This window comes from Salvelinus fontinalis, chromosome 16, assembly GCF_029448725.1.
Source record: "Salvelinus fontinalis isolate EN_2023a chromosome 16, ASM2944872v1, whole genome shotgun sequence".
In the NCBI taxonomy this organism is placed as follows: domain Eukaryota; kingdom Metazoa; phylum Chordata; class Actinopteri; order Salmoniformes; family Salmonidae; genus Salvelinus; species Salvelinus fontinalis.
In genome coordinates, this window is record NC_074680.1 from 9,728,886 (window position 1) to 10,017,243 (window position 288,358).

At 42.3% G+C, this 288,358-nt stretch overlaps 6 protein-coding genes and 1 pseudogene across 23 annotated transcripts; 2 read left to right on the forward strand and 5 right to left on the reverse strand.

The window, feature by feature from the left end:
* Positions 1 to 5,339: 5,339 nt before the first annotated feature.
* LOC129812611 (collectin-11-like) lies at positions 5,340 to 14,021 on the reverse strand. Of its 5 annotated transcripts, none has more exons than XM_055864316.1 (7): positions 13,878 to 14,021; positions 12,557 to 12,737; positions 12,325 to 12,396; positions 10,729 to 10,800; positions 10,583 to 10,636; positions 10,406 to 10,501; positions 5,340 to 7,156 (listed from the first exon to the last, which is right to left on the reverse strand). In XM_055864316.1, the coding sequence occupies exons 2-7, from the start codon at positions 12,684 to 12,686 to the stop codon at positions 6,876 to 6,878; spliced, it is 705 nt and encodes a 234-aa protein (XP_055720291.1). In that variant the 5' UTR covers positions 12,687 to 12,737; positions 13,878 to 14,021; the 3' UTR covers positions 5,340 to 6,875. The 5 variants fall into 5 exon arrangements, with proteins under 5 accessions (XP_055720291.1, XP_055720289.1, XP_055720288.1 ...); XM_055864314.1 differs by lacking the exon at positions 5,340 to 7,156 and adding an exon at positions 9,784 to 10,202 and having other exon boundaries at positions 12,557 to 12,687; XM_055864313.1 differs by lacking the exon at positions 5,340 to 7,156 and adding an exon at positions 9,784 to 10,202 and having other exon boundaries at positions 12,557 to 12,711.
* A 2,706-nt stretch (positions 14,022 to 16,727) lies between these two features.
* Positions 16,728 to 23,196, forward strand: LOC129813419 (sentrin-specific protease 6-like). 3 transcript variants are annotated; one of them, XM_055865752.1, is made up of 19 exons: positions 16,728 to 16,883; positions 17,243 to 17,359; positions 17,473 to 17,625; positions 17,699 to 17,769; positions 17,863 to 18,053; positions 18,285 to 18,458; positions 18,588 to 18,621; positions 18,966 to 19,127; positions 19,286 to 19,473; positions 19,769 to 20,106; positions 20,199 to 20,315; positions 20,448 to 20,570; positions 20,665 to 20,757; positions 20,949 to 21,301; positions 21,414 to 21,481; positions 21,652 to 21,719; positions 21,968 to 22,036; positions 22,130 to 22,280; positions 22,500 to 23,196. In XM_055865752.1, exons 2-19 carry the CDS (start codon positions 17,268 to 17,270, stop codon positions 22,635 to 22,637), a joined length of 2,583 nt encoding a protein of 860 aa, XP_055721727.1. In that variant the 5' UTR covers positions 16,728 to 16,883; positions 17,243 to 17,267; the 3' UTR covers positions 22,638 to 23,196. The 3 variants fall into 3 exon arrangements, with proteins under 3 accessions (XP_055721727.1, XP_055721729.1, XP_055721730.1); XM_055865754.1 differs by having other exon boundaries at positions 19,772 to 20,106; XM_055865755.1 differs by having other exon boundaries at positions 22,494 to 22,578.
* A 1,117-nt stretch (positions 23,197 to 24,313) lies between these two features.
* LOC129812612 (unconventional myosin-VI-like) lies at positions 24,314 to 105,958 on the forward strand. Of its 5 annotated transcripts, XM_055864317.1 has the most exons (35): positions 24,315 to 24,506; positions 29,380 to 29,522; positions 49,936 to 50,005; positions 52,146 to 52,219; positions 52,590 to 52,719; positions 52,922 to 53,027; positions 54,233 to 54,288; positions 54,389 to 54,486; positions 54,676 to 54,840; positions 62,372 to 62,452; positions 65,429 to 65,609; positions 66,336 to 66,480; positions 67,756 to 67,913; positions 68,205 to 68,296; positions 74,024 to 74,096; positions 76,304 to 76,431; positions 78,724 to 78,819; positions 83,742 to 83,906; positions 85,176 to 85,214; positions 85,331 to 85,424; positions 85,586 to 85,716; positions 85,820 to 85,897; positions 86,188 to 86,317; positions 86,904 to 86,994; positions 87,747 to 87,897; positions 89,988 to 90,196; positions 90,616 to 90,694; positions 94,632 to 94,792; positions 95,095 to 95,139; positions 96,067 to 96,102; positions 96,773 to 96,811; positions 98,064 to 98,164; positions 102,293 to 102,424; positions 104,045 to 104,263; positions 104,473 to 105,958. In XM_055864317.1, exons 2-35 carry the CDS (start codon positions 29,406 to 29,408, stop codon positions 104,670 to 104,672), a joined length of 3,870 nt encoding a protein of 1,289 aa, XP_055720292.1. In that variant the 5' UTR covers positions 24,315 to 24,506; positions 29,380 to 29,405; the 3' UTR covers positions 104,673 to 105,958. The 5 variants fall into 5 exon arrangements, 4 of the variants coding, with proteins under 4 accessions (XP_055720292.1, XP_055720293.1, XP_055720294.1 ...); XM_055864318.1 differs by lacking the exon at positions 96,773 to 96,811; XM_055864319.1 differs by lacking the exons at positions 96,067 to 96,102; positions 96,773 to 96,811.
* A 421-nt stretch (positions 105,959 to 106,379) lies between these two features.
* LOC129812483 (interphotoreceptor matrix proteoglycan 1-like) lies at positions 106,380 to 165,655 on the reverse strand (annotated as a pseudogene).
* A 30,969-nt stretch (positions 165,656 to 196,624) lies between these two features.
* Positions 196,625 to 202,461, reverse strand: LOC129812613 (5-hydroxytryptamine receptor 1B-like). Its single transcript, XM_055864322.1, has one exon. The coding sequence runs from the start codon at positions 201,965 to 201,967 to the stop codon at positions 200,825 to 200,827; it is 1,143 nt and encodes a 380-aa protein (XP_055720297.1). The 5' UTR covers positions 201,968 to 202,461; the 3' UTR covers positions 196,625 to 200,824.
* A 40,466-nt stretch (positions 202,462 to 242,927) lies between these two features.
* LOC129812614 (sorting nexin-14-like) lies at positions 242,928 to 272,715 on the reverse strand. Of its 5 annotated transcripts, none has more exons than XM_055864325.1 (29): positions 272,393 to 272,715; positions 272,074 to 272,302; positions 271,729 to 271,849; positions 270,067 to 270,140; positions 268,415 to 268,493; positions 268,277 to 268,320; positions 268,078 to 268,165; positions 266,336 to 266,420; positions 266,089 to 266,245; positions 265,788 to 265,863; positions 263,836 to 263,961; positions 263,635 to 263,749; positions 259,631 to 259,786; positions 259,211 to 259,335; positions 257,526 to 257,584; positions 256,143 to 256,301; positions 255,417 to 255,549; positions 253,338 to 253,524; positions 247,288 to 247,371; positions 246,949 to 247,049; positions 246,343 to 246,454; positions 246,125 to 246,165; positions 245,738 to 245,857; positions 245,206 to 245,329; positions 244,761 to 244,925; positions 244,499 to 244,594; positions 244,190 to 244,281; positions 243,512 to 243,568; positions 242,928 to 243,236 (listed from the first exon to the last, which is right to left on the reverse strand). In XM_055864325.1, the coding sequence occupies exons 2-29, from the start codon at positions 272,208 to 272,210 to the stop codon at positions 243,195 to 243,197; spliced, it is 2,955 nt and encodes a 984-aa protein (XP_055720300.1). In that variant the 5' UTR covers positions 272,211 to 272,302; positions 272,393 to 272,715; the 3' UTR covers positions 242,928 to 243,194. The 5 variants fall into 5 exon arrangements, with proteins under 5 accessions (XP_055720300.1, XP_055720299.1, XP_055720298.1 ...); XM_055864324.1 differs by having other exon boundaries at positions 242,928 to 243,239; positions 270,067 to 270,137; positions 272,393 to 272,714; XM_055864323.1 differs by having other exon boundaries at positions 242,928 to 243,239; positions 272,393 to 272,714.
* Positions 272,716 to 273,103: 388 nt separating this feature from the next.
* LOC129812615 (heterogeneous nuclear ribonucleoprotein Q-like) lies at positions 273,104 to 281,797 on the reverse strand. 4 transcript variants are annotated; one of them, XM_055864330.1, is made up of 12 exons: positions 281,660 to 281,797; positions 279,991 to 280,150; positions 279,112 to 279,230; positions 278,896 to 279,003; positions 278,662 to 278,775; positions 278,243 to 278,419; positions 277,999 to 278,134; positions 277,147 to 277,352; positions 276,785 to 276,934; positions 276,564 to 276,685; positions 276,044 to 276,387; positions 273,104 to 274,065 (listed from the first exon to the last, which is right to left on the reverse strand). In XM_055864330.1, exons 2-12 carry the CDS (start codon positions 280,136 to 280,138, stop codon positions 274,040 to 274,042), a joined length of 1,650 nt encoding a protein of 549 aa, XP_055720305.1. In that variant the 5' UTR covers positions 280,139 to 280,150; positions 281,660 to 281,797; the 3' UTR covers positions 273,104 to 274,039. The 4 variants fall into 4 exon arrangements, with proteins under 4 accessions (XP_055720305.1, XP_055720304.1, XP_055720303.1 ...); XM_055864329.1 differs by having other exon boundaries at positions 273,104 to 274,068; XM_055864328.1 differs by having other exon boundaries at positions 273,104 to 274,068; positions 276,017 to 276,387.
* Positions 281,798 to 288,358: the final 6,561 nt, after the last annotated feature.

The following is a 288,358-nucleotide window of genomic DNA, read 5'->3' on the forward strand; positions in this document are numbered from 1 at the left end:
CTTGGAAAGGCACACACCTGTCTTTATAAGGTCCCACAGTTGACAGTGAATGTCAGAGCAAATAACTAGCCATGAGGTTGAGTGAATTGTCCGTAGAGCTCTGAGACAGGATTGTGTCGATGCACAGATCTGGGGAAGGGTGCCAAAAAATATCTGCAGCATTGAAGGTTCCCAAGAACACAGTGGCCTCCATCATCTTTAAATGGAAGACGTTTGGAACCACCAAGATTCAGGGGAGAAGGTCCTTGGTCAGGGAGGTGACCAAGAACCTGATGCTCAATCTGACAGAGCTCCAGAGTTCCTCTGTGGAGAACCTTCCAGAAGGACAACCATCTCTGCAGCACTCCACCAATCGGGCCTTTATGGTAGTGGCCAAACGGAAGCCACTCCTCAGTCAAAGGCACATGACAGCCCGCTTGGATTCTCAGACCATGAGAAACAATATTCTCTGGTCTGATGAAACCAAGATTGGACTATTTGGCCTGCCAAGCGTCACGTCTGGAGGAAACCAGGCACCGCTCATCACCTGGCCAATACCACCCCTACAGTGAAGCATCATGGTGCCAGCATTATGCTGTGGGGATGTTTTTCAGTGGCAGGGACTGGAAGACTAGTCAAGATCAAGGGAAAGATGAACAGAGCAAAGTACAGAGAGATCCTTGATGAAAACCTGCTCCAGAGCACTCAGGACCTCAGACTGGTGAAAAGGTTCACTTTCCAACAGGACAATGACCCTAAGCACACAGCCAAGACAATGCAGGAGTGGCTTCAAGACAAGTCTGAATGTCCTTGAGTGGCCCAGGTAGAGCCTGGACTTGAACCCGATAACATCTCTGGAGAGACCTGAAAATAGCCATGCAGCAACGCTCCCCATCCAACCTGACAGAGCTTGAGAGGATCTGCAGAGAAGAATGGAAGAAACTCCCCAAATACAGGTGTGCCAAGATTGTAGCGTGATACCCAAGAAGACTCAAGGCTGTAATCGCTGCCAAAGGGGCTTCAACAAAGTACTGAGTAAAGGATCTGAATGCTTATGTAAATTGGATATTTCATTTTTTTTTTATATGTATAAATTTGCTAAAATTGATCAAAACCTGTTTTTGCTTTGTTAGTATGGGGTATAGTGTGTAGATTGATTTAATTCATTTTAGAATAAGGTTGTAACATAACAAAATGTAGAAAGAGTGAATGTTGTCTGAATACTTTCCTTATGCAATTATGTATCTTATGTATCTGATGCTGTCTGGTCAAAAAGAGTATGACACTGTTGTCGCCCGTGGCATTGAATGCAAGGGAAGCCAGTGATCATTTGACCTCCCTTGATTAAAAAAAGTATAAAACAATAGCCAATCAGCATTGAGCGGTCCTGGAGCACAAAAAAAAAATGTCAAGGGAAGCCAGTTTGAAATTGGCTTCACACCAATCACATCAGAAGCCAAACGTCATTGACAAAAAAAAATTGAATTGTTGTATCTGGTTGTGTAGTTGTCCTCCGGTGGCTAGCTAGCTAGTTAAAATCACCAGTTTCCTAAATCAAATCATATTTTATTTGTCACATGCGCCGAAGATAACAGTGACCTTACAGTGAAATGCTTACTTACAAGGCCTTAACCAACAATGTAGTTTTAAGAAAATATTTTTTTAAAAGCAAGAGATAAGAATAACAAATGATTAAAGAGCAGCAGTAAGTAACAATAGCGAGGCTATATACAGGGGGAACCGGTACAGAGTCAATGTGCGGGGGCACCGGTGTCGAGGTAATATGTACATGTAGGTAGAGGTAAAGTGACTATGCATAGATAATAACAGAGAGAAGCGGCAGCGTTCCAGAGGGGGGAGGGGGGCAATGCAAATAGTCTGGGTAGCCATTTGACTAGGTGTTTAGGAGTCTTATGACTTGGAGTAGAAGCTACTTGGACCTAGACTTGGCGCTCCGGTACCGCTTGCCGTGCGGTAGCAGAGAGAACAGCCTATGACTAGGATGGCTGGAGTCTGACAATTTATAGGGACATCCTCTGACCCCGCATGGTATAAAGGTCCCGGATGGCAGGAAGCTTGACCCTAGTGATGTACTGGGCCGTACGCACTACCCTCTGTAGTGCCTTGCGGTCGGAGGCCGAGCAGTTGCCATACCAGGCAGTGATGCAACCAGTCAGGATGCTCTCGATGGTGCAGCTATAAAACCTTTTGAGGACCTGAGGACCCATTCCAAATCTTTTCAGTATCCTGAGGGGGAATAGGTTTTTTCGTGCCCTCTTCACGACTGTCTTGGTGTGCTTGGACCACGTTCATTTGTTGGTGATATGGACCTCAAGGAACTTGACGCTCTCAACCTGCTCCACTACAGCCCCGTCGATGGGAATGGGGGGCGTGCTTGGTCCTCCTTTTCCTGTAGTCCACAATCATCTCCTTTGTCTTGATCACATTGCGGGAGAGGTTGCTGTCCTTGCACCACACGGTCATGTCTATGACCTCCCTATAGGCTGTCTCATCATTGTCGGTGATCAGTACCACTGTTGTGTCAAATTAGCCATGGATGGAGAAAGGGATTTGGACTTGTGGTTTTACTTAATTCTCCATTCTGGCTTATGATTATAACGGTGATTCTGATCCAACCTTAAAGTCATACATTGTTCCCCTGGCCTGAGAGGATGGAAGTTCAACATGTAGCTAGAAGTAGTAGGGTAATGTTAACTAGCTGGCCTGGCGTATTGTTGCTCATGAAAGGATGTTAGGCTAGCGAGCAAGCATTTTCGCCAGGTAGCCTAGGACAACAAATACAAGAAGCACGTACTGTGTGAGAGTCATAGACCATTTAAGTAACATGGCATTGGTGTTTCTCTACAAGTAGGGATGTTTTTCCTCAGTTCCATAGATGGCACACACACACACAAAAACCAGTAACATGGACAGCCACATCATATTTAGCTACGTTGATTGGACCAAATCATTTTTGGTCTATTTTAGTTGTCACTTATAGATTTTTGCACCAAAATAACCTGGCAATAACCCCCCCTCAAAAAGTAACAGTCATTCAATAATGATCTTTCTCACCCAGCGTTACACCAGAGACACAGGACCACAAAAGGTATAAACCCAGCATTTATTTGCCACAGGTTGGAACTCAACAATTAATCAGGTGCTGATTGGCAGAACTCCGAACCCCATTACTGTAAAAAAGGAATAGAATTTACAACAAACATACTAATCTACTAAGGACCAACATCCCACCACTCCTATTCCTCAATCAGATTGAAATCCACATAAGGCCTTGAAAATAACCATAGAGGATCTTCCCCAGTGCCACAGATGGCCCTATTACCATCTATCCCTGCGACCCTACTTCCAATATCCTTTTTCCAATCACCCAGTGAAAAACCCTCTGAGACACCACCACTTTTAAGGCCTCAACAGGTGCAGTCTTAAAGGCACTATTACACATCCCATGTGCCCTCAATTAGAGCCTATCACAGTGCTACAGCAATGGCATTTACACAAAGCATCCTTAATCAATTGATGATGTTGGCAAGGAATCTCCCTTTAAATATACAGACCTATTTGATTCCGATTGAGCAATCATTTACCAAAATAATGACTATGTCCATATAAGGTCTTCCTGTTAAGCCAATGGAGTTCCTGCAAGGAAACCATTACAACATTAATTGTAGATTATGAAGCTATGCCCATATATGGAGTTCCAGTCGGGGGCACCATTCCAACATGAATTTCCCCCAATTATGACTCAGCTCATGACAAGAGTATAGTACACGGGTGTCAAACTCATTCCACGGGGGCCGAGTGTCTGCGGGTTTTCGCTCCTCCCTTATACTTGATTGATGAATTAACATCACTAATTAGTTAGGAACTCCCCACACCTGGTAGTCTAGGGCTTTATTGAAAGGAAAAACCAAAAACCTGCAGATACTAGGCCCTCCGTGGAATGAGTTTGACACCCCTGGTATAGTACCTGTGATGCGTTCAAGGTCATGGCATCTTTTCAAATGTTTTCACCCGATGTAATGGAAAAGTTGTTATATGTACAGACAGTCATCCAAAAATGTTGCTTCTGTCTCTGGTCGGATAAGTAGGCCTATATAATTTTACTTATTTTACAGACATTTGTATGGGAGGAAAAGGTCATTTTAAGGACTTCACTAAATTATTATAATTTAAGAAATATGTTCCCAAGTATTCCCACGCATAATAGAGAGACACGTAATCGTATAGAAATGTAAGCAAGGTTTGAAATCATTACGTTTTAGTCAAACATTAAATCTGTTTGGGCTTCTTTCGGTCAATTTGCAGTCTACAAATTATTTGTCATTTTGTTTCCGGCCCCCCGACCATCCGCTCAACATAAAATCGGCCTTCGGCTGAATCTAGTTGATGATCACCGTTGTAGATGATGCACAAGTATCATAAACCTATTTGTCATAGGTTCACATGCAAGGTATGCTGGTAGAAATTGAATAATGTGTTTTGGTTTCCTAGAAATAGCTACATCTGGTTTACTTCTTATCTTTACCTGATACATTGTGAACATAATTTTAATTTGGTAGCATCTTGGAAAAACATTCTAAGTAGCTTTTAACTACCCCATCATATGTGAGATTAACAGTGAACAGTGGTAGCAGGGTTTTACTATTAGCCACTAGGTGGCAGTAGCCTACACAATACACCAGCAGGACAGTTATACAATGTTTAAATCAACAAAATAATGACAATAGTAGACTACTAGTATAATTTTTTTATTTAACTATATTTTGAACAATACAGGCAAATTATCAACCCCAAACCACATATTTCACCCTGCATCTCCAGGCACTAACATAAACATCAGCTATCTGAGCAGCTAACCGATCGCTGCAGCTGTACACAGCCCATCTGTAAATAGCCCATCCAATCTACCTACCTCATCCCCATATTGTTTTTATTTACTTTATTGCTCTTTTGCACACCATTATTTCCACTTGCACATCATCATCTGCACATCTATCACTCCAGTGTTAATTTGCTGAATTGTAATTACTTCGCTACTATGGCCTATTTATTGCCTTACCTCCTCACGCCATTTGCACACACTGTATATATACTTTTTTTATATTGTGTTATTGACTGTATGTTTGTTTATTCCATGTGTAACTCTGTGTTGTTGTTTGTGTCGCGCTGCTTTGCTTTATCTTAGCCAGGTCGCAGTTGTAAGTTTGTTCTCAACTGGTCTACCTGGTTAAATAAAGGTGAAATAAAAAATTAAATACATTTTAAAAAATCTCTGAAGACAGTGCAGCATAGAGAATAAAGATATTTAGTACCAGTTCATAAAGCCTATTAGCAAAACATTATGGAATCTCCATGTTTTATTCTGAACATACCTGAAAACATTACTTTTTCTAACCAATTCGTGCCACACAACCTCTTAACCACCATTCAATCAGCCATTGTTATCTGTCAGATGACCTCTCATGCACTTTCAACCCTATTCCAACCTACACACTGCACATAGCTTAGCTTACATAGTTTATATTAGTGTTCCTGTAAGTGTGCATACCAATAAATGCATGTCATTACAAGAACAACATACAAGACATAATCTTGTTTTTTCCAACATGGATTGGGCCTAGGGAAATAGTTATACAAATTTGAATCACTTCAATAACTCACTATTTTGATGAGTTTGCATTGTAAGGCAATATAACAAAAAGTTCAATATTCAGTATAGCAAAAAACAAATATGGTGAATACGATGACTGGAAAGAATATATTTCTTAATGATACAGTAAATTTAAGCCATTTAAAAATGCAAAATATATTACTTCAGATTATTTACACAAATTATTTTAACTTCAAAGTAAGTGTTGTGCGCTACTGGTAGTGAAGTCAGGTGCAGGAGAGCAGAGAGTTGTGAACAGGCGCACACTTTATTTAGGCAGAGGCAATAAAACAGACAGACGCCACTGCGTCTAAACCTCCAGTCAAAGGTAAAAAGTGCAAGGCGCGAAACAGTAACAAAAATAAGCACATTTTTAACAGTTAACATCCTTCGTGGATATACCACAGAATACAGGGGGAAAAACCAGCCTGGCGCGTAACATGAAACACATAACAAAAACAATCCCACACAAAGACATGGGGGGGAACAGAGGAAAAAATACATGCATTGTGATTAGGGAATTTAAACCAGGTGTGCAAGTGTAACGGATGTGAAATGGCTAGCTAGTTAGCGGGTACGCGCTAGTAGCGTTTCAATCAGTTACGTCACTTGCTCTGAAACCTAGAAGTAGTGTTGCCCCTTGCTCTGCAAGGACCGCGGCTTTTGTGGAGCGATGGGTAACGACGCTTCGTGGGCGACCGTTGTTGATGTGTGCAGAGGGTCCCTGGTTCGCGCCCGTGTCGGGGCGAGGGGACAGACGTAAAGTTATACTGTTACATTGATGCTGTTGACCCGGATCACTGGTTGCTGCGGAAAAGGAGGAGGTTGAAAGGGGGGTGAGTGTAACGGATGTGAAATGGCTAGCTAGTTAGCGGGTACGCGCTAGTAGCGTTTCAATCAGTTAGTCACTTGCTCTGAAACCTAGAAGTAGTGTTGCCCCTTGCTCTGCAAGGGCCGCGGCTTTTGTGGAGCGATGGGTAACGACGCTTCGTGGGCGACCGTTGTTGATGTGTGCAGAGGGTCCCTGGTTCGCGCCCGTGTCGGGGCGAGGGGACAGACGTAAAGTTATACTGTTATACAGGGAACAAGACAAAACAAATGGAACAATGAAAAAATGGAGCGGCGATGGCTAGAAAGCCGGTGACGTCGAACAAGGAGAGGAGCCGACTTCGGCGGAAGTGGTGACAGTACCCCCCCCTTGACGCGTGGCTCCAGCGACGCGCCGTCACTGGCCTCGGGGATGACCCGAAGGGCGAGGCGCAGGGCGATCCGGCCGGCGACGGTGGAACTCCCGCAGCAGTTCAGGGTCCAACACATCCGCCACCGGAACCCAGCACCTCTGCTCCGGACCGTACCCCTCCCACTCCACGAGGTACTGAAGGCCCCTCGCCCGACGTTTCGAATCCAGGATGGAACGAACGGAGTACGCCGGGGCCCCCTCAATGCCGAGGGGGCGGAGGAACCTCCAGTACCTCAGATTCCTGGAGCGGACCAACCACCACCGGCCTGAGGAGAGACACATGGAACGAGGGGTTAATACGGTAATCGGGGGGAAGCTGTAACCTGTAACACACCTCGTTCACTCTCCTCAGGACTTTGAATGGCCCCACAAACCACGGGCCCAGCTTCCGGCAGGGCAGGCGAAGGGGCAGGTTTCGGGTCGAGAGCCAGCCCCGGTCCCCCGGTTGAGGTCCTCACTGCGGTGACGGTCCACGCTAGTTTTTTGGAGCAGCACGGCTCGCTGGAGGTGAACATGGGCGGCTTCCCATGTCTCCTCCGCGCTCCTGAACCAGTCATCCACCACAGGAGCAGATCCACCAGTTGGACAGAACCACCAGTTGGTCAAAAGTGATGGTGGCATCCCTGCAGGCCAACTCCCGTCGGACGTCTTCGCGCAGGCTGCATCGGTAGTGGTCGATAAGGGCCCTGTCATTCCATCCTGCTCCGGCGGCCAATGTCCGGAATTCCAGGGCGAACTCCTGGGCGCTCCTCGTCCCCTGCCTCAAGTGGAAGAGCCGTTCCCCCGCCGCTCTACCCTCGGGCGGATGGTCGAAGACGGCCCGGAAGCGGCGGCAGAACTCCTCGAAGTGGTCCAACGCCGCGTCTCCTTCTCCCCACACGGCGTTTGCCCACTCCAGAACTCTCCCCGAAAGGCATGAGATGAGGGCGGACACCCTCTCCCTTCCCGAGGGAAGGTATAGGTTCAGGTATAGGTCCAGCTGTAATAGGAACCCCTGGCACCGTGCTGCCGTCCCATCATACTCCCTGGGAAGGGAGAGACGCATCCCACTGGGACTGGATCCAGCCGAACGCCGCATCCCACTGGGACTGGATCCAGGAGAACGCCGCATCCCACTGGGACTGGATCCAGGAGAACGCCGCAACCCACTGGGACTGGATCCAGCCGAACGCCGCATCCCACTGGGACTGGATCCAGGAGAACGCCGCATCCCACTGGGACTGGATCCAGGAGAACTCCGCATCCCACTGGGACTGGATCCAGGAGAACGCCGCAACCCACTGGGACTGGATCCAGCCGAACGCCGCATCCCACTGGGACTGAATCCAGGAGAACGCCGCATCCCACTGGGACTGGATCCAGGAGAACGCCGCAACCCACTGGGACTGGATCCAGGAGAACGCCGCAACCCACTGGGACTGGATCCAGGAGAACGCCGCATCCCACTGGGACTGGATCCAGGAGAACGCCGCCCGAACAAGGAGAGGAGACGACTTCGGCGGAAGTCGTGACATTTAACAAAGGAAAAGTGGCTGATTAACTAAAGTAATACATTTGTTAAGGGTCCTTTTGACCCAAAAGGTGCTTTTTCATGACTTCGTCAATCGACTTGTTCTTAATAAATCTAAATAATTGTTTAGTGTTTCTGTATGAATATGGACTTTGAAAAAGTTCAAGTCCGGGTCATTTTGACCCCAGACAAAAACACCTATAGAAATTTGATAGATAGGACCTTTATTTGAATCTAGGTTTCTCTGAATACATAAGTAATCCAGACCCTCAGAGGCTAGAGGGTTACCTGTTGGAGTGATCGTGATCTGATAGAAAGATTACCTGCAGAGATGGAGCACCTTATGCACTCGCCCATGGTTTTAACTAGTTATAACTAGGTACGAACGTGTACAAAATCAAAATGATCTTAGACATATGCTTAGTTCCAGTCAAAACAGACTGTCAGTGGTATGAATACTTGATAGAACTGCAATACAGAAACCAGCTACTCTCTGAATGTACACACTGGGTAATCAAAAAAATATATTTCTTGGTGTGTAATCTAAAATGTTAGAAAATACCCTAATTTCTATAATACCCTCCAATATGCTATATGTGCAACTTGTTATGGTATTTTGGTTGTTATAACATTTGGTTTAAAGTGACTGAGGGTATGCTTTTTGAAGCATCCTGCCATTGGCCCTACCACTCCCATTGTTTCACTAGCAGTGATGCTAATACTGGCTGTGGGGTAAGTAAATAAAAAAGACTAAGCCATATTTTTGGTCATTGTTTCTCAGGATCAATGGATGAATAACTTTTTGCTCCCAAAAATGTAGTATATTTAAAATGTTGATGTACTGCCCCTTTAATTGGACGTCGATTTTACTACATAAATATGACAAAATTAATGTTTACTTCAAAATTCTAAAAACTGAATGAACTGAATGAAAAACGCCAAGGGGATGAATACTTTTGCAAGGCACTGTATGTAACTATGTTGGTAGTTTGAGAGTTACAAATCAGTTCACTTCAAGATACAATATATAACTCACATAAACATGACAAGAAAGACAAAAAAAGTTTCATCTTCAAAAAGCAGATACCAAGTAGATTAAGAGATCAAGGTAGAAATTGCTGTATCCATTAAATGCAATGGTTTATAAAAACAGCATTCATTCAAGTCAAAAAGGAAGAAAACTGGAACAACGGAGAAGAAAACCCTTGTCTTTACACAACTGTTGTTGCACGTCAGTACCCAATCTTTTATACTGTACAATGATATTTAGCACTGGTGGGTGATTACATTTAAATGTAGCTGTGTCAAAATAATTCGACATACTGAACAAGATCTGAAGAACTCTATAAAAGGCTTCTCTATAACTCACTACCACTTTCAAACAAATGCTCCTCAGACACTGTCCTTGTCAAACTCACAGACAAAGTACATGGTGGGGTGGCAGGCAACATCGGTCCAGTCCCCCACCGCCACCATTTCAGCACAGTCCTCGTCCTCGTAGGCATTGTTGGGTTCCCCTTCCCTCCACTTGCTGAAGGTGCTCATTGGGGAGCTATCCACGTAGGTGAAATGGCCCTCGCGGTCTATGTCATTGATACCAATGTACACCCGGCTCAGGCCCGCCTCTGTGATGTACCCAGCGATGGCCGTATTGGCCCCCTCATCCTTGGGCATGGCCAGGTTTCCACCCCTCCCCTGACAATAGACTTCTGCGTCGGTGTAGCGTTTCTCCTCCTTGACCAGCAGATAGACCTTGCTTTCGGTCTCTTTGATGCCGGCAACAGCTGCAGGGGAGGGCAGTGCTGAAAAATGAGCACTTGTATTTCTATAATCACACCGACATATATACCCAGCGTTTACTTTGTGAATGGAAGAAAACAAAGCAAAATGGTCTAAGATACGAGCATTTAAACTAATACTGAAATGAAACTGATAGCTCTATGTCTTTACGTTACTCATTGGAAATTCCTAATTTAACATTCAACAAAACATCCTGAAAGCGTACCATTTTTTATGAACTTCAGCTCATTGGATAACTGTGTCACTAGGATGTCCATCTCGCCAATACTTTTCCTCAGGGGTGTGCATTCACATGGAACACCTGATGAGACAAAACAAAACGTGGCTTGGGCTTATTGTTAACTAGACCTAGAATGTTTCTCCAAACAAATAAATGTTTTACCTGGATCACCATTCGGGCCCCTTGATCCAAGATCACCCATATCTCCCTTTACACCTGAGAGTAGAAACATTGTTAAAGTACATGGAAAATATAGCAATGCATCCCTAAACAGAAGTGTAAATGCAAGTTGTTCTGTTTTGTCCTACCTTTGACTCCACTGGGGCCAATCTTCCCATAATGTCCCATTATACCCTTCTGTCCTTTAACTCCCAGATGTCCTGTAGGGAAACATGTTTTACTGTTACTAGAAGTGTTTTGTTACTGATTTCAGAATCAAAGTAATACGTGGGTTAAATAACAAAGCCTCTGCATCCCACTGCTGGCTTGCTTCTGAAGCAAAGCAGGGTTGGTCCTAGTCAATCCCTGGATGGGAGGCCAGATGCTGCTGGAAGTTTTGTTAGAGGGCCAGTAGGAGGCACCCTTTCCTCTGGTCTAAAAAAAATATCCCAACGCCCCTATGGAGTGATTGGGGACATTGCCCTGTGTAGGGTGCTGTCTTTTGGATTGGACGTTTAATGGGTGTCCTGACTCTCTGTGGTCAGTAAAGATCCCATGGGCACTTATTGTAAGAGTAGGGGTGTTAACCCCGGTGTCCTGGCTAAATTTCCAATCTGGCCCTCATACCATCATAGTCACCTAATCATCCCCAGCTAACAATTGGCTCATTCATCCCACCTCCTCTCCCCTGTAACTATTCCCCAAGTTGTTGCTGTAAATGAGAATGTGTTCTCAGTCAACTTACCTGGTTAAATAAATAAAAAATAAAAACCTGTCTTTGGTGACAGCGTCCACCAAGCCCCATAGACTTAGATAGACATTGTAACTGAGCCATTATGGCGTCTGTGAGAGCCATCTCCATTTTGAAGTAGTGAATTTTATTCTTCTACTACTTCTATGACAAACAAACTGAAAGGGTGCATACTGCAATTTACTGCCAATTGCAGTTATGGAATGTTTGTTCATGAGTAAACTCATTGGCTGCTCCCTCCTGGTGACCTGGATGGAATTATGTGATCCTTCCTTAACCCATAGGAAGTCCCACCCAGTTGACTACTTCAAAATGGTGAATGTCCTCAATGGCGCTGCCCATGCTAAAACCGACTTTTGGACACTAGAGTACTCTATCTATCTCTATGACCAGTCCTCATTAATTAACAGCTGCTGTAAACACTTGTCAGTGATTCTGGGTAGTGTTTCTCACGCAACTTCTGACCTAAAGTAAACATTCTGTTGCTCTGGACTGCCTAGCAGTGATGTAACCAGCGCACAACATCCTCTAGGAGAAATGATTGTCAGTACATGCTGTGATCTTTACTCTAGTTCCTGCAATAACTGTCCAATTAAATTAATACATCATAGAATCATGTTGTTAACGGAAATATGATTATTTTAAACCATTCTGGGAAAAATCTGTATGGTTCTAGTCTATTGTAAAATAAAAAAAGTCCACAAATGTAGTGAGACACCTTAGTGATAGGCCAAAGGGTTATCCAAAGACCTTTTCTGAAGGGAAATCAGTAGGCGTGTCCAAAAAGCTTTTCATGACAACCAAATTCTCAAGCAGATAACTACTCCCAGCACCCTACAACGCTGAAAAACATACCACGCCCAAGTTTCCCAAGTCCAGCCTCCATAGAGTCAAAACTTTGTGATATTGTGAGGGATGTCATCAAAGCATAGCACCTGTACAGAGAGACAGCTGAACGTTGTTTTTGCTTCTGTTTTCAAAGATAGAGGCTTACCTATCTCCCCTGGTGGACCCATTTTTCCTGGTCTCCCAGGTGCTCCTTTCACTCCCTTTTCTCCTTCCTCTCCTGTCAAATGGAGAGAAAGCTTCATGAATCACAACACAAACTGCACAACTCTGAAATGTTATTACTGTTGATAAATAGTGCACACTGCAATCCTATGAGTCCTATATGATTTCTGAGCGTGTTTTAGACTCTAATTTTTGATGAAAGCGTGAGTGTATGCCTTTGAGTCCTGGGACGAGAATTTGGACAGAGCAGGGTTCGTCTGACATGTGCAGTCCATGAGCTGACTCCATCAGGGTCAGCCCCAGTAGAGTGATAAGTACACAAGGCATCAGCTTCTCTCCTCTCATCCTGCAACATGGATGGGTTGATGGACTGGAAGAAAGTGTATGAGATATACACTGACACAAACACAGATACAGGTAACTGCCAAAATAAAAGAAACACCAACATAAAGTATCTTAATAGGGCCTTGGGCCACTAACGAGCCGCCAGAACAGCTTCAATGCACCTTAGCATAGATTCTACAAGTGTCTGGAAATCTATTGGAGGGATGTGACACCATTCTTCAACGAGAAATTCCATAATTTGGTGTTTTGTTGATGGTGGTGGAAAAAGCCGTCTCAGGCGTTGCTCCAGAATCTCCAATAACGTTAAATTAGGTTGATATCTGGTGACTGAGACGGCCATGGCATATGGTTTACATCATTTTCATGATCATTACACCATTCAGTGACTACCCGTGCCCTGTGGATGGGGACATTTCCACTGCGCACAGATGTCAATTCAATGTCTATTCCACATTGGTTCAATGTAATTTAATTGAAATGACGTGGGAACAACATTGATTCAACCAGTTTGTGCCCAGTGGGTTGTCATCCTATGGGGGCATAGCCATGGTAGACATGGTAATAATGGCCTGCCCAACATTTTTATACATGACCCTAAGCATGATGGGATGTTACTTGCTTAAGTAAACTCAGGAACCACACCTGTGTGGAAGCACCTGCTTTAAAAATAATTTGTATCTCCCACATTTACTTTGTGTTTCCTTTATTTTGGCAGTTACCTGTACATCTGAAGAGCAGAGTTAAGATTAAGACTTTTTTGCAGTAAATTGAGAAAAGACAACATCATGGTACAATTAATCGTGGTACAATTAAGTCTGATATGAGTAATGATTACCCAAGTCCATGTGATAGTGTGCTTTTATACAGTCCATCACAACAACTGATTGGAGACCTCAAACCAACCCTTTCACATCACTCAATATAACAACAACAAAAAATTGGTGAAACTTACATTCTGGCTTAGGCTACTGCATCTGACCTAAGACCAAATTTCCTTATCTGGCTTTGATGTCAATTCCCTTGAAAAGTGCCTTGGCACATGCCAGATGAAACAATACAGAGTGCTGTGACAAATGACATACAGCCAAACAACATCCAAAGATGACGCAACCTTGGTTGGTTTATCATGACATACACAGGATACTGTTATATGGGTCTCAAGTCACATCAATGTTTCTAAATGTAACCTACCTTTTGTGGAGTTTTCCAGACCCACAAAGCAGCAAGTCACTTCAGTTTGAGGATTATTCCAAATGATCCACATGAGTTAACATGGGGTTGCACACTGGTGGTTTTTCCAGGGATTTCATGTTTCCTTCTCAGGACCCTAGAATGTGTGTGATAGGTCGTTTCACAGATAAAGCCAAAGGCAGCTGGGGCTTCAAAGATAATTGGATGGGAAAGCATGGGGGTCATTGACAACATCCACTTCTGATAGCACACAAACTAAATTAAAGGGGATTAAAAACTATAAGGTCCATTCTTGATTTTCACACGAATACTGAAATATATGTTCTGTGAATAGGTTATGATGTAGCTAGTACAAAACAACAACCTAATAGAGTGGCAATGTCAGTTCTCAGTTTACACAAAAACATTTAAGTACAAAAACTATACGGTGCTTTTCTACTAGCCTGAGTAACAGTCTCTTTAGCTAACGTTCTACTCGTCATTGCCAAACTGGTCTTTCAGCAATCTTCAAATATGAACATTCTATCATTAATGAGCTTGAGGTTATCCTGATTCCATAACCTTCACAGCCATCGTCCAATCACAATGTATACGTAAATTAGACTGATAGGAAGACGTTCTAACTTAATTCAATAATTTTATTGGATTGACTATATTCCTACTATATTGTTACTTCTGGGACACGCATTGGCCTAGGCTACTGGTTCCAGGGCTATAAGAGGAATACAGAGGATGGAAGCGAGAGAGGCCAAGGAAATAAATCAACAAATACCCTACCATCTAACCCTACACTCATTAAAAACCCACCACCCTACTCCACTATTTAAACCTATCTAGTCCTACCTCAGGCCAACAGCCTGAAAGGACAGGACACCACCACTCAACAAACCCTGTAACTCTTCTGACGTCAAATCTCGCACACCCAAATACTTCTCTGCAGCTGCCACCACAACCTCTATTTTCTGTGATTTACGTTCCATCCTTGCAGTACAGTTTATAACCATTGCTATGAATGCTAAAAAGCCAATCTTACTGAAGCATATATCACTCGTTGGCCTATCCCTCTGTACTGATACAGATCTACACTACTCACACGAATCCTCCTTGACCCATCTTCCTCAACTTTCGCTGCCTCAGCATACGGCACAATATGCTCTACTCTAAGTAACGTCAACCTGCCTCTCTTGCACCAGACATTTCTGATTCCCACCCAGCCCCATGGGCACCCATACAATTAACACATACCGCTTCTTACCCCAATCAAATCAAATCAAATTATTTATATAGCCCTTACATCAGCTGATATCTCAAAGTGCTGTACAGAAACCCAGCCTAAAACCCCAAACAGCAAGCAATGCAGGTGTAGAAGCACGGTGGCTAGGAAAAACTCCCTAGAAATGCTACACACTCCTTTGTCTCGTGCCTTTCTGCACACTTCTCACACCTAGGAACCTCCCTTCTACAGACTGCTGCCACATGCCCATAAACTTGACACCTGTAACGTCTTAAATTTATTTGGCACATAAACTTGTACGGGATAAATGGAATATCCTAACATCAATCACTTTGTCAGGCAGAGACTCAATATCAAAAGCTATGCAAGCCAGAGACAAAACATTTTTTTTGTCTGACGCAACTTTTGTGTCAATGAATTGAAGTTAAACATCGCCAAATGCGTCAATTTAATTAAATGTGCAAAAAAAGCATAGTGTCTAAGTCTTTTAATGAATCCCAACAGATCGCAAAGCAGGGAATCCCCATTCCCCACTGAGTTAATTTTTGGAAGTGTCAAATTCACGTTCTCATCCATAAATGCATATCAAGTACAAGCGTGCTGCCCAGCAGCTCACATCAGCAGGATGGATGGGCGTCTAACGTGGATCGCTAGAATAATGAGTATGATCACATTTCCTCAATTTAAATATTAGGCCTATAGGGACACCTATAAATTTGGAAGCCAAGCACGAGTGATCACTGTAATCTCAATATCGTCTAGGCATGGTGTTAAAATGTCATCACGCCGAGAATAAAAAACACCAGGCTTCTGTCATAGACTTAATTTAATAAAAAAAGTAAAGAATTACAGGGGGTAGTTTAGAGAAATGAATCCCTTGCAAAACTTCCTCTGGAATAAGGCACATGCTTGGATAATAATTACATAACCAACATCTCTAGTACAGTGGTGGAAAAAGTACCCAATTTGTCATTCTTGAGTAAAAGTAAATATACTTTAATAGAAAATGACTCAAGTAAAAGTTAAAGTCACCCAGTAAAATACTACTTGAGTAAAAGTTTTAAAGTATTTTTTTAAACACTTAAGTATCAAAAGTAAATGTAATTGCTAAAATATACTTAAGTATCAAAAGTGAAAATAAATGTATAAATAATTTAAAATTCCTTATATTAAGCAAACCAGACGGCACAATATTCTTGTTTTTTAAATTTCCAACACTTAGACATAATTTACAAACAAAGCATGTGTGTTTAATGAGTCCACCAGATCATAGGCAGTATCTGATCTGGCGGACTCACTAAACACAAAATGCTTCGTTTGTAAATAACCTCTAAGTGTTGTAGTGTCCCTGGCTATCTGTAAATAAATTTAAAAAACAAGACAATTGTGCCGTATGGTTTGCTTAATATAATGAATTTTAAATTATTTATACTTTTACTTTTGATATTTAAGTATATTTGGGCGCTCATTGTTACAATGTGATGAACAGGCATATGAGGCGCTGATAGGCTCAGCCTCCAATCAATGTTGAACGTTGACATTTTGATGACACCACGGATAGGTGGTTATAGGTGGGCGTGCGAATAATTTCGGTCATCTTCAGAATTGCAGACATGTTCTGTGAAAAACAAGGCTAGTGTTTTGCTAGATTAATGAAACGTTCCATTAACCAACCATAATAGCTGTGTATGCAATCAGTTCAAATCAAGCTAGCGAGCGAACTGATTAGCTGGCTAAATTAGCTACGACATTTGCGTTAGCTTACTATCAAGGTTTGTTTATCCAGTTCAGAAGATGTTTTGCGTTTCAATTCACATAACATTCGTCTACTCTCCACCAGTTTAGTTAATATTGCGAAGAGAGTGGTTGTTCATTTTTTTGTGTGTCTGAAAATAACTAACTAACATAGTACCGAATGAAAGAAGAAAGCTAGCTAAAGCTAACCCTTGCAAGTTGGACCTCGGTGACAGTGAAAAATATTGATGTTTTTCCAATGAATATATGTTTACCTGACTTTGGTAGCAACCCAGCAATGTAGTTCTCATGCTTCGTGTTGTGGGTCGGCTAATTAATGGATGGGTGACTAATGGATTTGGATTTCCTCAATTTGATATGTTTTATTTTCCAACAGTTTTACCTGCACTGCTGACTGACAAATGAAAAAACGTTGTGCAAATAAACATTTGAAAAGATCTCTCAAAGGAAATGCCATTGGACTCAATATGTTGGGAGTTGGCAAGATGCCTAGGTATGTGTTTCTATGAAGTTTAGTTTGCTTAGCTACAAACTCATTAATGTTTAACAATTATCTTTTGCTTTTGAAAATCCACATCTTTTAAAACTCACTTTTTGTCACCACAGCTCTCAAAATGAAGCAGTGCATTTCAGCACAGTCCTCAACCACAGTGACTACTTCATTCTGAGCCAGACACCCTCTCCAGGAGTGGTTGTCCAAGGCAGCATCTTCCAACATGCGTTTACCCCTGCTTTAGTGCTTCAGAATAATGCCCAAAGGTGAGGTATCCCTTATTTAAAAGGTAATGAAGGATTTTAAACATTTGTCACTCATGTCTGGAATGCATTATAGGATTGATGGCACACTATGTCTTCAAACAGAAGAATCGCCCAAGAAAAATCCTTCTCTCCTACAACCTGCAGGTAAATGGTTATTCACTTGACTGCCATTTCATAAGAATCCTACTGTACAGAGTAAATCCAATCCTTGACATAATGCTTATTGTTTTTATGTAGTTGTGTTGTCAAGTGATGACAAGGAAGAGACCTCAGTCTGTTCTGGTACGCCAATGTCAGGGACTAGTCACTCTTCACCAACGTCCTCTGGTGGCAGTTTGGAGACAGTCGCTGATGACGATGACTTCACAAGCAATTACTTTACCAACTCCAAAACCAGACTACCAAGGAAGAAGCGAATGAAAGACCCGGTATCAGAAACACTCAATGCTGTGTAGCTGTAGTCTGTCAGTGATCAAAGGTCAATTGGATTCTTGATAAGAATCTTGACTAGTAAAACGATGTAGGTCACTCAAATGTGACATGTCCCTTGACTATCTGTACACACCAAATACAACCCTAATGTATGTGATTTTGTTTATACCTATTAACACCATCTTTTATGTCACGGTTTTCATCTTTTTTAATGGTTCCCTTCAAAGTTTGGAAAGTTGGTCCCAGACAAACCCACCACAAAACGGCGAAGAGTCAAACAGAATCATCCCATATCACCTCCTCCTAAAAAGACATCTGCTGACATTTCTGAGAGGATTGATGTGTTCTGCAGATGTGTGAGAGTGGGAACAATGCGCAGGACACCTCCCAAGCATGTCACCGTAAGCTTATCGTTTCAGTATAATATTGAAAACAGTACAGTATTTCAAAATTGAAACTCTTTACCAGTTGAGAAGACAACACTGATATTCCAGTATTCCTCTGACTCAGTTTATTTGACTCTGTTTCAGTTTACAGCAGAGTACATCCAGATCGATGAACAAGGTAAGAAAGAAAGCCCTTCAGTCTGAATTTGTGCCTTATTGGGATAAACCACAGGAGGTTGGTGGCACCTTAATTGGGGAGGACAGGCTCGGTGGTATTGGCTGTAGCGGAATAGGTGGAATGCTATCAAACACATGGTTTCCATGTGTTTGATGCCATTCCATTTACTCCGTTCCAGCAATTATTATGAGCCGACCTCCCCTCAGCAGCCTCCACTGGAATGAACATGTGAGCAGCCAAGAGCTGAAGCTGTTAAAAGTGAGTTATAAATCTGAGGTATGTAGCACACAGACAGTATGTAAAGGTCTTAATACATTTTTCCATCCCTAATCTGTTAATATTAGTGCGGCTATGGTCGTATAGTCTGGCCAGTTGTGCGTGGAGCCATACCCGAAACTTGCCTGCCCTTTTCATCAAGACCACCTCAGGGGAGTCCCAGCGCCTCCGCCTTCTCCTCAAGATGTCCCGAGCCAACGGGGGTGCCTGGTATGACAGCAAGGGCCAACGTGAGTATTACAGAACACTTCTCAAAGAACTGTCCAAGGGAACTCTAATACTGTAGATTTGTCTGTAGATCCTGTTTCCCCAATGTAAATTCAGTTTGCTGACTTAATCAAACTTAATCCCTCGGTCTATATATCTGAAGTTTGTCGTCTTTCGGCAGATCTTGGCGAGAACTACATAATCTTAGTGTTTGAGAATATGCTGTCTGACCTGGAGAAAGTTGAACTGGAGAAGATCTTCAGAGAAATTGGCAGAGCAAATAAAGCTCCTGAGGATTTCACAGTACAGTTGCCATTTGTGGAGGCCAACAGAATACTGATGCATTCCTCCCATCCAACCCCAGAGAAGGTAAGCATGTTGAACATGTAATGTTACTGATGGGGCATGGTGGAAAGTTTAATAAATGAAAATCCATTTACTTATGCACTCTTAGTTGTAGGCATTTAATGGAGCATCATCCACAATTACATAACCTTATGAAGCATCAATGGATTTTATTTGTGTCCTCTGTTTGTTTTCCTCTGCAGCAGGTCCCATTGCATGCCCACCTAAATCTCCTCCTCGCCCAGTTTCATTATTTCTGCACAAGGTATCCCAGGCCATTTTAGGTCCATCTAAACCTCTGACCTCTGATGTGTTTCAGCAGCAGTTTTTGGATTCCATTTGTGGCTCCAGTAAACAGACACCATCTTCCAAGCCTCTTGCCCCAAGATGGATTGCACCTGCCCCACAACTGATCTCTTTTGCCCCACCACGGATCTCTCTTGCCCTACCACAAATCTATTTTGCCCTACCACGGATCTCCCCCCCCCCAGCATGCCTGTCTCCTCCCCCAGCATGCCTGTCTCCTCCCCCAGCATGCCTGTCTCCTCCCCCAGCATGCCTGTCTCCTCCCCCAGCATGCCTGTCTCCTGCCCCAATACAAGTCTTGGATGATGAAATAGTGGAGATTGAATCAACCTTCAAAGGGCCAGTCAAAAGGTGAATGACAATTCCCTTTGTGCTCTTGTTATAGTGAACAATAGACTGCTTCTGCTAACCCCATTGTGATGTTTGGGTTGTCGTCTTGCTAGGATAATACTGTACCCCCCTCATCCAGCCAGAGGGGGGATCTCTGTCACCAATGAAGACCTGCACTGTCTCAACGAGGGAGAGTTCTTGAATGATGTCATCATTGACTTTTACCTGAAGTGAGTGAAGTCTGTAAGATCTGCTTTTACATTGCTCGTAGTGGGTTAACATTGGTGTATGTTCAGTATCTGCATTCCTATGGAATTAAGTTGCTTAATTTTGCTTTACGTTATACTTCATTGTTTGTCAAGGTACTTGGTCTCTGCAATGCTGAAAGAGGAGGATGCCAACAGGAGTCACATGTTCAGCTCCTTCTTTTACAAGCGCCTCACCCAGACAGAGCAGAGAAAGACCCCATGCTCTGAGGACCTACCGTAAGTACTGTAGTATGCCGACTGTACTTAACCAGTGCCCAATAGGTTCCAGCTCTGTGGGACAATTAAACTCAACCTCAACCGTTCATTCCAGTGTGAAGAAAAGGAGACACAACCGAGTGAGAACATGGACCAGGAATGTTGACCTCTTCCAGAAGGACTTCATCTTTGTCCCCATAAATGAATCGTGAGTCCATCCTCTCGTGCATACTATTACAGTATATACTCTGTCATAAATTGTCATGATATTGCTTTGCATCTTATTTAAGGTATGCTTTCCTCCCAAATGTCAAGTTCCCTTATGTTTTAGTTTAGTTTACCTGAGTCACCTTCTCAACTCTTCTTTCCATCCATGTCAAAACACCCTCTTCTCCTCAGGGCACACTGGTTCCTGGCGGTCATCTGCTTCCCTGGCCTAGAGGACCTCCAGCAGGAGCCCCTGTCTCCAGACTCCCCATTCCCAGCCTGGCTGGAGGAAGCGGAGAGCAGCTTGGACAAGTGCTTCCTGATGGACTACACCTCCCCCAATCCCATGTCCCTTTTCTTCAGCCCCCCGGGCAGCAGCACCAGGGGTCAGCCAGGCCCAGAAGCCCCAGACTGCGACCTCACCATAGGGGTGAGGCTGTGTGTGTGCTCAAACGGTGGGGGCGGAGAGGAGCTGGAGCTCAGTGTGAGCCCCACCACCACAGGGGTCCATGGTCTAGGTCTGATGAAGAAGCAGCTCCTCTCAGGTGAGTGAGGAGAGAGAATAGTCTAGTTTATCGTTAACTGCGTTATAAATGGAATTGCATTTAGTCATGACCGCTCAACTGCTGAATTGGGAGCATGTGAACTATGTTTTAGATGATTGCAACGGATATGAAATAGAAAAGGATATCTTTGCCTTTTCTCCTGTTCAGGATTCAAATCAGGTAATGGATCAGTATATATATTTTGTGTGACACCATATTCTGTTTTTGACATTAGTTTTTTTGACAGTCTACTACTATCAAAAGGGGTGATTAGAGAATGTGTCTTTCAGGCCATTCTATCAAGTATGTTACGTCTGAATTTGACACTAAAAATCTTTCTCCCTATCAAGGACCAGTGCAATGAGAGTGACCAGCAGGACAGTGTCGATATCTCCTCCCAACCCACTACCTGTAAACAGTAAGTTCCATGGGCTGGGGTTTTAACACACTCCTTTACCTTACAGCTGCCTTGTAGACTATTGTAGTTCTCACACTAGTTGAACATTTATTATTCCTGCAAGAAAATGTTATTCACGCATGGCACCAGAATCATTCTTTGTATGTACCATAAACTGATAAGATTTGCAATGTCCTCATGGTGAGCAATACCTTGAATTATCACAGACTGTCTGATCATATCAAATCTTTTGCTTTTTCCTCAAACAGACCTTGTATCCTGATCATGGATTCCCTAGGAGGCCATGTGAGATCGGGGGTCGTGAAGATCCTGCAAGAGTAAGATTTTATCTACTATTTATCCACCTATCAGGTTAGCAACACCTTTTTGACTGTAGTACGGACTGAGTTTGGAAATGTGTGTGAATGCAGATACTTGGAGGTGGAGTGGGAGGTGAGGAAAGGGAGTCTGAGGAGTTTCTCTAAAGATTCGATGAGGGGCTCAAACCCCCAGGTCCCTCAGCAGGACAACTACAGCGACTGTGGCGTTTACCTGCTTCAATATGTGGAGAGCTTTTTCCAGGTGAGGACATAAATTGTTGACTTCAGTACATAAAAATCAATTGGTTAATATAGGATGAATCGGGTCAGTGTTTTTTTTTGTTTTTTTTCTGACCATGATATGATCAGGAAATAAATACTGGTTAGATAACTCCTGGCCCCACGAATGAGACTTGTACCATGCTAATATTTCTGAGATTTCTAAAGAAGTCTTTAAAAATATATATTTTTGGAGATTTAGAATCCCCCAAAAGATTTTGAGCCGCCCATGGACCTGAAGGAATGGTTTCCACTGATGCTGGTGAAGCGCAAGCGAGCAGATATCAGGAAACTCGTCCTCAAAATTCAACATCAACAAGAGGACACAAATGACTCATAACCTCCATTTTAAATGGATATAGTATTCAATAGGATGAAATTCACCATTTTGATTTGGTGGGGTTATTTAGTCTCCCTTGGTTCAATGGACCTGGCTCAGTGACGGTACATTTAGTTCCTTTACCTTACTCTGTATCACATTGTTACTGTGTGTGTATGTATATATATACATACATACATACACACCTCACCTTTTAATTTTAAGGCATAATCTTTTTTCATGGCTGCGCTTGTGACTAAGCATCTGTGTTTTGCAATGTTTATTGGTTGATAGGATGGTGATATGATTCTTCCCTTAGTTGTCGCATCACAGATTAAAATAGCATAAATCGAGAATTTCTGTGAAAATGTAGCTTTGTTCTATAAAGGGTTCCGGTTTATTCTTAATGTCCTGTTATGCTTGAAAATGTAATGTCAGAGACATGAGACTGTTGTAATACATTGTTTTGTACATTTTTGAATGTCTCTAGGTTCTCATAGTACTTGCATTATTTGTGAGGGGCACTTCGTTGGATTGCCCATCTGATAAGCGAGCAGCCTAGCATTGTTCAATTTCATTTGAAGTAGAAGAAAGTGAAAAATAAATAAATGTTTAAGTACCAATTCTTGTTTGGTGGTCCTTTTTATAAAGCAGTTATTTTAAGGACCGGGTAGTTGCCTATGCAAAAGCAAGACTGTAGGAAATTAACAGCCCTATCGACCAACCCACTTTAGGAGAGATATTGATTTAACTGCAGTTTCATCATGTGCTCTGCCTTGTTCCTTGTTTACGCCCATCTCCGGCTGTGGGATTCCCCTTGCATGGTGGTCTGTTGTCTCAACAGAGCTGACGGGAGCTCAGCCTCAGATGTACTGCTCTATTAATCTGATTAAATTGTCCTCTGTTCCATTGGCTCAGCCTCAGCTTTCCAGTTGTCATAGTCCCTCCCTTAAACAAAAGCTTTCCTATCCTTCTATCCTCAGTCTCGAATTGGCTCATTTGACTCATCCACTATTCCTCAGGTTGTCAATGAGATGTTCTCACTGATCCCAATCAATTATATGGTTGAATAAAGGTTAATTCCTTCAATGGTTCACCCTTGTGGTCAGTTACCCAGAAAACTACTGTTTGACTGGCATTGTGTGCAGTTGCGGTCTTTGACATAGAGGACAGGATTATAACATGAACAAAGAAAGTAAAAATGTAATGTCACGTTTAAATGCGTTCTCCCTGTGGGAAATGTGATACAATGGGTATCATATGTCCTAATTAGATCTACAAACCCATTATAGACTTCAATGGGGGATATGTTGTCTTCAGGTGATGTCTTAAAGTGTTAAATTACCAGCCTCTCAAATATTTATGAGCCTGAAGTAGCATTTTTACACACCTTTTATTGAAACCATTGTGATGTATGCTAATTTGCAACTATCATCTGCCCTCTGTACTTTTCCCCATGATCATCTGGGGGAAAGGGGAAACAATATGATTTAAAAGCAATCCTGTAGCTATAAACATTAAACAAGGACAAATACATTACTTTTATCTGTATCAAGTGAGAATCAATATCCTTCGACAATATAGTACATACGAATGCAGATTATCAAATTACGCTGCAACTACAACTTCTCGACCTTTATGCTACAGGTATCATTATGATGACGGTTACTGTTCCTGGAAAGAAGCGCATTCCCAGTGACGTCATGTCTGCCTCCCAGGTGGACTTCAGTCTGCTCAGCTGTGGGTAGGCTGCTGCTGAATTACCGGTCGACAGAGTACCAAAATAAGAGTTCGGATATTGTCAAGAATATTTTGTATGCGGGAATTTTAACCAGTTTTTCGTTGAGCCACATCAAGAATACAGACGTATCGTTTAAGGGATACATTGTTGTAAGTTCCTCTTTAGTATTCTTGCAAACCATTTAGCGAGGTAGCTAGATATAACCTGTAGGCTACACTTGTTAGCTCGTGGCTAGCTAACTGGGAGTGGCTAGCTATGTGATGATGGTGGAGCGAGCGCAGTTTGCAAATACCAATGAGATAGATACTGACTTCGTCAAAATACTGATGTAGCTAAAATTATCATATTAATTTTAATTTCGCGTTGCATTGTCTCAAATGTCTAAGTGGAATTGTCTCACAATGCTGTAGCTACAGAAGCTGCCTAAGCATGCCATTTGCTAATGTTATTATAGGGCTCTAGTTAGCTCATTAACGGTAACTTATAACTATCTAACTCTAGCCTGCCTGCTTTTGTTCGGTAAATGTAGCCATTGTCTTGATTGATACTCCATATTTAGCTAGGTAAATATGTCGACATGTGACTTAAGTTGTCAGGTTAGAATGTAAGTATGTGACATTTCTATTAGACAATAGCTAGTTAATAGTTTTATCCAATGATTGTTTGACAAAGCTATGAAGTAGCTCTTACTGTAACTGTTTATTGACATGATGTGCATGCCATGATTTTTCAATTGCCATGATATAAGCATCACAAAAATATTAGTGGCATAATTCTGGCTTGTTAACAACAGCGGAGTTTAACCATCAAAGTAGCTATGTTCTGAAGGTACACGAAGCCAGGGATCATCAACTAGATTCAGCCGCAGGGTTATTTTTTTCCTGAACGGATGCTCATGGTGCCGGAACATAATTACAAATAATTTGTAGACTGCAAATTGATCGCAAGAAGCCCAAACAGATATAATATTTGACTAATCATTTCAAACCCGCTGTCTGCTAGTTGGGTCATCCTGCATTAGGCTCATTGATAATGTGCTTAATCAATGCTGTCTGTTCTGTATTATAATAATAATAGATTTTGATAGAATACCCGCTAAGAAAAAGACAAGTTACTCTCTGACAAGCCCCGAATGGCCTCCTTTAGGTTGGAGGCTATTGTTGCATTGACCACTGACTCACCAGCACCACTGCACTCTTCCCTACATCCTGTCAGGCTACAGCAGATATCCCAAGGTATTTTCCATATCCTCTCTTCCATAGAGGGAGCAGGAAGCTTAAGGCAGGCAGGAGGTTTGGTGTGTATGTGTGTTCCAGGAAACCCTTCTTAACCTATGAACCTTGGTCTCCCCCATTACTGCACTGGTGTCTTGTTTTCTTCATGAGCTGACTGGGAACCACACCTTACATACTTCAACAGGCCTGACATATCTCAATTCCGTTCAGTCTTAGGAGCCATAAGAGGATTACATGTAGACTCAAAGCTACCCATAATGGGACCTGTATTAAGTGGATGGTTTATTCATGTGATAGTGTCTGTCATGTAGTCAACTATCAAGATGTAATATGCAATGTTATAATGCTGTAGCATAGCATTTCTGATGAACATTGTGCCCATTTTGTGTTTAAAAAAATGCATACCCTCTGCTGCTTTGGTGTTGACAAAATTCTTGCAGACTCCAATCTTTAAACATCAGGAAGGATGTTAGTTATGTGATGTCTTTGTAGTTGTTATTGGTGATATTTCCTGTTGAGGCCATCAAACATGGAAGCAGTGGACTGTGAAATATTGTGCTAAGGACAGAACAAGATGTGTGGGGAAAATCTTGGAATAGATTTCCAAAATAAGAATTACTCTGAACTTATTTGCTGGTGTTTTATGCCGTGGGAACCCTGTCATTTGCCATTTTGCAGCTGCTATAATCCAAAGAGCACACAATAATACCAAAGACAAATATCAGCGTGTAAAGTAGCTCGTTAGTGCAGTGGTGATTTTACAGCTATCAATTTAGGAGTCTACAATCTCAGCATGTTCAACCTGCTGATTGATGTGCCTCACAGAGTAGTGTCTGACATTTGCAACGGCAGATATACTTTTGAGGAGATGGGGAAGTGTTGCCTATGCAACGTCCATGAGCCGTGCGGTGCATTCTGGGCAATTCTGGGACAAGGAACTCTACTTCAAAGAGTGAATGGGAGTCTATTGAGCGCTTTAGCAAGAATTTTGTCAAGAAGTACAACGTTACAAATCTTTTCAGAGATGTGAGAAACTTGCTGTCTGTAATATTGTATAGCTTTGGAATCATGACATTACGAGGAAAATAGGCACATTCCTCGACATTGAGACAGGACAGCTGGAGCCAGCTTAGCAACCGTGTGACGCAGCATGACACCGTGAACGCGATTGGTCGACAGTCTGCTGGGTGGGGCGTTGTATGTTCCTTCATTCATTGGATTCCAATCCCCTTTTTATTTAACCAGGTAAGTTGACTGAGAACACATTCTCATTTACAGCAACGACCTGGGGAATAGTTACTGGGAGAGAAGATGAATGAGCCAATTGTGTGGATGATTAGGTGGCCATGATGTTATGAAGGCCAGATTGGGAATTTAGCCAGGACACCGGGGGTTAACACCTCAACTTTTACGATAAGTGTCATGGGATCTTTAGTGACTACAGAGAATCAGGACACCCATTTAACGTCCCATCCAAAAGACGGCACCCTAAACCGGGCAATGTCCCCAATCACTGCCCTGGGGCATTGGGATATTTTTTTAGACCAGAAAAAGGGTGCCTCCTGTTAAGATAATGGGCACAATGACAACCCAGAGATGGTGCAAGTGGGCCTCCAGCGCCACTTCCAGCAGCATCTGGTCTCCCATCCAAGGACTGACCCTGCTTAGCTTCAGAAGCAAGCCAGCAGTGGGATGCATGGTAGTATGTTGCTGGCCTAAAGAGGCAGACAAATAGGAAAAATGTGCTAGAACCTCCATTTAAAATACACATTTCTTGAGGTAGGAATATTGCAAAAATATGATCAATGGCCAATATTAAAATCTGACATGTATGATGGATGTTTTTGTGATCTAAAAGTTGTATTCATATTAACTTGGAGTGTAATGCGAGCGACTTTATCACAGTGCTGCGTCATACCAGACAAATATCTTCCTGTTTGAACGCTAATAACTCGGATAAACATGAAATGACCCAGGGAATCGATAGCACTTCACTCAGAAATGCACAAAAACAATGTAACATTCAAAATGGGTCAACCTTTTCTTTAACAAGAACTCCATTGTAAAGATAGGATCAGTGTAATATAAAGCCGGGCAATATAACAATACCAGAAGTGAGCAGGGGGCCCTTCACATTTGGTTCTCCTTGTGGTACAGTGGACTTTTTAAGTATACTGTATGTATGTATGGTTGGCATATTATAAAATATTTAAGGGATATCTATATTCGGCATACTTACCTTGTTTGCATAAGCTAGGCTCTATATTTTAGCTACGTAGTTCCAAGATCCCAGTTATGGCTGATTTTATCTCATGGCTTGCTAACCCAACCTTCCCAAGCGCTCTTTCTACAACAGATGTAGGGCAGTGGCCACACCTGTTGTCTTGTCTATTACCCTGTCTTTATTGGTTGGGACTTTGACATGAAGGCAGTATTGAAGTGTAGCCTTTGTTTCCCTTTTTAGGATAATGTTCTCCCCATTGATTGTTCTCATCAATGATAGTGTGTGTTGCAATAAAATGGGGCGTATCTAGTTTGCTGGAAATAAATCTAATCAAATTTATTTGTCACGTGTGTTGAACACAACAGGCGTAGTAGACCTTGCGTAGACCTGATTTTTTTGCCTGTGTCAAACCAACTACAGAACTGACCTAATACGGTCCACATACTCATAGGACCTACATTAGTAGATGTACTGTAGGCCTAAACTTAGTCAGCTTGGGCATGGCGATGAACTCAAAAGCAAACAGGCGTTGTTGATCTAATCACTAAGTGATTGGCCAAGCGTAAGCTGAATAATTAACAAGTGCACTGGAAGAATCTCCCAGGCGTCCATGCTGTATCTGGGTCACCGCCAAACACCCAGCAAGCCCTCTGTCCTGAGAAACCACACACACACACACACACACACACACTGTCTGGTCTGGAAGCTGCTAACTAGGCGAACAATCACTGTGTGATGCTGTACAATGGAACTCTCCAGTCACCCCTCACACAGTGACAGATCAAACCTCTAGGGGCTGGTGTGACGGAGTGTATTTCATGCTCCTGTTCTGACTGCTGTTGTTGGGAGTCCTTGTTATGCCACCATCAACAGCTTGCTTGGCTCCCTCAGTTCACCCACTAAAAGCATTTTTGAAATATAATTGGTCTCAAAATAGGCCAAATAGTAACTATTTGTAACTAACTTTAGGTGACCAGAAATGGCTAGCTAAACATTTAGCATTAGTCCTTGATTTACAGTGTAATTGCACCATTGTTAGCAGCACTCAATAACTGTTTTGCCAAGCAAAAACTGCACTTCATTATTGATTGTACACTTTCAGTTTGTGAGAGTCCAAGTTTTACTGAAGTCCCCTCTGAAGTCACCACCTTTGGCTCCCCTCTGGTGTCAAAATGACTCAAGCTCTGCTCTTAAGTGGAGAGTCTCTCTGGAGATATACCTAGGTCCTGTTCCCTCTGTATGGCAAATCCACTTTTACAGGATCTTTCAATCAAGGGAATAACAAGATAATGGAATGGAAAACAAGCACACACTAGGGTTGCACACACTTACATGGATGAATGTTGCCAAACAATTTTGTATATGCCTATACTTGTTTATCTGAATGGTGCATGGCATGTTTATTCAATCAGGGATGTACAGAAGGTAGACTTGTAGATAGATGAATAGCTTCATACTTTATTAAACTACCTCACAAGGGGAAATTCAGTAGTATTTTGTTGTTGGCATGCATATCAACAGGCTTCTACCTCCTGACTCTTCTCCTCTCTCCATGTTGTGCAGAGCCCACAGGGTAGCTGTAGTTAGCCATGGAGGATGGGAAACCAGTGTGGGCGCCCCACCCCACCGATGGGTTTCAACTGGGCATGATCGTGGACATTGGAGCTGGCGCCCTCACCATCGAACCATTCAACCGGAAGGGCAAGGTCAGTCAGACTCGGCACAGTTTAGAACACGTGTCAAACCCATTCCATGGAGGGCCGAGTGTATGCAGGTTTTAGCTTCTCCCTTGTACTAATTGATCAATTAAGGTTATTGATTATTTAGGAACTCCCCTCACCTGTTTGTCTAGGTCTTAATTGGACACAAATTGAAAGGAAATAACAAAAAACAGCATATACTCGGACTCAGCCCTCCATGGAATGAGTTTTACACCTGTGATTCAGAATGTGTCTGCTTATGTTCCGTATTACATACGCGTCACACAATCACTCCAACCTGTATTTTATTTATGAATAAAAAATACTTTTTACCCCTTTTTCTCCCCAATTTCGTGATATCCAATTGGTAGTTAGTGTTCTCCCATCGCTGCAACTCCCGTACGGACTCGGGAGAGGCGAATGTCGAGAGCCATGTGTCTTTTGAAACACGACCCCGCCAAGACGCACTGCTTCTTTGACACACTGCTCGCTTAACCCGGAAGCCAGCCGCACCAATGTGTCGGAGGAAACACCGTACAGCTGGCGACCGTAGTCAGCGTGCATGCGCCCGGCCCGCCACGAGTCGCTAGAGCACGATGGAACAAGGATATCCCGGTCGGCCAAACCCTCCCTTATCCCGGACAATGCTGGGTCAATTGTGCGCCGCCTCATGGGTCTCCCAGTTGCTGCCGGTTGCGACAAAGCCTGTGCTCGAACCAGGTTCTGTAGTGATGCCTCTAGCACTACGATGCAGTGCCTTAGACCGCTGCGCCACTCAGAATGGCCCAATCATTGTTATTGTTTCACTATGTGAATAACGTAATGTCGTAATTAGGGCTGTGACGATACCGGTTTCACAATATTTTTTACACAGCAAAATTGAAAACACGAAGCAGACCAAACTCTTTGGTCCTTTAAAAACCTGCTGTATGTAAAATATTGTGTGCTAAGCTTGGAAAATAAACAAATGTGACTGGATTTCAACATAATGTTTGTTTTCAACATTAAGGCTGTTTTCCAAAGAAGTTATCCACTTTATGTCTTCTTTCCTTGCCATGATACTAACGAGTATCATGATGCTGGTATCGTCCCGGCCCTAATCAAAAACCTAACCTCTGTTGACCCTAGGTTCATTACAAGAGCTGAATTTGCTACCACATGATGGTATCAGTATGGGTTAGATTCTTGGCTGGTACACTGCAGCATGTTCCCCTTTCAGAAAGCACTTGACCTGAATTACAGAGATGTTTGAACAGATAATATGATAAATGTAAGAGTATGTAAAACAGCCCTGCACTATATCAGTGTCACTAACAGAGGCAATCAATAAGTAATGGGAGCAGCAGAAGGTGTGGTGATTGCGTTACCTGGCGGGAAAGATCATTAGATGAAAAAGAGCCACCTCATGCACTATACCTTATGTCACTCCCCAGTGCATTACTTTCACTGAATGAGTTCACCAAGTTCACCAGCTAGTGTAACCGAGTCAGGTTTGTAGTCCTCCTTGCTCACACACGCTTTTTCAGTTCTGCCCACAAATCTTCTACAGGATCGAGTTCAGGGTTTGTGATGACCATGCCAACACCTTGACTTTGTTGTCCTTAAGCCATTTTGCCACAACTTTGGAAGTATGCTTGGAGTCATTGTCCATTTGGAAGACTCATTTGCGACCAAGCTTTAACTTCCTGACTGATGTCTTGAGATGTTGCTTCAATATATCCACATAATTTTCCTACCTCATGATGCCATCTATTTTGTGAAGTGCACCAGTCCCTCCTGCAGCAAAGCACCCCCACAACTTGATGCTGCCACCCCGATGCAAGCCTCCCCCTTTTTCCTCCAAACGTAACGATGGTCATTATGGCCTTTTTTATGTCGGTTTTGGAGCAGTAGCTTCTTTCTTGCTGAGAGGCCTTTCAGATTATTTAAACATTAAAAAAATAATTTTAAAAATTGCCTTTATTTAACTAGGCAAGTCAGTTAAGAACAAATTCTTATTTTCAATGACGGCCTAGGAACAGTGGGTTAACTGCCTTGTTCAGGGGCAGAACGACAGATTTTTACCTTGTCAGCTCGGGGATTTGATCTTGCAACGTTTCGGTTACTAGTACAATGCTCTAACCACTAGGCTACCTGCCACTCCATTATGTCGATATAGGACTCGTTTTACTGTGGATATAGATACTTTTGTACCTGTTTCCTCCAGCATCTTCACAAGGTCCTTTGCTGTTGTTCTGGGATTGATTTGCACTTTTCGCACCACAGTATGTTCATCTCTAGGAGACAGAACGCGTCTCCTTCCTTAGCGGTATGACGGCTGCGTGGTCCCATGGTGTTTATACTTGCGTACTATTGTTTGTACAGATGAATGTGGTACCTTCAGGCATTTGGAAATTGCTCCCAAGGATGAGCCAGACTTGTGTAGGTCTACAATTTTTTTTCTGACGTCTTGGCTGATTGCTTTTGATTTTCCCATGATGTCAAGCAAAGAGGCACTGAGTTTGAAGATAGGCCTTGAAATACATCCACAGGTATACCTCCAATTGACTCAAATGATGTCAAATAGCCTATCAAAATCTTCTAAAGCCATGACATAATTTTCTGGAATTTTCCAAGCTGTTTAAAAGCACAGTCAACTTAGTGTATGTAAACTTCTGACCCACTGGAATTGTGATACAGTGAAATAATCTGTCTGTAAACAGTTGTTGGAAAAATTACTTGTGTCTAGCACAAAGTAGATGTCCTAACCAACTTGCCAAAACTATAGTTTGTTAGCAAGAAATTTGTGGAGTGGTTGAGAAACGAGTTTTAATGACTCCAACCTAAGTGTATGTAAACTTCCGACTTCAACTGTAGCTAGCTAACAGCGTGGTTAGTTAGCTAACTCTTGTTCATATTGGCAGTTTGAAGTGACTCAAATATAATTGTTTTGCATATCTGATTCAAATCTAATTCTTTTTTATCCTGCAGTCTGAACAGCCAAAAAGCAAATGGAATCAGATATTTCAAGCCGACCTTCATAGGTGGTTTGAAATAAGATACAAATCTGAATCCTGGTCATGTAACTTGTCTCAAAGGTCCAATCTGATTTATTTTCCCTCAAGTGGTTTTTAGACTAATATTTGGCATATCTTGTTGCTTGCTAGCGACTCTGTTGACAGTTTTGAGAAGAACATGTAGCCAACTAGCTTGTTAATTGTTTACAAATAAATGACTGAATGTGCTAGAAAGCTAAACGTTTGACTGCTGTGGCTAGAAAAAAATGACTTGTTTATAATGTTGGATCTTCTTATGCTTTGAGGATTTAAAAGTGTTCTTACACTGTTATTTTGAACATTCAAAGCAACTTGGAAACGGCCATGGAAGGCATTGTTGTCACCTTAGCTTGCTACATAACTTCTGAACACACACACACACACATCCAATTTGATCACTTCTGTCCATACTGTTTGGACAGTCAGTATTCCAGTATTTTCAGCGGTAAAGGTTCACCCATTTTTAATATGATATTGTTTTTGTGCATCTCTGAATGATGATCTATCGATTCCCTGGGTAATTTCATGTTATGTGTATCTGATAGTCCCAAAATAATATCAAAGGAAGTTTGTTCTGAAGTGTCTCTCCTATATCTGAGAGATATAAGAAAGATCAGGAAACATTTGTTCATTTATTTTTTTTGAACAAGTATTTAACCCTGTATATTTGTCAACAGTATACAGTGCATTCTGAAAGTAGTCAGACCCCTTCACTTTTTCCCCGTTACGTTACAGCTTTATTCAAAAACAGATGAAATCGTTTTTTCCCTCATATACACAAAATACCCAATAATGACAAAGCAAAAACTGTTAATTTTTTTAAGGGTTTTTGCAAATGTCAAACTAAAATATCACATTTACATAAGTATTCAGACTCTTTACGCAGAACTTTGTTGAAGCAGCTTTTGGCAGTGATTACCGCCTTGTCTTCTTGGGTATGACGCTACAAGCTTGGTACTAGAGGTTGACCGATTATGATTTTTCAACACCGATACCAATTATTGGAGGACCAAAAAAAGCCAATACCGATTAATCTGACTATTTTTTAAATTGATTTGTAATAATCACAATTACAACAATACTGAATGTATTGTACATTATAACACTTATTTTAACGTAATATAATACATCAATAAAATCATGAAACATGTTCAATTTGGTATGAATAATCCAAAAACAAAGTGTTGGAGAAGAAAGTAAAAGTGCAATATGTGCCATGTAAGAAAGCTAACGTTTAAGTTCCTTGCTCAGAACATGAGAACATATGAAAGCTGGTGGTTCCTTTTAACATGAGCCTTCAATATTCCCAGGTAAGAGGTTTTAGGTTGTAGTTATTATAGGAATTACAGGACTATTTCTCTCTCTACCATTTGTATTTCATATACCTTTGACTATTGGATGTTCTTATAGGCGCTTTAGTATTGCCAGTGTAACAGTATAGCTTCCGTCCTCGCTCCTACCTGGGCTCGAACCAGGAACACATCGACAACAGCCACCCTCGAAGCAGCGTTACCCATGCAGAGAAAGGGGAACAACTACTCCAAGTCTCAGAGCGAGTGACGTTTGAAACGTTATTAGCCATTAGCTAGCCATTTTACATCGGTTTCACATCGGCCTAATCTCGGGAGTTGATAGGCTTGAAGTCATAAACTGCGCAATGCTTGAAGCATTGCAAAGAGCTGCTGGCAAAACGCAGGAAAGTGCTGTTTGAATGGATGCTTACGAGCCTGCTGCTGCCTACCACCGCTCAGTCAGACTGCTCTATCAAATCATAGACTTAATTATAACATAATAACACACAGAAATACGAGCCTTAGGTCATTAATATGGTCGAATCCGGAAACGATCATCTCAAACAAAACATTTATTATTTCAGTGAAATACGGAACCGTTCCGTATTTTATCTAACGGGTAGCATCCATAAGTCTAAATATTCCTGTTACATTGCACAACCTTCAATGTTATGTCATAATTACGTAAAATTCTGGCAAATTAGATCGCAACGAGCCAGGCGGCCCAAACTGTTGCATATACCCTGACTCTGTTGCAAGAGAAGTGACACAATTTCACCTGGTTAATATTGCCTGCTAACCTGGATTTCTAAATATGCGTGTTTAAAAATATATACTTCTGTGTATTGATTTTAAGAAAGGCATTGATGTTTATGGTTAGGTACATTGCTGCAACGACAGTGCTTTTTTCGCGAATGTGCTTGTTAAATCATCTGAAGTCTGTACAGATTTCAGACAAGTCTCCTGACACTTATGGAGGTCATAGAGCAAAAAGGAAAACACCATTGTTTTTGTGAGTAATAGAGGGGTTTGTAGGCCATAGTTTGTAGCCAAACCATTTGACAGTTTTGTGAGAGCAGTGATTTTCGGGATGTCTCATGGTTTGACAAACACCGCTCTACCCCTGTCACATTTCACAGCAGATCCGGAAGTGCGACATAGGCAGAGCGGGGGATTGAGACGCATCCAATGCAAAAATAACATATCTCTGTTTTAAACTAACAGATGTTTATGGGGATTTTTTAATTTGCAAATTAGAATTCCATGGGGGTGGTATTTTAAGGGCTGCATTATGAACAAGGCTTTATTACCCTCCCTGTTTACTTTTTATCCTTAACCAGAAACCATTATGAACTCTTTAACAGCAAAACAGGCCCAGAACCAGTCATTAAGGGATACAGGGCCTAATTGAACAACTTTCACTGCTCACTTCTGCTCATTAAATCACAGCTCTGCTTATGACCCTCTGTCAGACCGGGGCTAGAGCATCCTGGCTATGTCTTGTTAGCGGGGAGTAATGCTCCCATTGTTGTTGGGGTTGGCAGCTCTTTATTAGCCGCTGCACACAAAGCTTCTTCTGTTTTTGCTTACATCCTGTTTGTGCCAGTGGGGTAAGCAGTTTAGACATACATATACACACACAGATGCGCACATACCTATACCTACGTAGAGCTCGTAAAATGATCTGGGCAGGAGTGGGTTTAGGCCTGGGGTCGTAAATATGTAATTACACGGCTGGGTTCCCATAGTAACAGTACAGAATCAAGTCTGAGCTCATATCGCTATCCAGGACACACACAGCTCATATCCTGTTTCCCTCCCACTAAATTATTCATCAGCCTGCCATGTCCCTGCCCTTGTTTCTCGCACAAGCAGCTTGTTCCTTTTAATTTACAGTGATCTTCAGAAAGTGTTCATATCGCTTGACTTATTCCACATTTTGTTGTTACAGTCTGAGTTCAAAATGGATTAAATGGGATATATTTTCTTACTCGTCTACACACAATACCCAATAATGACAAAGTGAGAAACATGTTTTACATTTTTTGCACATTTATTGAAATTTAAATACAGATCTCATTTACATAAGTATTCACACCCCTGAGTCAATACTTTGTGGAAGCACCTTTGGCGACGGTTACAACTCCGAGTTTTTTTGGTTAAGTGTCTAAGAGCTTTGCACACCTGGATTTTACAATATTTACCCATTCATTCTTTTAAAAATTCTTCAAGATGTTTAAGCCGATTTTAAGTCAAAACCGTAACTGTGCTTATAGCTCTATACCGTTTCTTTTTATCCCCCCAAAATCCTAATCCTTTCCGATGACAAGCATACCCATATCATGATGCAGCCACCACCATGCTTGAAAATATGAAGTAGTACTCAGTGATTGTGTTGGATTTTCCCCAGACATAATAATTTGTACTCAAGACAAAAAGTTCATTTCTTTGCCAATTTTTTTTGCAGTGTTACTTAAGTGCTTTGTTGCAAACAGGATGCATGTTTTAATCTGTGTAGGCTTCCTTCTTTTCACTCTATCATTTCGTTTAGTATTGTGGAGTAACTACAATGTTGTTGATCCATCCTGAGTTCTCTCATATTACAACCATTAACCTCTGTAACTGTTTTAAAATCACCATTGGCCTCATGGTGAGATCACTGTGCAGTTTCCTTCCTTGCCGGCAACTGAGTTAGGAATGAATGCGTAAGAATTGGCGGGAGACAGCGGAGCCTAGTTTTTTTGCAGTGTGGACATTATCTCAAATGCAGAAATTGATGGAAATGCAGCAAATTATTTTAGGTTGAAGTTGAATTGAACAGTATAAAACAATCAGAATGGAGAAACACCAATTGAAATAATTTTGAAAATGTGTTGCCACCCTTGGGTCACGCACTACACTACTCTTAAAGCAAATGTAGAACTTTTATTAATTAAAAAAATGTAAAATACCATAATATGATATTTTGGCCATATCACCCAGCACTACTGCTGCATTGGCATATAGGCTATTCATTCCATACACTCATTTCTTTAGCATCTAATGGATTACAGCGTATCAACGTGTCTATATGGCAGAGGCTGGTGATCTCACATTAGTTGACTTTCAACTTTTGCATTTTTATCATTTTAATAGAGTTTATGATTAACCACGTGCAATGATTTTGAAAAAGGAAAATGTAATTCTTCAAATGTTCCATAAAAATAATAACTAGCACACAGAATGGTATAAAAGGTTGGATAAATTGTAAGCTTCCCCAAACTTGATACGCACAGCTTTTGAAGTCTTTATAAAATAATTGCCTCCATGTTTCTGTGGTCAGATTTTGCCTATAGGCTACTTTGAAGCAAGGTAAGGCATGCCTCAAAATATGAGATAAAATATTCAGGTTTCACGCAATTAAATACGTTTTCAAAATGCATGCTGCCTCTAGCTCACATTTGTGAAGTGCTGTAGCCTGCACTTGAATGGTGAATGGGAGGCACACTTCAATTACCAGTTGAGAAATAAAAATAGTAGCTTTTTTTAATTGTGCACCAAAACTGTTAACATGCGATTGCATTGAGAATTGTTGAGCAATGAATGGACTTACAAAAACATGTTTTACTCCAGCAGCAACCAGCTGAGGAGCTGCAGGAGAAATCCTGCTCAAAATATGATGTGCGTGTCATAGTTTTGTTAGATAAATAAGATGCATGATGACTAAAGAAAATGCACACAGGCCAATTTAATTCCACTAAATTATGCAAATGAACGCATAGACCGATAAGTATGACAGTCAAGTATTTCCATTGACTGGTATTTCCAACAATAAATAAAAATCATTATTTTGCATCATCCAAAGCCTAGTTAATAACTTCACCATGCTCAAAGGGATTATATTCAACGTCTGCTTTTTTTATTTTGACACATCTACCAATCGGTGCCCTTCTTTGCGAGGCATTGAAAAACCTCTGTGATCTTTGTGGTTAAGCCTGTGCTTGAAATTCATTACTCAATTAAGGGACCTTATTAGTGTTGAAAGCAGTTGACTCAAGACATTTCAGCTTTAAATGAATTCATTAAAAAAAATCCACAAACAAATTTACACTGACATTATGGGGTATTTTGTGTAGATTGATGGGGGGGGACAATTTAATCAATTTTAGAATAAGGCTGTAACAAAACAAAATGTGGAAAAAGTGAAGGTCTGACTACTTTCCGAATGCACTGTATATATGTTAAAAAAAAATATATAATATATATAATAAAACTTAACTCAGCAAAAAAAGAGAAGTCTCTTTTTTTCAGGACCCTGTCTTTCAAAGATATTTCCTAAAAATCCAAATAACTTCACAGATCTTCATTGTAAAGGGTTTAAACACTGTTTACCATGCTTGTTCAATGAACCATAAACAATTAATGAACATGCACCTGTGGAACGGTCGTTAAGACACTAACAGCTTACAGACGGTAGGCAATTAAGGTCACAGTTCAGAACACTTACGACACTAAAGAGGCCTTTCTACTGACTCTGAAAAACACCAAAAGAAAGATGCCCAGGGTCCCTGCTCATCTGCGTGAACGTGCCTTAGGCATGCTGCAAGGAGGCATGGGGACTGCAGATGTGACCAGGGCAATAAGTTGCAATGTCCGAACTGTTTCACCTTTATTTAACCAGGTAGGCTAGTTGAGAACAAGTTCTCATTTGCAACTGCGACCTGGCCAAGATAAAGCATAGCAGTGTGAACAGACAACAACACAGTTACACATGGAGTAAACAATAAACAAGTCAATAACATGGTAGAAAAAAGAGAATCTATATACAATGTGTGCAAAAGGCATGAGGTAGGCAATAAATCGAGTAATTACAATTTAGCAGATTAACACTGGAGTGATAAATCATCAGATGATCATGTGCAAGAAGAGATACTGGTGTGCAAAAGAGCAGAAAAGTAAATAAATAAAAGCAGTATGGGGGGTGAGGTAGGTAAATTGGGTGGGTAGTTTACAGATGGACTATGTACAGCTGCAGCGATCGGTTAGCTGCTCGGATAGCAGATTTTTAAAGTTGTTGAGGGAGATAAAAGTCTCCAACTTCAGAGATTTTTGCAATTCGTTCCAGTCGTAGGCAGCAGAGAACTGGAAGGAAAGGCGTCCAAATGAGGTTTTGGCTTTAGGGATGATCAGTGAGATACACCTGCTGGAGCGCGTGCTACGGGTGGGTGTAGCCATCGTGACCAGTGAACTGAGATAAGGCGGCACTTTACCTAGCATAGCCTTGTAGATGACCTGGAGCCAGTGGGTCTGACGACGAACATGTAGCGAGGGCCAGCCGACTAGGGCATACAGGTCGCAGTGGTGGGTCGTATAAGGTGCTTTAGTAACAAAACGGATGGCACTGTGATAAACTGCATCCAGTTTGCTGAGTAGAGTATTGGAAGCTATTTTGTAGATGACATCGCCGAAGTCGAGGATCGGTAGGATAGTCAGTTTTACTAGGGTAAGTTTGGCGGCGTGAGTGAAGGAGGCTTTGTTGCGGAATAGAAAGCCGACTAGATTTGATTTTGGATTGGAGATGTTTGATATGAGTCTGGAAGGAGAGTTTGCAGTCTAGCCAGACACCTAGGTACTTATAGATGTCCACATATTCTAGGTCGGAACCGTCCAGGGTGGTGATGCCAGTCGGGCGTGCGGGTGCAGGCAGTGAACGGTTGAAAAGCATGCATTTGGTTTTACTAGCGTTTAAGAGCAGTTGGAGGCCACGGAAGGAGTGTTGTATGGCATTGAAGCTCGTTTGGAGGTTAGATAGCACAGTGTCCAAGGAAGGGCCGGAAGTGTACAGAATGGTGTCGTCTGCATAGAGGTGGATCAGGGAATCGCCCGCAGCAAGAGCAACATCATTGATGTTTACAGAGAAAAGAGTCGGCCCGAGAATTGAACCCTGTGGTACCCCCATAGAGACTGCCAGAGGACCGGACAACATGCCCTCCGATTTGACACACTGAACTCTGTCTGCAAAGTAGTTGGTGAACCAGGCAAGGCAGTCATTAGAAAAACCGAGGCTACTGAGTCTGCCGATAAGAATATGGTGATTGACAGAGTCGAAAGCCTTGGCCAGGTCGATGAAGACGGCTGCACAGTAATGTCTTTTATCGATGGCGGTTATGACATCGTTTAGTACCTTGAGCGTGGCTGAGGTGCACCCGTGACCGGCTCGGAAACCGGATTGCACAGCGGAGAAGGTACGGTGGGATTCGAGATGGTCAGTGATCTGTTTGTTGACTTGGCTTTCGAAGACCTTAGATAGGCAGGGCAGGATGGATATAGGTCTGTAACAGTTTGGGTCCAGGGTGTCTCCCCCTTTGAAGAGGGGGATGACCGCGGCAGCTTTCCAATCCTTGGGGATCTCAGATGATACGAAGGAGAGGTTGAACAGGCTGGTAATAGGGGGTGCGACAATGGCAGCGGACAGTTTCAGAAATAGGGGGTCCAGATTGTCAAGCCCAGCTGATTTGTATGGGTCCAGGTTTTCCAGCTCTTTCAGAACATCTGCTATCTGGATATGGGTAAAGGAGAAGCTGGGGAGGCTTGGGCGAGTAGCAGCGGGGGGGGAGGGGCTGTTGGCCAAGGTTGGAGTCGCCAGGAGGAAGGCATGGCCAGCCATTGAGAAATGTTTGTTGAAGTTTTCGATTATCATAGACTTATCAGTGGTGACCGTGTTACCTAGCCTCAGTGAAGTGGGCAGCTGGGAGGAGGTGCTCTTGTTTTCCATGGACTTTACAGTATCCCAGAACTTTTTGGAGTTAGAGCTACAGGATGCAAATTTCTGCTTGAAAAAGCTGGCCTTTGCTTTCCTGACTGACTGCGTGTATTGGTTCCTGACTTCCCTGAACAGTTGCATATCGCGGGGGCTCTTCAATGCTATTGCAGTTCGCCACAGGATGTTTTTGTGCTGGTCGAGGGCAGTCAGGTCTGGAGTGAACCAAGGGCTATATCTGTTCTTGGTTCTGCATTTTTTGAACGGAGCATGCTTGTCTAATATGGTGAGGAAGTAACTTTTAAAGAATGACCAGGCATCCTCAACTGACGGGATGAGGTCAATATCCTTCCAGGGTACCCGGGCCAGGTCGATTAGAAAGGCCTGCTCGCAGAAGTGTTTTAAGGAGCGTTTGACAGTGATGAGGGGTGGTCGTTTGGCCGCGGACCCGTGGCGGATACAGGCAATGAGGCAGTGATCGCTGAGATCTTGATTGAAGACAGCAGAGGTGTATTTGGAGGGCAAGTTGGTCAGGATAATGTCAATTAGGGTGCCCATGTTTACGGATTTAGGGTTGTACCTGGTGGGTTCCTTGATGATTTGTGTGAGATTGAGGGCATCAAGCTTAGATTGTAGGACTGCCGGGGTGTTAAGCATATCCCAGTTTAGGTCACCTAACAGAACAAACTCTGAAGCTAGATGGGGAGCGATCAATTCACAGATGGTGTCCAGGGCACAGCTGGGAGCTGAGGGGGGTCGGTAGCAGGCGGCAACAGTGAGAGACTTATTTCTGGAGAGATTAATTTTTAAAATTAGAAGTTCGAACTGTTTGGGCATAGACCTGGAAAGTATGACAGAACTTTGCAGGCTATCTCTGCAGTAGATTGGAACTCCTCCCCCTTTGGCAGTTCTATCTTGACGGAAAGTGTTATAGTTGGGTATGGAAATCTCAGAATTTTTGGTGGCCTTCCTAAGCCAGGATTCGGACACGGCGAGGACATCAGGGTTGGCAGAGTGTGCTAAAGCGGTGAGTAAGGCAAACTTAGGGAGGAGGCTTCTGATGTTGACATGCATGAGGCCAAGGCTTTTTCGATCACAGAAGTCAACAAATGAGGGTGACTGGGGACATGCACGGCCTGGGTTTACCTCCACATCACCCGAGGAACAGAGGAGTAGTAGGATGAGGGTGCGGCTAAAGGCTATCAAAACTGGTCGCCTAGAGCGTTGGGGACAAGGAATAAAAGGGGCAGATTTATGGGCGTGGTAGAATAGATTCTGGGCATAATGTGCAGACCAGGGTATGGTGGGGCACGGGTACAGCGGAGGCAAGCCCAGGCACTGGGTGATGATAAGAGAGGTTGTATCTCTGGACATGCTGGTCTCAATGGGTGAGGTCACCGCATGTGTGGGGGGTGGGACAAAGGAGGTATCAGAGGTACGGAGAGTGGAACTACGGGGTCCATTGCAAACCAAAACAATGATAACTAGCCTGAACAACAGTATGCAAGGCATATTGATATTTGAGGGAGACATACAATAAGGCGTAAAGTGATTGCAGGTCTTGATTGGGAGAGCTAGCTAAAACAACAGGTGAGATAACAGCAGCTAGTCAGCTAACACAGCAACAGCAGGTAAAAATGGCGACGGCTAGGCAGAGAGGGTCGGATTAACTACACACAGATCCTGAGTTAAAGCACAGAGCCGACAGATAAAACACAAATAAACGGAATGGAGTACCGTGAATTAATGGACAGTCAAACATGCATCAGCTATGTAGCCAAGTGATCATAGTGTCCAGGGGGCAGCCGTAGATGGAGCAGTGAGGCCTCCACTAAGCTAGCCCGCGGCGTTTAAAGTTAGTAGCCCGGGGGGAGGTCTGCTCAGACGGAGGGGGTCTGCTCAGACGGAGGCCGGTTGAGGGCACAGCGGATGGGCTATTCGTCTGCAGACCAGACGTGGTCGTGTTCCGACAGAGAATCCAAGCCGGATGGCGATGGCGAAAGAGAGGTTGTCTGTTCAGATAGCAGCCGATATGCTCAAGACAGCTAACGATTAGCGGGCCGCAGTTAGCATATGGGCGTTCAGGTTACGTCGCGATGGAGGGGCCAGTTGAATAACTCCCTCGGGCAGGTAACGTCGGTATCCCAGTCGTGAAGGCCCGGTGGGGCTCCGCATCGGCAGTAAACGGGTCCGGATAGGTGATTGTAGCCCAGGAGTGGCTGATGGAACTCTTCAGCTGGCTAGCTCCGGGATAATTGGTGTTTGCTCCGGAATTGATGTTAGCCAATAGTCACTCGGATAGCAGCTGGTTAGCTGCAAGATCCAGGTGTAAATGTCCAGAGCTTGCGGTAAAAATCCGGGGATATGGAGAGAGAAAAGGTCTGGTATGCTCTGGTCTGAGTCGCGTTGTACAAAACTGGCAATAGTTTTCCGAGCTAAAGGATAGCTGATGAGCGCTAGCTGTGGTTAGCTGAACTACTAACGTTAGCTTGTGAGCTGGCTAACTTCTGGCTAGCTTCTGTTGTAGATTTCGGATACGAGGTGAATAATACCTTTGAGGAAAAAAACAGATCCACACCACATTTGGTGAGGTGGGTTGCAGGAGAGTGTTTTGAAGTTGAGTTTTTAAGAAGAAAAAAATATATATATAAAGAAATGCGAAGAATAATATATAAAATATATATACACGGGACAGGACGAGGACAAAGGACATCTGACTGCTACGCCATCTTGGATTCACTGTGAGACGCCTAAGACAGCGCTACAGGGAGACAGGACGGACAGCGGATCATCCTCGCAGTGGCAGACCATGTGTAACAACACCTGCACAGGATCGGTATATCCGAACATCACACCTGCGGGACAGGTACAGGATGGCAACAACAACTGCTCGAGTTACATCAGGAACGCACAATCCCTCCATCAGTGCTCAGACTGTCCGCAATAGGCTGAGAGAGGCTGGACTGAGGACTTGTAAGCCTGTTGTAAGGCAGGTCCTCACCAGACATAACCGGCAACAACGTTGCCTATGGGCACAAACCCACTGTCGCAGGACCAGACAGGACTGGCAAAAAGTTATCTTCACTAACGAGTCACAGTTATTTCTTACCAGGGGTGATGGTCGGATTCACGTTTATCGTCGAAGGAATGAGCGTTACACCGAGGCCTGTACCCTGGAGCGGGATTGATTTTGAGGTGGAGGGTCTGTCATGGTCTGGGGCAGTGTGTCACAGCATCATCGGACTGGGCTTCTTGTCATTGCAGGCAATCTTAACGCTGTGCTACACAGGAAAGTCATCCTCCTCCCTTATGTAGTACCCTTCCTGCAGGCTCATCCTGGCATGACAATACCACCAGCCATACTACTCGTTCTGTGCGTGACTTCGTGCAAGACAGGGATGTTTGTGTTCTGCAATGGCCAGCGACGAGCCCAGATCTCAATCCCATTGAGCACGTCTGGGACATGTTGGATTGGAGGGTGAGGGCTTGGACCATTCTCCCCTGAAATGTCTGGGAACTTGCAGGTGCCTTGGTGGAAGAGTGGGGTAACATCTCACAGCAAGAACTGGCAAATCTGGTGCAGTCCATGAGGAGGAGATGCACTGCAGTACTTAATGCAGCTGGTGGCCACACCAGATACTGACTGTTACTTTAGATTTTGACCCCCCCCTTTGTTCAGGGACACATTATTCCATTTATGTTCGTCACATGTCTGTGGAACTTGTTCAGTTTGTCTCATTTGTTGAATCTTATGCTCATACAAATATTTACACATGTTAAGTTTGCTGAAAATGAACGAAGTCGACAGTGAGAGGACATATATTTATGTTTCCTGTTCTTTCTTTTGTCTCAGATGTAGGAGAGACATGTCAGAACAAACTGTAATCGTAGCAACTGACGGTGTAGGCTGATTGGTGGTGGTGCTTGTGCTTCCTATTACTCATAAGTTATGTAACAAGCTATGGTGACATGCTTGCCATGGAGGTTTCCCAATTTCTTTGAATGTTCAAAATCATAGTGTAGGAACACTTTTAATGCCTCAACGCATAAGATGATCCAACATTCAAAATGAGTCCTTTTTAGCTAGCCACATCAGTCAACTGTTTAGCTTTCTAGCACATTCAGTTATTTATTTGTAAACAATTTACAAGCTAATTGGATAACACATTTTACAGTGCCTTGCAAAATAATTCATCCCCCTTGGCACTTTTCCTATTTTGTTGCATTACCACCTGTATTTTAAATTGATTTTTATTTGGATTTCATGTAATGTACATAAACAAAATAGTCCAAATTGGTGACGTGAAATAAAAAAAAATACTTATTCAAATAAATAAGTAACGCAAAGTGCACCATGAAGACCAAGGAGCTCTTCAAACAGGTCTAGGACAAAGTTGTGGAGAAGTACGGATCAGGGTTGGGTTCTAAAAAAATATCAGAAACTTTGAACATCCCGCGGAGCACCATTTAAATCCATTATTAAAAAATGGAAAGAATATGGCACCACAACAAACCTGCCAAGAGAGTGCCGCCCACCAAAACTCACGGACCAGGCAAGGAGGGCATTAATCAGAGAGGCAACAAAGAGACCAAAGATAATCCTGAAGGAGCTGAAAAGCTCCACAGAGGAGATTGGAGTATCTGTCCGTTGGACCACTTTTTAAATCGCACACTCCACAGAGCTGGGCTTTACGGAAGAGTAGCCAGAAGAAAAGCCATTGCTTAAAGAAAAAAATAAGCAAATACATTTGGTGTTCACCAAAAAGCATGTGGGAGACTCCCCAAACATATGGAAGAAGGTACTCTGGTCAGATGAGACTAAATTTTGCTTTTTGGCCATCAAGGAAAACGCTGTCTGGCGCAAACCCGACACCTCTGATCACCCCGAGTACACCATCCCCACAGTGAAGCATGGTGGTGGCAGCATCATGCTTTAGGGATGTTTTTCATCGGCAGGGACTGGGAAACTGGTCAGAATTGAAGGAATGAGGGATGGCGTTTAATACAGGGAAACCTTTGATGGAAAGCTGCTTGTCTTCCAGAGATTTGAGACTGGGACGGAGATTCACCTTCCAACAGGACAATGACCCTAAGCACACTGCTAAAGCAACACTTGAGTGGTTTAACGGAAAACATTTTAATGTCCTGGAATGGCCTAGTCAAAGCCCAGACCTCAATCCAATTGAGAATCTGTGGTATGACTTAAAAATTGCTCTACCCCAGCGGAACCCATCCAACTTGAAGGAGCTGGAGGAGTTTTGCCTTGAAGAACGGGCAAAAATCCCAGTGGCTAGATGTGCCAATCTTATAGAGACATACCCCAAGAGACTTGCAGCTGTAATTGCTGCTAAAGGTGGCTCTACAAAGTATTGACTTACTTTGGGGGGGGTGAGTAGTTATGCACGCTCAAGTTCTGATTTTTTGTCTTATTTCTTGTTTGTTTCACACAAAAAAAAATGTTTTGCATCTTCAAAGTGGTAGACATGTTGTGTAAATCAAATGATACAAACCCCCCAAAATACATTTTAATTCCATGTTGTAAGGCAACAAAATAGGAAAAATATCCAAGGAGGGTGAATACTTTCGCAAGCCACTGTATTTTCTAAACTGTCAGCAGAGTAGCTAGCAAGCAGCAAGTTATACCAAATAAATCAGATTTGTATTTTATTTCATTCTATTTGACCGTTCAGACTGCAAAGAAAAAAGTTTTAAATCAGATATGCATGTTTTTTTTTGTCACTTCAAACTGCCAATGTGACCAAGGCTTAAGACTTAGCTAACTAACCACGCTGTTAGCTATATATATATATATATATATATATATATATATATATATATATATATATATATATATATATATATATATATATATATATACACACACACAGTGGGGAGAACAAGTATTTGATACACTGCCGATTTTGCAGGTTTTCCTACTTACAAAGCATGTAGAGGTCTGTAATATTTATCATAGGTACACTTCAACTGTGAGAGACTGAATCTTTTTTTTAAATCCAGAAAATTGCATTGTATGATTTTTAAGTAATTAATTTGCATTTTATTGCATGACATAAGTATTTGATCACCTACCAACCAGTAAGAATTCCGGCTCTCACAGACCTGTTAGTTTTTCTTTAAGAAGCCCTCCTGTTCTCCACTCATTACCTGTATTAACTGCACCTGTTTGAACTCGTTACCTGTATAAAAGACACCTGTCCACACACTCAATCAAACAGACTCCAACCTCTCCACAATGGCCAAGACCAGAGAGCTGTGTAAGGACATCAGGGATAAAATTGTAGACCTGCACAAGGCTGGGGTGGGCTACAGGACAATAGGCAAACAGCTTGGTGAGAAGGTTGGCTGTTGGCGCAATTATTAGAAAATGGAAGAAGTTCAAGATGATGGTCAATCACCCTCGGTCTGGGGCTTCATGCAAGATCTCACCTCGTGGGGCATCAATGATCATGAGGAAGGTGAGGGATCAGCCCAGAACTACACGGCAGGACCTGGTCAATGACCTGAAGAGAGCTGGGCCAACAGTCTCAAAGAAAACCATTAGTAACACACTACGCCGTCATGGGATTAAAATCCTGCAGCGCACGCAAGGTCCCCCTGCTCAAGAAACCACATATACATGCCCGTCTGAAGTTTGCCAATGAACATCTGAATGATTCAGAGGACAACTGGGTGAAAGTGTTGTGGTCAGATGAGACCAAAATGGAGCTCTTTGCCATCAACTCAACTCGCCGTGTTTGGAGGAGGAGGAATGCTGCCTATGACCCCAAGAATACCATCCCCACCGCCAAACATGGAGGTGGAAACGTTATGCTTTGGGGGTGTTATTCAGCTAAGGGGACAGGACAACTTAACCGCATCAAAGGGACGATGGACGGGGCCATGTACCGTCAAATCTTGGGTGAGAACCTCCTTCCCTTAGCCAGGGCATTGAAAATGGGTCGTTGATGGGTATTCCAGCATGACAATGACCCAAAACACACAGCCAAAGCAACAAAGGAGTGGCTCAAGAAGAAGCACATTAAGGTCCTGGAGTGGCCTAGCCAGTCTCCAGACCTTAATCCCATAGAAAATCTGTGGAGGGAGCTGAAGGTTCGAGTTGCCAAACGTCAGCCTCGAAACCTTAATGACTTGGAGAAGCTCTGCAAAGAGGAGTGGGACAAAATACCTCCTGAGATGTGTGCAAACCTGGTGGCCAACTACAAGAAACATCTGACCTCTGTGATTGCCAACAAGGGTTTTGCCACCAAGTACTAAGTCATGTTTTGCAGAGGGGTCAATACTTATTTCCCTCATTAAAATGCAAATCAATTTATACAATTTTTGACATGTGTTTTTCTGGATTTTTTTGTTATTCTGTCTCTCACTGTTCAAATAAACCTACCATTTAAAATTATAGACTGATCATTTCTTTGTCAGTGGGCAGTGTCAGTGTCTAACACTTTTTTGGTTACTACGTGATTCCATATGTGTTATTTCATAGTTTTGATGTCTTCACTATTATTCTACAATGTAAAAAATAAAGAAAAACCCTTGAATGAGTAGGTGTTCTAAAACTTTTGACCGGTAGTGTATATCTATATACACTGCTCAAAAAAATAAAGGGAACACTTAAACAACACAATGTAACTCCAAGTCAATCACACTTCTGTGAACTCAAACTGTCCACTTAGGAAGCAACACTGATTGACAATAAATTTCACATGCTGTTGTGCAAATGAAATAGACAACAGGTGGAAATTATAGGCAATTAGCAAGACACCCCCAATAAAGGAGTGGTTCTGCAGGTGGTGACCACAGACCACTTCTCAGTTCCTATGCTTCCTGGCTGATGTTTTGGTCACTTTTGAATGCTGGCGGTGCTTTCACTCTAGTGGTAGCATGAGACGGAGTCTACAACCCACACAAGTGGCTCAGGTAGTGCAGCTCATCCAGGATGGCACATCAATGCGAGCTGTGGCAAGAAGGATTGCTGTGTCTGTCAGCGTAGTGTCCAGAGCATGGAGGCGCTACCAGGAGACAGGCCAGTACATCAGGAGACGTGGAGGAGGCGTAGGGGGGCAACAACCCAGCAGCAGGACCGCTACCTCCGCCTTTGTGCAAGGAGGAGCATTGCCAGAGCCCTGCAAAATGACCTCCATCATGCTGCCACCACCATGCTTCACCGTAGGGAGGCCACAAATGTGCATGTGTCTGCTCAAACGGTCAGAAACAGACTCCATGAGGGTGGTATGAGGGCCCGACGTCCACAAGTGGGGGTTGTGCTTACAGCCCAACACCGTGCAGGACGTTTGGCATTTGCCAGAGAACACCAAGATTGGCAAATTCGCCACTGGCGCCCTGTGCTCTTCACAGATGAAAGCAGGTTCACACGCACATGTGACAGACGTGACAGAGTCTGGAGACGCCGTGGAGAACGTTCTGCTGCCTCCAACATCCTCCAGCATGACCGGTTTGGCGGTGGGTCAGTCATGGTGTGGGGTGGCATTTCTTTGGGGGGCCTCACAGCCCTCCATGTGCTCGCCAGAGGTAGCCTGACTGCCATTAGGTACCGAGGTGAGATCCTCAGACCCCTTGTGAGACCATATGCTGGTGCGGTTGGCCCTGGGTTCCTAATGCAAGACAATGCTAGACCTCATGTGGCTGGAGTGTGTCAGCAGTTCCTGCAAGAGGAAGGCATTGATGCTATGGACTGGCCTGCCCGTTCCCCAGACCTGAATCCAATTGAGCACATATGGGACATCATGTCTTGCTCCATCCACCAACGCCACGTTGCACCACAGACTGTACAGGAGTTGGCGGATGCTTTAGTCCAGGTCTGGGAGCAGATCCCTCAGGAGACCATCCGCCACCTCATCAGGAGCATGCCCAGGCGTTGTAGGGAGGTCATACAGGCACGTGGAGGCCACACACACTACTGAGCCTCATTTTAACTTGTTTTAAGGACATTACATCAAAGTTGGATCAGCCTGTAGTGTGGTTTTCCACTTTAATTTTGAGTGTGACTCCAAATCCAGACCTCCATGGGTTGATAAATTTGATTTCCATTGATAATTTTTGTGTGATTTTGTTGTCAGCACATTCAACTATGTAAAGAAAAAAGTATTTAATAAGAATATTTCATTCATTCAGATCTAGGATGTGTTATTTTAGTGTTCCCTTTATTTTTTTGAGCAGTGTATATCTCCTAAATTGAACTAGAACATGTTCAGGAGGCCCTTATGAGACATAAATAAATGGTATGGCTCTTAGTATACCGCTACTGGTGGAGGACTTCTCATTAAAATGTTTAGATTGTGTAAATGTTTATAACAGAAGTGCTTTTGATGTTGCAGACCTTTCTGGCTTCTATGAACCAAGTGTTCCCTGCTGAGGAGGATGTCAACAAACATATGGAGGACAACTGTAAGTTCACACATTACTTTTGTCTATCCTCAAGTTGGCTTGACTGGTATGGACTTTATGTTGGTGTATGTAACTTAATGTGCAGATGTTTTTAAAGACATGCTCCCGTACTTGGGTTAGAGGTGTCAATGTGTAGTTCATACAGTGGTTGCTCCACTAAAAGTTTTGCGATTATGCTGCATGACTTAGAGGTAATTTGTGGTTTAGTACAGTACCCTGCGTCACCACTTCATTGCTCCATACCAGCACAAGGGGGAGTTAGAGCACTGATTATGCTTTCGGGTCCTACTGTGTCTCTGACAATGAGTGGGTGACATAAACCTAAATAGAAACTATAAATTGTGCATGACTTCAGTATTGCTTACTTAAACTGTTGTTACACTAAGGTTTTTATTATATTTTGTTAGGATTATTTTGCTCTTACTGTAGTCCACTCCTGGCCGGTCACGTTATCTATTTGTGACATTGTGGTAACAATAAAGAATGTAAACAAGATGCTGTGTTTTTATTTACAGTAGTGGTGGACAGCTGGTGGCATTTTGAAAACAGGTTTTCAAACCCTTGTGGCCCGATTAGCAGGACAATAGACTCTTTATAGCCTGGCTACTGTAGGTGTGAACATCCACCTGCCTGCAATGTATTCAATGATTAAGTACTCTGAAGTGTTACATTTCTAACTCAAAACAGCGGTACAGTATTTCTTCATCTATCTTTATGCTTTAGTTAATATAATTATGATAAAAAAACTCTTTCAAAATGCAGATGTTTATTTAGTTATGGATCCATAACAAATTACTATGGGAATAAATATCACTGAATTACAGAAATATTGGAACAAAATTGTCTAATGAAAGTAAACAAATGGTTGCTTACTGGAAAATACTATTTTAAACACACAGTCACGTTGTACAGCGCCATTATATCTATTAGCAGGTAGCTGGACAATAGACTTGCCTAGAAGGAGGGTAGGGGAGAATTCTATCGTCAAATGTATTTCTTAGTTAGGTTGGCTGTATCACAACCGGCCGTGATCGGTTGCAATTTCAGTTTAATCCACCAGAAAAGACAAAACAAATAATACAACAAAAACTATTATGTATCACATCCGACCGTGATTGAGAGGCACATAGGGTGGCGCACAATTGGCCCAGCGGTTCTCTCCCTCTAAAAACAGAAATAAATGTTTTGGCCTTTACAAATATTATTTTTGCCTTTATTCAGATTACAATCACTCACTTTCGTTTTTTTGAATTCGAAATAACCTCCAAAATATCGTTATATATTATCAAGTTGATGGCACAGTCATATAGTCCGGCACCTACATAAAGCTGAGTGACTCACTCATTCATGGCTTTGGATCAAAATAAAAAAGTACCAACATTCTTTCTGATAGTCTTTAATAAAGAAATGTTTTGGTTATCCTGAGATTTTTATTTTAACTGAGTCTCAGTTTTGGTACTGGTTAGACTACAATTAGGGTGTAGAAATGTTATCCTCTTAGTGTAACCTTTATTTAACTAGGCAAGTCAGTTAAGAACAAATTCTTATTTACAAGGACACCCTACTCCTTCCTCCCAGTTGGGGAATTGAACCCCTGTCAACCGCGTGCCCGCACAACATGGGGATTCTTTAGCTAAATAGCCAAGTACTGTATCCTACTCCCAACTGTCACGTTGTACAGCACCATATTTTCCTTTCCATCCTAACAGAAACCCAGACGGTTTTTAGTTTTTCTTGGATTAGAAACCCCATAACATTAAGCAAATTAATGAAGCAACATTTCTTAAAATCAGTCCAATATACTATGTTCTTACAAAGAAGGTTTTACATTTTCTAGTACAGCTGCTATTGAAGGCTATCAAATGCTTCTCAAAGATGCCCTCTGGTGATCAAACTAGCACTAACTAGCATTAATGGTACCAGTGGTTGGCACTGAATTCTGCGGCACCATGCAAGCTGTGCCGCCATGCAAGCTGCACATACAGTATCTGCACATATGTGTCGTAGTAAGCAGTTTTTGGGGACCACTTCTGGCTCGTGAGTGCTACTTTCATAACTACTGGCTAAAAAGTATTCAAAAGTACCAGAGAATCTCTTTAAAGGATGCTTTCTCACGAGTGACTGTTTTTCTCTCTTTCAGGTTCTCTTATGTACCTGAATGAAGGCACACTCTTAAACAACGTCAGAGTGCGGTATAGTAAAGACAAGATTTATGTAAGATGTCCTCATCTCATTACAAATCAATTGTAGATTAATCCTAGGCCTTTAGATAGACCATTCTCTTCCTGTAAGAGACATCTGTTGGTCATAGGCCTAGTTGTGAAATTCAAATGCTCTAGCTCTCGGGTGTCAAACTCATTCCACGGTGGGTCGAGTGTCTGTGGATGTTTGTTTTTTTCCTTTCATCAATTAAGCCCTAGACAACCAGGTGAGGGGAGTTCTTTACTAATTAGTGACCTTCATTTCTCAATCACGTACAAGGGACGAGTGAAAACCCGCAGACACTCGGCCCTCCATAAAATGAGTTTGGCCACGTGTGCTCTAGCTCATGTGATGATTAAAAATGTGACTTTTTACTACACAGACTTATGTGGCCAACATCTTGATTGCGGTGAACCCTTACTATGACATACCCAAACTGTACACTCCAGAGACCATCAAGTCTTATCAGGGCCGGTCCCTAGGCACTCTACCACCTCACGTCTACGCTATCGGTGAGGGCAGACATCTCTATTACATCAGTGGCTGCTATACTGCCTGGTTACTGGTCATAAATGCAGTGTGTTTAAATGTAAAGCAATGGCTACATTTGACATGCATTTGAATAAAGCCTAGGACTATGTCATGTAAAAGTGTTGCCAAAGCATCAGATCATTACTTGATTGATTGTGTTTTTTTTGGCTTTCTGTCTTTCAGCGGACAAGGCTTACCGGGACATGAGGGTGCTGAAGATAAGCCAGTCTATCATAGTGTCTGGAGAATCTGGGGCCGGGAAGACAGAAAACACAAAGTTTGTCCTCAGGTCTGGCCTAAAATACTACTGACTACTATGATCTTGTTAGTTACTACAGACAACCTTTAAAATATTAAAGATGGACTGAGCGAGATAACATTGCGCGGCGTAAACAATGTGTCCATTTCGCAACAATTAAGAGTGTTGTAGCGCAAGACTAAACTTCTCAGCTGTTTTGGTCCTGTAGCTATCACGTTGAAGCAGTATGAAGCGCACCCTTGCATGTGGACAGTAACTCTGTGTGACTCTGTGTCTCAGAAGGCTGTTATTAGCCATTTTGAACAGTCAGCAGGCTATTAAATTCAGTTTTCCTGGTTTTGTTTTTCCAGGATTTTTTTTTTTTTCAGGTTTTCGCAAGTCCACATCAATGCTTAAACCACATTAGGAGACAGATTTTTTTTTTTTACTGGTAGATATAAGTTAAGAAGTATTTCCTAGTACCTACCATACCGCTGTTGTTATGCCGTGAGCCGTTTCACAAGACCATCAGTTGAGAGCTGTGCACTCTTGCCCAACAGATTTTCCGCTCAAAATAGGCAATGTGTGCTGTGCACTCGTGATAAATAATCTACATACCTAATAGCTTTAGGAATTTCTTTATTTGTTTTATCAATTATTATATAGCCTAGATTGAAAATAGCATTATTACAATATTTGTATCAGTGGAACAAGTGGGCCACTGACGTGGATGATTGACAGACCCAGAGGGTTTCCTCAACCTCCCTGGGCCAGCGGGCAGCCCTGTATGTCGAGCCCTGATGTTGTGTAATGACGTTGGTCGTCAGTGCATAAGCCATGTTTTCTGTAATTTCACAGATCTCCAAAGTAGGTCTGTCAAACAGTATATCTTTTTTAATGGAGTTAATCACAGGATTTGCTTACTAATCACGATTCAACGCATATTATGAATTTGCTCAAATTGAGCTGTAATTTAAGTATTACAAGAATATTGACGTTAGCAGAATCAGGTAAATTGATAAACGCACACATTCTTTACCCTCGACGTCAACTTGTTTTGACATCACATTGTTTTTAGCTGTATAGATTATGTATTTTGGATGTTTTCAGTGTATTTTGAACGCTTTCAGACAATGCGATAAATCATGATGAAAAAATGTGTCCCCTCAATTACAAAAAGTTAACTTGAGTTAATAGCCCTAGTCCAAAGATTAACGTCATATACTGTAGCATCATTGCTATTCTTCATCCTATAGATATTTAACAACATCATACGGAACGGGGCAAGATATTGATGAGAGAATTGTTCAAGGTAGGATTTAACAAATAACTTCACCAATAACTTCAAATCGTACTTTGGCCATCCAAAGTGGAAGAGATCCCAATACTTATTTTGTGCATGTACATTTCAGCAAACCCCCTGCTTGAGGCCTTTGGAAACGCCAAGACAGTCAGAAATAACAACAGCAGTCGTTTTGGGAAGTTTGTGGAAATCCACTTCAATGAAAAGGTTAGCCATCATTTTCTGTGGCTAATGCAATTTCAGCCTAAAAAGGAATTTCTGTATTTTGGTAAATTTCATTGTTGCTTCATTGGCCCACATTGTGTGTGTGTGTGTGTGTGTGTGTGTGTGTGTGTGTGTGTGTGTGTGTGTGTGTGTGTGTGTGTGTGTGTGTGTGTGTGTGTGTGTGTGTGACAGAATAAAGTGGTGGGTGGCTTCGTGTCCCACTACCTGCTGGAGAAGTCAAGGATTTGCATGCAGAGTAAAGAGGAGAGGAACTACCACATCTTCTACAGGCTATGTGCCGGAGCCTCCGAGGACATCAAACAGAGGCTGCACCTTGACTCCCCTGACAGCTTCAGGGTCAGTGGTACACACACACACTATGCATACACAAGTGGGCATACTGCACAATCTAGAGGGTGACCTGTGTATTACTGTGGAGGGTAACTAGAGAGCATCTTTCGATACCAGGTTGAGAGAAAAGAATGCTGCAAATAGCACTCGCGTGTGAACTCCCTGTTCCCCATGCCTGACTGGGTTCTCCTGTGTTCCTCTCCCTACCTAATAAAGCAACACACATCCTCCTGGCAAATTCTTCCACCATGATGCAAATTGTGTCAATTGGAAATTTCTATTGTATCGTTGGTGAAAATGTTCCAGTGTGTTCCGTTTTAGTCTGACATTTTCCACCAACATTTTTCCCTTTTGACATAATCTTGCTGCCAAGTGGTGTGAAAGTAGTCATAGACAACAATGAGGCTTTCGATTATGTCCACAACTGAACCAGATTTGGGCATACCTCTGTTCATAAATGTAAATATATTCTCTATATGACCACTAGATGTCATGTGTGTTATATATAATATACAAAACCCTCTAATTTATATTTTAAAGTGGAGAGATTCTGCACACCTACTTAGTATTTGTTTTTCATTTCTCAGTTTCAGCTGTGCCCCCAGTGAAACTAAGCTCACCTTTGTGAACTTGGGATTTGTAATGTAATCATAATTACAATCAGTTTTCTAGAGCCTACACCCACACTAAAGGTGTTAGGGGATTACCTAAATTAGTTTGTTCATTTCACCTGCGCTCTAAACAACACTATAATAACACTAATATTATAATATGCCATTTAGCAGACGCTTTTATCCAAATCGACTTAGTCATGTGTACATACTTTTTATTTAAATATATGTAACCCTTTACACTCGTACCCGTATACCGGTTGAAAATGGCAGATTTGGACACTGATAAGTGCCTAAATTGGAACGCAGTGGCTGTACAGTAATGTGCTATACATGACGTCAGAGCTCAGGGTCTCTGCTTCACAGCTCTGTGTGGGTTTTGACTGACAGCCGTTCTGAACTTGAGCACCGCATGTGACAAGAAGTTGCCCCCATCCCTCCCACTGTAAGTTACGAGGACTCAGTGTATTTTGAAAGATGACGTGATGATTATAATAATTAGAACTTTGATGTTTTACAAGCAAGCCAAGCACCTGTGAGTCCAAATGTGCACTTCATATTTCCATATCGTAAAACTCACATAGTATACAGTGTCAACATTTATGATCAATATTTTTGATGTACAGTTACAAGATGACATGGCATAATACCCTGGGTTGTCCTAAACAGAATGAGCCTTGGTTTGTTGTATTGTGAAGAAAATTGGCAACGGACCACACATCTGAATATACTCCATTCTATGCGAACAAAAATTACAATCTGTTTCTCTGAATTACCTTTTGAAAGCCTAACACTATAAGATTGTATTTTTTTATTTAGCTAGTCGTGTTTAGTCAAATAATTTCCCCATAATCTCCAAACTGTTCCCTTTTAATTACCACGATGGTTATGCATATTCTTTCGATATTTCTTCTGTTAGAAATATTTCAATTTAGCCCTATCCATATAGGCCAAGGGGGTTAAATGGAATGTTATTGAGACCCAGGCCTATTTTTCAAGAGAGCCCTGCACACAGTCATATAAATTAGAGTTTGAGTTTAGAGAACCTTAGAGTTCTGGAGATCATTCCACAAGGAAGGTGCAAAAAAAACTAAACACATTTACCTTGGTGGACATTGGTGGCGGTTTATGGTAGAGAAATTAACATTTAAATTATCTGGCAACTGCTCTGGTATGACATTCTTGCAATCAGCATGCCAATTGAACGCTCCGTCAAGACATCTGTGGTATTGTGTTGCGACAACTCCTTTACAGTGGTACCTAGTGACTTGGATCTACAGTTGCGCTCAGCTCAACACTGGGGTAGCTTTTGAGTAAGTTTGAGGGGTCATTGTAGCACATGGCAATGTGTGAAACTTACTCCTCAGCCTGAAGTGCCCCCACTTGCACCAGCAAATAGCGAGCTTTTCATGTTGCGGTGACTAGTAAGACCTAGACACCTAATAGTCACAATGAACAGAGTAGGAAGTCACCTGTCAAAATAATTATCTGAAACAGTGTTCCATCATGGCAGCAGAGCTATAGTAGTTGAAGAAAAAATATGTGACAAAAAATGTAATATTTACCATTGACAAGTTAAATGCAGTCCTCAATGGAGGAGTCTGAACAGCAGACACAGAAGCTGGCGGAGCTGTAGGTCCACTGGTAGATACCTCGTTAAAATATAGGGAGGGGGGGGGGATACAGAGACAACACGAGTATGGAATCTAATTTCAGTAAATCAGAAGAGAGTACATGTTGTTTTAGCCTGTAAGCTTTATTAATTTGACCTCCTGGGGAGAAATCCACAGACACTTCTCTGAAGCCCCCCGAGCAAAGCTGTCTACGGACTTGCATTGGACAATTCTCTCTCTAATGATACTTAAGGAAGCTTGTTTTAGGAAGCCCCCTGCTGGTGACTTTCCATATCAAACCACTCTCAAACAGCTCAGCCGAAACCTGTAGTCAAGGGTTGATGAACCCTGGCTCTTTGGAACTTTCCTCAACCTGTTATGATTGGTAGACAAGGTCACAACTTGGGACTTTGACACTGTATACACTCTATTTGTTCCAATATGCCATGACAATTTTAATTGCCAAATATTATAATAAAGTTACTGTTCATTAGTAGTAAAGGCTTACATTTAATGACCGGCATTTCTAGTAACACAGTATGTTTTCTACATGAACACAAAGTTCAAATGTCATATGTCTTTGCATGTTTTGCCATTATCTGTTGTCATAATACATACCTTCTGAAAGAGGTCATGCCATCTCTTCTGCCTCGGAGCTGGCTTGTTGCCCGATCGGCAGGCCAAACCCCTGTGGTGGCAAATGTCCCCAAGCGGGACATCAACTCCTTTATGGGGCTTTTTAAATGTCTGAAACCAACATGCAGAGTGTGTCACACTACCGCAAGAACAATTAGCAATACATAGCGAACCTAATGTAAACAAGGCCAATAGTCAGCCCACAAGAATACATGGTGGTGTTGCGAAATTTGTCAGTATTCAAGCAAGTAGGCCAATCAAGCATCATGGCAAATTAGTCAACTTAGGCTATATCAGGGAGGCTATATCATTTTTTTTATTTTTTTTTATTTCACCTTTATTTAACCAGGTAGGCTAGTTGAGAACAAGTTCTCATTTGCAACTGCGACCTGGCCAAGATAAAGCATAGCAGTGTGAACAGACAACAACACAGAGTTACACATGGAGTAAACAATAAACAAGTCAATAACATGGTAGAAAAAAAAAAAGAGAATCTATATACAATGTGTGCAAAAGGCATGAGGTAGGCAATAAATCGAGTAATTACAATTTAGCAGATTAACACTGGAGTGATAAATCATCAGATGATCATGTGCAAGAAGAGATACTGGTGTGCAAAAGAGCAGAAAAGTAAATAAATAAAAGCAGTATGGGGGGTGAGGTAGGTAAATTGGGTGGGTAGTTTACAGATGGACTATGTACAGCTGCAGCGATCGGTTAGCTGCTCGGATAGCAGATTTTTAAAGTTGTTGAGGGAGATAAAAGTCTCCAACTTCAGAGATTTTTGCAATTCGTTCCAGTCGCAGGCAGCAGAGAACTGGAAGGAAAGGCGTCCAAATAAGGTTTTGGCTTTAGGGATGATCAGTGAGATACACCTGCTGTAGCGCGTGCTACGGGTGGGTGTAGCCATCGTGACCAGTGAACTGAGATAAGGCGGCACTTTACCTAGCATAGCCTTGTAGATGACCTGGAGCCAGTGGGTCTGACGACGAACATGTAGCGAGGGCCAGCCGACTAGGTCATACAGGTCGCAGTGGTGGGTCGTATAAGGTGCTTTAGTAACAAAACGGATGGCACTGTGATAAGCTGCATCCAGTTTGCTGAGTAGAGTATTGGAGGCTATTTTGTAGATGACATCGCCGAAGTCGAGGATCGGTAGGATAGTCAGTTTTACTAGGGTAAGTTTGGCGGCGTGAGTGAAGGAGGCTTTGTTGCGGAATAGAAAGCCGACTCTAGATTTGATTTTGGATTGGAGATGTTTGATATGAGTCTGGAAGGAGAGTTTGCAGTCTAGCCAGACACCTAGGTACTTATAGATGTCCACATATTCTAGGTCGGAACCGTCCAGGGTGGTGATGCTAGTCGGGCGTGCGGGTGCAGGCAGCGAACGGTTGAAAAGCATGCATTTGGTTTTACTAGCGTTTAAGAGCAGTTGGAGGCCACGGAAGGAGTGTTGTATGGCATTGAAGCTCGTTTGGAGGTTAGATAGCACAGTGTCCAAGGAAGGGCCGGAAGTATACAGAATGGTGTCGTCTGCATAGAGGTGGATCAGGGAATCGCCCGCAGCAAGAGCAACATCATTGATGTATACAGAGAAAAGAGTCGGCCCGAGAATTGAACCCTGTGGTACCCCCATAGAGACTTGGCTCGACTGATTTTACATAGGTAATGTTAGCTATGGCTAGAGACGTTTATAACCATAGTTTGTCCCCTGGATATCAAAGCATTGACATCAAAGCATTATCTAACTTACCTGGCATAATAATATAGCTACCTAGCTAGCTAGTCAAGAGAAAATGAGGTGACGCTAACTCTGAAAGCTCCCCCCATTTGAAAAATAATGCTACTGTAACATTACCAAATGATATACATGACCATACTATAAGCTCTTTTCTAGATGGCTAATGAACTTAGCTAGCTGAATAGTATTTACTAAAATGGACTAACTTAACCTCGGTAACATTAGCAGATTGCATTATATTTTAGATATAACCAACTTTGATAGTTCTTACTAACCTATGAAAATGAATGCTAGAGCTACTCTAACTTTACTGTACCATTACCATGCTAGCTAGCTAGCTTGCCACACAGCTAATTTAAGCAACAACTCTTGATAGCCACAAGTTAGCGGTTGATATTTAAAATCTGCTGTCTGAAAACAAGTTAGCTCTGGTTAATATTTATGGGGCGGCAGGTAGCCTAGTGGTTAGTGCGTTGGGCCAGTAACTGAAAGATTGCCGGATGGACTCTCCGACCTGACAAGGTAAAAATCGGTCGTTCTGCCCCTGAATAAGGCAGTTAACCCACTGTTCCCTGGTAGGCAATCATTGTAAATAAGAATTTGTTCTTAACTGACTTACCTATTTGAATTAAGGTAAAATAAAAAAAAATGATAATAGTAAATATCACCATTGCAGTAGCTTTAATGTTTTTAATCTTACCTTGTGGTATGAAAAGCTGATAGTCCAGGAGAAGGTTAGTTGGCTGGCTAGCTAGCTATAGTTCTGTCTCGATCGTGTAGTGTCTGGACGTCTCTATTTTATTTCCAGGTGCTTGTCTGAGTCAACCAATAGTGTCGCACCCCTCCATCTTTCGAAAGATGGAAAGATGGAGGTGTGCGACGCTAGAGGCTGTGTCCTTCTTCCAAATAATGAGAATTTATACATGACTGGCTTTTGAAACATGGAGATGATTGGACATGGTTGACAGCCTAATGTGAGTAAAATAGCACCATGTTCTACCAAGTGAGCTACAAGGGTACAACAACAATTATAGGTGTTCTTTTGGGTATTTTTCACAGTATGATTATAGCAAGTCTCCACAGTGGCAGTCACATCAACAGAAGCAATAAACTAAACTCAGCAAAAAAAAGAAACGTCCTCTCACGGTCAACTGTGTTTATTTTCAGCAAACTTAACATGTGTAAATATTTTGTATTAACATGACAAGATTGAACAACAGAAATTGAATAATGTGTCCCTGAACAAAGGGGGGGTCAAAATCAAAAGTAACAGTCAGTATCTGGTGTGGCCACCAGCTGCATTAACTACTGCAGTGCATCTCCTCCTCATGGACTGCACCAGATTTGCCAGTTATTACTGTGAGACGTTACCCCACTCTTCCACCAAGGCACCTGCAAGTTCCCGGACATTTCTGGGGGGAATGGCCCTAGCCCTCCCCCTCTGATCCAACAGGTCCCAGACGTGCTTAATGGCTCTTCGCTGGCCATGGCAGAACACTGACATTCCTGTCTTGCAGGAAATCACGCACAGAACGAGCAGTATGGCTGGTGGCATTGTCATGCTGGAGGGTCATGTCAGGATGAGCCTGCAGGAAGGGTACCACATGAGGGAGGAGGATGTCTTCCCTGTAACGCACAGCGTTGAGATTGCCTGCAATGACAAGAAGCCCAGTCCGATGATGCTGTGACACACCGCCCCAGACCATGACAGACCCTCCACCTCCAAATCAATCCCGCTCCAGGGTACAGGCCTCGGTGTAACGCTCATTCCTTTGACGATAAACGTGAATCCGACCATCACACCTGGTGAGAAAAAACTGTGACTCGTTAGTGAAGATAACTTGCCAGACTGTCCCATAGGCGACGTTGTTGCCGGTGATGTCTGGTGAGGACCTGCCTTACAACAGGCTTACAAGGCCTCAGTCCAGCCTCTCTCAGCCTATTGCGGACAGTCTGAGCACTGATGGAGGGATTGTGCGTTCCTGATGTAACTCTGGCAGTTGTTGTTGCCATCCTGTACCTGTCCCGCAGGTGTGATATTCGGATATACCGATCCTGTGCAGGTGTTGTTACACGTGGTCTGCCACTGCGAGGACGATCTGCTGTCCGTCCTGTCTCCCTGTAGCACTGTATTAGGCGTCTCACAGTTCGGACATTGCAAATTATTGCCCTGGTCACATCTCCAGTCCTCATGCCTCCTTGCAGCATGCCTAAGGCACGTTCACGCAGATGAGCATGGGACCCTGGGCATCTTTCTTTTGGTGTTTTTCAGAGTCAGTAGAAAGGCCTCTCTAGTGTCGTAAGTGTTCTTAACTGTGACCTTAATTGCCTACCGTCTGTAAGCTGTTAGTGTCTTAACGACCGTTCCACAGGTGCATGTTCATTAATTGTTTATGGTTCATTGAACAAGCATGGTAAACAGTGTTTAAACCCTTTACAATGAAGATCTATGAAGTTATTTGGATTTTACGAATTATCTTTGAAAGACAGGGTCCTACAAAAGGGACGTTTTTTTTTCTGAGTTTACAATCCAATTAAAGCCAAGTGAACTGTGAAGCCACGTTTGGATATTAGATAATTCATCTTTGAACATGACAAAAAGCAATGCCACTGTTCTTGCATGCATTGTAATCCTACAACATTTATTAATAACAAATATACTTGCTTGGGGTAAGATACTGTATTCTGAGGACCAGACGTAAGAAAAATGGGTTTTGTCCCTAAGGCATTGACTTTGCACAATCCACTTTTGGTCTCTTGTCCGATAAGCCACTTGTCCCAAATTGTGGTCCGTCTCATTCTAATCAAATGTTATGCCAATGTCTCTGTCACTCAATTATAAACATATCCAACATAGTTTAGCTTAAGGGGTGTCTACAGATGTGTCATTTCTGGAATGCTAATTGTTTGTGTATGCTCTCCTTTGTCCCTCATAGTATTTGAATCAAGGATGCACCAGATACTTTGCCAACAAGGACACAGACAAACAGATCATGCAGAATCGCAAGAGTCCTGAGGTACTGTACCTTTCAGCTTATTGTCTTCTACCTCTCTTCAATGTAGAAAATAGTAAACAAATAAATAACCCTGGAATGAGTAGGTGTGTCCAAACTTTTGACTGGTACTAATATGTATATACACTGCTCAAAAAAATAAAGGGAACACTTAAACAACACAATGTAACTCCAAGTCAATCACACTTCTGTGAAATCAAACTGTCCACTTAGGAAGCAACACTGATTGACAATAAATGTCACATGCTGTTGTGCAAATGGAATAGACAAAAGGTGGAAATTAGTAAGACACCCCCAAAAAAGGAATGGTTCTGCAGGTGGTGACCACAGACCACTTCTCAGTTCCTATGCTTCCTGGCTGATGTTTTGGTCACTTTTGAATGCTGGCGGTGCTTTCACTCTAGTGGTAGCATGAGACAGAGTCTACAACCCACACAAGTGGCTCAGGTAGTGCAGTTCATCCAGGATGGCACATCAATGCGACCTGTGGCAAAAAGGTTTGCTGTGTCTGTCAGCGTAGTGTCCAGAGCATGGGGACGCTACCAGGAGACAGGCCAGTACATCAGGAGACGTGGAGGAGGCCGTAGGAGGGCAACAACCCAGCAGCAGGACCGCTACCTCCGCCTTTGTGCAAGGAGGTGCACTGCCAGAGCCCTGCAAAATGACTGTGGCTTTCATTTGGCCACTCTACCATAAAGGCCTGATTGGTGAAGTGCTGTAGAGATGGTTGTCCTTCTGGAAGGTTCTCCCATCTCCACAGAGGAACTATGGAGCTCTTTTAGAGTTACCACCTTCTCCCCCAATTGCTCAGTTAGGCCGGGCGGCCAGCTCTAGAAAGTGTCTTGGTGGTTCTAAACTTCTTCCATTTAAGAATGATGGAGGTCGCTGCGTTCTTGGGAACCTTCAATGCTGCAGAAATGTTTTGGTACCCTTCCCCAGATCTGTGCCTCAACACAATCCTGTCTCGGAGCTCTACGGACAATTCCTTCAACCTCGTGGCTTGTTTTTTGCTCTGACATGCACTGTCAACTGTGTGACCTTATAGACAGGTGCCTTTCTAAATCATGTCCAATCAATTGAATTTACCATAGGTAGACTCCAATCAAGTTGTAGAAACATCTCAAGGATGATCAATGGAAACAGGATGCACCTGAGCTCAATTTCGAGTCTCATAGCTTAGTCGTTATGCGGAATTGTTTAGATTGATGAGGAAAAAAATGTATTTAATCCGTTTTAGAATAAGGCTGTAACGTAACAAAATGTGGAAAATGTCAAGGGGTCTGAATACTTTCTGAATGTACTGTATGTAGACACTGGTATTGTACTAGATATGATGAAAATAAGGTTAAAAAGTGGTGGAATTGCCCTTCAAGACTAGTTAAAGTTATGTACTGGATATTCGTAACAGTATATTTCCCAAATATCCTAAGAAGTTGTTGGCGCTTTCAAAAAGAACAAGAATGAAAGTATTAGTCTATAGGCATATTCTCAATCATAGCTTTATGAGAGATTGAACAAACAATATTAAGATAGGAGGATGCAAATAAAGCAGGTATTATCTAGTTCTGAAGACGGTCTAGACTTTTCTATCTAGCCCTTGATTTATAGCCTAACTTTCGCATGCGCGGTCATGTGTGTGCCACATTGACACAGACAGACACATACAAACCTCTTCTGAAGCTTCACCAGAAAGGAATATTAAAAAAGATTTGCCTGCACTTAGCCTCTGCCCAGGCTTTCAACATTATCTTTCGTCTAGTTTCGCCCTATAGGCCTACGGTGGTCTTTAGCAGAGTTTAAAAACCCTCACATTATTATACTTTTTTGGGTTGACCAATAGGGTGCAATGCCATCATATATCATGAGCTTTTATGAGTACATAATCACAATAGGACAACGGTTGACATCGCCCAACCTTAGATATAGGGTATAGGAAGTATTCATGCCACACTGTATCAAGGATTGTCTTTAGAAATAAATAACTTCCGGTGCTTTGGCTTCGGTGAAAGTCTGGCAAATGTGTGAATTGTTACATTCAGACAAATTTAAACAGGCCTATGTATTTACCATTTTAACAATGAACCAAATGTACCTTTTCACAGCTTCTATTCAGTGTGTTGAGAGAGCAATGATCTCATGACAGTTGGGGTGTAACTAATAAAGCTTGCACGTCTCTTTGCCCTGCCTCGGGTCTATGTAATGCAGGATGATGAGGTGATGATGCGTTCCTTAGAAGACACTCTTTGTTTTGCTCACTATGTAAACTCCATGCTTGAGATTGTAGTGCAAACAGGAGCTATGCAGAGCATGCTTCTTTATCATTGTGCATGGGATTTTTCTTTATCCAGCTTCTGTCAGGCTCAGAATGTCACAGTGTGGTGAATTATCCGTCTAAGGAGACACTGTTAGACACACACTTATGACTGGTCAGGGGAAATCCAACAACCAAAATCTCACGGAAGTGAAGTAGTGTTAGAACAACATCACATTGTGACATTCGCTTTAGTGTGCCTCTGCTTTGAAGTCTGCCAACCTTCATTCAAACCACAAATCCACTGTACTTATCTATGCTTCTGCTTTTATCTGTCAGTGGTGGATTTCTAATTTCTGATATTAGGGGTGAGACGTAGCATTTGACGCTAGGTCAGTCAAGGCTACTGTAGCCTTCATACTGTAGGAAGGTGTGATGTGTGTGTGTGTGTGATGGCTCTCACATGAAAAATGACAGCCTACAAGGGAGGCCAGGAGTCTTCCCTAGTTGGGTCACACGATGGCACTGGAAAGACTCTTCACTTTAGCTAGCACAGGGCCTGTATTCACAAACAGTGCTGATCTAGGATCAGGTCACCCTGTCCATAATCATATTCAGTATAATCTAAAAGGCAAAACTTATCCTAGTTCAGCACTCCTACTTTGAGACTCTCTGTGAATATGGGCCTAGGTGTAGTATCCTGACTCTCCTGTCTCTCCGTCCTCCAGCATGTGAAGCTGGGCGCCCTGAAGGACCCTCTGTTGGACGACCAGGGAGACTTCAACAGGATGTGCGGGGCCATGAAGAAGATTGGCCTGGATGACACGGAGAAGCTGGACCTGTTCAAGGTGGTGGCCGGGGTGCTGCACCTGGGCAACATTGACTTTGAGGAAACCGGGAGTACATCGGGTAAATCAAGTTACATACCTAGCGTATCTCTCTTAGTGTAGCTCTCTGGAGTATTAGAATGTACACACACTTACGCAGATACGTGTGTGTGTGTGCACAAGCACTCATCTGCATACGCTCAATGGGGCTTATTGGTCCTTTTATTGTTCTGACAGCATTGAATCACTTCTATAACGTGGCAGGAGGTCTACTCCCCACCCCTGGCTGACACATTATTCTCTGTAGGGTCTCACTGTCCCACTTTTGAAGTACACCCATTGAAAAGGACATGCTCTGATTCCACTCTCCTACCAGCTGCACAAGAGCGATGCAATACATCTGTCATAAAAGAAAAGTGATTATTCAAGCTTATCTTGAGATGGATGACGTAATCGATTGCTGCCTCGAGAGCAGATATTACCTAGGACGTCGCAAGGTGCTCACTCTCTGTTGAAATGGTTACATGTTGACAGCTAATTTCCCTCTCTCAGACCATCTGTCTGTCTCTGCCCTTCAAAAGTGCATTACTACTTCACAGCCTGCGACAAAGATGGTACTTCTTCTGCAGAATGTGTGGCGTGTATTCCCAGTGTGGCTGTATTCAAGCATTTGGCAGGAGAAAGAAAGTACTAAAATCCATCCAAAATCCAATTGAGGAGGCATAATGGATGTTGCTCCATTTTCTTTTTGTGCGCACCAATAATTTGTTTGGGTGTGCATGGTGTGTGTGTGTGTGTGTGTTTCCAGGCGGCTGCATCCTGATGAACCAGTCTAGTCAGAAGCTGGCCTACTGTGCTGACTTGCTGGGCCTAGACCAGGAGGACCTGAGAGTCAGCCTCACCACCAGGGTCATGCTCACCACAGCAGGGGGCGCCAAAGGAACAGTTATCAAGTAAGACTACCTCTAATGCTGCATTTAGATGGTATGAGGTAGACGGCAAACCCGATAGCATTGTTTCGATGAGAGCACGACGGTAAATGAAGTTGAGGCTGGCGGTGAATGCCATCATTGCCACGATAGATGGGACTTGCCGCTGGAGTTCAATTATTTTTACTTTTGCTGTCTGCCATAGCGTTGTTTTCAACCGGATGTTGATTTGCACCGTTTTTTTACTGAAATCACTATAGCAATGCATACCGTCGTGCTGGCTTACTTATGCCATCACCATCTTTCCTGCTTTCTTGTCCCGCTATGCCGACTGATATGACGGTTTTTGCTTCCCTCGTCTGAATGCAGCATTAAACTACCTCTACTGCTGCTGCACTTTTATACTTTTAAAGTCTAATGCCCCATTTACATTGTGGCTTATTTAATTATGCCGTACGTCCTCTGCACAGAGTCTTGCCCCGCTACTGAACAACCAAGTGTAGTATTTGTAATGCAAGATGGAGGAGAGCCTGTCTCTCGTCAGAGATCGCATAAATACATTGTTTCAGGTGATAATAAAACATGAGACTGAACATGACTAGATTATAGATGAGAATATGGGGTCTGGAAAGTGGGCAGTAATGGCACCTACAGTAACTTCAAAGGGTTAAAGGTTTGCTCTGAACCTGCTGCTTCAGCTCGATGCCTGTCCAGAAAAAAACGGGAGAGCAGAATACTTTTGGAATGTTTGAATTTTGACGAGTATTCCAGTCCACTCCGTCCTGCACAAAAATTGATATTTGAAACTAAAATAAACCTTAACCTTACACAACAAATGAGATTTTGGCAAAACTAACTAACAGTTAAAAATAAGTCAATAAATTAACATATCTAGTAATGGCACAGTGAAGTCACTGTGGACTGGAATGCTGAGACTGAGTGCAGGACAGAATGCTACACCATAGCTGAACTTGCTCCATTCAGAAGAACTCCACTTTGTTCATAATCATCAACCCTTTGAATAATTGAAGCCAAATGGTGTTGGAGAGTGCTAGGAGAATTAGTCAGCCAGGGTTCAGGGAGTACAGTCACTTCTAACGGCTTGTCTTTTGACCTCCTTACCTACTTGTTTTAGCAAAACAATACCATCCTGTAAAAACGTACTCTTTAAGAAACAACTCAAACTTTCTTTGCACATTAACCTGAAATGACTGTATTGATTAAAAAGGCTTTTTATTTTTCATTAAAGAGTACCCCAGTGTCCCAATTTCGGCCTCTCACTTAGTTTTTTCCCCCCAGGGTGCCTTTGAGGGTGGAACAGGCGAACAACGCCCGGGACGCCCTGGCCAAGGCAGTGTACAGCTGCCTCTTCGATCACGTGGTCAGGAGGGTCAACCAGTGCTTCCCCTTCAAAACCTCCTCCAACTTCATCGGGGTGCTAGATATCGCCGGCTTCGGTAAGTCGGCCTAGAGCAGTGAGTTTGTCTGACAGTTTGTCTGTTTCTCTGTAAGTTTGTTTCTCTGTCTGCCTGTGAGTCTATCTAACCATATTTCCGCTAATTTATCTTGTAGGTGTTCGTTTCCTTCATGTCCTCACACAAACTCCTTTTCTCGTCACGTTCTAAAAACTTTCCTGACATAAGTTGATATATTCAGTACCAGTAACTGCCTGAAGATGAGCATTCTTCATTCCCACTTCAGACGTGGTAGATCATTTTCACTTTCATACTGCTTCTCACTCCCCTCAGAGTATTTTGAACACAACAGCTTTGAGCAGTTCTGCATCAACTACTGCAACGAGAAGCTGCAGCAGTTCTTCAACGAGCGCATCCTGAAAGAGGTGAGTGAGAGTGAAGTCTGGGGGTGTAGAGGTGGCTCGCTAGTGTTGTCACGATACCAGCATTTTGACTTTTGATACCAGGTTTAGTTTTTTTTTTTTTTTTAGGAAGCCGTGTATGCATTAATGAATCAATTATATAATCATACAATCAATTTGACTTTGTTTTTACTAATCTAACTACAAAACAACAATGGTAATAATTTATTTGAAGGATAAATCTCTATTGATTAACTGGGTAAATCAAGATGTAGCCTAGGTCTATGCACCATACAGGTGAATGCATATTATTCAATAGGAGTGTGTGCATTCATTGAGTTATTGAGCTTGTTTAGCTGATTTCAGGGGCCACAGATGACAAACAATCCCTACCATTTAGGACTTATTTTATTGGCGACTGCTAGGAGAACAGATTGCATAGAATAATTAATCTCTTCTTTTATAAAAGTTTACGCTCTCTCTTTAAGAATGTAATGCCATCTTTTGCGAGGCAGATGTGGCTGTGGAATCTGACCTTGTGGCTATGGAATCTATTGGAAACCAGATATGTGAAAAAGTGAATAAGCTTTTTGGTGAGAATCAGCTTTGAAATCAACATATTTTGCATTATCGTTAACAAATTATCACAAAAAGTACTAGGGTAGTGAATTGATCTTGCTTCAGCTGTAAGCTAGCAAGGAAAATTAGCCTACAAAAATATAAAGTGTTCTAGCCTGTATGGACATTGTTTTGCAAACAATAATTAACAGTTTAAACATTTCTACATGCATTGTTGCATTATTCAAGTGTGCTAACTCAGCATGAGTGAGGAGCTAACAATGCAGCCCAGAAAGCTCTAGTGAGGGGTTAAAGTTCTCCGTCATGGATTCAGGAGAGGTCTTTTTTGAGATCAGTGTAGATCCGGTTTGGAGATGGCATAGCCTAGTACAGACAGAAGCATATCTGTTCTACGAAATATATTCCCAAATAACTGTATTCTCAAATATTTTATTTTCTCTGTTATACTGTGTGCACTGAACTGATATGCATGATTGTTGATGACAGGCCGATGTTCAGAGGAAGGGAATTAAATAGTCTGTCCTCTATAATGCTCAAAACAGCAGTGCTCAACTCAGACAGCGGTGTGTAACATCCTGTAGCTGCTGGCAAAGTAATTCAAAGCCTGTACTATAACATTTAGGATGTAACTTTTCAGTGCTACTATTTTTGCCATGTAATGTTGTTAAAGCAAAATCAGACAACCGCATAGTAGAATAGTTTACCTACAGACTTATTCTAAAATATATACAATTTTTTCCCCCTCCTCAATCTACACACAATACCCCATCATGACAAAGCGAAAACAGTTTTTAAAAATAAAAACCAGATATACCTTATTTACATAAGTATTCAGACCCTTTGCTATGAGACTCAAAATTAAGCTCAGGTGCATCCTGTTTCCATTGATCATCCTTGAGATGTTTCTACAACTTGAATGGAGTCCACCTGTGGTAAATTCAATTGTTTGAACATGATTTGGAAAGGCACACACCTGTCTATATAATGTCACACAGTTGACAGTGCATGTCAGAGCAAAAACCAAGCCATGAGGATGAAGGAATTTCCTTAGAGCTCCGAGACAGGATTGTGTCTAGGCACAGATCTGGGGAAGGGTACCAAAACATTTTTGCAGCATTGAAGGTCCCCAAGAACACAGTGGCCTCCATTCTTAAATGGAATAAGTTTGGAACCACCAAGACTCTTCCTAGAGCTGACCACCCGGCCAAACTGAGCAAATGTGACAAAGAACCTGATGGTCACTCTGACAGAGCTCCACAGTTCCTCTGTGGAGATGGGAGAACCTTCCAGAAGGACAACAATTTCTGCAGCACTCCACCAATCAGGCCTTTATGGTAGTGGCCAGACTAAAGCACATGACAGCCTGCTTGGAGTTTGCCAAAAGGCACCTAATGGACTCTCAGACCATGATAAACAATATTCTCTGGTCTGATGAAACCAAGATTTAACCCTTTGGCCTGAATGCCACGTGTCACGTCTGGAGGAAACCTGGCACTATCCCTATGGTGAGGCATGGTGGTAGCATCATACTTTGGGGTTGTTTTTCAGGACTGGGAGACTAGTCAGGATTGAGGGAAAGATGAACGGAGCTAAGTACAGAGAGGTCCTTGATGAAAACCTGCTCCAGAGCGCTCAGGACCTCAGACTGGGGCGAAGGTTCACCTTCCAACAGGACAACGACCCTAAGCACACAGCCAAGACAACTCAGTAGTAGCTTCAGGACAAGCCTCTGAATGTCCTTGAGTGGCCCATCCAGGGCCCGGACTTGAACCCGATCAAACATCTCTGAAGAGACCTGAAAATAGCTGTGCTACAATGCTCCCCATCCAAGCTGACAGAGCTTGAGAGGATCTGTAGAGAAGAATGGGAGAAACTCCCTAAAGAAGACTCGGCTGTATTCTCTGCCATAGGTACTTCAACAAAGTACTGAGTAAAGGTTCTGAATAGTTACTTAAATGTGATATTTCAGTTATATTTGATAAATTAGCAAAACGTTCTAAAAACTATTTTTGTTTTGTCATTATGGGGTATTGTGTGTAGATTGAATTTGAAACTATTTATTCAATTTTAGAATAATCTGTAATGTAACAAAATGTGGAAAAAGTCAAGGGGTCTGAATACTTTCCGAATGCACTGTATTTAACTGTTGTATTCAAGATAAATATTCCTCAAGGCGCATTCGCGTTCGGAGAGCCATCAGACAAGCAGTCAATGCACAACTATTCTTAATGCAATCGTGGGAAAATACTTTTGAATGCAGTTTTGGCCTTTGTTTAAAGATGAGGGGGATCCCAGTTTTACATTGCTACCACATTTATTTCTCTACTCAATTGCGAGGGTGTCAAATTTTACAAATGCAGTAAACGGTAATTGAATAACCGTGTAACTGATGGATGAAGACCGTCATGAAAATATAATAACTGTCAAAACCGTTTAAATTGGCCTACATTCGATTTAGGTTTTATTTTTATTAACTTTACTTTCATGTTGATAAACTTTACCTAATAACGGGAGTGTTTACTAATTACCCGTCAAAACCGTTTAAATAGGCCTACATTAATTTTAGGTTTTATTTTTATTAACTTTACTTTCACGTAGATAAACTTTACCTAATAGCGGGGGTGTTTTACTAATGATTATAAGAAATTGTTGTCTATGAAACTTTCTACATCGCCTCTTCTTTCCAACTGATGATGTGCGGAGGTGTAGAGCGCTATAGGCTATGGCACTTAATCATTTATTTTTTAATAGTTTGATGTGTGTACTTATTTTATACAATGCCCATTTTTATTGCTTGCTAGTAAATAAATAAATCTGTCTTTAAAGAAAGGTTGGATGCGTCTGACTTTTGATTAATTATTCAACAGCAGTCGACAAGGTTGTTCTGGCTCGGAGGCCTATAATGTGTCGAATGGAAGATGCGCCAATCCTCTCCAACCTGGCATGGTATAATGTGATACGGAACCTTTTCTTAATTTATAGACTAATCAACGCTGATCATACCCCCGGTCCTGGCCAATATGTCACGGAACAAAAAAAATTGCCGCCCTCCTATCCCCACAAAGTAGAATAGTAGCCAGGGCTATACAGTGTCAGCCCGCATATGCAGTTTTGTGAATGCCCATGTTGTTACCTACCTTTTATAAAACAGGCAATTTACTGTTAATCCCTGTCATTTGGTTACATTCATTTCTGTTAATGCATGTATTAATTACAGTAATTTACTGTTCTTATTCTCGGAGTGTAAACGTTATTTGCTCACAACCTGCTACACTTGTGTGAAACAAGTTTTGATTTATTTCATACCATCACGCGCTCCATGTGAACAATGAGCGCGTGGCTGGTTTCTTTGTCCTCTTAATGTTGACGGAGCACGTGCGCCTGAGCACGCATTGAAGTACCTGCCCAGCTGGGCTTTTAAGTCATTTCTTATTCACCTCACACAGTAAGTCAAGTCTTTAAACAAAATTTACAGTATATACAATCAAATTATAATAGATCCTCACAGTATTTGAAAAATCTTTCCAACACTCTCCCCCTCGATAATCATAGCTGATAAATAGGCTGTGGACATGTTTGAATTATTGTCAGTTTCGTCTTCATACTATAGCATAGCTCTCCCTTTCGTACTTTCCTTGTCAATTCATTATCTTCTAGCCTACTTTCAGAAAGCCTAAGGTAGGCCTAGGTTTTTGAATATGTTTTAAGGAAAGGAGAAATATTTGCTCTTGTGTCTGACATACGCTGGTGGTTTTGATTAACGGCTAGTTTTACTGGGGGATGTGTTGTGTGTGAGTTCGCTGATTCTTTCTACAGGCTTATATGTCCAGACAGAAAGTTTTGTAAAGTAGTCTGTCTGGACTCCATCTCTTTAATAAGAATCAAACGCTCCTGTCATTTGATCTTGTAAATGGCCTATTATCAGTAGCTTAGGCTACATTATCTCTCATTACGGCGTCTTCCCTTTGAAGAACGGTCGAATGACCTCAGCAGCAGGGTTTGTGATGTTATGTGAATATTTAGGGAAATGTGTGAGAACCCATCAGACTTCGTTTTAATGGTTTTGTGCATTGATATATATATGCAGAAAAGCCAACGGACAAGGTAGGCATATCTTTAATTGCACTCCCTTAATGTTGTCAATACAAAAATGCGACAGATCCTCTTCAACCTGGCATTTAATCATTTAAAATACCATGATAATAATGAAGTGTAATGGCTTGTTTCAAATAGGTTTTTATTAAGAAGCATATCCATTTAAACAGGTGTACAAACTGAATTATGACCTCCTTTTTTGGGGGGGGGGGGGGGGGCCTATATGCATGGTCCTTTTTTGGATGGGGTATCAAAAAAGTACTGAAGTTTCGGTATACCGTGCACCACTAAGAGGACTCACACACACCGAACACACACTTCTCCCTGCAAGAGTCAGTCCACACGTTACACTCATTAGAATGGTAATCTTTCTCTCTGTGGAGATGACAGCGTTTCTCTTCTCCTCTTGTTTTATTCATTGATTTTTAAGGTCTCCAATTAATGATCAAAATTAAGATTAAGGGATTTCATGGCGTTTGAATCACATTTGAGTGCAGAGATATGTGTTTGTTGGCCTGAAATTATCCAGAGAAGCATGCTTACATATTTTTTTTTATATCAATTTTGAAAAGGAGTTTGTGTACTTGATTCAGTAAATCATGATTGTTGATAAATCTAGGCTCAGATTACACACTAACCATTAGGAGGATGAAAAAAGATCTGACCTGGTAAAAGTGGTCAGGAGCAACATCTTTGTACTTTAGTGGTCAGGAGCAACATCTTTGTACTTTAGTGGTCAGGAGCAACATCTTTGTACTTTAGTGGTCAGGAGCAACATCTTTGTACTTTAGTGGTCAGGAGCAACATCTTTGTACTTTAGTGGTCAGGAGCAACATCTTTGTACTTTAGTGGTCAGGAGCAACATCTTTGTACTTTAGTGGTCAGGAGCAACATCTTTGTACTTTAGTGGTCAGGAGCAACATCTTTGTACTTTAGTGGTCAGGAGCAACATCTTTGTACTTTAGTGGTCAGGAGCAACATCTTTGTACTTTAGTGGTCAGGAGCAACATCTTTGTACTTTAGTGGTCAGGAGCAACATCTTTGTACTTTAGTGTTGACTTACCATTCTTTCTGCAGGAGCAAGAGCTATATCAGAGGGAAGGACTGGGAGTCAATGAAGTTCGTTATGTCGACAACCAGGACTGCATAGGTGGGTGCCACTGTCAAACCATTGTCATTTTACTCCATACTATTATTATTAGACATGTCTTGTGTATTTCTTTTGCAGTAGGCTGTGAAGCCCATCGATATTGCTATGTTATATTTCATTCTATGTTGGAGCTCTTTCATACGCCAAAATATATCTTGATATTGCAACATATTTAGATGCCAGACCAGTGAAACAGGACATTTCTCCCAGCCTGTTTCACACATTCACTTTATCAACTTGTCATGGTGCAAAGTCAAATTCCCCTAGAGCAGCTCCTAAACTATTTTACTGGTTTAATATGTGGGACAGCACTCTGTAAGTCTCTATGCGATCTATATTGTGCCTGTACTGTAAGCTTCAATGTCAAACATAATGCAAGGACTGGCTTTAGATGGAAAATATGCAATCTCTTTCTGTGTCTGACTGCTGAATAGGAGTTGCAACTAGGAACCAAACAGAGAGGCAAGGAGAGGTGTGTGAGTTTGTGCAGAGATTGGAGTGGAAATCTCCAGCTTCTGGGTGCCTTAGAGTGACATACAGAGACATGATTAACTTGAAGCCCTGTCTTTTTAAGGCTCGTACAAGACATGATGAGAGATACAGCCCTCGACAGAGCACTCTCACTTTTCAGAAACTGTGATTGCATGAAACCACCCCCACGACATGAGTTTGCACTGACTTCCTTCGACTGCACATTTAGGGCCCTATAAAATCTGCGGAGAACGCTGACGGTATCACGTAATCCAGACATTACATCGGAAGTCAACAAAATGATAAATTTTTATTGAACTTAGTAGGAAATCAACTAAATGTATTGAATAGATTAGAACATGTATTACTTTGCTTAAGATTATTGTAAGACATTAACAAAATGCATCAGGGATTCGCATTTTCCTTAAACTTTCTGAAGAGGCAATGCAGGAATGCCCCTGTCTGTGTGTCCACGTTTGTCTACCAGTTTATGTAGCCGTTAGCGATGAAGTCAAAAACCTTCTCAATGTTAACTACAAAGTAGCTAATGCCTACCTGGCAGAATGATATTGTGATTATTTGCATCAATCGAGGGGTGATTTGTTAAGCAAACTCTGAAATCACGTGTGCTACAGAAACACCACTAACCAAACAAGTCTCTTGCTGGTGTGCACTTGAATGAAAGAGATATCTACACCCAAAAATAAACATTTCTTAGATTTTTCCCAGACCTTAAGTGTTTTCCTGATGTGGTTTAGGCATTGTTTTGGACTTAGAACATTCTATTTTGTTGTTTTTCTATAAAAAGTTTGAGACCGAAAACCTGTAAAAACAGGGGAAAATCATAAACTTGGAAAAACCATAAACTTGGAAAAACAATACATAGAAAACAGAATTAGGCAAATAAGAACACTGATTTTATAGGGCCCTATACAATATAACTTCTCTGGAGTTAGTGGCGAAGAGGGTCCTCATTAAACCAGGAAGTTGCCATTGTGTAATGAGCATTTGTGATTGTCAGTGCTCTTTTGTTCCCCTCTGCCTATGTTTTCACAACCCCAACCTCCATTGAATAGGATCAAATGTCCCGTAGGTGGCAACGTGATCTATTTCGATTTGTATATCAAACAGGGTTTTGATTAGTCAGGTGCCAGGTTAACTGGCAGCCATGAATAATTTTCGTAAGACTTGCAAATTACTCTCTGGCTGTCCATTAATTCGCTCATCAATCTCCCCCCCCCCCCCCCAATTTATGCCCAGGTGCCTATTCATGCAAATGTATTGGTGTGCCTCCGTCAGATGTTATTCCAAACAGAATGTCCTGTATGAATAATTCACTAGGAGAGGTTATGATGAGCATCCGAATATACAAGGCATTGTGCCTCCAATTTGAACACCCAAAGCCTCAGACACAGCACACAGTAGAAAGATACAAAGGTTGTCAATGTTCCAGGAAAGGGAACATTGAGACACCGATTGCATCTTTCCAGACATTCTGACAGTTGACCGCTCCTCTCTGGAATATGTTAGAATTTAACTTTATTTTGCATATGACTTCACACAGTGACATTGAGAAATGTTCAAAACACAAACCGCATTACAACATTAGTAGCACGAGACAAATTTCCCCCTTGCACATCAATAAAATACTTATCTTATTGGTATCTTAATAATTTGACTTGAATTGACTATGCTGCTGACTACATCTGTAATAATGCATTAATTTATCCCCATAGACCTGGTGGAAGCAAAACTAGTGGGCATCCTGGACATTCTGGATGAAGAGAACCGTCTACCACAGCCCAGCGACCATCACTTTGCCAACACAATCCACAGCCAGCACAAAGACCACTTTAGACTGACGGTGAGAGCTGTGGGTGGAAGTTGCCTGCAGGCACATATCTGGGATCAGCTTAACCACCCTGGATCCTACCTTGAACCATCTATGTTGAAAAATGCTAAACTTACCTTAGATCAACATTTAGTGAACTGATACTCTTATATTGTTACTGCCCTCTCACCACACTTTCATGACAAGGTATTGTAATGCACATTCTGGTACTTGGTCTATGTGAAACATTAGAGCTATTGTGAACCAGCAGCCCCAGTCCCTTTTCTTAGGGAACTTTTGTCACGCTTTCTGTAAGCTTGACAGGTGTAAAATCCTATTTGAAATGCAGCATTGATATAAATTCAGACCAACAGATTGGACTGGGCTGGCTACAGCTGGTTTTTAGACTATATTAATTGTCATTTTCATATGGAAATGTTGAATATATTCTCTCAGATGTGTATGGTCATATAATATTAATCATGACTGCCTTACAGTATGATACTACCACAGATAGGTGAGTATCCTAATAGTGGCCACAGATCATGCATAATGAGGGTCTTAAAGATGACTTTTGCCATCACCACTTCAGCCCAGTCTATCTTACACAAGACAGAAATAAAGACAGACACACACACACACACATGTTACGTACAGTTGAAGTTGGAAGTTTACATACACTTAGGTTGGAGTCATTAAAACTTGTTTTTCTACCACTCCACGAGTTTCTTGTTAACAAACTATAGTTTGGGCAAGTCGGTTAGGATCTACTTTGTGCATGACACAAATCATTTTTCCAACAATTGTTTACAGACAGATTATTTCACTTATAATTCGCTGGATCACAATTCCAGTGGGCCAGAAGTTCACATATACTAAGTTGACTGTGCCTTTAAACAGCTTGGAAAATTCCCCAAAATTATGTTATGACTTTAGAAGCTTCTGATCGACTAATTGACATAATTTGAGTCAATTGGTGGTGTACCTGTGGATGTATTTCAAGGCCTACCTTCAAACTCAGTACCTATTTGCTTGACATCATGGGAAACTCAAAAGAAATCAGCCAAGACCTCAAAAAAAAATGTAGACCTCCACAAGTCTGGTTCATCCTTGGGAGCAATTGCCAAACGCCTGAAGGTACCACATTCATCTATACAAACAATAGTACGCACGTATAAACACCATGGGACCACGCAGCCGTCATACCGCTCAAGAAGGAGATGCGTTCTGTCCCCTAGAGATGAACGTACTTTGGTGCGAAAAGTGCAAATCAATCCCAGAACAACAATAAAAGGGCCTTGTGAAGATGCTGGAGGAAACAGGTACCAAATTATCTATATCCACAGTAAAACAAGTCCTATATCGACATAACCTGAAAGGCCGCTCAGCAAGGAAGACGCCACTGCTCCAAAACCGCCATAAAAAAGCCAGACTACGGTTTGCAACTGCACATGGGGACAAAGATTGTACTTTTTGGACAAATGTCCTCTGGTCTGATGAAACAAAAATATAATTGTTTGGCCATAATGACCATTGTTATGTTTGGAGGAAAAAGGGGGAGGCTTGCAAGCCGAAGAACACTATCCCAACCGTGAAGCACGGGGGTGGCAGCATCATGTTGTGGGGGTGCTTTGCTGCAGGAGGGACTGGTGCACTTCACAAAATAGATGACATCATGAGGTAAGAAAATTATGTAGATATATTAAAGCAACATCTCAAGACATCAGTCGGGAAGTTAAAGCTTGGTCGCAAATGGGTCTTCCAAATGGACAATGACCCCAAGCATATTTCCAAAGTTGAGGCAAAATGGCTTAAGGTTAACAAAGTCAAGGTATTGGAGTGGCCATCACAAAGCCCTGACCTCAATCATATAGAACATTTGTGGGCAGAACTGAAAAAGCGTGTGCGAGCAAGGAGGCCTACAAACCTGACTCCGTTACACCCAGCTCTGTCGGGAGGAATGGGCCCAAATTCACCCAACTAATTGTGGGAAGGTTGTGGAATGCTACCTGAAACATTTGACCCAAGTTAAACAATTTAAAGGCAATGCTACTAAATACTAATTGAGGGTATGTACATTTCTGACCCACTGGGAATATGATGAAAGAAATTAAAGCTGAAATCAATCATTCTCTCTACTATTATTCTGACGCTTCACATTCTTACAATAAAGTGGTAATCCTGACTGGCCTAAAACAGGGAATTTTTACTTGGATTAAATGTCAGAAATTGTGAAAAACTTAGTTCAAATGTATTTGGCTAAGGTGTATGTAAACTTCTGACTTCAACTGTATATCAATCTAATATGTCGCTGCCATCTCTCAGGTCCCTAGGAAGTCGAAGCTGGCTGTTCACAGGAATGTCAGAGATGATGAAGGCTTCATCGTCAGACACTTTGCCGGAGCTGTGTGCTACGAGACGGTAACCATCACGCACATCGATTATATTTTGATTTGCTCTTGTGATTGCGTGTTGTTTAACCTTGTATGATGTAACTTTGCCAGACTATATGCAGTTATATCTCAGACGTTGTGTAACTATGCAGCAATTTTAAATATTGCTGCTGGTAAAAGTCTTCTCAGCTTGTTAGTAGGGCTGGGAATTGCCAGGGACCTCACGATACAATATTGTCACAATACTTGGGTGCCGATATGATTTGATTGGTCTACATTTTTAAACATATATTTTTCCATTAATAGACACTATGGCTGTTCCTGAATAATAAATCAACTCAGCAAAAAAAGAAACGTCCTCTCACTGTCAACTGCGTTTATTTTCAGAAAACTTAACATGTGTAAATATTTGTATGAACATAGCAAGATTCAACAACTGAGACATATACTGAACAAGTTCCACAGACATGTGACTAACAGAAATGGAATAATGTGTTCCTGAACAAAGGGGGGTCAAAATCAAAAGTAACAGTCGGTATCTGGTGTGGCCACCAGCTGCATTAAGTACTGCAGTGCATCTCCTCATGGACTGCACCAGATTTGCCAGCTCTTACTGTGAGATGTTACCCCACTCTTCCACCAAGGCACCTGCAAGTTCCCTGACATTTCTGGGGGGAATGGCCCGAGCCCTCACCCTCCAATCCAACAGGTGTCAGACGTGCTCAATGGGATTGAGATCCGGGCTCTTCGCTGGCTATGGCAGAACACTGACAATGGGACCATCCACCTCCAAATCGATCCCGCTCCAGGGTGCAGGCCTCGGTGAAACGCTCATTCCTTCGACGATAAACACGAATCTGACCATCACCCCATGTGAGACAAAACAGCGACTCGTCAGTGAAGAGCACTTTTTGCCAGTCCTGTCTGGTCCAGCGACGGTGGGTTTGTGCCCATAGGCGACGTTGTTGCCGGTGATGTCTGATGAGGACCTGCCTTACAATAGGCCTACAAGCCCTTAGTCCAGCCTCTCTCAGCTTATTGCGGACAGTCTGAGCACTGATGGAGGGATTGTGCGTTCCTGGTGTAACTCTGGCAGTTGTTGTTGCCATCCTGTACCTGTCCCGCAGGTGTGATGTGCGGATGTACCGATCCTGTGCAGGTGTTGTTACACGTGGTCTGCCACTGCGAGGACGATCAGCTGTCCGACCTGTCTCGCTATAGCGCTGTCTCAGGCGTCTCACAGTTCGGACATTGCAATTTATTGCCCTGGCCACATCTGCAGTCCTCATGCCTCCTTGCAGAAAAAGGCACGTTCACGCAGATGAGCAGGGACCCTGGGCATGTTTCTTTTTGTGTTTTTCAGAGTCAGTGGAAAGGCCTCTTTAGTGTCCTAGGTTTTCATAACTGTGACCTTAATTGCCTACCGTCTGTAAGCTGTTAGTGTCTTAACGACCGTTCATTAATTGTTTATGGTTCATTGAACAGGCATGGTAAACTGTGTTTAAACCCTTTACAATGAAGATCTATGAAGTTATTTGGAATTTTATGAATGATCTTTGAATCACAGGGTCCTGAAAAGGGTACGTTTCTTTTTTTGCTGAGTTTACATTTATATTGTTTGACAGAGTCAGCTGTTTTGGCTAATCGATTGGTCCCAATTTTGAAACGTGTATTTTTCCATGCAGTGCCTTCAGAAAGTATTCACACCATTTACTTTTTCCACATTTTGTTGTGTTACAACCTGAATTTAAGGTGGATTAAATGTATATTTGTTTGTCACTGGCCTACACACTATACCCCATAATGTCAAAGTGGAATGATGTTTTTTCGTGGGGCGAGTTTGAGAGAGAAACGGAATAGAGCTAAGCACAGGCAAAATCCTAGTGAAAACCTGGTTCCGTCTGCTTTCCACCAGAAACTGGGAGACAAATTCACCTTTCAGCAGGACAATAACCTAAAACACAAGGTCAAATATACCTGGAGTTGCTTACCAAGATGACATTGATTGATTTGTTCCTGAGTGGCCTAGTTACAGTTTTTTTTAATTCAATTGGCTTGGAAATCTATGGCAAGACTTGAAAATGGCTGTCTAGCAATGATCAACAACCAACTTGACAGAGCTTAAATAAAAAAATAAAAAATTAAAAAAAATAATGTTTTTTTACAATCCAGGTATGGAAAGCTCTTATCGACTTACCCAGAAAGACTCACAGCTGTAATCACTGCCAAAGGTGATTCTAACATGTATTGACTCTGGGTTGAATATTTATCTAGTGAAGATATATTAGTGTTTTATTTTTCATAATTTTTTTACAAATGTTAGAAATTTTCTTCCATTTTGACAGAGTATTTTGTCTAGATCGTTGACCAAAAAAAATACAATTAAATCCATTTTAATCCCACTTTGTAACACAACAAAATGTGGATAAAGTGAAGGGGGTTAAAAGGGGTGTGAATACTTTCTGAAGACACCCTTTGTGTTTTAATAAAAACAACTACACATTAACGCAACATGCCACAATTTCAAAGAATTACTGAGTTACAGTTCATATACAGTTCCTAATATATGGATTTCACATGACTGGGAATACAGATATGCATCTGACAGATGCAGATACCTTAACAAAACAGATACCTTAACAAAATGTATGGGTGTGAATCAGAAAACCAGTCAGTATCTGGAGTGACTGCCATTTGCCTCATGCAGCGCGACACATCTCCTTCGCATAGAGTTGATCAGGCTGTTGATTGGCCTGTGGAATGTTGTCCCACTCCTCTTCAATGGCTGTGCGAAGTTGCTGGATATTGGCAGGAACTGGAACATGCTGTTGTACATGTCGATCCATAGCATCCCAAACATGCTCAATGGGAATGGGTCACCTTTCTAGTGAGTATGCAGGCCATGGAAGAACTGGGACATTTTCAGATTTCAGGAATTGTGTACAGATCCTTGCGACATGGGGTCGTGCATTATAATGCTTAAACATGAGGTGATGGCGGCAGGTAAATGGCAAAACAATGGGCCTCAGAATCTCATCACGGTATCTCTGTGCATTCAAATTGCCATCGATACAATGCAACTGTTGTCGTTAGCTTATGCATGCCCATACCATAACCCCACCGCCACCATGGGGCACTCTGTTCACAACGTTGACATCACCAAACCACTCATCTACACGACGCCATCTGCCCGGTAGAGTTGAAACCAGGATTAATCCGTGAAGTGCACACTTCTCCAGCATGCTAGTACCATCATAGGTGAGCATTTGCCCACTGAAGTCTGTTATGACCGCAAACTACAGTGAGGTCAAGACCCTGGTGAAGATGACAAGCACGCAGATGAGCTTCCCTAAGACGGTTTCTGACAGTTTTTGCAGAAATGCTTTGGTTGTGCAAACCCACAGTTTCATCAGCTGTCAGGGTGGCTGGTCTCAGACCATCCCACAGGTGAAGAAGACTGATGTGGAGGATCTGGACTGCCGTGGTTACACGTGGTTTGCGGTTGTGAGGCCGGTTGGTTGTGGTCAGTAGCTGTGTGGTTGTGGTCAGAAGTTGTGTGGTTGTGGTCAATAGTTGTGTGGTTATGGTCACTAATTGTGGTAAGCAGTTGTGTGGTCAGTAGTTGTGTGGTCAGCAGTTGTGTGGTCAGCAGTTTGGTTGTGGTCAATAGTTGTGTGGTTGTGGTCAGTAGTTGTGTGGTCAGTAGTTGTGTAGTTGTGGTCACTAACTGTGGTAAGCAGTTGTGTGATTGTGGTCAGTAGTTGTGTGCTTGTGGTCACTGTGGTAAGCAGTTGTGTGGTTGTGGTCAGTAGTTGTGTGGTTGTGGTCAGTAGTTGTGTGGTTGTGGTCAGTAGCTGTGTGTTTGTGGTCAGAAGTTGTGTGGTCAGTAGTTGTGTGCTTGTGGTCACTAACTTTGGTAAGCAGTTGTTTGGTTGTGGTCAGAAGTTGTGTGGTTGTGGTCAGCAGTTGAGTGGTCAGCAGTTTGGTTGTGGTCAATAGTTGTGTGGTTGTGGTCAGTAGTTGTGTGGTCAGTAGTTGTGTGGTTGTGGTCACTAACTGTGGTAAGCAGTTGTGTGGTTGTGGTCAGTAGTTGTGTGGTCGTGGTCAGTAGTTTTGTGGTCGTGGTCAGTAGTTTTGTGGTTACTGTCAGAAGTTGTGTGCTTCTGGTCAAAAGTTGTGTGGCTGTGGTCAGTAGTTCTGGGGTTGTGTGGTCAGTAGATGTGTGGTTATGGTCAGTAGCTGTGTGATTGTGGTCAGAAGTTGTGTGGTTACTGTCAGAAGTTGTGTGATTCTGGTCAAAAGTTGTGTGGCTGTGGTCAGTAGTTGTGAGGTTGTGTGGTCAGTAGATGAGTGATCAGTAGCTGTGTGTTTGTGGTCAGTAGTTGTGTTGTTACTGTCAGAAGTTGTGTGATTGGTCAGTGGTTGTGTTCAGTAGATGAGTGGTCAGAAGTATGTGTGGTTGCGGTCAGTAGTTGTATGGTTGTGGTCAAAAGTTGTCGTAAGCAGTTGTGTGGTTACTGTCAGAAGTTCTGTGGTTGTGGCAATCAATTGTGTGGTTACTATCAGAAGTTATGTGGTTGCGGTCAGTAGTTGTATGGTTGTGGTCAAAAGTTGTGGTAAGCAGTTGTGTGGTTACTGTCAGAAGTTGTGTGGTTGAGGTCATAAATTGTGTGGTTGTGGTCAAAAGTTGTGTGATAAGTTGTTTGGTTGTGGTCAGTAGTTGTGTGGAGAACAAGCTATTGGATGAAAAATACCAGAGTTTTGGCTCATGTACAGCCGACTAGCACTAACTAACACTACCAAAAAAAAGGTACTGGGTCTTTATAACATCATCCAAAATATTATTGCAATATGTAACTATATTGATGTTTTCCCCTATCACTACTTAGCACACACGGCAAAGTCTGTTTAAGTATTTGTCATGTTTTTTCTGTGTGCGTGCGTTTGCAGATCCAGTTTGTAGAGAAGAATAACGATGCCCTCCACATGTCTTTGGAGAGCCTTGTGTGTGAGTCCAAGGACAAGTTTGTGCGAGAGCTTTTTGAGAACAACAGCAAGGACTCCAAGCAGAAGGCTGGCAAACTCAGTTTCATCAGTGTGGGCAATAAATTCAAGGTGAGGAAGGAGACCGTAGCAGCACCTGGCTCTGAGATGACACTTGAAGGAAAAACACAACACAAGTTCTTATTAGTTTGTGTAAATCTAAAATTCTTACAGCTTTTGACATTGTTTCACGTTCTGCTTTCGCTATTGAAGTGAGTAGTGTGTTTAGTTTGTAGTTTAATGCTTTTCCTATTGCTTATTTCAGATTGTAGTTTCAGATGTTATCCGTCACGTTAGAGAAAACGCTGTGCACTATTTTCCAACTTTTACCTTTGAACTTCTAATGCCTCTCTCCTCCCTCCTGCTTTTCTTCCATCCCTCCCTTCCTTTGTAGACCTCCAGTCTCCTACCTCTTTTCCCAAGAAATCCTTGTCAGCTAGAGAGGGGGGCGAAAGACAAAGTGTGGAAAAAGTCTGAGATAGAAAGTAGCAGCCAGGCTAAAGTCGCTCACAAAGAAGTATAGTCAGCCAGGGACAGAAGGTAACTTGTCTCACTGTAGATTGTTTCAACAACACCATACTGTATCAGCAGATGCACACAGAGCACCCATCACTGACTTCCTGTCATATTTCCCCTCCACCTGTCTTTGTCTATGGTCTTTGTGTGCCGTGATGCTTGAGTTGACGCTTTTAGCACTAATTCACAAGATAATATGGACACAATGACCTGAGGGTAGCGTTGCAGAGAAAAGAGCAAGACCGGATCTTTTCAGCTTAATGACACACATGTGCTTTAATAAAACATAAAATAATGATAAAAGTTAGGCATGGTGAGGCAATATATTGCAATGCTGTGAGGAAGGGAACATAGTCAAGTTTTATTTATGTTTAAAAGATTCATCCCTACTATGAGCAGTGAAAGATGCGTGTATTCAGGACACTCATTCATTCATCAGTTATCGTTCACTTATTCTGGAAAACATCCCAAAAAGTATCTACTTGGCACAGTTGCAGTCCATTTTTAATATATCTTGAGAAATCATCCAAATTAATTTAGGACTGATAAAAGCAAATCACATTGAGAACAGTGCAAGTGGCTTTTGCAGAATCGTCATGAGTCATGCATGGTTTTCCTTTGTCTTTCCGTGTGCTGTTATCCCTCACCTATTCACATGTTTTACTTTCTTGTCAACATTATAAGTATTGCTTTTCTTCAGTTGTAAATGTGAAATGTTAAATATAATCCCAATTTGTTTGTAAGTGCTCCTTACCCCCTTTTTGTGCAGTGCGGTGGGACTTAGACTAAGTATTAAGGAAGCTTTTTCTCTGCCTGCCTTCACAGACCCAGTTGAATCTACTGCTGGAGAAGCTTCGCAGCACTGTGAGTATCTGTGCCGTACCTGATGTCCTCTCTTACACACTGGTAGTCAGGAAATGGCCTCAGATTGGATGTGATCCATGGATATGTAATGGATATGATTTACCTGTCTTTCAAAGGGCTCCAGCTTCATTCGCTGTGTAAAACCCAACTTAAAGATGGTGAGCCACCAATTTGAAGGAGCCCAGATTCTGTCTCAGCTGCAGTGTTCAGGTATGGGCTTGGAGAGGAAGAAAATCGTTTTGAGAGGTATCATTAACACAATCGCATTGTAAAAAAACTAAGTAAACATTAGTTCATAATCAGTTATAAAGATTAGTAAAGACACAAAAACACACGCCTCTTTAAGACATTCTCTTCCCTTTCCTCCCCAGGCATGGTGTCAGTGCTGGACCTAATGCAGGGCGGCTTCCCCTCCCGAGCTCCCTTCCATGAGCTCTACAACATGTACAAGCAATACATGCCTGACAAGCTCATACGACTGGACCCCAGGCTCTTCTGCAAGGTGGATGGCTCCCCCAAACACAGTATTACATTTCATATGTAACCTTGCTCAGATGTTTATACATTTTAAGAGACTGATGGTTTTGGTTCTTGCTCCTCTGCAGGCTTTGTTCAAAGCACTAGGGCTGAATGAGAATGACTACAAGTTTGGGTTGACCAGAGTATTCTTCCGTCCTGGGAAGGTAAGCACAGCTTTCTGCTCTGTTTTTAATACTCTGCAGCAGTGTTTCCTAAACTCGATCCGGGGGATCCTAATAGGTACACATTTTTGGTTTTGCCCCAGCACTACACGGCTGATTCAAATAATCAACTCATCAAGCTTTGATTATTCAAATCAGCTGTGTGTAGTGCTGGGGCAAAAACCAAAATGTGCACCCATTAGAGTCCCTAGGACGAGCTAGAGAAAAGCTGCTGATTTACATAGGCCCAAATTACCTTGAGTGATTCTGTTGATGTCCTGTTTCTGGGTCAGTTTGCAGAGTTTGACCAAATCATGAAGTCGGACCCGGTTCACCTGGCAGAGCTGGTGAAGAAGGTCAACCAGTGGTTGGTCATCAGCCGCTGGAAGAAGGTCCAGTGGTGTGCCCTTTCCGTCATCAAATGTACGCTGACTCATACTCGCACTGAGCTGGACGACATACAGTAGCTCTCCTAGTTAAAAATAATAATGTATTTAGTTGTTAAGGACAGATACAATTAAAACATTGACGCATTGAATCATCATTAAGAGTCTGTTGGGTTGCACCATCATGCTTTATTATTAGTCACTAGGCAGGCTTAAAAATGGCGTTAAAGAAAACAAAGGAATATAACTTTTAAAACAACCACCGTAACAAAAAAATGTAACGATTTCTGCTGAATCAGAGTTGCTAAACTTCCCCTTCAGGATGTCTCATAGCTGAGGCTATATGCACTGGTACGGCTGGCTGCACTTCCATTTATTGCCCTTCAAAAAACTCCAACTTAATATCCCTACAAGTTCAGTCAACAGATCATAGGGAGTGTGTGTAGCTTCATCTCTGTTTGTGTGAATAGGCCCAATACTATGCTGATGATTGGATCTCCTTCTTACTCTCTTTCTCTTTTCTCACTTTCCTCACTCTTTCGCTTTCTGTCATACTCACTCACTTTCTCTCTCTGGCTCTCTATCTCTACCCCCCCCCCCCCCACACACACACACACACACAGTGAAGGAGAAGATGAAGTATCGTGCCTCTGCCCTTATTAAGATTCAGAAGACCGTCCGCATGTGGCTCTGTAAGAGGAAGCATAAGCCACGGTGGGTGTACACACACACACACACACACACACACACACACACACACACACATTCCCTTTGTTTGAAAGTGCTTAACACTGTGCCTTTTGATAGCTTCTACACATTGTGCAGTTAGAAGTTCAAATCTATCTGGAGAGCTCAGCCGTGACTCCTGGCACACTCACCATATTGCATTAAGAAATGTTAGTCCTACTGTATTGCTTTTGAAGATACAGTATGTCGTTGTCGTATTGCCTTTGGAAAATATATATTGCTTTTGTGAATGGGATGAGTTTTTTGAATTGACTGCTCAGGACCCTAGAATGTGTGTGATGGGTTGTTTGACAGATAAAGCCAAAGGCAGCTGAGATTTCTGTACTTTATTTGAAATACATTTGCAAAAAGCACGCTTTCACTTTCTCATTATGTGGTATGTGTAGATTGGTGAGTAAAACAAATCTGATTAATACATTTTGATTTCAGGCTGTAACATAACAAAATGTGGAATAAATCAAGGGGTCTGAATACTTTCTGAAGGCACTGTACATGATCTGTGAATAAGATATTATGTAGCTAGCACAAAATGTCAGTTTCACACAAACCATTTTCAAGCATAAAAACTAAAATAGGCTTTTATTCATCTCAACCAATACGATGTGTGTGTGTTGGCACGTGTGCGCTTTAGTGCTCACACTTATGTGGGTGCACGTATACTTGCATTTGCTCCTATATGTGTATGTGTCCATACGTGTGTGTGTGTGTTGCGGCCACAGCATCGATGGCATGGTGAAGGTGCGTTACCTGAAAACGCGGATGGAGCGCTTCAACGAGGTGGTGGGTGCACTGAAGGAGGGCAAGCAGGAGATCGCCAAGCAGGTCCAGGAGCTGGGGGCCTCCATCGACACCCTTATGGCCAAGATTAAGGTGAGGACAGCTCCGTGGGTGAAAGTGCTCCTAGGTACATATCTAGGATCAGCTTCCCCTCCCACTATCCTAATCTGGGAATTGCAAAACTGACCCAAGATCAGCATCCAGGGGCAACTTCACCCTAAACTGAAAAGGACAGGGTGACTCACCTCTCTTACTTTTCTGATCTAATCCCGCATATCTCATCTCTCTCATCTCAACAGGAAGCCATTTCCTGGGGTTGTTTTTGATGTTCCCTCAAAACAATTTCAGCACTGAGCAAATTTTATATCTGCTGAGCGCAAAGTTGGGAAAATTCTTAGGCTTTAAAATTACAGTTTTAACAGTGGCCAAATAAGCTACTGTGGCTTTTTGAACATAATGTAGTCCTACCAGAGTGGCCTACCATCAAAAACAATGGAGAAAATGCATCCCATAATATTTTAACATAGCTATTGAAACAGCTGTTCTATGATACAGCCTACAGTAGCAGCCAATGTGTGGTGTTCAATGTAGGCCTACATTCCATGAGACTTTTGAAAAAATTCAGGGTTGGTAGTATCCTGTTGAGCCACTTTAACAAGGACGTGACTGAAATGTTTTGTGTGTTTGATGCAAGAAACCACATCATAAAATGTAATATTATTCCCATTCAATTATTATTATTACAGCGAATCAGACAGAAATTATATGCTACCCACTGCCTATTGGCTTCTTGGCTTATTCAAACCTGTCTCAAAATAGAACTCTGACCCTTTAAGGCATAAAAAAGATCTTTACTTGACTCGTTTTACACGTTGTGTGCTCTTCTAGGAAGCAATCACCAGAAATGAGTTGTAACTGGGCTAGTAACTCACTAACTAGCAATGAATTTGAACAAATGTGCACACGCGGCAATGCACTTTGATCTCAAAACAAGCGCATCTACTCCTGACTGCTTGTGCCCGTCAATTCAATCGAATCTACCGACAATGTGCTTTGCCTAAAACAAAATCACAGACTGTCTTGCATGGTTAGATTTGTTTCTGTATGTTGCATTAAAAGGGGCTAATACTATCTTGACTCGATCACAATTCCCAAAGTAGAGGGAAATGTTGATAGTTTACACTAACGGGGCCAACTGTAGTAAAGTTGAGTGAAGTTCAATCTCGTGTGTCTCTTTTCACGGGTTGGAATTTCTTCTGCGCGGCAGTCCTGGTGGAGCTTTGCGTGTGCACACAACTTAGAGAGAACATCGGTTGATTTGATGTGTAATCCTCTAATATGGATAAATATGGTTAGGGAACTCGCCTGTCTCCCTCTGCTAGAAACACCAGTGTTATTTGGGGCCTCTAGATGTATGGCATACACATGCTATCCAGACTCTGAAATTGATTCCCTAATTGTTTTAGTGTTGTCTGTAAACTTTGTCTTTGTAACCCGGATGTGTGTTATTGGCAGAGGTAGCTAGCTAGAGCGCTGGTAGCCATCCCTTAGACTAGATGACTGGAATCCGAGCAGAACCTTTTCCATATGAGCAACTGTCTCATTCTCCCTTTCTCTGCTTCCCTACTTCCCTCCCTTACTCCCTAGTTCAGTCACCTCTGTGCATCTGTCCAACCCTGCGCTCCTTTGTTAGCATCCGCTCTGTGTTCACTAGTGCCTGATGCTGTTCTCAGCCCTATATGAAGCCTGTAGCGTTAGCATCGCTAGCTGAATTAAACATGAGTCATAAACAATGGTTGTCATTTAGTCAATGGCGTCAGACCCCGTTCCAGCAGGGAAAACCCTCAAACCCATGGACAGTTTTAATTAAACATTTGTATGTGCAGATGAAATTAGGAAAGTTTAATTAAACGAGATTCTGGGATATTGGGAATGTAATGTTACTTTTAACGTTTACCCCACAGGCTTTTTATTGTATCTCATTTGTTTAAGTCATTGTGAAAAACATGTCCTATTAAACCTACTGTATATGCTGTATGCATTTATAATAATGACCATTACACACTTTGACAACACAAGTCCAAATAATTGAGGCTTATTACACAATTTTGTATAGGCTATGTGTTTATGCCAAAGACGTTGACCTATGACACAACTCCTTTGACCTACGCCCCCTCCTATAGGCAACAGTAATGACCCGGAAGGAGATTGACCAGGAGTACCAGGGTCTGGTGAAGCGCTTGGAGCAACTGCTCTCCTCTATGCAGAAGAAGAAGCAGGAGGAGGAGGAGATGGAGAGGCTGCGGCGCATCGAGGAGGAGATGGCACAGGAGAGGAGGCGAAGGGAGGAGGAGGACCAGCGACGCCAGAAGGAGGAAGACGGTAGAAGGATGTAAGTGGAGGGGAGGGAAGGGTGAATGATGGTGGTATCAGGGGTACAAACGAGAACATAAATGGGCTGATAGTACTGGGTTAGGCAATTTAAGTAGTGGATGGCTTCACTGTGCTTTTGGTTTTAGTGTGTTAGTGCTGGGCTGGAATAAAAGCCTGCACAGTGCACCAACAGCAGCCCTCCATGATTGGAGTTGTCCACGCTTGCACTGTTTTAGTTGAAGTCATTGACATGAATATCAATTTTAAAGAAACCCCCAACAGGATATGTCCGGAGTTGATTTTCAGAGATTGAGCTTATACATTATTCATGGTTTGATTGTGTCATTGAGTACATCTGTGATTTTGAAGTTACATGGCGTTTTGCCATTTAAAGGCATTAACCACCTCTGTCCTCTGTCATCCCTGTCCCCTCATTAGGAAATCGGAGATGGAGCATAAGAGGAAGCAGGAAGAAGAGGAAAGGAAGAGGAGGGAGGAAGAGGAGAGGATAATGCAGGTTTGTGACCCCACTGAAGTGCAAAAGGAGAGATTTTTTTATTTTTTATTATGTAACCTTTATTTAACTAGGCATGTCAGTTAAGAACAAATTCTTATTTACAACGATGGCCTACACCGACCAAACCCGGATGGCCAATTGTGCTCCGCCCTATGGGACTCCCAATCACGGCCGGTGCACTGGTTTCGAACCAGACTGTGCCTGCGCCACTCGGGAGTTACTGACCCTTCCTTTCCCACTAGAGAGACCCTAACACTGGTCCACTTCCTCAGACATTGACCTTAAATTCCTGACAGTCTCCAATGACTTTCTATGGAGCAGTAATGGACTGATTTCTTACCTGTCGTGTTTGTTGTACTAAGACCAAGGTCGTGGCATTGGTCAGATTTCCCAGTGGGCAATCCCTTTCTTGTGATGGATCACTCCTGCTGAGTTTCTCCTTCCCCTTGCCTTCCCAGAACCACCCTCCTCCCTCCCACTGGGCCTGTCCTCCGCTTCCCTTCATGATCATGCCCTCAATTACCGTTTTCAGTTACCTCCTTTTTTTCCCTGTACCATTTCTTCCCATCCCCCTTCTGCCCTGTAATCCCATATGCATTTTCCAAATTTTCTCTTCCTCTGCCCTCTCTTCCCACCCTCATCCCCCTTTTCTTCTGTCCCTTATTACAATATGCTGTTCTCTCTTTCTCTCCTCCTCTGCCCTCTATTCCCAGCCTCAGGCTCCCTTTCCCGCTCTCTTTTTTTTCTCTATCCCCTCATTCCCACAATCTATTTCAGTTCTCAACCCTCCATCTCCATCAAACCTCCATCACTTATTTTCATCCATCTCTCTTCTATTTCTTCACTACTGCTCTCTTTTATCCTGCCCTCTTTTTTTGGTAATCTTTCATCTCTAATCCCCTACTTCCTCTTTAGACAGTCTTCTTTCCCTCTTCTCCTCTCCTCTTCTCTCTGTAATCCCTACTTCCCTCTTCCCCCTCCATCCCATTCTCTTCCTCTCAACACACCAGTCCTCCTCTTTTCCATGCCCTCCTATTCTCCCCTACGATGGTCTATCCTGGGGGTTCACCACCGTTCACTGTCTCTAATCTACCCGGGCTGGAAGCCCAGGCCTGTCAAAGCACTCCTGCTACTGTAGGAGTACTAGGAGTACTGATGCTAGTTCATTTCATGGACCGCAAGCAGAGGCACCCATGTCTGCCCTCCCAAGCTCACCCCAGCACAGCATTGATATTCATAGATCTTCCACCCGTTTCTTTTAGTAGCACGATTCACATGCACAAAGTTGAGTTTCCGATGCGTCTTTAGCCTTGGCTCATCCTACTTCAAAGCCTTAGAATAGTGGAAATGCGCTGTGCTTTTCTTCCCCTCAAAGCTTTGCTACTTTCACCTTGCCCTCAGTTTCCTCCTCTCCAACTTTCTTTGCTACCTTGTTTATCGCCCTCCCACTTCCTCACAAGGCCTAAAGTTCCCTCTGACCTTAAGAGTTCCCTCTGACCTTAAGAGTTCCCTCTGACCTTCCTCTCTGATTAGGCTGCCGTGTTGTTGTTGCAGTTGTCTGCTGGGTGTCTGCATCGTCTAGGTGCGCAGTCACGGGGACAGACTCGATACCAGCTGCTTGAACCAGGTTGTATGTCTAATCAGGCCACACAGCAGGCCCTGTAATTGCCTAAGTTCGCCTGGCATTCAGGGTCAGTCGAGGTTCCATCGCTCCCCAGGACTAAGACAGTCTGACACAGCCCATGGTCCTGCTCTAATCTCTGACTCCAGAGGTGGCTGTCTTTCCCCCCCCCAAAAAGTGTGAGAATAAGAACATCCGAGTTGTGTTTACAGATTAAAAGTGGCGTGTAATGTCAATCATCATGAACATGTCAATCAATGGCGTGTAAAATGTTTGAATCTTACCAAGTTTCTGCTATTGACTGTCTGAAAATAACTGTCTAGTGATAAAGATCATCTATTCTTTCTCTGCTGTACTGATGTTTCACATCGATATCAGCTTCCTTATATGAAGCGCATATAAATGAACCACTCATGATTAGAGGTCGACCGATTAATTTGGGCCGATTTCATGTTTTCATAACAATCGGAAATCGGTAATTTAAATGTTAAAAAAATGTATACACCTTTATTTAACTAGGCAGGTCAGTTAAGAACACATTCTTATTTTCAATGAAGGCCTAGGAATGGTGGGTTAACTGCCTTGTTCAGGGGCAGAATGACAGATTTTTACCTTATCAGCTTGGGGATTCGTTTTTGCAATCTTTCGGTTACTAGTCCAACGCTCTAACCACCTGCCTTACATTGCACTCCACAAGGAGCCTGCATGGCAGGCTGACTACCTGTTACGCGAGGGCAGCAAGAAGCCAAGGTAAGTTGCTAGCTAGCATTAAACTTATCTTATAAAAAACAATCTTAACATAATCACTAGTTAACTACACATGGTTTATATTACTAGTTTATCTAGAGTGTCCTGCGTTGCATATAATCGATGTGGTGATTTCTCATCGAATCACAGCCTACTTAGCCAAACGGGTGATGATTTAACACTGTCGTTGCACCAAACCTAACCATAAACATCAATGCCTTTCTTTAAAATCAATACACAAGTATATATTTTTTTACCTGCATATTTAGTTCATATTGCCTGCTAACATGAATTTCTTATAATTAGGGAAATTGTGTCATTTCTCTTGCGTTCCGTGCAAGCAGTCAGGGTATATGCAGCCGTTTGGGCCGCCTGGCTTGTTGTGAACTGTGTGAAGTCCATTTATTCCTAACAAAGACCGTAATTAATTTGCCAGAATTGTACATAATTATGACATAACATTGAAGGTTGTACAATGTAACAGCAATATTTAGACTTAGGGATGCCACCCGTTAGATAAAATACGGAACGGTTCCGTATTTCACTGAATGAATAAACATTTTGTTTTCGAAATGATAGTTTCCAGATTCGACCATATCAATGACCAAAGGCTCGTATTTCTGTGTGTTATTATGTTATAATTAAGTCTATGATTTGATAGAGCAGTCTGACTGAGCAATGGTAGACAGCAGCAGGCTCGTAATCATTCATTCAACAGCACTTTTGTGTGTTTGCCAGCAGCTCTTCGCAATGCTTTTTATGACTTCAAGCCTATCAACTCCCGAGATTAGGCTGGTGTAACCGATGTGAAATGGCTAGCTAGTTAGCGGGGTGCGCGCTAATAGCGTTTCAATCGGTGACATCACTCGCTCAGACTTGGAGTAGTTGTTCCCCTTGCTCTGCAAGGGCCGCGGCTTTTGTGGAGCAATGGGTATCGATGCTTCGAGGGTGGCTGTTGACGATGTGTTCCTGGTTCGAGCCCAGGTAAGGGCGAGGAGAGGGACGGAAGCTATACTGTTACACTGGCAATACTAAAGTGCCTATAAGAACATCCAATAGTCAAAGGTATATGAAATACAAATGGCAAAGAGAGAAATAGTCCTATAATTCCTATAATAACTACAACCTAAAACTTCTTACCTGTGAATATTGAAGACTCATGTTAAAAGGAACCACCAGCTTTCATATATTCTCATGTTCTGAGCAAGGAACTTAAACGTTACCTTTTTTACATGGCACATATTGCACTTTTACTTTCTTCTCCAACACTTTGTTTTTGCATTATTTAAACCAAATTCAACATGTTTCATTATTTATTTGAGGCTAAATGTATTTTATTGATGTATTATATTAAGGTAAAAGAAAAGTGTTCATTCAGTATTGTTGTAAGTGTCATTATTACAAATAGATTTTTAATAATCGGCCGATTAATCGGTATCGGCTTTTTTTGGTCCTCCAATAATCGGTATCGGTATCAGCGTTGAAAAATCATAATCGGTCGACCTGTACTCATGATGCAATGGCGGTGTTGAGAATAATGATGATGGTGCCGACAATGTGTGCATTCAGGCGGAGATGGACATCCAGATAGCGTTGGAGCGAGAGGAAGACGCCCAGCGGTCAGCCGTGTTGGAGCAGGAGAAGAGGGATAGAGAGCTGGCCATGAGGATCGCCCAGAGTGAAGCCGAACTCATCACCGATGAGGCCCTGATGGACCTCAGCCTGCGCAGGTACACACGGATACAAACACACACACACTGTGCTGTATATTGTTATTCATATATTGTAGTGTCTCAGTACACGAGCCCTAGATTAAGTTTTTGCAGGACGTACCCAAGGTTGAGTACGTGGATAAGGTTGTTGTTTAACCCAGAAAATTTTGTAATAAGCTTCTGCGGTAGGATTTGGTAAGGATTCAACAAGTCAAATAAAAATAGATGTTGTGTTTCATCTAGGTCCGAAAGGAGACCACTACCTGTCCACTGCATGCATAACCTATTTTTTTTTGTCATTTTGTACTCCCCTCTCTCAGAAATGGGTCTTTCTCAGGTCTCTATCCAGACAAAGTGAGATCCATGTAAGAGATTAGCCATTAGTTTAGCCTCCTGCTTCCAGTAACCTAACACAACCCATTAATCACACTCCCCCGCATGCTTTAATCTCAACCTCAAATCTAATCTTTCATCAATTTATATCCAGGATTATACCAGCCCATGCAAAGCCATCATAAACAATACGCAAATTCTCTAACTCTTCACGTTAGATCGAACCAAATAACACCACATTCCAGTCACAAATCAATCTGCCTTTGTGGTCCCGGCCCGGGGCATGAATCAACAATACCAAGGGAGGGTCTCCCGGGTGGCGCAGTGGTCTAGGAAACTGCATCGCAGTGCTAGCTGTGCCACCAGAGACTCTGGGTTCGCGCCCAGGCTCTGTCGCAGCCGGCCGCGACCGGGAGGTCCGTGAGGCGACGTACAATTGGCCTAGCGTCGTCCGGGTTAGGGAGGGTTTGGCCGGTAGGGATATCCTTGTCTCATCGCGCACTAGCGACTCCTGTGGCGGGCCGGGCGCAGTGCATTCTAACCAGGTCGCCAGGTGCACAGTGTTTCCTCCAAAACATTGTTGCGGCTGGCTTCCGGGTTGGATGCGCGCTGTGTTAAGCAGTGCGGCTTGGTTGGGTTGTGTTTCGGAGGACGCATGGCTTTCGACCTTTGTCTCTCCCGAGCCCATACGGGAGTTGTAGCAATGAGACAAGATAGTAACTACTAACAATTGGATACCACGAAATTGGGGAGAAAAGGGGGTAAAATTCAACAACAAAAAAAATAAAGAAACAGTGCCAAGAGATAAGCACATCTGTTACTAGCCCAAGGCAAACAGACAACTGTTTGTGTGACAAATCTAAACATGCCGATCTGCTTTTGATGGGTTTCTGCTGATTCTTCTGAGTTGCAACAATCATATGCTCATATATCCTAATCATCATATCCTCTGTTTGCAGTGCTGATGGACTTCAAAACCTCAAAGCAATCACAATGTATGTTCTCTGGGACTTTTTTATACATTGTATTTGTTCTTATAAAGCATATTGATATGGCAAACATTGATATTTCATTCCTATTGTATTAGATCTGATAGCTTTGCACAACTATTTGGTTAAACACACAAAACCTCCTCCCCCTCTTTAAACCGATCTACTACTCAGTGGGGATATACTGTAGAATTAACTCCTAACCAACGTTCGTGGTAGGCCTAATTAGCTAACTACTTAGGACTCACACTTAACCACTCCAGTAAGGATATCAGTAGCTACTACCGTCAAACAAATGGATGAGTTTAGCCATGGTTAGTTAGTTGGAATAGAGTAGTACTGTATTTGGTGTGCTGACACTTGCCCTACCTGTTCACTCATCAGACGCGATTACTTCTTCATGACTTGTCACTGAGGGATACATTTAAGCAGCTTCCAATTTTCACAGCTGTCAACACGCCACAAGTGTCACAACAGTGTGTGACTGTCACAACGCACGCTGACATCAACGCATCAGATGGCTGCACACACAGTTCATAGTGGAAGCCACCCTGATCTCTGTGACCAATGGGAAATACTATTTATACTACTGATATATGGCTATGTATGAATTAGAGACATTGATGTATTATTCTGTTATAGTAATTTATGTGTGCTGGTATTAATGTGTTTATAGGGAGGAAATGGCGCTGGAAATGTCACAACTTCTGGCTTGGTGGGTAATGGAGAGAAATAGTTTTTTCTCGTATCAATGATCACCTGAAATTGATTAATCAAATGAATCATTCCCGAAAAATTCAAATTCATTATTAAAATTGTTTACAATTCTAGTGCGCAAAGGGAAATTAAGAGATTTTACCAAGGATGTTATCCTGTTGATCAGTTTATTGAATCTTGAAGTTAGACGTGTCTGCATGCGTGTGTGTATTTTGGGATGAAATCTGATTGTGTGCAAGCGACCACAACTATTGCACTTTGAACCCAACTAACTTCCTTAAAACTGGTTTAAGAAAGTTACTACTGCAGAAGTTACTGCAAACAACAAACACAGTTTTTTCCCCTTGGACATCAATGTACTCGCGATAAAGGAGCACAATATGTACTGCAATTGTTTTTTACCATGACGGTAAAAAAGCTACTCAGATCAGCAACAATAACGGTGGTGGGACAGCCAGTGACGCTGTTTCCCCTTACTATTGCATGCTATCTATAAAAAGCGCTCTTTGTTAGAGCTAGTTGGCCAAAGCACTTTCAAGTCACCGTGTCTAAACTCAATCTCTGTTACCCCCGGGAGCACTTTGAGGGGGTGACATGGCGACTATCCAGCGCTCAGCCCCAAAGGTCAGGTGAGCTGTCACCACCACACACAACATAGTCTCTCCCTGACATTCTTCTGTCACTCCGGTGTCTGCCCAGGCTGGCCCTCCTCTTACGGGGAGGCTTAACGTCCGACGATTGGATTAGCACTAGAAGACCCAAGGATTCCTCTACAGCGGCCCAAAGCCTTGACCCTGCCACACAGACTCCCATACAGACCTGGAGGGCCACCCGTAAATAGGGGCCAAATCCTGCCTGTTGGGTTGTTAATTCGAGATCTCAGAAGCATGCTGCGGGAGGCGGGTAAAGAGCTGCAGACTGTGCTTACCGAAGCCCAGGAACACATTGACTCAGGTTAGGTGGGGTGCGGACTAGGTTAGAGGGTGAAATGGTCACACTAAATGGCCACACGTGCAGTGGGAGTGTAATTGCCTGTGGGATGTCGGAGAGCAGTGACTAAGTCAGACACAGATTTTGCCCCACTTGGCACTTGATTCCTTTTCTGATTGTTACCAGTATTTTAGTCCTTTGAAAATGACCACCGCATCACTATGGCGGCGCCGATCCGAGCGGGGATTCCGAGACGTCCCACTGCTCTGACTTTTGAAAATGTATCATTCTCTTCTCTCCCTTCCTTGCGGGGAATGCAGGGGTCCACAGGTGCAGGCACTCAAAGCCGCCGGCGTGAGGAAGTACGACCTGAGCAAGTGGAAGTACGCCGAGCTGCGGGATGTCATCAACACCTCGTGCGGTAAGACTTTTCCCCAACCAGGGAAACCTGGGCAAGGTGGCGAGCTCTCGGGAGATTCATGATCCAGCTCTGTGCACCTCCATCACTCACGCCATCATTAATTCAGCCCCAATGTTAATAATTGAAAATCTGGCCAGTTACGCAACCTATTCAAAGGTATAGCAAATGGGTTTTCGCTCCACTCTAGACTTTCCTGCCTAGGCGTGATTTCCCCTGTAATTTTCAAAGATAGCTAAAGTGGGAGGTCATTTCGAGGAAATTGCAACCGGGCCGAAATTGATAGAGGAATTCTATTTGGGTGAGGGTGTAAGATTAAGAGCCGACAGGAGTGTACATGCAGCTGCTACGTTGATGAGGGTACAGCGGGAAATTATTACCATTTAAGGTGAATTTGTGTTTTTTCCTCTGTACCCGTTTCAATATAAAAACGTGGAGGAAAGTCTTACCGCCTCAGTCTGATTCGACATGTGTGAATAGGCGAGATGAATAGGCCAGCTGTCAGTTGGGGAGCGCTTCGTACCAACACTTCCCCTAAGAGCATGCTGTGTATCAACCAATGGCAAGCACAGCACAAACCCCTCAGATGATGGAAAATAGGGTCTAAGCTACAATATATGTGAGAAATTGACATTAAAGGAAAAAAAGTTACAATGTGTATTTAAAAGAACTTGACAATGTTTATTCAAATAAATAAAATAGTTTGACAGCCCTGTTTTTAGGCTTTTAAATGTCAAATTCAACCGTATATTTTTTCCAGTGATGAAGACATGGTTGTCTCATGGTAGGGTGGGGTATGCAAAATGGGTCAACTTTGAGCACCTCTATCTCCTAAATATTTTGTCATTCAGTTCCAAAAAGTTACTTTCTGACCACTTCTGCTATTGGCAAATACACTACATGACCAAAAGTATGGGCATTAATATGGAGTTCAGCCACAAGCATTAGGGAGGTTGGGCACTGATGTTGGGCGATTAGGCCTGGTTCGCGGTCGGCGTTCCAATTCATCCCAAAGGGGTTCGATGCGGTTGAGGTCAGGGCTCAAGATTAAGCGCGATCACGACACGCAGGTTGAAATATCAAAACAAACTCTGAACCAAGTATAATAATTGGGGACAGGTCGAAAAGCATTAAACATTTGTGGCAATTTAGCTAGCAACTGCAAGCTAGCTAGCTAAATTGCCATAAATGTTTAATACTTGCTGTTGCTAGCTAATTTGTCCTGGGATATGAACGTTGTTGTTATTTTACCTGAAATGCACAAGTTCCTTTACTCTGACAATTAATCCACGCATAAAACGGTCAACCACATAGTTTCTAGTCATTTCTCCTCCTTCCAGGCTTTTTCTTCTTTGGACATTATATGGCGATTGGCATCTAACTTTCATAATAAAGTGTATTACCATGACCGACCTCAGTTCATCTTTCAATCACCCACGTGGGTATAACCAATGAGGAGAAGGCATGTGGGTATATGCTTCTATAAACCAATTAGAAGATGGGAGAGGCAGGACTTGCACCGCATTCAGCGTCACAAATAGACCTGCATTCTATTTTAGCGCTTGGCAACGCAGACGCTCATTGGCGCTCGCGAGCAGTGTGGGTGCAATGATTGAATAACATATATGTGTACATTTATTTTGCTACGCGAGCGGTGTGGTCAGCATGTAAAGCATTTAATGAAGTTGTTTATAGTACAATATTATGAGGAATGGGAATGAGAGGGCTACTTACAGTGTCGGAAAGGGATCACGGCAGTGATTGAATGAGGGTATGAGGCATGAGTTGGTGTTCAGAGGCTTGACCAGTGCAGGACAGGATTTGACCGGGAAGACAAAAAACAATAACACAACACACTAGACTTAGACAAAAGAGCTAAGAATGAGTTCGTCCAGGCAAGGAGTAAAATCATTGATGTAATAATGTGTTTGTGTATGTGATTGACTCTACATTTTATATTTGTACACATTCAATGTGCCAGTGGATGAGCAGGCACATGAGACGTGGCTTCAGTTCATGTCAGGAGAAAGTTGACAATGGTAGTGGAGTGGAGTAGTCATCACCTCTTAATCAGGGAACAGGAGAGGACTTAGCTGTAAATACAAATAGCAGATACATTCCATAATAGCTGCGCCATCCTAGGTTTGGACAACGAGTTTCTCTATGAAGTTAAACTCAGACATCTCAAAATTCATAAAGTCCAACACAGATTGCACATCTAGCCCACTTGACACATCAAAGTAGCCCAAGAAACGTTCCTGAATAAAGCCCTGATCATCCACATACCTGACGATAACTGACAATAATTGACAACTGCAAGCAGACTGGTTGCCCCATATGTCCCAGAGTGGGGGAGCAATTTTAACCCCATGGGGCCTGGAAAACTAGGAAAACTCTGGACCCTATAAGGTATGACAGGGATTAATCAGTTGTAAAAAGGTTTTATATGGGCTATGTGGGACCAGTTTTTACTAATCAGGTCACATGGGGAGGATTAAAACCCTGTAAAAACTGCATCTACCTTATACAGTATTTGTTTATATAAATTATATTTAGACTAGATTAGGAGGTGGATTTCCTCTACCCTGACACAAAGACAACAACTGATAGACAATATAACTCTGAGCTTGCTTTATGCATGTTTGCATCATGCAGGCCTATGCAACTGTAGGCCTTATAAAACATTTTAATCGTTTTTTTAAACTATGTTGATTGATTAATTCCAGTTAATAATTTTGGATGAAAAATGTATCGGCAGCCTAGCCAGCCCAATTTTGAAAATGAACTACATTTGATCACATTCACATTTCAGCATAGGTTGTATGCAGCTGCTCTTATTAGTAGCCTACAGTTCAGCAAGTAAAGCATCGTAACGTGCTATTACCTCTGCGAGCTCCTTGTAGTTTCCCTTGTTGGCGGAACTTTCCCTCTCATCGTGTCCTCTAAAAGCAAATGCTTGCATGCCCAACAGTGGTGTTGATAAGCCGCTTGAGAAACATCCCTGCGTCTTCTTACTTTCTCGTTGTGTTGCGCAGTTTGAATACCCAGACCTTTGTCTTAATCGATGCAGCTTTTTCCCCAGAAGCATGAATCTGATGTGGTCATTTATATGCTTCCCGCTTTTGTTTTGCCATTTAGCTGAATGATCGATGTTCTTCAGGTCACTGTACCCACCTTTGGACCAAGGCTCCGACTTTCCAAAAAGCAGGCAAGGCCAGCGATACAGGCGGCTTGATGAAAGGCTCCTCGTTAACCAGCTATACGTTTGATAACAGTTGGTATTGAACGCCCTCACCTTTTCATCTTTCTTCATGAAACTGATCTCAGGCACAGGTCGACCCTCAGCCTACAAGCCTCCTAGGTTTTGTATTGAAGTCAATGTAGCCAGAGGAGGACGGAAGCTGGCTACACCACAGTGCTGTTGAAGTTATTGTAGACCTTTATTGCAAAACAGTGTATTTTAATCAATTATTTGGTGACATATTAATATATTTAGTATAGTTTTATCTAAAAATGATTACTTTTGTCATGTTTCACAATTCTTTTTTAAATGAAATTTCACTTGAGGATGGTCCTCCCCTTCCTCCTCTGAATAGAAGATAATAAAGACCTACTCTCATAACCTTAAAGGATGAGTAAGTTACAGTATTTCAGAAGCTAGCAGATTCATTACTTACCAGCAACAGCTGCAAATCCCAATAAAACTACATGATGTTTTGAAGTTCACTTTCCTTGCTTTGTCTAACAAAACTATCATGAATCTAGCAAAGAAGTTTTGTGGGTGCAGTATTTATTTCGTTTCATAGCACTAATGTTGGCTATCAAGTCTCTCACACTGGCTTTAGCTGGGGCTGCCCAGGCAAGTCTGGGGGGTTGCCTAGCAACACGTGCCTCGAAGGTAGGCAATGTCTACATGGCACGTGAAATTCCCATGATTTGTGAAAATGTATGGCCCAAACAGATAGCGCGACAGCTATCAGCTAATAGGGAGAAGTAACTAACAATACTACATTATGGCATTCATTAATCATAAAACTATTGACATATAATAGAAATTTGGCTACATATTTGGGAAAAAATGTTTATGCTCATTCACTGTGGTTAAGTTCTGTTGATGTCATCCCTGTGTAGATATTGAGCTGCTGGCGGCATGCAGGGAGGAGTTCCATCGCCGTCTAAAGGTCTACCACGCCTGGAAGGCCAAGAACAAGAAACGTGACACAGCCACGGAGCAGAGGGCCCCCAAATCTATCACAGACTACGGTGAGATACCCCATCCTGGGCTATTGTGCTACTGTAGGCTACCCTCATCAACCCAGGATTGTGTTCAGACATTAATACGTTTTGTCTTAACCCCGCTATTACCATTTCCTGTGTCCATTGCAGACATGTTTTCAACAGTACCATCCTTTTTTCATCTGTTTTCTTTCTGTGACCATATTTGACCTTGAAAGTTGTGGTACAGGTAACCAGCCAGAACAGCTTCAATGCACCTTGACATTGAAGTGTCTGGAACTATATTGGACTGATGCGACACCATTCTTCCACGAGAAATTCCTTAATGTGGTGTTTTGTTGATGGTGGTGGAAAACGTTGTCTCCGGCACCGCTCCAGAAACTCACATAAGTGTTCAACTGGGTTTGTGATCTGGTGACTGAGACGGCCATGGCATATGGTTTTCATCGTTTTCATGCCCATCAAACGATTCAGCGACCATTCGTGCTCTACGGATGGAGGCATTGTCATCCTATGTGGGTATATCCATGATAGCCAAAATAATGGCCTGCCCAGCATTTTTATACATGACCCTAAGCATGATGGGATGTTAATTGCTTAATTTACTCAGGAACCACACCTGTGTGGAAGCACCTTCTTTCAATATACTTTCCATTCCTTATTTACTCAAGTCTTTACATTATTTTGGCAGTTACTTGTACGTCCACACAGAGTACCTAATTTGCTAGCAAGGTACTCATTTGCCCACTTGTCAATGTACTTTCTCAAAGGGAAAAAGTCTCACAATTGCATTCATGTCAGATTAACATGGAGGGCAAAACCCCAAGAAGAAGCAGCAATGCTTCAGTGAGCCCCCGGTGGGTTACATGAGGTATAAACAGTGGGGTTTGTCTTCACAGCTTCACCGTCTCTTCTCCCGATAATGATGGAGGAGGATTAATGTCCACTTTATAAATTGCCTTCCTGTTATTCCTGACATTCAATTAGTGTTCTTAAAAGCCTGGCCCCAAAACCTAGCTCCCATCTGCGTCAAAAGTATTTGTTCCAATTAGACTCAGCTGCCACAACGCATCATCGGGTTTAGCTGTGCGCTACCATGACCGCTTGCTCTATCCAGTCAAGCATGGTGTATTCAACTCAGACAACAGGGGCGGTTGGAAATCATGTTTAAAGAAAGTATTATTTAGTTACATGAAAGCTACCCAGCTGTCAGCTACTCATTTGTTGATGTGAAAGCTTCTAAAAGGCATGTTGAACCCATTTTATATGCCTTTTGTTTGGCTGCAGTTCTCTCTTCTCTCGCTAATGAAAGCAGGTCTCGGCAAGTCTGCCATGTAAGAGGAGAGAAAGCAGCTTACCTGGCTTTTCACCCATAGCATTGTTTGTTTATTTTATGCCATCTTTGATGTCCCATATTTTCACAGTTTCATGTTTTTGCTTCCTTCCACCACCCTATGATTTAATCATTCAACTCAGTCATGTTCTAACACTTTGCAAATAAATTGCTTCAAACATTGCTGTGTAAATACAGTATTGCTCCGCTTACAAAAAAAATAATTCTACATTTTATTTGCCCCAGTAATCACACAATGTCATAGTAAAGCAGTATTGTGGCAGTAACAAGAACATCAAACCCGCCACACACAGCCCAACAGAACCCGGCTCCAGCCGTGGCCGCCCAGCAGCAGGAGATAGACATGAACCGCCAGCAGCGCTACTTCCGCATCCCCTTCATCCGTCCCAGTGACCAGTATAAGGATCCCCAGAACAAGAAGAAGGGCTGGTGGTACGCCCACTTTGACGGGCCCTGGATCGCCAGGCAGATGGAGCTACACCCAGACAAGCAGCCCATCCTACTGGTGGCAGGTGGGTCCCTCGGGCTAGATCAGCTTCATATGTTCTTTATATGTACATTGATGTGTTTGTAATATGAAACTCTGTGCTCTATGTCATAGTGCATGTTGTGAATGTGGTTATCCTATCCTAAAAAATTATCCCTATTCAATCATGTTATCCTTTCCTGTGTGTGTATTAAATCCTGTCCGCCCCCCCCCCCCACACACACACATCCTTAGGAAAAGATGACATGGAGATGTGTGAGCTAAGCTTGGAGGAGACGGGCCTGACCACGAAGAGGGGTGCTGAGATCCTCCCTCGGCAATTTGAGGAGGTCTGGGAACGCTGCAACGGGAACATGTACCTGCGAAACGCCATCGAAAGCAGACAGGCCAGGCCCACGTACGCCACAGCCATGCTGCAGAACCTCCTCCAGTGAACCAGAGGAGCACCCATGTCCATGGGCTCAAAAGGAATACAGTAAATAAAGGGAAGAAAGCAGAAGCACTCCCTGTTATAGCAGTCTTTGAGGCAAACTGTTATCTCACTAAGGGCATTTAAACATTTTACTTAGATTTGTTGACTTCGGTCATTTATGTTAGTTTTGTTTCTTTGTTAGTTTGCTGTGAATATACATACCAATTTACATCTCGTCTTCAAGCAATGACCTCCGCTTGAATAAAAATTTTACTACGAGGCCTTAACTATTTTATTGGTATTAATGAGAAGTTTCAGATTGGCCTTTCCTCAAGACAGTCTTAATTGTATATTCATGTTTAGCTGTTAAATGAAATCTAAGCACTGTTGGAACTATTGTATTTGATTGAATAAATTGTTGCAAATATTTGGCTTTATGACTGGAGAGCTCTAGGAATAATTGATTTTGTCGACACATTTTCAGGATAATGCAGCTGCAATGTTCCTCTGTCCATAGGGCTGGTATTTCCATAATGCTGGGGCAGGTTGTATCCTTGATGTTGAATTTGTTGTTGTTATTTTTTTAAAGAAAGCTTATTTTACATTTTGTATTTTCATGACAATGAAGCGCACCAGCTCACATCTTTTAACAATGGACATTGCAGGACTTTTGCAATGATAGATGATTCATAGGAAGGCAGATGACATGATATATTTATCAAAAATAACATCTTGTTTATGACTTTGTCGAAGACTATTTTGAATGTCATCGTTAACCATACAGGAGGTTAGTTAGAGCACAAACCTCTTTGGGGTGTGTAGTGAAAATATACACTTTCCGATAATGGCATAGTGAAAGAAATCGGAGTCACTGTATTTGTATTCCATAGTGACAGATTGTATTTTCATCTAATAACTCCTTTTTAAAAGAAATTGTAGAATTTGTAAACGTCTTTTCATAGAGGGAACTCCCAAGCACTTTCTGTTCACCACTAATATAAAACACTAAAAACCGAATTGTCCAACTATTTTAATAACATTGTTGAAAGTTTAAGGTTTCTAGGTGTGAATTGTATTGGTCTTTCAATCTAGATTGCTAGACTTCTTTTGCCTATCCTTGATGTTCTGATATGAGTAATTCATCTCATTGTGGACCCCCAGTTATAATTTATTAACAATTTGATAATGAGTGATCTAATTGTTTGTATTCTTTTCTGTATATTAAAATTGTTTTGCGATTTCAGATTCAACTTCAATTGTATGCTGAGTATTGTACTGCAATATAGGAAATAAATGCATTCAACCTTTTATCATTGTGTAGACTCTAGTTAATAGCAAGACTTTCCCATTAAGTCAGGTCTTCTATTAGTACCTCCTTAAACGGCTTAGATACTGTAATCAATTAGCTAGTCTAACAAGATGACTGATTAAGAATGAATGATGAAAAAATTGTGGTCCTCATGTTGTATTACTGATCCAAATGAAGCTATGAAGAGCAGTAAAAATAAAAACTTGACTTTGAATGGATCTTCTAATAATCATGAGAAAATAACAATCCGATGATCGAAAAACAATTGAAATGCATTGTGATTGTTAGCAATTCAATGAAATAACCAATTGATCTCCCAAAAAACTTTGTAGGAAAATACTTTATTTTTTACTATCAAATGTAAGAGTGTAAAAAAAATCTTTGCACATCCTCCAAGTGTGTTTTGATCCTGTACTCAAAACACAAGTAATTGGTGGAAATGTATTGACCAATAGTATAGGACTGACTTTTTCTTCACACAGAAGTATTGCTACATTTTTCACCTACTCAACACTAGGCTATAATCACATACAAGAGTATTGCTTCAAAACAAGACTGGAGTCAAAGTTCACATTCATTTTCTTTTTTGGGACACTGAACACAAGTTAGAATAACATTGAAACAACAATCTCATCTATGGTCATGATACCACCATGTGTATCAATGTGTAAATAAATTCCTCATTGTGAGGAAAGAAAACAACCTTTGTGAAGGATATACAGTGTCTGAAAAACATTCCTAGCCTTCAATATATAACCTAGCCGTTAATATGTACAGTTTAACACAGCTGTCTGAAATTATGCATCCTATCCTAGGTACATTTCACCATGTAATTCCAGTAATAGAGGAGTCCACTGCCATGACATGAATATACAGCTCAAGTTCAAAGCAACCGAGACTTATGTTGCTTTTAAAGTCTGTGTGTAGACTGGCAAGAGATGAGCCATCAAAGAACAATTACCTCAAAGCATTCGTTATCTGAAGCCCTTAACAGGCAACAAGTTCGGTATTAATTTGGTGGTCGCCACAACTGAAAAGGGGACAAGTGAAAAAGGGTATACCAAATGTTATTCCATGTCACAAATTGCATATAACCTTTGTAATCATATTGAACTGTGAAATAGTATATCCAGAATAGTGGTAAATTATATAAATATATCCCAATTAAATTGTCAAATGATACATGCTCAACGGTATGTCATTATTAAACACCACTTCAAATAAATTAATATGTGCTAAATGTCAAGGTGAAATTATCCCTTAATGACTAAAACAGCTGATTATAGCATGCCAGACTAATTTACATACACTAACTTCAAAAGTTTGGGGTCACTTAGAAATGTCATTGTTTTTGAAAGAAAAGCAACAAAAAAAACTCCATTAAAATAACATCAAATTGATCAGAAATACAGTGTAGACATTGTTAATGTTGTAAATGACTATTGTATCTGGAAACGGCTGATTTTTAATGGAATATCTACATAGGCGTACAGAGGCCCATTATCAGCAACCATCACTCCTGTGTTCCAACAGCACATTGTGTTAGCTAATTCAAGTTTATCATTTTAAAAGGCTACTTGATCATTGGAAAACCCTTTTGCAATTATGTTAGCACAGTTGAAAACTGTTTTGCTGATTAAAGAAGCAATAAAACTGTCCTTCTTTAGACTAGTTGAGTATCTGGAGCATCAGCATTTGCGGGTTCGATTACAGGCTCAAAATGGCCAGAAACAAAGACTTTCTCCTCAAACTCGTCAGTCTATTCTTGTTCTGGGGAATGAAGGCTATTCCATGCGAGAAATTGCCAAGAAACTAAAGGTCTCGTACAACGCTGTGTTCTTTTGCCCATCTTGATCTTTTATTTTTATTGGCCAGTCTGAGATATTGCTTTTTCTTTGCAACTCTGCCTAGAAGGCCAGCATCCCGGAGTCGCCTCTCACTGTTGACGTTGAGACTGGTGTTTTGCGGGTACTATTTAATGAAGCTGCCAGTTGAGGACTTGTGAGGTGTCTGTTTCTCATACTAGACACTCTAATGTACTTGTCCTCTTGCTCAGTTGTGCACTGGGGCCTCCCACTCCTCTTTCTATTCTGGTTAGAGACAGTTTGCATTGTTCTGTGAAGGGAGTAGTACACATCATTGTACGAGATCTTCAGTTTCTTGGCATCTTCAGTTTCTTCTCACACGGAATAGCCTTCAGTTCTCAGAACAAGAATAGACTGACGAGTTTCAGAAGAAAGGTCTTTGTTTCTGGCCATTTTGAGCCTGTAATCGAACCCACAAATGCTGATGCTCCAGATACTCAACTAGTCTAAAGAAGGACAGTTGTAATGCTTCTTTAATCAGCACAACAGTTTTCAGCTGTGCTAACATAATTTCAAAAGGGTTTTCTAATGATGAATTAGCCTTTTAAAATTATAAACTTGGATTAGCTAACACAACATGCCATTGGAGTGATGGTTGCTGATAATGGGCCTCTGTACGCCTATGTAGATATTCCATTAAAAATCAGCCGTTTCCAGCTACAATAGACATTTACAATACTAACAATGTCTACACTGTATTTCTGATCAATTTGATGTTATTTTAATGAACCATTTTTTGTTGCTTTTCTTTCAAAAACTAGTACATTACTAAGTGACCCCAAACTTTTGAACGTTAGTGTATATTACAAACAATGTACATTATGGTTGTTTTTAGGTTATCTTGTAGACAATCATTTGGTGAATAATTTCACTTTAGCATGCAGTAATATTGCAATTATCATTCACATCCATTTTAAAATAAATCCTACTCGTAAGTAATTATGCTCGTGTTAGATGGAAAATGTCACAACCAGTAATTTACTTTTACATTTTCTGAATCATACTTTTTGATTTGAAGAAATACAATGGAAAGCTGAAAAATATGATTTGGTTAAGTAATACATCTGAATCAACCTTATCAATTCATGTCTTACCTTCTAATGATTTTAAATGCTTTTCCAAGGAAGTATTTAAAGTAATATTTAAACCTATTTGCACATGGTACAATATGACTCGTTCAAACTGAGCCCAAGATCAGATTTTTGTCCTTACCTTGTGTGGTATACGGTGATGTAAATCTACCATTTCAGAGACTAGCTTGTCGTGTCTGGTTGTGTAGAGCTGTCTGGGGATCTGTGAAAAAGCATAAGAGAAACACAGCTTTACACTGTTCATAGTTCAAAAGGAACTCACTAGAAGCGTTTTAAAAGGCTGAGCAAAGGGGTATGCAGGCAAGCGTTTGGCACTAAATATAATTTCAAGGGGAGACATCATTGAGGATGGAGGTTGGGTAATATTTTTCTGCAATGATGATAAATGAGTATTACACCGGACATCTACAAGTGCATGGCTCTAATACTACAGGTAACCTAGCTTTTAAGAGGTTTGGGCCAGTAAATTAAAGGTTGCTGATTCGAACCCCCCAACACTACTCCCCAGGCGCCAATGACAAGGACGTCAATTAAGGTAGCCCCCCGCACCTCTCTGATTCAGAGGGGTTGGGTTAAATGCGGAAGACACATTTAGGTTGAATGCATTCAGTTGTGCAACTGACTAGGTATCCCCCCCACTTTGCCTTCCCAGCATGGTTTGGCATAGAGTATTCTCTTGAAACTGCACCACATCTACCGTAGTAGTCTAAAATGTCTGACCTCAAATCAACCAGGGCTTGGATGTTTTTGGGTACATTGATCATGACCACAAAGGATCTCAAGTAAAATCACTACAATACAATAGATATATCATCTGGCCAATATGTGCAGGGGAATAGAAATAAATGCACATGATTTTGATATTTTACGAATTGATATATAGACAGACATTTAATTTCTAAACAGTATCACTGAGGGTTCAACCAATTTCATGGATACTGTATCATGAGGATATTATTGCATGGGTTTAGTGTATGAAAGTATATCTCACTGTACAATGAAGCAGTAACGTGTTCCTTCAGAGTTTGTTGAAGGAACTAACCACCCCAAAGGTTTGTTGAAGCCATAAGAGAGTGGAAAGAAAAGGAGAGCAAAAGAGCAGATCATGCAAAATACGAGGAAAGAGAGCTCCTTTGCAAAAAGAGATTTAATGAAGGGAAGTACTCAGTGCTTTGTCTTCAAAAGATAAAACATATCACATAACAAATACTCGGACAGCACGCACCGCGTTTCAACCTATTGGTCTGCCCCAAGCAATGCGTTGCGTGCTCACTGAGTGTTTTCTTAAGCCTTTCTTATGTAGTCTGTTCTGGATATTTTTAAGATATACCACAGAACATTTCTGTTGTGAGTACTTTACTTCCTTAAAGCTTTACATTAAATCACAAAGATTTAAGCTCTTCTTTTTTCTTATTTTGTCAACCCTGTTCTTACTATAGAAAGGATACTAAGTTGTTTCCTGGGGCTCGTAATGATAATTTGTCATAAGCGGGAATCAGTAGCTATTAGGTGATTGCTAAAGGTTTGAATTAGTAGTATTTGTTTATTTAGAACATGGGGCCAATTGAGCGATATAGATTAGCTCAACACTTTGATGTATATTTTCAATTGAGCGAAAAGCTTCTTGCTCTGTTTGGGAAGAACCAGCACCACTACTCCATGTTGGTAGGGTACTTATGCTGGATACTTGAGTCAAGACACCATCGTCATTTTCAAAAACAGGATTCACTCTCAATGTGTTCTCAAAGGCGTAGGGAGCAAGTGTGCCTATAATATAAAGCAGATACGGCTGTAATAACCAAGCTGTAAAACAACAACCGGTAGAGCTATTGGAGCAAAACTCTCTAAAACAACTAAAGGTTAAAAAGGCCTGCTTACACCAAAGTCACTGTCTTTCGGGTCCCGATACATTTCTTGTGTATGAATACCAAGATGCCTATGATGACACAAACCAAGGTGAGGCTTCCCACCAGGCAGGCTATGTAAATGGTTGGGTCTACAGGCAGCAACACGAGCTCATTGCAGCGCACTCCGTGATAGTGCCAGTATTTCCCTACAGGACATCTAAATGTTAAAGAGAAAACAGGATTAGAGTCAACCCTATCAGCTGTTGCTATTCTACTATGGTAACAATACATCAAAAAGCCTTTCGAATTGAACAATGCCTCTAGGCAGGTGCTGGAGCATTGTTGAATACGAAGGGCATCTTGTAGAATTGACAGATCTTTTTTTTTTTTTTTACTGCAAGACAACATCAAGAAGAGCTGTTGTCAGTGTTTCAGTTTGTAGATGGTGAGGACCACAGGGGGTTGGTGGCATCTTAATTGGGGAGGACAGGTTCATGGTAATGGCTGGAGCGGTATGAGTGGAATGGTATCAAATACATCAAACATGGTTTGATGCCATTCCATTCGCTCCATTCCAGCCATAATTATGAGCTGTCCTCCCCGCAGCAGCCCCCACTGGTTAGGACCATAGCTATCTCTGTTTGCTTGATCGTTTAGCTCGGTGGTACCTGCAGGTGGCTCCATGGCCCTGGATGATTTCACAAAGGCCCCCGTTGAAGCAGTAGTGTGGCTCTAGGTTGCAAATACTCTGGCAGGGCAGACCATCCATAGTGCTGTAGCCAGGGTCACACAAGCACTCAGCCTCCTCAGTCCAACTGTTTACCATACATTGGGAAAACTCATTGCAGGCTAAGAACTTGCAGGGAGTTGCTTGGTCAGCTAAAATGAGTAAGAGGATAAATCATTTGCATTAATTAAATGCTGTCCGCCTGTCTCTCCCTGTTTTGTTCCTTCATTGTCGTCACATGCAAAGGACAAGCTAGAGGACACATTCATTGACGTGAATGAATGCGTCTGCTTTAAATAAGGTGCAGGTGATTAGGTTTCAGACAGAGAAGTGCTTGTGAGGTTTTATTGGATAATCATTTTTGACATGATTCGCAGAGGACAAAGCTGTGGCATGCATTCTTTTGACCTTTCCAGATTGAGCATTCTAGAAGTACAGTATAATTAAGGCATGGGACCTCTAGTATGCCATAACTTAGATAGGAGCTGATTCTGTCTATGGTATCCCCCATCACATAGGACAGTGAGAACTTTCTGAGGCCAATATAGAGATATCTTACCAGGTTCTATGTCCAGGTAGCGACTGTCAATCTCAATGTCTAGTCGTTTGGATGCAGTGTTGCAGAAGTCTTCGAGCACACAGTGCACGGCCTGTGTCACGTTATGTGGCACATCTTTGTCTAATTTCATCTTGCTGTTCACCACAACACTACCATTCCTGAAGTTGAGGATTTCCAATTGCTTAAATCCTGTCAAATTAGATTGCAGATATGGGAGAATCTGGAAAAGAGGGGAAAGAACAAATGTATTATGTATAGAGCACACATTTAATGCTTCGTCAATTTTCTTTTAGTCACATTTGTCTTTCCACTCTCTCATGGTAATTTGACTACTATTTCTGTTGACATTCAAAACTATATGATTTGATTGGCTTTTAGTTTCAAGGAGGAAAGAGTGTTGGTTGGCTAGTTTCTTCTCAAGACGGCATTATGGCAAATCAAATAAAATGATGGCAAACATACCATTTCGATTCAAAATGATTATGGTCATTTGGGACACGGTATGACAATTTGGCATACAGTATTTTACATGGTCATCTTAAAATCATCCCCAATGCCATCTCCATGAAGGACTAGTGAATTCATATGGTGCCTGGGAGCATAAAAGTTCAATTCAATGTTTTATTTGAAAAGTTCCACTTTTATCTCTCATTTGACCGTTTCATTTCAACAAAACTGCACATCTGTTTCCTCCCAGGACCAAGATTGGGAGAACATTATCTGGAGAGGACCACACAGTCTGTCAGTTCTACATCTATACAGGTTGGAACTGAGCAGTTGTATTCAAGTCAGCGTTTTTTTACTGATAAAATGCATGTGTACATAATCTCATTCATCACAATAGTAAAATCCTGCAAATTACAAGGAAATTATCAACATTACCAAATGCTACAGTTGAAGTCGGAAGTTTACATACACCTTAGCCAAACACATTTTAACTCAGTTTTTCACAATTCCTAACATTTAATCCGAGTAAAAAATCCCTATTTAAAGTCAGTTAGGATCACCACTTTGTTTTAAGAATGTGAAATGTCAGAATAATAGTAGAGAGAATTATTTATCCGGAGAGGACCACACAGTCTGTCAGTTCTACATCTATACAGGTTGGAACTGAGCAGTTGTATTCAAGTCAGCGTTTTTTTACTGATAAAATGCATGTGTACATAATCTCATTCATCACAATAGTAAAATCCTGCAAATTACAAGGAAATTATCAACATTACCAAATGTAGCACAAAACCCAGCATTAGTTAGCTAGATGTTAGCTAGGTGTTATGGACAGTCAAGCAGTGTTTGTTCCACGTTAAAAGAGAAATAAAAGGTTCAAATGTAAGAAACCGGGAATGCAAGGCCATTGAGACCTGTACGACAACCAATCTGTCCGTGAAAATCTGTCCAAGAATCAAATACAAAAACCAGCAATACAACAGTTCAAATCCACCAGAACAATCTCAAATCCGTCAAGCTCTATATTTTAGACATATCTATGGCATCTCCATGTATCATGTCCATGATTGGCAATTTAAAAAATGTCCCTGACTGCCAGCGAGAATAAGACTGAGCATTGCTATTATAGCTGCTCTCTCAGTCTTCAAGAGTAAGGCACCTGTGCATTTAGACAAGTAACTGCAGGAAAACCAATTACTGTGAGGAGAGTCTACGATGCCTTAACTCAGCTGTCCCATTGTCACGTTCCTGACCTATTTATGTTAGTTGTTATGTGTGTTAGTTGGTCAGGACGTGAGGTTGGGTGGGCATTCTATGTTATCTGTTTCTATGTTGGTTTTGGTTTGCCTGGTATGGCTCTTGATTAGAGGCAGGTGGTTTGCGTTTGCCTCTAATTAAGAGTCATATTTAGGTAGGGCATTCTCACTGTTTGTTTGTGGGTGATTGTCTCCTGTGTCCGTATGTATGTTCGTACCACATGGGACTGTAGCGTTTGTTTGTTTCGTTTCGATGTCGTCTGTTTCCTGTACGTAAGTTTATGTTTAGTTATGTAAGTTTATGTTCAGGTTTCGTCAACGTCGTTTTCTTGTTTTGTAGTTTGGAAAGTGTTTTGTTTCGTGTTACCATCTTCATCGCATTTATAATAAAGATGGCTTATTTCCCAAATGCTGCGTATTGGTCTGAAGATCCTTCTCTCCTCACCTCATCCGAGGATGAGGAGAGCACCAGCCGTTACAGAATCACCCACCACGCTAAGACCAAGCGGCAAGGGAAAAATAAACGGAGTAAGGGACAGGAGAAAAACAAGGATTTCTGGACATGGGAACAGATAATGAATGGAGAAGGTCCCTGGGCTAAGGCAGGAGAAAATCGCCGTTCTCAGGAAGAGAGGGAGGCAGCTAAAGCCCAGGAGCGGTGGTTTAAGGAGGCAGCAAGGAGACGTGGCTGGAAGCCCGAAAAGCCATGGGAGCAGCTGGAGGCACTGGGGAGTGCAGAGGCTACCGGAGAGAGGAACCGGAGCTATGAGGGAACGCGTCTGGCACGGAAGCCAAAAAAGCCCGTAAGTAATTCCCAAAAATTTCTTGGGGGGGGGGCTAGGAGGTAGTGGGCCAAGGGCAGGTAGGAGACCTGCGCCCACTTCCCAGGCTTACCGTGGAGAGCGGGAGTACGGGCAGGCGCCGTGTTACGCAGTAGAGCGCACGGTGTCTCCTGTACGAGTGCATAGCCCAGTGCGGGTTATTCCACCTCCCCGCACTGGTAGGGCTAGATTGGGTATTGAGCCAGGTGTCATGAGGCCGGCTCAACGCGTCTGGTCTCCAGTGCGTCTCCTCGGGCCGGCATACATGGCACCTGCCTTACGCATGGTTTCCCCGGTTCGCCTACATAGCCCGGTGCGGGTTATTCCACCTCCCCGCACTGGTCGGGCAACCGGGAGTATTCAACCAGGTAAGGTTGGGCAAGCTCAATGCTCAAGAGAGCCAGTACGCCTCCACGGTCCGGTATTTCCGGCACCACCTCCCCGCCCCAGCCTAGTACCTACAGTGTATACACTACGCACTAGGCTACCAGTGCGTATCCTGAGCCCTGTTCCTCCTCCACGCACTCTCCCTGTAGTGCGTGTATCTAGCCCGGTGCCTCCAGTTCCGGCACCACGCACTAAGCTACCAGTGCGTCTCCAGAGCCCTGAACACACTGTATCTTCTCCCCCTACTAATCCTGATGTGCTTGTCCTCAGCCCGGTGTCACCAGTGCCGGTACCTCGCATCAGGGATAGAGTAGGCTTTGAGAGTACAGTGTGCCCTGTTCCTGCTCCCCGCACTAGTAGGAAGGTGCTTGTCATTAGCACGGTGCCTCCAGTTCCGAAACCACGCACCAGGTCTACAGTGCACCGTATCCGGCCAGAGCCATCCGTCTCCCCAGCGCCATCTGAGCCATCCGTCTCCCCAGCGCCATCTGAGCCATCCGTCTCCCCAGCGCCATCTGAGCCATCCGTCTCCCCAGCGCCATCTGAGCCATCCGTCTCCCCAGCACCATCTGAGCCATCCGTCTCCCCAGCGCCGTCTGAGCCATCCGTCTGCCATGAGCCTGCAAAGCCGCCCGTCTGCCATGAGCCTGCAAAGCCGCCCGTCTGCCATGAGCCTACAGAGCCATCCGCCAGACAGGAGCCGCTAGAGCCGTCAGCCAGACAGGAGCCGCTAGAGCCGTCAGCCAGACAGGATCTGCCAGAGCCGCCAACCAGACAGGATCTGCCAGAGCCGCCAACCAGACATGGTCTGCCAGAGCCGCCAACCAGACAGGATCTGCCAGAGCCGCCAACCAGACAGGATCTGCCAGAGCCGCCAACCAGACAGGATCTGCCAGAGCCGCCAACCAGACAGGATCTGCCAGAGCCGCCAACCAGACAGGATCTGCCAGAGCCGCCAGAGAGCCATGAGCAGCCAGAGCCGTCAGAGAGCCATGAGCAGCCAGAGCCGTCAGAGAGCCATGAGCAGCCAGAGCCGTCAGAGCGCCATGAGCGTCGAGAGCCGTCAGAGCGCCATGAGCGTCGAGAGCCGTCAGCCTGCCATGAGCGTCGAGAGCCGTCAGCCTGCCATGAGCGTCGAGAGCCGTCAGCCTGCCATGAGCGTCGAGAGCCGTCAGCCTGCCATGAGCGTCGAGAGCCGTCAGCCTGCCATGAGCGTCGAGAGCCGTCAGCCTGCCATGAGCGTCGAGAGCCATCAGCCTGCCATGAGCGTCGAGAGCCGTCAGCCAGCCATGAGCGTCGAGATTCGTCAGTCAGCCATGAGCTGCCCTTCAGCCTAAAAAGGCTAGATACCCAGAACTGCCCATCAGTCCAGAGCTGTCTCTCTGTCCGGAGCTGCCTTTCAGTCCGGAGTTGCCCCTCTATCCTGATCTCCCTCTCTATCTTTATCTACCTCTATATTCTTATCTATCCCTCTGTATTGATTTATCTCTCTGTCCCGGTGTTGTCCTTATTGGGTATGTTATTAAGAGAATTTTGTGGGAGAGAAAAGAGGGTGGACATTCTTGGAGGGAGGAAGTTAGGATGGATTATGGTGGGGTGGGAACCGCGCCCGGAGCCTGAGCCACCACCGTGGTTAGATGCCCACCCAGACCCTCCCCTAGTCCTTGTGCTGGTGCGTCCGGAGTTCGCACCTTGTGGGGGGGGTACTGTCACGTTCCTGACCTATTTATGTTAGTTGTTATGTGTGTTAGTTGGTCAGGACGTGAGGTTGGGTGGGCATTCTATGTTATCTGTTTCTATGTTGGTTTTGGTTTGCCTGGTATGGCTCTTGATTAGAGGCAGGTGGTTTGCGTTTGCCTCTAATTAAGAGTCATATTTAGGTAGGGCATTCTCACTGTTTGTTTGTGGGTGATTGTCTCCTGTGTCCGTATGTATGTTCGTACCACATGGGACTGTAGCGTTTGTTTGTTTCGTTTCGATGTCGTCTGTTTCCTGTACGTAAGTTTATGTTTAGTTATGTAAGTTTATGTTCAGGTTTCGTCAACGTCGTTTTCTTGTTTTGTAGTTTGGAAAGTGTTTTGTTTCGTGTTACCATCTTCATCGCATTTATAATAAAGATGGCTTATTTCCCAAATGCTGCGTATTGGTCTGAAGATCCTTCTCTCCTCACCTCATCCGAGGATGAGGAGAGCACCAGCCGTTACACCCATGCCTGTATACAAAGAGATAAGAGGCATTAAAGGAGCTCTATCTGATCTGGTTACTCCACTTATCACTGGCAGTCAGAGGGCCAGGTCACTATGGGCCCCATACAACCTCATTTAACACACAAACAGAGCACCATGCTCCATACTATAGTAAGGCCTGCAGCAAATGGACTGCTAGACAGGTGCACTTCTCAGGTACTGTACATCCATTTGTCTCAACATTTCAAATCAACAAGTTAGCCACCCTCGCTGTGCTGTAGTCTTAACATCCTGCTTTGCTCGTTCCGTATAGCAATAACCTTGCAATGTTTGTTTGAGAAAATAACTGAAAACTGTAGAGTACAATATGTCACTAAAATAATGTTTTTCTTAATATCAAATTACGTACACAAACCTACAGAATGTAATTGAATGCAGTCTATGACAAACCCACCCATACTTATCCAAATGTTACACTTGAATCTACTGGTTCTTCTGGGATGTCCTGGTGAAACCTCCCTACCATAGTCTCAATTATTGAACATGTAAACATTTTCCAATCAATCATATAGGTAGTGTTTTTGTATGAAGTTACTTAAACCTCCATATCCAATGTATAGGTTGTTACACAAACCAGTAGAGACAGGAGTAAAATAAGTCGTATTACAAAAGGGAAGCAGGGATACATCACAAATGGGCTATAAACGTTTAACAGAAATTTGATTCTTCGTTTAGCTGGGCCTGAAATAGAACTACCTAGTAGTTGTTTTGTATTGAAATATTGTTACATTCGTTTTCATTGTTTTTCAAGAAATCTGTTTAAACTTAAATGGATGCAGCTGTGTTACACAACCTAATTATTCAACGATCAAATCACTTGGAGTTCTTAGTAGTCAATTAACTGACTTGCCTGGTTTAGTTGAGGTTACCTCATATACAATGATCTAAAAGCAATGCAGATCACCATTTTCGAAAGGATAAATCCAGGGATCGCTACGATGTTTGTCCTGCATCGCAACATTGCAATGCATTAAATGCATAGTAAAACCTGATTACGAAACAAGTTTGACCTATAGTATTCCAAACATCTTATCTCATGATTGACAAATACCCTAGCTTAATATGAGCTGACTGACTTATGTTTTCATGTATCTTATATTACTACAATATAAAGTAAATGTTAGCTCTTAAAACAGAATTTTCCATTCCAAGACTGTACCAGTAACTTTCTATCCTCCAGTACTGTAGGCTTCTTTGTACTCTGCTGCGTCTGCCTCCCTGTCAGTAAGAGCAGGCAATCCAATTTGTATTGATATACACTGAGTTATACACCCAGTCGTGTGAAATCCATAGATTAGGGCTTAATTGATTTATTTCAATTGACTGATTTCCTTCTATGAACTGAAACTCAGTAAAATTTTTGAAATTGTAGCATGTTGCATTTATATTTTTGTTCAGTATACATATACAATACATTTGGAAAGTATTCAGACTCCTTAACTTGTACCACATTTTGTTACGTTACAGCCTTATTCTATAATGGTTTCCATTTCCCCCCTCATCAATCTACACACAATACCCCATAGTGACAAAGCAAAAAAAATAGAGATTTTTGCAGATGTATTAAAAATGTAAAACTGAAATATCATATTTACAATAAGTATTCAGACCTTTAACTCAGTACTTTGTTGAAGCACCTTTGGCAGCGATCACAGCCTCGAGTCTTCTTTGGTATGATGCTACAAGCTTGGCACAGCTGTATTTGGGGAGTTTTTCCCATTCATCTCTGCAGATCCTCTCAAACTCTGTCAGATTGGATAGGGAGCGTCGCTGCACAGCTATTTTCAGTTCTCTCCAGAGATGTTTGATCGGGTTCAAATCCAGGCTCTGGCTGGGCCACTCAAGGACAGAGACTTGTCCCGAAGCTACTCCTGCATTGTCTTGGCTGTCAGCTTAGAGACATTGTCCTGTTGTAAGGTGATCCTGAGCACTCTGTGGCAGGTTTTCATCAAGGATCTTTCTGTACTTTGCCCTGCACAATACAAATTGGATCGTCTTTCCCTAGATCCTGACTAGTCTCCCAGTCCCTGCCGCTGAAAAACATCCCCACAGCATGATGCTGCCACCACCATAGGGATGGTGCCAGTTTTCCTTCAGATGTGACGCTTGGCATTCAGCCTAAAGGTTTCAATAGTGGTTTCATCAGACCAGAGAAACTTGTTTCTTATGGTCTGAGAGTCCTTTAGGTGCCTTTTACTGAGGAGTGGCTTCCGTCTGGCCACTCTGATTAGTAAAGTGCTGCAGAGAGATGGTTGTCCTTCTGGAAGGTTCTCCCATCTCCACAGAGGAACACTGGAGCTCTGTCAAAGTGACCATCGGGTTCTTGGTCACCTCTTCTTCCATTTAAGAATGATGGAGGCCACTGTATTCTTGGGGACCTTCAATGCTGCAGAATGTTTTCTTTGTACCCTTCCCCAGATCTGTGCCTCGACACAATGCGGTCTCGGCACTCCACGGATCATTCCTTCGACCTCATGGCTTGATTTTTGCTCTGACATGCACTGTCAGCTGTGGGACCTTATATAGACAGGTGTGTGTCTTTACAAATCATGTCCATCCATACTAAATTTACCACAGGTGGACTCGAATCAAGTTGTAGAAACATCTCAAGGATGATCAATGGACACAGGATGCACCTGAGCTCAATTTTGAGTCTCATAGCAAAGGGTCTGAATGCTTATGTAAATAAGGTATCTGTTTCATATTTTTAATACATTTACCAAAAGTTATAAAAACCTGTTTTCGCTTTGTCATTACGGGGTATTGTGTGTAGATTGATAAAGGGACAACATATACAGTACCAGTCAAACGTTTGGACACAGCTCATTCAAAGGTTTTTCTTTATTTTTACTATTTTCTACATTGAAATCAGGCCTTCATGGACAAATTGCTACAAAGAAACCACTACTAAAGGACACCAATGAGAAGAAGAGACTTGCTTTGGCCAAGAAACACGAGCAATGGACATTAGACCGATGGAAATATGCTTTCCAACTCATCCCAAACCATCTCAATTGGGTTGAGGTTGGGTGATTTTGGAGGCCAGGTCATCTGATGCAGCACTCCATCATTCTCCTTCTTGGTCAAATAGCCCTTACACAGCCTCAAGGTGTGTTGGGTCATTGTCCTTTTGAAAAACAAATGATAGTCCCACTAAGCCCAAACCAGAAGGATGGCGTATTGCTGCAGAATGCTGTGGTAGCCATGCTGGATAAGTGTGCCTTGAATTCTAAATAAATCACTGACAGTGTCACCAGCAAAGCACCCCCACACCATCACACCTCCTCCTCCATGCTTCACGGTGGGAACCACACATGCAGAGATCATCCGTTCACCTACTCTGCGTCTCACAAAGGCACAGCGTTTCGACTCAGGACAGACTCAGGACAGAACTAAGGACAGATTTCTACAGGTCTAATGTCCATTGATCGTGTTTCTTGGCCCAAGAAAGTGTCTTCTTCTTATTGGTAGAGGTTCTTATTATAGAGGATTCTTTGCAGCAATTCGACCATGAAGGCCTGATTCACGCAGTCTCCTCTGAACAGTTGATGTTGAGATGTGTCTGTTACTTGAACTCTTTGAAGCATGTATTTAGGCTGCAATTTCTGAGGCTGGTAAATCTAATGAACACATCCTCTGCAGCAGAGGTAACTCTGGGTCTTCCTTTCCTGTGGCAGTCCTCATGAGAGCCGGTTTCATCATAGTGCTTGATGTTTTTTGTGACTGCACCTGAAGAAACTTTAAAAGTTCTTGAAATCTTCTACATTGACTGACATTCATGTCTTAAAGTAATGATGGACTGCCGTTTGTCTTTGCTTATTTGAGCTGTTCTTGCCACAATATGGACTTGGTCTTTTACCAAATAAATAGGGCTATATTCTGTATACTACCCCTACCTTGTCACAACACAAAAAGAAGGAAAGTAATTCCACAAATGAACTTTTAACAAAGCACACCTTTTAATTGAAATGCATTCCAGGTGACTACCTCATGAAGCTGGTTGAGAGAATACCAAGAGTGTGCAAAGCTGTCATCAAGGCAAAGGGTGGCTACTTTGAAGAATCTCAAATATAAAATATATTTTGATTTGTTAAACACTTTTTTAGTTACTACATGATTCCATATGTGTTATTTCCTAGTTTTATGTCTTCACTATTATTCTACAAACCCTTGAATGAGTAGGTATGTCCAAAATGTTGACTTGTACTAATATTAATAATGGTGTGTATAGACAGTATGGACAGTATATAAATAGAAAAGGTGTGTAAAGCAGTAGTTACTGTAAATAGGATGAGCCATGACTACAATACAGTACACTCAGTATACAAAACATTAAGAACACCCGCACTTTCCTTGACATATAGACTGACCAGATGAATCCAGGTTAAAGATATGATCCCTTATTTATGTCACTTGTTAAATCCACTTCAATCAGTATAGATGAAGGGGAGGAGACAGGTTAATGAAGGATTTTTAAGCCTTCAGACAATTGAGACAAGGATTGTGTATGAGTGCCATTCAGAGGATGAATGGGCAAGGCACATTTTTTTTGTCCCTTTCAACAGGGTATGGTAGTAGGTGCTAGGCGCACTGGTTTGTGTGAAGAACTGCAACGTTGCTGGGATTTTGACGTCAAACAGTTTCCCGTGTGTATCCAGAATGGTCCAGCACCGAAAGGGCATCCAGCCAACTTGACACAACTGTGGAAAGCATTGGAGTCAACATGGGCCATCATCCCTGTAGAACGTTTTCAACACCTTGTAGAGTCCATGCCAAAACGAAGTGAGGCTGTTCTGAGGGCAATATCAGGAAGGTCCTCCTATTGTTTGGTATACTCAGTGTACATCCCAAGTTCAAGGCTGACGACTTTACATAACACGAAGTTAAGGCACTTCTGCAGAATCCAAGTATATTTCCCACTGTCAAACTAAATACAAACATCAACAGATTTTACTTTCACTGATGCATATCAATGAGTGCAAGTTGCAAGAATCCAAAGATTCAATTGCAATTGGTATGAATTCAGATCTCTAAAAGAGAGCAGTGTTTATCTTTCATTGGCTTAAGTAATTATAGTTTGTACTAGGCAGGGCTGTCAGACATTGCAATGGTAGAGCTGACTTGGCAGACGTATACAGTGGGACGACGTACCAATTCATTACAACCTACTCGTATTGGGAGAAAATAGCTCGCTCCCTAAGCACTTGTTCTCTCTTGTGCACTTGAACCAATTGTATTACCCATGCCATTACCCAGTAGCTGTAATCCTGCCTACATCCTCAAAAAGATGTACCTAAAATCTCATGCATACATGTTCGTGCACACTAAACACACACAATTGACTGATCTTGAACTAAGCGGATTGAGAACACTAAAAAGAGAACTCATGTAGAACATGAGTGGTGCTTGTGCTAACCAGAGTTACCTAAAGCCTCTTACTCAATCAGAAACCCCCTTAGGCAAACATTGCCTATAGTACTGGGACCCCTGACTCAGACCACCCAGGGCTGTCCACATACAGTTAGCTATAAGGGAGTTTAATAAAGTTCACTCCCATCATGGAACAAAAGATGGAGACTTTCCTGCTTTTGCAACATCAGGCACTTATTCAGTTCATCAAACCATAGGCACAATTCATTCACTTCTAGAGTCCTACTCACACGTATGCACACATACTGTATGAAGCCAACATACGAAAAGAATACTTTCCTTGACCACAGCGCCGCCTTCAAATGTATGTAGCAAGCTAAAGCAAGCATGCACACTAGTCAAAATGTATTACAAACATTGTTATGCATGTAAATTGAGAATACAAAGCAAAAGAGCACAAGATAAATAATTATTCCAAGCAAAATTCCAAGCTGTCAACAATAGTTGGATGTTCCTAAAAACCAATTGCAGCAAATATTTGGTTCGGACACTGTTTTTGAACTTTTTAAAGATGAAATCCACAGCGATGAAACTACCACGTCCGTTTGTGATATTACAACAACAAAGACGTTACTTCAAACAACGAATACAGTTTTTTCCCTCGGATATCACTGCACAGCATTGCATGCGAGATAGAAAAGCAGAGTTTGTACTATGATTTTTTTTACCACGATGCTGGATGCTAATTTCCTCAAAACAAAAACAATATCAAATGGACCTGCGACGGCCTGTGGCGCTGTTTCGCCTATCGCAGATCTCAGCTTTAAGGTAAAAATACAGGATACTAATATCAACATTTTATCTCGTGTTCTGGCATAAGTGAAAAGAAATAGTGCCTTGCACACATACTACCCATATTGCCATAACTATACACTGTTTTTTTGTACCTGAAACACCCATTCCTAACTTTATTTACCTAATAAAACTTTGGCAAATCTTAGTGGACAGACCTAAAGATTGTATACACATCCTAAAACATGGTTCATTATTAATGAGCAAACCTCTTTGCCATTAGTTAACTCTTAGTACCAACGAGACCCTGAAAAACCAAAACTTGAGCAGAATGCACAGGATTAAAGCAAATACACTTTGTCAATGTCTTAGACAAAACAAACAACATAGAAGACCAAATAAGGGAAATACTCAGAAGAACAATCAGCTAAGAAATCGTGATTTAGTAATCAATCTTTAGACTATAATCTTTCAATCTTTTAACTTTGGTGATTGATATCAATCACACCATTGACAAGTCATGGTTGTAGAGATGTAACTTTTTGCTAAGTGCAACTCACAGGCAAGTGTTAGTAAAAGAAAGCAAATAGTAGGTTCTAATTTCTTTATTTTTATTTTAGAAGCTACAGTTGAAGTCGGAAGTTTACATACACCTTAGCCAAACACATTTTAACTCAGTTTTTCACAATTCCTGACATTTAATCAGAGTAAAAATTCCCTATTTAAAGTCAGTTTGGATCACCACTTTGTTTTAATAATGTGAAATGTCAGAATAATAGTAGAGAGAATTATTTATTTCAGCTTTTATTTCTTTCATCACATTCCCAGTGGGTCAGAAGTTTACATACACTCAATTAGTATTTGGTAACATTGCCTTTAAATTGTTTAACTTGGGTCAAACGTTTTGGGTAGCCTTCCACAAGCTTCCCACAATAAGTTGGGTGAATTTTGGCCAATTCCTCGTGACAGAGCTGGTGTAACTGAGTCAGGTTTGTAGGCCTCCTTGCTCGCACACGCTTTTTCAGTTCTGCCCACAAATTGTCTATAGGATTGAGGTCAGGGCTTTGTAATGGCCACTCCAATACCTTGAATTTGTTGTCCTTAAGCCATTTTGCCACAACTTTGGAAGTATGCTTGGGGTCATTGTCCATTTGGAAGACCCATTTGCGACCAAGCTTTAACTTCCTGACTGATGTCTTGAGATGTTGCTTCAATATAACCACATAATTTTCCTTTCCTCATGGTACCATCTATTTTGTGAAGTCCACCAGTCCCTCCTGCAACAAAGCACCCCCTCAACATGATGCTGACACCCTCGTGCTTCATGGTTGGGATGGTGTTCTTCGGCTTTCAAGCATCCCCCTTTTTCCTCCAAACATAACGATGGTCATTATGGCCAAACAGTTCTATTTTTGTTTCATCAGACCAGAGGACATTTCTCCAAAAAGTACAATCTTTGTCCCCATGTGCAGTTGCAAACTGCAGTCTGGCTTTTTTATGGCAGTTTTGGAACAGTGGCTTCTTCCTTGCTGAGCGGCCTTTCAGGTTATGTCGATATAGGACATGTGGATATAACCACTTTTGTACCTGTTTCCTCCAGCATCTTCACAAGGTCCTTTGCTGTTTTTCTGGGATTGATTTGCACTTTTCACACCAAAGTACGTTCATCTCTAGGAGACAGAACGCATCTCCTTCCTGAGCGGTATGACGGCTGCGTTGTCCCATGGTGTTTATACTTGCGTACTATTGTTTGTACAGATGAATGTGGTACCTTCAGGCGTTTGGAAATTGCTTCCAAGGATGAACCAGACTTGTGGAAGTCTACAATTATTTGGAGGTCTTGGCTGATTTCTTTTAACTTTCTCATGATGTCAAGCAAAGAGGCACTGCGTTTGATGGTAGGCCTTGAAATACATCCACAGGTACACCTCCAATTGACTCAAATGATGTTAATTAGCCTATCAGAAGCTTCTAAAGCCATGACATCATTTTCTGGAATTTTCCAAGCTGTTTAAAGGCACAGTCAACTTAGTGTATGTAAATTTATGATCCACTGGAATTGTGATACAGTGAGTTATAAGTGAAATAATCTGTCTGTAAACAATTGTTGAAAAATTACTTGTGTCATGCACAAAGTAGATGTCCTAAACGACTTGCCAAAACTATAGTTTGTTAACAAGAAATTTGTGGAGTGTTGAAAAATGTGTTTTAAAGACTCCAACCTAAGTGTATGTAAACTTCCGACTTCAACTGTACGTACAGAAAATATAGAAAATAAATAGGTAATGCTCTGACTGAGGCTTGGAAGATGTAGTTCCAATATGGAAATACCGATATTGAAGCTAACGTCCTCTGTCTTCCAGTACCCAATTATTTGCTCCAGGATTTGGCGAGTGTCTGGGCTCAGAGAAGTAAAACAAAATGTAGCCAGTTTTTATACGGACAGGACTTCTGATGAACTGTGAGAACTTCCACCAATGCATTAAGATATAGCACCAGTGAGGATAAAGCTAACCGTATGCGTCCCAGTCGAAACCGTTTGGACATATATTATGACAGTGTTTTGGTGTTTGGCAGGTTTTTTGGGGCTGTTTGAGCACACCCTATTTTTTCTTGAGACATGCCGAAGTTTGGTAGCTGAAGTCTACGCCCATTCATCGTGATTGGTCAACAGTAGAGAATCTTCAATTAAATGTGTGTTGTCATTCAACGAGAGACGACAAGTTTTGAGGACTACGGTTCCGGTTCAGGAAAAAGATGGACGGAAGTGGATGCTGAGTTCGAAATCAAGCAGCGCGTCAAGCAAAGTTGGTGAAGACGAATGTTCTGAATGGACAACAGTGGTTGCAAAAACTAGAACAAAAAGGAAATTGTTACACATATCCTCTACTCTAAAATTGGAGTGGAGGATATGTGTATGATTGATAATGAATTGTTTCTTGTTGGGATGTGTTTGTCGAGTAAAGATGGATATGTGGGAAACCCATTTCAGGTGTCGAAAATGCTGAAGTATGCGCTGGGAAAAGTGCCGTCTGTCAGAGTGACCAGACTTATTTTGATGAAGAAAACTTCCTGGTGTGGTTGGTGCCCGGCGTCTGACCCGCTGGGTGAATGGAGAAAAATAATAAAGTCTGTCAGTCCTGTTGTTTTTTGATAAAGAGCAAATACCTACGTATGTGAAGCATGGTTTCGTCATATACGCTGTAAGAGCTTTCGTCCCCAAACCATTGTAGTGTAAGAATTGTGAAAGATTTGGCCATGTTTCAAGTGTGTGCAGACAGACAGAGTATATTGACAAACGGTGTATAAAAGCAATTGTGGTGGGGATCATGATCCTGAGTTCCTGGAGTGCCCTGTAAGGATGAAGGAGATTGAGGTGGAAAAAGTTACAGCCGTCAATTGAATCTCCTTTTCAATTGAACCTTTATTTAACTAGGCAAGTAAGTTAAGAACAAATTCTTCTTTTACAATGATGGCCTACACCGGCCAAACCCTCCCATAGCGACACTGGGCCAATTGTGTGCCGCCCTATGGGACTACCGATCACGGCCGGGTTGTGATACAGTCCGGGATCAAACAAGGGTCTGTAGTGACGCCTCTAGCACTCGGGAGGCCATCTCAATATAAAATAATAGAGAAAACAAGTAATGCTAGTGAAGATATGGTGGTGGACACACCACAGCCTGTAGTAAATGTTTGCTGCCAGTCAAAAGATACCCTGTGTGTTAAAAAGGTGGATTTCGTGGCGTTCATTGCCACAGTTATAAACTGTACGGCACAAGTCTCAAAGAGGTCTAAGAAACTTGACATTATTGTGGCTGCGGCAGAAAAGTTGTTGGAACTTAAGGATTGTACATCTGAAGACTTGCGAGGGGTACTGTCGCTGGAAGGCCAGCCCTCCCAGGTTCCCCTTGAACCTGTGTAGGGATCAGATCTGGTTGATTTTTTAACAGAAACGTTGTTTGATTTAGTTGATTTATTTATTTATTGGTAGTTTGGAAGTTTTGGGGGGAATTTTGTTACATTTTGGGGAATCCTGTTTCCATCCCGCACAGTAAGTAGAAGATATATACCATAGAAGAAGAGTTTTCATGCAATTTGTTTCACTTGAGAAGTACTGCACCAAACATCTTAGTTAGATGTTAAATTGTGCAACTAACTTCAACATTAATTACAGATTTCTAGATTTTTTTTTTTAGAATAGTTCAGTCTATTTTGAGGAACTGTTATGGCGATTTTGTTGTATGGTGTCTCATGAGGGACAAACAGCAATTTGTATTTTTGAGGGAGTATGCAAGGCATAGACGTTCGCTTCGCCTAGCTGAGTTCTGCTAGGAGCAAACCGAACCTAGTATGCAGACTAGAGGTCGACCGATTGCAGACTAGAGGCATGGCCGATTAATTAGGGCCGATTTCAAGTTTTCATAACAATCGGTAATCTGCCTTTTTGGACACCAATTATGGCCGATTACATTGCAATCCACGAGGAGACTGTGTGGCAGGCTGACCACCTGTTACACGAGTGCAGCATCAAAAGGACCTTGTGGCTGCAATGAGCCAAGGTAAGTTGCTAGCTGCATTAAACTTATCTTATAAAAAAACAATAAATCTTCACATAATCACTAGTTAACTACACATGGTTGATGATATTACTAGGTTAACTAGCTTGCCCTGCGTTGCATATAATCGATGTGGTGCCTGTAATTATCATCGAATCACAGCCTACTTCAACTTTGGCTAACGGGTGATGATTTAACAAAAGCGCATTTGCAAAAATAGCACATTCGTTGCACAAATGTACCTAACCATAAACATCAATGCCTTTCTTAAATCAATACACAGAAGTATATTTTTTTAAACCTGCGTATTTAGTTAAAATAAATGCATGTTAACAGGCAATATTAACTCAGGAAATTGTGTCACTTCTCTTGCATTCAGTGCAAGCAGTCAGGATATATGCAGCAGTTTGGGCCGTCTGGCTCATTGCGAACTGTGTTTCTTCCTAAAAAAGACCGTAATTAGTTTGCCAGAATTTTACATAACTATGACATAACATTGAAGGTTGTGCAATGTAACAGCAATATTTACACTTAGGGTTGCCATCCGTTTGACAAAATACGGAGTGGTTCCGTATTTCACTGAAAGAATAAACGTCTTGTTTTCGAAATGATAGTTTCCGGATTTGACCATATTAAATGACCAAAGGCTTTTATTTGTGTGTGTTTATTATAATTAAGTCTATGATTAGATATTTGATAGAGCAGTCTGACTGAGCGGTGGTAGGCAGCAGCAGGCTCGTAAGCATTTATTCAAACAGCACTTTACTGCGTTTGCGAGTAGCTCTTAGCAATGCTTGAGGCACAACACTATTTATGACTTGAAGACTATCAACTCCCGAGATTAGGCTGGCAATACTATAGTGCCTAATAAGAACATCCAATAGTCAAGGGTAAATGCTATAGAGAGAAATAGTCGAAGCGTCACAATTCCTATAATAACTACAACCTAAAACTTCTTAACTGGGAATATTGAAGAACTGGGAATATAGAACCACCAGCTTTCATATGTTCTCATGTTTTGAGCGAGAAATTAAAACGTTAACTTTTTTACATGGCGCATATTGCACTTTTACTTTCTTCTCCAACACTGTGTTTTTGCATTATTTAAACCAAATTGAACATGTTTCATTATTTATTTGAGACGATTTAGATTTAATTTATGTATTATATTAAGGTAAAATAAAAGGATTCATTGTACCTTTATCTAACTAGGCAAGTCAATTAAGAACAAATTCTTATTTTCAATGTTGGCCTAGGAACAGTGGGTTAACTGCCTTGTTCAGGGGCAGAACGACAGATTTGTACTTTGTCAGCTCCGGGATTCGATCTTGCAACCTTTCGGTTACTAGTCCAACGCTCTAACCACTAGGCTACGCTGCCACCGTATTGTTGTAATTGTCATTATTACAAATATATATAAAAAAAATCGGCCGATTAATCGGCATCGACTATTTTTGGAATCGGCGTTGAAAAATCATAATCGGTTGACCTCTAATGCAGACGCCTTAAGGCTTACAGAATGTCATCACTTGTCTATGTTAAAAAATAGCCTCTTGTCACTTGGGGCTACTCAAATCTTTAGTTCATACTGAGGTGTCACTTCAAACCACATCCAACCATTACTTACTGCACAATTAGATTATCAAACAGTTATGACAACAAGGCATGCAGAAACATAATATCGAGCACAAAATTGTATCTACCTACCAGCTCAAGAAAAGTATTCTCCAATGACCTGTACTCAGGAGAGCTCTTGTTGGACAGGTCCTCGGAAAACATCATGTTAGTGACTCGCAAACTAAAGAAAACCACCATCTCTTTGTCCTGTTCAGTAGTGGCCATTAAAGGGGTGCTCATGTGTCTGAGTCCGGGGGCTGCAGTGGACTCAAATGGACCTTCCAATCCACTGCCAAACTCATCCAGCGTATCGGCGGCTTCTGTACCGTCCGTTTCTACCTTTTCTACATCCTCCTGCATGTCAGAGTCATCAGTAGAGATATCCACGGCCGTCTCAAGTGGTTCCTGTTCTCGGGTGGTGTCACCTCCTTCTGAAGGTCCATGGGCTATAGGGGTAAAAGATGCCGAGGGGATTTCCTCAGGCTCTGCTTGGATGACGTCATCCTCCGATGGCATGGTTTGTGATTTTGTAGCAGTGGTGAATGTTCCGATGGATGCAGGTTCTACGTCTAGAGATGCTGTAGTGGTGATAATTAGATTTTCTCTGTCCAGTTGCTCCTCTAAAGCCGCCTCAGTAGTTGTGGGTCCTTTTAAAGAAAATCAAAAATATCAGAAAATGACATTAAAATTCATTTCAATCAAAAAGATTGAAATTAAAATCAAAAAATGCTCCCATAAATTTTGTCACTCGCGTTATAAGAGGAATGTTACCTTCATCTTCCTCAGGTTCAACAGTTGGGAGGGTTTCCTCATCTACAGCATCTTTCTCGGGAGGAAAGGGAGGAGTCAATTTTGTAGTAGGCTGTTTCATAACAGACGTTCTTGTAACTGGTGGCCAAACCCAAAGGTAGACTTCTGTCGCATCCACAGTTTCCTCTACATCAGGTGTCTCCTCAGTGGCAGGCTGTTCCGTAATGGCCGCCATTTTTGTTACTGGTGGCCAAACCCAAAGGTAGTCTTCTTCTGTCGCATCCACCGTCTCCTCTATATCAAGTGTCTCCTCTGTGCCATCCTCTGCAGGCTTCATGTTAATTGTCTCCTCAGTGGCATCCACAGTTTCCTCTACCTCAATCATCTCCACTGGAGGCTCCTCTATGCCAAGTGTCTCATCTGTAGCCTCTTCATCAGCTGTCTCATCTCTAGCATCCACTACAGTCTCCTCTACTGCTTCCACTGAGGGAGGACCCTCACTAATATCCACGGGGGGTGTATCTGGGGCTGAGGCACTGGTAGCCTCAGCAGGAAGAACAATAACTGAGTCACTGAAAGGGACAATGGTGTATTCCTCAGGCATGTCTGTAAAAGCCTCAAGATAGTCCTCTCCGACAGCAACTGTTGGGAAAAAACCTTCAGTGTGCCCGACCCTCTCCTCTGGCAAGGTTACCAAGGTTGTCGCTTCCAACTCCTCTCTTAGAGAAACAGTGGGATCTGAAGGGGGAAAATTAAAAGTTAGCATTCTCCTCAATGATTATATCCCAGTTGATCTGAGCTTTAAATGAAGCTTACCAGGTTCAAAACTGAGTGTATGTATTTCCACAGGCAGGGAAGTCTTCACGCTTAAGGCCTTGGAAACCATATCTTTCAGTCTGTGTCCATTTGTGTAAACAACTGTCCTTGTTTTTGTGCCTGGTTCTATAGTGGAAACAGATTCTTCTTCACTGTCTTCTCCATTCGTCTCAAACACCACAGCATAGCGGACTGACACATCATCAGATCTGTCAACAAAGCAGAGCTTATATTGGAGAAATAGTATGTTTTTCTCGCAGTATTTCCTATCTTAGCATTTTAGCAGATATAGCAAAGACCAAAGTTTGAAACACCTCTGGCTAATATAACACTGCTTTGTTTTTCCTTTGCTAATGACATATACAGTACACTCTCTGAGCAGTGATGCTATGACTCACTTCTTAGTACTTTCACATTTCCTTGAACAACCTACCGAAATTCAACCAACCGAAATCCCAAAACACGAAGATTTTTGAACCCAGGAAGTTTGTCAAAAACGTGAACCATCTGTGGAAAAGAGAGACATCTGATGGTTATGTTTAGCATTCTCTCTGGGGCAGTAATCACTCTAAACAAAATAACATCACGCAACTGGAAACGATGTAGCCAACACAGAGAAAAAACATACACAAATAAATGGCATGCAGTAGAATGGACACTGAGTGTACAAAACATTAAGAACACCTTCCTAATATTGAGTTGCACCCCCCCCCCCTTTTTGCTCTCAGAACAGCCTCAATTCATCAGGGCAAGGACGACAAGGTGTCAAAAGCATTCCACAGGGATGCTGGCCCATGTTGACTCCAATGCTTCCCACAGTTGTGTCAAGTTGGCTGGATGTCCTTTGGGTGGTGGACCATTCTTCACACACACGGGAAATTGTTGAGTGTGAAAAAACTCAGCAGCATTGCAGTTCTTGACCCACTCAAGCTGTTGTGCCTGGCACCTACTAACATACCCCGTTCAAATGCAATTAAATATTTTATCTTGCCCATTCACTCTCTGAATGGCACACATAAAAATCCTTCTTTAGCCTGTCTCCTCCCCTTCATCTACACTGATTGAAGTGGATTTAACAAGTGACATCAATAAGGGATCATAGCTTTCACCTGGATTCACCTGGTCAGTCTATGTCATGGAAAGAGCAGGTGTTCCTAATGTTTTGTACACTCAGTATAGATTTGTCACTGTAGAATCCTCTATGCGCTGTCAGGCTTTTGTGAATTTCTGCTTTATCTGGAAGGGATCCAATGCAGTCTTTTGATGTTGCCCAGTACATTGCTGGCTTTACCCTTTGTCTACCTTTTATCATAAGCTCCTTTAAAGCACAAGCTCATTTGGGATGTTATTGCACATTTCCACTGAGAATTTACCCCAGTGTTTTATCCTAAAGGCTCAGACTTTTCTATTTCCATCAAACCCGGCCTGGACCCGTGTCTCACTGGGCCATGGCTCCGACGGACCTGCTCTGGTCTAGATGGAAAATCACCATTAGTATTGCTAGACTAGCAAAAGGCAGTCATTCAACCTGGACTCGGGGGTAGATGTAACATAGTAAACGGAAATCCATGACACTCCAATTAGTATATGTTATGTTTTGTATGGTATGTATTCATTTGTGGATATCCATTATCCATATTAGCTCGGTAGCTAATGCTAACGTTAGCTAGGTGGTTAACGTTAGCTAGCCTAGGTGGTTAATGTTACCTAGGCTAGTAATTAGAAGTTAGGGTTAAGGTTAGGGTTAGGAGTAAGGTTAAAGGATTAAGGTTAGGGAAAGGGTTAGCTAACGTGCTAAGTAGTTGCAAAATAGCTAAAAAGTATTAAGTAGACCCCAGGTTCGATCCCAGGCTGTGTCACAGCCAGCCGCAACCGGGAAACCCATGAGGCGGTACACAATTGGCCCAGCGTCGTCCGGGTTAGGGAAGCGTTTGGCCGGCCGGGATTTCCTTGTCCCATCGCGCTCTAGCGACTCCTTGTGGCGGGCCGGGTGCCTGCAACTGACTTCAGTCGTGAATTGGATGACACATTGCTGCGGCTGGCTTCTGCATTAAGTGAACAGTGTTTCAAGTAGCAGTGCGGCTTGGCAGGGTTGTGTTTTGGAGGACATATGGCTTTCAACCTTCGCATCCCGAGTCAGTAGGGGAGTTGCTGCGATGGGACAAGACTGTAACTACCAACTGGATATCACGAAAATTGCGGTGAAAAGGGGGTAAAAGTACATTTGAAAAAACAAAAAGTATTAAGTATTTGCAAATTAGTTAAATGCTAAAGTTGTCCATAATGAGATTTGAACATGCAACCTTTGGGTTGCTAGACGTTCGCAGTTACAGTTGAAGTCGGAAGTTTACATACACTTAGGTTGGAGTCATTAAAACTCGGTTTTCGAGGATTGGAGGGATGCCATGTGCGACTGACGTGTTTTCCGTTTGCTCCCGTGGTATTTTTAAAGTTTATGTGAATTTTGCAGCAGAACCGTATTTATTTTCATATATTAGTTTGGTGATCCCTTCCCGTAAAAACCAAGACTACTTTACTTCCAAATGTCAGCATGTCGACGAAACATAAGGCCAAAAACATGACTTTGAGAAAACCCGGCCTACAAGACACACTCTCATCACCGCCCTCTCCTGAGCCTGACGGCCCGGGGACTGACACTTTACCCGGGGGGGGGGGGGGCTTGGCCTGGCGGCGCTGAAATGAACATTCTCGAGGCCATTAAACTACTACGCTCTGAGATAGTTGAAATGGTGGTCGCTACGATTGAGGCCCGAATAAAGGAGGTTTCTGATACTTTAAAAGCAGATCTAACCATCCGAACGAGACGGTGCCAGCAATCACATCACTCAAAACAACAATGGCGTCGCACACTACAACGATTGCAGCACTGGAGACCTCCGCTACAAATGTCTCCGACTTAACTACATCCCTGGAGGCTGACGTGAAACGCCTAGCTGCGGATTTGAAAAAGGTGAAGGAGAGCTGTGTAAGTTTAGAGGGATTCTCTCGCCGCAACAACCTTAGACTTGTATCAGTCCCATAGTCAGCGGAAATGCCTCGCTCCACGGATTTTGTTTCTGGGCTGCTGAAGGATGTTCTTGCCTTAGAAGAAAAGCCCCTGATTGATCGTGCCCACCAGTCGCTGCGCCCAAAGCCCCGGGATGGGGAGAGGCCCCGTGACATAATTTTTCGAAGGCACTTTTTCCGTGAGAAGATGGAGATTCTCCGACGAGCCCGCAATACCACTCTGAGCTTTCAAGGACAGAGCTTCTCCATCTACCAGGACTACTCCCCCACTGTTTCCAGGCGCAGCTTTCGGACAGGCCAAACGACTACTTCGGGACCATCCAGGTGTGAAGTACGGACTGCGATTCCCGGCCCGTTTATGGCTATCTCATGATGGAAAAGACTACACATTTGATTCTCCGGATGAGGCTCTCTCTCACATTCAACGTCACATCAAGAAGTCTTGAACTTGCTCACAGTTCAGCAACTGTTGCTTGCGAACTGTGGATAGTAAGTAACCCACCTGTGGTACAATTATGTTTAGCTATAACATGCTAATTTTGTATAGTTGGGGAGTTGGCGAACCCATTCAGGCTTATTTGATGTGATCTGTTTTGATCATCTAGTGTGCTTGCCTTACAAGCATTCAGTCATTTTAATTTCATTGTATTGAGGTTTTACTTTACTCCTGTGTTTCTAGGCTGTCTTGCTCACCTATTCAGTTTGTTTACATAGTGTCTCATTGACTCAAAATATTCTTGGTTATTTGTTTACTGCATCCGTTTGCATTGACCCAGTAAACAGTAAATGCTTCCCGAGGCGACACGTTTTTTGGGGTCTTCACTTAAATTGTAAAAGTTCTGAGCGTCATTTATGCCCAGCAAGCGTTCAACGTTGCGCACACTTAGTTTTTTGGTCTTGGTTGTAAGCTGTCTCAGCATTCAACTAGACAACTATTATAATAATTGTTATTATTATTATTTTTGATTGTCTTACTACAATTTCCTTACTTCAAATTAGGTTTTCGGCTGAGAGCCTTTATACATTTTCTTTATTTTCTTTATTTTCTCTCTCAAATGCCTGTTATAAGACTGGGAATATAATTATATACATTTACAAGTGGTGCTTTTGTAATTTCGTTTGCACAAGGGATTCACTTAAAAAAAAATATTTAAAAAATGATTATCTCTTTTTGCTGTTTGATCCACTAACAAAACGCGACTTTAAAGAGCGGGACTGTGGGTTTAGGTTTACGAAGAGAACATGTTCTATTTAGGCTTGTACCTCGTTTGGGGAGGTATTGTCTGGGATGGGGGGAGGGGGTGGGGGGAGGGGTTGAATTGTTCAGTTCTAATGTTGTCATTCTGTCTTTTTCGTTTTTTCCCCTGTACTTTTTCCAAACATCTACCACCGTACATTATTACTCTGAGACAAGTTATTCTGGGGTTTTTTGGGCGCTCATTGCTTTTCCATTCTATGCTCTAATGACAGGGTTGTATAACGGGAATGCCCAGAGGGGCCGAAACAATGCGATCAAGTACATTTCGTGGAACATCAAAGGGGTTGATAACCCAGTGAAGTGTAAGAGGGTGTTGACACACTTAAAGGGTTTGAATGCAAATGTTGCATTTCTACAAGAGACTCACTTGAGGACTGGTGAGCATTTTAGGATGCGTAGGGACTGGGTTGGTCAAGTGTTCCACTCAAACTTTCATAGTAAATCAAGAGGGGCTGCCATTTTGGTTGATAAAGCTACTCCCTTTGTAGCTTCTGAGGTTATCGCTGATCCTAAGGGACGATACGTCATAGTAACCGGTAAACTGTTTTCTACCCCTCTTGTTTTGGCTAGTGTTTATGCTCCCAATTGGGATGACACAAGTTTCATTTCTTCCTTTTTGTCTGCTATACCCAATTTAGATTCTCATTTGTTGATATTAGGGGGGGATTTCAACTGCAAAATGTCCCCAGTTCTTGACAAGTACTCACGAACAACTACAGGCCCATCTAAATGTGCCCTACTTATTCAAGCCTTTCTTCAGAAATATGCCATGTTTGAGGCCTGGCGTTTCCTACATCCTACAGCCTACAGATAGACAGTATTCCTTTTATTCTCATGTTCATCAAACATACTCCCGGATTGTTTACTTATTTTTGGAAAAAAAACTTCTGCCTAACCTTCGGCAGTGTACTTACAAGAGTATTGTTATTTCTGACCATTCACCATTAGTGCTTGAACTAGAGTTTCCCCAGCGACCTCCTATGTGTTATCAATGGAGTCTTTACCCCATTTTACTCTCAGATAAGGAGTTTGTCAATTTCATTTCTTCTGAAATCACCTTATTCCTAGAAACTAATTCAACACCAGGTATGTCCTGCTCTACCATATGGGAGTCTCTCAAAGCATACCTACGTGGCCAAATTATTTCTTATACAGCCAACCAAAACAGAGTTCGCTCTCAGCGACTTCGGGACCTGAGCGAATCCATAGCCACATTGGATGAGAAGTATGCTACGGTTCCTTCCTCTGATCTGCATAAAGAGCGCCAACTACTCCAATCTGAATTTGATGAGCTTTCTCCCAGGCAAGCTGAACAGTTACTCTTGCGAGCTCGGTACAGAGTGTATGAACAAGGCGACAAGGCCAGTAAACTCCTTGCACATCAGATCCGTAAATCTGAGGCCTCACGTTTAATCCCACAAATAAGGACCCCGTCTGGTGCCACCACAGTTATACATAAAGAGATCAATGATCAATTCAAACAATTTTACTCTGCGCTATACACCTCTGAATCCCCTCAAGACCCTTTACTGATTGATTCCTTCTTTAATGGCCTGAATATGCCTTCAATTGATACAGACACCCATGACTGTCTAGAAGAAGAATTTACACCTGAGGAGATTGCAACAGCAGTGTCCGAAATGAAAAGTGGTAAATCACAGGGTCCGGATGGTTTTCCAACCGAATTTTACAGGACGTTTTCTGGTCTGCTTTGCCCATTCTTGTCTCGACTATTTGCAGAGTGCCTTAATACCTCAAAGCTACCGCCTAGTCTTTATCAGGCTTCAATTTCATTATTATTCAAGAAAAACAAAGACCCCCTGGAATGTGGATCCTATCGCCCAATCTCGCTTTTAAACTGTGATTACAAAATCCTAGCCAAGCTTTTAGCCATCCGTATGGAAGCCTCGCTGCACCAAGTAATACACTCTGACCAGACTGGCTTTGTGAGAAATAGGCATTTGTTTTTCAATATTATGCGCCTTATGAATATACTGTACTCCCCAGCGTCGGAGGACCCAGAGGTGATGGTCTCACTTGATGCAGAAAAAGCGTTTGACCGCGTTGAGTGGGATTACCTAACAGCTACCCTTTATAGATTTGGCTTTGGGCCCAAATTCATTGCGTGGATAAAGATTCTTTATTTTTCCCCCATGGCTTCGGTACGGACTAACAACTTGTCCTCTGACTATTCTCCCACTTGTTGTTTGCTTTGGCAATCGAACCTCTCTCCATTGCACTACGCTCTAATGATGCCATTCAAGGAATAATCCGGACGGGCTCAGAGCAGAAAGTCTCGCTATATGCGGATGACATCCTTTTGTTTATCTCTAACCCTGATACCTCATTGCCACGCGACTTATCTGTTCTTAAAAGGTTTGGATCAATCTCAGGGTACAAGCCGAATCTAGGCAAGAGTGAGCTTTTTCCTGTAAACAAGGCTGCTTTATAAGTGCTCTTTTACAAGTTCTCAGTTTAGTATTGTCCGGGATCAATTCACCTACTTGGGAGTTAAAGTGACAAGGAAATATTCAAATCTGTTTCAGGAAAACTTGGTTGCTCTAGCAGACAGTTTGAAACAATCTTTTACTTTTTGGAATTCGCTACCTCTTTCTCTTATCGGAAGGATTAATGTCATTAAAATGAGTGTGTTGCCCAAATTTCTATATTTATTTAAATGTTTACCCATTTTTATTCCAAAATCTTTTTTTATTTCACTGGATCAAACATTCATGCATTTTATTTGGGATGGCAAGGTACCACGGGTTGGCAGAAAACATTTACAGAAGCCTAAGTCATTGGGGGGTTTAGCTCTACCAAATTTTCAGACATACTATTGGGCTGCAAATTTCAGAGCCCTTCTGTACTGGCTGCAGACTGATCCTACTGGCCCTAGACCACTCTGGGTCCAGATGGAGTCTGAATCGTGTAAACCTGCTGCACTTTCTTCTGTGTTGTGCTCGTCTCTCCCAGTGTCCCTAGGCAAAAGGTGTGTCAACCCAATTGTAAAGCAGTCTCTTAATATTTGGAATCAGTTCCGTTTATTCTTTGGCCTCCGAGGCTTTTCTCTATCGGGCCCAATCAATCAGAACATTTTATTTCCTCCATCTTTGAATGATGGGGCTTTTGGCATCTGGCACTCACTAGGCCTCTCCTCACTAGCCCAATTATTCTTTGATGATACATTTGCCTCTTTTGCTCAGCTACAGGAAAGGTTCAACCTCCCCCAATCCCACTTTTTCCGCTATCTCCAGACTAGGAACTTTGTCAGAGCTAACACACCTGAATTTCCCCATAGGCCTGCGAATACAGCTATAGAGAGCATCTTGGAGCTGAACAAACTTCCTAGGGGCGCAATTTCAGATGTATATGCAATCATTCATGACTTACAGAACCCTTCTTTGGTGCCTTTAAAGACTCGACGGGAAAAGGATTTGGGGGAGGAACTTGGGGAAGACACCTGGGAATCTGTGCTGCGCAGGGTGCATTCGTCCTCTTTTAGCACTAGACACAGCCTCATTCAATTTAAGGTGGTTCACCGTATCCACTGGTCTGGGGCCAGACTTGGAAGAATATTCTCTGATTTTGATCCTACCTGTGTCAGATGTAAAATTGAACCAGCCACACTGTTGCATATGTTCTGATGAGCATTTCTCTGTGTTTTTTCTGGGGTGGGGGTAGGGGACATTAAGGTTGATGTGCTTATTGATTGTGACCTGCGGATGCCTTGTTCATCTTGCCCGGGCAGAGACTAAGGTTTGTTCACCCCTACATAAAATTATTATTATTCATTTTTTATTTTAAAGCATTGTAAACTTTTTATTTTTGGTCCAGTGGATGGTCGGTCTGTGGCCTTGACTGTCTGTGAGTGGTTGCATTTCTCCACCCCATCCCTTGACTGTTTACAGGAACAATGGTGAGGTGTTTGCTCTGTCCCTATACTATAGATTGCCCTTTAACCTTTGTAGCCTTCTGCCTGGTGTGTTTAACTTGTCTAAAGTATGGTATCTTTAAAGCTATTTTTTTTTTTTTATGTATTATTTGTATTTTTTCTAGTTGAGTATATTATTTATATTGCTTTGTCTTGTCTGTGTGTGTAAAACTTAATAAACAGAGTTTTCAACAAAAAAAACTCGGTTTTCAACCACTCCACAAATTTCTTGCTAACAAACTATAGTCTTGGCAAGTCGGTTAGGAAATCTACTTTGTGCACGACACAAGTCATTTTTCCAACAATTGTTTACAGGCAGATTATTTCACTGTATCACAATTCCAGTGGATCAGAAGTTTACATACACAAAGTTGACTGTGCCTTTAAACAGCTTGGAAAATTCCAGAAAATGATGTCATGGCTTTAGAAGCTTCTGATAGGCTAATTGACATAATTTGAGTCAATTGGAGGTGTACCTGTGGATGTATTTCAAGGCCTACCATCAAACGCAGTGCCTCTTTGCTTGACATCATGAGAAAGTTAAAATAAATCAGCCAAGACCTCAGAGAAGAATTGTAGACCTCCACAAGTCTGGTTTATCCTTGGGAGCAATTTCCAAACGCCTGAAGGTACCACGTTCATCTGTACAAACAATAGTATGCAAGTATAAACACCATGGGATGACACAGCCGTCATACCGCTCAGGAAGGAGACGCATTCTGTCTCCTAGAGATGAACGTACTTTGGTGCGAAAAGTGCAAATCAATCCCAGAACAACAGCAAAGGACCTTGTGAAGATACTGGGGGAAAATATATCTATATCCACAGTAAAATGAGTCCTATATTGACATAACCTGAAAGGCTGCTCAGCAAGGAAGAAGCCACTGCTCCAAAACCGCCATAAAAAAAAAACAGACAACGGTTTGCAACTGCACATGGGGACAAAGATCGTACTTTTTGGAGAAATGTCCTCTGGTCTGATGAAACAAAATAGAATGATGGGGCTTTTTGAAAGTTGACTGTGCCTTTAAACAGCTTGGAAAATTCCAGAAAATGATGTCATGGCTTTAGAAGCTTCTGATAGGCTAATTAACATCATTTGAGTCAATTGGAGGTGTACCTGTGGATGTATTTCAAGGCCTACCATCAAACGCAGTGCCTCTTTGCTTGACATCATGAGAAAGTCAAAAGAAATCAGCCAAGACCTCCAAATAATTGTAGACTTCGTTATTTTTTGGAGGAAAAAGGGGGAAGGGGGAAGCCGAAGAACACAATCCCAACCGTGAACCCCGGGGGTGGCAGCATCATGTTGTGGGGGTGCTTTGCTGCAGGATGGACTGGTGCACTTCACAAAATAGATGGCATCATGAGGTAGGACAATTGTGGATATATTGAAGCAACATCTCAAGACATCAGTCAGGAAGTTAAAGCTTGGTTGCAAATGGGTCTTCCAAAATGACAATGACCCCAAGCATACTTCCAAAGTTGTGGCAAAATGGCTTAAGGACAACAAAGTCAAGGTATTGGAGTGGCCATCACAAAGCCCTGACCTCAATCCTATAGAGAATGTGTGGCAGAACTGAAAAGGCGTGTGAGAATTAGGAGGCCTACAAACCTGACTCAGTTACACTAGCTCTGTCAGGAGGAATGGGCCAAAATTCACCCAACTTATTGTGGGAAGCTTGTGGAAGGCAGCACAAAACATTTGACCCAAGTTAAACAATTTAAAGGCAATGCTACCAAATACTAATTGAGTGTATGTAAACTTCTGACCCACTGAGAATGTGATGAAAGAAATAAAAGCTTAAATAAATCATTCTCTCTACCATTATTCTGACATTTCACATTCTTAAAATGAAAAATATCCTAACTGACCTAAGAAAGGGACTTTTTACTAGATTAAATGTCAGGAATTGTGAAAAACTGAGTTTAAATGTATTTGGCTAAGGTGTATGTAGACTTCTGACTTCAACTGTATATATTTTGTTTTATTTATTTAACTAGGCAAGTCAGTTAAGATCAAATTCTTATTTTACAATGACAGCCAACCCGGCCAAACCCTCCCCGGACGACGCTGGGCCAAATGTTCGCCGCCCTATGGGACTCCCGATCACGGCCGGATGTGATACAGTGCCTTAGACTGCTGCGCCACTCGGGAGTATACAGTGAGGGTTTGTAAGGATTGTCCCACACAAGGCCTAACTAATTTCCGGCCAACAGTTCTTTCAATGAAAGTATTATCTTAAGAGTGTGATATCATTTTTTTTTAAAGACAAGGATGGCGGAAGTACGGGTGCGGCGGGACACGCCCTGTTTTGCTCACCTTTGAAGTTCAGATAGGCAAATGGAATAGTAACTGAAATCTGGACACTGATTGTACTGTATGCCTATAACATATAACATGTAGCCAATTATAATGTTAACTAAAATGGTATACTAAATGTTAATTTTGTCTCGGGATCAGGAGTGGAGAAATATGATTTGTTTCTTTCAGCATTTCTTGAGAGAATGCGAATGCGCAGGTAGGGACCGCAAACCTTTTCATAGATTGACGCTGTTACATAAAAGCTGACAGTATTTCAACCACATAAATGCATCCAAGAGCAACTGAAATCTTATCAGAAACATGTTTGATTGTTTTCACAGCTTTTAATTTCCTTAAAACCGGTCAAACTGATGTCATTTCGACATTTTGTATAGGAAGAATGTTGCGTTTTCTCCCCGGGCCCCTAAACGTCCTCGTTCCACGAGAGAAGCAGAAATAAATGTCCCTGCCTTCAGAGTCAAATTTTTTCACATGAATTCATAATCTAACGCACCAGGTATGAAACCCGATTCATCTCTGAGACACAAGATCTATGTTAGCCCATTGAGCTAGAGCCTAGGCATTAGCTCTGGGAGCTAAAATGAGTTGACAGGTCTCAGTCGAGTCAAGGTTATTAATCGTGCGAATGTAGTTCACTAAACCCATCTCTGCAATAAAGGCTCATTTACTTGTTCATTCTCAAAGGTCCAATACAGTTGTTTTTATCTCAATATCGAATCATTTCTGGGTAACAATTAAGTACCTTACTGTGATTGTTTTCAATTAAAAAGGTTAAAAAAAATAAAAAAATAGCTTCTTAGCAAAAAGCAATATCTCAAGCAAGAATTTAGCTAGGACAACTTGGGAGTGGTCTTAGTGGGGAGGGGAAAACTGAAAACGAGCTGTTATAGGTAGATAGGTTTGTAACTGTTTCTTATTGGTCTAATAACTAATTTACCACCTGGTGATGTCACCAGGCAGGCCTATACTCCATCCATACTCTGTTTCTGTTTCATTTCTGTACGCTTTTCGTGTTTCTTGTTTTGTACTATGTTCTATTTATTATTACATTTGCACTCTCTGTACTTGCTTCCCGACTCCCAGTGTTCACGTTACATACACTGAAACTCCATTATCATAATCTTCACAATTTCACAGTATTATTCCAACCTTATAGTTTGGGAAATATGTATAAAACTTAGGAAAATCAAGTCTTTGACTGCACTGGGCCTTTAAGAATTTTCCTCTCAGTTCTCCTCACCGTATCATGGAGATCTTGTGTGATGTCATGGTACTGGGGAGCTGCAGGGTCACTCAGAACAAGTTCACTGTAGCCCGGGTCTGCTATGGTGACACTGAACTCCACTATCTGCTCCTCAATAATCACCTCCTCTGGTACAATGTTAGGAATGTCTGTTATCTGTGGTAAGCAAAAGCAGCAATGTCATTTTCAATGGCCATCAATGTCAACGTTCAATCAAGATTATAAAGCCAAGGCAAGGTAGCCCTCAGAAAATATGATTTAACTTACCTCCTTTGCTTCAGTCGGAATGATACACGGTTCTGATGGAGTTTTCGAGCCTACAAAGTAAGCATTGTGCATTCATTCAGGAATTTTGCATTATTACTTTTAGCATAGTGCATTGATGGATGTGGAGTACTTACATTTCTCAATCTCAGTTCCTCCAGCTGTTGATACTTCAACCCTGGAAATGAAAAATACATGTTTTGCAACCATTCAAATTTCAAGCTTTAAAGTCTCACACACAAGTTCAGTGAAATGCCTTTTTTGCAAGCTCTAAACCCAACAATGCAGAAATCAATAACAGTGTAATACAAAAAATAACATACGGTAGAACAAAAACATATTAGATTTGTTTTATTCGAAGAAATAAGAAGAACACAAAAATGTAAGTACAGGGTCAGTCAGTTCCAGTACCATATTTACAATGTGCAGGGATACTGGAGTGATAGAGGTAGGTAGATACAGTGCCTTCAGAAAGTATTTATACCCCATGACTTATTCCACATTTTGTTGTGTTCCAGTACCATATTTACAATATGCAGGGATACTGGAGTGATAGAGGTAGGTAGATACAGTGCCTTCAGAAAGTATTTATACCCCATGACTTATTCCACATTTTGTTGTGTTACAAATTGAAATTAAAATGGATTCAACAATACCCCATAATGACAAAGTGAAAACACGTTTTATTCAATTTTAGAACATTTCTTGAAAATGAACTACAAAAATACCTAATTTACATAAGTATTCACACCCCTTAGTCAATAAATGTTAGAATCACCTTTGGCAGTGAGTACAGCTGTGAGTATTTCTGGGTAAGTCACTAAGAGCTTTGCACACCTAGATTGTACAATATTTTCTAATTATTTTCCAAATTCTTCAAGCTCTGGTCTTTGCTAAACAGCCATTTTCAGGTCTTGCCATTGATTTTCAAGCAGATTTAAGTCTAAACTGTAACTCAGCCACACGGGAACATTCACTGTCTTCCTGGTAATCAACTCAAGTGTAGATTTGGCATTGTGTTTTAGGTTATTGTCGTGCTGAAAGTTGAATTAATCTCCCAGTGTCTGGTGGAAAGTAGACTCAACCAGGTTTTCCTCTAGGATTTTGCCTGTGCTTAGCTCCATTCCGTTTCTTTTTTATCCTGAAAATCTCCCCAGTCCCCAGTCCCAATCCATACCCACAACAAATGATGCAGTCACCACAATGCTTGAAAATAGGGTGAGTGGTACTAGTCATGTGTTGTATTGGATTTGCACCAAACATAACACTTTGTGTTCAGGACAAAAAGGGAATTGCTTTCCCACATTTTGTGCAATATTACTTTGGTGCAGTGTTTCCCAAACTCGGTCCTCAGGACCCCAAGGGATGCACGTTTTGGTTTTTACCATAACATTACACAGCTGATTGAAATTGTCAAACGCTTGATTATGTGAATCAGCTGTGTAGTGCTAGGGCAAAATCCAAAATGTGCATCCCTTGGGGTCCCGAGGACCAAGTTTGGAAAACCCTGCTTTAGTGCCTTGTTGCAAACAGGATGCATGTTTAGGAATATTTTTATTCTGAATAAGCTTCCTTCTTTTCACTGTGTCAATTAGGTTAATTGTGGAGTAACTACAATGCTGTTACGCCATCCTCTGTTTTCTCCTATCACTGCCATTAAACTCTGTAACTGTTTTAAAGTCACCATTGGCCTCATAGTGAAATCACTGAGCAGTTTCCTTCCTCTCTGGCAACTGAGTTAAGAAGGACGCCTGTGTCTTTATAGTGACTGGGTGTACACCATCCAAAGTGTAATTAATAACTTCACAATGCTCAAAAGGGATGTTCAATGTCTGCTTTTTTTACCCGTCTACCAATAGGTGCCCTTCTTTGCGAGTCATTGGAAAACCTCTCTGGTCTTTGTGGTTGAATCTGTATTTCAAATGCACTGCTCGACTGAGGGACTTTACAGATAACTTTATGTGTGGGTCACAGAGATGAGGTAGCCATTCAAAAATAATGTTAAACACTGGCTAAATTCCCAATCTGGCCCTCAAACCATTACGGACACCTAATAATCCCCAGTTTACAATTGGCTCATTCATCCCCCTCCTCTCCCCTGTAACTATTCCCCAGATCGTTGCTGTAAATGATAACGTGTTCTCAGTCAACTTACCTGGTAAAATAACGAAAAAAACAGAGGAAGTCCATTAAAGTTATTATGTGATTTGTTAAACAACTTTTTACTCCTGATCTTATTTATGCTTGCCATAACAAAAGGTTTGAGTACTTTTTCACTCAAGACATTTCAGATTGAATATTTTTATTTTTTTTACATTTTGAAAAACATAATTTCACTTTGACATTATGGGGTATTGTGTGTAGGCCTATGACGAAATGTAATCAATTTTAAATTCAGGCTGCAACACAACAAAATGTGTAAAAAGTCAAGGGGTGTTGATACTTTCTGAAGGCACTGTATGGAAAGAGTCATTTGTTACAAAACACCAAAAAGTGTCATGACATTCAGCGATTGTCATTAGGTCTACACTTGATCAATGCGTCTCGCTGATAAAATTACTTTTTTATGTCACAACAAAAGTTGAGAGAAGGGGCTGAAATACGGGATTGTACAGCAATGACAAGCACAGTCACATTATTATATATTTTTTTAACCATGACACAGAGGTGAGGGTGTTCGTTTAATTTAGAATAAGCTTTCATTTTCATATTTCCCACTGTAGCAGTACAAATTGCACTCGAAACAAATAGGAGAGTGGTTAAATTAGCATTATTTAGAGAGCAGTCCCTCCCTCACTATCCCCCCGCCCCCCTTCCTTCCAATATGGTTGTATGTTAAATCAGGCCACCAGATGTACAGACTCCATCAGTTTAGGAAGCTGAGGAGGGTAATTTGAGTTTATCTGTTCTTGCCCTCTACCAATTCAGCTTGCTGAAACAGCAAGTGAGAGTGTTTTTGGTCTTGATGACATTTTACCATTAGAATTTAAACCTTTATGAACAGCTCTTTGGAAAGGCTTGTCTAGTCTCTGGAGTTGTGGATGGTTGCCAGCCATTTTAGAAGTTTTCAAACCAAAAATATCTGTGGGGTATAAAACATTAATTAGAGATTTTTTTACCATGTATTTTGTTTTTCAACACCATATTAAATTAGAATTCAAGGGATAGAAAGAAGTCGTTGGTTGAACATTTATGAGGGAAAGGAGTTGAACACCCGTTTCAAATAAACGTTGCAGGCCTACTTCTTGTAATCTCTATAAACAATATTTAACATTTCTCCAACCTTTTATCTACCTACCTTTGTTGCTGGATCTTCTCCTGTTCAGCAACTCTCTGAAAACCAAACATACAAATTCAAAATATATCATAAAATGTTATTACACCTTTATCACTTATCACAGCCAATCGTTGTGCTATTTAACCCTCCATGTTCCCCTTATTACTGTGATGCATGCAGGTTTTAATACTCACTGTGGCCACCATGTCAATGTGTTCCTGGGTACTGCTGAAGTTTCTTGCCACCTCATCCAGACAGAGAGAGTCATGCTGGCAGGCATACGTCCAATGCTTGTACTCCTCTGAATTAGGAACCCTATCCAGGAATATGTGGAAGGCTTCCCATATCGCCTCCTGACAAACTAAATAAATATTAAAGCATGTCAGAATTGCTGAATAAAGATGTGTGTGTCCGTGTGGGAACAACTAAGCTTATAGAGTAAATGGCAATCCAATGTAATGTATTCACAATCACATTACTTTATGCATGTACGACAATACACAGAAATTGATTCAACATGGTCGAGGTTTGAGCAAACTATTTTTTTCAAATCAAATCAAATTGTATTTGTCACATCCGCCGATAACAACAGGTGTAGACCTTACAGTGAAATGATTACTTACAAGCCCTTAACCAACAATTCAGTTTTAAGAAAATACCTAAAAAGAGTAATATGTACATTGTTGTTAGGGGGGGCCAATGCAAATAGTCTGGGTAGCCATTTGATTAGATGTTCAGGAGTCTTATGGCTTGGGGGTAGAAGCTGTTTAGAAGCCTCTTGAGCCCAGACTTGGCGCTCCGGTACTGCTTGCCGTGCAGTAGCAGAGAGAACAGTCTATGACTAGGGTGGCTGGAGTTTTTGACAATTTTTGAAAAGAATCCCGGAACATATTCCATTCTGTGCTAGTCACTTTAGATATTGAAACCCAATGCTGGTATGAAATGTACTCATCCCTGATATTTGGGAATGTTAGAAACATGAATCAAAAAAGCCCTAACACTTTTTATGATTTATTTACCTCTGTTATGAGGAGCACTGTTGAATTATCCAATATGTTTATGCCTGGGGGAAGTTCTCTTACATTCTCATTTCATAGAGTGAAGTTATTATTTCCACGGCATATTTACTGTTTGAATACCCTCACCTTAATGTAACTCGGTCCCTGAATATAAGTGAACACCAACAGTATTTTATGCTTTTCAAGTTGAACTTCTCTCAGTTTGTAAAGTCTCAACCATGAAAACTTCCAAGCCAGCAATTATTTATTAAATTGTGACAAAGATTTTCTGTTTGATTAACTGCTTTATCGCTCTCTTGAAGGAAACAGTTCGGAGCTACTGTTTTTGGAATAGCTTAATCACCCCACTGTCTAAAGGTGTCCCATGACTCTGAATACTGTAAGGATTTACGAGCTCACAGCAAAGTGTGGCACAATAGGGTGTGTTTATATCATAGAATTAGGAATTAGAATATGGACATGAACCTTCTTCTGACGGTATTAAGGTCAGCCATTTTGTTAAGGGAGTTGGTGCTCAGCCAGTGCTGTGATAAGATATTGTGTAAAACAATGAATTTGAAGATTATCTGCAGGGTATGTTTGTTTGCAATTTTTTATTATTATTAACTGTCAATATCCCAACATTCCATACAAACAATGCAGTCCATTCACTGGCTGAAATCAGTTTATGATAGGCAACAAGTACTGATATTGTATCAAGTAATAACTGTTTACATATACAGTATTTTAGAGGCTATTTATAGAGACAATTGGTATAAAACCTGTGTAAAATATATTTATAAATATATGACAATATTTAAGGTTGGCAATAATTCCATTACACAATTTCTGATATATCACATGCCTTACTTTTATTTCCCTGTGTAAGTAAAAGCAGGAAATGCATCACATATGCCTCTACTGGTTAGTTAAGGGCTTGTAGGTAAGCATTTCACTGTAAGGTCTGCACCTGTTGTATTCGGTGCGTGTGACAAATACAATTTGATTTGATTTGATATGACTCTTCTGCCATTCATTGCAATTAGACTGGGTTGGATTTCTCCCTGTGTCATGTCCTGACCATAGAAAGCCTTTATTTTCTATGGTAGAGTAGGTCAGGGCGTGACTAGGGGTTTAGTCTAGTTTATCTTTTCTATGTGGGGTTCTGGTTTGTTTTTTCTATGTTGGTGTTTTAGTATGATTCCCAATTAGAGGCAGCTGGCTATCGTTGTCTCTAATTGGGGATCATACTTAAGTAGCATTTTTTCCACCTGTGGGTTATGGGATATTGTTTATGTTTAGTTGCATCGTCGTCACGGTTCGTTTATTCTTTATTGTTTCAATTTCTCTAATAAAATATGTGGAACTCTACGTATGCTGAGCCTTGGTCCGACCATTATTACGAACAACGTGACACCCTGACCACAATGGCTGCCATTTTCACCCCATTCTGGATATCTGAGGGTTTATAACGTAGCCCCTCTAGTAATTTAATAGGATCTCTAAGGTTTACATGTTCCTGTTCCCAGTAGATCTTCACCCTCAATATATGCCATTTAGCAGACACTTTTGTCCAAAGCAACTTACAGTGAGTGAATACATTTTTAGTATGTGACCCCAGTGGGAATTGAAGTATTGACGTTGGCATTGCTAGGACCATGTCCTTACCTCTGAGTTTGTAGTAGGCCCGGTGGCTGGAGATGACCGCCTTTACGTTCTCTTGAGGACATACTTTCACCCCAGTGGTGAAGAACGTAGACCTCTTCGTCCGGTGTCTGTCCTGGTCCTGTCTCGTTTTAACATGGGCAGTGTGTTTGATTGGCCTTACACTGTCCAGGAAATGTCTGTATTTGACATCTCGGATTCCAGACAAATCTTGGACCTGTAGGTCTGCAACAAAAAAGACAGATATAAGAAATGGTTATCTTAACACATTTTTGTCCAAATATACCTAAATACAGTATTACATTATTGGTAATTTTATAATATAAATGTAGAATATGTATACTGCTTACTTTCCCAAATCGTAAGGTCTAACCATAGAGAATGATAGAGATATCATCTTTATATACGTTGCCTTCAGAAAGTATTCATACTCCTTGTAACGATCGTTGTTTGAAGGATTGGACCAAGGTGCAGCGTGGAAGGCGTTCATCATTTTTATTAATGTGAACCAGCAACAAAACAATAATGAGTAACAAAATGAAACGTACAGCTATGTAGGGCTAACAAGCAACAATACAAAATCAAGATCCCACAAACAACAGGTGGGAAAAGGCTGCCTAAATATGATCCTCAATCATAGACAACGAAAGACAGCTGCCTCTGATTGGGAACCATAACAGGCCAACATAGAAATATACAAACTAGAGTACCCACCCTAGTCACACCCTGACCTAACCAAAATAGAGAATAAAAAGGCTCTCTAAGGTCAGGGCGTGACAGTACCCCCCCCTCCCAAAGGTGCGGACTCTGGCCGCAAAACCTGACTCTATGGGGGAGGGTCCGGGTGGGCATCTAGCCTCGGTGGCGGCTCCGGTTCGGGACATAGACCCCACTCCGCTCGCGGATCCCTCCGCCTCCGTGGAACCGGACCGTGGATCGTCGCCGGAGGCTCCGGACCGTGGATCATCGCCGGGGACTCCGGACCGTGGATCGTCGCCGGGGACTCCGGACCGTAGATCGTCGCCGGGGACTCCGGACCATGGATTGTCGCCGGAGGAACCGGACCGTGGATCGCCGCCGAAGGAACCGGACCGTGGATCGTCGCCGGAGGAACCGGACCGTGGATCATCGCCGGAGCCTCTGGACTGGGAACCCTCGCTGAAGGCTCTGGACTGGGAACCCTCGCTGAAGGCTCTGGACTGGGAACCCTCGCTGGAGGCTCCGGACTGGGAACCGTCGCTGGAGGCTCCAGACTGGAAACCGTCGCTAGAGGCTCCAGACTGGGAACTGTTGCTGGAGGCTCCGGACCTTGGATCGTCTCTGGAGGCTCTGGCCCTTGGATCATCACTGGAGGCTCTGGACCACAGATCATCAATGGAGGCTCCGGGCCATGGATCATCAATGGAGGCTCCGGGCCATGGATCATCACTGGAGTCTCTGGGCCATGGAGCATCACTAGAGGCTCCGGGCCATGGATCATCACTGGAGACTTCGGGCCATGGATCATCACTAGAGGCTCCGGGCCATGGATCATCACTGGAGGTCTGGAGCGTAGAGCTGGCACAACGCATCCTGGACAAATGACTACCTTTGCACGGCAAGTGCGGGGAGCTGGCACAGGACGCACTGGGCTGTGAAGGCGCACTGGGGATACAGTGCGTAGAACCGGCGCAGGATGGACTGGACCCTGGAGGCGTACTGGAGACCAGGAGCACTGAGCCGGCACAACCCATCCTGGACAGATACCCACTTTAGCACGACAAGTACGGGGAGCTGGCACAGAACGCACCGGGCTGTGGAGGCGCACTGGAGACACGGTGCGTAGAACCAGAAAACATGGCACCTGAACGGTGACCAACTCCACATGGTGAGTACAGGGAGTTGGTTCTGGTTCCCACCTAGGCTCCGCCAACCACCCCGTGTGCCTCCCCAAACATTTTTTTTGAGGCTGCCTCTCGGGCTTCCATCGTGGCCGCGAACCCCGGTGTCGTCGTTGTTGCTCCTTCGCTGCCTCCGTCTGCTCCCATGGAAGGCGATCCTTTCCGGACAGGATTTCCTCCCACGTCCAGGATCCCTTCCCGTCCAATATATCCTCCCACGTCCAGGATGTCTGCTCGTCCTGGGCACGCTGATTGGTCCGTTGTTGGTGGGATCTTCTGTAACGATCGTTGTTTGAAGGATTGGACCAAGGTGCAGCGTGGAAGGCGTTCATCATTTTTATTAATGTGAACGAGCAACAAAACATTAAAGAGTAACAAAACGAAACGTACAGCTTTGTAGGGCTAACAAGCAACAATACAAAATCAAGATCCCACAAACAACAGGTGGGAAAAGGCTGACTAAATATGATCCCCAATCAGAGACAACGAAAGACAGCTGCCTCTGATTGGGAACCATACCAGGCCAACATAGAAATATACAAATTAGAGTACCCACCCTAGTCACACCCTGACCTAACCAAAATAGAGAATAAAAAGGCTCTCTAAGGTCAGGGCGTGACACTCCTTGACTTATTCCACATTTTGTTGTGTTACAACCTGAATTCAAAATGTATTAAATATATATTTTTTCAAACCCATATACTCACAATAGCCCAGAATGACAAAGTGAAAACAGGTTTTTTTAAACTTTTGCAAATCTATGGAAAATGAAATACAGAAATGTCAAATTTACATAAGTATTCACATGCCTGAGTCAGTAAATGTTACAATCACCTTTGGCAGTGATTACAGCTGTGATTACAGTAGGTGTGTTATGGTGACCGTATTACCACCACACCAGCGGTCACGAGTCATGATGGCAGTCAAATTCGCGTGACGTTTTAGTCACGGTAATTAGGCTTCTCCAAGCTCTGAAGCTGCTGATGGTCATTAGTAGCCTACCAAATGTACTAGCTGCCTGATACTCAGCACTCTATTGTCCCTCTGTCATGTTCCTGACCTGTTTTATGTTATTTTTGTATGTGTTTAGTTGGTCAGGGCGTGAGTTGGGTTGGGCATTCTATGTTTTGTGTTTCTATGTTTAGGTGGTTGGTAATTAGCCTTATATGGTTCTCAATCAGAGACAGGTGTTTGACTTTTCCTCTGATTGAGAATCATATATAGGTTGGCTGTTCATACTGTTTGTTTGTGGGTGATTGTCTTCCGTGTCTGTGCACCACACGGCACTGTTTCGGTTTGTTTGTTCGTTCGTTCGGTTGATGTAGTCTGTTCCTGTTCGTGAGTTCTTCGTGTATTTATGTAAGTTCCATGTTCAGGTCTGTCTACGTCATTTTATTATTTTGTTGTGTATTTTCAAGTGTTCTTCGTGTTTCGTCTGTAAATAAATCATTATGTATTCACAACCCGCTGCATTTTGGTCCTCAAATCCCTACTCCTCCTCTTCGTCTGAAGAGGAGGAGGACACCTGTTACAGAATCACCCACCAACCTAGGACCAAGCGACGGGGGAGAGCGCAACAAAAAAAACAGGACTCGTGGACATGGGAGGATGTTTTGGACGGCAAGGGTTGCTACACATGGGAGGAGATCGTGGCTGGAAGAGATCGCCTCCCATGGGAACAGCTGGAGGCAATTAGGAGAGCAGAGGCAACCGGAGAGAGGAACCGGAGTTATGAGGGTACACGACTAGCAAGGAAGCCTGTAAGTAAACCCCAAAAATTTCTTGGGGGGGGGACTAGAAGGGAGAGTGGCGAAGTCAGGTAGGAGACCTGCGCCCACTCCCTGTACTTACCGTGGAGAGCGAGAGTAAGGGCAGACACCGTGTTACGCAGTAGAGCGCAAGGTGTCTCCTGTACGTGTGCATAGCCCGGTGCGGGTTATTCCACCTGCACTGGCAGGGCTAGATTGAGTATTGAGCAGCATGTCATGAAGCCGGCCCTACATATCTGGCCACCAGTACGTCTCCTCGGGCCGGCTTACATGGCACTAGCCTTACGCATGGTGTCCCCGGTTCGCCTACATAGCCCGGTGCGGGTTATTCCACCTCCCAGCACTGGTCAGGCGACGGGGAGCATACAACCAGGTAAGGTTGGGCAGGCTCAGTGCTCAAGGGAGCCAGTACGCCTGCACGGTCCGGTATTTCCTGCGCCACCTCCAAGCCCCAACCCAGTACCACCAGGGCCTACACCACGCACCAGGTTTCCAGTGCGTATCCAGAGCCCTGCCTCCTCCACACACTCTCCCTGTGGTGCGTGTATCCAGCCCAGTGCCTCCAGTTCCGGCACCACGCATTAAGCCTCTTGTGCGTCTCCAGAGCCCTGTACGCACTGTTCCTTCTCCCCGTACTCGCCCTGATGTGCGTGCCCTCAGCCCGGTACCACCAGTGCCGGTACCACGCACCAGGCCTATAGTACGCTTTGAGAGTCCAGTGTGCCCTGTTGTTGTTCCCCGCACTAGCCTGAAGGTACGTAGCTTTAGCCCGGTACCTCCAGTTCCGGCACCACGCACCAGGCCTACAGTGCGTCTCAGCCGGCCAGAGTCTGCCATCTGCCCAACGGCGCCTGAACTGTCCGTCTGCCCAACGCCGTCTGAACTGCCCGTCTGCCCAAAGCCGTCAGCGAGCCATGACCAGCCAGAGCCGTCAGCGAGCCATGACCAGCCAGAGTCGTCAGCGAGCCATGACCAGCGAGAGCCGTCAGCGAGCCATGACCAGCCAGAGCCGTCAGCGAGCCATGACCAGCCAGAGCCGTCAGCGAGCCATGACCAGCCTGAGCCGTCATCCAGCCATGACCAGCCTGAGCCGTCAGCGAGCCATGACCAGCCAGAGCCGTCAGCGAGCCATGACCAGCCAGAGCCGTCAGCGAGCCATGACCAGCCGGAGCCGTCAGCGAGCCATGATCAGCCAGAGCCGTCAGCGAGCCATGATCAGCCAGAGCCGTCAGCGAGCCATGACCAGCCAGAGCCGTCATCCAGCCATGACCAGCCTGAGCCGTCAGCGAGCCATGACCAGCCAGAGCCGTCAGCGAGCCATGACCAGCCAGAGCCGTCAGCGAGCCATGACCAGCCAGAGCCAGCCTGCCAGGATCCGCCAGAGCCAGCCAGCCAGGATCCGCCAGAGCCAGCCAGCCAGGATCCGCCAGAGCCAGCCAGCCAGGATCCGCCAGAGCCAGCCAGCCAGGATCCGCCAGAGCCAGCCAGCCAGGATCCGCCAGAGCCAGCCAGCCAGGATCCGCCAGTCATTCTGGTGTTGCCCCTCAGTCTGGTGTTGCCCTTCATTCTGGTGTTGCCCTTCATTCTGGTGTTGCCCCTCATTCTAGTGTTGCCCCTCATTCTGGTGTTGCCCCTCATTCTGGTGTTGCCCCTCATTCTGGTGTTGCCCCTCATTCTGGTGTTGCCCCTCATTCTGGTGTTGCCCCTCATTCCGGTGTTGCCCCTCATTCCGGTGATGCCCCTTAATTTAGGTGGGGTTATTTGGAGGGTGGCCATTTGGAGGAGGCTACAAAAGCGGGGTTTGACTAAGGTGGGATGGGAATCACGCCCAGAGCCTGAGCCACCACCGTGGACAGATGCCCACCCAGACCCTCCCCTAGACTTTTGGTGGTGTGTCCGGAGTTCGCACCTTGAGGGGGGGGGTTCTGTCACGTTCCTGACCTGTTTTATGTTATTTTTGTATGTGTTTAGTTGGTCAGGGCGTGAGTTGGGGTGGGCATTCTATGTTTTGTGTTTCTATGTTTAGGTGGTTGGTAATTAGCCTTATATGGTTCTCAATCAGAGACAGGTGTTTGACTTTTCCTCTGATTGAGAATCATATATAGGTTGGCTGTTCACACTGTTTCGGTTTGTTTGTTCGTTCGGTTGATGTAGTCTGTTCCTGTTCGTGAGTTCTTCGTGTATTTATGTAAGTTCCATGTTCAGGTCTGTCTACGTCGTTTTATTATTTTGTAGTGTATTTTCAAGTGTTCTTCGTGTTTCGTCTGTAAATAAATCATTATGTATTCACAACCCGCTGCATTTTGGTCCCCAAATCCCTACTCCTCCTCTTCGTCTGAAGAGGAGGAGGACACCCGTTACACCCTCTAATCACTCTGACATCAATAAAAATGTAATTCGAAAATCTAATCAAACGCTTCATGGGAGTCCATGACGCAATATTAGCCTATCCCTTGTGAATGATATATTATCACTTGTGAATGATGCCCAGTTTGTGGGTCAACTTCTGATCTGTTGCTTTTAAAAGGTTTTTTGATTCTAGTGGTTGTAATTAATTTGGGATCTATCGCATCCCACAACTGTCCCAGACTATGTTTCGAATATTTTTTTCTCGCACAGAATAGAATAGGTCAACTTTTGTGCTATGGGGGATAGTAGATTGGCATAGGCTAGTGCTTTTGCTGTTCATTAGGTCTACTCATCTTGTTGGCTGACGAAAAGAAAATGTGGACAGTTCTTCCAACATCTTCAATATGCGCCTTGGAATTCGACAAGGATAAAACACATAGCCCAATGTTTGTATCACAACTAAAGTTGCATAAATAACTCTAAATTAAGCATATAGGAGGACATGTTTCTTTGTTAACCGCTCAATACAGGCATAGCCAGATCAGGTTCTAACATCAGGGCCTAAGGACAACTCAGAGTATGCTATTCTGTTCTTCAATTTTTTTTCTTCATATCATTTTTCTTTAGACCTGTCTAAAATGAATAATGGATTTATTGTGATGGTGTAGGCTATATTACATGGATTTACTAGACTTTTTAAAATGTAAATGTTCCAAAGGTCTGCATCAGTGGCTTGCAGGCTATGCATGGAAGCCAGGAGATGCTAAATGTGTTTATGTTAATTCACGGTTAATTACCGTGAGACCGGAAGTTATTTGCTTGACAATCATCGACTGACAAAATTTCATGACCGCCACAGCCCTAGCTGTGTGTAACGCTAGTCATTTTCTTCCTCCTCCTCGGACGAGGAGAGGCGAGACGGATCGGACCAATACGCAGAGTGGTTAGTTTCCATAGTGATTTAATATATAACAAAAACAATATGCGATACAAAATAACTACCGTGACAGTCCTGTGTGGCGAAACACTGACACAAGAACAAACACCCACAACACACACGTGAAACCCAGGCTGCCTAAGTATGATTCTCAATCAGGGACAACGATTGACAGCTGCCTCTGATTGAGAATCATACCAGGCCGAACACACAAAGTCCCAACATAAAAATCACACATCGACAACCCACCCAACTCACGCCCTGACCATACTAAATAAATACAAAAACAAGGGCAAACAGGTCAGGAACGTGACAAACCCCCCCCCCCTAAGGTGCGAACTCCGGGCGCACCTCCTAAACTCTAGGGGAGGGTCTGGGTGGGCGTCTGTCCGCGGTGGCGGCTCTGGCGCGGGACGTGGACCCCACTCAAACAATGTTTTTTCCCGCCTCCTTAATCGCCCCCGTGGCCTCCTAACCACAACCACCCTCCATATCAACCCCACTGAACCAAGGGGTAGCACCGGACTGAGGGGCAGATCCTGGCTGGCGGGCGGCTCTGGCAGCTCCTGGCTGGCGGGCGGCTCTGGCAGCTCCTGGCTGGCGGGCGGCTCTGGCAGCTCCTGGCTGGCGGGCGGCTCTGGCAGCTCCTGGCTGGCGGGCGGCTCTGGCAGCTCCTGGCTGGCGGGCGGCTCTGGCAGCTCCTGGCTGGCTGGCGGCTCTGGCAGCTCCTGGCTGGCTGGCGGCTCTGGCAGCTCCTGGCTGGCTGGCGGCTCTGGCAGCTCCTGGCTGGCTGACGGCTCTGGCTGGTCATGGCTGGCTGACGGCTCTGGCTGGTCATGGCTGGCTGACGGCTCTGGCTGGTCATGGCTGGCTGACGGCTCTGGCTGCTCCTGTCTGGCGGACGGCTCTGGCTGCTCCTGTCTGGCGGACGGCTCTGGCTGCTCCTGTCTGGCGGACGACTCTGGCTGCTCCTGTCTGGCGGACGGCTCTGGCTGCTCCTGTCTGGCGGACGGCTCTGGCTGCTCCTGTCTGGCGGACGGCTCTGGCTGCTCCTGTCTGACGGACGGCTCTAGCGGCTCGGGACAGACGGGCAGCTCTGACGGCTCGGGACAGAGGTGCAGCTCTGACGGCTCGGGACAGACGGGCAGCTCTGACAGCGCTGGGCAGGCAGGCAGCTCAGACTCTGGCTGGGCTGGAGAGGAGGAAGGCTCTGACAGCGCTGGACAGGTGGGAGCAACTGGAGAGAGAAGACGGAGAGACAGCCTGGTGCGGGGGGCTGCCACCGGAGGACTGGTACGTGGAGGTGGCACCAGATATACCGGACCGTGAAGGAGGACACGCGCTCTTGAGCACCGAGCCTGCCCAACCTTACCTGGTTGAATGGTCCCCGTAGCCCTGCCAGTGCGGCGAGGTGGAATAGCCCGCACTGGGCTATGCTGGCGAACCGGGGACACCATTTGTAAGGCTGGTGCAATGTACGCCGGCCCGAGGAGACGCACTGGAGACCAGATGCGTTGGGCCGGCTTCATGACACCCGGCTCGATGCCCAACCTAGCCCTACCAGTGCGGCGAGGTGGAATAGCCCGCACTGGGCTAAGCACGCGTACTGGGGACACCGTGAGCTCCACCGCATAACACGGTGTCTGACCAGTACGATGCCCTCTCACTCCACGGTAAGCACGGGGAGTTGGCTCAGGTCTCCTACCCGGCTTTGCTACACTCCGCGTGTGCCCCCCCCCCCCCCGACATTTTTGGGTCTGACTCTCGGGCTCCCAACCACGTCGCCGCGCTGCCTCCGCATATCAGCGCCTCTCTGCCTTCGCTGCCTCCAACTCCGCCTTGGGACGGCGATATTCCCCTGGCTGAGCCTAGGGTCCCTTGCCATCCAGGATCTCCTCCCAAGTCCAGGAGTCCTGTGTCTGTTTCTGCTGCTGCTGTCGCTGCCCTTTTCCACTCCGCTTGGTCCTTTGGTGGTGGGTGTTTCTGTAACGATAGTCATTTTCTTCCTCCTCCTCGGACAAGGAGAGGCGAGATGGATCGGACCAATACGCAGAGTGGTTAGTTTCCATAGTGATTTAATATATAACAAAAACAATATGCGATACAAAATAACTACCGTGACAGTCCTGTGTGGCGAAACACTGACACAAGAACAAACACCCACAAACACACGTGAAACCCCGGCTGCCTAAGTATGATTCTCAATCAGGGACAACGACTGACAGCTGCCTCTGATTGAGAATCATACCAGGCCGAACACACAAAGTCCCAACATAAAAATCACACATCGACAACCCACCCAACTCACGCCCTGACCATACTAAATAAATACAAAAACAAGGGAAAACAGGTCAGGAACGTGACACTGTGAGTCGTTTTGGGTAAGTCTCTAAGAGCTTTGCACACCTGGATTGTACAATATTCAATATTTTCAAGCAGATGCAAGTCAAAACTGTAACTCGGCCACTCAGGAACATTCACTGTGTTCTTGGTAAGCAACTCCAGTGTAGATTTGGCCTTGTGTCTTACGTTATTGTCCTGCTGAATGATGAAATAGCCACCCTTTGCCTTGATGACAACTTTGCACACTCTTGGCATTTTCTCAACCAGCTACATGAGGTAGTCACCTGGAATGCATTTCAATTAACAGGTGTGCCTTCTTAAGAAGGAATTTCTTTCCTTCTTAATGCGTTTAAGGAAATCAGTTGTATTGTGACAAGGTAGGGGTGGTATACAGAAGATAGCCTTATTTGGTAAAATACTAAGTCCATATTATGGCAAGAACAGCTCAAACAAGCAAAGAGAAACGACAGTCCATCATTACTTTAAGACATGAAGGTCAGTCAATACGGAAAATTTCAAGAACTTTGAAAGTTTCTTCAAGTGCAGTCGCAAAAACCATCAAGTGCTATTATGAAACAGGCTCTCATGAGGACCGCTACAGGAAAGGAAGACCCAGAGTTACCTCTGCTGCAGAGGATAAGTTCATTAGACTTACCAGCCTCAGAAATTGCAGCCCAAATAAATGCTTCAAGGAGTTCAAGTAACAGACACATCTCAACATCAGCTGTTCAGAGGAGACCATGTGAATCAGGCCTTCATGGTGGAATTGCTGCAAATAAACAACTACTAAAGGACACCAATAATAAGAAGACACTTGCTTGGGCCAAGAAACACGAGCAATGGACATTAGACCGGTGGAAATGTGTCCTTTGGTCTGGAGTCCAAATTGGAGGTCTTTGGTTCCAACCGCTGTGTCTTTGTGAGACGCGGTGAGGGTGAACGGATGATCTCTGCATGTGTATTTACCACCGTAAAGCATGGAGGAGGAGGTGTTATGGTGTTGGGGTGCTTTGCTGGTGACACTGTCTGTGATTTATTTAGAATTCAAGACGTACTTAACCAGCATGACTACCACAGCATTCTGCAGCAATATGCCATCCTATCTGGTTTGGGCTTAGTGGGAGTATAATTTGTTTTTCAACAGAACAATTATCCAAAACACACCTCCAGGCTGTGTAAGGGCAATTTGACCAAGAAGGAGAGTGATGGAGTGCTGCATCAGATGACCTGGCCTCCACAATTCCCCGACTGCAACCAAATTGAGATGGTTTGGGATGAATCGGACCATGAATGAATCGGAGTGAAGGAAAAGCAGCCAGCAAGTGCTCAGCATATGTGGGAACTCTTTGGGAAAAACTGTTGGAAAATCATTCCAGGTGAAGCTGGTTGAGAGAATGCCAAGAGTGGGCAAAGCTGTCATCAAGGCAAAGGGTGGGCTATTTGAAGACTCTCAGATATAAAATATATTTTAAATTTGGTTTACAAATTTGGTTACCACATGATTCCATATGTGTTATTTAATAGTTTTGATGTCTTCACTATTTTTCTACAATGTAGAAAATAGTAAAAATAAAGACAAACCCTTGAATGAGTAGGTGTTCTAAAACTTTTGACCGGTAGTGTATATAGAACTGTGCTAAGCATTCAAGTCAACAAGGGCCGGGGGTATAGGGGGGTGCAATTCAAACAGTATGTAAACATGAATAAAGTCACCAGTGTTCAATGTCCTTCAGACCAGTCCCGTATTAGAGTGATCCCCAGCTGAGGCAGATGAAAAAGCTCTATATGATCTAGCTGGCTTTACTCTGTTCAGGAAACACAAGACATTGACTTCCTCCATTTCACAGCCTCGGCCATCACAGCAAGGTAGTGCCATTGTGTTATGAAAGACAATTAAGCCAGTGAATACAGTTAGTCCATTCAAAGTGAGCTAATTGTTTAAGGCGTGCCTCACAACAACCAGGTGGTAAACTTCAAAAGCTTTCTTAAGACATTAAGCCCCCACTCCTATCAGAGGCAAGGGGCTTCCTCAGACCTATCTTGGCAGTAGAGGGCCTACAAAGAAATCAGCTTAATGATATAGCACTGATACTTTGACCACCGAGAGGTTGAGTTTCTGTCCAGAAAGTACATTTTTTGAGAGATTCAACTTCAAAGTTAAAATGTTAAGTTTGTGTAATATGGTGAATGGGAATCATTAGCCGCAAAACAGCCTCGCAATCCGATTATTCTCCTATTGGAGAGCATATTGACAAACAAACTAGATAACATTAGAAATGTGCTCAGTGAGGAACGAGGAGGTCCCCATGCACGTGGGCCAGCATGAGGGCCTGCAGGGGAAATGGCCGCTAATGCAATGCACAACAGTGATGGCCTCATAAAGCAGAGCTACAAGCCAGAAAAGATTAGTGTCCAGGGCCACTGAAAACAGAAAGCCTTTGTTTATTTTGGGATAATGAATGGACCGAAGACACAATCCATCCAAAATCAGGACATTCAGAAGTAGTCTCATGCAAAAGTTGCTGAATTTTGAAAATGCTTCTTAACAATTCTGACATGGTCATAACCATGTCATATATGTCATAACAACTGACATAACTTGTCGTAACCTGTTATAATATGGCCATAACACTGTCATGACACAGATATTAGGACCTTTTGTGACATATATTGTGTTATTTTATGGCTGGTTATGACCCCTACAAAAATTGACCATATTAAATTATCGTAATTGTGTAATTATTTTATTGTAATTGTGCACAAACTGATGTCAGACAAGCACTAATGCTCTGTCGCTGATGACTGGAATGAACGCAGGAGCATCTAGACATTATCTTACATTTCTTTTAGACTAACATTTCATGTTCAACAGAGGAGATTTGTATAAACCTTTCTGCCTGTCTCTCCAACATTTGCAACATTGTTTCAATATTCAAATTTGATCTCCAGCTGTCCCATAGTAATGAAGGTGTCGGAACGAGACAAACAGGCAGGCAGGCAGCGTTTCTCAACCAGTCGACATCACGAATCAGCTTGCATCATTTTTATGGATATATACACTAACGGTCAAAAGTTTTAGAACCCCTACTGTACTTATTCAAGGATTTGTCTTTATTTTGACTATTTTCTACATTGTAGAATAATAGTGAAGACATAAAAACTATGAAATAACAAATATGGAATCATGCAGTAACCAAAAAAGTGTTAAACGAATTAAAATATATTTTAAATTTGAGATTCTTCAAATAGCCACCCTTTGCCTTGATGACAGCTTTGCCCGCTCTTGGAATTCTCTCAACCAGCTTCACCTGGAATACTTTTCCAACAGTCTTGAAGGAATTCCCACATACGCTGAGCACTTCTTGGCTGCTTTTCCTTCACTCTGCGATAAGACTCATCCCAAACCATCTCAATTTGGTTGAGGTCGGGGGATTGTGGAGGTCAGGTCATCTGATGCAGCACTCCATCACTCTCCTTCTTGGTAAAATAGCCCTTACACAGCCTGGAGGTGTGTTGGGTCATTGTTCTGTTGAAAAACAAATGATACTCCCACTTAGCCCAAACCAGATGGGATGGCGTATTGCTGCAGAATGCTGTGGTAGCCATGCTGGTTAAGTGTGCCTTGAATTCTAAATAAATCACAGACAGTGTCACCAGCAAAGCACCCCCGCACCATAACACCTCCTCCTCCATGCTTTACGGTGGTAAATACACATGCGGAGATCATCTGTTCACCCTCACCGCGTCTCACAAAGACAATGCGGTTGGAGACAAAAATCGGCAATTTGGACTCCAGACCAAAGGACACATTTCCACCGGTCTAATATCCATTGCTTGTGTTTCTTGGCCCAAGCAAGTGTCTTCTTCTTATTGTTGTCCTTTAGTAGTGGTTTCTTTGCAGCAATTCGACCATGAAGGCCTGATTCACACAGTCTCCTCTGAACAGCTAATATTGAGATGTGTCTATTACTTGAACTCCATGAAGCATTTATCTGGGCTGCAATTTCTGAGGCTGGTAACTAATGAACTTATCATCTGCAGCAGAGGTAACTCTGGGTCTTCCATTCCTGTGGCGGTCCTCATGAGAGCCCGTTTCATCATAGTGCTTGATGGTTTTTGCGACTGCACTTGAAGAAACTTTCAACGTTTGACTGACCTTCATGTCTTAAAGTAATGATGGACTGTCGTTTTGTCTTTGCTTATTTGATCTGTTCTTACCATAATATGGACTTGTTTTTTTTACCAAATAAGGCTGTCTTCTGTATACCCCCCTACCTAGGAAGGAAATAAATTCCACAAATTACATTTTAAGAAGGCACACCTGTTAATTGAAATGCATTCCAGGTGACTACCTCGGGAAACTGGTTGAGAGAATGCCAAGAGTGTGCATAACTGTCATCAAGGCAAAATGTGGCTATTTGAAGAATCTCAAATATAACATATATTTAGACTTGTTTAACACTTTTTTGGTTACCAGATGATTCCATGTGTTATTTCATAGCTTTGATGTCTTCACTATTATTCTGCAATGTAGAAAATAGTATAAAAAAATAAGAAAAACCCTTGAATGAGTAGGTGTTCTAAAACATTTGACCGGTAGAGTACAAGAAATATTAATTGAAAAAGGTACAACGAAATGAAGTGCAGCTAGTTTGCAGCCTTTCCAGCTTTAGTTTGAATTGATCGTGTTAGCTGTGTTGTTGGCTAGCTCCTCTGAACAACAGTGTCCTGACGATTGAGCAAATGTTCTATGACAGGTGAAGACATGCCTCATTAGCTCATTGTTATGGATCTATCCAAATAAATGTCACTAGAAAACAGCTGAAACAAATATAAATGTGGCTACTTTGCTGTTATTCTGTCTGCACGTGACTGTAAGTTAGCCGTAGTTGGCTAGCTAGCAAGCAAGGGATGAGAACTGGCAACGGAACATTTAGAACAGACAACTGGGTCGCGTCCATAGATAGAGAACAAATAGACTAAACCACTGGGTAGTGTCTCTGGCAACCGAACCGATAGAACGAACGACCAGCCGGCTTGGGTAGCAACCCTAGATTTGTGTCGGGACTATATTTTGTGGAAGGATGAAATAGTATGAATAAATTCTTCAAAATAACTTTTTTATGAAAATCTATCAATCATTATTTGAATATGTTGGTAACCCATTGTATAAAATAATGCCCTTGAAGCCTTGAAGCCGGTGTTTGGAAGATACAGTATATTGGCACGGTATGACCGTGACGTGTTATGACACTTGAAGTCAAGTAAAGTGTTACCAAATGCTTTCATGGGGATCTACTACCTCAATAAGTCCTGGCTAAATTCTCAATCTGGCCCTCAAAAAACCATCACGGTCACCTAATAATCCCCAGTTTACAATTGGCTCATTCATCCCCCTCCTTTCCCCTGTAACTATACCCCAGGTCGTTGCTGTAAATGAGAACGTGTTCTCAGTCAACTTACCTGGTAAAATAACAGATTTATAACATTTATTTTTTTTGTAATGTGACCTAACAGTTTATTACATTTTATATGCATGTATATTCAAATCAGCGCTGTAACACGTGTATTCAAGTGCAACAGTTAGGACGAGCTGATGCTGTATTTAATGTCTAAAGCAGCTGTAAATACAGTTGCCCTTGATGGAGTAAGGGGTAAAGGTCAAGTGGATCACACCGCTCTCCCAGCCCTCTTACGTAATGCGCCAAGCATGCCACAACTTTTGTCAAAATACACTTTGATTTCAACATGGTTCAGTTCAGTTCTGCAGTATGAAGAAACTTTGAACCAGGGGGATTTGCGAATCAATTTGTCACAATTGCCAAACTGTCACAATGTTCTGCCTTCTAATCTGACCCATCATGAATGCGCTGTACTCAGCCATGCACACCATATCTCTCTCATTGTGAACGAACAAAGCATAATCTCACTTCAATTAGACTGAGACAGGGAACAAACAACCAACCAGACGAGCAGCAAATGCTATTACAGGTTCCCTGGAGTGAGAGCTTACCTTTGATTCGAGTGGCTGCAACGGTAAACAGAAATAGGGTGAGGAACAGTCCCGTTCTCAAATGCATGATGGACTAGTTCAAGTCCTTTCGGAGCCCAATTCTTTTCATTTAGAAACAAAAGGAAAGTTCCTTTTATCTCAAGTCCACGAGGAAAAAAGTATTGTCAATGGTGACAAAGTGTCTAACTTTCCGTCAACGAGCTAAAAGGGGGGTTGTTCACTCCTTTCTCGTCTCCAGTGAGGTACTAGCAGATGGTGTTACAGTCCTGGCTGAAGTTTCATCTCTGAGTCAATCAATGATCCCTGCAGACCTGGGCGAAGGATGGAAAAGGGTGTCAAGGTGGGGGGCATGTAGAGGAACTCCAAGTTACTCAACTGTAAGTGTAGGTGTGACAACTGTGATGAGATTCAAAAAGCAGGTTCCGTGAGTAATCTGTTTACCTTCTGCTTGCTCGTTGTAATCCCTCCCTGGCCACGTGGTGGCCTAGCCTCATCCTGTTAGGGCCCTTCTGGAGCCTCATCTGTCAGTCAGTCAGCGGGGCCCACTGCCCTATAGTCCTATAGTGTCCATTCAGTGTAACTGATCCTCAGTCTCTTAGCTCCCAGACCAGGCTAGATTCCCTGCGCACTCTCTTCAGGCTAGCTCACACCAGATGCTCCTCGAGGCGCCAAACTCACAAGCTGCCAACCAAGGCTGCTGGGCTGTAGGACTGTACTGGACGTACTGACTGTACTGGACCGACAAAATGTGCTTTATCTCTGCTCTGGGTGCGTGGCAGAGCTGCTCTGTTGTTATTTTTGTTGTTTCCTCCTCCCTTCTGTTAATTTGCTGTGGTGGTTTCCACTCAGCTCCCCAAGCTGACAAGAGGATTACCAGCTCTAGCCTGTTATTAAAGGGAAAGGGGGATACCTAGTCAGTTATACAACTGAATGCGTTCAACTGAAATGTGTCTTCCACATTTCACTCAACCCCTCTGAATCAGAGAGGTGCGAGGGGCTGCCATAATCAACATCCACGTCTTTGGCGCCTGGGAAACAGTGGGTTAACTGCCTTGCTCAGGGGCAGAATTACAGATTTGTACCTAGTCAGCTCAGGGATTCAATCCAGCAACCTTTCAGTTACTCTCCCAACACTCTAACCAATAGGCTATTCCTGCTGTTGTAAGCTGGCCCGGCAAACAACTTCCCTTTCATCAACAGTAAATGCAAAAGGTTTTGTCTACTCAGGAATTCATCCTTCTCTGTGTTGCTCTCCATGTCCCCCATTCTGTCACACTTCTGTGAAGCAGAGGTTCTGCTGTGATGACATGCTGTAGGTCTGATATCTGATTGGAAGTTAACTCAACCGTAATGCTATTGGTCAAAAACTCAGATTTTGAATCCAAACAACTCAGATGTTATAAAAGGGTCTTAGATCCAATGTGTCTTTCGCTTTGTTCCTGACCTGCTGTGGTGAGATGCACTCTCTCTCTTTCTCACCCTCTCTCTTCCATGAGATATGGGCCATGGCACAAGCCATGGTTTCTTTGTTTCTCTCTCTCTCCCTCTCTGATCATGCCATTAGATTCTTAATGTTTTGTTCATGAAAGTATTGCCTTGTAACTTACGCTTTATGTCTTGTATGTGAATCGTTCATTTTACAATGATATTAAATGTCTGCCATTAATACAGACAATTCTTAGTCCTTTCTTGATGGCCAATTACTGTAACTCAATTGAGAATACCGAATATTAGGAACACCTTCTTAATATTGAGTCGGCGCATGGACTCTGCAAGGTGACTCAAATGCATCCCACAGTACTGTCAAGTTGGCTGGATGTCCTTTGGGTGGTGGACCATTCTTGATTCACACGGGAAACTTCTTGACACAGACCGGTGCGCCTGGCATTCCCCGTTCAAAGGCACTTAAATATTTTGTATTGCCCATTCACCCTCTGAATGGCACACATACTGTGCACAATCCATGTGTCAAAGCTTAAAAATCATTATTTCACCTGCCTCCTCCCCTTCATCTACCCTGATTGAAGTGGATTTAACAAGTGACATCAATAAGGGATCATAGCTTTCCCCTGGATTCATATGGTCAGTCAATGTAATGGAAAGAGCACCTGTTCTTAATGGTTTGTACACTCATTGTAGTTTCTTGCATATTGCTAAATAATCTTTATGGAGTCAGATATTCTGTTTTAATAGACTTTGTTAACATACAAACTACATAGTCTTATCACGGGTCGCATATAAAATATAGCCTATTTACTATATCAAATATTACCCCACTATACTGTAAATAAGCCTTCTCCGGACAAATTCATTAAGGGTTTTCCCCAAACAAAGAAGTTTGACCTTGCGGTGCTTAATAAGTCAAAATAGGTGTAATGTCATGCTGCGTTATTTTTGATAACACACCTCAAGTACACTGTATTGAAAAGACATTAGATATGCCTAGAGATAACTGTATCAAAATGTAATACAATTATTTTTTGGAAATGTTTAGAAAATATTTATATTTTTGGCCTCCCGAGAGGCGCAGTGCTAGCTGTGCAACTAGAGATTCTGGGTTTGGGTCCAGGCTCTGTCGCAGCCAGCCGTGACAGGGAGGCCGTGGCCGTGACATAGGGCGGTGCACAATTGGCCCAGCATCTGCCAGGTGTAGTGTTACCTCCGACACGTTGGTGCAGCTGGCTTCCCGGTTAAATGGGCAGTGTGGCTTGGTTGGGTTGTGCTTCAGAGGATGCACGGCTCTCGACCTTCGCCTCTCCTGAGTCCGTACGTGATTTGCAGCGATGAGACAAGACTGTAACTACCAATTGGATATCATGAAATTGGGGAGGAAAGGGTAAAAAAATAAATTATATGTATATATTTTTTAAGCAAACCGAAATCATTCAGAACCAATAATACAGTTCTTCCTCTTAGTCCTCTTCGTTCACATGTTGAGTTGTTTTAATTTCCACATGGTTTTTAACATGCCAAAAGTGGATGTTGCTTTGATGATCCGGGTGTTGACATCCCTTTCTGGATCTTCATCATCAGTGACCTTGCAGCCTAGGTAGAGGAATTCTTGAATTTCCTCCACTGCTTCTCCATTTATGTTCATGTTTGTGTCTGTCTTTTGTTTTTTTCTTCATGAGCTTGTTTTTTTTTTCATTGATTTTCAAACCAATTTGGAGGGGTGTGTTTGTGAGCTTGTTAACATTTGCATAATCCAGGTCTTCCAGAGTTGAGGTGAGTGTCCATCTCAGTTTGTGACCACTCTTTCAGTTTTTCAGGGTCATAAGCCAGTCAATGGCTATTATGGACTGGGTGGGAGAAAGAATGCCTGCTTGTTTAACACCAGCGTTGACTCCGAAACTGTTGGTTACGTGTCCATTGCAGACAACCTGACAGCGGAAATCACAAGGTCTTGATTACGTTGACTGGCCATTTTGGGAGGGATTCCATAGTGGCAAAGTATTTTCCATAGGGATATTCGGTGGAGACTGTCGAAAGCCTTTCAAAATAAGGTGGTGTATATGGGGCTGTTCCGTTCTGTAAATTCAGTGGTGGAAAAAGTACCAAATTATCATACTTGAGTAAAAGTAAAGATACCTTAATAGAAAAGGACTCAAGTAAAAGTGAGTCACCCAGTAAAATACTACTTGAGTAAAATGTTTAAACTATTTGCTTTTAAACATAGTTATGTATCAAAAGTCAATTTAATTGCAGAAGTATACTTAAGTATCAAAAGTAAAAGTATAAATAATTTCGAATTCCTTATATTCCGTATATTAGGCAAACCAGACGGCATAATTTTCTTGTTTTCTTTTCATATACGGCTAGCCAGGGGCACTCTCCAACACTCAGACACAATTTACAAACGAAGCATTCATGTTTAGTGAATCCGCCAAATCAGAGGCAGTAGGGATGCTAAGCATTGAAAATGTAATGAGTACTTTTTTGCGTCAGGGAAAATGTATGGAGTAAAAAATTTATTTTTTTCATTAGGAATGTAGTGAAGTAAAAGTTGTCAAAATATAAACAGTAAAGTACAGATACCCAAAACCGTCCCTCCTATTACCAGGTTGCATTGAAATGACCAAGAATCAGGAGTATGTCGTGTTTTGGAACTTGCTCTCGGGATGATTGTAGGCTTTCGTAGAAAATGTCTTTGTGCTCTTTGTCATTTGTAGGGGAGTAGCAGATTATGTCTGACAGTTTAGTGAATTTTGAGTTGAATCTTGCATCGAGCAGTAGTTCTTTGATTGGTTTCCACTTTTTGGTGCTTCTTTTGGATGATGAGAGCTCTTTGTCGTGGTCATTCCTTCCTGACCAAAGAATGGTGTCTCCTGTGGTCAAGTTGCTCCTCCCATTTCCAGTCCTGCGTGCCTCACTGATGCCCAGAATGCTCAGGCCATATGTGTGCATCTCTTGGACGACTTGTGCAAGTCTTCCAGTTTGATGCAGGGTCCTTACATTCCAGCTTCCAACTTCGATATTCATTTTGGGTGTTAGGAGATCCATTTTCAGGGTGAGGGCTTTTTTGCAGGGGCTTCTTTGCAGGTTAGCCCACATCCGTCATTAATCCATTGTCCTGGTCCATTAGTCCATTAGAAAACCACAACAATGTTTTCTCTATTCGGTTTTCCAGAGTAAGGACGCTAAGCCCTAAATCCAACCCTTTTCTTTTGTCCGGGCTTGAGACCGGCAGGACTCCATCTCTAAAGATGAGATCGTGCTTCGTCTGGAACCTACCCCTGGACCTTTCCGTCATGAGTGACCCTACCAGGAGTAAAAATACTCCAGATGACATTGCTCTAGGGATATTTGGCACTCACAGGCTTCTCCAACATGGCAAGGTGGTGACCCACAGAGAAGGTTACGAGTTACCAGCCATTTAATACAGTTACAAGCCATTTATAGAAGATTCACATAATATTTAAAAACAATATAAATCAGGATATGCTACCAAAATACAATTTAACATATTTTACACATTTATTTACAATTAATAATTAATTGTACGTGCTTTATTACATATCTTGCAACCATCCAATTGACTCTGCATCAAAACTATGACATTTCTGTACACTGAACATCATTTGAATATTCACAGGTGCCATAGTTGGGTCCTTGGAAGTTGTGGCAATGTATGTTTTTGGATTCACATTAGTTGTGGGAACGAAGCCATATGTTTCCTTACCAGTAAAACTGAACTTTTTTTTTACGTTCTGAGAACAGAAGTGAAAAGGTTTCCTGTTCTGGGAAAGTTTATTTTTGGGTTGCAATGAGGTTCTGAGAATGTTTTACTAGTTATTTGGAGCTTTTCCTTAAAACTTTAACTGAATGTTTCAATAAGACTTGTAATAACACTGGACATGAACACAATAATATCCTTGGGCATTAATCATGCAAACACATTTTATGTTTTATTATGACACAGCATCAGTGAGATTTGAAACCAAAATCTTCTGTTCTCTATCTATAGATTTAGTCTACTGCACCACCACGATGAAGCTAGGATGTCATATTTTTCATTTTAGTCTATTCTAACAGACCCCATTTCAAGGGCGACAAACACTCATTAAGATCAGGTGTTGCCAATTAGTGAGCGAGACCAACACAACTGAACACACTTAACAAGATAGATAATAGAGAAAGTTTTGTTGATGCTGAGAACGGAATGTATGTTTTTAAATAACATTCTTAGAACATTCTCTGAACATTTACAAAAATGTTTTTATATAGAAAGTTTTCTTCACGTTCTGAGAAAGGAATGTATTTTTTAAATAACGTTCTTAGAACATTCTCTGAATGTTACTAAAGATTTCTTGTGGTGAAAAATGTGAGGCGGAGCACAATTGGCCCAGCGTCGTCCGGATTAGGGGAGGGTTTGGCCGGCCGGGATGTCCTTATCCCATCGCGCTCTAGTGACTCCTGTGGCGGGCCGGGCACATGCATGCTGACGCAGTCGCCAGTTGTACTGTGTTTCCTCTGATGTAATGGTGTGACTTGCTTGCGGGTTAAGCGAGCAGTGCGGCTTGGCAGGTTCGTGTTTCAGAGGATGCATGGCTCTCAACCTTCGCCTCTCCCGAGTCCATACGGGAGTTCCAGCGATCAGACAAGACTGTAAATACCAATTGGATCTCACAAAATAGGGGTAAAGTGTGGACACACCTACTCATTAAAAGGGTTTTTCTTTATTCTTATTCTTTTCTACATTGTAGAATAATAGTGAAGACATCAAAACTATGAATGAACACATGGAATCATGTAGTAACCAAAAAAGTGTTCAACAAATCTAAATATATTTTAGATTTTAGATTCTTCAAAGCCACCCTTTGCCTTGATTACCAAGAAAATAACATCGTTTTTTTTGTCAAGTTTCTTAAATGTGCTGAGAATGTTTCAAAGCCAAAAAATAACAGTGTTACAATGTTGGTGTTGTTGCACTTGTGTGAACACAGCATGCCAAGTCATAGTTAAGATCAGGTTGAAAATTAGGTTTCGGGTTAGGATTAAAGTAAAGGTTAGGTTTGTTGGGTTAGGGTCCAGGTTTATTTGTGCCTAACCCAAAACCCTATCCGGAGGAACAGACATGTTGAAATATGTATGAAGACATGAAATGTCATAATGCCCATGAACTTTCAGCTCTATCTGTAATATATCATAAAACGGGGGCAAAACAGGCACAAAACACACCTGGTTGACTGAGCTGTAACGTTGCACACAAAGTGACTTTGAGATGTTAGACTGTAGAGCAAGGAATCCTTCTATGTCTTGCTCCACACATAGTAATTTGACCGCCTAACGTGACGATGACTTAAATTACGGCAGGGAGGAAGCAAGTGATTGCTTCACCAGACACAATTACTTTTTGTGAGGCCGCTGGCACTACAATAAGGGAATGGCTGACCATACCGCACATTTATCCTGTCTGTGTCTTGCTATGTGTGTGTGTGCATGCTTGTATTTGTGTGCATACGTGCATGCTTGCATGCATACTTTTGTTTGTCGTGCTTGTGTGTGTTTGTGTGTAGATAGAGAAAGAAACGGAATCAAATAGGAACTCTACTCTACAGTGAAATCAAACGAAAGGAACGCTCTCTCACATTGATGCTCTGAAGCAGTTTCTTTCAAGAACATACATGATCAGCTCAGCATTAGCAGCTAAACATTTGAATGGATCCCAGGGAGAGTGAGGAGTGAAAATGGATCATACCAACATGGCACCCATTCATACTTCATCTTGTTTGTTGAAGTAAAGGCTATTTCTCTACCATAAACCTTCTTGACAATAGGTTTATTTATCTCATTAAAGCTTTTAAAGAACACGATTTTATTTGAAGCCTTGTCAATATGTCTATCATGGTGAGAAATTATTTGAATATTGTTTGTTAACTTATACAATAATCTGGGCCTATAGTTGCAACTGCCCTTCATTCTTAAATGCCTTCAGTAGGCTAAGTTCTGCAGTCATTACAGTGATTAATTCCACTACTAATTCCAGTGGAGCTAAAGAATTCATTATGGCTAGAGCGAAGGTGTGCACCAGAGGGCGTAGTGTCTGTTTGCACCTTAGTGATGGGTGGGTTGACTCATAACCTGGGTGGGTTTAGGGTAATTAAACATTGTGTGGATGAAGGGCGGGTGGGTGGCAGGCGGGTTGAACAAAGAGAAAACAATACCTTAGAAAATCCATAAATGTGTAATTTATTCAATTTCTTGAGGTTCATTCATTATTTTAGGCAATCTGGCATTAATTAGTGCTTACGCGTAAGCTTTAGGGCCTAAACTGTACGTGCGCCAAGTGTGCCAAATAGCCTACAGTACATTATCCACTTTGACAAACGTGTTCAGTTAGCACAGAAGAAGCATGCTACACCCGAGGAAAGCTAAATTAATCCAACTGGCATTTGAGAGGGATTTTAAAAGAATATTTCCGGGAGAATGAACTCTTTTGAAAACGTATCATTGAAACAATCTAGCTGGTTGGTTTTTCTCAAAATCTTACTTTAGTGTGTAGGGTGCTGTCCAAGGTTCTGATAAAGCGCAGCTGAGATTTTGTGCAATTGAACCTGTTAGTTCTTGGCCAAAATCATTTTAACTTTTATGTTTATTGGGGTTTAGCGTGAAATAAGCCTAATTCAATATAATTCCAATGCCAGAACCCAAATGACGTCGGATAGTCAGATTAAGCGGATAATCAGATGAATTGATAACTGACACAGACATAGTAGTGAAGCAGGAAGATTGGAATGCCGTGAACCAAGAGGTTGTGAGCTCAAATCTCAGGTGAGGACATGATGAATGATAACAATAACTGTTTAAATGAACATGTAATCATGTATGTTAAGTTAAAGTGAAGTTGAAAACATTGTATGTTAAAAGAAAAGGTTGCCTCCCGAGTGGTGCAGCTGTCTAAGGCACTGCATCGCACAGCTGAGGTGCCACTACAGCCTGGGGTTTGATCCTAGGCTGTGTCCCCCTGCCGTGACCCGGAACCCCATAGGGTGGTGCACAATTGGCCCAGCGCAGTCTGGGTTAGGGAACGGTTTGGCCGGGGGGCATTCCTTGGCTTATCGTGCTCTAGTGACTCCTTGTGGCGGGCTGGGTGCCTACAAGCTGACTTCAGTTGTCAGTCGAACGGTGTTTCCTCTGACACATTGGTGCGGCTGGCATCCGGGTAAAGCGAACAATGTGAAGCAGTCTCGGCTTGGCGGGTCACATTTTGGAGGGATTGCATCTTCCGACCTTCGCCTTGCCTGAGCCCTTTGGGGGAAAATGGGGTCAATGAAAGTAATAATAATATTTTCCAATCATTTTGTTTTAAACACAACCATTATTTTTCGTCATACCGTTCCACTGGTCGGACCAGTAAAATAAAGTTATGAACAGGTCGAAACCCCAAACATTACCGGTTTATATTGCTCCTTTCTCTTCCTTTTTAAACCTATTCAATGTCATTTATTTTTACATTTAGGGCGACATTAAATTACTTCACCAGCATTAGTGGAAAAAGTACCTAATCCTCATACTTGAGTAAAAGTAAATATACCTTAATAGAAAATACTACTTCAGTAAAAGTCTAAAAGTAGTTGATTTTAAATATACTTAAGTATCAAAAGTAAATGTACTTGCTAAAATATACTTAGGTATCAAAAGTAAAAGTACAAATAATTTTAAATTCCTTATATTAAGCAAACTAGACGGCACAATTTTCTTGTTTTATTTATTTAACGATAGCCGGTGTCACACTCCAACACTCAGATATAATTTACAAACAAAGCATTTGTGTTTAGTGAGTCCGCCAGATCAGTGGCAGTAGGGATGACCGGGGATGTTGTGCGAATTTGGCCATTTTCTGTCCTGCTAAGCATTCAAAATGACGAGTACTTTTGGGTGTCAGGTAAAATGTATGGAGTAAAAAGTACATAATTTTCTTTAGGAATGTAGTGAAGTAAAAGTTGTCAAAAATATAAATAATAAAGTACAGATACCCAAAAACACTACTTAGGTAGTACTTTAAAGTATTTTTACTTAAGTACTTTACACCACTGTTCACCAGTCAGTGCGGATAGAGATGCTTGCTGTGGAGCGGGTAAGCGATTTAATCAGTATAGGAATGTCGTTAAGAGCCAATTGTTTTTTGCCGTAACAGCATGGTTTAATTATAATGAAAGACAAACACACACACTGTGCTGCCAGTCAAAGTGTAAGACGCGAGATGCAACAGAAATTTTGAGGAGGAGAGAGCGAGCGAGGATGGAGGAAGCTAGCCTTGAAGTGCTGTTCATCTTATGACGTGCATTATCTGAATTAGGCCCACAGAATTATACATACGGAGGAGTGGCTTCTATGGAGAAACTTTGAATGTCTTTGAACTTCTTAAAACCTGTTCGACTAACCCTGCAAACAAAAATTTGTCGTTAGGGTGTCCCTGGAAAGTCACAAAATTTTTGCCTCAAGTTGTTAGGACGTTGTGTAATGGTCCTTTGGAGGTTTTGTCTAGTTCCTGGTGGTTAGTTCCCGGGACGTGCCCCAAGGATGATTTTAGGATGTTCTTGGGATATTGTATCTTGATCCTGTGGAGGTTTTGTCTAGTAGGGGAGAGTGGGTAAGTTAAGGCAAAGGGTTAGTTGTGCCACCCCTTGTTTCTAGGAAACCATACACATAATTAATCATGTGACCATATTTTTAGGAACAGGTCATCATTTCATGGAGTCTGTGAAGGAAGAAACCAGATGGAAAAAGTGGTAAGCAAGTTAAGTCCCAAAAATAATATGTATTGTGTCATAGGTTTCGGGATGCGTGTATCTAAACCAAAGTAGATCATTTTAAGATTGTTTTATACATCAGTTGGGGTCTCTATAAGCTACAACATGAGGTCCTAAACCTAGCATGAAAGTCCATCCTTGTAGCTGTGTGGACTAATATATGGTCAAACTTTTTGCCTTGGGGTAAGTTGAGCCAATGGCCACCAGACCCCATACAAATTATGATTACATTTTGTCCATTTTATGCACAATATGCATAGTATCTTTGCAATGTGTCATGCATATGAACTCATTTGTATTATTACAGAGCAGACATCATCATGCCCTGTGTATACAAATGTAAAACAAGGGGTATAGCTCCCCTTGAGGTTCTAAAGAGAGCAGCCAAGGAAGTGAGAGAACAGAAGGAAATAAATCCGTTCAAGCAGCAGAAAGGGATGAAAAAATGTACTGAATGGCACTGAAGAGCAGGGTTGGGGAGTAACATAATCTGATTTAAAAATAAAACCGAACTGTAATCACTTATATTACCAGAATAAATAGTGTAATCAGATTACAGATACTTTTGAAAAACTAGATGATTACTTCTTTGATTACTTTTAAATTCAGAAGGGATGTTTGTGAGAAAAAAAAATACATTATGACACCTTCCTGTTTTCTCAATGACATTCAATTCAGCATTGAAAAAAATGTGTTTTGATGGATAATTTTTGTCTTCTAATGCCTCTTAAGGAGAAAGTAATTCTATTATGTTACTGAGTTTGGGTAATCCAAAAGTTGCGTTACAATTTTGGACAGGTAACTAGTAACTGTAACGGATTACATTTAGAATGTAACCTACCCAACCTTGTGAACAAACATATACCAGGCGGTGTCAGAGGAAGGCCCTAAAAATTGTCAAAGACTCGAGGCACCCAAGTCATAGACTGTTCTCTCTGCTATCGCACTGCAAGCGGTTCCCGGAGCACCAAGTCTGGGACCAAAAGGCTCCTGAACAGCTTCTACCCCCAAGCAATTAGACTGCTGAACAGTTAATCAAATGGCTATTTGGGACCATTTCTTGGACCTCCTATTTCTTCCTTATTTTTTTCTTGCTCTGGCTCAATGCACACTCATTAGATTCTACCCACACATTTACACATACTACACTGACAGTCCAACACACACTCTTCACACTTCACATACGCTGCTGCTTTTCTGTTTATTATCTATCCTGATAGCCTAGTCACTTTTATGTACATATTACCTCAACTACCTCGTAGCCCTACACATTGACTCAGTACCGGTACTCCTTGTATATAGCCTCTTTAATGTTATTTTATTGTGTTACTAGTTCCTTTTTTATTTTATTTTCTTAGTGTTTAACTCTGTATAGTTGGCAAAGGGCTCTTCAGTATGCATTTCACGGTAAAGTCTACACCTGTTGTATTCGGCGCATGTGAAAAATATAAACGTATTTGTATTTACCCTTCTCTGAGTGTAATGCACATGTAAAGCGTCTTTGTATCCCGCTGCAGGTACAAAAGACAATGATTCCTCCGATTGACCTACTGAGCGCCTCTCAGACGCAGTATATGAATCCTTTGAAAGTTGATGAAGTCTTTGATCACATCAACACTAATAAAATGAGAGAATCCACCATTATGATCTTAAGTACTCTCTCTGAGCCTTCAGTCTAGGTATAGATAATTCATTCATTTGATGTCTCTTTTGTAGAGGCCTATATTGCCCCAAAATATACACATTTATGTCAATGTATTATGCATGTCTATCAATTCTAAAGACTTTAACAAGAGCAAGGTATTGTGTTTAATTTGAAAACAGCATAACATTTTATAAAAGTAGAATATTTCAGGTCATCACTGACTATACAAAACATTATGAACACCTGCTCTTTCCATGACATAGACTGACCAGGTGAATCCAGGTGAAAGCTATGATCCCTTATTGATGTCACTTGTTAATTCCACTTCAATCAGGAGACAGGTTAAAGAAGGGTTTTTAGGCCTTGAGACAAATGAAACATGGATTGTGCATGTGTGCCATTCAGAGGGTAAAAATGATTTAAGTGCCTTAAATTAGAACGGGGTATGGTAGTAGATGCCAGGTGCCCCAGTTTGTGTCAATACTGCAAAGCTGCTGGGTTTTTCACGCTCAGAGGAGGCTGGTGGGAGGAGCTACAGGAGGACGGGCTTATTGTCATGGCTGGAATGGAATTATTGGAATGGTACCAAACACATCAAACACATGGAAAAAATGTGTTTGGCTCACATCCATTGACTCCATTCCAGCCATTACAATGAGCCCATCCTCCTATAGCTCCTCCCACCAGCCTCCTCTCGTGTGTATCAAGAGGACCCAAAGGACATCCAGCCAACTTGAAACAACTGTGGGAAGCATTGGAGTCAACCTGGGCCAGCATCCGTGTGGAACGCTTTCGACACCTTGTAGATTCCATGCCCTGACGAATTGAGGCTGTTCTGAGGACAAAAGGGAGGAGGAAGGTGTTCTTAATGTTTTGTACACTCAGTGTATGTGCGTCAGGTAACCTTGAGATGCAGCAGTTTCAATGAGCCATGTTGTGCTTTGTCATGACTGTAGTCTGAAGTCTCAAAACTCAGGTCCCCATAGGGAACATGTCTGTTTTATGCAGGGGAGAAACAATTAAATTTGATTACTGCACTAAACATCCATCTGTCCAGAAGATTTACGGTATGACAATTGTAAGCATTGTAAATTGCTTTGGATAAGGGCAGCTGCTCTGTAAATGAGCAACATAATGTATTCTGTCAGGCACAGAGCTCTATTTGACGCTGTGACATGGAAATGAAGCATGAGAGTGCTGTGGGTGTGAAATTCCCCTCCTCGTCGTTGCTGTCTGGGCCACCTGCATACACCTCCGTGAATGCTCATGTCCATTGGGTCACTTAAAGTGAAAATGTACCAAGACCCGGCCAATGTCTATGGGATGGAGAGAGGAGGACTTTAGGATGGTACTCTCAATCTGATTAGCAGCTGTTACATGTCTGCCATTGTTTGGTTTAGTAAACAAAACCAGTCCCATGGGTACATCTCAGTAATTGGTCTAGATTAGTTTTCTGTTTCCATCAGGTCTGTCATGACATTTTTTATTTATTTGTTTGTTTGTTTACCCCTTTTTCCTCACCAATGTCATGGTATCCAATTGTTAGTTACAGTGTTGTCCCATTGCTGCAACTCCCGTACGGACTCAGGAGAGGCGAAGGTCGAGAGCTGTGCGTCCTCTGAAACACAACCCAGCCAAGCCACACTGCTTCTTGACACAATGCCAGCTTAACCTGGAAGCCAGCCACACCAACGTGTCAGAGGAAACACTGTACAACTGGCAACCGTGTCAGCATGCATGCATGCATGCATGCATGCGCCCGGCCCGCCACAGGAGTCGCGCGATGGGACAAAGGACATCCCTGCCGGCCAAACCCTCCCCTAACCAGGACTACGCTGGGGCAATTGTGCGCCGCCCCATGAGTCTCCCAGTCGCGGCCAACTGCGACAGACCCTGGGCTCGAACCAGGGGCTCTAGTGGCACAGCCTTAGACCATTGCGCCACACGGGAGGCCCCTGTCATTTTTTTATCCGACATGTACTTTAGTTACATAAACAGGATGGATGGAAACCTGGTTGGTGATCCAAAATGTCATCATGGTCCAAGTTTGTTTGTTTTAATGGTCAAATGATATACAAATGTGACAGACAAATATACTGAGCAAAAATACAAACGCAACATTTAAAGTGTTTGTCCCATGTTTCATGAGCTGAAATCCCAGAAATTTTCCAGAAGCAGGAGAAGCTTGTTTCTCTCAAATTGTTCGGACAAATTTGTTTACATCCATGTTACCGAGCATTTCTCATTTGCCAAGATAATCCATCCACCTGACATGTGTGGCAAATCAAGAAGCTGATTAAACAGCATGATCAATAAACAGGTGCACCTTGTGCTGGGAAAACAAAAAGGCCACTCTAAAAATGTGCCGTTTTGTCACGCAATGCAATGCCACAGATGTCTCAAGTTTTGAGGGAGCGTGCAATTGGCATGTTGACTGACGGAATGTACACCAGAGCTATTGCCAGATGATTTTATGTTAATTTCTCTACCATAAGCCGCCTCCAACGTAATTTTAGAGAATTTGGCAGTACGTCCAACTGGCCTCACAACCGCAGACCACGTTTAACCACGCCAGCCCAGGACCTCCACATCCGGCTTCTTCACCTGCGGGACAGCTGATGAAACTGTGGGTTTGGCCAACCGAAGAGTATCTGCACAAACTGTCAGAAACCGTCTCTGGGAAGCTCATCTGTGTGCTCGTCGTCCTCCCCAGGGTCTTGACCTCACTACAGTTTGGCATCGTAACCGACTTCAATAGGAAAATGTACAACTTCGATGGCCACTGGGAGAGTGTGGTGCTGGTAACCCAGCAAAATGGAGCCTATTTATCATGTTCCCCACAGGCAGGACTCATTTTCCCAGGAGGTAGGGGGAAGCAGGCGCAAGGCGGCTGACAGCCCATTCTGTTTCTCTCCCAGTGGACAGAGCTCCTTCTGGGCACTGGGGCTCGACAGCTTCAGACCAGCCTCAACCCACAGGAGAGTGCAAAATCAGAGAGGCACAACTGCTTTACTGTATATCTGCAGCCTAAAGTATCTCTTGGCTACTTGGCTGCTTCAGAATAGAGAACGCTCAGACATGCTCTTAGGGGCATGGAACTTTATTCCAGTTTTTTGCACTTTTCTCTCTACATATTCCGACCTTGAACTTACGGAATGGGGAAAAGTCAGTTTTTCCAAGGTATGCATTTTTGGTGGAGATAAAAGAAATGGAGGTGTGGCGGAGGTGTCTACAGATAAGCCATATTCTGACCTTGACTTAATTCCCAAATAATTCCACCACTTTTACGTGGGAGGAAACCATGAATGATGTCGGGCACCTGTCGGTTCCGATATTTTAACAACAGAAATAACACCATCCTCCATGTACTGTAACTTATACATTGAGAGCTATTGATAAGAGCTAGGTAAATGAGTAATCCTTCCGTTTGGAGAAGGGGATTGTAAATACTAATAGCAATTGTTTACGATGACCAGTCATATGGAAGCAAACTGAAAAATCATATCAACATGACATGTATTTTCCACAGTGAAGTAGGCTATGAATAGCTGTGCCTTTATTCATCATTTTTATTGTATGTCCTCATAATTTGCAGGGATGACATTTGGAGAACCAATCTATAGGCTTCTGTAGCGCCCAACATGCCAAGTTGATTTATGCACTGTATAATATTTTAATTATATGCCCCAGCTTTTCTCCATTTGAATTTTTTTATTTTTTTTACAATTTGTATCGTGTTAAATTAGCTACTATTGGGAGCCACGGTCAGTAATGCCGATTAATTTATAACTGTCACTTTAATGTTAGTCTCCTTCAATTTGTAGCCTACATTTTGCATCACTCCATTCCATTTCGTTAACCTTTCTTTCCTCTGTCACCTTCTGTGTAGTTGTTCCTGAGGGTCGCTAGCAATAGTGGATCATATTAGGCTAACGTTGTGCAATAACTTGGGACGTGTAGCCTATTTGAATCATTATGGTACTCTGACCATATGTAGCAGTTTATACCTGGACCCTGGTGTGCATTTCACGACGACTGGACTGGTGCAATGCAGTTCCATGATTAGTGAGGAATAGGATATTTTACAGGACTATTGTTCAACGCTTTTCTCACCTTCCAATTTTTCAGCGATTGAACATGAATACGGCAACCACTGCATTTTTTATTAAACGATATAATTATTGTGAAAAGGCTCTCCAAACCTGTTTTTTTAATCATTTATAAACACTTCCCTAACCCTAAATAGTCTACAAGATCTGAATAGTTTTAAATCTCCCAATTGGTGCTGAAACGGAGATGAACATGCATATATCTAGATGGCTTTCTTTCATTGATCTCTAATAATGGATGATCCATTCTTCTCAATATATTCTAGTCAGTTTGTTGACAAAATTCAAACTTAAAGGTACACAGTATTTAAAGGGATGGCTTAAAATAAATGTACTGAAAACCCTATTGATTGAAAACTCCATGAGAAAATCTGTTGGCCAGCAAGTGGGAGAGTTTTCAGCTGTTGAATAACATATTCAGTGTGCGCACGGTAGCCACACCCATTAGGGTGCACTACGTGCCTGCATAAGGTAAGTCTGAATACCGACTACTGGGAAGTCTGAATCGGCTCCTTATACAGGTGTGAGACTTTCATTCTTGTTTAGCCTTCATCCCTCACTAAGTGCTGATGAAGTTACATGTGATTGTTCAATGGGGTTCACTCCAGGTAGGAGAGATGTTCAGGGTTGCTTGGGAAACATTCAGGGACTTGTTAGCTATCTCCCTGAAGCATGACCTTGAATGGGAGACAGTCGACAGAAATGGCATAGCTTCTTAACCCTGAACTGAGCTAGCTAGTGGAAGTACTCTAGCCAATTGACACTTAACATTTACATTTTAGTCATTTAGCAGACGCTCTTATCCAGAGCGACTTACAGTAGAGTGCATACATTTTATTACATTTTTACATACTGAGACAAGGATATCTGTCACGTTCCTGACCTGTTTTCTCTTGTTTTTGTATGTGTTTAGTTGGTCAGGGCGTGAGTTGGGGTGGGCATTCCATGTTATGTGTTTCTATGTTTAGGTTCATTGTCATTTAGCCTGATATGGTTCTCAATCAGGGACAGGTGTTTTACGTTTCCTCTGATTGAGAACCATATTAAGGTAGGTTGTTCACACTGTTTGTTTGTGGGTGGTTGTCTTCCGTGTTTGTGTCTGTTCACCACACGGGACTGTTTCGTTTGTTCGTTCGTTTGTGTAGTCTGTACCTGTTCATGCGTTCTTCGTGTATATGTAAGTTCTCTAGTTCAGGTCTGTCTACGTTCGTTTATTTGTTTTGTAGTTTGTTGAAGTATTTTCGTGTTTCGTCTTTACTTTAATAAATATCATTATGTCATATCACAACGCTGCGCTTTGGTCCAATCCCTACTCCTCCTCGAAGAGGAGAGGAGAACGACCGTTACAATATCCCTACCGGCCAAACCCTCCCTAACCCGGACGACTCTATGCCAATTGTGCGTCGCCCAATGGACACTGTGGGGCGACGGACACATTGTGTGTGTGTGTGTGTGTGTGTGTGTGTGTGTGTGTGTGTGTGTGTGTGTGTGTGTGTGTGTGTGTGTGTGTGTGTGTGTGTGTGTGTGTGTGTGTGTGTGTGTGTGTGTGTGTGTGTGTGTGTGTGTGTGTGTGTGCATGGATATGGGGAGGGATGGGGGCTCAGACTGATTAAAGTAATGATGACCAGACTTTGATCAATATGAACATTTCTTGACAGATCAAGTAGTGCCAACAGGGTAGTGCCAACAGGTGATCAACTTTCGGACTGGCATATTAAGAGCTTGCCTGATGGAATGGGGAAAGGATAGTGGCAGTGTGACAGCAGCTCAACCAAGCCCTCATATGTTGAGCACACATCGTGACAGACATTTTTCTCCTCATGCTCATATTGTGCCCAACGCCTGCAATCATTTCTGTTATTTATCTAAACTGTTATATCTTGATAATCACAGTTACTCGTGTTGTGTTAAGTCAGTCGTGAACACATTTTAGGAGGAAATCTGTCTGATTAGTTAAGACTAGCCTTTTGATTAACTGTCACACAGCATAACTGTACACATCCGTTATGGAAGCTGGAGGTGCCAGGGGTCAGTTTATGTTTATAATTGAAACAACAACAAGGCAGACACCACACCTATGTTTTGGTAAAAAGCTGAGGGATGGGCCTAGAGGAATTGAACTACTGTAAACTTCCTAGACAGAGATATGGATACACAGACTGACCATCCATGACATCAACATTATAGTTTTAACCATGTTTTGAGGCTATACAGTGTTTGTTTACGTTTAAGTAAAACAAGCTTATATTTTGAGTTCTGCTGGGGTCTCGAGACCACATATTGAGTGACTCGGTCTTGTCTCTTGTCTCGGTGTCGGACATTTGTACTTGGTCTTGACTCGGTCTCAGTGAGGACTTGTAATTTCTTCCCGAGACCAGCGGAGTAAAACACTCATAATTATCAAGTTCCATTCAGTCAGCGCATTCAACCGCTTTGCCAGGCCAAATATATACACTCCTTTCTTGAAACATGAATACAGTATCTTAACAGCCTTTATATCTATTATAGATATGTTTGCGCAGTAGTGAACCTATAGGCCTTCAGTGTGTGACAGGTTAGTACAGTGGTGAACCTATAGGCCTTCAGTGTGTGACAGGTTAGTACAGTGGTGAACCTATAGGCCTTCAGTGTGAGACAGATTCGTACAGTGTTGAACCTATAGGTCTTCAGTGTGTGACAGGTTAGTACAGTGGTGAACCTATAGGCCTTCAGTGTGTGACAGGTTAGTACAGTGGTGAACCTATAGGCCTTCAATGTGTGACAGGGTAGTACAGTGGTGAACCTATAGGTCTTCAGTGTGTGACAGGTTAGTACAGTGGTGAACCTATAGGCCTCCAGTGTGTGACAGGTTAGTACAGTGGTGAACCTATAGGTCTTCAGTGTGTGACAGGTTAGTACAGTGGTGAACCTATAGGTCTTCAGTGTGAAACAGGTTAGTACAGTGGTGAACCTATAGGCCTTCAGTGTGTGACAGGTTAGTACAGTGGTGAACCTATGGGCCTTCAGTGTGTGACAGGTTAGTACAGTGGTGAACCTATAGGCCTTCAGTGTGACACAGGTTAGTACAGTGGTGAACCCATAGGCCTTCAGTATGTGACAGGTTAGTACAGTGGTGAACCTATAGGTCTTCAGTGTGTGACAGGTTAGTACAGTGGTGAACCTATAGGCCTTCAGTGTGAAACAGGTTCGTACAGTGGTGAACCTATAGGTCTTCAGTGTGTGACAGGTTAGTACAGTGGTGAACCTATAGGCCTTCAGTGTGTGACAGGTTAGTACAGTGGTGAACCTATAGGTCTTCAGTGTGAAACAGGTTAGTACAGTGGTGAACCTATAGGCCTCCAGTGTGTGACAGGTTAGTACAGTGGTGAACCTATAGACCTTCAGTGTGTGACAGGTTAGTACAGTGGTGAACCTATAGGCCTTCAGTGTGTGACAGGTTAGTACAGTGGTGAACCTATAGGCCTCCAGTGTGTGACAGGTTAGTACAGTGGTGAACCTATAGGCCTTCAGTGTGTGACAGGTTAGTACAGTGGTGAACCTATAGGTCTTCAGTGTGTGACAGGCTAGTACAGTGGTGAACCTATAGGCCTTCAGTGTGTGACAGGTTAGTACAGTGGTGAACCTATAGGTCTTCAGTGTGTGACAGGTTAGTACAGTGGTGAACCTATAGGTCTTCAGTGTGTGACAGGTTAGTACAGTGGTGAACCTATAGGCCTTCAGTGTGTGACAGGTTAGTACAGTGGCGAACCTATAGGTCTTCAGTGTGTGACAGGTTCGTGATTCTGAAAGGACAGCAACCGTAATACCAGCGCACTCATGTAGGAGAGTGCACTTTTTGTAAAACACAAAGGGCCAGTGGTGTAGTGGAGGGTAGGCTATACGCAGGTATAAGCCGTACACCCACATATTTTTCAGTGGACATTGTGTAAACTCACTTCTTAATCCCAACTGATGTGTATCATAGAAGTGTAGTGGAGGTATACGACTTATCAGTTTTGTAGTACAATAGAGAAATCATGCACAAAGTAGCCTACACAATCGCAAAGCACATGGAATATATTCACATGCTCTCCGCACACATAGCCTAGATTCAATGGAATATCATCTGCAGGCAGCTAGTGTACAATCTCAACTGGTTTTGGCATGGAGCAGCTCACAGAAGAATAACATCGGTAGCTGGTAGGGTAGGAAAGACGTTTAAATTTATACCAGTAAATGCTAACCAAAGCAACAATGGATATGTAAACCAGGTATTGTAAAAGTTTAGTCAGAAGTGTTGGTTAGTAGGCTATTTGTGATGCACAATTGTCATCATGTTCTGTTTGCGTCATGGGTGTAGACATGGATGGGCATTGGGTGGACAGAGGACCGCCCACTGGGGAGCCAGGCCCTGACAGGCCCACCCAATCAGATTGATGTGGTTTAAGCACTGTTGTGGACTTAGACCATCAAATGTTAGCATTTATTTAATTTTGAGAGTGAAAATCTGAAAAAATCGATAGAAAAAGCAAAAGAAATCATAGGATTTTCAACACAGGATCCCTTTCCTTCTCTGGGTGGGCCGTTTGGGAACTTTTGGGCAAAATTTGGATATACCCACTTCTCCAGGCACCACTACGCCACTGCATAGGGCCGATGGAAAGACAACAGTCACACACAGCACGATGTTAAAGGCTAAGCAGTCCATAAACTCTGACACAATAAGCTAGTAGGTGTCACGTTCGTTCTCCTCCTCGTCTGAGGAGGAGAATGGATCGGACCAAAACGCAGAGTGATATGAATACATCTTCTTTTATTAGAGACGAAGATGAAACGAACACTATACAAAAACAATAAACCACGAACGTGAAGCTACAAACGAAAGTGCACACACAGCTACTAACGTTAGACATAGACAATTACCCACAAAAGCCTACTGCCTATGGCTGCCTTAAATATGGCTCCCAATCAGAGACAATGAATGACAGCTGTCTCTGATTGAGAACCATTCAGGCAACCATAGACATACCTAGACACCTACACTCAAACACAAACCCATCTACTCTACCTAAACCCCCTATACCATACAACCACCCCAGACGAGACAACTATACACAAACATCCCCCCCTGTCCCACCCTGACCTAACCAAAATATTACAGAAAACAAAGATAACTAAGGCCAGGGCGTGACAGTAGGTCCCAATCACACGAATACAAAACACAACCATTAAGCATTTCCCAATTGAAATGTACAGTTATACTGTACTCCGACTGCAAAAAAAATTCTGAGTGTGCCAGAGCGCAGAACAACTGATGAATTTACGAATGCGCAACACCTGCTGACCGGTATCAGTAAACGTAGGCAAAAAAAGTAATAGTTAGTCAAGAATGCTCTAGATAACATGTAAACAGACTAACCAGCTCTGCTACGGTGAGTAAAATGGTCAGAGTGAGGTGTTCTCTCATTTGTGTCTGGAAGTAGCTAGCAAGCTAGCCAACTTTAGCCAGTTAACTTGGGTACTTGGTTGGGATAAGCATGCATTGGCAGGCAAGCTGTAGAAGTACGAGGAGGCTACAATTCCTCATCGTTTATCAGTGCAATTTTGACGGCCAACTAGCTGGAAAAACTTTTAGAGGGTTTATCTAATGTTCCTTTGTAAGATTTTAGCTCATCTTGCTCTTGCTAGCATTAGTTGTTGATCTTGTTGTTGTTGATGTGCATAACTGAGGGAGAAAGATCCTACCTTTTCATGGTTGGTTGATCAATAGGACTGTAAAGTTCCCAAATGCAAGAGGACTGCCGTGGTGTTTACATATTCGCAGAAATCCATTCAGGTGTATTTTGTGGCTTTTGGCGAATGTGTTCTAATGATCTAAAGTCACGCTGTTGTGACTGTCTGTAAACACACAGTCCAGTTCAAAGTGAATGACGGCAGGCCCTACTGCCTGTAAACACACAGTCCAGTTCAAAGTGAATGACGGCAGGCCCTACTGCCTGTAAACACACAGTCCAGTTCAAAGTGAATGACGGCAGGCCCTACTGCCTGTAAACACACAGTCCAGTTCAAAGTGAATGACGGCAGGCCCTACTGCCAAATGGCTTGTTTGTATAAAGGCCTGCTGTAGCTCTGATTAGCTATAGTGCACCGGTCTGTGTAGACTCCGGTCCTGGACAAGACAGATGTTTTTATTTGGTTTTATTTACTGCACTGTCTATTAATTGTCCAAATGCACGGCCGCTTTCCCACTCTATATTGCTATAGCAATTTCACAAATGCCTTAGTATACGTAACTCCCAAACATTCTATGAATTTATAAAAATGTGAAAATGACCGTATCTAAGTGGTCGCTTGTCAGAAAATGTTAAACAATTATTCCTGGGGGTGTATATGACCAGATTTTAATAAGATGTCATGTTTCTAAAATGCTGTCAATTCCAATTTAAATGCAACAATGTTTCACACACATGTTATTTTCAAAGAGATAACACAGTTATCCACTCACCAGATGATGCTCATTTGAAACTTAACTTCATGTTGAAAGATATTCTTGAAAAGGGGGAAGCTAACAAATTAGCAACATCCTCTTTGATAACACCTGCTGCTGCCGCTGCAAACTAGCCGACAACAAAAGCTAAATAGCTAGACCGTGTGAAAACTATTGCTCGCTATTGCGCAGTGACCTGTTGACCTTCAAGAAGGCAGAACTTTCCATACGTTTTTGTATAAACGGTCCTACCCTTCTCTAATAGCTTCTGTGACATTTGTGTTATTACAAGTGGATGCCAAGGTAAGCCAGGCTTCCCCAAAAAATGTACCAACGTCTCTCTGTGCATTTTAGCCAGATAACCTAGGACAACAAAAATACAAGCGTGTACTGTATGAGTCATAGACAGTTTCATCAACATGAAAGAGAGGAGGGTGGCATTGGCATTTCTCTATAAGTAGAAAGTGGTGGAAAAAAGTACCCAATTGTCATACTTGAGTAAAAGTAAAGATACCTTAATAGAAAATGGCTCATGTAAAAGTGAAAGTCATCCACTAAAATACTACTTTAGTAAAAGTCTAAAAGTATTTGGTTTTAAATATACTTAAGTACCAACACAGACATAACTTACAAACGAAAAGAAACATTTGTGTTTTGTAAGTCTGCCAAGGATGTTCTCTTGATTAGTGTGTGAAATGGACCATTTTCCTGTCCTGCTAAATATTCGAAATGTAACAAGTACTTTTGGGTGTAAAAAGTTATTTTTTTACTTTTTCTTAATTATTTTCTTAAAGAATGTAGTGGAGTAAAAGTAAAAAGTTGTCCAAAATATAAATAGTAATGTAAAGTACAGAGACTCCAAAAAGTAGTACTTTAAAGTATTTTAATTTAAGTACTTTACACCACTGCACGTAGGGTGAGTCAACATGTTGTCGTTTAAACTTTCACAAACACATGCATACACGCGCGCACACACACACACACACAAATCAGAAACATGGGCAGCCACATCATATTTAGCTTATGTTGATTGGACTAAATTGTTTTTGGTATCTCTTCGATGTCACTGTAAGATTAGGTGATTTGATGTTGAAATGTTGAAGTTGAAATGGTGCTGGAATAGTGGAGGAAGCTCCAGTTTTCTTTGCGACTTGTGTCTGTCTCTGGTTCTAAATCCAAATTTCGGAAACATTAACTTGCTTGATCATGCTGTAGGTCTTGTAACTGTTTGTTACATGCTTTGTGGACTTCCTCGGACAGAGGTTGCTTTCCGGTTTTGTGATGAAACTAATGTGTGGTTGAATGTAGTCTACCACTGTCTTCTTATTGTCTCTGCCTTAGGCCTATATATCACAGTCACAAGGCATATGAACTAACAGGTTATAGAGCAGGTTACACAATTATCCCAACACATAGGTTGTAATATGGCTTTTTTTCTGGCTTGGCTTCCCGGTTGATTTTAATCATGCACCGCTATTGGTTATTGCCACTGCTTGAAATGAGAGCATTACAACCATGCAAGACAGGTTCCTGGGTTAATACGGTTTCTCTGGTTTGATTTCAAAAGGTTAATAGACATATGTAAATCATCAACGATGTGGAGAAAACGCTCGTTTAAATTCCTCATGGCTCTCAATAGCTAGGTTTCCATCTAATTGGTGACAGATTTTCATGCGGATATTCTAAAATACGCATAAAAACAATATGCGCACTTTCCCACCGGAGATGGGTTTCCATCAAATTGACTTGTTGCAGAATAAAGACTGTCCGTGAGGACGTAGTGCACATAAGAATACATTATGCTGTTAAATTCCCATGTACCGAATAAAATTAAAAAATTTAAAAAAGTTACATGAGTTTTAATTTTTATGTAATTATGTTTTTCTCACAAAATGTTTTGCATTCTATAGCTAGTGTGCCCACTCGGATATTGGCACGTGCGGTGTAGACATCAGCGCGCAGATACAAGCGCGCGCTGTTTAGCTAGAGTCCACATAAACCTACATGATGAGATTATTATGGACTAAAGAGCGAGATTGTTTTAATTGTTAAACGGCAGCCAAGAATCGATGATCATGTCAGCAGAATTATTGGAAAGGAGCATCAAGCTCATGACGTTGCACTTTCACCTCCTTGTGAAGTTCATCATAATTTATTGAATCTGTAGCCTAATATACTGTGTGCTTTCCTTACGTGTTGTAGTGGGAGGACGACAAAACATGTCATTGCGTGACTCCAAATTTGCTTTGATATGATGGTTATCATATAAAAATGTGCAAATAGTAGTATTTCCATGACATTTCTCCAGTAATTAACCCAGGGCCAGACCCTCCCTTAACCCGGACGACACTGGGCCTATTGTGCGCCACCCTATGGGACGACCGGACACGAACCCGGATCTGTACTGAAACCTTTAGCACTGTGCCTTAGACCGCTGCGCCACTCGGGAGGCCCTGTCCTGACATTTTTTTATCTGATGTATAAAAAGGTTGGATGGAAAGCTGGTTAGTTATCCAAAATATGATCATGGTCTAAGTGTGTTTGGGGTTTCTTCAATGTTGTGCTGTGTATGATGAGGCTGGATCCAAACTGCTGAGCTGTGCAGTGTCAGTGTGTGAACCAGCATTGAACATGGAAGGGCACTCAATATGTGGACCAGCTGCATTTCAAATCTAAACCCCAGCTCCACTGGCTGCCTCATATCACATTTCTCAGGATTAAAGTGAGACATTCATTGCCGAAGAGTGTAGGCTATACATGATGTCAGCTACCTAGAAAATAGCAATTTTCTGACATTTCAGTTGAAAAATAAACTGTAAAATAAGCTGATTGAGGAGTGAGGAGAAAAGTCAGCTTCACTTCCTCAATGTGAACATTGAGAGCTTGGGGAGGTTTGTGGGCTCAACCATCCATGATTCTTTTCGTATCTCATTGGTCAGGCTATAATACTGTATAATACCGCATAATTGAAACATTGTTAATAACAAGGTGATTCAAACTATAAAAGATGATTTAAGATTTCTTATATGCTATATTAAGATACCAACAGAGCGCAGAGATAATAATTATCCTAAAGATGTAGCTGTGCGCTTCATGTAGGCCTACAATATATGCATGTCATCTTTTCAAGGGAATGAAAGGTTTGGGTTTCACATTTCTCGTCGGCTTTGATTCATGTCTAAGCACCCTATCCATATTTATCACCATCAGGAGCTTATGAAAGCACATTAATTAGGGTCATTTTCCAGCTGCTTGTAGTTGACTGAGGGGGCACAAAGTACGTGAGGATGCTTGACTGGGTATTTAGCATTTTTTAAACACCTGAAATAGCCTTTTCTTGCAAACGAGCCATAATCATTATTCTTAATTCTATGTAAAAAAAAAAAAAAAAAAAATGTTTATTTTTCCTCCTGACTGGTGTTTTTTTTTTTTAAGACACTAAATATGCTTCTCTGCATCTCTCTTAAAATCTGGGTAAAATATTGAAATGAATATGAGTCTTATTCAGTACATTTAGTAATTGCATGCTTTTCTAAAGTCTACCAACCTTGCCAGCAGTCATGCCGGCTAAGATAGTTAAACAAGCTAGCTACTCTAACTCAATTGATAGACTGAAATGGCTTCTTGGTAGTTAGTTATGAGGTTGGGAGATTAGGAACCTATCTGGGCTAGCTAAAGCCAAGTTCATAAAATTGGAAGGTGGCTAGTAGTATTACAGAGAAACAACAACAACAAATGTATAGTTCTAATAATAATTATTATTATTAAACAGGACAAATCTGAGGTGGCATGACACTTCTGAATGAGAAAGAAAGCCTGAAAGGACACCAGGAGTCCATTTGTCACTATTTAGTTGAGAAAGAAACACAATTTGCCATAATATGAGTTTTTTGTGTGCGTTATCTGGTTTCTCCTGGGTAGAAAATGGACTCCCATAATTGGAGTCTCACCAGCATCACGCCCTGCTATTGTTGCTGTGTTAAAGATGTGCTATTCCCTTGCAAGATCAAAGCAATTGATTACTCATACGGTTGATGTGACTAAACGGGGTCCCTTAACAAGTCACATATTTTGATGTCCTACGAATCACTCCACAGAACATTATGTCTCGAACATTGTTTGTTGTAATGCCTTTCATGTGATATACTGTATTTTGCAATTCTTTGTTTTTGTCATTTAGAGATGACATGAAAAGTATAATTTATTAGAGAGAGAAACCACATTATTAACCCCATATTCCCTGCTTTAATGTCATGCCTAAATTATTTGCTAGTTTTAGTCAAGGTCAATCATGGTTATTAGAGGCATAAGTTAATTTGGTGACAACAATCAGGAGCTTCGCAAGACCATTGTGGGCTGATGATTGCCTAAGCCTCAGAGGACAAAGAGGGTGAATCGATAAACTGTTAATAAAGCTGCATGCAAGATAATAATATTTATGGCTTAATTTCAACCTCGTCTTCATTGATCATTCTACTGTAACCTTCATGCAACTTACAGGTTTTCTATTGAAGCGCTGAAGCAGAACACTGAGCTATATAACATAAATTGTAACATATAATTAGCTGTATCGCATTAGCCGCCAATAACAATGTGATGTATGTGTTGCTTTGTAAAAGACATTTGCATGTGTAAGTATAACATACCGTATCTTTATACCTTCCATCTTACTCACTTGTCAACACGAATATTGCATCAGCGCTTCAGCCAATGCTTTCTTATAATTTGGTTTAATTAATGTTCACTCTGAATATATTTCTAGGTTGTAAAATTGACTAACACATGGGTTTCCATACACAAGTTTGCTGGTTCTAATCCCTCCCCAAACTTAACCAGTCACATTTCTTGCCTAACCTTAACTAATCACATTTGTTTCTGTCCTCGAGTCAGAGCTGCCCTTAAAAGGAATGTGGGAAACTCCTTTCTGTAGTGTTTCAGGGGATTGAGTTGAAACATGAATGAAGACTTGACTGCCCAAGAGAACATTTGTCTTTCTGTCTTGAAAAACCTTGGCCTCAGGCCTTGTAAGTCATCCTATTCATGTCACCTTGGCAGTACATAGATCATCCTGGTTTTACTGCCCAGAGACTCCTCAATTTGAACAGCTGTGACCCACTCCTGTTGATGTCACTGCCAACTCAGCAGAAACGTTTAACATTTCTCAAGGGCACACTACATATTGCATGGCACATCATTATAATGTTAGCCCACAGTTAGCTCAAACCAGCATTGTATTGGCAGACAACATGCCCATTTGGTCAACCTGAAATCATTACAACCCACATAATGTAGATCCACATTGAATTTCCCATTGACAGCGTGAACCCTATAGGAAAACATTTGCATTGAACCATAAGGGGATATATTTGCAATCAGAGCTTATCATTGCCGGACACATTCATCAGTCATGCATGATGAGTCTGGTGAAAATCCATGAGCGCTCTGCTGTGTTGCTCTGCCGTGTTTGGCTATTGGTGCATGACAGATGAAGGACCAGTGGTGCACATCCTCTGACAGTGGTGCTGGTCTGCGCTGTGGCAGCTCAGCTGTTTGGTAGATGTGTGAGGTCACAGGTCAAGGTGTGTGTGTGTGCATGTTTTCACACCTCGATCACAGCTTATCTCATTATGCGTGTGATGTAATAAAACCTGCAAAGAGGTGTGGGGTAGGTTGTGATGGATAACTAATGTCAAGGAATTATATGTTTAGGGCTCTATTCAATCAGCGTTACAGATTCTGCGATATTAACGCAAGGGCAGTTTCCGATTGAGCCAATATATGCAGTGTTTATCATGAATGTAGTCTCCGCTAAAGTTGGAACATTGCATTTAAATTTCCATCACGCTGTAAAGCTGAACTTCTGCAATGCAGATTGAATAAAGCCCTTAGTCTTCAGAACAGGTTACTATATTTCCAAATGAGATTTCAACATCTTCCACCAGTCCTACAGCGATTCTTCTATAATGGATTGAAATCATACATGGAGTTAGTTGATTAATACTGGTAGTTGCTTCTCTTGGTCTTTTCTTGAGTACATGTTTTTGTACCATTTCCATTGTTTTACCATCATGCTTTATTCATGCTTTTGGGCTCCGTTATGGCACAAGGGGGAGTGCAACCTACTTTGTATCCAAAAAATGACATAATAGTAACTGACATAGAGTATTATGGGTCCCTCATCACCAATGACAGTGATCAACACATCAAATGATGGACTCTACACTGTAACACCATATGACACTTCATATTTGTAGATTCCATTAAACAATACATTTTACTCTCATGGAGCAGTATTTCATTGCAGAAGTATTTATTTTACAGCATTTCATATTGTGAAAAATTATGTCCACAAATTCCCATGTATGGCAAGCCCTCGGACATATTGTAGAACACAATGTTTCACATATCAATGCCAAGAGATGAGTTTGATATACATTGTCTGTATCTTGATAGGCTAACTTATTATATAATTCTTTGTATATTGATTGGCTAACTTATTATGTAATTCTCTGTATCTTGATAGGCTAACGTATTATGTAATTCAAGGCAGAATTTGAAGCAGATGCTAGCCGGAACATACAGTTCAAACACACCCACTCATACACTGTAAATTCTACATGTTTGTTCAGTAAAAGTGAAGGTATTCATCAGCTCTTATGTCTATTGGATAAATATCACCCACAATAAAACTAGTCTGGGTCTGTGTTTGACATTCAGGTTGTATGAATCCTGGCCTTCTCTCTTGAAACCCCAATAATAGGTTTCCACACCCAGTCAAGCATTTAACTTTGTGACTATGCCAGGGATTCAGCTTTTACAGGCACATTTAACATTTCTAGAGAAAATTGGTCATTGTGTAGCTCAAGACTTGTTCATGATCCAGGAGGTTGAGAAATGTGTAATTGGATGTTCTATAACAGGCTAATAGTGAACCAAAACAGTTTGACCATCATTTAATCCTGCACTGTAAAAAAAAATCGAGTTGTTTAAACTAATATTGTTAAGTAACTGATTCCACAGCCTTTTTAAGTTTACTCAACTTTTTGATTAAAAAAGCTACCAGAACGTAACATTTTTATTTGTCCCAAACTTAGCATCAACTGGAGAAAACTTTGGCAAAAATTAAGTCAACTTAAAATTTTGTGCTTGCTCAACTTGTCTCAAATGTTCATTCAACTAGAAATTATTATTTGGGCATCTTCACAAAAATAGGCTGTGGAACAAGTTACACACAATGCTTTTGACATAAAATGTTTTCAACGTACATACAGTGCATTCGGAAAGTATTCACACCCCTTCTCTTGTTCCACATTTTGTTACGTTACAGCATTATTCTAAAATGGATTAAATTGTTGTTTTTTTATCATCAAGCTACACACAATACCCCATAATGACGAAGCAAAAACAGGTTTAGTCAATTTTGCAAATTTATAAATAATAAACAACACAAATACCACATTTACATAAGTATTCAGACCCTTTACTCAGTACTTTGTTGAAGCACCTTTGGCACCGATTACAGCCTGAGTCTTCTTGGATATGATGCTACAAGCTTGGCACACCTGTATTTGGGATGTTATTCCCCTTCTTCTCTGCAGATCCTCTCAAGCTCTGTCAGGTTGGATAGGGAGCGTCGCTGCACAGCTATTTTCAGGTCTCTCCAGAGATGTTTGATCGGGTTCAAGTCCGGGCTTTGGCTGGGCCACTCAACGACATTCAGAGACTTGTCCCGAAGCCACTCCTTCGTTGTCTTGACTGTGTGCTTAGGGTCATTGTCCTGTTGGAAGGTGAACCTTCTCCCCAGTCTGAGGTCCTGAGCGCTCTGGAGCAGGTTTTCATCAAGGATTTCTCTGTACTTTGCTCCGTTCATCTTTCCCTCGATCCTGACTAGTCTCCCAGTCCCTGCCGCTGAAAAACATCCCCACAGCATGATGCTGCCACCACCATGCTTCACCGTAGGGATGGTGACAGATTTCCTCCAGATGTGACGCTTGGCATTCAGGCCAAAAAGTTCAATCTTGGTTTCATCAGACCAGGGAATCTTGTTTCTCATGGCCTGAGAGTCTTTAGGTGCCTTTTGGAAAAATCCAAGCGGGCTGTCATGTGCCTTTTACTGAGGAGTGGCTTCCGTCTGGCCACTCTACCATAAAGACCTGATTGGTGGAGTGCTGCATAGATGGTTGTCCTTCTGGAAGGTTCTCTCATCTCCACAGAGGAACTCTGGAGCTCTGTCAGACTGACCATCGGGCTGTTGGTCACCTCCCTAACCAATGCCCTTCTCTCCCGATTGCTCAGTTTGGCCAGGCAGCCAGCTCTAGGAAGAGTCTTGTTGGTTTCAAACTTCTCCCATTTAAGAATGAAGGAGGCCACTGTGTTCTTGGGGACCTTCAATGCTGCAGACATTTTTTGGTAACATTCCCCAGATCTGTGCCTCGACACAATCTTGTCTCGAGCTCTACGGACAATTACCAGCAACCTCATGGCTTGGATTTTGCTCTGACATGCACTGTCAACTGTGGGACCTTAAATAGAGAGGTGTCTGGCTTTCCAAACCATGTTCAAGCAATTGAATTTACTACAGGTGGACTCCAATCAAGTTGTAGAAACATTTCAAGGATGATCAATAGAAACAGGATGCACCTGAGCTCAATTTCGAGTCTCATAGCAAAGGGTCTGAATACTTATGCAAATAAGGTATTTCTGTTTTTTATTTGTAATAAATTTGCTAACATTTCTAAAAAAAAACTGTTTTCGTTTTGTCATTATCTGGTATTGTGTGTAGATTGATGAGGAAAAAACTATTTAATCCATTTTAGAATACGGCTGTAACGTAACAAAATGTGGAAAAAGTGAAGTTGTCTGGATACTTTCCGAATGCACTGTATTTGACATACATTGATGTTGATTTATACAGTAATTATTTTTCAACATGTTCTCGCCTTGGATTTTAAGTCACAATCTCTTAGTTCACGGCATACTTCCGGCTACGCCACCATGTCTGTGTCAATGACTAATTTCACACATTGTACTTCAAAGTAAATCTCAGCTCTGTTGAAAGTACACTTGAGTAAAACTATTATATTTATCATAGTTATTAAAGAGTAACATTAAAACAGTAATATGCTCCACCAACATCAGGCAACGATACAGAAAACCCTACAATTGCTGAAATAAGTCAATCAAATAAATGATAAGAGGACATGTCATGTATCAGTATGCCGAGGTGAGTACAGAGTCAGGCGCAGGACACAGAACTGAGTACTTTACTCGGAAAATAATCAACCATAAATTCCACGCAGGGAAAACACACCATAACACAGAAGACTGATAACACTAGACAAGGAACAATCACGCACAAAACATAATGAGAACCAGAGGGTTAAATAGGAAAATAATGATAACGGAATGGGAACCAGGTGTGTACAATCAAGACATAACAAATGGAAAAAGAAACGACGACCGCCGAACCCCGCCCGAACAAGGAGAGGCACCAACTTCGGCGGAAGTCGTGACAGAACAGTCCGATTAACTGATGATTGACACAGATATGGTGGTGTAGACGGGAGATTGGAATGCGTTGAACCTGAAAGTTGTGAGTTCAAATCCCAGGTGAGGACACGTTCCAGTTAAATAATAACTACTGTAAACATGCACTATGTTAAATATGAACACTACCGGTCAAAAGTTTTAGAACACCTACTCATTCAAGGGTTTTTCTTTATTTTTCCTATTTTCTACATTGTAGAGTAATAGTGAAGACATGAAAACTATGAAATAACACATATGAATCATGTAGTAACCAAAAAAGTGTTAAATAAATCTAAATATATTTGAGATTTGAGATTCTTCAAATAGCCACATTTTGCCTTGATGACAGCTTTGCACACTCTTGGCATTCTCTCAACCAGCTTCATGAGGTAGTCACCTGGAATACATTTCAATTAACAGGTGTGCCTTTTTAAAAGTTAATTTGTGGAATTTATTTCCTTCTTAATGCATAAGAGCCAATCAGTTGTGTTGTGACTAGGTAGGGGTGTTCAACAGAAGAGCCATGTTTGGTAAAAGACTAAGTCCATATTATGGCAAGAGCAGCTCAAATAAGCAAAGAGAAACAACAGTCCATCATTACTTTAAGACATGAAGGTCAGTCAATACGGAAATTTCAAAAACTTTAAAAGTGTCTTCAAGTACAGTTGCAAAAACCATCAATCGCTATCATGAAACTGGCTCCCATGAGGACCACCACAGGAATGGAAGACCGAGTTAGCTCTGCTGCAGAGGATACAGTGGCTTGTGAAAGTATTCACCCCCCTTGGCATTTTTCCTATTTTGTTGCCTTACAACCTGCAATTAAAATGTATTTTTGGGGGGCTTTATATCATTTGATTTACACAACACGCCTACCACTTTGAAGATGCAAAATATGTTGTATTGTGAAACAAACAACAAATAAGACAAAAAATCCTGAAAAGTTGAGCGTGCATAACTATTCACCCCCCAAAGTCAATACTTTGTAGAGCCACGTTTTGCAGCAATTACAGCTGCAAGTATCTAGGGGTATGTCTCTATAAGCTTGGCACATCTAGCCACTGGGATTGTTGCCCATTCTTCAAGGCAAAACTGCTCCAGCTTCTTCAAGTTGTAAGGGTTCCGCTGGTGTACAGCAATCTTTAAGTTATACCACAGATTCTGAATTTAATTGAGGTCTGGGCTTTGACTGGGCCATTCCAAGACATTTAAATGTTTCCCCTTAAACCACTCAAGTGTTGCTTTAGCAGTATGCTTAGGGTCATTGGCCTGCTGGAAGGTGAACCTCCGTCCCAGTCTCAATTTCCTTGTATTTAGTGCCATCCATCATTTCTTCAATTCTGACCAGTTTGAAAGTCCCTGCCGATGAAAAACATCCCCACAGAATGATGCTGCCACCACCATGCTTCACTGTGGGGATGTTCTCGGGGTGATGAGAGGTGTTGGGTTTGCGCCAGGCATAGCGTTTTCCTTCCCACATGCCTTTTTGCAAACACCAAACGTGTTTGCTTATTTTTTCTTTAAGCAATGGCTTTTTTCTGGACACTCTTCTGTAAGCCCAGCTCCGTGGAGTGTATGGCTTAAAGTGGTCCTATGAACAGATACTCCAATCTCCGCTGTGGAGCTTTGCAGGTCCTTCAGGGTTATCTTTGGTCTTTTTGTTGCCTCTCCGAATAATGCCCTCCTTGCCTGGTCCGTAAGTTTTGGTGGGCGGCCCACTCTTGGCAGGTTTTATGGTGCCATATTCTTTGTATTTTTATATTGGATTAAATGGTGCTCCGTGGGATGTTCAAAGTTTCTGATATTTTTTTATAACCCAACCCTGATCTGTACTTCTCCACAACTTTGTCCCTGACCTGTTTCGAGAGCTCCTTGGTCTTCATGGTGTCGCTTGCTTGGTGATGCCCCTTGCTTAGTGGTGTTGCAGACTCTGGGGGCTTTCAGAACAGGTGTATGTATACTGAGATAATGTGACACTTAGATTGCACACAGGTGGACTTTATTTAACTAATTATGTGACTTCTGAAGGTAATTGGTTGCAACAGATCTTATTTAGGCTCTTCATAGCAAAAGGTGTGAATACGTATCCACGCACCACTTTTCCGTATTTTTTTTTTTAAACAGTTATTTTTTACATTTCACTTCACTAATTTGGACTATTTTGTGTATGTCCATTACATGAAATTCAAATAAAAATCCATTTAAATGACAGGTTGTAATGCAACAAAATAGAAAAAAACGTCACGGGGGATGAATACTTTTGCACTGTAAGTTCATTAGAGTTACCAGCCTCAGAAATTGCAGCCCAAATAAATGCTTAAGAGAGTTCAACAGACACATCTCAACATCAACTGTTCAGAGGAGACTGTGTGAATCAGGCCTCCATGGTCGAATTGCTGCAAAGAAACCACTACTAAAGGACACCAATAATAAGAAGAGACTTGCTTGTGCCAAGAAACACGAGCAATAGACATTAGACCGGTGGAAATGTGTCCTTTGGTCTGGAGTCCAAATTGGAGATTTTTGGTTCCAACCACTGTCTTTGTGAGACGCGATGTTGGTGAACAGATGATCTCTGTATGTGTATTTCCCACCGTAAAGCATGGAGCAGGAGGTGTTATGGTGTGTGGGTGCTTTGCTGCTGACACTGTCTGTGATTTATTTAGAATTCAAGGCACACTTAACCAGCATGGCTACCACAGCATTCTGCAGCGATACTCCATCCCATCTGGTTTGGGCTTAGTAGGACTATCATTTGTTTTTCAACAGAACAATGACCCAACACACCTCCAGGCTGTGTAAGGGCTATTTTACCAAGGAGGAGAGTGATGGAGCGTTGACCTGGCCTCCACAATCCCCCGACCTCAACCTGAGATGTTTTGGGATGAGTCGGACCTCAGAGTGAAGGAAAAGCAGCCAACAAGTGCTCAGCATATGTGGGAACTCCTTCAAGACTGTTGGAAAAGCATTCCAGGTGAAGCTGGTGGAGAGAATGCCAAGAGTGTTTAAAGCTGTCATCAAGGCAAAGGGTGGCTATTTGAAGAATCTCAAATATAAAATATATTTTGATTTGTTTAACACTTTTTTGGTTACTATGTGATTCCATATTTGTTATTTCATAGTTTTGACGTCATCACTATTATTCTGCAATGTAGAAAAGAGTAAAAATAAAGAAAAACCCTGGAATGAGTAGGTGTTCTAAAACTTTTGACCGGTAGTGTATGTTGAAAATGTTGTATGTTAAAAGCAATGTTTGTGTCTGTAACCAGTTACACAGACTTTTTTAGTTAAGATGCCCAAATAATAGTTGTATGAACATATGAGACAAGTTGAACAAACACATAATTTGATGTTTACTGAATTTTTTGCCCAAGTTTTCTAAAGTTGGCACTACTAAACATTTTAAGTTCAGTTAACACTTTAACTGAAAAGGTTAGTAAACTAAAATAGGCTGTGGAACCAGTTACTTAATAATAATTAGTTGAAACAACTGTATATTTTTTACGGTGTGTCCATCACGGTGTGTCCATCCTTGTCATAAATAGAATAGAGTAAGATCCTTATCTCCGTGTAACAGTTTCACAATGAAAAAGAAACGTAAATTATGTACACACTAGTGTATGCAAAACAAAAACATAAAAAACACATCATCATGTTAGGAAATAATCGCATCAAAGAAATTCGATTATTGATATGATTGGGCAAAAACTGGTTGAATCAACTTTGTGTCCTTGTTATTTCAACCCCAAAAATCTGTTAGATGACGTTGAATCAACATGGAAAACTGATTGTATTTGCAAAAAGTCATCAACGTAAGGGCATTTTGTATTTTTTTCACACAATGTTTTACCTAAATCCAATGACATGGTGAAATGTTTTGTTGATTTCATGTTGAATTCACGGTAGTTGACAACTCAACCAAATGTAAATCAAAACTAGACGCTGAACTGACGTCTGTTCCCAGTGGATAATGTCATAGCCAGCCAATGTACAGAAGTAATGGTTTCAGTCGAGTCTGGTTTGGATGGCTATTACTAATGATGCAGCGGATCTGAAATGCAACGGTCAGTCGCACAGGGAATAACGCGCAATGCGCCGCGAGCCACCATAATCCCCAAATGGGAGCCCTTGCAAAACACAAATAACAAATCTGAATATTCCAACTGCCAGTTTTTTGTTCAGTTGTATTCACAATTTATTATAATCGGCTTAAGTATATATTACATATTAAACCTGAATTTGAGTATTGTAACGTTAGCTACTGTGTAAAAATTGAGGTCCCCATAATACCATCATTTCATAAAGGCTTATCGTGACCTAAATTGCATCATATGAATGCATTTACAGATATAACACCACACAGGGGTATCTGTATTGTATGCTGTATTGTATAGAGCAATAATGCAAACAAAATAGGACATGGAAGACATATGTTCAGGATATGCAAAATCTGAAGCGTAAGAGTTTATGGAAAGCTTTTTTAAAGTGATCATTGGACATGGTATATATAATTGGATTGATTAACGAGTTGAGATAACCAAGCCAGGTGAAAAAGTCAAACAACTCAGGGTAAAAACAAGTTTCACATGTGGCCACCACCAGGGTGTATATGAAAAAGGGCAACCAGCATATAATGTATGCGCCTAATATTATTCCCAATGTTTTGGTCGCTTTCCTCTCTCTAGCAGCTGATATTTTTTTCTTCTCCAAAAGTGCGTCAGACACGGTTACTTTCACATGGTTCTTACTTGCCAAGGACCCCGTGTCACTGAAGTGGGTATCGTGTATTTTACACTGAGTAGATGATGTCGATGCCACAGATCCAGGGGAGTTGGTGATCAGGTGCGCTGAAGTGAGTCTTTTCCCTACCTTTTTGGGTGACTGTTTCAAAATGATCTTACGTGCTTCTAAGTATATCCTTCCATAAAGCACAATAAGCAGCAGAGTAGGGATGTAGAATGCTCCAAACGTGGAGTAAATAGTGTAGAAAATGTGATCCGTGTTGACATTGCATTCAGTTAACTCCTCCGCTTTCACCTGGCGCCAGAAAAGCGGGGGCAGGGAGATGGAGATAGCGATGACCCAAGCCGTCACGATCATTCCCGCCGCGCGCGCTGGCGTGCGCTTTTTGGAGTACTCAACGGCGTCTGTTATTGCCCAGTATCGATCCAAAGCGATTACGCATAAGTGAAGGATAGAAGCAGTGCAACATGTTATATCTGAGGATAACCAAATGTCACATGTAACTTGTCCCAAAGTCCAGGTGTGACTCACCGTGTACAGGACGCATATTGGCATCACCAAAATGGACACCAAGAGGTCGGTGACAGCTAGAGACGCTATGAGAAAGTTTGCTGGGGTGTGCAGTTTCTTAGACTGATAAATCGTTGCAATGACAAATGCGTTGGATAAAGTAGTAGCGAGTGTGACAACGAAGAGAATCACTGCCAAACTGGTTTGATACGCCAAACTCTCATCATTTTCATCAAGCTCTGAAGATTCTGTCACATTGGTATCGTTTGTGATATTCATCATTTGTCCATATAATGCAAGAGTTGACTGGAGTTGACGCTCCATCCCCTTAGTCGTTTTTCTCCATCACTGATTTATTAATCATTTTGAAATAGTGTGGTCAGTCCAAAGAGAAGGGATATTCTTCTTATGTTGCCAAGTCTCCAACATCCATTTTATTCTTAATAAATTTCAATCAATCTAGTAAAGTATTTTGGGACAGGAAACATTGTTGTCCGTTTCTTCTTCATTTTTTTTTCATCGCAGAAGCGACCCAATTATAATTGTTGATGTAAAAAAAGGATTTTGAAGTAAATATCCATTATGTTCTCTGGAAAATGTATAACAACGTCTGTCCTCAACTGTTGTAACAGTTTAGCTATCTGAACAAAATAAATAGTATGTCTATAGAAAGTTTATCAAAATAAACCTTGAGACTGATGAAAGAACAATGACTTGCAGCCATTTGACAAATGTTGCAACTGCAAGCTTACCATTTGCATTGTAATCCTTGTCTCCTGGAGTTGTCTTACAGGCTGCTTCAGTTGAATGGCGAGGAGACCTCCACTCTTGGTTTTATACAGCTGCTGCCGCCTGCCTCTGACAGCAAACATTAACATGCAGCATTGATCAAGGGGCAGTGATTCTTCTGGAGAGGTGAGCACATCTCCACTGGGTCATAGTGCCCTGCGTTTTCTACCTGTCACCATGAGTCATGTATTTACCCTTTATCATTAATATCCATGTTTACTAGACCTATATTGAACCTGAACAACACACAAACGATAGACTACTAGAGATAAAACAATTTCAACATGGAATAGATCCATCACTTCCTACATCTGTCAAATCATTGGCCACTCATGGTCTGAGTAAATACATTACCAGAGGCGTTGTATACCTTTACTGCATTTAGACAATAGGCCTACATATCACATCAAATCATTAATTTAATTTCCAACACGTATAGTAGGCTACAATGGTCTTGAGCTACGTGTATCTTCCAAGGTTGTGGTCAGATATTATGTATTGTGCTGGGATTGGGAGACTGCAGAGCAATGTTCATGTAAAAAGTATTAATGTTCTCCAATAAAAGAGAAGATTCCTCCACTTTGTGTGAAAGTGTAGTCATTTATTTGGCAGGTAGGATTAGAGGTGTGAGAGTATTCCCAGTGGAGGGACATGTGAAGGTGAAGCCTCTCTCCTCCATCATATCATGTTCACCCGAGTGCAGGGTTAGGGGGCAGCATTTTCACGTTCGGATGAAAGCGTGGCCAGAGTAAACTGCCTGCTACTCATGCCCAGAAGCTAATATATGCATACCATTAGTAAATTTGGGATAGAAAACACTCTGAAGTTTCTAAAACTGTTTGAATGATGTCTGTGAGTATAACAGAACTCATATGGCAGGCTAAAACCTGAGAAAAACCCAACCAGGAAGTGGGAAATCTGAGGTTTGTAGTTTTTCAAGTCATTGCCTTTCGAATATACAGTGTAAATGGGGTCATATTGCACTTCCTATGGCTTCCACTAGATGTCAACAGTCTTTAGAACCTTGTTTCAGGCTTCTACTATGAAGGGGGAATGAATTAGAGCTGTTTGAACCAGGTGTCTGGCAGAATGCCATGAGCTAATTCTCACCTGCAGCGAGCTGCATTCCTTTTCATTTCTAAAGACAAAGGAATTGTCCGGTTGAAACATTATTGAAGATTTATGATAAAACATCCTAAAGATGGATTCTATACATCGTTTGACATGTTTCTACGAACTGTAATAGAACTTTTTTGACTTTTCGTCTGGACTTTCGTCTGGACTTGCCCACGCCTTTCTGAATTTCGATTGGTGAACTAAACGCGCTAACAAAAAGGAGGTATTTGGACATAAAGATGAACTTTATCGAACAAAACTAAAATTTATTGTGGAACTGGGATTCCTGGGAGTGCATTCTGATGAAGATCATCAAAGGTAAGTGAATATTTATAACGCTATTTCTGACTTTTACTGACTCCACAACATGGCGGGTATCTGTATGGCTTGTTTTTGTGGCTTAGCGCTGTACTCAGATTATTGCATGTTGTGCTTTTTCTGTAAAGCTTTTTTGAAATCTGACACAGCGGCTGCATTAAGGAGAAGTATATCTTTAATTCTATGCATAACACTTGTATATTTTATCAAAGTTTATGATGCGTATTTCTGTAAATTGATGTGGCTCTCTGCAAATTTGCCGGATGTTTTCGAGGCACAACATTACTGAACATAACGCGGCAATGTAAACTGAGATTTTTGGATATAAATATGAACTTTATCGAACAAAACATACATGTATTGTGTAACATGAAGTCCTATGAGTGGCATCTGATGAAGATCATCAAAGGTTAGTGATTAATTTTATCTCTATTTCTGCTTTTTGTGACTCCTCTCTTTGGCTGGAAAATGGCTGTATGTTTTTCTGTGACTAGGCGCTGACCTAACATAATCGAATGGTGTGCTTTCGCTGTAAAGCCTTTTTGAAATCGGTCACGATGGCTAGATTAACAAGAAGTTAAGCTTTAATTTGGTGTATTGCACTTGGGAATGTATGAAAGTTAAATATTTCAAAACAATATTTTTGAATTTCACGCTCTGCCATTTCAGCGGATGTTGTCGAGGGGTTCCGCTAGCCTTAAGATTAAGCTTGTTTGATTAGATCTTTTTGGAGTTGTTGCAGCTTGAGTCAGGCAAATGTAGAACTTTCTTTAATATCACAAAACATAATGATTGTCATGGTGTCTTTCAAGTGTGTGCCACAATAGAAACTCAATTTTAAAAATATTGCTTTGCAAATAAGACACATAAGGACAGGGAGAGACCATCATTGACCAGCATTGATGATACTTTTAGGAAACCATACCAATACATGAGGGAAAATGCTTTTATCCTTTGTGAATGAAAGAGTACTTTCTTAGTGTCAGGCTATGATCAAAGTAAACATACATGTATTCCATTACATATTGTGGCACAATCTGTGCTGTTGGTGAGAGAGAGACTTGGAGTGCACTTGTTGTCTGATTGAAATTGTGGTTTTGATTGCTCACCAACGAACCCTTTCCTCCAATCAGTCACAAAGCCAAGCATAATGAAAAGGATATTTCAATTTGTACTTCCAGGGGCGTCATGCACCCCAAATATCTGAGGGGGCACAAAGTACATGAGGATTGCTGGAAGGTAGTCCGCAGGGGGCTATGCACCCCATCAAGAAGTTGGAGAATTTAGCATTTTTCAAACACCTGAAACAGCTTTTCCTGCAATCTAGAGCCATAATCATTATGCTTAATTCTATGTAAAAATATATATATAATGTTTTTTTCTGCATACAGTATCTAAGCATACTACCTCTTGAGCTGTCTGCATACTCCTGACTGCTGTTTTTTTTTAAGAAACTAAATATGCTTCTCTTCATCTCTGCTTAAATCTGGGTAAAGAGTGGTATAGGTATAGAGTGGTTATACTTGTTTGTAGACCGTTCGGACGCTACAGACGTTTTGTGAGAAGACCGATTTTCGGGATTTCTCCTGGTCTGACAGACACCGCTATAGCTCAGCCACCTTCCACTGAATTGAGACAGTTATCTCTGGCTTAAACAGACGGATTTTGATGAAGATTTCTTTATTATGCTAAGTACATTTTCGCGGGGCGCGGAAATCAACTTTAGGGTGTTTTAAAGAAACTAAATATGCTTCTCTGCATCTCTGCTTCAATCTGGATAAAATATTGAAAGGAATGTGAGTTTTATTCAGTACATTTGGTAAATGCTTGCTTTTCTAAAGTATTTTCTAGACAAGCTAGTTACTCTGACTTTATTGATAGTTAGTTATGAGGTTGGGAGATTAGGAACCTATCTGGGCTAGCTAAAGCCAACTTCATAAAATTGCTAGGTGGCTGGTAGTGTCTTGGTCAGTTTCTCCATAATTCAAAGGTTTAGGTGTAGTAACAATGTGGTAATGTGGTGTGGTAATAATAAACATGCCCAAGGATCGCTGTGCCCTTTTGGTACAGATAAAATGGATTTATATGGCAATTTAGTTATTCTGTTTCATACTTTGCAGAGACTGAAAACGTCATGCCATGTAAAAAATAAAAAGGTCTGGAAGCAAACATTCCAGCATTATTATTTTTTATATTACATTTCTTCCAATACGATATGGACCATTGGGCCTGCAACAAATATTTATAGTACATGTAATATATTTTTGAAAGGGGGCACATGAAAGGCATAACTTATTGACTTTTTTGCTAAGTAAATATCTCCATAAATGACAGCAATCAGCTTTTAAATGATGGTTTATGATGTATATGATTGACATAGGGTATTTTCCCACTGGGCACAGATGTCAGTTCAATGTCTAGTTTTGATTTACATTTGTTTGAGCTGTAAACTAACGTCAATTCAACGTAAAATCAACAACAAATGTCACCATGTCATTGGATTTAGGTTTCAAGGTGGAAAAAAATATGAAATGCCCTTACGTTGAGAAGTTTTTGCAAATCCAATCAGTTTTCCACGTTCTTTCAACGTCATCATATCAATTTTGGGGGTTGAAATGACATGGAAACAACATGGATTCAACAGGTTTTTGCCCAGTGGGTTATTAAGAGACATTATTGATATTTCTCACAACCCACTGCCAGTGCAGTAGACGAGGATCTGAAGATCAATTCCATCCAGCACATTTATGACCCATGATGTAACCAGTCATGCAACTGCAGAGATGGAATTGACTTTCATCACCTTAGATAGAGGCACAAAAGGCATCATGTCAGCCATATGTGTATATATAGCAGAAAAGTATTCAAATAGTATGTATTTTCTTTCAAATACTTTAGCTGCGCTTTATTGAGCTTGACTTACGAAATGGAAGCAATGGAATAGTCCCAGAAGTGCAAGCCTGTTACCCCAACCATCTGGCACTCCATGCAGGCTCAATCAAACACTCAGTCAAACTTTGCTGATTGACATGTTGATTGTAGACCAAGTTTGAAGTGTACTGGGTAGCTCAAGTATTCAAATGACAATAGAATGGATTGAGCTGCTCTTTCAAGCAGGCTTATTTAACAAGGCCAATTTCTCTGTTCTGAACTAATATATGTCAAGGGGGAAATTACTTTTACATTTCTTCACATTTGGTTCAAAGGTTCAGAGCTCCCTTTGATTTCCTTTAGTCATCTGTTCAAACTCTGGTTTGACCTCTAACAAAAGCATAAGATATTATGGTGGCAAACAAGCCAATGGGAACTTTTTCAAAATTGTTCAGGGATGACAAAGTGGTGTCAAATATATCATAGTTTGTCCACTGGGCACAGACGTCAATGCAACGTCTATTCCAAGTTGGTTCAACGTAATTTCATTGAAATTATGTGGAATCCCGCGTTGATTCAACCAGTGTGTGCCCCGCGGATAGTTATCTAATTTCAATGAGGAACCATAAACGTCTTGGCGCTGGCTTAGTGCGGAGAATTTAACGTAAGATTCTTCACACTTTTTGGACTGTCTGCGGTGCGTCATAACTGTCAATACAATTGTAAACTGTACTACGTCTACGATACCTTTTTGTTACACGAGGGGAGGCCCTCGGGACATGTTAAATACAGGTCTGTCGAATAAATGACAAAGAGTTTGCCAAAGTGGCAAGGTTTATTACAGATAAGACACACTAAATACAATTCATAAAACAGGTCACCACAACTTGAACCGACTCACTGGCTGTAACTGTGGCTTAGAGGGCACACACAATGAATTAGCAGCAGGGCAAGAAATGATAGCAAGTATTCGAGACGTAATCCTTGCACATGTACAACACTTCTAGGAGAATAGCATGCACTTTAGATAAAGTAAATTCACACTATCACAGGTGTGTTATCATCTTACCAAATTAGCATGAGGAAGCGTTTGTGAATTAATAAGACTTGCCTGCTCTTTAACTAAATAGTTCCCTCCTAAGAACAGCCAGCCGTAAAGGTCTCTGGGGAAGTGGTCACAAAATGAACAGATAGACAAACATTTTTTTTTTTTTTAATTAACTAGTCTGCCAAGTAGTTTACTCCAATTAGGGGAGGGGTGGTAGGGTTAGGGGAAAATAATAAAGGAAAATGTATAAAGAAAAAAATATTTATTTTTTATATATATATATTTACTAAAAAATATACATTATATGGGGGGTTGGAAATGATGCAGACAAACACATTGATGCAAGACACAATTTATCTGCAAAATTAAAGCTGATTTACCCCCTAAAAATACAGTTAATTTGCTACGGTGGACTAGACAGAATACCAAACCCTACCTGCCTACCGCAAGGCACACAAACGAATACTACAGTAAGAGCAGTGATAAGCTGCTTCTCCCCAAAACAGCGTTGAAGACGTTGCAAACCTTTGACGAACTGCCACAACCACAGCCCACGGGTATGGACAAGAGTGTGCGCCCTTCCTTCTTCTTCTTCCGCTTCTTCTTCTTCTTCTTCTTCTTCTTCTTCTTCTTCTTCTTCTTCAAGGCTTTATTGACGGACTATATTCAGAAAGGCGCATTGCTGCCTTGGGGTTGGGGTAAAAACTGAGCTACCTGCACCCTTCCTTGTCGTCCATGGCAAAACCACAAGCTCGCTAGTTGAGAGTTCCGTCTCACTACTTATCTCCAAATCTCACCTTGTCTCGCACCAGCCACTAGCTGTCACTAGCTACATAATGTAACATCAACAGGGGTATTTTGATTATTGCTGACTCGATGAGGTCATAGACGAGGGATATTCAAACCCTACCCTGGAGTACTGATGGTTTCTGTCCTACTTGGATTGTCTTCCTTTAGATGGCATCATTCTAACGCGATGAGCGACGGCCGTCTGATATGAGACAACGGTTCTACTTGATAATTAATTGCACCCACCTGGTGTCCAAGGTGTATATCATTCCCTGATAGGAGGGCAATAATGAAAAAAAGCAGTGGAACTGGCTTCAAGGTCCAGATTCAAGGTCCAGAATTTGAGGGTCAAATAGACTAATATCTCATGTTTCACAATGTTGTTTAAAATGGTCACTCTATACATATTTATATGAGAACCAAAGGCCATCTGACCTCAGCACTTTTAATCTAACAACATTATTTGGTTATACCGTAATCAAATGCTGCTTCCAGGCAATGTCAAGATGGACTGACCATAAATGGGAGCTAGATGCAGATGAACTAAGCACCCTAAGATTTATGGGGTATCACACTGTAGAAGGAGCCCTGAGTATCCTTTCAAAGTCATCAAAGGTATTACCAAGAGAGGTGTCTCCTTGAGTGGAAAACCAAAGACTTACCAGTATTGTTGTCCTCTAAGAGACATGGCTATTCCTGAAAACATATCTAAACGCTCTTGATTGATTATGGCTGTAAGAGTTTCACTGATGGGGCTTATGTCAGTAGCATTTAGAAGAAGTTGTGGCTTCAAGGAATTTATGACCCCTTGTTCTGAGTGTGGTATTATTGTCTCTTTATGCTGTTACTGTAGTCTTTTACACTGTAGTTTTAACAACTGGTTGCAGCCAGGATCAAATTGTTTCCACCCATGAAGCCTACCATCATGGTTTCAATCCCCGTTCACGTCAAATGTAGGGGGTCCAGCCAGTGACTGTACTTTGGACATGACTGAGAGCTCCTGCAGACAAATGTCAATTTGACATTGAGAGAGGGACCTTAACTCATCCCCATGGACGAAGCGAGATGGATTTGTCATTACTATGCTCTCTGCTGGGTAGTCTAGGGGGCAGCGTCACAACTGTTACTCAGGTATCTCTTCCTACTCTGTGACAGAAAGGGTTGATACAATCAATATTCTCCATTTGTTCCTCTTTGTCGTTTTTAATAAGTGTATGAAAGATTTTCACCACTCGTCCATGACAGATGTGTCTCAATCTAAAGAGATTGCTGTGAAAGATAGGCACAGATCCCGAGTAGACAGCCATACCCTCTGCCCGAGACAATAACGGGAAGCCGGGGTCCGGTGGCGGTCTGGAGGTGGTCTTAAGAAGAGCAGACCGGGCTCTCTTCCAGGTATGGCGACAGTGGCGTACAAACATCTGGGCCGAGGGTATGCTGACCTCTTCCTCTTGCTCAGGGAAGAATGGGGACTGATAACCCATTGAACACATTAACGGCGAGAGACCAGTGGCTAAGCAGGGAAGTGTGTTACGGTCATATTCCACCCACACAAGTTGCTGGCTCCAGGTGGTGGGGTTGACGGAGATGAGGCAACAAAGTGTTGTCTCCAGGTCCTGATTGACTCACTCTGACTGGCCACTAGAATGGGGGAGAAACCCGGAGGACAGGCTGGCTGATGACCCAATGAATGTGCAGAACACCTTCCAGAACCGGGATGAGAACTGAGGACCGTTGTCGGAGACTATGTCCACCGGAAGTCCATGGATCTGGAAGACGTGCTGCACCATGAGCTGGGACATCTCCTTGGCTGAGGGTAGCTTGGGGAGGGGAATTAAATGGGCGGCTTTGGAAAACCTGTCCATTATCATAAGGATAGTGGTGTTGCCATCAGATGGAGCGAGACCAGTGGTGAAGTCCAGGGATATTTGTGACCAGAGACGGTGAGGGACAGGAAGTGGTTGAAGGAGGCCAGCCGGAGCTTGCCGATGAGTCTTATTCTGAGCACAGACAGTGCAGGCGGCGACGAACACGGAGACGTCAGGAACCATGGTGGGCCACCAAAAGCGTTGTCGCACAAAGGCCATTGTCCGCCGGGTGCCAGGGTGGCAGGCAAACCTGAAGAAATGAGCCCATTCCAGGACCAGGGAACGGGCAGCGTCTGGGACAAACATCTGGCCCACCCCCAGACCTGGTACTCTATTCCCCAGATGAGTGCAGCCGCCAGACACAAAGTAGGAAGGATGGTCTCGGGGTTCAAGGGAGTAGCAGCGGGGCTATAGCGGCATGAAAGCGCATCCGGCTTAACATTCTTGGACCCTGGAAGTAGGAGATGATAAAGTTGAATCGAGTGAAAAGCAGCGCCCATCAAGCTTGGAGTTGAGATGCGTGGCGGTGTGGAGATATTCCAGGTTCTTGTGATCCATCCACAAAATGAATGGATGTTCAGCCCCCTCTAACCAGTGCCTCCACGCCTCCAATGCCATCTTCACTGCGAGTAGTTTTCGATTTCCCACATCATAATTCTCCATGGTATTAAGATGATAGGAGAAGAAGGGGCCGGGATGCAGCTTTAGGTCCAGGGCAGAATGCTGGGACAAGACAGCCCCCACTCCGATGTCCGAAGCATCAACCTCCACCATGAATTGACGGGAGGGGTCCGGATAGATTAATATGGGAGCTGTGGTAAAGCAATGCTTTAGGTCCAGGAACGCCCGGTCAGCAGCTGGGGACCATCTGAACGGGACCTTGGGAGAAGTGAGTGCTGAAAGGGGTGAAGCCAGGGTGCTGTAACCCGGATAAAATGGCGATAGAAATGGGCAAATCGCAGGAAGTGTTGCAGCTGCACTCTGGATGTGGGTTGAGGCCAATCCACCACGGCTCTCACCTTTCCGGGATCCATCTGCACATTACCAAGGTCAGTAATCCAGGGAAGTGTCAGAAAGATACAAAATGGCAGGCTTGCTCAGGGTCAGGGCAGGCAGAAATGTAAAAAACTGAAAAACTAGAAAACAGGGACGAGAGAACAGGAGTGCGGGAAAAAAATTGGCTGGTAGGCTTGATGAGACAAGATGAACTGGCAACAGACAAACAGAAAACATAAGGAATAAATGCACAGGGGATAATGGGGAAAATGGGTGACACCTGAAGGGGGATGGAGACAAGCACAAGATAGGTAAAACAGATCAGGGTGTGACAGGGACACTACGTCACCGCAGAATCTACAGGGAGCGCTAGGCAGTTCAAGCCCCCTTGGGGGCTGCCATAGATGTACAGTGCCTTTGGAAAGTATTCAGACCCCTTGAATTTGTCCACATTCTGTAATTTACAGCCTTATTCTACAATTAATTTAAAAAAAAATACAAATATTTTGTAATCTACACACAAAACCAAAGTAAAAATAGGTTTGTAGAAATGTTTGCAAATGTATAAAACTATTATTTCTACTTAAGTATTCAGACCCTTTGCTATGAAACTAGAAATAAATTGAGCTCAGGTGCATCCTGTTTCCATTGATCCTCCTTGATATGTTTCTACAACTTGATGTCCACCTGTGGTAAATTCAATTGATTGGACATGATTTCCACACATCTGTCTATATAAGGTCCCGCAGTTGACAGTGCATGTCAGAGCAAAAACCAAGCCTTGAGGTTGAAGGAATTGTCCGTAGAGCTATGAGACAGGATTGTGTCAAGGCACAGATCTGGTGAAAGGTACCAAAAAAGGTCTGCAGCATTTATGGTCACCAAAAACACAGTGGCCTCCATCATCCTTAAGTTGAAGAAGTTTGAAACCACCAAGACTCTTCCGAGAGCTGGTTGTCCTGCCAAACTGAGCAATCGGGGGAGAAGGGCCTTGGTTAGGGAGGTGACTGGAAAGGGTCTATTTTTATATTTTTATTTTTATTTAACCTTTATTTAACTATGCAAGTCAGTTAAGAACAAATTCTTATTTCCATTGACGGCCTACCCCGGACAACGCTGGGCCAATTGTGCTATAGGACTCCCAATCACGGCTGGTTGTGATACAGCATGGAATCAAACCAGGGTATGTAGTGATGCCTCTAGCACTGAGATGCAGTGCCTTAGACCGCTGTGCCACTCGGGAGCCCTTTCCAAGCTTAAAAGGATAAACATTCACACGCAACCCCATGGGCCAGAAAAGGTTGAATACATTGGCCATGCTGTCAATCCATCATGACTATATACTCGGAACTCGGAACTGAGAAATCTCAGACTTCAGTGAGTTCAATACAACTGGGAACTCTGAAAAAACAAGCTCCGACTGGGAAAATACGTTTTGAACGGTCAATCTCAAGCCTCTTTCTAAAAGTTTTGACCTGATCTCTGATGTCATGATTCAACCTTGATGACCAAAAAAATCTTCTGGACATCAGAACTGGGATTACTCACCTCAAATTGGACGAGGAGTCCTTCTTCAATGAGTCGGACTCGAGGGATATATTACAGACACCCAACCAGGCCCAGATTCATTGGAAAAGGAAACTTAGGTTTTGCAGAAAGAGATCAGGATGCCTTGTGAGAATCAGGCGACAGGGTGGCTAATCTGCCCTTGCCTTCCGTTCTGCTAGCTAACGTTCAATCGCTGGAAAATAAATGGGACGAACTGAAAGCACATATATCCTACCAACGGGTCATTAAAAACTGTAATATATTATGTTTCACTGAGTCGTGGCTGAACGATGACATTAAGGTTATACACTCTATCGGCAGGACAGAACAGCAGCCTCTGGTAAGACACGGGGCGGGGGCCTATTTGTAAACAATAGCTGGTGCATGATATCTAAGGAAGTCTCAGGGATTTGCTCGCCCGTGGTAGAATATCTCATGATAAGCTGTAGACCACACTATGTACCTAGAGAGTTTTTATCTGTATTTTTCGTAGCTGTCGACATACCACCACAGACCAAGGCTGGCACTAAAACTGCACTCAAAGAGCTGTATTCCGCCATAAGCAAATAGGATAATGCTCATCCAGGGGCGGTGCTCCTAGTGGCCGGGGACTTTAATGCAGGGAAACTTAGATCAGTTTTACCTCATTTCTATCAACATGTTAAATGTGCAACCAGAGGCAAAATAATTCTAGATCACCTTTACACCACACACAGAGACGCGTACAAAGCTCTCCCTCACCCTCCATTTGGCAAGTCTGACCATAACTCTATCCTCCTGATTCCTGCTTACAAGCAAAAATTAAAGAAGGACGCACCACTGACTCGGTCTATAAAAAAGTGGTCAGATGAAGCAGATGGTAAACTACAGGACTGTTTTGCTAGCACAGACTGGAATATGTTCCGGGATTCTTCCGATTGCATTGAGGAGTACACCACATCAGTCACTGGTGTCACAAGCCGGCTCATAGCCTGTGACAAAAATGAGGGGACACGAACAACAGGTATAGGCCAATTTAAAAGTGTTCTTTATTACAAACAAACTATTAACTTAAACTAAGAAAAAGGAATGAGGTGTGGATGTATCATAATGTAAGGTGTATGTAAAGTGCATGGGTGCATGAATATGTGTGTGTGAACATGACTTAGTGAAAACTATGCAAAACTACAAAGGAACAAACAAAATCATGAGCATACCTGGAGGAGCAGAGAGAGAGAGAGACAGAAAGAGGTGATTAGTAAGCAGTTTTATACCCTGAGCCCAGGTGGCTCCAAACACTAACGACCCTCCTCTGCCTGCAGGAGGAACCACCCCCTGCACTGCAGAGGAGGAGCCGTGACACTGGCTTTATCAATAAGTGCACAGAGGATGTCATCCCCACAGTGACTGTACGTACATACCCCAACCAGAAGCCATGGAATACAGGCAACATTCGCACTGAGCTAAAGGGTAGAGCTGCCGCTTTCAAGGAGCAACTGGCAAGTGTCTGCACTGACATTTTCAACCTATCCTTGTCTGAGTCTGTAATACCAACATGTTTCAAGCAGACCACCATAGTCCCTGTGCCCGAGAACACTGAGGTAACCTGCCTAAATGACTACCAACCCGCAGCACTCACGTCTGTAGCCATGAAATGCTTTGAAAGGTTGGTCATGGCTCACATCAACACCATTATCCAAGAAACCCCAGACCCACTCCAATTTGCATACCGCACCAACAGATGCACAGATGATGCAATCTCTATTGCACTCCACACCGCTCTTTCCCACCTGGACAAAAGGAACACCTTTGTGAGAATTCTATTCATTGACTACAGCTCAGTGTTCAACACCATAGTGCCCTCAAAGCTCATCACTAAGCTAAGGACCCTGGGACTACACACCTCCCTCTGCAACTTGAAGATGGACTTCCTGATGGGCCGCCCCCAGGTGGAAAGGTTAGGTAACAACACATCCTCAACACGGGGGCCCCTCAGGGGTGCGTGCTCAGTCTCCTCCTATACTCCCTGTTCACTCCTGACTGCACGGCCAAGCACGACACCAACACCATCATTAAGTTTGCCGAATACACAACAGTGGTAGGCCTGATCACCAACAACGATGAGACAGCCTTCGGGAGGAGGTCAGAGACCTCACCGTGTGATGCAAGGACAACAACCTCTCCCTCAACATGATCAAGATAAAGGAGATGATTGTGGACTACATGAAAAGGAGGACAGGTTGGAGCAGGTTGAAAGCTTCAAGTTCCTTGGAGTCCACATCACCAACAAACTAACATGGTCCAAGCACACCAAGACAGTCGTGAAGAGGGCACGACAAAACCTATTCCCCCTCAGGAGACTGAAAAGATTTGGCACGGGTCCTCAGATCCTCAAAAGGTTTTACAGCTGCACCATCGAGAGCATCCTGACAGGTTGCATCACTGCCTGGTATGGCAACTGCTCAGCCTCCGACTGCAAGGAACTACAAAAGGTAGTGCGTACGGCACAGTATATCAAAGGGGCAAAGCTACCTGCCATCCAGGACCTCTATACCAGGCGGTGACAGAGGAAGGCCCTAAAAATTGTCAAAGGCTCCAGCCACCCTAGTCATTGACTGTTCTCTCTGGTACCAGAGCGCTAAGTCTAAGTCCAAGAGGCTTCTGAACAGCTTCTACCCCCAAGCCATAACAGGCTGACTACACCGCTCGCGTTGCGGGTTTTTGCCTTAGCACTACCCAGCTGATTCAAATGATCAAGCTTCAAGTGGTGTTGATGTATTCATTTATGACACTATCCTTGATATGGTCCTGCCATTATCACATGCTACACATGCATCTATCTATCTATCCAATGTTATCATGATTTGTTATAAGGGATATTATACTTATATTATACAGGAAGTATTATTAAAGAGATGCTTTACATTGAAATACAGATAGAGATGTAGTAGTCCCAGAGTTAACGATCCAAAGTCAGTTTTGCATTTCTCCTCCTGATGATTATGAAGACTGACTGTGTTAGCATGATTAAGCTTTGTTTTTTCAAATTCTATCTCTCTATCCATCTGTCTCTCGTCTGCAGGTATGTTTTGATGTGGGAGAGGAAGCCAGTCCCTTCATTGCCACCTTCGGGCTGACTGTGAGCCCAAGGCTGATTAGGAGACACCACAAGAGACACTACGTAATTGTGATGAAGTGAGAGAATATTAGAGTAGCACTAATTCATTAATCATATGCCTTCCCTGCTCCTCTGTTTGACCTCTTTCCTCTTCTGTCTTCTACACAACTCTCCCCACATCCTCTTTCTTCCTCTTTTTTTATAATGCACACCATATGTGCATTGAAGTACAGATTGAACTTGTACTTAGAATATTACAATTATAATATGTATAATGCATGTATTATGTATTTATAACACCTGTATAATGAACTTTCAATAAAGCATTTCACCTTCTCCACTGGTTGAAATTAAGTATCTCATTGGAATATTACACCAAATATTTGTCTCTACATTAACTAACATATTCCTCTCAATTGTACATTTTTTGCTTGACTTGTTATGACGTTATAATTACTTTCATTTGCTTCCACCATAATGTTTTGTCAGCCGTCTTTGCTGAAGAAAGTTACCAGGGACGGGTGGCTCACGTCAAATTCGTCATTGGAACCACTCGATATGATTGGTCATATAAAAACCTTGCGACCCAAATGCATAATGAGTGCTCTTAACTCCCCCTCGCGGTGGTCTGGCGCAATGAGGCCGTGACGCTGGGTACCTCTAAATCCCATGGTGTAAGCTCGCAACTTTTAAAGGCGGAACCAGTGTAAGTGTTAATTATATAAGAATAAGCATTTTGAATTTACTGAACATACTGAACATGTAATAATGTTTGTGTATGGTTCAAAAGTCAAAACTAATTTTGCAGTTCGTTATTGTTGAGAATGCGGTTCTTATCGACTTACACAAATTCAGCCATATCAGCTATGGTTTTTAAAACAGGCTGTAAATGTGGCTGAATGAACTGTTTCACTGCCAGACAAGGCTCCGCTGATAGCCAGGTGATGTGGTGGTAATGATTAATTCCATGGTGCTGAAAGGAAAGCCCTGCTGTTGGACAGCTTTATGTATGCACGAACAGTTTGTGGGCACCGTTTGCCACCGTTATATTGCAATTAATGTATTGTTTAGTCTTGTGCAGTTGCTTTGCTGGCATGCATCTAAAAAACATAATTTTTTATGCCACCAACATTTACATACTAAAATCGCCACTGGTTTCAATATACTGTAGGTAATTGCTCAGTACATTTCAGACAAATTCACTTGTGTCACGATCGTTATAAGGAGTGGATCAAGATGCAGCGCGGTATGTTTCCATCCTTTAATTTGGAAGAGAAAACTTAAAGCACAAAAACAATAAAGCGAATAAACGAAACGTGAAGAGGGGTGACCAGTCCTCTTCTGGCTGTGCCGGGTGGAGATTATAACAGAACATGGCCAAGATGTTCAAATGTTCATAGATGACCAACAGGGTCAATCGCAGTGGTTGTAGAGGGTGCAACAGGTCAGCACCTCAGGAGTAGATGTCAGTTGGCTTTTCATAGCCGATCACTCAGAGTATCTCTACCGCTCCTGCTGTCTCTAGAGAGTTGAAAACAGCAGGTCTGAGACAAGGTAGCATGTCCAGTGAACAGGCCAGGGTTCCATAGCCGCAGGGAGAACAGTTCAAACTGGAGGAGCAGCTCGACCAGGTGGACTGGGGACAGCAAGGAGTCATCAGGCCAGGTAGGCCTGAGACACGGTCCTAGGGCTCAGGTCCTCAGAAAGAAAGAAAGAAAGAAAGAAAGAAAGAAAGAAAGAAAGAAAGAAAGAAAGAAAGAAAGAAAGAGAATTAGAGAGAGCATACTTAGATTCACACAGGACACCGGATAAGACAGCCTTGAGTCTGCTTGGGTATGACTCTACAAGCTTGGCACACCTGTATTTGGGGAGTTCCTCCCCTTCTTCTCTGAAGATCCTCTCAAGCTCTGTCAGGTTGGATGGGGAGCGTCACTGCACAGCTATTTTCAGGTCTCTCCAGAGATGTTAGATCGGATTTGAGTCCAGGCTCTGGCTGGGTCACTCAAGGACATTCATAGACTTGTCCCGAAGCCACTCCTACGCTGTCTTGGCTGTGTGCTTAGGGTCGTTGTCCTGTTGGAAGGTGAACCTTCACCCCAGTCTGAGGTCCTGAGCACTCTGGAGCAGGTTTTCATCAAGGATCTCTCTGGACTTTGCTCCGTTCATCTTTCCCTCGATCCTGACTAGTTTCTCAGTCCCTGCCGCTGAAAAACATCCCCACAGTGAGATGCTGCCTCCACCATGCTTCACCGTAGGGATGGTGTCAGGATTCCTCCAGACGCGACGCCAAAGAGTTCAGTCTTGGTTTCATCAAACCAGAATCTTGTTTCTCATGGTCTGAGAGTCCTTTAGGTGACTTTTGGCAAACTTCAAGCAGGCTGTCATGTGCCTTTTACTGAGGAGTGGCTTCAGTCTGGCCATTCTACCATAAAGACCTGATTGGTGGAGTGCTGCAGAGATGGTTGGCCTTCTGCAAGGTTCTACCATCTCAACAGAGGAACTCTGGAGCTCTGTCAGAGTGACCATCGGGTTCTTGGTCACCTCCCTAACCAAGGCCTTTCTCCCCCAATTGCTCAGTTTGGCCGGGTGGCCAGCTCTAGGAAGAGTCTTGGTGGTTTCTAACTTCTTCCATTTAAGAATGATGGAGGCCACTGTGTTATTGGGGGCCTTCAATGCTGTAGAATGTTTTGGGTACCTTACCCCAGATCTGTGCCTCGACACAATCCTGTCTCTGAGCTCTACGGACAATTCCTTCGACCTCATGGCTTGGTTTTTGCTCTGACATGCACTGTCAACCACATCCCTAACCCCCCTTGGCTAGTATCAATCTCTAATACAAAAGGCTTCTGGAAGTCAGCATAGTCTAGAATAGGTGCTGAGATCAAAGCTTGTCTGAGCTGGTGGAAACATGCCTCGCATTCTGTTGCTCAAGCCTCTACCAGTGGTTTCCTATTGGTCTTTCCCTTTTTACCTGGGGGTTCAGCTGGACCACCACTCGGTGGAGGGGTGCTGCCATCTTGGCCATCCAGATCAGTGCCAACACCTTCTGCTGAGATGTCGTGACGAGTTACTTCACCCGCTTCTGAAAGAAATTACACTTTGACAGTATAATCTTCAGTCCTTGCTAGTGTGTTGCAAGGTGTTGCTGAACATCACCAAGATACAAAAGAACAGGTTGGAAGCAACAGTCTCTGTGCTGGAATGTATTTGCATAATCCAAACAGCATCTGATTTAATTCAAATAGGCCAAATGGTATGCAAAAGGTAGCCTTAGCCTTGTCCTTTTCAGCTATCTCTACCTGGCTATATCCAAATGCCAAATTAAGAACCACTCAGCCTCGGTGAGGGCGTCCAACAACTCTTCGATTCTTGGCAGAGGAAAAGCATCTTTCCTTGTCTTTCCATTTAGCTTGTCTGTAGTCAACACACATCCTTATACTTCCATCTTTCCTCAGCACCAGTATGATAGGAGACGAGTTGCTACTCTCCCTGATGATCTGACTTTCCAACAACTGTTTGATGTGGCCCCTAACCAACTCATACTGGGGAGGTGGATACGGCTGTAGAGCTGCCGTACTGGAGTATCATCCAGCAGGGGAATGTCATGGGCGATCAGATTAGTGCACACAACATACATTTTTCACTCTTATCAAACAGAGTGCTGTATTTCTCTCTTGTAGGCTCCATGGTCCTTCCCTGAAGATTAGACTTGGACAGAGGAGAATAGGCATGGCACCGGACACTCAGCTGCAGTCGCGGTGGCTCACCGCTGCTCTTACTGTCCCTTACACAATTACTCAATTATTTGAAACAAAAAGAGTCGACCACAGTCTTATTGCACTTACTTAATTCACCTTAGCAAATAAAAAAAAATCGCTGCCAGCTATGTAAAATATAAACTGTACTATGCCACCTTTTTGTTACACGAGGGGAGGTCCTTGAAACAAGTTAAACACAGGTCTGTCAAATAAATGACATAAACAGAGTTAACCAAAGGTACCAAGGTTTATTATAGATAAGAGGCAATAAATACAATTCATAAAACAGGTCACCACAACTTCAACAGACTCACTTGAACAGTTTGTAAAATAGCACACTCGTGCTTAAACACTTGGTAAAATGACAACACGCTTGTATTAATTAGCATGCGGAAGCACACATGTGGATTAATAAGACTTGCCTGCTCTTTAACTAAATAGTTCCCTCCTAAGAACAGCCAGCTGTGAATGTCCCTGGGGAAGTGGTGACAAAATAAACAGGTAGACAAACATTTAACATTAATTAAAAAATGTACTAGTCCACCCACCAAGGCAACCCCAAATATTTTACCTGAAATACAAGCTCATTTGCTAGGGCGGACTAGACAGAATACCGAACCCTACCTGCCTAGCGTAAGGGACACAAGGTAATACTAAAGTAAGAGCAGTAATAAGGCTTCTCCAAAGCTCTCTTTAAAATGAATGAGCTATACCCCTCTCCCAGCTCATCCATTCACAACCAGCTTCCAAGCCACTTCTCCCAAAAACAGCGTTGCAAACGTTTGACGAACTACCACAACCACAGCCCATGGGTATGGACAAAGAGTGTGCGCCCTTCCTTGGTATCCGTGGCAAAACCACAAGCTCACTAGTCGAGAGTTCCGTCTCACTACTTATCCCCAAATCTCACCAGCCACTAGGTGCCACTGGCTCCACAATGTAACATCAACAGGGGTACTTGGATTATTGCTGACTATTTTGTGTAGATTGTTGTCAAAAAATTACAATGAAATCAATTTTAATCCCACTTTGTAACACAACAAAATGTGGAAAAAGTCAAGGGGTGTGAATACTTTCTGAAGGCACTGTATATTTAAGAGCAGGTATTCCCAAACTGGGGTACGTGCAATTGCCGTCAGGGGTACGCCAAATGAAAATGTGATTCACATCTTCAAATTTCTATTTTTTTTGTTTTTTTTGTTGTTGTTTTTTTGTTTTTTTTAATTTTAACCCCTTTTCTCCCCAATTTTCGTGGTATCCAATCGCTAGTAATTACTATCTTGTCTCATCGCTACAACTCCCGTACGGGCTCGGGAGAGACGAAGGTCGAAAGCCATGCGTCCTCCGAAGCACAACCCAACCAAGCCGCACTGCTTCTTTAACACAGCGCGCCTCCAACCCGGAAGCCAGCCACACCAATGTGTCGGAGGAAACACCGTGCACCTGGCCCCCTTGGTTAGCGCGCACTGCGCCCGGCCCGCCACAGGAGTCGCTGGAGCGCGATGAGACAAGGATATCCCTACTGGCCAAACCCTCCCTACCCTGGACGACGCTAGCCCAATTGTGCATCGCCCCACGGACCTCCCGGTCGCGGCCGGCTGCGACAGAGCCTGGGCGCGAACCCAGAGAACATCTTCACATTTTCAAACAGTAAATTTATATTTTCCAACGGGACTATACATTTGGGTGAGGTTTTTTTCTCGCCTGAGTAGCCTCGTTTCACTGCCAAAAGTAAAATTAAACCATCTAGTGTTCAGTGAAATAACAACACAATGTCAAATACAGGTAGCCTCTTCAAATAATTAACATCCAATCACATTAACCGTTACTCTCTCGTGGGAATTCCACTAACGGTCCATATGTAGCCAAACGAAGCTGCAGCTCATTCCGTTTGTTCGATAATTGATAAATGGTTAAAAAAGTAAGGCACGCATCCATAGAGACACATACCAGCTCTACTGGTAGTACTGCTACTACCAGCAGTACTACACCTGCACCTGTCGACGACACAAGTTGTTCTGCTTCCACGAGCACAGCCAATGCTAGCATCAGTAATTCTACATTTGTTGTTAGCCCAGCTAGCATGGACACTGACAGTTGTGAATCTGATGCAGCCGAAGAGCTACTGCCCCTTTACCCAGGAAAGTACTGATGGCGCAAAAGTCATGACAGGGAGACATAGTGGAGTGGTAACGCGCGTGCAAGCAGTTACTCCCGACGCCACTTGGGTATACTACAGCATCCACCTAGAGGCTCTTGTTGCCAAGGGAATGCCTGACAGCTTGAATGACGTTTTGGACACTTCAGTGAAAATGGTTAACTTTGTTAAAGCAAGGCCCCTGAACTCTCGTGTATTTTCTGCACTATGCAATGATATGGGCAGCGACCGTGTAACGCTTTTACAACATACAGAAGTGCACTGGTTATCAAGGGGCAAAGTATTGACATGTTTTTTTGAATTGAGAGACAAGCTTAAAGTTTTCTTTACTGACCATAATTTTCACTTGTATGACCGCTTGCGTGATGACGAGTTTCTCACATGACTGGCCTATCTGGGTGATGTTTTTTCTCGCCTGAATGATCTGAATCTAGGATTACAGAGACACTCCGCGAACTATATTCAATGTGCGGGACAAATTGAGGCTATGATTAAGAAGTTGGAGCTCTTCTCTGTCTGCATTAACAAGGACAACACACAGGTCTTTCCATCATTGTATGATTTTTTGTGTCAAATGTCATTTTTTGTGTCAATGTCAAATGTGATATAGCGAAGCACCTGAGTGAGTTGGGTGCACAATTCCGCAGATACTTTGCCGAAACGGACGACACAAACAACTGGATTCATTATCCCTTTAATGCTCTGCCTCCAGTCCACTTACTGAAATTTTTATTCAATCAGAAGCCACTGCCAGATTTCTGGATTGGACTGCGCTCAGATTATCTGCGCGCTGTTAACACACTGATGCCTTTTGCAACCATGTACCTATGTAAGAGTGGATTCTCGGTCCTCACCAGCATGAAAACTAAATACAGGTACAGACTGTGTGTAGAAAATGTTTTAAGACTGAGATTCTTTCCAATACAACCCTATATTGCAGAGTTATGTGTATCCTTTCAAGCACACCCTTCTCATTAAACTGTGGTGAGTTATTCACAATTTTCAATGCACAAATAAGGTTTTATATGTAAGATGGTTAAATAAAGAGATAAATTATTGATTATTATTTGTACCCTGGTCCTATAAAAGCTCTTTGTCACTTCCCACGAGTCGGGTTGTGATAAAAACTCCTTATGTTTAATAAATGTATCATATAGTATTGTGTGTGGCAGGCTTACAATGATGGCAACAAAACAAACATTTGAGAGTGGGCTGACCCTGGTGCTAGAGGGGGTACTCAGCTGGAGGTTGAATGTTTGAACTATAAAATGTTTGGGAACCACTGTTTTAGAGGATAATATATACAGAAACATTTTCAGAAACATGATGACATCCCCTCTCTAGTAATTTAATAGGATCTCTATGGTCCAGTCAGTGTCTGTACCTTGGACACGACAGAGAGCTCCTACAGACAAATGTCAATTTGACGTTGAGAGAGGGACCTTATCTCTTCCCCATGGAGGAAGTGAGATGAGTCTGTCATGGCTATGCCCTCTGGGTAGTCTATGGGGTACCGTCACAAATGTTCCCCGGGTATCTCTTCCTACTCTGTGACAAAGGGTTGATATGATCAATATTCTCCCTTTGTTCCTCTAGTGCTGTCATCTGAAATATTTGATGTTTTACCACTCATCAGTGACATTTGTGTCTCAATCAAAAGTGACTGCTAAGAAATGAATTGTTTTTAGGACTGAAAAGTGTTTTTCTAAAAGGCGAGAATGAAATAGATGTCAGTTGGACTTCTGAGAAACTAGCATGTTGTTCCAATGTAGGTCTTTGCGCAATAAGTTTCACCTACAAATTCTGTTTGTAAATGGCATCAATGGAGGTGATTTGATTTCCTAGAAAACATAAAAGAAAAATGTTTTTTCTTGCAATCATGTGATATGACAGTATGTATCTGAAGTAAGAATACAGTGTAATTTTTCTCCCCACTGTAATTGGCTTTACAACCCGTAATGATGAAGGGAACACTGGCTTTTAAAATGTAATCATTGATCATTAGCCAGGATTATTTCCAAGGTGAAAGAGAGTTGCGTCAGTTCAAATCTGGCATCAGGACAAAATGTGATTCATTGTCACCGAATATATTTTAAGTATTTTAATTAAACTCAAACGATAAATGGTAAATGCAATTTTCGTATATACGGGTTCGCTGTATCACCACGCAGGGTTAACAGGGAACTGGCAGGAAGTACGTAAACAGCTGTTCTTATACCGTGATGACGTAGTTTCAATGCGTCTGTTGGCCTATCACAGTAGAGGCTGGGCGTGGTTTAGACTTTGACCCCCTCGGATTTGTCCAAGCCCCTTGGCGCGTTCCTTTTGTCCACATCTGGTTGCTGGGTAGATTAGATCCGTCTTGTGTCTGTCGATTCTACATTGAAACAGTTCCTAATATGTTATTGTCCAGTATTCTAAACTCCTGGTTGGTCAGTCCTTACACCTACACACACACCCCCCTCTGTATTGTTTGTGTGTGTGTGTAACAAAACAATATTCGTCTTCAATCAATATGCTAACAGCCTATAGTGCATAAACATAAATCCTAACAAAGGCAACATGTTACCTACCCTGATGGAAATGTTGCATTATCTGGGTGAGCCATGTGTTGGCAAAAATGCATATCCTGAACCTGGTTTCCCGATAGCGATGGAATTTAGGCTTACAAGTGTTTTAACGGTGCAGCTTCCCCAAAACTGCCGTATATGTAACATGCGTTTCGCAAAACACCACAGAGCATCGTTGGAGCATGTGTCGAAACTGATAGGATTCAAAGAAAGGCAGCACTGCTCTCTGATCAGCTTTCTCCATTCAAATCTTACCTTAACATTATAATTATTCCACAATACTGACAATGGATCAGCTCCTAAAGAGATATCACATAATGGCGGCAAATATTGAGGCATCTGTCGTGTCTTTGCTATCGTTAAATTGAAGACTTATAGTTTTATCATATATTCCTGTAATTAGGGCTTACGCTATCACTTGAGTAATAACGTAACTAATTAACTATGAATTCGAGGGCACCAGGGAAAGTTATTAGATTACAAAGTTATAATTTCCCAATATAACCTTTCAAATATTTTCATATCTGATCAATAGTCTTCTAATTAATGATTTATTTACTCTACCTCGTCAGTCTCATTCCAAACGTCGTAAATCGTTGATCTGCACGAACCCAGTCTTCACTATGAGTCATCCATACATCAATTGTCTTAAATCATTTATTTATTAGTAACTAATTAATTCACAGAAATGCACAAACAAACAAACAAACTTAAAATAGTTACATGAAATGATAGGAGAAAATATGCCCTAGTGGGCTGAACTGGCATGGCGGCTGTTAGACAAAGGGAAAATGGCGTTCGACTAAGAATTCACTACAGAGTCCATAATTATAACAATTGACGTGCTAATCCTTTACACATGAACGCTCACTCATTCGGGAACAATTGCAATCAATATATATATATAGTTACGCTCGGTGTGTTGTCTTGATCGTTGGAGAGAAGTTAGTTTCTGTTGGAGTGAAGTTAGTTTCTGTTGGAGATTCATCGGTCTCTGTCTTGGCTATTGTGGATTGTTCAGAGGGACATTCGTTATAGAATGATTGTTTCGGCGGTTGTCTTTCTTCGCATTCAATGATACCGAATTCCTAGCTGCAGACTAGTAGTCAATGTCAAAGACTTGTTATGATTCGTATAAGAGTTTTAACCACGTGGGATGGTTAAAAGATTCAGCAGTCTGGTCTCAAACCTTGGCCCTCTCGTTATCGAGGTAAGCTGGTCTGCAACCCTTGTCCTCTCGTGATTGAGAGAAACATGGTCTTAATGGTAATTTCTTAGGAGTTGGGTTTTATTCAGATAGCAGAGAGGGGTGGTCCCATGGTCTCTGACCCATAATGGGCTCAGGGCGGTCCTTGGATTTAGTTCAAATCAAAAAGGTATTTGTATTTTTCTTAATTAAACAGTCCAAAATCATATTACACAATTATACAAACAGTATCATACTCACTCATTCATTTTATACAACAAACAGATGTAAACCTCATATCTGAGGTTATTATATAAACAGCGGTATGGTAATGTGGTCCCACAGTCTCTCCTGAGTTTCCCACATGGGGACAAATGGACATGTTAATAGCTAGGATCTTCACCAATCTTTCCTACTTTGGCAGGAACATGAAATATGTTCGTACCTCAAGTTCTGTGAGGTGGAAGAGAATTCCTTTGTCCTGAAAGTTTACCCTCTGTCTTAATACTGTTTGTGGTGGGGAGATTCTCAGGAATTTACGACGTCTCTCTGTGATCACAGCATGGGTTGAAGGAGGAAAGGGGGAGGCAGGGAGAGGGGGATGGGGTTTGCTATACCCACGCAGGCAACGTCATGACACATCTTATTCTAGTGCTTAACCTATAGTAATGCACTCAATCACAGTTTCATTTGGCACATCATTGCGCATGTTGTTATATTGAGGCAAAAATTACAGACAGTGTAGCCTACAAATAGAACTCAATTGATTGAACATTACATTTATTTAAATATGATTGAAATATATAGGCCTACTGTATTTATTTTTGATGCAGTCATCTCGGTTTTCATTTTAAGCAAATGTTTTATCCTTCGCTTGTTTAATTGCAAAGACATTGGCAACTTTGTATTTGTAGTCAACTTCGTTCCCAAGTTATGGTGGGTCGCAGAGAGACAGAAAAACAGATTGATTACATGTTGAGCTGAGATCTTCTGTGTATAAAGTGATGCGGATGGGCAAAAAAGCAGCTAATGACGCACTAAGCTGTTCTATGAGTTGTCTGAGGCAATCGGTAAATAACGAGCGTTTTCAAGTGCAACTTTATTAACAATGGTTTTGGGAAACAGCTCAGAGATTTAACGATGCTCCTACGAAGGTTCTAACGATGAACTTAGCCTTAAAATGCTTTTAGGTAAACTGGGCCCAAGTCAAGAAAGCTAACATATTGTTTTAAGATGGTCACACCATGGATCATTTAGCTACTTGATTTTTATTTTGGAATTTTAGGGTATCTTTAAAAAAAAAAAAATGTATATAAAATATTGAATTTGGCTTTTATTTCTAGAGCCCATAGAAACACATTGAATAACACATTCACGAATGGCAAAAAAGAGAGTAAAAAAAAAAAAAATCATAAGGATTAAGGCTTTGAAGTGTCTGTTATATATCTAGGAGATAAGAAAGCTCAAGAAATACATATTTAACCCCATATTTTTGTTGTCACAAAACTACCTCCATACTTCCATTCGTTAGTTGGCTATGAAAAGCCAACTGACATTTACTCCTGAGGTGCTGACTTGTGTGCACCCTCGACAACTACTGTGATTATTATTATTTGACCATGCTGGTCATTTATGAACATTTGAACATCTTGGCCATGTTCTGTTATAATCTCCACCCGGCACGGCCAGAAGAGGACTGGCCACCCCTCATAGCCTGGTTCCTCTCTAGGTTTCTTCCTAGGTTTTGGCCTTTCTAGGGAGTTTTTCCTAGCCACCGTGCTTCTACACCTGCATTGCTTGCTGTTTGGGGTTTTAGGCTGGGTTTCTGTACAGCACTTTGATATATCAGCTGATGTAAGAAGGGCTATATAAATACATTTGATTTGATTTGATTAGTATGGGTTACATTCAGATGAGTCCCAAAACACTTGTGATCGTAGAACATAAGGAGATCACCATTGGAAAACACCATTGTATTTGTGAGAGTTTCCCCTTTCCATAGAGTGGTCATAATAGTTCGTAGGCCAAAATGCTACAGACGTTTTCGTGAGAAGACCGATTTTCGGGATGTCTCATGGTCTGACAAACACTGTGTAGCTCGACCACCTTCCACCGCAAACTGATATCTCTATCTTAAACTGACGGATTATAATAGGGATTTTTTGTCTCATGTTACTCAGATTAGATTAAAGATATTGATTAAATTTCAAGATTGAACAAAAAGAAAAAGAAAATAAACCACTGTTCTTTCTCATTTGACTCCCCTGCCAGCCTGGACCCGATCCCTTCCCCCAAATCCCTTCCTCTCATTTCCCACTGTGTGAGTGGGACTCATCGTTGTGAACTCATAGTCTCCAGATCTGCAGGGAAGCTTGAAGCCTGTGAAGAACTCAAAGGTCCCACACACTGTAATGCACAGCCTCAGCCAGCCACGTCAGAGGACACATACTGTAGGTATTTTTTTATTTTTTTTATTCAATCTCTGTCCCCACTAAAAGCCCTACAGTATGTAAACAAAGTTGAAACAACAAAGTTGTCTGCTCTGTCCTATATTTCTGTAAGTAATGTACACAGAAATGTACCTCAAATATAATCTCTCTGGTTTTGTTTTATATTTCAATAATGAATTTCATGTTTTAAAAATCACAAGTATCCATGAATCACAAAAAAATTCCTGTGTGTGTACCTAGCTCAGTTGGAAGGTAGGCCTTGGGGAAAGTGACCCACTTCAGGTATTGTAGTGAGTAGAGTAAAATGACAATGACTATCTTGGCTCATCACTAAATACATTGGCGGGTGGTCCAAATGATTAGCCGAGCAAGGGAAGTTTGCAACGAAAGCACCTCAGCCCTCGTTTTCTGTCAACTTTGCGAGTGTACAATTATGTTCACTCCGGGTCCTGAAACTCCCCATAATTCAATTCGTGACGATTGTACATCCGCTAAGAAAAGTCAGCGAAAACTTAAAAACAACATCAATGGAGTAGTAAGTAAAAACGAATGCAAATATGTTAGACATTTTGCTACTACGTAAAAAGTAAATATGTTTTTGTTTGGTTATCTTTTGGAAATTGTATAAATAAAACATTTCCCTTCAGAAGTTCCAGCTAGTCAGGCTAACGTTAGTTAGCTAATTAATTTGCTAGCTATCATACAGTAGGCGTATATTAATAATTATATACTTAATATAAGTAGACATGCACTCATAATTGAATGTAACATATATAAAGCACCCACAAGCTACCAGTGGCTGAAAACACAATCATCGCGGGATGATGAATTTCCGACCAAGGGTGGTCCATTTAAAAGTAATTCCTTCATCCCTTGCCCTGAAAGTGTATACTCGTCAGACGTCATGATACGTCATCAGAAGTGTCCAATTAACTTCAGAGCTGAGGGGATAGGGTGTGTATTTTAAGTGTTTGAACCACAGGCATGTATGTGTGCCATTCATATGGTGAATGGGAAACATAAAAAATGGAAGTGCCTTTGAATAGGTTATTGTAGTAGGTGGCAGAGGCGCTGGTTTGAGTGTGTCAAGAACTGACACGCTTCTGGGTATTTCATGCTCAATAGTTTCCTGTGTGTATCAAGAATGGTCATCCAGCCAACTTGACACAACTGTGGGAAGCATTGGAGTCAACATGGGCCAGCATCTCTGTGGAACGCTTTCGACACCTTGTAGAGACCATGCCCAGACAAATTGGGTCTCTTCTAAGGGCAAAAGGGGGTGCAATTCAATATTAGGAAGGTGTTACTAACGTTTTGTGCACTCAGTGTATTTAGGATGACTATTGTTTTGTTACTGGCTCATGCACATATTGGATGGGCTCATGGTAATGGTTGTAGCGGAATTTGTGGAATGGTATCAAATACATGGTTTCCATGTGTTTGATGCCATTCCATTTGCTCCGTTCCAGCCATTATTATGAGCCGTCCACCTCTCAGAAGCCTTCACTGGTACCATGCCACCAGTCCAGTAAAATAAAAAAGCAAATTCTTTCAATTTATGCTCCGCAGTGCTTGGCAAGTGCTACACCAACTGAAATGTTCTTTTTAATCAATGCTCAAGCTTTTTTATATAATGGTCTGAGAAGTACAATATTGGCAGGCCAGGCATATAGTCAATATGCTGTGATAATGTATTAGGCCTACTGCCCAAACCTCATTTGTACAGAACTGTTTTATTAGGTTAATGTTACATTTTTTAAAGTCATGTAAAAAATAAAAAATACATCCGAGTGATAGATCTCGGCTTGCTTTTTGACTGCGAAAGTGATCTTGACTCAGAAAAGGTTGGTGACCACTGTTGTAGAGGCTGCAACAGGTCAGCACTTCAGGAGTAAATGTCAGATGGCTTTTCTTATAAACTGAGCATTCAGAGGAAAAAACAGCAGATGTGGGAGGGAGGGAGAGCAAGAGATGGGGAGAGAGCAGGTCGAAAACAGCAGGAGGTCCGGGTCAAGGTAGAACGTCCGGTGAACAGGTCAGGGTTCCATAGCCACATGCAAAACAGTTGAAACTGGATCAGCAGCATGACCAGGTGGACTGGGGATGGGGACAGGCAGGAGTCAGGTCAGGTAGTCCTAAGACATGGTCCTAGGGCTCAGGTCCTCCAGGTGGGGAGAGAGACTAATCAAATGTTATTTGTCACATGGGAGAATTAGAGGGAGCATACTTAAATTCACCTGACACAAGACTGAATCCAAACATTACACTGTTGATTTGATGTGCATTTTACATTTACTGTACATTTGTTTATAACGAAATCTGAAAATACTCTGGATACATTCAGGAAACATGATAAGAATATTATTGGAAAATTTGGGCTAGGTGCAACATAAAACAAAACATTTGACAAGGGTTTGAGTGAGAGGTCAAACTGGTGTCTCCAAGTGGCCACACATCTCTCCAATGTGTGCATAGTTCCTAAGTCATTTCAATGCAGTCTTCAACTAATGGTCCTTTTTTTGAGCTCTCCTAGCTGTGCTGTTAAGGAACTGAAGTGAGCACACTTGTATTGTGGTTGTTTTGAACATAGGCCTGTATCACACAATTACTGTTTACGTAATCCAAAAACAGTCCATTTATAAATCGCAATCTGGATCAGATGGGCATCATTTTAAAAGCTTGTTTTATTGCCAAAATGACTAGCTAAATAAAAAAATATGATCTTACAGTGTTAGGCATTCACAAGGCAATTCAGAGGAGGAGATTCTGATTTTGGTGCACATACAATGGAGTCATGAGTGCTTTCAGATGCGTGGTCCGCAGCAATTCTTTTTACAATACAACAAACAGACTCATTCTGTTCAGGACAACCCTGGGTATAACGCAATGTCATCTTGTAACTGTAATTCAAACATAGTGATCATAAACGTTGACGCTGTATATTACATGCATTTTATGATATGGAAATGTGAAGTGCACATTTGGACATCACGGTGTTTGGCTTGCTTAATTTACAGTATTTCCCTCACTCAGACAACAAAACATTTGCAAAAGGGATGGGGGCAACTTGTCGCGCAGTGCTCAAATTCAGAATGGCTGTCAGTCAAAACCCATACAGCGCTGTGAAGCGGAGACGCTGAGCTCTGACATTATCTATAGCATGTTACTGTACAGCCACTGTGTTCCAATTTAGGCACTTATCAGTGTCTAAATCTGCAAATTAAAATGATTAACATGGTCCTCTCACACCAACACAGTCTAGAAGACAGCACCTCTTCCCCCTCAAGAGGTTGAAAAGATATGGCATGGCCCTTCAGATCCTCAAACAGTTCGACAGCTGCACCATTGAGAGCATCTTGACTGCCTGCATCACCGCTTGGTATGGCATCTGCACCGCCCTCGATCCCAAGGCGCTACAGAGGGTGGGGCGGATGGCCCAGTACATCACTGGGGCCGAGCTCCCTGCCATCCAGGACCTCTATACCAGGCAGTGTCAGAGGAAGACCCGGAAAATTGTCAAAGCCATAGACTGTTCACTCAGCTACCTCACGGCAAGTGGTACTGGCTACCTGGACTATTGCATTGACACTTTTTGCAGTGACTCTTACACTGACTCTATGCACACTCACTAGACTCTACCTGCACACTCACTAGACTTTACCCACACATACAGTTGAAGTCTGAAGTCTACATACACTTAGGTTGCAGTCATTAAAACTAATTTCTTGTTAACAAACTATAGTTTTGGCAAGTCGGTTAGGACATCTACTTTGTGCATGACACAAGTAATTTTTCCAACAATTGTTTACAGACAGATTATTTCACTTACAAGAAATTTGTGGAGTGGTTTAAAAACTAGTTTTAATGACTCCAACCTGAGTGTATGTAAACTTCTGACTTCAACTGTATATATATTCCCTAATGACATATGTGTATGAATAGCTAACAAGGCACTCGAAAGCCACAACATGTCAAAGTCAACATAGAATACACATTGGGCTCCCGACTGGCACAGTGGTCTAACAAACTGCAGTATCTGGTTCGAATCCAGGCTGCATCACATCCGGACGTGATTGGGAGTCCCATATGGCGGCACACAATTGGCCCAGCGTCACGGCCGTCAAAAGAACTGGACCAAACCGCAGCGTGGTGAGCAGACATATTCCTTTGATTAGGTGATGACGCCGACAAAACAAGAAACAATAAAACACAACCGTGAAGCTTAAGGCTATGTGCCACAAACAAAGTTAACTTCACACACTGAAAGGAGGGAAAAGGGATAACTAAGTATGGTTCCCAATCAGAGACAACGATAGACAGCTGTCCCTGATTGAGAACCATACCCGGCCAAAACATAGAAATAGAAAATCACAGAAAACAAAAACATAGAATGCCCACCCCAAATCACACCCTGACTAAACCAAATAGAGACATAAAAAGATTCTCTAAGGTCAGGGCGTGACAGCGTTGGCCGGGGTAGGCGTCATTGTAAACAAGAATTTGTACTGACTTGCCTAGTTAAATAAAGGTTAAAAAAAATTAAAATAAAAAATAATTGGTGCACACTTCACCACAGTGTTCTCCACTCTATATAATATATGTTTATAGATGTGGTGTTTATTTCATGTATTGCCAAAGTAAAGGTTCAATAAAATAAGTAATAAGCTTGAATTCTTACTGATATTTATTTTTAAATCTTCAATAGTGATAAAGACTGACTTCAAAGAGACCACATTTAAATCCTCCATCCCCCACTTAGTCTGACTGCTGTTCTCTCTGGCTCCACTACAAACCCCCGCCCGGCCGTCTAGAGGTGTGAATACCCAGCCAGCCTACAAGTAGAGGATGGTAAGTGCTTTACAGCAGAAAGAGACTTGGGACCAGCAGCTCAATCTTGTGTAGAGGGTGTTCTAAATACTGTAATTGTAAATAGTGTGTACAGTATTTATTTTTTACTTTGTGTGTGTGTGGTTTGTGGTGTGTTCACTTTTGACATTAGATCAGTGTTGGCTGCTAACTTGGCCCTTGTCATAAATATTTCACTTCTGTGTTTGGAGACATTGGATCAGCATTCTTGTCACGTCTCCTGTTAGTACAATGTATGTAGGGAAGCTAATGATCCATAATGTATGACATTCCTGGGAGTATGTAAACTTGTATTTTTTATTAGCGTAGCATTTTTGTATGTTTTCTAAAGTTATGTTCTTGAAAATGTATCAATTTACCAATTCAGTCACTTGGAGGCCACTTGGGTACTTCTGGGCAAATCGTGAAGGACACCTGGGTGACTTCATACTAAATATCATGTAGCTTACTCATTCTTGAAGTTATCAGTCTTTGCACATATACTGTTGCCCTCTTGTGGACACCATCTAAATTACCTCCAGCTTCCTAGCTGAATGTGTGGCTTTTCTCTTGCATTTCAAAGATGGTACAAAAAAAACAGTTTTTTTCATTGTATTATCTTTTACCAGATCTAATGTGTTATATTCTTCTACATTAATTTCACATTTCCACAAATTTTCAAAGTGTTTTCTTTCAAATGGTATCACGAATATGCATATCCTTTCTTCAATACCTGAGCTACAGGCAGTTAGATTTAGGTATGTCATTTTAGGCGAAATTTTGGAAAAAAAAGGGGCAGATCCTTAAGAGGTTTTAACTTCTTATGGCTGCAAGGGGCAGCACTGAGTAACCTGAAAAGAGGTGGCCATTTCAAACGGCCTCCTACTCAATTCTTGCTCGTACAATATGCATATTATAATTTCTATTGGATAGAAAACACTGTCTAGTTTCTTAAACCGTTTGAATTATTTCTCTAAGTGAACCAGAACTCTTTCTGCAGCCAATTTCCTATCCGGAAGTGAGATTTCCAAATGCGAGGTCTTTTTTCAAGAGCTTGTCTATAAAAGGGCATGTCACTTGGGACCATAGAAACACGTCATACGCCTTCCCCTGGGTGTCATGCGGAATTGAGAGCAGAAAGGACTTGAATATCTCGTTCAGGGATTGCATACAGCCTCTTGGAGTGAGAGGTCCGCCATAAAAAAAATTCTCGAAGGCGCGAAGTTGGACCTTGTATTGCCTCCTGGAAAACCGTCGTTATAGGTGAATATAATCTCCGGCTTCGATTTTACTTGATACATGTCACAATATCATGCTAAAGTATGTTTTTTCAATATAGTTTAATTATATTATTGAAATTTATTCGGGACTTTAGACGTGATGCGTTGGAAGAATTTTTTCAAGAAGGAGAGGTTAGCGCCGCACGGCCAGTGTGCTTGCTAATTCAAGAGGGAAATAGTTTGTTCTGGATCCAAACAAAGACCGTTCTGGACAATGGACCCCTTTACAACATTCTGATGGAAGATCAACAAAGATAAGGACCCAATTTGGGATGCTATTTCATATATCTGTCGAGCTGTGCTATCGCTACCTATTACTTGGAATCAATGCTGTTGTGTGTTAGCCATTGCAGTAAGCTAATATAACGATATATTGTGTTTTCGCTGTAAAACACTTAGAAAATCGGAAATATTGTCTGTATTCACAAGATCTTTGTCTTTCATTTTGCTATACACCATATATTTTTCTGAAATGTTTTATGATGAGTAATTAGGTAGTTGACGTTGGTGTCTGTATTTACTCTGGCTACTCCCGTGCTATTTCTGACTGTAGCTATGATGGTAGCATCAATGTAAAACTGATTTATAGCTCAAATATGCACATTTTTCGAACAAAATATCGATTTATTGTGTAACATGTTATAGGACTGTCATCTGAGGAAGTTGTTTCTAGGTTTGTTTGGTTGGATCTTGGTTAGTTAGGTTGGCTTTGTGCATGCTACCTGTGCTGTGAAAAATGTCTGTCCTCTTTTGTATTTGGTGGTGAACTAACATAAATATACGTGGTGTTTTTGCTGTAAAACATTTTAAAAATCGGACACGTTGGCTGGATTAACAAGATGTTTATCTTTCAAATGCTGTATTGGACTTGTTAATGTGTGAAAGTTAAATATTTAAAAAAAATAGATTTTGAATTTCGCGCCCTGCACCTGAGCTGGATGTTGTCATAAGTGTACCGGTGTCGGGCTGCAGCCATAACAGGTTTTAAGTCTCCTCAAGTTCCCGCACTATTTGGATTCTCCTGGCTCCAGCGATACAATTGCCTCATTGACTGGTCTGCTGGTGCCATCATGGGCTGGAGCCCGTTCTGCCACGCCCATCGCCTGAAGTCAGCGCAACCTGCCCTGGGATGTCTTCCTGGGGGCTCGGAAGTTGCCCCAGTCCTCTCCGCCTTTCCCATAGAGTACCTGGAACTCCGGGAGGTGTTCAGCAAGGCCCGGGCCTCTGCACCAACCATATGACTGCAGGATTAACCTTATCCCAGGCACCACTCCACCCTGGGGACGACTGTACTCTCTGTCGGGTCTGGAGACCAAGGCTATGGAGACCTACATTGAGGACTCACTGGCTGCAGGGTTCAGCCGTCCTTCTGCCTCCCCAGCCGGTGCAGGGTTCTCTTTGTGGAGAAGAAGGACAAAACCCTGTGCCCGTTCATCGACTGCCGTGGTCTCAATGACATCATGGTGAAGAACCGCTACCCGCTACCCCTCATCTCCTCGGCCTTCGAGCCTCTCCAGGGGGCCACCATGTTCTCCAAGCTGGCCCTATGGAATGCCTACCACCTGGTGCGGATACAGGAAGGGGACGAGTGGAAGTCTGCCTTCAACACGGCCAGCGGTCACTACGAGTATCTGGTCATGCCATTTGGCCTTACCAACACTCCTGCTGTGTTCCAGGCTCTGGTTAATGATGCTCTCCGTGACATGTTGAACCGGTTCTTCTTCGTCTACCTCGATGACATCTTTGTCTTCTCCCGCTCCACCCAAGAACACGTGCTCCACGTCCGACAGGATCTCCAATGCCTCCTGGAGAACCAGCTTTTTGTAAAAGCAGATGTGTGAATTCCATCGCTTCACCATCCCCTTTCTGGGATACATCATCGCCGCAGGGAGTGTACAGATCGATCCCGGAAAGGTGAGAGCTGTGGTGGATTGGCCCCCCCTACGTCCAGGGTGCAACTGCAACATTTCAGCAACTTTTATCACTGCTTTATCCGGGGTTACAGCACCCTGGCTCCCCATCTGTCTGCACACCTCTCCCAAGGTTCTGTTCACATGGTCCCCAGCTTCTGACCGGGCGTTCTGGGATCTAAAACACCACTTCACCACAGCTCCCATCTTGGTTCATCCTGACCCGTCCCACCAGTTTGTGGTGGAGGCTGATGCTTTGGATGTCGGAGTGGGGGCTGCCCTGTCCCAGCGTTCTGCCCTGGACCTCAAGTTATACATCCCTGCTCTGCCTTCTGCCACCGCCTCAATGCCACAGAGACGAACTATGATGTGGGGAATCGCGAGCTTCTTGCGGTGAAGATGGCATTGGAGTGGAGGCACTGGCTGGAGCGGGCGGAACATCCGTTCATTGTGTGGACTGACCACAAGAACCTGGAATATCTCCGCACCGCCAAGCGCCTCAATTCCAGGCAAGCTAGGTGGGCCCTGCTGTTCACCCGGTTCAACTTCTCCCTCTCATACCGGCCGGGGTCCAAGAATGTCAATCCGGATGAGCTGTCACACCGCTATAGCCCCACGGCTTCAAACCCGGAAACCGAGACCATCCTTCCCACCTCATGCCTGACGACTGCACTCAGCTGGGGGATAGGGGAGAAGGTTCGTGAGGCGCAGCTTTCCCAGCCGAACCCCAGGGAGTCCCAGATAACCAGATGTTCGTTCCTGACGCGGTCCGCTCCTTGGTCCTGGAGTGGGCACACTTCTCCAGCTTTGCCTGCCACCCGGGCTCCCGGCGGACCCTGGACTTTATGTGACAACGCTTTTGCTGGCTTACCATGGTTCCTGACGTCTCCCTGTTCGTCACCGCATGCACGATTTGTGTACAGAACAAGACTCCTCGGCAAGCTCCGGCTGGTCTCTTTCAACCACTTCCTGTCCCTCACCATCCCTGGTCTCACATATCCCTGGACTTTGTCACGGGTCTTCCCCGTCTGATGGCAACACCGCCATCCTGACTGTAGTGGATCAGTTTTCCAAAGCCGCCCACTCCCCAAACTACCCTCTACCAAAGAGACGGCCCAGCTCATGGTGAAGCATGTCTTCTGGATCCATGGACTGCCAATGGACAGGGTCTCCGACCGGGATCGTCAGTTCTCGTCACAGTTTTGGAGGGCGTTCTGCACACTCATTGGGTCGTCAGCCATCCTGTCCTCCAGGTTCCACCTCAGTCCAACGGCCAGTCAGAGCAAGCCAACCAAGACCTGGAGACGACTCTGCGCTGCCTGGTCTCCGCCAACCCCACCACCTGGACCTGGAGCCAGAAACTAGTGTGGGTCGAATACGCCTGTAACACCCTTCCTTGCTCTGCCACGGGTCTCTCACCCTTTGAGTGTTCCCTGGGGTATCAAACCTCAATCTTCCCTGAGCTTGAGGAAGAGGTCGGCATACCTTCGGCCCAGATGTTTGTCCGCCGCTGTCATCGTACCTGGAAGAGAGCCCGGTCGGCCCTTCTCAAGACCACCTCCAGGTATCGACAACACGCGGATCGCCACTATCCCCGGATGCCCGGTATTGTATCGGGCAGAATGTATGGCTGTCCACCCGGGATCTGGCCCTCCGGGTGGAATCCAGCAATCTCTCCCCCCGGTTTATCGGCACTTTCCCCATCTCCAAGGTCATTAGCCCCTCTGCTGTTCATCTTCTGTTGCCCCGTACCCTCCGTATACATTCCACTTTTCTGGCCCACCCCTCTCCCCTGTATCATCGACGGCCAACAGGCGTATACTGTGAGGCGTCTCCTGAAGGTTTGACCTCGTGGCAGGGGGTTCCAGTACCTGGTTGACTGGGAGGGTTATGGCCCAGAGGAGAGGTGCTGGGTCCCCGCTTGGGGTGCCAGGTGGCGCACCTAGAGGGGGAGTGTACTGTCACACCCTGATGTTTCACATGTCTTTGTGCTTGTCTCCACCCCCCTCCAGTTGTCACCAATCTTCCCCATTATCCCCAGTGTATTTATACCTGTATTCTCTGTTTTGTCTGTTGCCAGTTTGTTTTGTTTCGTGAAACCTACCTGCGTTTTTCCCCTTGCTCCTGTCTGTTCTAGTTCCTGTTTCCTAGTTTTGACCATTCTGCCTACCCTGAGCCTGCCTGACGTTCTGTACCTTGCCACACCACACTGGATTATTGACACCTGCCTGCTCTGACCCTGAGACTGCCTGCCGTTCTGGACCTTTTGCTCCCTGGATTAGTGACCTCTGCCTGCCCTTGACCTGTTGTTTTGTTTGCCCCTGTACTAGTAATAATTTTTTGTTCCTTGTATTTTTGTTTCAGGTTCTCCCACATGTTTCACCCATGCAGGTGACAGCTGCCCCTCCAGCTCACACTCCTTGACGTAGATCCTGAGAAGACATAAGATGAAGTACAACGTTGACCAAAACATTAGCGAAGTGGAGTTGTGTGAACGTTCTGTAGATAGCTAGACTGCCACATACTTTATCAAATTGGAGTGCCAAGGTGAAACAGTAACAAGTGCAGATTACCATTACTTTCACATAACAGGTTAATTTAACATTACTGTTCGAACAGTTAGCTATGACTTCCAGTCATACTAAAGCAAGTAGCTAGCTAAATGCATGGCAGGCAGCAGGCTGCAAATCTCTTTTCAAACATGTATGATGAAATAGTTGTGATCATTTTAAGGAGAACAAAAACGAGTTACATTTGAACACCATCACAGAAGCTTCACTATTTGTCATCTTACAAGTTGTTTACTTGATGAGATCTAGCTATCAAAACTAAATTTCATATACTATAAAATGTAATTTTTTCGGAAACTCAAATGGTCTACTATTTAGAATGCAAGTATGGATATTTGTACTCGTGTTAGTATGTGGGGAAGACTCTGATGTATCTCAATGGAACCTTTGTGGAGTTCCGGTTCCGAGTGTGCAACCTTGGGAACCTTATCTGTGATGCAATGGTGAGGCAGATGCCTTCATCATTTAATGCTCACACTTGATTTTATGCCCCATGGTGAATATCTCAACCCTAGTGGAAGGATCTGTTTTCATGATGGGCTGAACTGTACAGTATAGGTGGACTTTCTCCAGGTTGAGGGCTTTTGAGTACGACCATTGTGTTTCCACTGAGTATTCTTGATTCATAACAATATCAAGTATGCAGATGAGGTCCAGTGGAATCACGTCAGTTTATGCATCCTGAACAGTGGAGCCATAAGGACAGCAATAGTGTGTTATGGGTTCATAAAGTGTTTGAAAGTACTGCCAACTCGTTTAAGAACTACTTATATTACTAACTAAACAGTCATTTTAAAGTGGAAAAGGAGTTACTGTAAAGTGACTGCTTTATACTGATGCTATTCATGACTTATGAAATGAAGGGTTTCACTTCTACAGTGTGAGGCTGTGCTAATATGGACAACATACATTTATTCTACATTGCTTCTTAAGGCACCATCCCCATGGAGGTTCTATCAGTCTTACCATTTAGGAAGATTCAGGTACCAGTCAGTAAGTGATTATTTTAGTCACTACTGTTGAAAAATATAATTGGAGGATATACATATTTCTTAAAGAAACACCACTCCTGTAGTACATTCACTGTAGACAATGACATTACTTTTTGTCTTTATAGATATTTCTTCATTCATTCCTCTACTTCTTGTGTGCAGTGTAGTCTTTTGACCAACACATTCTCTTTTTGGATGCTGACACCAACTGTAAAGATTAATACTGAATCCCTTTCTGGCGTGATCAACTTCACAGGAATCCATGTTGAATACGACCTGTCGCGGCTGGTGGGGGAGCGTGACAGCCTTAAGCCTCCGCTGCTATCAGTGCTGTGTGCCCAGATATGAACCCCTGGACCCAGACAGTTTGTATAAGCTGGATCTACCGTCTTACATTGCAGACGGAGGAGATGGCTTTACCATGATCAAGGAGGAGAAGCTGACACATGATGCTGGTGAGCTCATTGGGCAGGGTGGCAGAAGTTAGGTTTGAATAGAACAGGAGACTGTTCAGGAGGGTGCAACGATACAGAACATTCACATGGAAATTGTCATGTAAAATAGGGAATTGTCATTACATTTCACCTCACTGAATATACTGTACTTGATTAGCACAATTGTAAATGTACTGAGGCCCTGTATAGACATTGTATGAGAAAAATAAGATCCCCTGTGCCTCATGATAAATGACAAATAGGATCATGTAGTAACTATCTTCGAAGATTAACATCCGAATGAAAAGTCCCAAATGAGAAATCGACCAGTGAGTGTCACTGAAAAGTAACAGCTGGTGTTAGAATTCATTAGCGTTGTGGGTACTCTGGCCCTGTTAAACACTTCAGAGTTGTTACTCAGACCCAATGCAAGTCTTTGACAGAAACATATTACTGTATGTACACTCTAAATGACCTTTCCTTAAAATAAATTCACACATGAAAAACAACTTCTGTATTGGTCACCTGAGGATCTGCTGTTTTAAGACTGTAATATATGACATTACAAATAATAAATAAATGGCCTTCGATTTCCAGTAAAAATCTGTGAAGGGACTTGTAAATAAAGCCTTCTAGTTATAGGAACACTTGAGTACTTGACAGAAGTGAATTATCGCTTCACGAGTACAGGCTTTAAATACTTGCTGACTTTGCTTATGGCGCCACACAGGCTTAAAAAATATGCCATTAAAATGCATTAAACATCTTAACAGAATGACCTTGTTAATGAATATCTTTTTAGCTAATATTGTTTGTGACAACCTTGATGCCTGACCCCAAGCCACACAGTGAACCATTACTGTACTGTATGTGTTTGAAATAAAATAATTAAATCTAATCTTGCTATAGCAAGAGGATTAACCTCCACTTTTCTTTACTCTTGCCTATAGGTGATGTGGACCGCTCTGTTTTCTCCAACTATATCACTGAGATGAAGCTGGCTTACCCAACCATGGAGGGCCCCAATAAGTTCAGAAACCAACTGTCTGACTCTGTTACTGCTAGGCCTGCTATGGGGCCTATCCACACACCTGAGTGACACTGTCCACAAGATTACAATATGGCTGCTTTCTGTGGTGGTGTGGCACATACCAGTTTTTCTATTTTTGTAAAAAGGCTGCTGTTTACGAGAAAGCAAAGTATACTATATCAATAAAATGTATTTGTATCTGCATTACTATATGTTTTACTATGCCGGTACAGGTAACTGCCAAAATTAAGGAAACACCAACATGAAGTGTCTTAATAGGGCATTGGGTAGGTGCTTTAAGCAACGAGAGTGTATTTGCATACACTAGCGTTGCTTTCAATTGTATTGGGTTACACAAACTTTCGGTGAGTAGGATAGTTGGTTATCATGACGGGGTAATTTGAAGCAAAATATATAAAAGGACCCTTTTTTGTCCACATATGGCACACGTGCAGGACTTTTATTTTGACACGAGGAAAGCTGAGAGGTTGGTCTACAACAGACCCACATTCTGAAAGTCTGTTTAATAATATGATCCTTTAGATATTTTGGCTCAAATTCCCCCGTCATAATGACCAACTGTTTTGCCCACCGGCTCAGTAAGTTGAAATTCAGGCTTCCCGGGACTGTTTTTGCGCAACCCAAGACAATGGAAAGCAACACTAGAGTATATAAATACACCATTAGGCCACCACGAGCCCCCAGAACAGCTGCAATGCACCTGAGCATAGATTTTACAAGTGTTTGGAACTCTATTGGAGGGATGCCACAGCAATCTTCAACAAGAAATTCCATAATTTGGTGTTTTGTTGATGGAAAACACTCCCAGGCACTACTCCAGAATTTCAATTGGGTTGAGATCTGGTGACTGACACAAACACACCCTTTAAACCCCTACGCTCCTTTGAGACCCCTCTTCCAAAGTCACTGGGATCTCTTCTAGCCATGGTAGCCAAAATAATGGGTAACGTCGCATTTTTATACATGACCCTAAGCATGATGGGATGTTATTTGCTTATTTAACTCAGGAACCACACCTGTGTGAAAGCAACTTCTTTCAATATACTTTGTATTCTTAATTTACAAGGGTTTCATTTATTTTGTCAGTTACCTATAAGTACAGCTAAGTGGAAAAACTGCGAATAAAATTTTGTTTTGTCACTTTTCTAGAGCCCTGTATATTTCTTGCGGATTTTTTGCAATACAGTCATGTTGACTGACATGTTTGTAAAGGATTATAAAATATTTTAGGCAAAAACTTTGATATTCAGAACTGTAAATTATTTTATTATAAAGATTAAGAACTGACATGTCAAATGTCTTTGCATGCAGTATATGAAGTAAGTCTGACTGTCCTGTACATCTGCCGGGGGAGCCATTGTGTTTCACCTCAAGTGTTGACAGACCGATGGAGTAATCTAAAGAATACTCTTGCACATCACTTTTTGAAATACCCATGGTATTAAAGCGTCCCTATTTCGAAGGCTTAGGAAGGGAAGACTGCATGTTGCTAACGACTACCGCAGAGTGCAGACTAAAATGAGTCATAGATCTGAACACGTATTGATACAGGCCAGACAGGAAACCAGAAACCATGTGGGGAAGTTTACAAAATCCGTGACCAAGTTTGGACAAGAGTAGTCGGATTAATGTTATGAGTCTTGACAGTCAGGATGTTTTTTTATTTTATCAATAAATATTTTATTAGCATAATCATGCTTATCTTCAAACACATTTTTCCAGTGTTATACTTTTACGAATCTGTATCTTAGGAAATTGTCAATGGTAAAAAAATGACAGGCTAAGCACAGTTTACAGTAAAAATTATCACAAGTGCAGCGGTATCAATGGTTTAAGTGCTGTATGTACACAGTCTATTGCACATGCAACAGATAAAGCAAAGACTAAAGCGAGTCCCCATCCTCTTGCTACATCCATGGAGCCATGTTAGGAGTCTCCTTCTGTCCCGGCTGCTGGGGGAAAAAATAAATCAAATCCACAAATTAAAAATATGTATAAACAATGATTACTGCTGGAATGATAATAGGATGACGGTTCAGGCTTTTTACACAATGCACTTATACTTGTCGGTTGGTAGACCAAAATGTTGGCCTTTCAATTAAGTGAATTAAACATTTCAAGTAGTGTACAGAAACGTCTTGTAAATCGAATTTCATGTTCCAACAACTCTTACCAGATATACGGGCGTCTCCCTTTTGAAGTTAAATTGAAATAATATATTTACCTTGTTCAGTTCAGGAAACAGTTCTAGAAGAGCCAGGTCCATTAAGACATAGGTCAACTGAGGAAAAATGATGCAGAGGGATTATTAGAATGAATACAAATTCCTAAATTGTAGTTTTCATCACGGATCTAAAATGTGTTTACTGCTGTCTAAATCATACAGTACAGCAATAAGGTCTAGATTAACAACCCTTAAACGATGCAATACATTGTGGTAAACTATGTAGTGCAGTGTACTGTACTAAACACACTGTTCTCATGCTGTTTTATGTTAGCTGCCCATGAGCTACATTCATGAGCTACGGTATGTAGCAACCTTACACTCATGTTACACATGGTCTGTCTGAAATAATAATAATAATAATAATAAGCTGCCTTTCTGGTGTTTACATGTAGGATAACAATTCACTGACTAACTGGCCTTCACAAGCCTCCAACTACTACAATGCCTGAGGATCCTAGTAAGGACCCTACAATGCCTGAGGACCCTACAATGCCTGGGGAGCCTATAAAGGACCCTACAATGCATGAGGACGCTAATGAGCTTTCACACTTCAACCAAGTCAGTTTTGGTGCATTTGAAACAATGATATATGATAGTATTCTTTTCAACCCTGCATTCTCCTGTACTTTGTGTGACACTAGTTGTAACTTTAGATGCCTCGCTGCATTGTCGTACCTGTTTGTTAAGAACAGGCTGTTGTAGTCCATCGAAGAGCAGGCGGACCCCCTCGTACCTGGCCTCTTCTCCAATACACTTGCCCAGGAATTCTGAAGGGAAAACACTCGTCATCTTAGAGGGTCAAATCAATTGACTTCTGACTGTTTTCAATTAATAATAAAAAAATTGACTTCATAGCAAAAATTAAAAACACGTTTTCAACTACATAGAACCCAAAATAAGACCTAATAATCCTAGCCAAGTTTCCCACTTTAACTTGAGATGTACTTCATGAAACCATCTGAATCTAAGAGATCTACTAAGGACCTGGAATGTATTTCATCATTTCCTCAAAGGTCTTCTTGGCCCTTTTCTGCTTATTTGCCAAGGAGCGTGGCTCACTGTTTTCACAGAACACAGCATCTAGTACATCACAAGGACACATCAAAATAAGAGTCATATCACTCATTGCTTTTGTATATACATTTTTTTTTTTTTTTTTACAAAATAGGATAATAATAAACAATATAGAGAAAAAAGTAGAAATTGGAAGAAGAAAACAGTAGAAGGTCGGAGGTAAGCTAGCGACCTCTGAGCAGGGTGATGAGAGAAATGAGGCGGTGCTCCTGGAACACCTTGTCCAGTTTATGCTGCAGGTAGTGGTCTGTGTACGCCTCCAGGGTGTTCTTTAACAGGATCCTCCCGCCCATCAGCAGATGGTGCAGCCAATCAGGGATGTGAAAGACCACTCGACCTGCCAATGACAGTCAAGCAGTGGGAGAGTGATGATGAGATGCTAGGTTATGTCCAATCAATTATTGATTTTCTAAATATGTATAGGATTTATATAAGGTGGCAATAACACTGATTTACCCTCTGATTGGCTAGATAGAATTTCCACCATATTGTTTACACCTACTTAATTCTTTCATTTCTCCACTAGTACCTAGTAGAGACCAATTTAGAATTGAGCGTTATATTCCTGCACTACTTTGTCACTGGATGGACAAATGCTATGGGTGGGGCCGACTTACCCACAAACATCAAGTAGTCATACACTCCTTCCACAGTGATCATCTCCATGAAGTAGTTCTGGTTATGTTTCTTCTCCGTGCTCTCTGATCGGTTGGCATTGTTCTTGAATAGTTCATTGAAGAGCTAAGGAGTTCAAGCAAAGGTCAACAACACTTTAAAATGGAGGGGAATAACAAAATAACATGTAAAAATACATCCAGCAGTTATATTTAAAGGATCTGTTCCAATTTGGCTGAGCGATCAAGTGGCTCTCCTAACTAGAAACACGAAACACTTGTCAACTAAGGTAAGCGTGTGTGAGTATGGGAGTCTAAGCATGCCAGACACAGGTCGAAAAAGTATTTGCATCTCTTCCAAATATTTAACGTGCATTTGAATTAGCTTCCCCAGTCTAATGGAACCAATGGACTAGTGCAAAGTCAAACCTCCCCCCCACCCCAACTCAGCAGGCTAGGTAAGCCAAATCAAGCACACCTAAAATATTTGAAAGAAATGAAATACTATTTAGAACCAGGTGTAGTGTAAGCCCACCTTCTTATCATTCTCTGACGTGGGACTGAGGATGGTCAGCTCTGGCCGGCTGGGTTTGGGCTTGGGCGATTCACAGGAGTTAAAGAAGGAATTGAGGAATGGCTCCAAATGCTGCCCTTTCTGAAACGGAAAAAAACACAGGGGAGATTCCTTATAGGTTACTGTGAAAGCCCTCTTAAACAGTTAAATATGTTATTTGAGTCACTGGATCCCTGCTGTTCACATTTATTTCAACTGGCATACTATAATAACATAGCTGACATGACTTATAAGTGGATTCCACAGGCATGTTTGGCTTACATTCCTAAATGACTATCCCAGGAATTATTTTACAAGGACGCCGCCACAACGTTTTTTCCCAACCCAAGTCGAAAATGCATGACTTACTTCTTTTATCAGTTTACTGGGCACCGATTTGATGATCTTCCCTGTCGGAAAATAAACCATGTTAAACTCAAATGAGTTCAACAATGAGTTCAACAGGAGAGCAGGTTGTGAGAGATGTTATTAACATAGAACTCTTGGCCACGTTACAATGACCATAGGAGTCGGCAAGATGGCACAAACATAATCTGAGACGAGGCTACTTGGCCAGTGTTGCATACCTAGATTGACATCAGGGAGCATCTTGTCCACAAACTGAGAGTCCATACTGTGAGGGGAGAGGAAGTCGGCTAGCAGCTGACTGTTGCTCAGCTCAGGGTGTTGGAGCAGTTTCTGGAAAATAAACAGAAAGATCACATCTTCACTTTGTTGACATATTCAGTGAGGGCTGGCATAGAATAGCACTTTGTTATTAATTTGTAACAATGGAAATGTGTCCTAGGCTCCCCACCCCCTGAGTCAGCACACATACTTGAGAAGCTGGAACCAGTTCAGGGTCAACCACAGTAACCTTGGATTTGGGGTTTGGTGGTAGATTCTGAACCCAGCAGCCCTGGGATTTGAACCATAAACCCTCTGGTTGCTAATACCTCTCTAGCCTCTACATCAGCTACATAAGCTGACATAGATCCATTGGGAGAGACCAGCTATTTCCTGAAGCATGGCCTCTCTGTTGTAAGGTGAAGTTTCCCCTGGACGCTAATCTTGAGTCAATTTTGGCCTTACTAATGTTTAAGGTTAGGATTCAGGGAGGGGAAGCTGATCCTACATCTGTACCTATGGGAAACGTCACCCCGGCGCTTGTTTAGTCCATAATGACTACCTACCTGGAGGTACTCCTGGAACTCCTCCCGCTTGGAGGTCAGGAACTCATAGTTCTTGGGGCCGATGATTCTTTTGGAAGGCAGCTGGGCGTCTGGGAATGAGCCTGTTGTGACAGAGGAGCACAAAATAAAAACAAATCCTGGATGAGAAGGCTTGAAGACAATCAAACAATGTGAAAATACTGTTAGAACTATTCTTAGAAATGGGTGGAATTATTCAGTGTGAGAACATTTGGCCAATGTTCAAGATTCATATATTCTGGCTGTCAATTTACAATGGACGATGCGATGAGTGGTTACAGGGACTGAAACCTGAAGAAATCATCTAAAACATGTACTTACCATGAAACTCAGTGAGTTTTGATTCAAGGACATAAAATTCCAGATATCTTCTGTACACAGACCAGTGCTCGGTCTCATGACCCACTGTGAAATACAAAGGGAAACAATACATCAATATTAAGAGTGGACATACTGTCTTCAGAAAGTACTCCTTGACTTTTTCCATATTTTGTTGTGTTACAAAGTAGGATTAAGATGGATTTAATTGTCTTTTTGTTGTGAACGATCTACACAAAGTACTTGAATGTCAAAGTGGAAGAAAAAGTCTAACATTGGGAAAACAAAATGACAAATAAAACACTAATATACTATCTTGATTAGATAAGTACAGTTGAAGTCGGAAGTTTACATACACTTAGGTTGGAGTCATTAAAACTAATTTTTCAACCACTCCACAAATTTCTTGTTAACAAACTATAGTTTTGGCAAATCGGTTAGGACTTTTTAAGTGGTGATCCTAACTGACCTAAGACAGGGAATTTTTTAATAGGATTAAATGTCAGGAATTGTGAAAAACTGAGTTTAAAAGTATTTGGCTAAGGTGTATGTAAACTTCCGACTTCAACTGTATTCAACCCCCAACATGTTAGAATCATTTTCCTGGGTAAGTCTGTAAGAGCTTTGGATACCTGGATTGCACAATATTTGCACATTCTTTTTAAAATTCTTCAAGTTCTGTTAAGTTGGTTGCAGATCATTGCTAGACAGCCATTTTCAAGTCTTGCCATACATTTTCAAGCCGATTTAAGTCAAATCTGTAACTAGGCCACTCAGGAACATTCAATGTCATCTTGTAAATAACCACAGTGTACAGTTCCTTCATAAAGTATTCAGACCCCTTGCCTTATTCCACTTTGTTACGTTAGACTTATTCTAAAATTGATCAAATAAAATACTCAGTAATCTGCACACAATATCCCATAATGACAAAGCAAAAACAGATATTTGTAATTTTTTTGCTAATTTATTAAAAAATAAAAACAGAAATACCTTATTTACATAAGTATCCTGACCCTTTGATATGAGACTTGAAATTGAGCTCAGGTGAATCCTGTTTCCATCGATCATCTTTGAGATGTTTCTACAACTTGGAGTCCACCTGTGGTAAATGTAATTGATTAGATATGTGCTTTTCCAAATCATGTCTATCTATATAAAAAGGTCCCACAGTTGACAGTGCATGTCAGAGTAAAAACCAGCCTTGAGGTCAAAGGAATTGTCTGTAGAGCTCCGAGACAGGATTGTGTAGAGGCACAAATATGGGCAAGGGTATCATAAAATGTATGCAGCATTGAAGGTCACCAAGAACACATTCTTAAATGGAAGAAGTTTGGAAACACCAAGACTCTTCCTAGAGCTGGCCGCCCAGCCAAACTGAGCAATCGGGGGAGAATGGCCTTGGTCAGGGAGGTGACCAAGAACCCGATGGTCACGCTGACAGAGCTCCAGAGTTCCTCTGTGGAGATGGGAGAACCTTCCAGAGCAACAACCATCTCTGCAGCACTCCACCAAATCAGGCCTTTATGGTGGAGTGGCCAGACGGAAGCCACTCCTCGGGAAAAGGCACATGACAGCCCGCTTGGAGTTTGCCAAAAGGCACCTAAAGACTCTCAGACCATGAGACACAATATTCTCTGGTCTGATGAAACCAAGATTGCACTCTTTGGCCTAAATGCCAAGTGTCACGTCTGGAGGAAACCTGGCAACATCCCTACGGTGAAGCATGGTGGTGGCAGCATCATGCTGTGGGGGTGTTTTTCAGCGCCAGGGACTGGGAGACTAGTCAGGGTCGAGACAAAGCGGTCATCAAGGCAAAGGTTGGCTACTTTGAAGATTCTCAAATATAAAAATATATTTTGATTTGTATAACACTTTTGATTACTCATGATTCCATGTGTGTTAATTCATAGTTTTGATGTCTTCATTACTATTCTACAATGTAGAAAATAGTAAAACTAAAGAAAAACCCTGGAATGAGTAGGTGTGTGCAAACTTTTGAATGGTACTGTATGCAAATGTGATATTTCTATTTTTTTTTAAATATAAATTAGCAAAAATGTATTAAAAAAAAGTTTTTGCTTTGTCATTATGGGGTATTGTATGTAGATTGTGAGGGGGAAAAACAATTGAATCAATTTTAGAATAAGGCTGTAACCTAACAAAATGTGGAAAAAGTCAAGGGGTCTGAATACTCTCCGAAGGCACTGTATATTTGGCCATGGTGTTTTATGCTTTGTGTATGGTCCTGCTGAAAGGTGAATTTGTCTCCCAGTGTCTATTGAAAGCCGACAACCAGGTTTTTATCTAAAATGTTGCCTGTGGTTAGCTCTATTCTGCAAATTTTTATCTTAAAAAACTACCTAGTCCTTGCAGATGAGAAGCATACCCATAACATGGTGCAGCCACCACCATGCTTGAAAATATGAAGAGTGGTACTCAGTGATGTGTGGTGTTGGATTTGACCAAAACATAAAGCTTTGTATTCAGGACATAGTTAATTTCTTTGCAACTTTTTTTTTGCAGTTTTACTTTAGTGCCTTGTTGCAAAAATGATGCATGTTTTGAAATAGTTTTATTCTGTACAGGCCTGCTTCTTTTCACTCTGTCAATTAGGTTAGTATTGTGACCATTAAACTGTTGTAAAGCGACCACTGGCCTCATGGTGAAATCCCTGAGCGATTTCCTTCCTCTTCGGCAACTAAGTTAGGAAGGACACTGGTATCTTTGTAGTGACTGGGTGTATTGATACACCATCAAAGTGTAATGAATAACTTCACCGTGCTCAAAGGATTTTCAGTGTGTGCTTTTTTACCCATCTACCAATAGGCTCCCTTCTTTGCGAGGCATTGGAAAACCTCCCTGGTCTTTGTGGTTGAATCAGTGTTTGAAATTCACTGCTCAACTGAGGGACCTTGCAGATAATGTTATGTGTGGGTTACAGAAATTAGGTAGTCAATCAAAAATCATGTTAAACACTATTATTGCAAACAGAGAGTTCATGCAACTTTTAAGCAAATATTGACTCAAGACATTTCAGCTTTTCATTTTTAAATAATAAAAAATTGAAAAACATAATTCCACCTTGAAATTATGGGGTATTGTGTGTAGGTCAGTGACAAAAAAAATCAAAATTTAATCAATTTTAAAATTCAGGCTGTAACAAAATGTGGAAAAAGTCAAGAGGTGTGAACACAGTAAGCCTACATAATCTAAATATCTCGGCAAAATTATCCCTTGTGTATCTGTTTTGCTATAAGTGGGAAGCTTATAAGGTATTTGAAATATTTGATGGAAAGAAAAAGTCGATGACTGACAGAACACAGAGGAAGTTCTCTAATAGAGTTAGAGTTGTCATCGAATGACTTGCATTATGTCAGCAACAGGAAGCATGATAATAGATCATGAAGCCGAATTTCATCCAGTGCTAATGGAGTATAGAACAGCCTTGTTTAGCCATTGTAGATTTGAACCGATTCAAAAAAGCCCTTTCAGACCCATTTACAGTTGAAGTCGGAAGTTTACATACACCTTAGCCAAATACATTTAAACTCAGTTTTCACAATTCCTGACATTTATCCTAGTAAAAATTCCCTGTCTTAGGTCAGTTAGGATCACCACTTTATTTTAATAATGTGAAATGTCAGAATAATACCTGCTCAAAAAAATAAAGGGAACACTTAAACAACACAATGTAACTCCAAGTCAATCACACTTCTGTGAAATCAAACTGTCCACTTAGGAAGCAACACTGATTGACAATAAATGTCACATGCTGTTGTGCAAATGGAATAGACAAAAGGTGGAAATTATAGGCAATTAGCAAGAGACCCCCTGAAAAATGACCTCCAGCAGGCCACAAATGTGCATGTGTCAGCATCTGGTCTCACAAGGGGTCTGGGGATCTCATCTCGGTACCTAATGGCAGTCAGGCTACCTCTGGCGAGCACATGGAGGGCTGTGCGGCCCCACAAAGAAATGCCACCCCACACCATGACTGACCCACCGCCAAACCGGTCATGCTGGAGGATGTTGCAGGCAGCAGAACATTCAACCCGGCGTCTCCAGACTGTCACGTCTGTCACATGTGCTCAGTGTGAACCTGCTTTCATCTGTGAAGAGCACAGGGCGCCAGTGGCGAATTTGCCAATCTTGGTGTTCTCTGGCAAATGCCAAACGTCCTGCACGGTGTTGGGCTGTAAGCACAACCCCCACCGGTGGACGTCGGGCCCTCATACCACCCTCATGGAGTCTGTTTCTGACCATTTGAGCAGACAAATGCACATTTGTGGCCTGCTGGAGGTCATTTTGCAGGGCTCTGGCAGTGCTCCTCCTTGCACAAAGGCGGAGGTAGCGGTCCTGCTGCTGGGTTGTTGCCCTCCTACGGCCTCCTCCACGTCTCCTGATGTACTGGCCTGTCTCCTGGTAGCGCCTCCATGCTCTGGACACTACGCTGACAGACACAGCATTTTTTTGAGCAGTGTAATACAGAGAATTATATATTTCAGCTTTCTTCACATTCCCAGTGGGTCAGAAGTTTACATACACACAATTAGTATTTGGTAGCATTACCTTTAAATTGTTTTACTTGGGTCAAACGTTTCGCGTAGTCTTCCACAAGCTTCCCACAATAAGTTGGGTGAATTTTGGCCCAATCCCCCTGACAGAGCTGGTGTAACCGAGTCAGGTTTTGTTGGCCTCCTTGCTCACACAGGCTTTTTCAGTTCTGCCCACAGATTTTCTATGGGCTTGAGGTCAGGGCTTTGTGATGGCCACTCCAATACCTTGACTTTGTTAACCTTAAGCCATTTTTCCTCAACTTTGGAAGTATGCTTGGGGTCATTGTCCATTTGGAAAAAAAAACATTTGCGACCAAGCTTTAACTTCCTGACTGATGTCTTGAGATGTTGCTTCAATATCGCCACAATTTTCCTTTCCTCATGATGCCATCTATTATGTGAAGTGCACCAGTACCTCCTGCAGCAAAGCACCCCCACAACATGATGCTGCCACCCCTGTGCTTCACGGTTGGGATGGTGTTCTTAGGCTTGCAAGCCTCCCCCTTTGTCCTCCAAACATAACAATGGTCATTATGGCCAAACAGTTCTATTTTTTTTTTTTCATCAGACCAGAGGACATTTCTCCAAAAAGTACAATCTTTGTCCCCATGTGTCATTGCAAACCGTAGTCTGGCTTTTTTATGGCGGTTTTGGAGCAGTGGCTTCTTCCTTGCTGAGCGGCATTTCAGGTTATGTCGATATAGGACTTGTTTTACTGTGGATATAGATACTTTTGTACCCATTTCCTCCAGCATCTTCACAAAGTCCTTTGCTGTTCTGGGATTGATTTGCACTTTTCGCACCAAAGTACGTTCATCTCTAGGAGACGGAACACGTCTCCTTCCTGAGCGGTATGACGGCTGCGTGGTCCCATGGTGTTCATACTTGCGTACTATTGTTTGTATAGATGAACGTGGTACCTTCAGGTGTTTGGAAATTGCTCCCAAGGATGAACCAGACTTGTGGAGATCTACAGTTTTTTTCTGAGGTCTTGGCTGATTTCTTTTGATTTTCCCATGATTTCACGCAAAGAAGCACTGAGTTTGAAGGTAGGCCATGAAATACATCCACAGGTACACCTCCAATTGACTCAAATTATGTCAAATTCTGGAATTTTCCAAGCTGTTTAAAGGCACAGTCAACTTAGTGTATGTAAACTTCTGACCGACTGGAATTGTGATACAGTGAATAAGTGAAATAATCTGTAAACAATTGTTGGAAAAATTACTTGTGTCATGCACCAAGTAGATGTACTAACCGACTTGCCAAAACTATAGCTTGTTAACAAGAAATTTGTGGATTGGTTGAAAAACGAGTTTTAATGACTCCAACCTAAGTGTATGTAAACTTTGACTTCAACTGTACAGTATCAGCAGTATTGGTTTCACCTGTACACCACACTGATCCCAGACCAGCATGTAGGTAATGCTTAAGCCCCTGGGCCTAGTTTCACCTGTAAGCCACACTGATCCCAGAGCATCCTGTAAATCTCACCAGCCTTCCTGTCGTTGCGCTCCACGTCGATACAGAACACGGGGATCCTCTCCCTCTTGATGTCATCATCGAAGAAGTCTATGTAGGGGATGGTGATGGTCCAGGCTGAGAGATTGCGAGGGGTGCTGGGGGTACTGACGGCCTCCATGGGGGAGTCATCCTCCAGAACCATCATGGCCTCTTCCACCTGACAGAGCCCAGCCACAGACAGAGGGCGGTCAGAGATAAGAGGGTGAAGGTCAAGACAATGAATGACAGTCAAAGTTTGGTATGGAATCTGGGCCTCTATTCACAAAAGGTTCTCAGAGTAGGCTATTGCAACACTCCTATCAGCTAAAAACAAGAAACGGCTTCAGTGGACAATTGAGGAGTGGGAAAACATTGCCTGGTCCGACGAATTCCAGGTCTGTTGCGTCATGCTGATGGCAGAGTCAGGATTTGGCGTAAGCAATACGAGTCCATGGACCCATCCTGCCTGGTGTCAACAATACAGGCTGGTGGCAGTGGTGTAGGTGTGGGTAATGTTTTCCTGGCACACATTACATCCCTTGATACCAATTGAACAACAATTGAACACCACAGTGTATCTGAACATTGCTGCTGCCCAAACCCAATAGAGCATATTTGGGATGAGATGGAATGGGCTGTTCGCAGGATGAATGTACCACCATACAATCTGCAGCGACTGCGTGATGCCATCGCATCAGCATGGACAAACATCCCTGTGGAACGTTTCCGAAACCTTGTAGAATCCATGTCCAAAATAATTGGTCCTCTAACTCAGTTGGTAGAGCATGGCTTTGGCTCGTGCAATGCCAGGATAGTGGGTTCAATTCCCAGGACCACCCATACGAAAAATGTATGCAAGCATGTCTGTAAATCGCTATGGATACAAGCGTCTACTAAATGGCATGTATTATATATAAGAATTCTGGCTGTTCTGGACACAAAGGGGGGTCCGAACCGGTACTAGACGGGTGTACCTAAAAAACTGTCTGGTGCATGTATATCAGCACTCCTACTCTAAGACTCTTTGTGAATAGGTGCCTGGTCTGTGGTCCCATACATGGTAAAGCTTGTGTGAAGCCGCACAGATCCACAATGTAAAAAGGGAGACACACTGCAAAGGTCCACTGATATTGAGTGACATATACAAGACGTACTAGAACAAACAACAAAGTACAGGATGTAAAATGGGGGATGTATTCACTGACAGCAGCTCTAGTGGGGGTAAAATATAGCTAGAGTGTGAACTATCTAGTGGGTCAGCTACGGAAGGCTCTGGGAGAAGAAGAAGAGAAACATACTGAGGTCGGCTGTGCAATGCTGTGGGAATGATGATGATACCTAGTCAGAGGGGGCAGGGCAGGGGTCTCGGTCAGTGAATCAAAAATGATCATAAACCATTTTTAGTTGAGTTCAACATTATATATTTTCTTAGCAGAAACGCTAAAGATTTCCCCTTTGGTGAATTTGTTGCAGAGTGTTCACCATTAACATCAAGTAGAAATTATATACAAAAAAAAAGTTCAACCTAATTGTTGTCTGCTTAGTACAAAGAAACACATCATGGTATTGAATAAGCAAACATACAGGCCAGTACATCACCGTACGAGGTTTATGGGCACTGGGACAGAGGACAAGGAACAAAAAGAGTACCTCTGATACTGAAATTGGGTCAACAGGCCCCCATTCCAGTTTATTTATCTACCTGACCGTGCAATTGTAATCTATCAACCAGATTTCCAATGAAAATCACAACCTTTAAGTGAAAAGTCACAACCTTTAAAAATGACTCCTCTTGGCAATCAGTATTGCTTCATAAAGTCTCTGGCGAATTTATTTCAAAATTAAAATGATCAACAACAAAATTCAAAGAAGTAGAGTCCCAAGCCCATTTTACATATTCAAGGTACACTCTGCGGGATGACATCATCATATACCATATGGATTCAACAGAAACCATATCTACCAAGACTTCCATAGTTTCACCTCTACCATGAATCCTTCATTTCCTGAGTGTGCGATCCTAACTAATCCTGGCTCCACACTGCAGCCCAGTGGCCACACACTACTCACCATGTCATCCTCTCCCTCCACCAGTCCGTAAGTTGGCAACATGGCTCCCTCCATGGTGGTGCTCTTGAACACCCCCTTGATCTTGCTGCCGATGCGGCTGATCCCAAACGACTCGCCCCGCTTCGAGGTGTTCCTGCAGGCCAAAGAAGAGAGATTGTTTAATTTTGTGACAATGCAGGAGTTGTGCATGGCTTCAGAAAATCGCATGCAGTGTGGGTGCAGGACTGGAAGACAGAAGGGATACTGTATATTGTTCGGGGTTGAGGTGGGGGAGGTAGAAGCCAGGGTAGCCACACCAGACCACAGATAACAGTGAATTGAATGGATTAATAAAATAGAAGTGGATGAAAAATCATTGACGAGATTATAGGATGAGAGTGGCTTGGGGTATACACTCAAACCACACTCATTTGAAAACAAACTAATGTTGCTTTAGCCAAGTAAAAAAGTACAATTACAACACTGACACTTTGTGAATGACTGATGAAACCACACACTGTGTAGTCACCCTAATCAAAAAGGAACACTGAAAGGCAACACAAAATTGACACATTCAAATCAAGACCCATAAAGGTCACAAACAAGGAGGCCATGCTGGTAGGGGAACAAATCAAGAAACATTAGCACCACAAGACAAGTACCCATGCGTAGGAGATGGGAGGCGAGGGCGATTTATAGAGGTGGGATGTAGGATACACACGGGCCTCGCAATGGACCCCGACTTACTTCAGCGAGCCAGGGCGTGAGGTTAGACAGCCATAAGAGCCGGATGGAAGGGCTACAATGGACTGGACATGAAGGTGGTGGTTAACGGATGCAGGTGAGGAGGAACCAGGGGTGCTGGACGGGGACTCAGGGCTCTGGGCATAGTCCCACTCCCAGGAGCTTTAGAGCGGGGAGCCATCAGTGTGTAAGGCATGGAACATCCAGAGGGATGGATGGATAAAAAAAAAACAAGCACTGTCCAAGATGGTGGATATAGGCGAGCAGTTGGTGAGAGAGAGACAGACAAGGGGATGGGGTTAGCGACAGGGCCAGTGTTCACGCATGGGGGTGCCGAAGCAGAAAGTGCCATTCTCTACTTTAAAAATTCTCCTCGTTCACCCCCTCCTTTCTGACAGACAACCACAGTCCATGCTGCCTTGACCACTGCCTTTATAACAAAGACTGTTCCTACGAGAGAACAATAACTATTCCCCACCCTACCTTCCTTTTTGCTGCAAGGGAGCACAGATCTGTGCAAAAAAATACATTTTTCTCACTTTTCTTTAACAATGTGCGTTATAAAAAGGAGGCGATTGTTTATACACAGCGCCGTTGACTAAACTCCACCAGGGTTTGTCGAGTTTGTTACAAAGGCAGTATTCTTTTCCTCAGACTGCATCCAGGCAAGTATAGTTACATATCTTGCGTGCAGCGTTAACTCGGCAATGGACAGCCGTTGCTGAGCACCATACTGAGGGGGCATACTCACCGGATGTCATCCAAACTCAGGCTATTTCTGGAATAATAGCAGGCACAAGGAGTTAAAGATGATAGGCCACTCAAGCACACTCCCAGACGACAGACACTAACTGAACTTAGCCACTGTGAGACAGGTGTGTACAGATAACAGTCCATCTTTATTTAGCTTGAGTAGTATAAGTCCAATGTTATCTGTACACACCTGGACGGCTCATAATAATGGCTGGAACGGAGCGAATGGATTGGCATCAATGCGTTTTGATGTATTTCAACCTTCGGGTTTTGTATTTCATTCAACCTTCGCACTCCAGCCATTACCACGAGCCCGTCCTCCCCAATTGAGGTGCCAGCAACCTCCTGTGATAGACACCCTGATGAATGAGTTAATATGGCATAGAGGAGCTTCGGATTTCCCTTTTAGTCCTAAACCAAATTCTGATGGGAGAATTTATGTACAAATTCTGATGGGAGAATTTATGTACTTGTGAGCACAAAAAGGATCCAAAAAGCTCAACTGTGCCTTCGAGATTAACTAGTCTACCGACACCACGGGTGCACAGTAAAGACAAGCCTACGTAAGACACAGAACTTAGACACAATATAGATACAACCATCGTTCTATAGACATGGAAAAACAGCACCCACCTGCTCAGTTTAGAGTTCCTGGCGGGGGATTCGGCCCCCCTCAACAGTTGCCTGAAATACTGGAAGAAAGGGGCAGGGAGGAAACCAGTCACACATATTAGGACCTCCTCCCTTCCCTGACTATCTATTTAACACTGAACAAAGTACCGTGATCGGGTCCCAGCGTTTTTCCTGATCATTTGACATGAACAGGAAAAACACCAGGCCATAACCATGATATCTAAGGACTCTTATGAATAACTACTTCCAGATACTCCATGTATTCAGGGATCGGTAGAAGACAACACTATTTCACCTCATGTTTCAGTATGATAATACAATGAGAGAATCTGTGTAGTGTAATGTATGATGACTTGCTGCACAAGCTCATTGGTCAGTCGTGTGTCCAGTATTGACGACATGATCTCACGTGTGTTTGTGTGTGTAAGACTAGGGTTGCAAAGCTACCTGTAATTTACCAACTGCCACCAGTTTGACGCCAAAACATTGACAACAAATACATGGACTTTCATTAAAAAAAGAAAATCCCCAGGTGTGTAAAACAAATATAAAAGTATATTTTATAGTGAGACCCTCATATTAAAACACCAATGGTATTCAATAATTTAGTTATATATATATATATATATATTTTTTTTTTTATCATCATATTTCATTATATGTAAATGTTATACTAAACAAAAATATAAAACGCAACAATTTCAAAGATTTTACTGAGTTACAGCTCATATAAGGAAATCAGTCAATTGAAATAAATTCATTAGGCCCTAATCTATCGATTTCACATGACTGGGAATACAGATACGCATCTGTTGGTCACAGACACCTTAAACAAAAAAGGGTTGTGGATCAGAAAAGCAGTCAGTATGTAGTGCCTAATTTGCTTCATGCAGTGTAACAGTATCTCTGTGCATTCAAATTGCCATCAATAAATTGCAATTGTGTTCATTGTCTGTAGCTTATGTCTGCCCATACCATAACCACACCACCCCATGGGGCACTCTGTTCACAACGTTGACATAAGCAAACCACATGAAGCCATACACGTGGTCTGCGGTTGAGGCAGGTTGGATGTAATACCAAATTCTCTAAAACGGCGTTGGAGGTGACTTATGGTAGGTGAAATTAACATTAAATTCTCTGGCAAGAGGTCTGATGTACATTCCTTCAGTCAGCATGCCAATTGCACGCTCCCTCAAAACATTTGTGGCCTTGTGTTGTGTGACAAAATTGCATATTTTAGAGTGTCCTTTTATACTCCCCAGCACAAGGCGCACCTGTGTAATAATCATGCTGTTTAATCAGCTTCTTGATATGAAACACCTGTCAGGTGGATGGATTATCGTCACAAAGGAGAGCTACTCACTAACAGGGATGTAGACAAATTTGTGCACTAAATTTGAGAGAAATAAGCTTTGTGTATATGGAACATTTCTGGGATCTTTTACTTCAACTCATGAAACCAACACTTTACATGTTGCGTTTATATTTTTGTTCAGAGTACATGTGATACGGCCACACAAGAGTGCCAGAGACATGACAGACACCTGTGGTAATCTGAAGTACCCAAAAGGGCCACCTAGATGTCTTGTGATAGATTACATCAAATCCTTGAAAGACACAAATTCTGGTAGACTTTGAAAGTTTCGAGTAATATACCCTCCCTTTGCAACCCGAGTCCTGACCTCGTCGCTGTGGCAGAACATGGGGGTGAAGACGTTCTCCAGCAGGGACAGGACATGCTCGTAGGCCTCGAACAGGCAGCGCATGGTCTGCAGCTTCACCACCCCGGCATAAGGGCCCTCAGCAACTGGGGAGGGAAACCTACCACATGAGCATAACCTAACCAAGCTGCCATTTGTAATAATGAACAATTCTGTTAATAAAACTGTTCATATGGCTATTTATAAACAGTATTTATAGACATTCTGTTGATAAGGCTGAAGATACCATATTAAAATCCATATCTGAAGGAGAGGATACGTTATTATAAGTTCTCAAAGAGAAAATAACAAAAAGCTATGACTGAGCTATGACAAAAGCTATGACGAATACAACGATCGTGCCTTAAAACGGGAAATGCCAAACAAATCCCTGTGACTCACTATTTTTTATCTCCTCTACAATGAAGGGATCAAAGCGGATCTTGTCGATGCTCTCGTCCAGGCAGTAGGTCTCGTAGATCTTCTTCACCTCCTCGTGGAGCGTCAGCATCTCAGAGTCCGACAGCTCCGGACATAGGATCTTGTCGTTGAATTCCTCTGGTGGGGATAAAGGGAAATGTCCAACTAGACTTAACCCAGGGTTGATTAGGCAACAAATCGGGAGCAAACTAATAGTACACGCACAACCTACCAAGCAACAAAAAAGAAATGCATATCCACACGGATTCCATCTGGCCCAGGTTATTTTATTGAATTTTTTTTTTTGCCCAGATCATCAGCCTCAGCCTGACAGCTTCTGAAGATCAATATTGTCAAGAAAGGCATGAAAATTCTCTGTATAAAGCTATAACTCAGATTTAAGACGTTGATCAAGGTAAAAATCAGACAATATTTTGTTAATTGTGAATGTAAACAGTGACAATGTCTCCTTGAGAATGAATTGCCGAGAGGGCAGCCGTTCATTAAAAACAGAGTTTAATGGTTAGAAGATGTGATGGATGGCTATCATTACTTTTTAATGGTTTTGCAATGACCTCCGGATTAAAAAATAAATAATTGACTTGATGCCTGAGTAAGGAATTCAGCTCGCTTCTTAAAGACGGAGCTGAAGAGCCTTTGAATCACAAAAGGAGGATTGCTGGGTTAAATCCAGGGATTAATATTTATTTTCTAAACCAGATATTCTCGTCGTTCTAGATTTATTCAAATGGGATGCAAACCATGTTGTATTGTCCTTTACAAATCATTTAAAATAGCCTCCCAGACGATCAACTACTGAATTAATATTAAAAGAAATGAACTCTGGCGTAAAGATACGTTCAATTTCCAACAAGGTGCTCTGGGTTTGTGAGTTGAAATCAAAAATACAACAGTTTGCATGGTGATCTGATAAAGTAGAATGGAGGATCTAAGTGCTCTGTAATAATGGACATAGTGACAGAGGACAACATGTAATCAATCCTTGAGTAATACTGACGTCTATGAGGAAAGAAAGGAAACTCTTTAGAAGATGGATTTTTCGGTCTCCAAAGATCAACCAGACTAAGGTCTGAGATCAGACGTTGGGAGGTCCTTACATTTACATTTACATTTAAGTGATTTAGCAGACGCTCTTATCCAGAGCGACTTACAAATTGGAAAGTTCATACATATTCATCGTCCTTGGAAGTAGACGTTCGTGAGCTGCTCATAGTTGGATTGGATCTATCTAAACATGGGTTAATAACTGCAGTCGTGTGCTTCTTTGACCAAATTTTTAAATATATGAACTATATAAAATTATAATTATAATAATAATAAAAGGACAATTGAATCAATATATTAGATAGTGAAATTAAGGTTTTATCAAATATGACTGGAGCATATACAGAGATAAATGATCCTGCCTTCACTGTCATTCCAGGAGTCTATAATGCTGATACCTAGAGTTCTACAAACCACCACACACCTCTTGCCCTATTTAGGACAGAAGAAGCTACTACATTGAAAAGGGTATTGCTACATTTATGAACATCCTCTTTCAACAGATGTGATTGTTGTATTAAAGTAATATCAATATTTTTCCTCTGAATAAAATCAAGACATAGTGCTCGCTTAGTTCCAGTGTTTGATTTCTTGGAATCCCCAAGTGGCAAAAAAAATACTAGTCATAAGTATCGAAAGAAAAAACACAGGACAATAGGATAGTAGATCTGATTGTCCTGTATTTCAAGTACATAAGTATATTTATACAGAGTGTACAAAAACATTAACAATAAGAGCTCTTTCCATGGCATAGACTGACCAGGTGAATCCAGGTGAAAGCTATGATCCCTTATTGAGGTCACCTGTAAAATCCACTTCAAATCAGTGTAGATGAAGGAGAGGAGACAGGTTAAAGGAGGATTGACAAGCCTTGACACAATTGAGACATGGATTGTGTATGTGTGCCATTCGGAGGGTGAATGGGCAAGACAAGATATTTAAGTGCCTTTGAACGGGGTATGGTAGTAGGTGCCAGGTGCACCGGTTTGTGTCAAGAACTGCAAAGCTGCTGGGTTTTTCACACTCAACAGTTTCCCGTGTTTATCAACAATGATCCACCACCCAAAGGACATCAAGCCAACTTGACACAACTGTGGGAAACATTGGATTCAACATGCGCAAGAATCCCTGTGGAACGCTTGACACCTTGTAGAGTCCATGCCTCGATTAATTGGGGTTGTTCTGAGGGCAAAACGGGAGGGTGCAACTCAATATTAGGAAGGTGTTCTTAATTTTCTGTACACTCAGTGTAGGTCACACAACAATCCATTAATACTACCTGCTCTTTCCCTTTCCCCATGCATTGGTGACATGCAGATGCTGAGTCATACCCCCGTGGGCACCAGATACCACCATATGCTGACAATATGGGTACCCCATGCAAACCATAAACAACAACAAAAAAGGTATAATGTTCTTCTATATTAGATATAAACTAAATCCACTGCCGAGTGAAACCGCTACACTCATAATATAAACCAGCCTCAAGACTCCAAGGAAAAGATGCAGTGAAGCAGAAAAAAAGGAAGTTCACATAAGGGTATGCAATTTTATTATAATAAATAGAAGACTTTAGAATACTCTGATACTTTCCTCTCATGCTCAGGCCTCAAAATGAAAGACTATGAGCAAAAGAAAAAGACCCATACAGATTAAATGGCATGTTTTAGGGAAAATAATATTACCACAACGCAGTATAGACGCGGTCTAGTGTAGATGCGGTGTTTGCGTTCCATCTCAATCACCCCGCGGGATAATAGGCTGAAGAGCCCCACAGGTAGCGGCTTCTGCAGGAATGAAATAGCGTCGCTACCCTCCTGGGTCTCAGAAAGCGAGACCAGGCGTAGGGATGAGCGGCATGAATAATCCTCCATCTCGGCTAAAAGATCCGTCATGCCCTGGATGTTCTCCGCATTGATGTTGATATCATGGTGTTCACGCTGTTCCGCTTGTATTGTGTCTGTGCGGGCTGATTGTGTTGTGCCGGACTGGTTACCTTCGCAATTTCAATCTCAAATTTAGTGAATTTCATCTTGAATGATTCGATGTCTGTGAGGATGGCGATCACTGTGACTTTAGTAGTTTTTACATCAGTGCACATTTCGGATAGACTCTTTTAGCTCAGCAAGCCTTCCCGACATCAGGAGCAAGTGAGATAGAACCAACTCCTCTTTGACGGGGAGCTGCATCCCTGTAGACCCATGTACAGAGGGATGCTAACAGCTTTATTTCTTATCTTCTTGATTTGTAGACAGAGACGGAGTAGTCGGCTCCAACATGTTGATATTTCTCTCGGCAGGCATTTCAGCGCTCATTCTTGTACGCGATTAGTTCAGATGGTCAAAAGAACACTAAAATTAGCATTTAAAAACTTTGCACAAGAGTGAGCAAAACTCCTATGCCACCATCTTGCTCGTAAATAACACGTCGCTTTCATAGCGTATTACTTTTAATTATTAGGGTGTACTAATTGTCAAGTCTCAAAATCGATATCCATCTTACCTCTATATTGTTTTAAGTCCTGCGGATTCGAGAAGAAAAATCAACAGGAAAGTGAGCCTGTCAGATCGCCAGTAATGTCATTTCCCAGATTTTTGACAAAATATTTTACCTCTGGCCTCCATTGATTTATTAACCCTAATTCTGGCCATCCTACAAGGGTAAAAACTCCAATAACTTTGAACGAATCATGATACAGACATGAGGTTTGGACCACTTGTTTAGTTAGAAAAGTATCTACACAATTAACATATTTTAACCATTGGTCAAAAGATGCCTTTTTGATTGGACACCCTACACTTATCCATTTTCCTTCAGACTGTCCAAACACTGGGAAGGGGGGAGTTTCTGGGCTACTACATAGTTGTCAGTCTGTATTGATCTATATCTGGGATAATGGCGAATGGCCAAAGCCTGCTTACCCACAGTGAGGCAGAACTGGAGAACGTGCACGGCCCCCTCCTGCTTGAGGAAGTTCATGAAGCGGAAGAGCAGGTCCTGCTGCTCCCTGATCTCCTTCAGCTCCAGCTTCAGCACCTGAGAAAGAGGGGAGAAGATGAGTGGTTTGGAAGGGCAGTATATGGGGAGAAGAGGGGGAAAGGATGGGTTACTTGGCTACTTACAGAGGGCTTCTTGTTGCGAACGTCAGAGTACTTGTGCAGGAAGTGAACCAAGGTTGAGCTGGGCTCCATGGCGGCCTCGGGAGGAGAGTTGTCGATGAATATGAGAAGCAAATGGTTCACGGTGTCCTAAAATGGGAATGAGCATTGATTTACAACAGAAAATCTATGCCCATTCTGGCTTGTTTATGTCCTTGGAAAGACTTGCAAATTATATCAAGCCTGAAAACAACAATCCAAAACCTGGACCCGTACAAATCAGCTGGGCTAGACAATCTGGACCCTCTCTTTCTAAAATTATCCGCCGCCATTGTTGCAACCCCTATTACCAGTCTGTTCAACCTTTCTTTGGTTTCGTCCGAGATCCCTAAAGATTGGAAAGCTGCCGCGGTCATCCCCCTCTTCAAAGGGGGTGACACTCTAGACCCAAACTGTTACAGACCTATATCTATCCTGCCCTGCCTTTCTAAAGTGTTTGAAAGCCAAGTTAATAAACAGATCACTGACCATTTCAAATCCCACCGTACCTTCTCCGCTGTGCAATCCGGTTTCCGAGCTGGTCACAGGTGCACCTCAGCCACGCTCAAGGTACTAAACGATATCATAACCGCCATCGATAAAAGACAATACTGTGCAGCCGTATTCATCGACCTGGCCAAGGCTTTCGACTCTGTCAATCACCGTATTCTTATCGGCAGACTCAATAGCCTCAGTTTCTCAAATGACTGCCTCGCCTGGTTCACCAACTACTTCGCAGACAGGGTTCAGTGTGTAAAATCGGAGGGCCTGTTGTCCGGACCTCTAGCAGTCTCTATGGGGGTACCACAGGGTTCAATTCTCGGGCCGACTCTTTTCTCTGTATATATCAACAATGTCGCTCTTGCTGCGGGTGATTCCCTGATCCACCTCTACGCAGACGACACCATTCTGCATACATCTGGCCCTTCTTTGGACACTGTGTTAACTAACCTCCAAACGAGCTTCAATGCCACACAAAACTCCTTCTGTGGCCTCCAGCTGCTCTTAAACGCTAGCAAAAATAAATGCATGATTTTCAACCGTTCGCTGCCCGCACCAGCCCACCCGACTAGCTTCCAATACTCTACCCAGCAAATTGGATGCAGTCTATCACAGTGCCATCCGTTTTGTTACCAAAGCGCCTTATACCACCCACCACTGCGACCTGTTTGCTCTAGTCGGCTGGCCTTCGCTACATATTCGTCGCCAGACCCACTAGCTCCAGGTCATCTATAAGTCTATGCTAGGTAAAGCGCCGCCTTATCTCAGCTCACTGGTCACGATAACAACACCCACCCGTAGCATGCGCTCCAGCAGGTATATCTCACTGGTCATCCCCAAAGCCAACACCTCCTTTGGCTGCCTTTCCTTCCAGTTCTCTGCTGCCAGTGACTGGAACGAATTGCAAAAATTGCTGAAGCAGGAGACTTACATTTCCCTCACTAACTTTAAACATCAGCTATCTGAGCAGCTAATCGATCGCTGCACCTGTACATAGTCTATCTGTAAATAGCCCATCCAATCTACCTACCTCATCCCCATATTGTTTTTATTTACTTTGCTGCTCTTTTGCACACCAATATCACTACTTACACACCATCATCTAATCATCATCCTCTATTACTCCAGTGTTAATCTGCTAAATTAATTACTTTGCTACTATGGCCTATTTATTGCCTTACCTCCTCATGCCATTTGCACACACTGTATATAGACTTTCTTTTTTTTCTATTGCGTTATTGCCTGTACGCTCATTTATTCCATGTGTAACTCTGTGTTGTTGTTTCTGTCGTGCTGCTTTGCTTCATCTTGGCCAGGTCGCAGTTGTAAATGAGAACGTGTTCTCAACTAGCTTACCTGGTTAAATAAAGGTGAAATACATTTTCTTAACCTATATTTTCTAAAATAAACATGTTTCATGGCTACAAAGCACTTACAGGATCAGCCAGGTAGTCCAAGGCAGGGAGGAAAACAGAGCCAGCCAACACCTCTCTTATCAGAAGAGTAAGCGATCTGAGGATAATGGAGAGACGGGTATGAAAGAGAGAAATGGGAAAACAGAGACCGGGTTCGTATACAGTTAGCATGAAACAGAAACTCCCCGAAACAAGAAGGCACTATCTGATAAACTAATAAGAAATTCTACATTTTGTTTTCTGTCATAACAGTGTGCCCTAATGGAACACAACCCAGGAGACAATGACCTATATTGCCTCAAGAAATATGGTGCCATGTTACCTGCAGTCACAGGCTTTGGGGGGCAAAATATAGGGGAAGAGCATCTCAGTCAACTTCCTGAGGTAGAGGAGCTCGTCTCTGCGACTGCGTAGTGCCACGTGCAGGTCAGGGCCGTACTCCTCCAGTGCTGCTTGCTGCAGATACTCAGCGTTCTTCACTAGGGGGTAGAAACAAGTCAAGGGTCCAAAGTTCCACTCTTTGGAAAGAACTCTGGCAGTAAAAGATATTTAAAAATTAAGATGATTACCTTTTTGCCTTGCTTTGGTTATTATTTCAATGTGCTTCATGGAAACTTTAAGCAGTTTGGCCGTGATAAGACCTGGGATATCAACCTGAGAAAGAACATAGGACATAAATACACTGCTCAAAAAAATAAAGGGAACACTTAAACAACACAATGTAACTCCAAGTCAATCACACTTCTGTGAAATCAAACTGTCCCCTTAGGAAGCAACACTGATTGTCAATAAATTTCACATGCTGTTGTGCAAATGGAATAGACAAAAGGTAGAAATTATAGGCAATTAGCAAGACACCCCCAAAAAAGTAGTGATTCTGCAGGTGGTGACCACAGACCACTTCTCAGTTCCTGTGCTTCCTGGCTGATGTTTTGGTCACTTTTGAATGCTGGCGGTGCTCTCACTCTAGTGGTATCATGAGACGGAGTCTACAACCCACACAAGTGGCTCAGGTAGTGCAGTTCCTCCAGGATGGCACATCAATGCGAGCTGTGGCAAAAAGGTTTGCTGTGTCTGTCAGCGTAGTGTCCAGAGCATGGAGGCGCTACCAGGAGACAGGCCAGTACATCAGGAGACGTGGAGGAGGCCGTAGGAGGGCAACAACCTAGCAGCAGGACCGCTACCTCCGCCTTTGTGCAAGGAGGTGCACTGCCAGCGCCCTGCAAAATGACCTCCAGCAGGCCACAAATGTGGATGTGTCTGCTCAAACGGTCAGAAACAGACTCCATGAGGGTGGTATGAGGGCCCGACGTCCACAGGTGGGGGTTGTGCTTACAGCCCAACACCGTGCAGGACGTTTGGCATTTGCCAGAGAACACCAAGATTGGCAAATTCGCCACTGGCGCCCCGTGCTCTTCACAGATGAAAGCAGGTTCACACTGAGCACATGTGACAGACGGGACAGAGTCTGGAGACGCCGTGGAGAACGTTCTGCTGCCTGCAACATCCTCCAGCATGACCGGTTTGGCGATGGGTCAGTCATGGTGTGGGGTGGCATTTCTTTTTGGGGCCGCACAGCCCTCCATGTGCTCGCCAGAGGTAGCCTGACTGCCAATAGGTACCGAGATGAGATCCTCAGACCCCTTGTGAGACCATATGCTGACACATGCACATTTGTGGCCTGCTGGAGGTCATTTTGCAGGGCTCTGGCAGTGCACCTCCTTGCACAAGGCGGAGGTAGCGGTCCTGCTGCTGGGTTGTTGCCCTCCTACGGCCTCCTCCATGTCTCCTGATGTACTGGCCTGTCTCCTGGTAGCGCCTCTATGCTCTGGACACTACGCTGACAGACACAGCAAACCTTTTTGCCACAGCTCGCATTGATGTGCCATCCTGGATGAACTGCACTACCTGAGCCACTTGTGTGGGTTGTAGACTCCGTCTCATGCTACCACTAGAGTGAGAGCACCGCCAGCATTCAAAAGTGACCAAAACATCAGCCAGGAAGCATAGGAACTGAGAAGTGGTCTGTGGTCACCATCTTCAGAATCACTACTTTTTTGGGGTGTCTTGCTAATTGCCTATAATTTCCACCTTTTGTCTATTCCATTTGCACAACAGCATGTGACATTTATTGTCAATCAGTGTTGCTTCCTAAGTGGACAGTTTGATTTCACAGAAGTGTGATTGACTTGGAGTTACATTGTGTTGTTTAAGTGTTCCCTTTATTTTTTTGAGCAGTGTATTATAAAAAAAAAATATATCTTTAAAAATCATCTGATATCTAGAATAGTCTAAATTCTGTTTGTTTCACCTTTTGAGTTCGACGTACGAGCACAGCGGCAAAGAAACGCAGAGTCACTCTCAGCTCATCCACAAACGCCTCATCGTCTGTGATATCCCTTCACAGGGGGAAAAAAATTAAAATAAATGGTCATATGTCTGCATATACCATGCCAGAGGATGTATTTAATGCAACACGGAGCACTTGTGAGTAATATACAGTAACAAACCTATACCAGGGATACACAAAGTTTTCAAGAACCAGTTCCAGAACCTTGAAACAGAGCAAAAACATATCACATCTTAGAATGACAGAAGCACTTTCCAGAAGACACAAAATAAAATGAGTTTGATCCAGTGTCCCATACCTCTGATAGAGAGGCATCCACTTTGGAGGGAACTTTCAAGTCCAGCCATGGTTGATAGTTCTCCAATAGTAATGTTGGTCTGTCAATAGAACATTATTTACATAGAGCACCAGTCAAAATTCTGGACACACCTACTCATTCAAGGGTTTCTCTTTATTTGTACTCTTTTCTACATTGTAGAATAATAGTGAAGAAATCAAAACTATGAAATAACACATGGAATCATGTAGTAACCCCCCCCCCCCAAAAAAAAGATTTAAAAAAAATAGTTTTGCACACTCTTGGCATTCTCTCAACCAGCTTCATGATGAATGCTTTTCCAACAGTCTTGAAGGAGTTCCCCCATATGCTGAGCACTTGTTGGCTGCATTTCCGTCACTCTGCGGTCTGACTCATCCCAAACCATCTCAATTGGGTGAAAGTTTGGTGATTGTTGAAGCCAGGTCATCTGATGCAGCACTCCAACACTGGACTCAGACCAAAGGACAGATTTCCACCGGTCTAATGTCCATTGCTCGTGTTTCTTGGCCCAGGCAAGTATCTTCTTCTTATTGGTGTCTTTTAGTAGTGGTTTCTTTGCAGAAATTCGACCATGAAGGTCTGATTCACGCGGTCTCCTCTGAACAGTTGATGTTGAGATGTGTCTGTTATTTGAACTCTGTGAACCATTTATTTGGGCTGCAATCTGAGGTGCAGTTAACTCTAATGAACTCATACTCTGTAGCAGAGGTAACGCTGGGTCTTCCTTTCCTGTGGCAGTCCTCATGAGAGTAATCATGGACTGTCGTTTCTCTTTGATTATTTGAGTTGTTCTTGCAATAATATGGACTTGGTCTTTTCTCAAATAGGGATATATTCTATATACCACCCCTAACTTGTCACAACACAACTTATTGGCTCAAATGCATTAAGAAGGAAAGAAATTCCACAAATTAATTTTTAACAAGGCACACCCGTTAATTGAAATGCATTCCAGGTGACTACATCATGAAGCTGTTTGAAAGAATGCCAGGAGTGTGCAAAGCTGTCATCAAGGCAAAGGGGGCTCCTTCAAAGAATCTCAAATATATTTTGATTTGTTTAACACTTTTTGGTTTCTACATAATTCCATATGTGTTATTTCATAATGTTGATGTCTTCACTATTATTCTAGAATGTAGAAATAGTTTTTAAAAATTAAGAAAAACCCTGGAATGAGTAGGTGTGTCCAAACTTTTGACTGGTACTGTACATAATGACAATTAATTTCCACTTTTTGTTTTCAATTAGTCTGTGAAATATTGATAAAACCCATTAGTTCACTCTGTTGTCTCGTCTAGCCAAATTACCAATGTGGGACACTTTCAATTCCATTATGTGCTTCAGTATACTCTTTTGCCACTGGGGGTGCAGTAAAACGTCATTTAACAGACGGGTGATAGACAAAATCAACAACTCCAATCAATGAATGTGAACATCAAAATAGTAAGGTATATGGAATTCCTGCACTATTTTGTCAAATTAATAGAGAGAGATGAACAGTAAACTCACAGAGACCCAACAGTAGGAACATCAAGCAATATTATTCACTCTCAATTCCACATAAATACAATAAGGCCAACATCCTAATAAACATTCATTCACATACAGTATTTTTGGAGCAGTGATCTCACCTGTGCCTTTTACACTTTATTTTCCCGCAGACTGCACAGCTGTGACCCAAGGGAAACAACTCTTGTTGGTCCTGCTGACAGATACAATACCACCCTCTATCAACCTGGACTATAAGTAAATATATAGTTACAGGTAGAGGTCGACCGATTAATTAGGGCCGACATCAAGTTTTCATAACAATCGGTAATCGGCCTTTTTGGACGCCGATTATGGCCGATTACATTGCAATCCACGAGGAAACTGCGTTGCAGGCTGACCACCTGTTACGCGAGTGCAGCGTCAAAAGGACCTTGTGGCTGCAAGGAGCCAAGGTAAGTTGCTAGCTAGCATTAAACTTATCTTATAAAAAGAAATCTAACTACACATGGTTGATGATAATACTAGGTTAATTAGCTTGTACTGCGTTGCATATAATCAAATGTGGTGCCTGTTAATTTATCATCGAATTACAGTCTACTTCAACTTCGCCAAACGGGTGATGATTTAACAAATTCGAATTCGCGAAAAAAGCACAATCCTGGCACAAATGTACCTCACCATAAACATCAATGCCTTTCTTAAAATCAATGCACAGAAGTATATATTTTTTAAAACCTGCATATTTAGTTAAAAGAAATTCATGTTAGCGGGCAATAGTCACTAGGGAAATTGTGTCACTTCTCTTGCGTTCAGTGCAAGCAGTGTCAGGGTATATGCAACAGTTTGGGCCAACTGCTCGTTGCGAACAGTGTTTCTTCTTAACAAAGACCGTAATTAATTTGCCAGAATTTTACATAATTATGACAAAATATTGAAGGTTGTGCAGTGTAACAGCAGTATTTAGACTTAGGGTTGCCAACCGTTCGACAAAATACGTAATGGTTCCGTATTTCACTGAAATACTAAACGTTTTGTTTTTGAAATGATAGTTTCCGGATTTGACCATATTAAATGACCAAAGGCTTTTATTTGTGTGTGTTTATTATAATTAAGTCTATGATTTGATATTTGATAGAGCAGTCAGACCGAGCGGTGGTAGGCAGCAGCAAGCTCGTAAGCATTCATTCAAACAGCACTTTACTGCGTTTGCCAGCAGCTCTTAGTAATGCTTGAAGCACAGTGCTGTTTATGACTTCAAGCCTATCAACTCCTGAGATTAGGCTGGCAATACTAAAGTGCCTATAAGAACATCCAATAGTCAAAGGTATATGAAATACAAATGCTATAGAGAGAAATAGTCGACACGTCTCAATTTCTATAATAACTAGAACCTAAAACTTCTTTAACTGGGAATATTGAAGAACTGGGAATATTGAACCACCAGCTTTCATATGTTCTCATGTTCTGAGCAAGAAACTTAAAAACACTAGCTTTTCTACATGGCACATATTGCACTTTTACTTTCTTCTCCAACACTTGTGTTTTTGCATTATTTAAACCAAATTGAACATGTTTCATTATTTATTTGAGACTAAATAAAGTTGATGTATTATATTAAAGTTAAAATAAGTGTTCATTGAGTATTGTTGTATATATACACACAAATAAAAAAATTACATTGTCAGATTAATCGGTATCGGCTTTTTTTGGTCCTCTAATAATCAGTATGGGCGTTGAAAAATCATAAAATCGGTCAACCTCTAGTTACAGGTGTATATTTTCTGTACATAAGGTAAACCTACCTTGGTCTTTGGCTTTATAGACAGTAAGATATTAGGCAACAGAGTCTCTGGGCCAAGAGAGCAGTAGAATGTGACAACGCCAGCCAGGAACGACCAGAAAACCATAATAATGTGCAGATATCTGTGAATTCAATAACATTTTACACATACGCTTACATTGGGAATGTATTATGACTCATTAGTTTACCTCAGTCATTCCTAAATCGATATGCTAACTCAACTGATGCAAATACTGCCTATTCGTGATCCTGAGCATCATGCAATAGTCTGTTTTATTGTAGGCTTGCCTACAATTTGTAAACGTGTGAAACATTGTAAGCATACAGTAGGCCTATTTGTACATACCTGTTCAACAAAACAGTGGATAAGAGCAAGACAAGTAGAAGGAAGCAGAAGACTGGATACTGCCGGCCCAGTTCTCTCAATAGGTCCAGCTTCATCCTGTGCCTCATCTTCTGCAGGTAGACTCTGATGCATCCCATTGTCAGGATGGACAACGTACACAAGTAATTATAATCACGTAGTTATGTTGCACTTTCACTGGAGAGCAATGGAGGACCTTCCATGATAAACACTGCGACAAATAAGTGCGATGTTAGAAACGTCATATACCTAGGCTAGGCAGAATAACGGTGCAATTTGATAATGTGTCGTCTATACTCACCACAATCAAATATGCAGGATTAGTCAAGCTAGCTAGTTGATGTTTGAAACGCTATCTATCATCATGCTAGCCAAACGTCAACATCCCCTCTCTATACTGCACGCAGCGCACCCATTGACATGCGCACGGTCTTTGACGTGTGCAGGGCACGCGCCAGTCTGCTGTAAACCTGTGTAACCAGTCGAGTCAATAAAGGCTTCACATGCGTTCACCGTCTATATACTTCTGAATATCATTATTATCAATGTCCATCCAACTTCAGCACGCGTACGTGTTTTCGTCGTTAAAATAACTGGACGGTCAGGCTGATGTCACATCCGGTTCATTATGGGATCATGCAACATTCTTGTCGTTATTTTTATATCCCACTTTACCTGCCATGCCCCCTGCGAACATAACGGTGAATATACAGTATTCCAAAATCTAATCACATCGCTACAGTACTGATTTCGTGTAGTGGCAGGCTAGCAGCAAACGACTAACATGCGTGGCAGCAGTACTCACTGTCAACGAAGTGCTTATTATAACTGAATGTAATGATTCAATTGAAATCACAGGATAGTGACGTTACACATGCACCTCTAGTTGAAGACTCCCTGGGAATGAGAAAGTACACTCAGTGACTGTGTGATGTGCATCAGAAAGCTATAATCAGTGCATAAAATGTGTGACATGGTTTAACAAGATGTCATACAGAGAGTAAGACACAGATAGAAATCAAAAACTTTATTACAAAAATAAGTTACACTCACCTCCATTTTACAGTATAAAACAATTTATTTGCAGGAATGCAAAAACGTGGTTGGCCACCAACTGCTAACATTTTTTCAAAAGGTGGTTGTAATTATTTTATTGAGGGAGTTAACAGTGTACAAAACCGGATGAATAGTTCAGTCTCCTCCAGTCTCATTTTCCAAACTATACAACCAGTAACTACAATAATCTGAAGAAGCAAGGTGTCTTATTCAGTTCAAAATAGGATAAAAGCAGGGCTTGTTCAGGCTCATCATATGAGATTATTTTTGCATGCCCAGTTTGACTGTTTGCCATGTCAGAGCTGCAGCAAGTCCTTTCGGTTCTGCTGCTGCTCTTGTGCATATTTTGTAGGAAACAAGCCCTGCTTTCATCAATATAGTTTCCCTATTTACAGTACAGGCTGGGTAGTTTAATCCTCTGTACTGAGGTAGTTAACCAACCCTTTAAAAAAGACAAGTTCTGAAAATAACCACTTTCCTGGAATGCCTGACTTATCCATGCCAGGTGGTTACACCTAAAACCTGCAAATGTTCTCTTCAAACATCCAAATCAAACGATTAAGATTAACAGGGATATTCCAACAATAAAAATTGTGATTAGCACAAAAATATACAATAGCATCAAGCTCCTTTGAGCCACTTCAAACTAAGAAACTTAAAAAGTGCAAAGTCTTCAATAATTATTTAAAATGGCATTTTTGGGGGGGGGGGGTGTGGGGCATACAGGGGGAGGCAAGTTTTTCTAAATAATCCACTGATTGTTTAGGTGGCAGTTTGGGGGAGATGCTTCTGTAAGGCTGGAATATTGGACCATTTTGCTGACTTCTCCATCCGTATCCATTGCAGCTTCTGGTGTAACCCAACACAGTAAGTCAGTCTTCATAGTGACAGGTCAGGACCGGCCTCGACCCCTTTTCCCTGCTGACCAAGCAAATAGACAGAATTGGAATGGAATTCAAAATAATAATAAAAAAAAAAACACAACACAGAACTAATGACATTCAATCATGTAAAAAAAAACACTAGATTAGGGTGACCTTAAATCTGCAGAGGAGCAGACCTTTCAATTAGTGCTCTGAAAGGTGACACCTGTTAAGGTTTAGACCTAAGGCCAAAAGTCAGGTGTGTTTTGAAATGTTGAGAATAGGTATACATACCCATCACTAATTTGAGGAAGTCTAAAGACAATGACAGAAATTTAAAAAAATAATGCCAGTCAGATCTTCACGGTAAACTATCAGCGTAACCAGACTTAATCCAAGATAGAATATACATATTTTCATCATTTGGACACCGAAAGCTAAATACAAATCTGTACATTGAAAATTACCATTTGAATGTGAGGCTCAGCTTTCAAAAGACAAGGAATAAAATGGTGACGTCTGCAGACCTGCCAACCTTGAATAATTTTTTACGGGTACCACTTCAGTGTGGCGGCGGCACCCCCAGCTCCCATAACAGCCCGCGTCGACACCCACACTGCTCAAATTATAGGCAAATACACCTTTTTTTGCCTAATAATGTTGGCAGAAGACTGGCTCAGTAGGAATGGTAGACTATAGACTGTTATGGGTACTTGGTAAGTGGTTGCTCTCCAGTAGATAACTAGAAATATGTCTAAAATGTACAAAATCAGGGCTCTCTCTAGAATTTTCTGACAAGGTGGTGCTGATGTAGACCTACGGTTGGGTAGGGGGAGGTCCAGAGGAAGTTAGAGGATTTATAATTTTTGAAACACCTGTAACTGCCATTTCCCGAAACATAGTCTTAAAGTTCATCAAACAATATAGTCAACAGAAGTCTTGTTTGATCCTAAATTATTTTTTTCCTATGTTGAATTTAGGGGTAATGATTATTCTAATTAATAGGTGTCTTTATGTGGATAGTCTAGTGAAAGTGTAAAACTGGCTTAATTTAGCTTGGAGAGAAAATTCGGAATATAATTAAATTACTGGATGCAATATAACATTCAGTAGTCGGGTTTACTATAGGCTATTTGGAATATGAAACTGAACTAGGCCTTTCAGCTTGTTTCAGATCTCCATCCCTGACATAATCCATCAAATTAGGTCGGACTACTAGGCTGCCATTCATTCAACATACCTTGGTCATTGGCGAACTGACTATTATCACGTCATTAGCAGCCTACTGTTGAAAGCTATATCAAGAGGACAGACCAAGAACTGACTAATTAACATAGGCTTACTAATCTTTAACATAACTTTCTGTGAAGGACGGTATTAGCAGAAAAGTTCTCTCTGCCATGTATATTGCCATCCACACAGCGACGTGCACTGAACTACCCCAACACTTCACCGTTTCCTTGCTCATCAATGCGCTCGCGCCTACTACCTTTGCAGAGATCAAAGCATGTGCGGCCAAGAAAGTGTTCTCGCTAAACGCTGTAACTAACTAACACATACAATTCTGGAAAATGTAGTCGACAAACAGTTCGTTCTCCATTTTCCCTGCCTTTTTCCCTCACACATCAGTAGTATCAATGGATGAAGTGGATTGGATCAGTTGTCAAAAACCACAGTGTGCCAACTAGAAGCCTATTTATTTTAGGGTTGTTTTTCGTACCAGCGTACTTTGACATCAAATTGCGTGCATGGTACGCAAGATATGTCCCGGTTGGCAGGTCTGCATCTTTATGATTCCTTACTTTCAAGGCCTATATTTTACACAGAATGTAAATAGCGAACTATGGTCAATTTATGCCATAAGGAAGAAATTAATGCAGGTTGAAAACATTTGTTTAAGGTTGTGGGGGGGGGCAGTCCTGCCCAAATAGTATGTTTGCATTTTTCTGTAGCTGATAGCAAACATTTGCTATTGACCATTGTCAACACAGCTAGTCCCTATTTACCCAGTGCCCCTTTGGTCCCCTGCACACCTCTGCTCGATCCAGGGCCACTTCCACCTCGCTGAGAAAAGCCACCCACTCTGCCCCTGGGTGTGGCAGCTCCACGGCCCCGGGAGGATAGGGTGGCACCACCACGGGCTCCGCCTCGGGCCCCTCCTCGTCCTCTGCCGGGAGCTTGGAAGTCCTCATAGCCGTAGTAGGGGTCTTCATAGCCACCCCGGTAGTTGTGGTAGTCGTAGCCATAGTAATCGTAGTAATCTTCATAGCCGTAGTAGTCATGGGGGTAAGAGTAGCCTCCTCGGCCGCCGCCTCGTCCTCTGCCTCTTGTGGGAGGTGGCATGTGAGGTGGGCCGTAGTAATAGTAATCGTCATACCTGGGGAGAGGATATGCACTTGTTTAGTAACAGTACAGGACGCATTTGCGCTTGTTAGATCACGTTAACTTTTCTATTCAATCATTCAAAGGTGAAAGGCTGCCCAACAACGCAACTATAATTTTGACCCGTATTTGCAGGCCTCAAGTAACTGAAAATCAATTGTCTTTGCTTACATTTGTGTCTTAGCCGCTTGTCTCTGGGCTTTGCGTTCTTTCCTCTTCTGGTCAGGTGGCTTTGCAAAGACTATTTCAATGTGCTCTCCCTCCAGGTCTTTCCCATTCAGGTCGGCCAAGGCCTGTCAAAAGAGGCAAGTTGAATAACTACACAAAAAACAGCCATTGTTACCAGTTTTGTGATATTTTGGTTAGAGTAATATAAAGACTCCAGCACGTACCTTGACTGCGCTCTCTCTCTCCTCAAAGTGGATGAAGGCGTAGTCTTTCAGCTTCTTCACCCGCTCCAACTTGCCAAAATGACTGAAGGCCTTTTCAAGTATTTCCTCCGTTACAGTGCTCGCAAGGTTTCGGACAAACAGCACTTTCACCTGGGAGGAAAAATGGTAGTGGCTTATCAATTACACTTGAAAAGTCTGTGTCTCTGTCATACACTGGTGGTTACTTCCATTCTTACTCCCTGGTAAACAGCGTCGAAATCAAATCAATGTTAACTCTGAAATATTTCACAGGTTTAATGGACAGACAATACAAAACAATTTATCACAGGCGAAATGAGTCCTGTTAACTTTGCTCCACTTACCTTGGCCATGACCTCAGGATCAGGGTCTTCTATGGGGTCAGCCCACTCCACAGTCACCACATTCGCCCACACCTTGACCTTGCCACTCATCAGCCGGCGGCGGGCCTGAGCGGCAGTTTTGTGGTCTTCATATTCCAGGAAGCAAAAGCCTCTGTTCTTTTTCTTGTCTTCTGGCTGATGGTACAGTATGACATCATTAAGACCCTCTGTTGAAAGAGAGGCAAAAGGGGAAAGGCATAAAGGGTATCCTAGCTGAACAGTGATCAGTGCACAAGAAAGCTTGCTCCTTCTCCATGCAAAAATGCAAAGCAAAAACGAATGGAAAGGAGTTACTCTAGAGAGTACCTTATTGGAATAGTTGGCAGCAGAACAAAATATCACACATTCATGGAATGTTTCCTTCGGTTTAGTCAAAACATTTAGTGTTCCCTTTCTTTGACACAGCTGTTCTCTTTGGACAAGTCTTGAGACCACGGATTTGTGCCCAGTTAAGTGCAAAGTGTCCAGTCAGATCTTAGCGGTAAACTATCAGCGTAACCAGAGTTACTCCAGGATAGAATAGATGTATTTCATCATTTGGACACTGAACCCTGACACTGGAAATGAGCAATTAAACTGTTGAGCAAATATAGCCCAGCTTTACATAGCACACCATACATAAACCCAAACTCAGACTAAATGCAATCTAACACACTAGCAGTTGATCATGATTGCTGCATTCAGTAACATAAGGCAATGTTTAAACACTGTTGTCACTGTAAATATAAATCTTTGTCAAGACAGAATATGACTGGCCAAGCAAAATGTCAATTTGTCCCAGAAGATCATTCAACAAAAAGAGGTGCTGCTTACCTGTGACTTTGGCAAATTCTTCCACAATCTGCTCTTTTGTTTTACTCTTGGGGATGGAGCCAACGAATAGTCTATTATTGGCCACAGAGATGCACACACCAATGTGTTTGCCGGGTCGAATTTCATTGTTGTTACACTGTGGAAAGAGGGGAGTGGGTATGAGAGAGTGCATGACATGTCATGATTGGGTGGGCTAAATTCTCCATTCCTATCATGAGAGAGGATTCCAACAAGTGGTACATACCAGCTTGACAGCCTCCTGCGCCGCCTCTTTAGTGCAGAAAGTGACAAAGGCGTAACCTCTGTTCAGGCCACTGAGGGGGTCCATCATCAGACGCAGGTCCCAAATGGGCCCGGCTTTCTCAAACAGAGGGACCAGCTCATCCTCAAATAGATCTCTAGGGATCTTGCCAACAAAAATCTGAGATGAAAGCAAAATTAGGTTAACTTGGTGTGAAAGAAACTTTGGGTCATTGTTACACAATAAATCTCCAAAATACAGAATGAATGGGTGTCCAGTCAGATCTTAGCAGTAAAACAGCACAATCTGAGTTACTCCAGGAAAAATTACATATTTTCATTATTTGGACACAGAATGCAGAAACACTATCATACACACCGAAGTAAACTATAACACACCATTGAATTATTGTAGAGACATACCTCTGTACCAATTGTGGGCTGTGCCCCTGTGTGAGCAGAATCTGGAGGGGGGCCTCCATACTTCCGCTGACCTGTTGTCACATCGAGCGTGTAGCCAGTTCTCTCCAGCAGGGCCTGTTTATTGAAATAACATGATTGAGGTCAAATGCCTTCCAGAGAACAACTGCACAGTATATGATAATGATGACATGTCTCCATTATCACTTATATCAAGAATGTTCGCTAAAACCATACTTTGATTTTGGCCTCATCTGGTCCTTTATTGGAGTCTGAGACTTTGGTACCCTGTTTCTCCCTCTGTCTAGATGTCTTCATAACTCCACAAAGAAAGGCACTTTTGTTCTGTTGATTAAAGAAAAATCTGTACACTTTAGAGGGTGAAATGGTAGCATTTTGTTTCAAGACTTGATCACACAATGCAATCAATCCACCATCCCCCGCCATACATACCTGAACATGTGAGAGGTCGCTGTCCTTGAACTGCAACAGAACTTGCAGAGCACCTTCTTCGTTGAACTCTTTCAGAGCCTCAATCGCTCTATCATCTAGGTCACTGTGTGATACCAAACCTGAGGGACATAAAAAAAAAAACATCAGTTACTAGCAGGAACAGAACTACGGGATGCCATCTTTTCAAACGGGTCTTGCCACAATGCATGTTTGGGGGTATCAAAGTTCACTTATTTCTGTGACTTCTTTAGGGATTGCTTAAAATTTGAATAATTTGCATAACATAAATCAGAGAAAAGGAACCATCTCAGGAGACCAATATTTTAAATTGGACAAAGTGCATTGAGTAAAAGCACTTTCTTCAACGTCTGCAGAACTAACCATAACAGACGTTATGTTTTAACTTGATATGGCAGTCCTGTGCACTGTACGCCCATAATGAGCTTGTGCACATTCTGCTTTTGGAGGGCCCATCACCTGTCCCAGCCACCGACAGCTGCTGCCATTGTTGCTGCATGTGCCCATCTGCCTGAGACTTTCCAGAGAGACCTCCGCTAAACTGTGGCCTAACTCTTTACTCATCTGTGCTGCTACACTGTAATTATTGAGAACACAAAGTGTCCGTGACACCAGTGCTCTGCCCAGATATACCTTTAAGACAATGGACATGTACCCAAAACATTTATTTCACATCGATATTGGTGGTGTATGAATTCTCTTTTTTCCATTACACTGCAGTACCCATTTTGGTAGGAAACCACAAAAAGTTGCTTGAGGATCCCAATTCCCACATTCAAAGTTAATGTAAAATATGACAGCACATGCAATAGCAAAAGTAAAATTTGTGTACGAATATGCTGGATATTCAATGTGCCTTACCTGCTATGTAAATTTCATCTAGTTTTTCAGCAACTTTCTGTGGTAAACCAGCTTCTAATAAAGTCTGGAAGTGTTCAGAATGGGTAACTGCAGCAGTGGTGTCCATTGGTTCTTCTGGACCATTTCCATTAATATGTTCTGTGGCCATGTCTCCAGAAATCTGTGCAAATGCAATGAGCCAAATTAATCCTGGGTCAAGTGCAAGACTGTTGATAGCTTTTTTTGGGAGGGGGGGGGGGGGTCATGCGCAACAGGCACACATGTGGGTTCCCTTAAGTGGAATCAGGTCACATTTCAATTACGATATTGGAATTTGCATATCCGTATCAATTCTGAAAATGCTGACACCTAATAAAAGTATTAATTGCTATTTAGGATAACTGCATACCTTATACTTATTTTCGTTTGCATGTGCAATTTATGAGGAGTTAGCTAGGCTACATGGTAAAATGTGTACACGTAATGACATTTCCCGCCTTTGACTGTGTTGGAATAACAACTTGGCACAACACTGCTATAGCTGCTAACGTTCGCTAACATCACGTTCATTTCCCGCTGCGTACAATGGCATGGTCTGATCGCTAAATTATAAATTAGCCTACTGATTGCAGACTTGAGCACTACCTGGCTAGCAGCTACACGTGTTCCTTCGGTAGAGTACCGCGACAGAGTCTCTAAGCCACCCGTTTCCGGTAGCTAACAAGACAGTCAGCAAGCATTTGTGCAGGAGCAAATGACATGGTGTGGTAGGCTAACGTTACACCTATCTAGTTAAAATGTTTGATAACGTGTTGCAAATCACTGATAGTTAGCTAACTTGGCTAGTTAGGGTAAATGGAGCAGTCTAACGCGAAGCCATTTCAGTTTGTGCTCATGCAAAAAGTCTTCAATGCAGGCAAATAACGTAACGTTTGCTTACTAGCTAACGTTACCCAATTCTCTAACTAAACTTGTCAAGCAACATCGTTAGAGTTTATATATAACTTAATTTAGTTAACTATAAACCACAAGTGTTCAGATTGTTAGCCAACGTCATCTAGCTGCGTTATCCATAACGTTAGCTACCCAGCAGCCAGCTAAATAATAGCACGCTAAGTTAAATAATCATGGTCCTCCAACCCTGTCAAGTCACAATAACAAACCTAGCTAGTTATCCATACTAGCTAGGCAACGTTAGCGGAGTGACGACCATGTTTTCCTAGCCAAATTGGTTACGCTAAACTGTAGTTAGTTCGCGAGTTGAATCAAAACTATCTGACAAAGGCAATTTTCGAAGTTTGCACGTTTACGCGCAGAGGTTAGCTCCCTGGTTGGCTAGTTCAGTTAGGTAGTGACAATGATCAAGTCATTCATGTTGTAGCATAATTATCCCACTTGGCTGAGTTAGACACCATTAAAACCGCGAAAGCTCATATATGGCTTGATGGTTGACTTAATTCGGCTCGACATGTCCATATGTAGAGCAGAGAGAGGCCTTGTAGTATGGTAACTAGCTAGCTTCGTGGTTTGTCAACGTGCCGCCACATAGGGAGAGTCCATTTTCAAAAAGCCGGTCTGGAGAACCCGTCCCAACCAACCGTTTCCACATTGTTTGAAACACCACACGCTCAACTACTTTAGCTATAAATTGTGCTATGATCACGTGACCAGTTAGTAGTATTCATCATACCTGCCGATGGATCACCAACTTGTATGGTGTTGATTATTTCGGAAGGAAAATTTGATAATTACAAGAGGAAAAGTGTACAACTCCCGGCACTAGTTCAGCTCCACTCATTCACTCTTGAGGATGTAAAATGGCTGCCACGTTCACGCCGCGAGTTTTGTCTCGTCAATGGGGTTTCTTAGACACCCATGCACGGGCTTGCCTTCTATGCATTTACTCTACAGTAGAGTGGAAAATTATTTGTATGTAGTGCTACAGTGATATTTTGCCTCTGATTTTGCATCTGAAATGGCTTGAATGACAAGAGAGAGGCGAGGATTAAAACTCAACATTTCTGTAAAGATAGATTTTGAACAATAGGCTATCATAACAATGTTCAGCACCTTTGCCTAAATTATTATTAGAATTCTAAATATTTGTAAACAGTATATCAGTCATTTTATGTTTTGGATCCATTCAGGAAGTTTTGTAATTGAAAAATATCCAATGACATTTAAATTGTGGAACTTTACAGTTCTTGAATTAGAATTTGAAACGATTCCTGAAATGCCCGAATTTACATGGAATAAACCTAAACCCTTTTCAAATCTTTTATAAACTGGTTGGCTGTTATTGAGACCATTGTGATGGGCTATTTTCAACTTCATTGCCATTTTTTTTGACATAACTAGTGTCTCATAAAGTGTCTCAGTCATGTTTTTACACAGTTCAGATTCTATTGAATTCCACTGAATATTTTTGAAGAATAATCAGGCACAATGATTTGTGCAAAACCCTGAGGCGTAGAGGCCGGTATTGTTCTCTCAGTCAAACTGTCCTGGTAATGCAGCCAGGGTTTTATTCACTAGTGCACACTGAAAACGTAGCAAAATGGAAAACACCTGTTTCTTATTGGTCAGTTCAGTCTGTTTCCTTCATGTCTATAATTAATATGACCCTGCTTCTAGTAAGTTGAAATCATCATTGGTTGAGAGAGCCGTAGTAAAGAAACACCCTTGAAAATGCCACTTTCCACCACAGCGTGTCACCCTCTTCATTGGCTTGTTTCATACACTTATGATGTGAACAAAGAACTTCAACAAAACAAACAACCAGGCCAATACAGTGTTCACAAAACCCAGTATAGTTTGAGTAGATGAGAATTTGCTGATGAACAGCTTTGATAGTCATTGGCTCTAAAAAAAAATGTTTTTGCTAAACTGGCACTTGTGAGCGAGCACATGCTGTATTTATGCTTTTCACTCCTCCGACAGACCTTTTCTCAGTAGGCTAATGCTTGGCTTTATCACATTTTTATCATAGCCTCTATCCTATCAAGATTGCATGATACTCCACCACAATCTTACCACTTACTGTTGCTATGAGGCGTTGGCTTGAATGCCCAGTGAGTTTCATATTTTACCAGAGCAATTTGAGCATGCCCTTTCCTTATTCATAAGAGATGGAGCATGAGCAAAGGGCATGACCAATGTCATTATGCAGTGCCCTTGTCATTCATGAGCTCTAGGATAAACCATTTGAGGAAGACAGGACCCTAATGAAGGGTTTGTATCTAATTTATTCACTTGGTAGATAGAAGCCTTATGGATAAACGAGTCGTCATTGTAAAATATGCAATTTTTTCTGAATATGTCACACTCATAATCAATTTCCGGAGCTGGAAGGGGTGGTTGGAAGGACTTTCTGAACTTCGTAAATATGCACATAGGCCCACTATATGCCCCCACACCTCAGTGCTTTATCGACAGGTAAAGCTGAGCTTGGTGACCTGACTCTACAGCAGTCGTATCTGAAAACTCTCCCTATCTCCTAGGGTTTGCTTTCCACCGTCCCTCTGGAATGGGAATCCTTGCACAGATGGAGCTAAGCATACGTTTGTACGACCGTAGGTATAACAATGTTTTATACTCTAGTTATTACAAAGCATTAGTTACACTAATTATTAACAACTGCAGCATTGTTATTCAATTACAAAAGTATACAATTCTCCATCAGCTGTTTAGTTTTGTAATTTACGAACTGTTTATATTGTGTATGACAAGCTAAAGGTTTGACTGTTTGGACAGTTTAGGATGGTACCTACGAATTAGGGCTGAGAATTGCCAGAGATCTCACTATATGATATTTTCACGATACCAATAGGATATGTATTGCAATTATCACGATTCTTATGGGTTGAGATTCGATACTGTGATTTTTGCGATTTGATGTTCCAAACATATTGCTCACGATATGTCTGCTGCAGAGGGACAAGAAAGAGACATGCGGAAATGGGTTTTGATCAGTCATGGAAATAAAAGTGCTGAAAATAATTTGGCTCTCTGTTAAAAAGGAGATGGAGAACAAGCTACACTACATGACCAAAAATATGTGGGCACCTCTCATTCCAAAGTCATGGACATTAATATGGAGTTGGTCCATTCTTTGCTGCTATAACAGCCCCCACTCTTCTGGGAAGGCTTTCCACTAGATGTTGGAACATTGATGCGGGACTTGCTTCCATTCAGCCGCAAGAGCATTCATGAGGTCGGTGTGACGACCCTCCCACTCTGTCTACCGTTTTCTCTCTCTCTTTGCTCTTGTTTCCTTATTAGGATGTTGGTGGGTGGAGTATGGAGGGTCGTCAGCTACATGGGAAACACCTGGGCCCGGGTGTGTCCCAGGATAAATAGACCTCTTCCACAGTCATTGGGGGAACTCTCTCCATGCAGACACGTCATAGATTTTGTTGGGGGCTTTTTGTGACTTTTTGGTTGTTTGCTTTAGCACCTTTCAACACACCGCATTATCACATTTATGCAAGAAAAACACCCACTGACACTACTGATTACACACACCATTGTTAATTGCATTTAGGTTACCTTAGTTAAATAAATATATTTTGTTATTCCTTATCTCCACGTTGTCTCCCTTTTGTTACGGGCTTTGAGCCGGTTCGTGACAAGTGGGGGCTCGTCCGGGATTTTGAATGTATTGTTTGGGAGAACGTGGAGTTAATGTTAAATTTTGTAGGGGTTTTGTTTGCATATTTTGTTAGTTTGTTGCCTTTGGTGGTTTGGTTTGTATACGGTGTTGGAGAGAGTACATTGGTTAGTTTCCAGGTCCCTGCCCAGCCTGGAAACTCTTGCTCTACTCGCTGCTGGGACATCGGTCTGAGGTGAGTACAATCTGCTGAGTAACTCAGTGGGAGATTTGGATAGGGTAGTACCACTTACTACCCGGAGCTATAGCCTTTTTACCCTGATGGGCTTAGCGACATGTTTCATTTTGGAATATGTTGGGCATGGATAATGTTTGTTATTTTTGTGTGGTGTCTGTGGACTGAGCAGTTGTCTCGGGGGCACATCTGTGGCTTGGGGGAATCTGCCAGCTTGTGCTGGGGGGTTTATTTCCTTGCCAGCGGGCTACAGTGCGTAAATACCTACCGCAAATCCGCACGAAGACTAGGGTTGAGTTATTGTAGGTTTTGGGGAAGCTCCATATCTCATCTCTCTTCTGTGGTGCTCAAGGTGATTGTCATTTCTCAGGTTGTGGTCTGGTGTGCTCAGCAGAGGGGAAGAGTGAATTTTTTGTTGTTGTAACTATGGCGTCTTATGTAGATGAGTTCATTCGCTTTCCATCAGAGGAACTGTTAGAATTAGGTACTAAAGAACAGCTGTTGAAGGTCGCTGAACACTACAAGGTTGAAATTAGTGATAAACGTCTAAAGAATTCTATTAGGTTGATATTGAAGGCCAATCTGATGGAGAGTGGTATTCTTGAAGTTACTGGGGCAGCCTCTGCTGAAGACTCTTCGTCTCCCCGTAATGTTAGTGGCCATTCCATTGGTTAGTCATGGTAGTCTTCTTTTTGAACAGCAGAAAGAACTGCTTCTGTTACAGCTGGAGCATGATCGTGAGAAGCTGGAGCATGATCGTGAGAAGCTGGAGCATGATCGTGAGAAGCTGGAGCATGATCGTGAGAAGCTGGAGCATGATCGTGAGAAGCTGGAGCATGATCGTGAGAAGCTGGAGCATGATCGTGAGAAGCTGGAGCATGATCGTGTAAAGTATGAAAAGGAATTAGCATTTAAACAAGATATGGAGCATGCTAAAATCAAGTTGCAACAAGAACGGATAGAGTTGGTTAGGGAAGGAACGATCTCAGGGGAGAGGTTGTTCTGGGAAGGTGACCCAGATTTACCTAGGGGTCGTTCCTCTTTTGGTCGTGCCCCGGACACATTTGATATTGTTGGGAACTTACGGTTATTGCCTCAGTTTAATGAAAAGGACCCTGAGACATTCTGTTCGTTGTTTGAGCGTGTTGCTGACGCTAGGAGTTGGCCTGATTCTGACCGCACTTTAATGTTGCAGTGTGTGCTGACTGGTAAAGCGCAGGAAGCATATTCAGCTCTTAGTGTACACGACAGTGCCAGTTAAGATAAGGTTAAAACGGCTGTGTTACAGATTTATGAATTGGTCCCTGAGGCTTACCGCCAACGATTTAGAACTTTAAAAAGGGATGATAAACAGACTCATGTTGAGTTTGCGCGACAATTGTCTTTACAGTTTAATCGCTGGTGTTCCGCCTCTGCAGTTGTGACTTTCCAAGGGCTGTGTGATCTGATTATGTTAGAGCAATTTAAGGACACAATCCCTGGTCGTATTGCCACATATATTAACGAATGAAAAGTAAAGACTGTCGCTGAAGCTGCGGTTTTGGCGGACAAGTATGTTTTGACTCACAAAAGTGTCTTTGCAGAGCCTCGTATTCGGAGTGAGTGGGGGCGTTCGGAGAAATTTGGGCCTCGCTCACCGAGGTATTTTGGTTCACGGGCAGAGTTCCATTCAACTAGGCTTGAGCCTGACTCCCGTAGTAAAGCTGTCTTTAATCAAGAGTGTCATTACTGTCAAGGTTCAGGTCATTGGAAAAACGAATGTCCGGTTCTCAGGGAAAAGGGTCAATTCAGTAGGTGTGATTACGCTAAATCTAAGCCTACGGCGTTAGCTGCGCCTGTTCCACATCAGTTCACTCATGACTCATGGTCTCAGGCCCAGGGGCATGTGAAAGTCCATATTGACCCAGACTATTTACCTTTCATTACGGAAGGTTTTGTGTCTATATTAGGAAGTAAGGAATTAGTGCCAGTGAAGATCTTGAGACACGGGTGCCTCCGAATCGTTTGTTGGAGTCTGTGTTACCCTTTTCAGCTGAGACTGATTCGGGGAATAGTGTTCTAATTAGGGGAATAGGTTTGAACACTCTTTCAGTTCCATTGCATAAACTGATGTTGGATTGTGGACTGGTAAAAGTTTAGGTTGTTGTGGGGGTGGGTCCTTCGTTACCTATTGAGGGTATCGACGTTATTCTCGGGAATAACTTGGCTGGTGAGCGTGTGTGGCCTATCGTGTTTCCATCTCTAGTCGTTTCCATAAAGCCGTCAGTTGTTGAGATTCCTGATGAGAGTGTACAGAGCTTCCCAGAGGTGTTCCGTGCGTGTGCAGTGACGCGTTCTATGAGTCGTGGCGAACTGGTCACTGTGCCGACTAATGAGAATACCACAAAGAAGTATGCCACTGCTTTCCCTGTTATTCCGTTATCTGTTACCCGCTCAGATCTAATCAATGCGCAACGGACTGACCCCACATTAGAAGAGTTGCGTAACCAAATTGGGCATGTGGAACAGTTGGGAGATGTCGCCCATGGCTATTTTCTCCAAGAGGATGTCCTGATGAGGAAGTGGGTGTCTCATGGTAGTTGTTTTCTGGGGGAGGCGATTAGTCAGGTTGTGGTACCAGTAAAACTTCGTGAGTTGGTGTTGACAACTTCTCACAATGATGTTGCTGGACATATGGGTGTGAGGAAAACCTACAATCGCATATTAAGACATTTCTTTTGGCCTAGATTAAAGAGGGATGTTTCTGATTTAATCAAAACTTGTCACACCTGTCAATTAACTGGTAAACCTAATCAAGCTATTAAGCCGGTACCACTGTTTCCTATTCCTATACTCAGCCAACCTTTTGAATATTTGATCATTGACTGTGTGGGTCCTTTGCCTCGTTCTAAAAAGGGTAGTAGTTACCTGTTCACTGTGATGTGTCAGACCACAAGGTTTCCAGCAGCCTATCCTCGCCGGTCTATCACGACTAAGTCTGTGTTAAAAGCTTTGACTCGGGTATTCCAAACAGTGACAGAAACTAAGGTCATTCAGAGTGATCAATGATCTAATTTCACCTCTAATCTGTTTGGTCAGGTTCTCCAACAGCTCCATATTAAGCACAATCTGGCTAGCGCCTATCACGCGCAAAGGCAAGGAGCACTGGAACGTTTCCATCAAACACTTAAGTCTTTGTTGAGAGGTTATTGTACTGAGATGGATAAAGATTGGGAGGAGGGGTTGCCTTGTTTACTGTTTGCCGCTAGGGAGGTTTCACAGGAGAGCACGGGTTTCAGTCCAAATTACCTTGTGTTTGGACATAGGGTGCGTGGACTTCTATCTGTTCTTCAGGATGACTGGAAGTCTCCCGAGCCTCCTCAGTCCTTGTTATCGTATGTGTGATTTCCGGCGTCGTTTGTAAGCCGGAAGCGAAATGGCTAAAGAGAAGCTATCATCTTCACAGGAGAGGATGAAAGGCATATTTGATCGCCAAACTGAGTCTCGTCACTTTAGTCCAGGTGACCAGGTTCTTGCTCTGCTGCCAATTGTTGGTTCTCCTTTTC

Bases quoted from the DNA above. Each gene is read 5' to 3' on its own strand.
- LOC129812611 (XM_055864314.1), bottom strand. From the start codon at position 12,686: ATGAGAGGAGAGAAGCTGATGCCTTGTGTACTTATCACTCTACTGGGG. The intron at 10,801-12,324 runs GTAAGCCTCTAT...GTTTCCCTACAG, and splicing joins GGGTCCACCAGGGGAGATAG to GACATCTGGGAGTTAAAGGA. The intron at 10,203-10,405 runs GTACGCTTTCAG...CTCATTTTTCAG, and splicing joins GCTGAAGTTCATAAAAAATG to CACTGCCCTCCCCTGCAGCT.
- LOC129813419 (XM_055865752.1), top strand. From the start codon at position 17,268: ATGAAAAAACGTTGTGCAAATAAACATTTGAAAAGATCTCTCAAAGGA. The intron at 22,037-22,129 runs GTAAGATTTTAT...GTGTGAATGCAG, and splicing joins GTCGTGAAGATCCTGCAAGA to ATACTTGGAGGTGGAGTGGG. The intron at 22,281-22,499 runs GTGAGGACATAA...TTGGAGATTTAG, and splicing joins ATGTGGAGAGCTTTTTCCAG to AATCCCCCAAAAGATTTTGA.
- LOC129812612 (XM_055864317.1), top strand. From the start codon at position 29,406: ATGGAGGATGGGAAACCAGTGTGGGCGCCCCACCCCACCGATGGGTTT. The intron at 85,898-86,187 runs GTAAGCACAGCT...TTTCTGGGTCAG, and splicing joins TATTCTTCCGTCCTGGGAAG to TTTGCAGAGTTTGACCAAAT. The intron at 86,995-87,746 runs GTGGGTGTACAC...TTGCGGCCACAG, and splicing joins AAGAGGAAGCATAAGCCACG to CATCGATGGCATGGTGAAGG.
- LOC129812613 (XM_055864322.1), bottom strand. From the start codon at position 201,967: ATGGAGCGTCAACTCCAGTCAACTCTTGCATTATATGGACAAATGATG.
- LOC129812614 (XM_055864323.1), bottom strand. From the start codon at position 272,210: ATGGGATGCATCAGAGTCTACCTGCAGAAGATGAGGCACAGGATGAAG. The intron at 266,421-268,077 runs GTGAAACAAACA...GTTCTTTCTCAG, and splicing joins TCGTACGTCGAACTCAAAAG to GTTGATATCCCAGGTCTTAT. The intron at 255,550-256,142 runs GTAAGTCGGGGT...TTTGGCCTGCAG, and splicing joins TCACGCCCTGGCTCGCTGAA to GAACACCTCGAAGCGGGGCG.
- LOC129812615 (XM_055864328.1), bottom strand. From the start codon at position 280,138: ATGGCCACAGAACATATTAATGGAAATGGTCCAGAAGAACCAATGGAC. The intron at 276,935-277,146 runs GTAAGTGGAGCA...TTTTCCTCCCAG, and splicing joins ATCCTGAGGTCATGGCCAAG to GTGAAAGTGCTGTTTGTCCG. The intron at 276,388-276,563 runs GTAAGCAAAGAC...TCCTCTCCCCAG, and splicing joins CAAGCGGCTAAGACACAAAT to GTATGACGATTACTATTACT.